Here is a 288,358-nt window from a genome sequence, read left to right on the forward strand (position 1 = left end):
CAGTTAAACAGTTAAATGTTACTATTTGTGCTAAGTGTGGCCTAATAAATTAGAAGGAAACTTGTTCTCTGAAAAATGGAACTGCTTCCCCAGTTATCTTAAATAGTTGCTGTTGTTGTTTTTTGTCTATTGGTAGCTTAATATTCACTTAATGCATTGGTGTTTTTCAAAAAAAAGTGAGTCCTTTTCTGCTTTTGGAAACAGACACAACCTAGAGCACTACAATTAGAACAAGTTAGGGATATGTGCAAAGGTGACAACTGACAAAATACTGCTGGAAATGTTTCTCATAGACATTTCATGAGATAGTAATATATTTTGTAGTAGCAACGTGGCAAAATGTAAATAATAAAATATGTGCTTAATCCAACAGTCTTTATCTGCTCTTTGCAATGGCAGTGACGTTATTTCTGTGTTGTACATGGACTATAGAAAAGTTTCTTAAGAATGCTGTCATTATTTTCCAAAAGCTATTTCAGGTGTTTTGTTGGGGAGTATCTTTAAAATAATACAGATGTTACTATGATTGATAATCTGAATGTAATGTACACTGGATGAATACTTGTTAAAACTAACTAAAAAAATGATGAAGTACAGTTTTGTTATGTAAATGGAAATATTGTGGAAGTGTATACAATAGCAATCACTGTAACAGCTTTCTGAAATCATCATTTTGTATGCTACTTAAATTGAAAATCTGTGTCTTTTTTTGAAGGACTTATATATGTCCAAGTGCCTTGTGTTGCATGGAATTATAAATAAAAAATGGACACTTAATTACAGTTTACCTGCAGTCACAGTTGCACATGACATCTACAAGTTGAGCTGTTCCACACTGGCTATTTTGTTTCCTCTCCTGTCCGAACATTGAACTTACTTTATGCCCCCTCAGTCTCAATTTTGTGACTGCCATCTCTTTCTTCCCCTGTTTGCTATTTCCACCAGTCTTCCCCTCTATCATGTGTCCCATTACCTCCCAATTCCCTCCTTGCACCACTCACCTTACTCTCTCCAGTTTGCCACATGCCTTCCAGTCAGCCTGAGCAGCCACCCATGAACAATAACTGCCTGTGTCTCCACAGGTGGACGTATTTATCTGTCCATCTTAGTAGGGGTGTACTGCAAAAGAGCAGTAGTTTGGAAAGTAGATGTGTATGAGGGGTTAAATGTTTCTGTGCTTCACGTATCAGTCAGCTACACGAGAGTAGCTGCTTTTACTCATTCTTTGTTGTTGTTGTTTTTCCATTATGGAATTTTCATTATTTTAATGCATTTCTGTCTCTTGCTTCAAGATTTCTCTTGCATTGCAACGAGATTTAACAGTTGTCAACTACAGCGAGTAAAAAAAAAAAAAAAAAAAATTAGATGTTTCTCAGTTACAGTTTCATAATCAAAACTGATGCATAAAATTGATTATATATAATCTTTTATGAGAAAAATTTGAAACCAGTATTTTCTTCTCATCTTTCCAGTCACTTGAAAAATGTGTTGTATCTGATGACAATGCTAGGAATGGGCAAAAAGTTGAAAACTGTCCACAGAAAAGGAGCTTTTGTTAAGGAGCCTCATTGCTGTTGATGATATGTTATCAAAAATGATTACAGGAATGAAAGTTTTAATGCATTTTAAAAAGATATCGTTTTTCTGGTCAAAAGTATCAGAGTTTTGTATCTAATTTTGCACCCTATATGTCAGTTACTAATGGAAAGACTGCAATTAAAGAAAAAGACTATGTAGAATTCCTATATCTTGAATTCTTGAAGGGTACTTTTTACCTCTAAAATAGATCATTTGCTAAATTTTAATGCTTTTATTAATTAATACTGACTGCACCTGCTGGAAAACTAATTATGGGAAAGATATAGAGGAAGCCTGCTTTGGTGTACCAACAATTTGCAGTGGGATACATATTGATATTACATGGCGTAATGTGGGCTGCAGAAAGACAATTAAGGCAAAAGAATAAGAAGTGACTCTCGGTATACATTTATTATTTCCATCGAGTATTATGTTACAATTCACTTGTTCCTAATATAAGCCAAATTATATGAAGATTGTTATTGTGCTGTGCTGTTCTGGCAGTTTGTATCATACCCTTCTGAGTCGACAAAGTAAAGCTCATATGGAATATCACATTGTCATTAAGGAACAGGGCTTAAGCAGTGCACCAGTAAATAAACATACATATAAATCAAAGCTTTATTACAGTATATAAATATTATAATCTTATATATTAATCTCAGTTACTTCAAGATCACCTTTACCGAGAAAAAATGGCCATCCTGTTCCCGGTTCTTATTACTGAAATACACTCCCGTCAGCGCTGCCACATCTTACATCCAGTCAAGAGATCACAAAATTGTTATCTTTTTTTTGCACAGTCATTACAAGAACACAATTGACGTTAAAGATGATAACCGATTTTTTAAATTAGTTCGATGTAACAGTTTTATTATTCGATCGGTCGTAGTCCAGGGTAGAAACTGGTCACTGTACATAAAGTTCACTGGCAGAGAAGTTTCATCTAATAACTATCTTGAAACTTCATGCAGTTTTGCACATATGACTTCTCAAAATACCTGTTAGTTCTTTCCTCAATTATTTAAGTGCAAAAATATTTGTTTTGTATCTATAAGATTTCCAATTTCTACACTGCACCATTCATAACAGAATACAATAAAATAAGAAATTGTTTCACCCTTAACTTAAAAAAAGTAGAGTTCTTAAAGCAGCTTTGGTGAGAACAAGCTGCAAGAGTGCCAGATGACACGTGTGGTATTCCACAAAAGCCCTCCGTGGCTGGTGTGCTGCCTACATGCTCTCTGTAGTGGTGGTGTGGTGCTGAGTCTCGCGCACCAAGTAGACCTGGCTGCCGGGCACTGTGCTCGTGGTGACAAAGGTGCGGTGCTTGGCACGAATCAGTGACAGGTTGCTCTCTGCAGTGTCAGCACGATCTTCAGCAGCCTCCAGTTCCCTCTGGAAGCGCCTGACTCTGGTCACGCTCTGCTGTGTCATGCCCTCCTATAGAAGAGAATAAAAAAATACACTCTTTCCAGCAAAAACACTGCAATTCAGTCAACAGAATGATTTATGCTGTAGTAGACTTTGACTGTGCATTTAAGTGTAGCTTCCCTGTACCATCAAGTTTCTGATCAAGAATTCTCAAACCAGATGGAAAATTATGATTCTTCATGTTGTGTAATGTCCTGTTGTTGTTGTTGTTGTTGTTATTGTCGTGATCTTCAGTCCAGAGGCTGGTTGGATGCAGCTGTCCATGCTATTCTGTCCTGTGCAAGCTTCTTCATTTCTGAGTAACTACTGCAACCTACATCCTTCTGAGTCTGCTTAGTATATTCATCTGTTGGTCTCCCTCTACAATTTTTACCCTGCAAGCTTCCCTCCAGTATTAAATTGGTGATCCCTTGATGCCTCAGAACATGCCCTATCAGCCGACCTTTTCTTCTAGTCAAGTTGTGCCACAAATTCCTTTTCTCCCCAATTCTACTCAGTACCTCCTCATTAGTTACGTGATCAACCCACCTGATCTTCAGCATTCTTCTGTAGCGCCACATTTCGAAAGCTTCTATTCTCTTCTTGGCTAAACTATTTATTGTCCATGTTTCACTTCCATACATGGCTACACTCCATACAAATACTTTCAGAAACGACTTCCTGACACTTAAATCTATACTCGATGTTAACAAATTTCTCTTCTTCAGAAACACTTTCCTTGCCATTGCCATTTGCTCCCCAAATAGCAAAACTCCTTTACTACTTTAAGTGTCTCATTTCCTAATCTAATTCCCTCAGCATCACCCAACTTAATTCGACTACATTCCATTATCCTCATTTTACTCTTGTTTATGTTCATCTTATATCCTCCTTTCAAGACACTGTTCATTCCGTTCAATGCTCTTCCAGGTCCTTTGCTGTCTCTGACAGAATTACAATGCCATTGGCAAACCTCAAAGTTTTTATTTCTTTCCCAGGATTTTAATTCCTACTCCAAATTTTTTGTTTTGTTTCCTTTACTGCTTGCTCAATATACAGACTGAATAACATCGGGCATAGGCTACAACCCTGTCTCAGTCCCTTCGCGACCACTGCTTCCTTTTCATGCCCCTCAACTCTTACAACTTCTTTCTGATTTTTGTACAAATTGTAAATAGCATTTTGCTCCCTGTATTTTACTCCAGCCACCTTCAGAATTTGAAATAGCGTATTCCAGTCAACATTGTCAAAAGCTTTCTCTAAGTTTACAAATGCTAGAAATGTAGGTTTGCCTTTCCTTAATCTATCTTCTAAGATAAGTTGTAGGGTCAGTATTGCCTCGCGTGTTCTAATATTTCTACAAAACCAAAAACCGATCATCCCCAAGGTCAGCTTGTACCAGTTTTTCCATTCGCTTGTAAAGAAATCGTATTAGTATTTTGCAGCCGTGACTTACTAAACTAATAGTCTGGTAATTTTTACACCTGTCAACACCTGCTTTCTTTGGGATTGGGATTATTATATTCTTCTTGAAGTCTGGGGATATTTCGCCTGTCTCATACATCTTGCTCACCTGATGGTAGAGTCTTGTCGTGGCTGTCTCTCCCAAGGCTATCAGTAGTTCTAATGGAATGTTGTCTACTCCCGGGGCCTTGTTTCGGCTTACGTCTTTCAGTGCTCTGTCAAATTCTTAACGCAGTATCATATCTCCCATTTCGTCTTCGTCTACATATCTACATCCTCTTCAATTCCATTGCCATATAAACTTATACTACTGTGGTAGGGCGTGGGCTTCGTGTCTCTATTGGCTACAATAATGCGTTCACTATTTTGTTCGTAGTAGCTTATCCGTGTTCCTATTTTTTTTTACTTATTATTAAACCAGCCCCTGCGTTACCACTATTTGATTTTGTATTTATAACCCTGTATTCACCTGACCAAAAGTCTTGTTCTTCCTGCCACCAAACTTCACTAATTCCCACTACATCTAACTGTAACCTATCCATTTCCCTTTTTAAATTTTCTAACCTACCTTCCCGATTAAGGGATCTGACATTGCACACTCCAATCTATAGAACACCAGTTTTCTTTCTCCTGAGAATGAAATCCTCCTGAATAGTCCCCGCGAGGAGATCTGTATGGGGGACTATTTTACCTCCAGAATATTTTACCCAAGAGGACACCATCATCATTTAACCATACAGTAGAGCTGCATGCCCTCTGGAAAAATTATGGCTGTAGTTCCCCCTTGCTTTCAGCTGTTCGCAGTACTAGCACAGCAAGGCCATTTTGGTTGGTGTTACAAGGCTAGATCAGTCAATTATCCAGACTGTTGCCCCTGCAACTACTGAAAAGGGTGCTGCCCCTCTTCAGGAACCATATATTTGTCTGGCCACCCCTCCGTTGTGGTTGCACCTATGGTGTGGCTATCTGTTTCGCTAAGGCATGCAAGCCTCCCCACCAACGGCAAGGTCCATGGTTCATGGGGGGACTGTAATGTCCTATGAAATTTTTATTATATTTTTTAATCATTCTATGCCTTTGGACTCAGTTTAGTGTAATCTTATACATTAAGGTGTACAGGTATTTGGTAATGATCAAGATGCATGCATAGTACTGTTGCATACTTGTCATCTAAAATTTTTATTTACTTTTTAAACTGCAGTGACACTTTGTGTCATGTCTTTTTTCATAGAGAGTGGAAACCGGAAACTAGCAACTGAAATTTGCAGAAATTAAAGCTGCATTCTAAAATGGAGGGGGGATTCTTTCCGTGTATACATAAATTTCAGCTGCTGTTTGTATGTGCCTTTGTTTGGTGACATCTGATTTTGAAGTTATTACATGACCCATTCATCCTGTCTTAGTTTTGAACACTAAAACCAATTAAACTAGTACATGTTTAAACATCGTGGCTACTGATGTTTTATACATGGGAAATGTGTCCTAGAAGATATGAGGATGCCTGAGAGAGGTCTGCCCAGTATCACAAAAATGGAAAATTTCTGCATGAGATGAGACGGAACAATAAATTATTAAAATTAAGTGACTGGACCATCGCAACTGAACAGCCTACAGAATTGAATGTTGTCACCTAGCTGCAGTCTAGTACTTACCGTCTCCTGGAGCTGCCTCTTGTATATCTGGATCCTCTGGTTGGCCTTGTCAAGAGACTCTTGCAGCAGAGAGATGTTCTTCTGGTCCTCCTCTTGCTGAATAATAACCTCCTTAACTGTGCGTTCCTTCTTGCGAAGGATCTTAAGTGTTTCTGCATGTCGCCTCTTCTCTTCATCCAATTCCAGTTCCAGGTCGCGCAGCTGTGTAATATATAAATATCCATCATAAATATATGCTTATTATTTTCCAAACCTTAGCCAGAAATTATAATAGTTAAATAAGTACAATAAGAGAATATTCGTTTTAGTAGGGATTCAAAAGATACCACTGGACTGTATAACTGACTGGTTTAAGTTAACTTGTAGGTAATGGTAACTGAGCTGCTTATTCAGATACTCAGGTCTCTTTATTAATGTTTTGCCAAAAATCATGTTGTGTATTGCCTATTTCATAGATTTTAGATAATATAATATACAAATTCTTCCAGGTCCTGAATATCTCATGACTTTAGCACTCTGACTGTATACATGAATACATACTGGCTTATTTGAGTGGAATTCCTTTAGTATAGGATCACTTAGTCCCTTCACATCAACCTATTTCTCTTATTCTTTCAACATTCTGTTTGTTTCTTCACTTATATACCAGGTTTTAAAGTTATTCCTCCACCTGTTTGCTCATTTCTTGGGATTAACAGTTACTTACCATCTGCCCATTTTCTATCAATACCCTTCATGTCTATTCTCCAAAATTATTCTCATTCTCTTAATCAGTATTAAATATCAGTTCATTCTTCAATCATTTCTCTTTCAATTTATTCTCATTTATCCCTCACTTATCGTACCTCGTTTATGCTTCCTGGTGATTTTTACTTTTAAGCAACAAGTATTTCTGCTTTCGCTTCCTGTCACATACCTGCCTACTCAGCTAAGGTCACCTGATGCACACTCGTGTGTTGGCACAGGGTCCCGGGTTCGATTCCTGGCCAGGTTCGAGATTTTCTCTGCCCGGGGACTGGGTGTTTGTGTCGTCGTCATCATCATAATCATCATCATTCGTGGTAGTGGCTCAATTGGAGTGTGAAAAGATTGGGACTTTGTATGGGCACTGACGACCACGCAGTTGAGTGCCCCACAAACCAGACATCATCATCATCTATTGGCACTTGATATGGAGGTAGTTAGTTCGAATCCTGGTGGTGGAATAAATTTTGACCATCAGCATTTAGCTAGCAAGGGGAGCAGAAGTGGTGATGTAAAGTTTCTGACAACTGACTTTACACCAGTGTGCTGGAGTAAATTCTAAACATCTCTGCAGTGTCTTGTGGAGTGAGGGTGTGGGACACTGTTGATGATGATCCTTCCATCAGATTGGGGCTCCCCTGACTGATATTTGAGAGAAATATGCTATGTGGCGGCAACAGGTTTCACCCTCTCCCTTCTTTCATCATGATAGAACACAGATATCACCCCACTATACCCACACACCCATGACAGTCACTTACACATAACACGCACACTGTTATCAGTATGTAAAAAATGACAACCATCTATGATGGAACTAACAATCACAACGGTGTTCTTGAAGTTAACAAAAGAGCCAAATTAAGTATATAGCCATGATTGGCATCTTCACATAGTATGAAAACATGATAAAATTATGGTAAACACTGATGGCCCATAATGTTAGGCTATTATTAACACACTGTATTTATAGCTGCAGTACAAACAGCTGAGGGTATTTGGTCACTAGGCATGTTCACCATAAGCACAGTTCACAAAATGTTGTGTTGCAGATTCAGGGATATGATCCTTAACATTCTATGTGAGACAAAATAGGATGATAAAATGAAACTATGCAGACTGAAGTGCTGAATGAAAATTTGTACTAAGGGTGGGACTTAAACATGGGTCTTCCGCTCACTAGGCAGGTGCACTAACCTTTACACCACAGTGGCTCTGCACAACTATACAGACTATCCTAGCACACATGCAGTAGTCCATGCACTTGTGTAAAGCCACTGTGCCAGGGTGGAGTAGTGGTTAGCACATCTCCCTACCCAGCGGGAGACCCAGATCTAGCCTTGCTACAAATTTTCATTGATCACTTCCTCTGGATATACACAAAATAGAATAAAAAATGCAATTAAAAAGGATTAGAGCTTAAACTTGGGTCCACAGGAAAATGTTACTTTAAATTATAAATGTTAGCTCTCAAATAGGTGCCTGTGATGTATACAGTTCATAGTGAAGTTATCAAAGCAGAATCTCAAAACACATAAAATGCCATCCTGTCCTACACAGAGAAAAATAAATGTTTGGTGACAATTTGTTTTGTTCATTCACAATATTTTTTGTATGGCATTTATTATTCCTGCAGATCTATATTTCTGCCAAATGGTTAAACAAGCAGCCCTTTGGTACACAACCATCAGATGCAGTTTTCAAATAAATAATATTCTGAAACTGTGTCTTCAACACAAGGTGGGTGACAAACATAATAAATTTTTGAATTGAGGCATTTATAAAATATGTTGTGCTGATTGGGCAGACAAGCAGGAATTTTAATATTAGGTTGAGGGAACATCCACATCCACAGACAAAACTGAATTTGATCACCACCTGACTAAACTTAAACATATTGCAACCAATATAGATTATAATGTGCATGTTGTACACTCTGTGCCACTCTATTGCACCTTTTGGAAGAAACAGAGATTTGTGGGAATAAGAATGCCATCCCACAAATCATCTGAATGAACAATACAAATTTTAAGCCAAATGCCTATTTTACATTGTATGACAGGCTGTTGTAGCTCCTGCAGGTTCTTACATTGTTAGTGTATCCATTTTCTGCCCTGGTCCTGCACTGCCCATTTTTTTTTTCACTCTGTTTCTGTGAGCTCACTGTGCCTGTGGCTTTTTTTGTGTTCTGAGATGCTGCTTTCAGTTAACTCTGCTGTGGACCTATGTTTAAGCTGTAGCTCTTTTTTTAATTGCATTTTAACTTATTATATTTTGTTTCATGTATGTTAAATATCATATTCTTGACTTATAACATACCACTGTAAACAGTGCTTATGGTCAGTGACACCTTGTGGCCAAGCCCCCTCAGCTGTTCGTACTGCAACTGTAAGCACAGTGTACTAACAACCACCCTATATTATGGGTCATGAGTGTTATTTTATACCATATGAAAATGCCAATCATGACTATATATTTTATTTGCGCCTTTTGTTAACTTCAGGGACACAGGTGACATGCCATTACTTATAATGTTGATAACTTATCACTATGATATTATTCACAAACTTGCACATTCCTTTTTTAGATCAATCCCAAGATGATTGTTATGATTGAAACTGGTCATAAAATAATAGCGCTATTATGTTCAAACTGGCCAGATCACTTCTTGTTTTTACAGTCTTACGAAACAACTCTCACCCACCATCAGGAATGTGAGGGCCATTGAGCACAGAGGAAGAAAACTTTTTCTGATTGGGTGACTAAAACTACCTTTCAGGGTCTCCCAGCCAACACTACCGTACAACTCTTTCTTTCTTTCCTGTAATATGCAGTAGTATATTACCTTCTCTCTCCAGAAATCCGTAATATATCTTCAGTTATAGATGTTTTACCAATGTTTTTCTTCTAAACAGCAATGCACCCTGTTCTCTCATTGTTTCCTAGTAAACTACAGCCAATGTGTTTGCTAAATACAGTGGCCAAAACTTCTAATAATTTGACCTTGACCTCACATATCAAATTTTTATGTTGTATCTCTTTTTTCTTTTTCTTTAAATGTAAGCATGTTTTGGCACTGTGAGGCTAAACTGCAACTACACCTTGATGTACTTTCCAGTTTTACATGTGGTTCCCAAACTGACTATATGAATGCAAGTAGGAGTATTTTCAAACAACTATACTCTGCTGTACTTGCAACAAGAAAGTTTCACTGCTGATAGGCTACCTCACTGTTTAAATGATTGGAAATATGAAAGTAATGGTAATAACAGACCAGCAAGTTTTTTAATTATTACTATTGTGGGTGTGGGTTCTGTCATATCCTTTCTCTCCAGTAACTGATTAGTTCTTCATGTACCTCTGTTGTTTTCTGAACTAATCTTTTATCAGTCTTCTGGTGTGTTCATTATTAACTCAAATACAATTTTCACTGTTTAGTGGCCCCAATTTCTTTCTTTTTTTCCACATATTTACTGTGTTTACCTGAACTTAACTGATAATGCTCTTGCAGGAAATCCTACAATGATAGTGGTATGTATGTTTGTAGACTAGAAACCTTTAATTTTTCTGAAACCACCATCAATGATTTATTTCTGCTGGTATAGCCTTCCTCAAAGGCTGACAAAAAATACTCTATATTCGAAAAAACAAAACTATTACAGAGAAAGTGAGATAAGTAAAACTTGAAAATGATCCTGTATGTACATACCCTAGCTTCCAGCTTGCTGATGATGCGCTTTCCACCCACGATAGCATTAGCTTCAACTTCTTCAAGGCGGACAGTGAGGTTCTTGACTTCAATTTCCAATGATTTCTTGATGGCCTCAATTTTGACAATGCGTTCCTGCTCTTCATGAAGTGTCTCAACAGTTCGCTTCAGTTCAATCTGGACCCTCTGGTAACGCTCATCAGATGCCTGATTGGAAGGAAAGATCTTATATTGCTTTGTGTAAAATCACTTATTGTATGCATAACACATCAGCCAATTAGTCACAGAGTAACATGTTAAAATTTTAAATACTGTCACTGCTTGAACATGGAAGGTATAGATATACTACAGGACAGGCAAAGAGAATGTAGTTGAGTGCTTTTTTACTTCTCATCCTCTAAATTATTAATGGGAAGTCTCTCCATACCTTGAGTTCCCTAGTGACTTCATCATAGTCACCAGCAAGGGTCGACAGCTCCTGTTCAATCTTGGACTTCGCAGCTGAGATGTTGACATTGATGGTTGTGAGCTCATTGATTCGGGAGACGCTCTCCTCATACTGCTGTTCTGCAGTCCTCTTAGCACGCAGGGCCTGCAGGTTACACGAGTATGGCATTAGCAGTACTGCTATTTTTTCTTTCTGTTTTTTAATTAAGCTTTTGAAATTAATTCTTACCTCTAGCTAGTTGTGTGCAATAGATTTCTAATTGTATACATTAAATTATTTGTTTAGAGCAGTAAGTTAAGAATCACTTGAAATAGTATAATCAGGAACATCTCAGTATTTGAATCACTCTTTTTTTTTTAGCAGTATAGGACAAGGACAAGTTAGTGGACAAGAAATACCAACTATAGAACAGCATGCTATGACTCCCTGTACACCTTCAGTACTTACAGCTTCATAGTTTCCACGAACTTCCTCCAGTTCGGCCCCAATCGACTGCAGCTTGCGTTGGGCAATGCCGTACTGATCCAGAGTTACTGCGAGCTGTCTCTGCACTTCGTCATAGTGGGCTTGTAGCTCCTGCAGAGTTATATGAGGTTTTTTAATTAATAAGGCATCAGATAAATATCTAGTTGAAGAGGCAGAAATGACAAAGAAAGTGTGTATTTTTGTTAATTTTGTATTCAGAAATGTTATGACTGCAACTAATGAGAGCTCAAATCAGTAACAAGGAATGAACCAAGAGTCATCTCAAACAAAACCACACGTTTGAAGTGGCAATTCAAAGTCCAGGTCCAGAAAGTGGGGTAACAACTGCATTTGAAAATTGTCATACAGAAGCTTCAGAGGTACCAACTGCCAGTCCAGCCACAGGACTGGGTATTTGTTTCCTTTAGTGATCCAGTGGCCATCCATAAATGACATGTTTTCCGTGACCTCTGGAGCCACAGCAACTAAAAACAGACTATTTGGTACACAGATAATATTGCCACCATTCTGAGTCTGTCTCTATTTTGCCATAGTGGTAGCATGTTAGAATTGATTTGAAAATGAAGTAGAATTCCCTTGAAAATGAAGTCTTTCATTACTTTACAATACCTCCACTGCTTCCCTGACCATCTAAAACCAACGAAAGCCCCAGTATTTGAGCACAAGTGTTATAAGAAATGTCTTTCAGAAGAAATGAGATTGTGAACATATCCTTCAATATAATATACATGTATATAAATTTTTCCACAATTTCCATGTGTCTGCAACCAAAGATGATGTGAAACCGCCCCCCCCCCCCCTCTCTCTCTCTCTCTCTCTCTCTCTCTCTCTCTCTCTCTCTCTCTCTTTCTTTCTTCCCTCCCCCCTCCCCACTTGCCCCTTTCTACCCTGACAATAGCCTTTGACATTGTAAATCTTAGCAAGTTCCTTTTCTGAATGCCTGTTTGTTTTAAGGTGTATCTTATAATTTTTGAATAGTAATCTATTCTTATAATGTGACACTTATCTATTTATACTTAAAATAAAATTTATATGAAGTTGTGTGAGATATTTAGACAGGACAATGGATGATAAGTGGGCCAAAGATTTTCTTTGCAAAATAGATAAGAAAAGAATGAGACAATGTCTTTATTGAAGGTGGTGGTGGTGGTGGTGGTGGTGGTGGTGGTGGTGGTGTCTTACATTCATAATTAGGTTAAATTAGGAAGTAAATTGTATATTATTAGTGACCAGATGTTAAGAAATGCAAATGGTTGACATCATCAGTAGTGACAGGTAGACTGTCATGCTTACAGTGAGTTGCAGAGACTGCTTCTTGATGGTCTTCTGGAGCTCAATGTTGTTCTTGTTGGCAACATCAAGTGACAGCTCAAGCTCAGTGATCTGAATCTGCAGCTTCTTCTTAATGCGTGTGACCTCTGTCTTCAGTCTTGTTTCAGCCTCCACCACACGTGCATTCAGTTGTTCAATCTCAATGCTTGTCTGCTTGCTGCAAACACAAGTGTTGCATACATCACCAATTAAGTTTTCTGCTTCAGTTCCCTTTTTCTGTGTGAGTTTTAATGGACCAGTAGTGTAATATCATCTAATCATGTATTGATTTGTGGTATACATGTCTTGTTAGCATTCACCTTTTAGAGTTAATGTACAGAAAGCAGTAAATTTTTCATACACTGTTATTCCCTCTAAGGAAGAAAATGGGACTGGATTACTATCATTTACAAATGTGTTTTCAAGTCATGATCGCACAATTTAGTACACGTATTATTAGTTGTGTGTCGCTGTAGAACCTCACACCTGTGTTTGTTCAATAAAACCATTTGACAGGAATTTGGGACACCATTACATCTTGATCTTTCAACACTGCTGATTCAGTTATGACATACTGACAAATGGATGTGTATAATGTAACTTTTATGTAATGATGTTTCACAATGAACTAAGGGAGGAAATTAGCTAATTGCTTGTCAAAGGTAAATTACTGCTTTCAAGAAATGTAGTGTGTGCTCTAGCACAAATGGGAGAATTGGTATAGAAGGGTATAGGTATAGTGTATTGTAGTATATACTTATGTGTTTAAGGAAAAGTTATGTTGTGACAGTGTGTATGATATTAACATGTCAGAGGATGCCCAAAAACAGCTGGAACTGAAAATGATGATAAAGTACATGTTACATTGTGCTATTGTGACTGCATAACAACATTTGTAAATTATAAGCAGTTTCCACTGCATTATTTGTTAAATGTATGAACAGTTTCAACATATATATGTAACAGCATAAAAAGTATATATGCGACTTATTCATTTTTTCATTTTAAAAGACACGCTTATAGCCCTATTTTGATCAAATCAAGCAAAGATCAGAAGTTAAGATGTACTCATTATGGAGAAGGGTTCCATCTCCAATTATCTTGATGTTAGTTTCACTCTGTTCAGATACTTTCTCACTAAAATACAATATGGTTATTCTATTATCCTAGTGCCATTCTATTACCTATGCCTTGGTCCAACTTATTTTTTTCTGTATTTTATTGTGAATGCATATTAATTTAATACAAATGTAATAGCTCACTTTCTCAAATGGTTCAAACGGCTCTGAGCAGTATGGGACTTAACTTCTGAGGTCATCAGTCCCCTAGAACTTAGAACTACTTAAACCTAACTAACCTAAGGACATCACACACATCCATGCCTGAGGCAGGATTTGAACCTGCGACCGTAGCAGTCACGCGGTTCCAGACTGTAGTGCCTAGAACCGCTCGGCCACCGCGGCCGGCCTCACTTTCTCATTTACTTCTACACGTTCATTGACCAAATTACTAAATTTGCAACAGCTGCCAAATAACTGATGAAGTCTGAGTTAGCAGTGTGTCAATACAGCAAATTTATTGTGTATTCTATTAGAATATGTGATCTGTTCCAGAATTAGCATCATGTGACACAAAAGGTTTTAAATATTTTGCTATATCTTTTAACTAATGCATCACATTGCTTTTAGTACAGTTTTATTTTAATCCTGTATTAGTTGCAATTTTTTGTAACATTTCTAATTTTTTTGAAGCCATTTTTTGTGAAATCACAACTAAACACTATCAGTGTTGATTCAATAATGAGATTTCTTTCTCATTTGTGGATCATTGTCTGTTTCAACAAACTTATACGTAAATGACTGTGTAAGGAAAAAGGCTACTCTGCTGAAGTATGGACCTTTCCAACTGAGACATAGGTAGTATTACTGTCTGGGATGTATTACTTTGGGTGACAGCAAAGAAAACTGCAGAGGGAACTAGCAAAAGAAATTAACACTTCTAATTTTTGTCAATTGTGTGTCAAGTCAGTTATCAGTTTACTAATTTTGTTTCTCCACTGTAGCTCATGTTATGATCACCACACTTTCAGGAGCCTCACACCAAGAGAAAACTAACCCTAAGAATTTATTAGGCAAAAGTAAAATGGGTGTGGTTAAACAGTCCTCTTGTTATACTTTGCTTTCACTAATTTTTGAGTGTGGGTACTTTGCATCTTTACAATATATATTTATAATGGTCTCTGGCAAATTTCTGTGATGTTTTTAATGCATGTTATGATGTTTAACCCATTCAGATACATGAGTGTTCATTCCTTACTGCCAAATTTGCAGTTTCCACTGGTAATTACAAACTGACTGGCTGGCTGAGTGAGGCAGAACTTCAAATCCAAATCTGGCCATCCAGAAGTAGATTTTCCGTGATTGTGTGAAATCACTCCAGGGATGCTAGGATGGTTCCTATGAAGGAGCACTGCTGACTTCTATTCCCATCCTTGCAACATTCTGAGCATGTGATCCATCTCAAATGCCCTCGATGTTGATGGGATGTTAAGCTCAAATCTTCCTTCCTTCCTTCCTTCGCAAGTGGTGTGTTGCGACATTTTAGAGTGTGCTTTAGTCCTACATAGTAAGTTGTGAAATTTTATTCTGTCCAGTTGTTTGTGCTTTATAAGTTTATAATACACTACATTTCTCTTTTCAATGTGAGCTGTAGTTATTGATAATTGATTTCAAAATACTATTATGCACAAGTCAGGGCCTAAGTAGGTTATGTACCAATAGTGCTTCAAAGTTGCTATTTCAGTTTTATGATGGAGAGGTGTACCATTCATAAATGTCTGTTTGCCATATGGATGGAACTAATAGGAGTCGACTGCGACATTTAGTTTAGTGCCTTGAGTAATGTTTATTATGTTGCTCAAATACTATTTAATGTCTGAGGGGATTCAGATGTGACAGATCTCCTGAAGGTGATCACGTGGAGGAGCAGCTATGGATGAAAACACTGAGAAAGTGTAATATATTTAAGCAGTCATTCTTCCTGCACTTCTGAAGTGAATTGAATAGGAAGAAACTATTAACGTGTGGTACAATGGGGATTATGCTCTGCCAAACACTCCACAACGTTTTTCAGAATATAGATGTGTGTATGTTGCTGTGGTCTTCAGTCCAGGCACTCGTTTGGTGCAGGTCTCCAAGTTACTCTATCATGTGCAAGCCCAGAAGTATGTAGAGTAATGCACTGGACGTTCAGTAATTAAAGTACCAGGAGGATTTGAGATCCCATCAATAATGAGGTAATTCGAGATGGCCAATGAAAAGAGTTTGAAATAGCTGATATAATAGGCAGGCATATCAAAAGGAAGAACACTGGTTCAGTAGATTTTGTATCTGAAATTAACAATGAGAAAGTCTTATACAAAATGGGTGGGGATGCAGATAACAAGGAAGTTTGAAAACAAATCTTTTTTGTTAAAAAGAATCCAACCACTTCTATTCTTCCTACTGTTGATGAGATGTCTGTTAACCTGTCTCTCTCAGATGGGAAACAACAGTTAGAGGAGGAGTGGGGGGGGGGGGGGGAGAGGAAGGGGGGGGGGGGGGTTAGTCAAGAGGCAGTACTAAGGAAAGGTGAAGTGCATCTCATCTGCCAGAAATGCTATGGCTATTATTATTGTGGAATGCAAAACAGGTTCTTCTAATTGATTACCTAGCAAATGGTAAAATAATAATTGAAGATCACCACACAGGTCGTTTTGAACGAAAGTGGGAGAACAAAATTATGTGAGAAGATGCATGGATTTAAAATCGTATGAAGCCGTATAGACTGATGGTTTTTCTTCACTCTGTTTGTGAGTGGGACAGGAAAGGTAATGATTAGCAGTGGTAAAAGAACTATCCACCATGCACCATATGGTAACTTGGAGAGTACTTATGAGGACATAGACGTAAATGGAAAATCTCCTCGCCAATGCCAAAACGATACTTTGGCAATAGGAAAACAGAGTAACTTGCAGTATGAATTGTTGAAAGATGCGCCCTATTCACGAGTCACCACCATCCTCATATTTAAAACTATATTTGGCTTTAAGAAGTTTGTAGTTGCAGCAGCCACTCCTGGGCATTTCGATGTCGTTTCAGAACAGTATTTCTGGGATAGAATCCACTCATTGGAGAAGTGCTGGACGAAGGGTATTGGTCGAAAGGGACAAAAATGCATTTTGACCAAAAAATAGCCTTCCAGTGACAGCTCGAGAAATTTGCTGCTGGCCTCTGTAAAACGTTCTAATAGCTATGAGGGTCGTTCTGAAAGTCGACATTAGCTGTTAGTTACAACTTCTGTTCCAACAAAGTAATAAAAAGAGTGTATAGCCGTCTAAAGACAAAGTACTCTCTCTTGACATCTTGCGACGTCATTAAGTTCCATCATATGACCTCATATTACGTATACAAAATAGCCGTTAGTGTTTCGTTTCGACAGCATGTTGTCTTTGAATTTCTCGTTAATGAGAAAAACGTCTGCCGCTGAAACTCATCTCAGACTTGAGCGAGCATGTGAGATGTGTGCAGGGGTGCCAACAGTGTCAGGAGCGGTGATCGAAGCACTAGAGATGTGGAATCACAAGCGCCCAAGACGACCCGTGAAGTTGTCGGTCTCAAACTGCGTCCACGATACCAAATAAGGAAAGAAGGAAATTATTCGAAAAGTTTGTACGTGTTGGGTTCCACGTTTATTGACCAAAGGTCATAAAATTTAGAGAAGAACCATCGCTCAGAGCTTTGTCCAGAGATTTCTAAATTAAAGAGACGATATTTGATAAGTATTGTCACAGACGATGAAAGTTCGCTCCATTATTATGAATCTGAAATAAACGGCTAGTCTGTGGAATAGTTCCATCAAAACAGAAAGCAAGGACAGTACTGTCTGCTGGGAAAATTTTACCAATGTCTACTGGGGTACAGCGAGTTTCTCAACGATTCAGTTTCTATCTTCTCAGTAGTGGCAATATGACGTCCTTTTCATGGTTCTCTTCAGCCTCGGGAGTAGGAAGAAGTCTCAGGCGGCCATATCCGGAGAAATCGGTGGCTGAGGCAATATAAGAGTTTCGTTTTTTGGCCAAAAATTTACGAACAGGCATTGTTGTGCCAGCGGACCATCGGCGTGATGCAATTTCCACGAGAGGTTCTGCCACAATTCTGGTCATTTTCTTCGGATCGCTTCACGCAAGCAGCGCGCAACTTGCAGGTAGTCTTCTCTATTGACCGCACTACCATAAGGCAGGAACTCAGGATGCAAAAACAGTGAGAAGAACTTTCACATGTGATCAAACTTGTCGAATTGTTTTCGGTCTTTGCTCTTCAGGCAATTTCCATTGGGACGATTGGGTCTCGTTTTCGACGTCATACCCGTACAACCGTGTGTCGTCACCTGTTGTAATAGCGTTCTTTAGAAGTTCTGAATTGTTGTCGACTTCATTCAGCAATACCTGAGCGATGTCTAAGCGACCTCGTTTTCGATGAAAGTTAAACAATTTCGGAACAAACTTTGCTACTACATGTTTCATGCCCAAACATTAGAAAAAAATTGCTGGCATGAGCCAGAGGACATGCGGACAGCACTACCAACCCCTCTGCTGGTGATTCGGCGACTTTTCAACATTTTCTTTACTCCTTCCACAATGTCTTGAGTAATTGATGTGCTAGGGCGTTTAGAGCGATCGTCGTCTTCAACGTCTTGTCGATCCTCTTTGAAACGTTTATAACACTCGTGAACTTTTCCCTTACTCATGATAGATTCGCCAAGAGCCACAGTCAACGTTTCGAACGCGGTGCTGCATTTTACTCCATTTTTCAAGCAAAATTTAATGCAAATGGTCAGATTCATCTGCTTCGAAAGTAAAAATTCACCGAATACTCGAGAACACGTTTAACTTTTATACACCAGGAAAATGAGTACCATCCAGATAAAAAAAATGAGAATTGGATGTACAAGGCCCGCGAAATTAAATAACTCCCGCTACATTGATAAGAAGGGGCGCTCGTGACGTCTAGTGTGAGCCGGGTACGTAACGCCTCGGGTAACGCGATGCAGCAGTGGCGTCACTGTACCTCTTTTCCTGGAAATAATCTGACGTTTTCTTTTCGAACCCCAGTAGGTCGATGCGGAGCTGGTCTAGCGGCTGAATGAGGGCGTCCAAATCGACCTTCCTGCGCTCGTCCATGAGGCGATCGTGCTCGCGCGGATCGTGCGCGGCGGCCGGCACCCGCCTCTGGAAGGCGCGGATGTCGGCGAGCGGGTCCGGTTCCGCGGGCAGGCTGCGGAGGCCCTCAGCGCGAAGCTGCGCCTCCACATCCCTGGCGAGACCGGCCAGCGCCGCGCCCCTGACCGAGGCCAGCGCGTCCTCCACCGTGGCGGAGTGCAGCCGTGACTCCACTTCGCGCAGCTTTTGGCTGGTCAGCTGCTCCAGGTGCTTGGTCACCGACGCCGCCGACGCCGACTTGGCCAGCGAGAAGATGGAACGGCGCGCGATCTTGAAGGTGCCCAGGTCGAGCCTCGCCTGGGCCTCCGCCTCGGCGGCCAGCCGGTGCAGGTCGTGCTCGGAGTAGGACCTGCCGAGCGACTTGTACCTGCCCAGGCCGCGCTCCTGGCTCCAGGGCAGGTGCGGGGGCTCCAGCCGCCCTCGCGCCCTTCTCTGCTTGTGCGCCTTGGCGTCCAGGTACTCTATCATAGGCTGGTAGAATCCCGCGCCGTACGCGTAGTTGTCTTCGTAGAGGCGGCGCACGGGCCGCGCGCCGGCGCCTGTCGCCATGCGGCCGCTTGCCGTGTCTTTTAAGCCTCCGCTGGAAATCCGATCGTCGGCAGAAAGCGGGTCACCGTCCTCCGCGGAATGGCCTCCTTAAAGGCCCGCTGGTTCCACTTTCCGAGTGACAATTAACTGGCTGGGCTCTGCCTCTGTGGCCTCACTTGGCAGCCTTCGGGCTCTGTTTCAGGGCTAACCCCTCCACGCTGGTGCTCGTATATATAAACACGCCCTGGCTGCTATCTTTAGCGCGTGCCTCAGCTTCACGCGTCACCGTCGAGCCCTTTGTCGCATTTCGTCGAACACCGTCTTTTGGAAAAGCATAATCACCTCCACGGAATTCCACCCCGCTTCAAATGACCACTTGTAAGTAGGCTGTTAAGGTTTTGCGCTCGCTGTATTGCAGTAGTTCGAGTAACGAAGATTTTTGTGAGGTAAGTGATTCATGAAAGGTATAGGTTATTGTTAGTCAGGGCCATTCTTTTGTAGGGATTATTAAAAGTCAGATTGCGTTGCGCTAAAAATATTGTGTGTCATTTTATTGATGATCAGAATAAGTAAAGAGAGAAATGTATGAGCATATTCAGTTTTGCTCAGCTGTTTGAAAATCAAATAACGTAGAGGTTTACCGTCAACGGGCTGATAAATACTTGAATCTTCCTTTCGTTCTTTGGGTTGTGGAACGACGCGGAATGCAATCTGCCGTCTTCTTTACAAATAAACCATCCCGGCATTTCCCTTAAAAATTTGGGGAAGTAGTAGAGAAACCAAGATATGAAAAGCCAGACGGGAATAAAATCGCTGTTCTTCCAAATACCACTCCGGGTTTTCACCACTGCCTTCGCCATCTCGCTCAACATACTAGCTGCAGTGGCCGGCCTTGCTCGGGATGTTTAATATCTGCCGCACAGTAATTGGCCCTGTGCCTTGATGATATTCGTAACGAATGCAACCCGTCTGGCAAACTGCAATCGCTTTAAATCGAAGGGCATGTTTGAAACACTGGGTGCCAACGGAATGCGTCGAATGAATACCTCTTCACCTGTATGGAAAGATAATTAGTTGTGTCATATGTTGTTAAATTTTGTATATCATTGTGTTTTCTGAGAACTCATCCCCTGTTGTTTCAGATCTGTTTTCACTGTCACATGTAGGGCTCTGTTTGAACACGACTCGAACTGTTCGAAAAGTTTGCGTCACAGTACCGGAAATTTCGGGTTCTGTTCGAACTTTTGATTAGCCTGCAATCTAGTGACTTCTTGGTTCTACACCCACTACCTGCCTTAGCATTCATAGAGCACTGCGGATTTAAATAATATAAAAACTATGAAAGAAGTACTATAATATCTTCTAGGATATACATCATATGTATCAACGGCAAAAATAAGAGTTTCCAATCATGCTTCTGTCAAATTATCGAGCTTTCGCTCGTCGCGCCATCTAGTGACGTCTGATGGTACTGTCTGCAAGATCGGTAATGCCGCTGTAACTTGTGCTCGCAGTAGGAGTCATAGTCAGTTCACAGCGATATATTTCGTTTGTTAGACATTTAATTTTTCATTAATTTTCTTCATTGTTTCATCCGAATGTAGAAATTTGACGTAAACTGGCCAAGAAATTGTAGTAAATCGGTCAAGTAGTTTTCGAGATGTTTGGTGATAAGTTTATCGTGTGTGTGTGTGTGTGTGTGTGTGTGTGTGTGTGTGTGTGTGTGTTAAAAATATATCACTTGTGTCCGCCCAAACGTTCATTAGGGGATCGTGTAATAATTTGAAGTAAATAGGTCACAAACATTTAAAGATTTTTTTATAATCTTTCCCCTCTATATATTATGCACACACACACACACACACACACAAGTGGTTCAAATGGCTCTGAGCGCTATGGGACTTAACATCTGTGGTCATCAGTCCCCTAGAACTTAGAACTAGTTAAACCTAACTAACCTAAGGACACAAGATTCGAGGCGGTCGCGCGGTTCCAGACTGTAGCGCCTAGAACCGCTCGGCCACCCCGGCCAGCGCGCGCACACACACACACACACACACACACACACACACACACACACAGATATATATATATATATATATATATCTGTGTATATATATATATATATATATATATATGTGTGTGTGTGTGTGTGTGTGTGTGTGTCTTCCTTTTACCTTGAAGGTAAAGTGTGCAAAATTTCATCAAGATCGGAATGAAACTGTAGATTTGTGTGAATTGCAAACAAACGGACACTCTTTATATGTATAGAAGAGTCAAAATATCCTGTTAACTGCTAGTATGGATACCGCCACGAGTTATCGGCCTATATTTCAGTAAATATACAGTCTCCAACTGATGTTTCAGCGGTCTGGCTTAGTTGGCGGAAGGAGTGTGCCTTGGCCTTGGCATTGCAGCTGTTTCATCACCAGCCAGAGGTAATTTGGGAAACACAAAAGACCCGGATATATATGTAGTTGCATCAAGTCCCCTACTTTTATCAGTGGAGAGGGCTCCAGCTGGGCCTCCCCGTGCGTTTATAGCAGGTCGGCTTATAAGAAGAAAGGTCAATTTGCTAGTGGGAAACGTTTGAATTAGCATTTCTTACCGTCCGTTTGCGGTTTATAACATTAGGAAATTTACTGATTTCTAATTGTATCTAATATACTGTATATAATAAGGTAAAACATTATAATATTTCGCTTTTGCATTAGCGATTAACACTCTGTACGACAGTACTCGAAATTAAATGACGTCCAGTTCTGCTTCTCCTTTGATGTTTACGAGTGCAAAGAGTCCATCTGAAGTTTATGGGTAAACTACTTCAGGATCTTTCAATAAGGACATCGCCGGCCGCTGTGGCCGAGTGGTTCTAGGCACTTAAGTCCGGAACCGCGCTGTTGCTACGGTCGCAGGTTCGAATCCAGCCTCGGGCATGGATGTGTGTGATTCCTTAGGATGGTTAGGTTTAAGTAGTTCTACGTCTAGGGGGGCTGATGACCTCAGAAGTTAAGTCCCATAGTGCTTAGAGCCATCTGAACCATTTGAGTAAGGACATCGCAGTCTTGAAAGAAAACAGGTAATTGCGGACAAGTTATAAAATATACTGAGATATCACATTCGAAAGACATCCTTTCAATTATGAATTACTGAATGAGCTACCAGCCATTAAATTCAAATAATTTTTAAACACTTACTCTTCCTTTCTATTGTCTGTTTCATGTATCTCTCCCTCTACCCCTACATACATACTCCGCAACCCACTGAATAGTGCATGACGAAGGGCAGTTAGTACCACTGCTGGTGATTATTTCTCGTGCTCCATTCGCAAATAGTACGAGGTGAAAGCAATTGTATATGTGCCTCTGTACGAGCCCAACCTCCCTATTTTACCCTTACGAGAGATGAATGTTGGAGCCAGTAGAATCGTTCTAGACTACGCCGCAAATGCTTGTTCTGTAACATACACCTCAACAGCTTTACATGAAAAGGTCGATCCTCACACCTCCCCTCCCCCACCCCACACCTCCAACCCGCCCTCCAAGGATTCCATCGAAGCTCACGTGTGGCGCAATTCCGTAAAACTCTCGTACTGACACAACCGAACCGTAACAAGTCGCGTCAAAGTTTTTTTTTAATCCGATATGCAGGGTACCTCACACAATCAAGCTCGAGAATGGGTCGCACAAGTGGCGTTCTGAACACGTCTTCTTTATTGTTGCGCTACATTTTGGAACAATCTCAATAACCATAGTTGGTCATTCATGTCGCTTCTCTGCGTTATGTCTATAGGTTTGATTGCCTTGCCTGAATCAAGAAGCATGTCATTAATGCTGTATTCCAACAACAATGTTTCTCGTACATACCGATACTTAAGTTGTTCGTATTTAATTAAATCCATCTCAATGGTCCAAATGGTCATCCTCAATCCTCTTACGGTTCCCCGTACACAACAGCGTCTTCAGCAACCGCAGATTGGTGTCCAAGCTGTTGTTGTTGTTGTTGTTGTGGTCTTCAGTCCTGAGACTGGTTTGATGCAGCTCTCCATGCTACTCTATCCTGTGCAAGATTCTTCATCTCCCAGTGCATACTGCAGCCTACATCCTTCTGAATCTGCGTAGTGTATTCATCACTTGGTCTCTCTCTACGATTTTTACCCTCCACTCTGCCCTTCAGTACTAAATTGGTGATCCCTTGATGCCTCAGAACATGTCCTACCAACCCAAGCTATCCGACGTATTTAAGTACTCAGAGAACAGGAGCTGTGCTATCTCACTTCTCTGCTGGTATGAAGCCTCGGCGTTCTTTACAAAATTCCAGGTGATATCGCTCAAAAGCCTCGGAGCCAGCCAGGTGGCCGAAAACCTGCTTTGTTAACAGTATGCAGTGTTGAAAGCTTTCTAGAGTTGTAGCATTACAGAATCTGTCTGGTGGCTCGCATCCACAGTTCGCAGGAAATCGTGCGTGAGAAGGACGAGCTGTGTTCCGTACGAGCCATACTTTCCAACAACTGTGCATGCTGATTTACGGACAGGAGCTTCTCTATATGAAACTGTTCTCCCATACAAAGCGCCGTTTCCCCGAACTGAAAAGGTGCACTGTCAGATCTATCGGGAAATGCCATACCACGCCTGCTCCAGAGACAGTATGGCGAGAACGGGACTGGACTCTGGGTGTTTACTTTAGTCCCCAAATCATTGCATCCGTATAAAGGTTCATGAAACCCATTTTGAGATGGTGATACGATCGTGTATTTATGTGTAGCATCGATAAAAATTTAGCGTTATGAAAGGATCCGCTCCGTATTTTACTTCCCCTTTTTTTTCTGAAGATGAAACGATCTACGCAATATATTTTTCTTGAGGCTATATTTTTTAGGGATGTTCACTATTTTCGTCCGTGCTTGCTTGCACAATAAATATGCTGGAGTGCAAAACTTAAGGACGAAAATAACTTTCCCATGATTTGTCATTGCCAAGAAACATAGCTCGATGAAACTTGGACTGTTCATAGAAGGAACTAGTACATTATAGTACAGGGGGTAAATTGAAGAAATATTCACTGTGACTAACAGAAATGACACTTTCATTCAAAGACGATAATTACTCTGAAGTCACCGCGATTCTTGGTAGACCCCAGGACATTACTTAAGGCGGGACATGTTTCTTAGTGGGTTGTGTGATCACAATGGACGGCAATACACATTATGCCTCCCCACATCACTACACATGGACCACCGAAACGATCATGTTCGACAGTGTACCTGTATACATTACGTGTTCCCATCTTTCGCTATATTAAGGGTACGTCCAGCATTGTCGAACATGACCGTTTTTATGGCTCACGTGTAATGAATTGAGAAGGCATAAAGTTGCATGGGCGTACTGACGTCCAAATTTGTGAACACTGTATACTCATCAGTTCAAATGGTTCAAATGGCTCTGAGCACTATGGGACTTAACTTTTGAGGTCACCAGTCCCCTAGAACTTAGAACTACTTAAACCTAACTAACCTGAGGGCATCACACACATCCATGCCCGCGGCAGGATTCGAACCTGCGACCGTAACGGTCGGGCGGTTCCAGACTGTAGCGCCTAGAACCGCTCGGCCACCCCGGCCGGCTACTCATTATTGTGACACTGTACTCTTTTCTCACGTCAGTCTTTTCCGGGGGTGTTTTCGGCCCTTACTACATTTTTATGGGTGACAATGCGCTACCGCGTCGAACTGCTCAGGTGGAGCCGTTCCTGGAACGAGAGGATATTCGGCGAATGCACTGACCTGCCCGTTCCCGCGACGTAAATCCGTTGGAGCACATGTGGATTGCTTTCGGAAGACGTCCACATGCACCAACGGTTATCCAGCAGCTGTCAAACTCGCTAGTGAAGGAATGGAACGCCCTATCACAAGAAACTCAGTACCAACCTTGTGGCCAGCATAGGAGCACATTGCAGCACATGCATTGCCGTCCGTTGTGTTCACACACGTAACGAAGAGCCATGTCCCGCCTTTTGTGATGTCCAGGGAACCATCGCAGTGACTTGAGAGTAATTATTGTCTTTGAATAAAAGAGTCGTTTCTGTTAATCCCGCTGCGTATTTTTTACAGTTACCTTCTGTACTACACTGTAGCAGTTTCTTCAATGAATAGTGCACGTTTGATCGAGCTATGTTACTTGGCAGTGGCACATCATGCAAATGTTACTTTCGTCCTTACGTTTTGCGCAGCAAAGTGTATTTTAAGGACTGCAACTTGCGGTAAACACAGTTTTTTGTTTTCTCTATTTTAGTCGTAGATGAATTAGTTATGTTATAGTATCTGACGTGGGTTTTCCTACATTAGTGTAAAATAAACTAGATATTTGATGAAAATACGCGTATTCTTGTATTGTGATACATGATTGACACTCTGTTTCAGCAAAATTTTATATCTTAACAGCAACAATTCATGTTGGTATTACTCTTGTACGTTACAGTTGTATTTGTTAGTTCTAGATGACATACTCTATTTTAAAAAATCACTGTTGGTTGCATATCATAAACTGTCTTAAAAATACCGGCTACAGTGCACACGTTGCGTACGTGTTTGCTGGAACGAAAAATATATTTTCAGGATCCTCCCTTCAGCAAAACACGAATTCTTTTTTCTTTCCTGTTTTATTTACAGATGTTTCAGTGACGCAATATCATCTGCAACAGATTTCCGTGTATTCTGCTATAAAATATTTGCAGTGTTAAATGAACGCACACGAAAGTTCGTACTGTGGTAATGTAATCACAAAACGGGCTCAACAAAAAACATAAACCTTAACAGCATATACCTTTGTTCATATCGTTGCCTGTCTTGTTGCAGCTGAGCTGGTATTTTTAGCACAGTGTGTCGTGTCCAATCAATAAGGATATTTTAACATGCAGTTTGTAATCTAAAACTAATAAATACCAACTGTGCTGTACAATGCAGATAGCAACATGAACACCTATACAGGTTTTTTTCGTAAGGGCGTGCAAAAATGTAACAGGACATAGAGAATGCTCCACTGAACAATTTGAGATTGGTAACCTGGGGTCGGAGAAGCCAGCTTAAGGAGATACGGAAGTAACTTGTATACCGCTTTGCCAGGCATTGCTGTTTTCCAGCTTATTTACAGCTGGGCAACGGCCTTGCCGCAGTGGATACACCGGTTCCCGTGAGATCACCGAAGTTAAGCGTTGTCGGGCGTGGTCGGCGCTTGGATGGGTGACCATCCAGGCCTCGTGATGCCAATTGACGAGCTACTCGACCGAATAGTAGCGGCTGCGGTCAAGAATACCATCATGACGACCGGGAGAGCGGTGTGCTGACCCCACGCCCCTCCTATCCGCATCCTCCTCTGAGGATGACACGGCGGTCGGATGGTCCTGGTAGGCCACTCGTGGTTTGACGACGGAGTGAGTGAGTGAGCTTATTTACAGATAGCATGCGTAGAAGTTTACAGCTACTGTGCTGTTTATTTACATGTACATTCTTTATTTCCTGCAAGGAAACAAGGACGACGAGCCTGATTACTAGTAAGTCATGATGAAGTAAGCCGTCTGAATGGCCACTTTTACTTGCGGTCCGTGCAAAGAGTTCTACCTGAGTTGCTGGAAAACGTACCCTTGGTTGTTCGTGAGAGGGTGTGGATACAACATCACGGTGTACTGCCTCACTCACGTCCGCAGCCATCTCAATGCTGCATTTCCTGGTCTCTGGATTGGAAAGGGAAGTCCTAGCCCATGGCCTGCGAGATCACCTGACGTGAATCCCCTGATTATTTCCTATTGGGATATCTAGTCACGTGTGTATGAGACCCCAGTGGATACGGAGATGGAATTATTGGCCAGAATTGTGGCTGCCTGTGATGTGATCCGAAACACACCAGGGGTATTTGTCAGGGTGCATCAGAATCTTATTCGCCGATGTCATGCCTGCTCTGAGGATGATGACCGTCAGTCTCAGCACATTTTATAAGATACGGTAAAAATAGTACGTTCATTGTATCAATGATGGTATTTGGAGTTAATAAAAAAGTGCACAGTAATGTGCTTTTATTCCTATTGCTTCCTTAAGGTTGCTTCTCTGGCCCCAGGTCTCCTACGTCAAATTGTTCAGTGTATCATCCTCTATGTCCTGTTTGTTTTTACATGCTCTTACAAAGCATCCTGTATGGGCTGTTGAGGTATAATTTTTCGCGGAGACAGTTTTGTGAATCCGATGACTACGCCTTCAAGTTTTTGGGTGGAAGAAAGAGAAACCTATTGACAGTGTCGCCGAAACATATACGTATGAAAGAAGAAGAAAAGATTGTGTTTTGCAGGAGGCGGGATCCCCAGAAGACGTATATGAGGAGAGGAGTGTGTTCTGTTGCGTGGTGTCTGGGCGGAGGGCCTGTTACTCACCGGATAGCCTCGATCTCCTCGTCCTTCTCAGCAAGCCGGCGCTCGCTCTCGTGGCGGAACTGGCCGAACTCGGCAGACAGCCGCTGCGCCCGCTGCTCCTCAGCCTTGCGACCCTGCAACACAGAAAGGCGCGTGACGCCACTGACACCACAGACGCGGCACGGCAGCGTGTAAAATACACTCACAGGTGAATAGGTATTGCAAGTGCAAGGAACGGGAACGGCTCGATGTAGACGCAGTCTCGTTCACCTGCTTATCACAGAACTGCAGGGGTCTGTGATGACTCGAACGGCCACCAAAGAGCATTGCAATCGTCATCTGTTATCAGCTCTAATAGTAATGGACACGCAGTGCGTCATCGAGCTAGTGAACGCTGTGACGTACCACGGAGAATACTGTGCGCTTGTCAGACGACGTTACCAGACAGTCTCGAAGGAGCGTCACGGTGGTCTGTTAGCGCTTGGCTGGTCAAATTGCGTAACGTCCAGGCACGAGGGGCGTTTGGATCTGACAGCGTCTCATTGTCGGACAGAATGGAAATGCGAGGGAAGCAACACGTGTCGTGAAAGTTCTGGTCAACCGAGTTTGACCACATCGGGGGAGGATTGCCCTATCGTGTACCGAGAATATCGTAAACTGTTTACAAGTGGATCTGTAATCTAGGTAGAGGGTTTACTGCAACACTCCGTGCCATCCTGTATACTTGTTGGAGACGATCAGAGGCCACTCTACTGAATCGCTGCCCAGAGAGTGAAGACACAATACTTCCATTCCAGTGGTGCCGTATTGGGCAAGCACGGGTCCGTGTTGTCGCATCATTTTCGGGGATGGATCTGAGTAAACTTCTTCCGCACTACCTCGTATGACGCACGTATGCTAATATGACGGCACTGAGGGGAGACGACATATTCTGCCAATGTTTTGGAGAGACGCGCTGGTTTTACCGCTAGCGCCATTGTGTGCAGAGTCATCAGCTGTGACTTCAGGTCACCTTAGTGATTCAGCGAATTCTGACTCCACAGCGGCATGTCACAGACATCCTCGACCTCATACTTTACCGCTCATGGTGCATCCTAATAACATACTTGTCCTCACACGCAATGTCTCTCTACGAACTGCCTGCGTTATTTCGAACCATTCGCTTGGCCGGCAAAATCCTCCAATCTGTTGTTAATGGAAATTGTGCGTCACTATTTCGTACGTCAACTTCTCACCACAGCCAAGTTCCAGGACATCGAGGGCCAGTTACAACAGTTGTGGACCAGCTTCCCACAGGAGAGGTTGCAATTATTGTGTGACACTCTCCACACTCGAATCTGCGGATGTATCCAGGTCAAAGGAGGAGTGACATCTTACAGAGAAGTGACTAGCAATGTGTTCGCACTTTCTATTTAGTTGTTCATTTAACTTTATTTTAACTCTCAATTACTGAAGTCGTGATCCAGCGTGCCACTTGGATGTACTGGACTATGTACGAGGGCGTGCTGAAACGTCTTCCCTCCTAATTTTTTATGTAAAAACTCTTAAAGCTTTTTAAATAAAACAGTCGTTATTAACATATTTTTATTCTCCACGTCTACATATTTATTCCTCAGCATAGTCGCCATGGCGGCGAACATATTCTGCCAGAGAAATACTACACTGGTGTCCAAAATTAAAGCAACAAACCGCTGTTTCTCCGTCCTGTGTCTAATTCACGGGATAATCATACTGTCAACAGGTGTCCGTACGATCGTGTTCTGCATGGAAGATGGCACTTTCGTCAATGGAAAACCACGTCAACTATGACGTCAGGGCACCTATCAAAGTGAGTAGTGTTTGCCGGGTAGTTCCACATCCACAATCGCTCTGAGCACAGTCGCAGACGGCGCAGTACGACAGCCGGCCGTAGTGGCCGAGCGGTTCTAGGCGCTACAGTCTGGAACCGCGCTACTGCTACGGTCGCAGGTTCGAATCCTGCCTCGGGCATGGATGTGTGTGTTGTCCTTAGGTTGGTTAGGTTTAAATAGTTCTACGTTCTAGGGGACTGATGACCTCAGAAGTTAAGTCCCAAGTGCTCAGAGTCATTTTTGCAGTACGACACAGATAAGACGTCTGCCAGACTCTCTGTGGTGAAGGCCCATAGGAAGAATGGAAGCAGGACAGTCGCAAACTCATGTGGTTCGATGGCTTAACGCGAATCTTTCTGTGATTTCTCAGATGTGGCGAAAGTTTATAGAGACCGAATCTGTATCGCGAAGATCAAGGCAGGGCCGACCACGAGTGACATCATAGAGAGAGGGCCGTTATTTGCTGTAATAGCACGACGGTACCGCCTTAGTACTGCGCAGCAACTGGCATCTGACCTAGCAACATCGACTGGACGTGTTTCATCGAGGCAAACGGTGTAGAGGAGGCTTCGACAGAGTGGCCTTTATTGTCGGAGACCTGCTATAGGTGTGTCTGTGACGGGAACAGAAGGGAATGTCTAGTGTGCAGTCGTCAACATGCCACATGGACAGTCGAACAGTGGGCCAATGTTGTTTTCACAGATGAGTCCCAATTTAGTCTGGAGAGTGATTCTCGACGGATTCGCATCTGAAGGGAATGTGCAACACGATTTCGGGACCTGAACAGTGTGGAAAGATACCGATATCGAGGAGGATTGCTAATAGTGTGGGCAGGGAATATGTTGACCAGTCGAACCGATCTTCATGAAATTGTACGGGTAAATTGGAAAGATGTAATTGCCATCAGTTATCGTGACAAGTTCTTGGGACCTCATGTACGGATGTTGTGAGGTGCTATGCGCCCAGACTTCATATTGATGGACGATACTGTTCGACCTCATAGAGCACGAGTGGTTGATGTTTTCTTGGAAATAGAAGATATCGCACGCATGGCGTGGCCTGCTCGCTCTCTCGATTTGAATCCCGCAGAGCATGTCTATAATGCACTAGGGAGACGGGATGCATTACGTCAGCATCCACCAACCACTCTCCGAGACTTGCGAGCAGCTCCGCAGGAAGAATGGGCGTTATTGCCTCTACGTGACGTTGATGACGTTATTCACAGCATGCTCCGTCGTTGTCAGGTCTGTATTGCTGCCAGAGGTGGTCACACCACCAAGTGAGCACGTTAACCAGTTGTCGGAATTTGTGTGCAGATCTGTTAGTTGGAAAAAACGAAAACGTATTTTCGTCTACTGTCATGTATGTTGCAGTTGTTTACATCCTGTATTCTTTACATTGTTTCTACTATACTATCACCTGTTTATACTGTTTTATGGCAAAATAAAAGCAAGTTTGCAAAATTTCCATTTGTTGCTTTAATTTTGGACACCAGTGTAGATTTATGAAACCGCCACTGTAGAATATTTGACTTTATCCACGGAATCACAACCTCACTCCTGCTTGCACCGCTTCGTCGCTATCAAAGTGAAAAGTCCTCGAAGGTATTCTTTCAGTTTTGGGAACAGATGAAAATCGGATGGTGCCAAGTCGGAATTGTATTAGAGGTTGATCGATTACAGTGAACACAAGGGGTCGGGTTGTTGCAGATGTCGGAGCACTCGTGTGTGGTCATGCTGAAAGAAAGGGTTCTCCATGTGTGGATGAACTCTTCGAATTCGAAATTTGATGGCAGAACGCTGTTTCCCGCGCACCGACATAGTTACGTTACACACCGCCGTGTTGCACGCTGCAAATCGGAGCCCTTTAGCGGCAGAGGGCTACAAATACGTAGACATGAAGAACAAGGATGTAGACTAGTAATAAAGTTTCTTTTATTTGAAAAGTTTTACGAGTTTCCACATAAAATTTCGGAGACATTACTTTTCAGCACGCTCTCGTACAGCGATCTCACCATCAACGTTCTTCGTTTGGACTCCGCTATTTTTGTGATTTCATGATTTGTTGGTCTATGACTCAAGTAAGGACAGCTTTGTGGAAACTGGCGTGCTATTCGAAACTATGCAGTAATGAAAACAAAATAAAGGGATGTTTTAATTCGAATAGTGACAGCCATGTAGTTAAATGTTGTCAACTGCATCCTATGAGGCGCCATATCGAAAGAGTTGCATCAAGCCGAGAAGCACTTCTGTACCGCCACTTAAGTCTCGACATCATTGTATAACCTTCCCTTCACTCATTACAATATTGAAGGCTAGTAACTGGGCTCATCTCCTGATGAATATGAGCAGTTTTGGATCCTTTTACACACAAAATACCGAATTACAGCGCACTACATCGTAACTGGCGGCACACCGACTTTGGAAGCCATTGCTTTTTGCTTTCACTCTCAAATGACGATTGAATCGAAACACTAACTTAACGTGGCGTCGTAAACAATCAGTAAATGGCTCTGCATGCGCCACCTTCGTTCTGAGCTGCCAACATTCAGGTATAAAGCAAAGGACTCTTACTTTTCGAATACGCCTCGTACTTTCGAAAATAGGTACAGTCTGTAGCTGTATGTCAGACTAGACATTTATATGACTGCTGCGACTATTGTCAACAGCTGTCCATTCTTTACACGAATGTGGGAGGATAGTTACTTCTTTTTCCTCTGTTAAATCTTCGTTACTCATTATCTCCCTCTGCCTAAACTGTTTCATAAATGGAAGCACACACCAGCAGAATGAGGACAAGTTCTCAAAACAGTTGGGTTATGACGTCATTCTGAGCATTGCGTTCCAAGGCCAAAAACTGTTGAGCAGTTCTGATGATTTTGGCATGAGCATGAAGTTGCCCTGCTACTTCTATATTTAGCCTGAACGGTCTAATTACTGCCAGTGAGTAACCAGACGTGGGACCGTTTGTACAGTTGGCAGGTCTTCTGGTGCTGACAGAAAGGTCTCTCGTTCAAAACCCAACGCCTGCCAAGAATTTTGAGAAGCCTTGAATGGACCTTCACCTGCATCGAACGTCGTTACGCCTATAGTACTGAATTGATCTATGTTAATAGAACAGAGCGAGGTACTGATGAAGCAGATGGTTTATAAGATGGTTGTACGTAAGTATTTAAAGATTCAGGCCTACTCGAGGTCTAACGCCATTCTCTGAAAGGGAACTCGACCTAATTAACGTGTCTTCAGGCACTTAGTGCCCTTCTTCAGAAGATTATAACTATCGCAATATTTGCGAGTGTTGAAAATAAGATGGATTCAGCGTATTTCTGTGGTCATGTTCATGTACAAAAAATGATATAAGGAAACCAAACAACAAGTGCAGACATGATGAAAGTGGTTGCTGATTATTTCAGTAAATTTCCCATTCGTGGTAGGTGGCGCTGTTGTCGACAAATATCAGGTGTGCCTGTTTTTGCAGTTGACAACCGACGCATTTGATTCTACATTTCATTCCCGATCTTTGTGTTCTAACGATTGATACTGATGTTCAAACATTATTTACTTACACACTGAAATTTCTGGCAAATACTCTACATGCATGGCAAAGTGGTTTTCTGTTCGCTAAGGGATTGATTTTGGTTAGTCCCCAAACCATCGGAATGCTTGATTTCGATGGCCACCCTCTAACCCCACCATACGGGTGGCTGATAAATCAAGCGCCCCAGTGGTGAGAGGCAAGAGGTCTCGCTGGAATCCAGTGCTGAAAGGCAAGTGGACACGCCGAAACCAATCACCCCACTGGAGAGAGGCAAGGGGACTCACCGAAGTTAAGCGCCCCAGTGGTGAGAGGCAAGGGGACTCTCAGAAATCAGGCACGCCAATGGTGAGAGGCAAGGGGCTCACCAAAATCAAGCATCCCAGTGGTGAGAGCTAAGGGGAATCACTGAAATCAATCACCCCATTGGTGAGCGGTACGAGGACACTCTGAAATCAAGCATCCCAACAGGAACAGAAAACTATTACGTCCACGTCATTGTTTCTAAACTACGCTAAACATAGTATCTAACCAGACATTGATGCAGATAACCGTATTGTACTGTACAATCACATCTGCAACACTAAAGTAAATTTAGAACATTAATATGAAGCGTTAGAACACAAAGGTTTACATTGACATTGTAAATGAAATGCAGAATAAATTGCGTCGGTTCTTAATTGCGATAATAGGCACACTGGATATTTGTCGATTACAGAAATACAAATGGAGGGTTCCCGTTTCAAAATACAAAGTTGGTCCCGCCCACGCAGGAGGGGGGGGGGGGGGGGGGTAGGTGGCCATTTGTAGCGCGCACAAATGTCCCCTTTACTAATATTCACTTTTCACTCAGAAATTTTTTTTGTATGATGCGTCGTTTTCGAGACATTTAGCTGTCCCGAGTAGTTGGCATTTGTAACTACATATCGGGCCTAGCTACTTTACGAATTCCAATCACGCTGTGGAATTTGACTTTCTAGCTTTCGTTACTGTTACGTGTTCAATGTTCAGCTCTAGACGGACTTGGTTTTGTTAATGGTATGGAGAGCAGACATAAAATCACTTTTACGAAACTTCCAAAAGATGTAAACTTTGCACCAGATGTTAAATGAAACGTTAGTTTTGATGGATACTGCACTCTGTTTTTACTGACCACGCAGAAGTTCCCAAAGGCGTGAAGGTATGAAATGAAGCAAATTAATGAAACAAGGTGGCATCAGATCGAAAGTTGTGAGTCAGCTTGAATGTCACATAACGTCACTCTGCTGAACACCCTCATCTATTTGTTTTACCTCTATAGAACCTACAAGTAGGCTATACAGAGGGCACACTCTGAATCAGCGGGCATACGTCCGGCAGAACACTGGCCTGCCCAGTGCCTAACAGGCTCTTATATTGGCCGAGGTACGCCTCTAAGAACTATCTCGCCATCGGCAGGCGGCTACACGTCTATGAACTCTACAAACACAACACGTCTCTGATCACATGTATATCGGCCTCCGAGGATTATTACCATTACTGCTCGAGTCCCTGTTGCGCATATCTACAGGTAGCACTTTTTCGTTACTGGTGAAATACATTAGAAATTACCCATCTTGCATTACGACAATATCATTTGAGATGGAAATAGTTAAAGAGGATAGGAATTCTATCATCTAAAAGATATAAACAGAAATGAGCGGAAGGCAGACGACATATAGAAATCTTTGGGTCCTGTTTGCGATGAAAATGCTGGGGTAGTTTTCAGGTTCGTGAGGGGTTGCAAATGGTCGCAAATGCATTTCTCCAGCATCTCACAGGATGAAATACAGTTGATAAGGCACAGATGTCAAAGTCTGGCCAGGGACAGCAGCAGCGATATTTCACAGCGCTTTCGAGGAATATTACTATCTTTCTTATGGATTCTTCCGTTATTTCTTTGTAGAACAATTCCATATTTAAGATTGAATAACAAGTTAACTGGTTTTTTATGCTGATATTTGTTGATTTCTTATTGTTTTTTTGCTTTTTGGGTCATCTTCAGGAAACAACTGACAAGCTTCTACAAGGGACATTAATTCTTAGGTAGTCAAACATTATAAGCAAAGATACAACGATTTGCACAGAATGTTATGCACCAAACTTGTTTCTTAACGTTGATATTACACTTTACCCAATGGACAATATCATGCACAACAAATAACTGAAACTACAGAATATTACAGTATTACAGATTATATTCTGATAATCCTGAAGCTTGAGAGGTCTTGACAATGGTTGAGAAATTGTTAAACTGAATACTCTTTGTGGTGTCACCGCCAGACACCACACTTGCTAGGTGGTAGCCTTTAAATCGGCCGCGGTCCGTTAGTATATGTCGGACCCGCGAGTCGCCACTATCAGTGATTGCAGACCGAGCGCCGCCACACGGCAGGTCTAGAGAGATTTCCTAGCATTAGCCCCAGTTGTATAACCGACTTTGCTAGCGATGGTTCACTGACAAAATACGCTCTCATTTGCTGAGACGATAGTTAGCATAGCCTACAGCTACGTCATTTGCTACAACCTAGCAAGGCGCCATTATCAGTTGCTATTGATATTGTAAAGAATGTACAGACAAGAGCTACGTTCAACATTAATGGATTAAAGTTAAGTATTCCAGCAGCTACGTACATGTTTTGCTAGTCTAATTTCCTTGACCCATTCCAGACCTCACGCCAGCCTGCGTGAGCTTAAAACGCGTGCCTTTCGGCTTTCGCCAAACTCCGTGGGTTGGCTCCTGCCAATCCACAACATTTTGGCGACGAGGTTTTCTGCGTTCTTAACTATATTGCCCTGATTTACTTGTGTAATGGCTTCGCCACCATCTCCAGATGTACTGTCATAATTTATCGCTTACAGAATCAGCAGACGCAGGCCTTACTGGATGCCCTTGGACAGCTCGTCCAGGGTAAACGTGCGATGCAAAACGATGCGGCAGCCGCCGCTCCACCGCTACCGCAGCCACAACACGCTGTTGCACCAACTTTTCGTCCTTTTGATGCTGCACTGGAAAGCTGGACAGAGTGGTCACACCAATTTGGATTCCATCTCGCCGCCTACAGAATTCAAGGTAATGAGTGGCAGCCTTTTTTGTTAGCAACCGTCGGGGTGCACACGTACCATGTGACAGACAAATTATTTCCCCGACGCGACATAGCAACTCTGTCCTACGACGAAATTTTGTCTGCATTAGATGCATATTTCAAAGAATCAGTCAATGTAGTTGTCAAACGGTATACCTTCTTTCGTACAAAACGTATGGCAGGTCAGACTAATAGGGAGTGGGTTGCAACTTTGCAAGGCCTTACTAGGGATTGTGCTTTTGAGGGTCAATGTGGACTCCCTTATTCAGATACTATGGTACGTGATGCAATTGCACAGAACGTTTCTGATGTTCGTATAAGGGAACAGATTTTAAACTAATCAATCCCTCCCTTCGACAAGTGACGGACATATTGGATCGACAGGACACACTTGACTTTGCTCAGGAATCATTTGAAACTTCACCAGCCGTGTGTCACGTTACCCGGCCCGCTGGGCGAGCTGCACGGAGCAGTAAACAGCCCTCGCGCCCATCAGCGCAGCTGCCACCAGGCTCTCAGCCACGTGTGCCGCGCCGGCAAGCAAACTCAGTGCTAAAATCATGCCCACGGTGTGCTACTAGACATTCGCGTGAGAATTGCCCGTCACGCCAGGCTATTTGCTTTTTCTGTAATAAAAAAGGACATGTTCAAAGTGTTTGCCAGAAAAAGCTCAGATCGGACACTCACAACCATTCCACGCCCTTTGCTTTGCGCTGGAATCGGCAGCGAACCAAGGATACTCCGGCTCGTGAAACTTCGCCCATGGAAATTCATGTAGTTCATTCCACTTCGCCCAGTGCCACTCTCTCCAACAGTGACTGTGTTCGTCCCACAAATAGTGTGCGTCGACATCGCCGGAAATCCTGTCATGTCACAAGTGATTTTGTATCAGTGTCAGTTCACGTTGCACAAGACAGTCGCTCTTGTCATCAGCAGGACAATAAACTTTTTGTAGACTTGGACATTAATGGCAAAGTGACACCGTTCCAGCTCGATACCGGAGCTGCAGTTTCACTGATCAATCACGACACGTACAAACAGCTGGGCACACCTCCATTGCGTGCCGCAACTGTTAAGTTAAGTAGCTATTCAGGACAAGCAATCCCTGTGTTAGGACAGTGCAGCCTTCTTGCAACATACAAAGGACAAACAAAACTTGTGTCATTGTATGTCCTTCATTCTTCTTCTGCAGTGAACTTGTTTGGTTTCGATTTATTTCAGTTGTTTAACTTGTCTATAGTAAATCAGGTCCTATCAGTGAACCAGACTGTGCCTTCAGACAGTGTTTCTCGTCTATGTGAAGAGTTTGCAGACATTTTTGCACCGGACCTTGGTTGCGCTAAGAACTATAAAGCACATTTGGAACTGAATGTAAATGCGCAACCGAAATTTTTCAGAGCGCGCAATGTTCCCCACATATTGCATGATGAGGTCGCAAGAACATTAAACGATTTGGAATCACAAGGTGTGATTGAACGTGTGCAGGCTACTCTCTGGGCATCACCATTAGTGATTTAGCCAAAACCTTCTGGAAAATTGAGACTTTGTGTGGACTTCAAGGCAACAGTGAATCCACAACTAGCGATTGCAACTTTTCCTTTACCCCGCCCAGAAGATCTTTTTGACAAACTGTGCCCGGGTAAATATTTTTTGAAGTTGGACCTAGCAGATGCGTACTTACAAATACCGGTGGACGAAGAATCCCAGCGCGTTTTGGTGGTTAACACGCATCTTGGTTTGTATCGATTCAAACGATTGCCATTCGGGTGTGCATCCGCCCCTGCATTGTTTCAGCAATACCTGCAAACTGTTTTGCGTCGGTCCCTACTGCAGCAAACTATCTGGACGATATTATGATCTCCGGAAAGACGGAAGAAGAACATTTAGCCAATCTCAGAACATTATTTCAGGTCTTGCGACAAAATGGTCTTCGCTTGCGGAAGGACAAATGTGTGTTTTTTGCTCGTGACTTACCCTACCTGGGACATGTACTCAGTGCCCAAGGCATACATCCCAGTCCCGAGCACCTCCGTGCCATACAAGGCTTGCCTTCGCCGCAGAATTTGAAGTAGCTACAGAGTGTGCTGGGAAAAATTAATTATTATAACAAATATGTGCCGCACGCCTCTTCCATTTCAGCTCCGCTTCATCGCTTACGCCGTAAAGGTGTTCCGTTCGTCTGGACGACGGAATGCGAACGCGCCTTTCGCCAGTTGAAATCGGCGTTGCTTTCCAATACTTGCCTTACGCCATTCGATCCCCAGAAACCCCTTTTGTTGATGGTGGATGCATCGGATTTCGGGATCGGTGCTGTGCTTGCGCACAAAGATGGATCGCATGATCGCCCTATTGCCTTTGCGTCCAAATTGCTCTGGTCTGCGCAAAGAAATTATTCACAGATCGAGAAAGAAGCATTGGTTCTCGTATTTGGTGTTACTAAGTTTCATGATTTCTTGTATGGTCGTCACTTTACCATCATCACAGACCACAAACCTTTGACATCGCTTTTTCATCCGAACAAGCCTGTACCTCCACGTACAGCGAAGAAATTCATTCGCTGGTCTCTTTTCCTCTCGCAGTACCGCTACGATATCTTGTATCGGTCCACTGCTAAGCACGGAAACGCCGATGCGTTGTCCCGTTTGCCTGTTGCTGAGGATCGAGCATTCGATTCTTCCGAACTTGCTTGCATGTTCATTGATGCGGAAACCGATGACGTGGTCGAATCGTTTCCGATTGATTTTTGTCGTGTAGCTACAGCCACAGCTGCCGACCCCGTCCTTGCTACCGTTCTGCGTTTTGTTGCCACGCAATGGCCTTGTCAAAGTCACGGATCGAGAATCCGTTGGTTCGCCGATTTTTTGCTCACAAGGAGACTTTTTGTTCGAAGTGGTGTTTTGCTGTTGCGTTCTGATAATGATCAGTCCAGGGTCGTGGTCCCACGTTCGTTACAGTCCTCTGTCTTACGGCTTCTCCACCAAGGACATTGGGGTATAGTGAGAACGAAACAACTTGCTCGTCAGCACTGTACTTGGTTCGGAATCGATGCGGCGATTACGAATATGTGCTCTTCTTGCTTGGCGTGTGCCGAACAACAATCCGCACCGCCGCGGAAATTCTTTGCATGGCCAACAGCCACTTCCCCTTGGCAACGCTTACACATAGATTTTGCTGGTCCATTCTGGAATGCTCGATGGTTGGTTGTGGTAGATTCATTCAGTATTTTTCCTTTTGTTGTCCGGATGTCTTCCACGACGTCATCTGCCACCATCCAAGCGTTATCTGCTATCTTTTGCATTGAAGGTCTTCCACAGACTATTGTTTCCGACAATGGCCCACAATTCAGGTCCGCAGAATTTCAGTCATTCTTTAAGGCCAATGGTATTCAACATCTGACAACCGCGCCGTTTTCGCCACACTCAAACGGTGCCGCTGAACGATTGGTCCGGACTTTCAAGTTACAGATGTTGAAGTTAAAAGAGTCGCATTCTCGGGAGGACGCGTTATTGCTCTTTTTGTCCTCGTATCGCTCTCAGCCCCTCGGCCGCGCTATGTACCTGGTTTTGGGGGCCTCTGGTGAGGTGCGCCGGCATCTCAACCAGCTGCGCCTCTGTCGTCGCATGGGATCTGCCGCTCGCCGTCTGCTTTCAGCGACGGTGCCGTCCGGTCAGGGCCCTGGGGACCCATCTACTGGCTCGCCTCAGCCCCAGGTGTTACCGACGCTGCCTTCCATTTTGCCCCATGGCGACGCGCCGCCGCCACCGCCACCGCCGCCGCCGCCTGTTCTCCCGCCGGCGACGCCCGCAGTGGACACGTCGCTGCAACCGCCGGGCGCCTCCCTGGGTCACGCGCCGCCGATCGCTTCCCGTGACCAGTTGTCCTCCGACATGGAACTCTTGCCTGCTCCGGACCGTATGTCGTCTTCGCCCGTCGGTTGCCCCGGCCCGATGGAGGTTGACCCTTCGGCCCCTCCTGTCTATCTGCGGGCGCATACACCGCATGTTGGCGTGCACCCTGGAGCAGGTTTTCAGGCGTTTCCTAGCTCCCCTCGGACCGAATGACAGGGTGCGGGTGGCACGGCCTCGCCTGTTGTTAGGCTCCCCCCCTCGTCGCATACGTCAACATGGGGTCCTCCCCACGGCGGGCGGAAGCCTTATAACACAACCGTACGCCGATTTGCGGGGGAGGAATGTGGTGTCACCGCCAGACACCACACTTGCTAGGTGGTAGCCTTCAAATCGGCCGCGGTCCGTTAGTATACGTCGGACCCGCGTGTCGCCATATCAGTGATTGCAGACCGAGCGCCGCCACACGGCAGGTCTAGAGAGATTTCCTAGCACTAGCCCCAGTTGTACAACCGACTTTGCTAGCGATGGTTCACTGACAAAATACGCTCTCATTTGCCGAGGCGATAGTTAGCATAGCCTTCAGCTACGTCATTTGCTACGACCTAGCAAGGTGCCATTATCAGTTGCTATTTATATTGTAAAGAATGTACAGACAAGAGCTACGTTCAACATTAATGGATTAAAGTTAAGTATTCCAGCAGCTACGTACGTGTTTTGTTAGTCTAATTTCCTTGACCCATTCCAGACCTCACGCCAGCCTGCGTGAGCTTAAAACGCGTGCCTTTCGGCTTCCTCCAAACTCCGTGAGTTGGCTCCTGCCAATCCACAACACTCTTTATTTACGTTGTGCATCAAACACGCTTTTTAGCATTGTGAATTACACTTAACGCAATGGACAACGTTAAACACAATAATCAAAATACAGTATTATAGATTATATGGTTATGATGGCATAATTTGTGAGGTCGTGACACTAGTTGAAACTGTCTTATAGTACTACGTATGTTATTCAACAAACATGTAACTAGTGGTCGGTTAGACAGTTCTCAACTAGAAGTCACAACCTCTCAAATTACCTGATCATAACCATGTAACCTGTAATAGTGGAGTATTATATATTTTAATTATTGTGTTTAATATTGTCCATTGCATAAAGTGTAATTTCAACGTTAAAAAACTAGTTTGGTGTAGAACATTCTGTGCAAGTGGATTATACCTTTGCTTATAACGTGTGGTTACTTAAGAACTAGTGTCCCTTGCGGACGCTACTCAGTTGTTTCCTGAGGATGGCCCAATAAGACGATAACTAGTTAGAAATAAACAAATATCAATAGAAAAAAACAGTGCCTTATTGTTCAACCTGAAATACTACAGCCCTTAAAAGGAAAAATCTTCAAAATTGTGCAATAAGTGTCTGTTTTTTCTGACCTATAAATGCTCCACAATATCATCCGAAGGGAAAGCAAGAATTAAGAGGGGCCGTGCCGAATACTGCGGTATAAACTAGTGGCCATTCAACGCAGTCACGTGGTGACAACTGATAATCTTGCAACACCGTGCAGTGAATACTGCTCCTCGTAGCGGAGCTGTCAGTCCCAGAAGTTGCTACCAGCTACACAACAGGATTGAGGAAGATGCCTGGCAAGTATAATAGAGGGCAACAAGAGCTGTGCAGTGTCTGAGCTCTGAAACGGAAACTCTGCACGAGGCGCAAACGACCCCACACGGACCCGCGTCTGCTCCACTGGAGAGATCTCGCTGGATCTAGTACATGGGACTTGATCGCCTGCAGTCGGTGGCGGGATCAGGTGTGCAGCATGATACGAAGGGCTTATTTCAATAGTGGTATAAATCCATTACCTCCACTTTTCTGTCTATGATGCTTCTGAGATTAATGGTCGAAATAAACAGAAAGAAAGGTTCATCTCTAGCGAGAAGACATATGTTTGAACATTTATGGTATCTCAAATGCAGATTTTTCGGCGCTCATTTAACTTTAGGGCCCTGTATCTCAGAATGAACAAAAGTGGACTTGTGCCACTATTGAAACAAGCCCTTCATATAGAGTGTGGAGTATGTTGTACTCACGGCCTCGGCCTCCTTGTAGGCGGCGCTGAGCTCCTCCCGCTCGTTCTCCAGGCGGCGCAGTTCCAGCTCCAGCTCGTGTAGGCGGCGCGTCAGGTCGCTCAGCGAGTTCTTGGCGTCGTGCAGGTCGTCTGTAGGCACAGATTGCCGTCATTAAGGGACGGTTCAAACAGTTGCTGCACGCTGTAAATCTGTCTCTTGCTTACGTGCAATTCAAAAATTAATATTAAAATTTAGTCGAATCATTAGCTCTGCCTAGTATTTACCACTGTGAAGTACTTCGACATGGCACCAATAGCGAAAACTCCAGGCGACTCGAAACAGCCAAGTATGTTTCCATAAGAGATGGTGTGTGTCACATCTAGTTGCCCTATCACGTCAGTTATTCCTATGCTCACGAGGAAAACACAGCAAGTGCCATAATTCTAATTCCAAGAAGCTTTGCCCGGTGGAAGAAGAGCCAAATAAGAGAACATGTGTCTCAGTTTATCCGTAGATACTCGAACGTTTATCAAACGTTTCGACGTAATTTAGATGCATTTTAGCGTTAGGTTTGCTCCGCCCAATTGGTGCTCTAGTGGCTAGCGTCGCAGTCTCACAATTTTGCCTCTTGTGTATGAAATCCGATCATTGTTTTTATTTATTTTATTTTTTCATTCATATACACTCGTCCGTAGAAGGTTACTAAACGAATGTTTCTTATCAAGTTATAGGATACAAGGGCGTTATGTTACCTCAAAAATTACAAAATTACAAAATAAGTGTCATACATTTATTGTATAATGTATGTGTGTATGGTGTTTTCAGAGGTTACAATCTTTTTAAATTCACATGTTCTAATATTTCATTCTTATATCAATTTCTAATTCTTACATTTTATTCTTATGTTTATTCTGCAGGAAAATTTAGTGCACTCCCTAGTATGACACCGATCACAGAAAAATTCGAAACATAGAAATTCTGAACACCACGAGTATCGCGCGTAGCCAGAGTTGCCACAGAAACATTTCTTCGTGTGAATCTCACCCGCGAAAGAAACTTCGTTAACACTGCTGAATATTTCACTTGTTGGAAATAATTTCGCGGCAAACCACGCATAAACCTTTCCGACAACTGGCGAATGCAGTTGATTATGAATAAGAAATTTCAGTGAAAAACATTTTAAATAATTTTTCTATTCGTTTATTTTTATCACTTTTTTTATTCATTCACCAAACATACAGTTAGTAGACGAATAAAAACAACCTAGTTTCAATATACATTATAAAACTTTCATGTAGTAATCTTATAAGAAAATGGATATATACTTTTAAATGAAAAACATAAAGCTAAATAATAATCGAGTTCGAACAGGGGGCGCTAAAGTCTGTAGCCGCTTTCGTTGGACCGTTTACTCGCTAAAAGACACATAAATTACCTCGAATGGTCGAATATCTACGGATAAGCCGAAACAAGTGGTCGCTTAGTTTGACCCCTCTTCTACTGAGAGAACTTCCTGGGAAATCGGGTTATGGCATTTGCCGTGTTCTCCTCGTCAGTTGGGATGGATGCGACCAGGTGAGCCATGTGATTTTGACATCAATTGTTTTTCCCATCGGTTCCTTAGTCCCTGCTTACCCCAGTACCTCTCCTCGGATATCAGATACCAGTCATCATTCCGTAATTCCAGTAGATGACGTGATACGTCCGGTATCTTGGTTGTACCTACGCATAACACCAAATTTTTCTCCATTTCAGGCATACTACACTGGAACAAAGTATCCAGTAAAGTGTGATTCATCCGAAACCATTCTAAATTCTACATGAGATGAGACCTTTCCGTGTTGTTATCGGCACAGCCTCTCCCACGGTGTACCCTAACTAACTTAAATGCATGCAACAACATATTTGTGTCTCATTGTTAAGAAGACCCTAACTTCCCTATTCCTCATCTATTTATATTATTCTTCCAGCTCATCTGCTAAATTTTCTTGAGTTAATTAAAAATAATTTAAATATTTTAAATTTCATAATGTAATCTGGAAGCAATCAGTGTAAATAAAAGAAATGTCAAAGTCACACTTTTTTTATTAAATGTTTACCAAATCGGTTTTTTCAACATCATTAGACCTTCTGTTGGAAAGTGTATGGGTCCATAAGGAACGCAATAATATAAAAGATAATTGCAGTACAAAATGTCAAAGATCTGCTAAAACCAGCTGTTGGGCACATGGTACGTACTACGTACGAAAGCAACAGGCTGACTGTAGTCAATAGCTATTGACCAGTCACCCTGGTCTGTCGTCATGGCTACGACTATGATCTTAAATCGTAGCTGGCGTGTGTGTATCTTGACGTACGTCCGTGGCTTTAAGGCCTGTAACTGTCGTTATAGCAACTAGAATATTACTGAATGCTTTTTTATTTCCCGCAGTGATAGCAGATCTTATCACGAACTATTTTTTTCACTTGAAATAAGGCTTAACAATTACTTTGATTATTACATTACTTAATGTGCATTCAAGAATTTCCCCATCGGCTGTGTAAGACAATGTACTCTACCTATTTAACGTCTAACACTTAACCAGGATGTTCAGTTGCAAGATACGGCTGGAGATGCATGACATATACCCATTAGAAATTAATATCCCATTCAGTGGTAACATTCTTTCATTTCTAACCATGTAGATATTACGTTGTTGTTGTGGTAATCTTCAGTCCGCGCTGATATACCCTATAAAAGCTTCTTCATCTCTGCATAACTGATTCAACCTACGTCAATTTGATTCTACTAACTGTAATCACTCATTTGTCTCCCTCAACAGATTTTACTCTCCTTAAGACACTGTAATAGATCACTGTCATTATCTGTCATCTCATCTGCATCTCTTTCTATAACATTATCTTTCATTTTGTTTCCCTTTTATGGCCCTACTATGCACTCCTTTCACCTTTCAGCCTTCCCGTCTTCGCTAAGTACTGGTTTTCAATCTCTTCTCTTCTTTAAGCGAGTTTTCTACACCATGCGGCGTCTCTTGCATCCAAGTTTCCATCTCCTACCATCCTGCTAGTCCTCTTCTTTCATGGCTCTGTCCTGCATCGCACTCCTCACTCCATGGTTCCAGTGTAGGTAGGGTCTTCCGCCTTTTCTGTGCCGTGGAGGTCTCCGGTGTCATTTTCAAAAAGGCCATCTTTCCGCTGTCATTCTTCTAAAATGTCCATATCATGTTAGCCGTTTATTTTCAATTGTGTCTACAATATCTTTTGTAACTTCCATCTGTTCTCGTAGCACTGTATTTCTTAACTGGCTGACCTGGCGAACTCTGTTCCGCCTTAAAGCCAATAAATAATCAGATTTTGGATGTTAAGTTCAATTTTTTATTAGTAAATACAAATAAAAATAATAAGTATTTTAATAATTCTTTATTCTTTATGTTTTTTGGTGCATAGCTTTCACTCTTCAATTCAGTACCTTATGATACACGACATTTTTTGTTTTACTATCAGGCGCAAGAACAAACAACGCAGATGGTCTTCCGACCCGTGAACATGCCACATCTAATGGACCATGTGAAAAACATGGATATCCCAGATTTAAACCACAAACTTTCAAGGAATGGCCTTGTGATTTGTTAATGGCCATGGCGAATACAAGACGGATCGGAAATTGAAGTCTTTTAAACTCAAACGGCATATCGGTTGGGATCATCGGGATCCTCGGAATGAGAACTTCCTCACCTTCGAATTTTCCTTTGCGTATCGTCGCGTAAATAACATTGCTCATCAGTTTACTTACCACCAAACGCGTACCGTTGCATAGTTTTGGTTGGTTTTTGTTTCGAAGCATGATTACTACGGAGCCAACTTTTAGGCGTAAATTGTGCGGTGTTAAGCCAGGCACATCCAAGGAGTTTAAAAATTCAATTGGATAGTTGATGGCTTCATCTTCATTTGTTACACAGTCAATAAATTTGAATGAATGCATTTTACCAACGATCTCATTCTGAATTATGTAGTTTAGTTCATCTACATCATTATTCTTAGCCGCTAAAATTGCTTGCTCACTCAACCATTCATTACTTTTGTAGTTAGTAATGATGTTTAGGAATGCTTTGTTGATAAGTTTGTCTTTCGGTGAGACAAAGTCACAGAAATTATGAGGAAACGAAATCAATCCGCTCGATTCTTCGACAGGTACTCGACCATTACCGATAGTCAGCAACTGCTCAAAGAAATCTTCAGCAGACGTATCATTAGGCAATGGAACTTCATGTTTGTTATCAGCTGAAGTTTCTTCACATAGCGCCATAGATTCGATGATTTGAGGCAAGCATTTATTTCGTCTGCAGCCGTTGATCTTGGAAGTACTGGCAGTGTCTGGCGGAAATCGCCAGACAGTAAAATCATTGCTCCTCCAAAACATCCCAATGCAAACGCAAGGATGCAAGCAGTAATCAGTGCTGCAATCGTATCTAAACGCTGCTCGATTCAAATCATCACGTGATAAATCTCTTCTTGTGCGTCGAAAATTATCTACATGTTGATCTCTGTTGTTCGCTCGACGATTTCGCACTGCCAACCGAGCCGTTTCTCGGGCTGCCTCACTTTGCTCTTGTGACTGAGAAGCACGAAGTTGAGCCATACTAACGCGGCGCTCTTCACGGGAAATTTGTTGTTCTTCTTCAGTCCTTTCATTCGCAATGTTTTGTATCCTTCTTTGCATTACGGCTTTGTCGAGAAATATTCGATCGTCCTGGTCGCGGCATTGTTACTGATGAGTCAAAGAAAATACAAATTATTTCTTTAAATTTTTAATTAATGATATATGCTGATACTTAACCATAGACGTTTAGCTGTCATTTGCGTTTTGTTATTCCATGTCAGATGCGTTTTTGCTATACCACGTTTTATAGTGACGTTTAGCTGACATTTGCGTTTTTTTATTCCATGCCAGATGCGTTTTCGTTGTACCACGTTTTATAGCGGTCGAACGGGATAAGAAGTATCCTATGTTCGTCTCCTCGTTCTAAGCTACCTCTCCACCAATTTTCAGCCAAATCGGTCCAGCCGTTCTTGAGTTATAAATAGTGTAACTGAGACGACTTTCTTTTATATATATAGATTTGTCTCTTCTTGTTACTTCACAGCTTCGTCTCCAAAACTCCATTTCCATTGCCTTTTATTTCTTCTCATTGACCGTGGAGACTTCCCGCAGTTCAGCACCATATAGAGCAATGCTATCAACTATACTTTCATGTATCATCCTTTTCAAATTTTTTGACGTCGTTTTAGTCCGTTATGGAGTCTTAACAGTTTAATTGCTAACTTTCTCTTTCCTATTCTGTGCTATATTTCCTCGTTTCTTCCACCTTTATCCGAAAAGAGTGTCCCTAAATATTTATATGAACGGCTACGCTTTACTATAGATCCATCGTCCATCCCTTTCTACATCTCCCATGCCTCCGTCTGAACTCTTAATATTCGTGAAACTGCTTCTCTTTCCTCCAAAGGTCTCCTCAGTTTTCATTAGGCAACATCTGTCGTACTCACAGTCATGCATGCTTGTACAGCCTTGCATTTGTCCTCTGGCTTTTCCTGCTTAAACATTTAGCTCTTTCTGTCAATCTCATTTTTTTGACTTTTGCGTGCTTCCTTTTATATTTTCTCCTTTCGTGATTTAAACTCAATATTTCGTGTGTTACTCTAGGGTTTCTACTGGGCCTAGTGTTTTTTTTTCATTTGATCCTTTACTGCCGTCACTATTTCATCTCTCAAAGCTACCCATTGTCTCCTATTGTATTATTTTCCATGCTGTAGGCAATAGTTGCCTAATGCTTCCCCTAAAACTCTCAAAACCTATGGTTCGTGCAATTTATCCAGGTCCCCTCTCCTTAATTTTCTATCTTTTTGCAATTTCTTAAATTTTAAATAAATGGGCAGAGCCCACCTATGCCGCTGGAAATGTTTTGCAGCTTCAAATCTGGCATCCGAACGTTTGTTTTACCATTACACAATCTATCAGTACCCATATGATGTCGTAGTTCTCTGTCGCTTAAGCGTGTTAAAAACTATTAAATTATTCTATGAGCAAAATTCTACCAGGCAGCTCCCTTTCATTCCTTTACCCTAATTCATGTTCTTCTTCTATTTCTCTCTCTCTTCCTTTCCCTACTGTCGGACTCCTGTCACGCGTCACAGTTAAATTTTACTCTCATTTAACGATCTAAACGGTATATTTTTATGTCATCCTAAATTCTTTCAATCTCTCCATCTTCACATTTTATACATTTTTCTAATGCTAAAGTGTTTCTTATATTAATATGTTGTATATTGGAGCCGTAGGATTTTTAGAAAACATCTGCTGAAGGTCAGTGCACCAAAACCGGCAAGCTATTAATTACAAAAGAAGTGCGCTTGTGACTTTTATTTGCAAAGACAGACAGAGCGGCGCGGGCGACGTACCGGAGAGCTTCTTGTTCTCGCGGATGAGCGTCTCCTTGTGCTCGCGCGTCTTGTCCAGCTCGTGCGTGATGCGCTGGATCTCGGTCTGCTTGTTGCGGAGTTCGCGCTGCGACGACTCGTACAGCGACACCGTCTCCTCCAGGCGCGTCTTGATGTCGATGTTGATCTTCTCCAGGTGCTCCGTGCGCTTCTGCAGCTCCCGCGCCGTGTTGTTGGCCTGTGGCGAGGAACAAAACAGCAAAAGTATAAGCGAGGAGAACAAACACAGTAACCCTGAAATGTGTCAAGATTCATTACATCAAAAATGCTGTTGTACTCAGCAGTCTCAAGATTGGTTTAGTGCAGTTCTCTTGTGCAAGTCTTTTCTTATCTGCGTTAACTTCTGCAGCAAACACACGCTAGATCCTGCTTTCTGTACTCAAGCCTTGATCTTCCTCTAGAATTTTTACTTTCCACACTTTCCTCCATTATAAAACTGACAATTCCTTGAAGGTTCAGGATATCTTATTTCAACATATGCCTTCTCTTAGTCACGTTGATTCACAAGGATTTTCTCTCATCGATTCGAATCAGCGCTTCTTTAATAGTTACTCGATCTTCGCACCTACTCTTCAGTGTCCTACTGTACCGCCGAATTTTAAAAGCTGCTATTCCTTTCTTATTGTCCACATTTCATATTCATACCACGCCACGGTCTAAACAAACGCTTTCAGAAAAATAGATATTCACGCTTACATTTATATTCGACATTTTGTGTTTTCTGATGACAACATCCTGCTGAGTAGTTCCCTCCCGCAGATTCGAAAGGGGAACTGTTTTACCGAGGAGGATGACATCATATTAAACCACATAGCTTATTTGCATGTCTTCAGAAAATATAACGGCTGTAGTTTTTCGTTGCCTTCAGCAGTACGTCAGTACCAACATAGCAAGTCGTTCAGACGTACTTGCAACCACTGAAAAGACTATATGCTAGTGAGGCGTGTCTATTGACACCCACCTGACATCTGTAACACTGAGGCACACGAGCCATCCCATTGCGCCAAATCCACCAGATCTTCAGCAGTGGGAGCGGGCTGTCGCATTAACATATAATCAAAATTCTTTGGGCTACGTTTGCATAGGGTCACACCGGTACCCATTGTGTCAAGCCCACAGATCGTGGGTGGTGGGGAGGAGGCTGTCGCATTAATACATAATCAAAAATTTTTGGGCTGCGTTATCATTTGGAAAACAGGCAATACTACACGAGTAATATTCGCCACCTGTATAGCAATATATCACCACAGAATTATGGTATAAGCACGATTAGGCCATCTACTGAGTAATAGGCAAAGCTCTAAACTGATGCAACTTGCAAAGCACATTGTCTGCACGCAACAATAACAAGTTTTTGTTACGGCTCAGAATAAATCTATCTAAGTTTAACGTTTTGTAATAAGAAATTGATAAATCAATCATGTAAACACTATTTCAAAAGTCACAGATAAACTATTTGTGGTGTATCTCAATGTTAACTGGGAGAACGAACAACTTTTTTCTTCTTTTTTTGAGTTTGAAACATGTAAGATTATTCATTACGACGCAGCATTGTAACAACTGATTCTATTTTCCAGTTATTAATCAGAGATGTCGAATGTCATTGGAAAGTCATATCGTAAATAGTTCAGACATTTAATGAATAATTTCGCCCCCTTGATTTCACGTAAATTTTTCTCTATAGATGAATGGTTCATTCTGTACAATATTGACTACCCTGATAGAGTATAAATTCTCCCACTCCTTGAATATGGTGGAGCAACTTTGCTGATATATTTTTAGTAAAAATCTAGACTGTTATTCGTACTGAAAAAAATGATGTTGCTTTCCTTCTTTGTTAAGTTTCTTCAATTAGACACCAACGTGCGTACATCTTTCTGTGTCAACACACTGCTTATAATTTCTTGCTCTGAAAACTAAAGTTTTTTATGGGAGAACGGAGAGTGGTTGTATCAGACTGAAAGCCTGCAGTCAGTGTTTGATAGCTCTTGAATTATTTGCTAGAAAACAGACAAGCTACACTCGACAAGAAAATGGGACAACACAATATAGAATGTTTTGTGATATGACTACATTATTGACCTGCTTCCAAGAACTTTCACTATTGTTCCTGCAAATTTATGTGCAAATTGTGCTACTGTTATCTTGCTTACATATCATCTGCAAGAACAACGCTGCAAGTTTACTCTGCTAACTAGTATCATTTCCGAAAGCACATTTTTTTTTTTCTGTACGCCAATTCTTGCGCCTTCAGAAACCAGAGATATAATGAACTCAACACCATACCTTCGACAGTACTCAGCAGGTAACACTAGGGTAAGTGGCGGAGAGCACTTGTAACATGTCGTTTTCTTCCTGTTCCATTCGCTGACGCTGCGCGTCTAGAACAACTGTCAGGATGCCTCCAAATGAGCAAATGACTTTCTCTAATTTTACCTTCATGGTCAATACGAGAGATTTGTATGAGGCTTGGAGCAACCCGTCTCAGAATATTAGGTCTGGGTCATCGTCTACCTTGTAGAGACTAACGATACAGCTATGGACGACATATATAAACAATTCTTCTTTTATTTTTCTTTATTTTACTTTATAATGATTAATAATTAGTACGACTGTTTCCTATTATTTGCAGAGGTGTCTGTTAGATCATAGAGGGGTAAGTGATCTTCGCTATTCTTGCACAGGAGTCGAAAATGAACTATCGATAGTGGAGAGTCGATTTCTGGTTTGACCAACATATCAAACAGAAATATTTTAAGCAAAAAGAGCGTAGATCGCCATCTGGTTACACGGTCAATTCTGTATTTTAAAATTAGGTCCCCCATCCTCATTTTGTTACAAGACTCTACTGGCATTTTCTGAACATTTCTGCAACACTCTCACGCCGAGTAAGACAAATCTGCCGTTAATGCTAATTAATAAGAGCCCAACAGTAAGAAACAGTAGACAAGAGTTGATCGGAGCAATGTTCAATAATCGAGCCCTTTCATATGAATTCTTCCAATGAATCTCGGTCTGGTACTTGCCACAACAGGATATACGTGACCGTTCCAAAGCAAATCCTTGCGAGTAGGTAGTCCAAGAGATCTGTCTGATGTGATGGTTCTGGTGATTGCTACACGATCAGCCATCGTGTATTAAATGACAGTTTCTGCAGATCAATACTACATATTAGTTGGATAACACATGTGGAAAGTACGAAAAATTTGTCAGATGATTTCTGAGTATTGCATTAGTCTCGTATGTGGAAAATATGATCAAAATTGAGAAAAATGTCTGCTGTTAGGCAGCGCGAATAGTGATAAATGTCAGAGTACACCACTCACACAGTTTCAAAGCTTTATACATGGGCTGAAGTGAAGACAAATTATTTCTTTAAATCGACAAAGCACGCCATGGATATGATTATTGTGTGAGTCGTACTTCTCATGTAATGGTATCGTGATGTTAAGAGACAAAAAATAAATGAATTGAGCTGAAAGTTCAGTACAGCTTTTTTTCTGTCTTTGCAGATGCATCCACGTGAAGACTTAAAGGAGGCATCCATGCTTGGTCGACCAATAGATCTGACCATATGTACAAGCTTTAATACCTGACCGCACACTTAATTTAAAGTTACATCTGCTTGAAAATGTAGGACTTTTTCGCAGTCTTGCACTCCAGGTGCAAGGTAATTCCGATCTTTATGTAATCTACTTCTTTTTAAGAGTATGTGGTAAGACTAAAACTTCAGCAAACCTCCACATTTTGAAGATATCTAGCAGTGATATTATCTGTTTTACGTGAGCCTAAAGTTTTCTGTGTCGGACAATGGTTTCATCTATACGTACGTTTTGCGAACCACTCTTCAGTATGCTGCCAAAGCTACTCAGTTCAAGCAGCAACTGTTTTCTTTCGTAATCTATTCATTGATGAATAACAGTAGCAACAACTGCCAGTGTACCCTCTTGTGCATCTTTATTTGTCTATCAGAGACAGGATAGTCAGGATATGACACCGAGTGAAATCGTTTTGTAATACATATTAATAACTGACAATTAAATAGATCCATTAGCCTTTCACAAAAAAATATGAAGTCTGTCTCCAAGAAGACAACGCAAAGACTCTATAGAGCTCCATCGTATGGATAGGCCAGGACATGAACAGTATGAGGACACCATCTAAAAGGCTCCTTTTGTACTCAAGAATGAGTAGCACGATGGAAGTCATCCATTTCCGAAACAAGTATCCTATATTAATTCGTCCCAGAAAATTTAGATTTTTGAGCTTATCCCCCTCTATTATGTACATTCTAGCTGTCTCCTCATGTTAATAATTGTAACTATGGTCTCTGACGTGGCCATAAAGAGCTGCAATGAGCATCACTTCATGTGTCCTGTTTCACAATAGGCATCAGCAGTGTTGGCAAATCGTCGATTGGCGTCTTTGAATCGGCAACCTATAGTAATCTATACCAAATTGTGAATGTTGCTCAGTATCGAGCGGAAATTATAAACTTATGGGGTGGCCCAAAACTACATCTAATGCCGCATTTGTTAATCAATAAGTGGAGGAACAATAAGGAATACTTGTCCCACAATGTCTGTATATTGGCCATGACAGTAATGTTTCTAAAAAAATTCCCTTTCAGTCTAAATATGTTATGTTGTTAAAAAAGTGTTCCAAAATCTGACAATGTGGGCATACAGCTCGTATATTTCATTCCTTTTTTGTAGCTTTGAATACCAGTGATGTGATTCCATACATCTAATGGATCTTGTGAAATACCCAGAAGACGATCTGCAGATAGTAATTAAAATATTACTAGATTCGTTTAGTCACAGTTTGCGGGTTATTTCTTCTTTTCCTATTTTTAGTGGTTGCTTCACAAAATAAATTTAGTTTCACGTTTTCCCGCAGTATATCAATATGCTTTTTTCTCTCAATTGACACCCAATCCTGTAGTACTAGCAAATACTTCATGATTTTGATTGCATTCGAATATACACCTGTTGAATGTGTGTATTCCTACATCTAGGATCGAGCAACGAATTCAAAGCTACAGTATTAACGCATTCAATTGATACTAATCGCTTATCAATTTTTGTTATGGAGTTACCCTCTAGTCTCTCTCCGTCTTCGTTTGTATACCAGATATTTTTGTATCCGACATGCGTATTAGGAAGATTACTTTTATCACTATGAAACATGTTCAGAAAAATATCAGTTTAACCTAGTTTTTTGGCAACATAAAAGGCCGATGTTTTCATTTTAACGCTGATGTTACAATGTTTCAACGTTTTTCTGTCAAGGATTTTCAGCGTATTATTGATCTTCGTACACTCGTAATTGATGTTGGCACGAATATCCTTATAGGATAGGAATAGATGTAACGCCATTAATGATGAACCATCTATTGTGCACAAAATGAAATTAGATTACAACGAATTCTGATTCCACGCCAAATGTTCCACATTATCGACCCTTCAAGATTACAGTATACTCAGTTTAGATGAGCAGGCTTTGTAGGGTAATAAGATATTCACGATGATGCATATCCCAGCTGTTAGTCGTTTCTTTTGTAGCTGTAAGCCCTATAAGAGAAATGTTCGTTCTGAAATGCATATTGGTTAACACTCTAATTTAATGCGGTAAATGTCTCCTTATTGATAGCATTTCACATCACAATACGTCAGACTGTTCATTGTAAACCGCCGTGATACTACTGCATACTGCAACAGCTGCTTTTCGCACTGTTTGTATCATTCTAATATTAGTCAGGATTTCTACCATATAAATTTCGCAAATTGATCACGACGGAACAACCATATAAATTAGAGCTCACATGGAGATTCACCGACAGTCGTTCCTCCCATGCATCATTCGTGTATGAACAGGAAGTGGAGGAAATGATAATGGTATCAGAAGTTTTTCGCCACACACTGTAAGGTGCCTTCAGAAGTGTATATCCCCGCGCGCCTGTGTGTGTGTGTGTGTGTGTGTGTGTGTGTGTGTGTGTATGAAGTGTCAGTGATGCGGACTCTCCTCACCTTCTCCAGGTCGATGATGAGGACCTCGACCTCGCTCTGGAGCCGCGACTTCTGCTTCTCCAGGTTGTTCACCTTGACCAGCAGGGTCTCGATGTGCTCCTCTTGTTCCTGAATGCGGGCCTGGAATTTTCGCCTGTCAAAATGCACAACATAGTGTTAAAGCAGCAGCTGTAACACACACGAAAGACAAGTAGAAAGCTGCATTTAAAGGAAGTAGGCAACGATGTATACAACAACTTTACGTATCTGCTGGAAGTTTGATAAACAAAAGAACTTTGTTCTAAAATTATTAGCCTCGAGAGAGTTGAACACTTTGGCTCGTGGTATGTCTGAAAATAAGGTACTTACTAATACGTGGATAATCCCAAAAATAAGGTCTCCTATTTTTTTATAAGTACATAAACCTGTTTATTTCCACAACGGTTTACATCAGTTTACAGCTTCAACACTTAGCTATATTTCGACATAATCATATTTCTGTCGATGCATTTTTGTAGACGCTGTGGTAGTTTTTGTATGCCCATGTCATACCAGCTCGCCACGATGCTGTTCAGAAAGTTATGAACTTCTTCTTTCACCTCGTCGTCGGAGCTGAATCGCTTTCCGGCCAAATGTTCTTTTAACCTAGGGAACAGGTGATAGTCACTGGGAGCCAAGTCTGGACTATAGGGAGGGTGGGTGATTATGTTCTACTGAAACTGTTGCAGGAGAGCAACGGTTTGCCGAGCGATGTGTGGGCGAGCGTTGTCATGGAGAATGTGTACACCCTTGCTCAACATTCCTCTTCTCCGGTTCTGAATTGCCCCTTCGAGTTTTTTCTGTCTCGCAGTACCTGTCAGCGTTAATTGTAGTCCGAGCGATTCATCTCCGATGACGAGGTGAAAGAAGAGGTTGATAACTTTCTGAACAGCATGGCGGCGAGCTGGTATGACATGGGCGTACAGAAACTGCCACAGCGTCTACAAAAATGCATCGACAGCAATGTGATTATGTCAAATAATAGCTAAATGTTGAAGCTGTAAACTGATGTAAACCATTGTAGAAATTAACAGGTCTATGTACCTGGAGACCTTACTTTTGGGATTACCCTCGTAAATTATGTTGCAGGCATAATATAATGTGGATCTTAGTAAAGAAAACCCAATATTTGACATAACTGGCGTAATTTTTTTCACTCGATTAAATGAAAGCAGATTGGCCGTACTGAAATAAAACGAGTGGCAGAATGGGGCAAGAAAGTGGCCTTGTCTTGTTGTACAGATACTGTCCCGGAATTTACCTTTGGCGATTTAGGAAAATCACGGAAAGAGATGCCTCCAGGCAGTAAGTCGAACTATTTGCAGCCATTCAACGATGGAATTGTTATGGCTGACAATGCGCCATGTCACCGCGTCTCGGCTCATCACGATTGGTTTGAAGAACATTCTGGACGATTAGAGCTGATGATTTGTCCGCCAAGATAGCCCGACATGAATCCCGTCGAACATTTTTGGGACGTAATCGAGAGGTCAGTTTGTGAACAAAATCCTGCACCGGCAACACTTCCGCAGTTTTGGACCACTGTAGAGGCAGCATGGCTCAATATTTCTGCAGGGGTCTTCCAACGACATGTTCATCGATGTCATGGTGAGTTGCTGCACTACGCCGGGCAATAGGAGGTACGACTAATAAATAGTAGGGGGCACCAAAGTACTTTTCAGTAAGACTGTAGAATATCGGATTTATATGGTAATATGTAGTGATAAAGAGGTAGATGCACAGTTACAGCTTGATGCGTGGAAGGAAATAACGAAAAGGTATGGATTAAAAATAAGTAAAGAGACTCCCCAAAATTATGGAAGAACTAAAGATGGATGGGAAACGACCTAGAGGGCGCCCAAGAACACGGTGGAAAATGGGAGTGAGAATATCTGTAGAATGGAGAGGTGTGACCCGGCAGCAAGTGGAGGAAGAAAAGTGGTGGGAGGACCGAGCCAAATGGAGAGGACTCGTGAGCACCCAGACCCGGCAGTAGCTGGAGAGGGATTCGGATATAGATAGATAGATAGATAGATAGAATAGGCAAAATATCATAAAGTGTGGATGTAAAGGTTTTGCTGCAAAGAGTGTATTACCCATTCAGGGTTAGTGACGCACTGTGAGACTGCAACTTTTTGCTGCATCTAAACAAGAAATTACTGCCTACGGCGAAGTTGGTTTCGTGACAGTGGTTGGCAGCCAGTAATTGCGGGTGAAAGAAAGGGGTTACTGACCTGAGCTCCTCGACTTCTTCGATGCGCGCTGCCGCCTCCGTCTCGTACTTGGAGCGGTAGGTGGCCACCTCGCCGTTGGCCTTGGTCAGCTGCCTCTCCAGGTCCAGGCGCGCCTCCGCCTCCTCCTCCAGCTGCACGCGCACAGACTCCAGCTCGATCTCCACCTGGTGCAAGCTCGCCTCCAGCGTCTGGCGTCTCTGTGCAAAGCCGAATACCGAAAGTCAGCATTACTTTACACCTTACGGTTACAAGACATTCACCAGCTCTAGCCTTTCCTACAAAAATGTCTCATGGTTATTCTTCCCTCCCAAGTTTTACTACTTCCTCCAACTCCTTAAACGGCACACAATTCGCTTCGCTTTCTTTCTCTATTTATCCGTCCCCAACCTATCAGCTGATAAACTTTCCTCCCCTCCTGAGACACTTGGTTCAAATGGTTCAAATGGCTCTGAGCACTATGGGACTCAACTGCTGAGGTCATTAGTCCCCTAGAACTTAGAACTAGTTAAACCTAACTAACCTAAGGACATCACAAACATCCATGCCCGAGGCAGGATTCGAACCTGCGACCGTAGCGGTCTTGCGGTTCCAGACTGCAGCGCCTTTAACCGAACGGCCACTTCGGCCGGCTGAGACACTTGGAATACCAGCGCTGATTCTACGTCTCCCCGCCTAATCGTCTCCCAACAACGCTCTGTGGTTCCCATCCTTCAGAACAATCCTTCCTTATATCTCCCACACGCTCCATGTCCTTTGCCAGAGTAATTTCAACAACCTTATCCTGCCTTACAATGTAATCGTTCCTGAGATCTATCCATCCTATCAACTGTAACATATGCCACCTCTTACAGTAGAAATAAAGTCTCCAACTCGCCCTTTCCCTTCATAATTGTAGTCGTACCCGCCTACTTTTTGACCCATCTTTTGACCCTTGCAAATACTTATTCCATAGCCTTTCATGTAAGACTTCCTTTTCAGTCACACCTGCATTCAAATCCCTCAGGTGCGAATTTTTAGCAGGAAAACACAGCACGATTATATTCAAAGGTCTCAAGATCTCAGACATCACTATATCATCAAGACTATTATTGTTTTTATGCTTATAAATGTATTTTGTTGTATTAAACAAAGTCTGCAGAGCGGGAACACGGCCAGTGCTAGCCCGCGAGGGGATGGGGATAAGATTCGCAAGGAACAAGACGTGCTTTGGATTCCACGTTAATCTGCTGGTGCCCTTTTCCCATTATCACTACTGAAGTGGCTTAAGGACACGCAAGTCGCCCAAGTTGTGTCCAATTGAATGACTTGTACAAGGCCGTAGAGCCATTCATAATAATTATTGTTATTGTTATTATTATTATGGAGGGAAAGTAAATAACGGATACATAAAACGAAAGCATTATTAATGTTCCTCCGTCACCCTTTCTTCTTCAGATCACTGTGTGGCTTCCACCGGAGTAATCTGCTCTGTTTCTGTCTTCCAGCACCTCTTCGCCTCCATTTACTCTCATCACTACATTACTACATTCCTGACCCCATTGTTTGTATTCGCTCACTATGACCTTGCAGTAACTCTAACCATCCTTCCTTTAACATTACCCTTTCACCCAACAGGTCCTTCCAGTTTCAATAAATGTACGGTATTTTCTTGAAAGTGCGTTTGAACACTGACACAGGATTCTTCTGACAGACGTAGGTGGGTTCGATTCTTCCAAACAACCTGAAAGCTCCAAGAACTTCCGCTTACGCTGCGTTAGCCTAAAAATCACTTGGTCGCTCTCTAGCGTCGTTAGATGATGTTGCCGAACGTGGGTTTCTAACCTCAATTTGGTCCTCGACCTACTCTCTACTACCTCTCAGTGTTTGTCAGTACCTTTTTCTTACACTTGTGTCTTTTGATAGCATCAATAAAAATTATGTTATAATTATCCTAAAACTCATGCAAATGTTTAATTTCTTAATTTATGTTCCGTTACTGCAGTGGTCTTCAGTACGAAGATTCGCTCCTCTACCATGTGCAAGCCTCTTCATCTTCAAATAGCTATTGTAACCCACATCCATTTGAACCTACTAACTGTAGTCGTCTCTTGGTCTCCCTCTGCAATTTTTACCCCTCTCCCTTCCCTCCAGAACTAAACTGAAGACTCCTTGGTGCCTCAGAGTGTGTCCTGTCAACCAATCCCGTTTTTTAATCAAGTTATACCACAAATTTCATTTGTCCCCAATTCTGTATGGCACTTCCTCATTAGTTAAGGTTCTAATGGTTCAACTGCTGTGGTTATCAGTCCCATAGAACTTAGAACTACTTAAACCTAACTAACCTAAGGACATCACACACATCCATGCCCGAGGCAGGATTCGAACCTGCGACCGTAGCAGTCGCACGGTTCCGGACTGCGCGCCTAGAACCACGAGACCACCGCGGCCGGCATTAGTTAAGGGATTTACTTATTTCTACTCTATCGAATTTAAAATCGTTAGGCAAAAAGTAAAATATTTTTGCCACTTGCTGGGCAAGGTGAATGAGACAGCGACAACAACAGCAAAATCAACAAGGAAAAAGAAAAAAGGTTATTAGTGCTTGTCATGTGAATTTGGTGCAATCAGTGAACAACGCAAGGTTGCATGTGTTCCCATGTGCGTTCGTACTGAAGGCATTTCAATTCACCGACTAAATTTCTCCGTAGTTTATCGTACGTTAAATGACATCATGTAAATGTTTTTTTTCTGTTTTTCTTAGACACCATTGTGTTATAGACATTGCTGGAAAATTATATCAATCGCACGAGGTGCGTTATTACCGGGGATGGACCAGTTAAATATTGGGTTGGTCAGTCAGAAATTATTTCATTGTTGTAGAATAGCGTGACTGAGTGAAAAATTTCTATAAAATTATTGTCTTGTACGACTTGACTGTTGAAATATACTCAAAGTAAATTTTTCAGCGTATTGGGGTAAATTGTTGTGAATGACAATACTTTTACAAGAAATGCGGATAACGCAATGAGTTATCGGGAGGGTGGCGGTTCGAATCCCCGTCCTGCCTTCCAGATTCAGATGATCCTTGGTTGCCCTACGGCCGATTTTGCAGGTCTGTGCTCTGCGTCTAAAGGTCTCGTCATGGAGGGGATGTTAAAACCAGATCTTTCTATATCAGCAAATAAGAGACAAAGGATGATTTTTTACTGTTGGCTTTCTGACCCACTGACATGTATCCCTATAATGATTCCTTTTCTTTGTATAGGACGATATGTTAAAAGGAAGAAGGAAGGACGATTAGTGTTTAGCACCCCATCGTCGACGAGGTCACTGCAGGGCATTGGGAAAATACAGGGAAGGAAATCAGTCGAGTCCTTATCAAAGAAGCAACAGCATTTTCCTTAAGTGATTCAGTGCAACCACGGATCGGCTGAATCCCCATGGTTGATTGGAGATTCGAACCGCTGTCCTCCCTAATGCGACTTCAATATTTAGACGCCTCCTTCTGTTTTTTTCTGATACGTTTTACCTTATTCGTATCTGCCAAAGAAGTGCTGTCACGGAAAAGCGTTTACCCTGCTGTGCTGTGGCCACTGCTTACGACTTGATACCTTCTCAGAGATTCTTGTGAAACAAAACTACAGCAGCTGCTGAATAATCCTTTATTAGTGCAACCAGTTTCGCAACCTAAAGATACATCATCAGATACATAAGCATAGAAAAAAACAGAGACTGGAAGAAAAATTCAAATTTTTGATACGAAGTCTAGTGAAATCAATATATGGCTTTAACGATGTTTCGATACTAAATACACGAAATGGACAATATCTCTTAAGAGAATAGGATACAAAATGAGCAGGATACTCTAATTCAAATTAATTACAGCGAAACGTAGAGTTCATTGACGTCTCCATCACTCTCAGTCAAGTTGTACTAAAATGTTCTTGGAAGGACCGGTAGTCAAAATACGAAGACGGCCATGGTAAATGCCTCAAGTTGTAGAAAGAAACATGGAGGATAATATACTAAAAGTATATCAACCGGACCAAGGAATGGGTAAAACTTGTAAGAGTCTGTTGTATCATGCCCACCCGGAGGAAAATAACCATATTATCGTATAGGGCCATGAAATGGACAGTACTGTAAAAGTACTAAATCGAATAAACACTAGTGAAATACATGAAGTCGTAATGAAAATAAGAGAGGCAGAAGAAACAAGAGTGCTAAGGAAAATAAATTAAACACACTGTCGGAAAAAATTGCAGCACTAAGAAGGAAATGTGCGAGATAAACGAAAGTTGGTAGGAGTATTTCTACACCTGAAGGATGATGTCTGTTCAAATTTCGTGCCGGTAGCATAACAAGATGCAAGTCAGGTTTGCTTTAAACGCACGCTGTAACGGTCTAAGCGTTAGTTACCTTTGACATTGGACTTCAAGGACTGATGTTAGTTAAGAATGCCTTTAAGGCGACAATGATGCCGTTATCAGCAGCTCACTCAGTTTGTACGAGGTCGTGGAATAGGGCTACAAGATGCTGGATGTTCCTTCTGCGATACTGCAGAAAGACTTGGTAGGAATGTAGGCACTGTACATGATTGCTGGCAGCAGTCATGCAAATGTACGGTTGCAAGAAGACCGGGCTCCAGACTGCCATGTGGCACTACCGACAGGGCATCGTGTTCAGCGTATAGCTCTGGCGCGTCGTACTGCATCTGCAGCAATCATTTGAGCAGTAGTTGGCACCATAGTGAAATAGCTGTTACATATCGGTTACTTCAAGGAACCTGACGCCCTGTAGCGCGCATTCCACTGACCCCAACCGCCGCCATTTGCGACTTTAGTGTTATCAGACGAGAGTTCATTGGAGGGCAGGGTGGAGGTCTGTTGTGTATTCCGATGAAAGCTGGTACTGCTTCGGTGCCAGTGACGATGGCCGTGTGTTGCGTAGAAGGAGGCCAATTGAGTACCTGCAACCAACCTGTTTGCGAGCTAGACACACTGGACTTACACCTGGAGTTGTAGACTGATTATCCCAGGCACCCTGACTGCAAATATGTAAGTCAGTCTGGTGATTCGATCTGTTGTGCTGCCATTCATGAACAGCATTCGGGGGGGGATCTGTTTTTCAATTCCGCTGTTGTAACCCAACGTGTTGAATGTTGCCTTGGCCTGCTCGATCACCAGATGTGTCTTCAATCGAGCACATACGAGACATCATCGGACGTCGACGCCACCGTCATCCGCAAACAGCATTAACCATTCCCATATTGACTGACCAAGTGCAACAGGCATGGAAATCCATCCTACAAACTGACATCCGGCACCTGTACAATACAATGCATACGCATCTGCATGTTTGCAATGAACGTTCTGGCGGTTACACCAGTTATTAATGTTCCAGCATTTCGCATTTGCAATAGTTTATCTCTCTCGTACGTTAAAGTGTGATCTTGCAACTTATGATCACTTATTTACGTTACCTAGAAACCATATTGCCAAAATTTCATTATTCTAAATTAATAATTTTTTTGTGATGCGTTTTTTCCGTCTGTTTAGAAGGATGTATCACGTACAGAACAATAACGGCGGTACCCAGTTGGTATCAGACCCTGCTTGCTCTCGCTGAGATATGTCGGACGAATACTGTAAGACCCATCTTATTTTAAATATGAGTTAATGTATTTCACTACAGTTAACACGATTTATTATTTTTATAGCACTGTCCATATCGTGGTCCTACACGATATAATGGTTAATTGCCTCGGGGTGGGCTACATACAACAGATTTTTACGAGTTTTGGGTATTGCTTGGTCCGGGTGATATACTATTACTAAATTATCCTCCGCGTTGCTCTCTATAACCTGAGGCATTTACCATGGCTGTCTCCGTCATTTCGCCACCTCTTTTTGACTACTGTTAATTTTTAGGACTTTCAGTATAACTTAGATGAGAGTGATGGGGGTGTCCAATAAGCTCTTCGCTTCGCTGTATGTTGTTGTCGTTGTGGTCTTCAGTCCAGAGACTGGTTTGATACAGCTCTCCATGCTACTCTATCCTGTGCAAGCTTCTTCATCTCCCAGTACCTACCGCAACCTACATCCTTCTGAATCTGTGTGGTGTATTCATCTCTTGGTCTCCCTCTACGATTTTTACCCTCCACGCTGCTCTCCAATATTAAATTGGTGATCCGTTGATGCCTCAGAACATGTCGTGCCAACCGATCCCTTCTTATAGTCAAGTTGTGCCACAAACTCCTCTTCTCCCCAATTCTATTCAATACCTCGTCATTAGTTATGTGATCTACCCATCTAATCTTCAGCATTATTCTGTAGCACCACCTTTCGAAAGCTTCTATTCTCTTCTTGTCCAAACTATTTATCGATGTTTCACTTCCATACATGGCTACACTCCATACAAATACTTTCAGAAACGACTTCCTGACACTTAAATCTATACTCGATGTTAACAAATTTCTCTTCTTCAGAAACGCTTTCCTTGCCATTGCCGGTCTACATTTTATATCTTCTTTACTTCGACCATCATGAGTTATTTTGCTCCCCAAATAGCAAAACTGTTTTACTACTTTAAGTGTCTCATTTCCTAATCTAAATCCGTCAACATCACCCGACTTAATTCGACTACGCTCCATTATCCTCGTTTTGCTTTTGTTGATGTTCATCTTAAATCCTCCTATCAAGACGCTGTCCATTCCGTTCAACTGCTCTTCCAAGTCCTTTGCTGTCTCTGACAGAATTACAATGTCATCGGCGAACCTCAATGTTTTTATTTCTTCTGGATGGATTTTAATACCCACTCCGAATTTTTCTTTTGTTTCCTTTACTGCTTGCTCAATATACAGATTGAATAACATCGGGGACAGGCTATAACCCTGTCACGCTCCCTTCCCAACCACTTCTTCCCTTTCATCCCCCTCGACTCTTATAACTGCCATCTGGTTTCTGTACAAATTGTAAATAGCCTTTCGCTCCCTGTATTTTACCCCTGCCACCTTCAGAATTTGAAAGAAAATGTTTTGAATATGGGTATTTTGCTTATTGTATTCCCGATTCTCCTGAGGATTCTTGTCCATCTAGTATACTCAGTGCTTAAACATCGTTGAAGCTACATTTTGATTTGACAGGACTTACTGTCAAAATTTTTTTATGTTAACTCCAACCTCTGGTTTTTCTATTCAGATGTACCGAATTATGCAACATCAGTTTGCAAAGGCTTGACCGACAGCTGCTGCAGCTTTGTTTAATAAGAAGACCTTCTTACATCTGTGGTTGCCCACAATAAAATATGTTGCTTTCTGAGAGTTTCTTATTCCAATATTATAAATAGGAACTGAAGGATGAGTCTGGGAGAGAAAGTTTTTATTTCAGATACTTCTAGATAGTTCGGCGCTTGCGAAATCCTTTTATTCACACTCTTAACACACCTCATAACTTCTCGTCTATAATCGAGATCGAGCGGGATGGCACAGTGGTAAAGAGCCTGAACTCGTATCCATGGGAAGTAAGGTTTAGATAAATCCCCACTGTTTGTCGTTTGGGTCTTTCCTACACTGTGTAACGTTTGACGACCACTCACCCTCTCATCGTCCTCCAGGCGTCGGCGAGCGTCCTCGAGTTGTCCGGCCAGCTGGCTCTTGAGGTACGTCGAGTTCTCCAGGTTCACCTTCAGCTCCTGCACCTCCTTCACCAGCTCGATGTTCTCCTGCGGGACGTAAAATTCACAGTCGTGGCTTAAACACTTGGAACCTGTATCACTCTCTTTGATAGATAGTTCAAATGGCTCTGAGAAATATGCGACTTAACGTCTGAGGTCATCAGTCGCCTAGAACTTAGAACTACTTAAACCTAACTAACCTAAGGACATCACACACATCCATGCCCGAGGCAGGATTCGAACCTGCGACCGTTGCGATCGCTCGGTTCCAGACTGTAGCGCCTAGCACCGCAGGGCCACTCCGGCCGGCTTTCATAGATCAAAGGAAGGACAGACTAAGGGAGAAACTGTTAATTACTGAGGGTCAGAAACACTACTTTTGGGGTCTCTATAGACGTGTTTAGAGGAAAACTATTGTAGAGTTAATATCAGTACAGGAATGTCAGAGCACCTGAAGTCATCACTGGTCTTAGACGAGGAAACATATTATCTCCAATTCTTATTCATTTAATTTTAGAAAAGATAGATGGAAAACACTAAGAATTAAACCTAGCTGGAATGAGACTGGGTGATAACGCAATAAATCGGGTTGCTTATGCGGGAGGTATTATTCTAAGTGGTAGAAAATAAGACTGACATCTCATGAGAAGGTCGTACACAAATATTGCAAGGGAAGCATGTTTACAAATTAATAAGGAGAAAGCTAAGTACATGGTCGTAAACGAGGCACCCAATTATGGTACCCCATTGACATTTGATGAAGTTACTTTTGAGAGAACTGACATATTTAATTATTTGGGAATCATTATTACCGAGCATAATAGAATGGATATTGAGATTGAGGCAAGTATCGCAGCAGCAAAAAGAGCATGTTTTGCTTATGGGACGTGCACTGTAGTAGAGCAGTTTCGAGAACTTTTAAAATCAGACTATACATAAGTTTAATTCTGCAAGTAGCTCTGCACGAGTCTGAAACATTTACATTAAGATTTACATTACAGATGTACAAAATCTGCTTTTTTTCGACGGAAAGACGTTTGACCACAAGAGAGACACCCTCTCACAGGGACGGAGAATATTAAAAAATCAGGAACTGCCGACCTCTAACCGCAAGCTGGGATTGGCCGAAGGATTAAGAAAAGAAGAGTGATGTTGGCAGGACACCTAATTAGGATGGAAGAGGAAAGACTACCGCAAGTAGCATTCTCAGTATTCTTGGGGGGCGGAAGTGGCCGAGGAAGACCACGGACAAGGTGCAATAAGCGAGGATATGGAGGCGATGGGCCTGAGGAAATGGACCACGAAAGGAAGTAACAGAAATGATTGGTGGAGGAATGTAGACAACGCGTATGATCTCTGAGCCAAAGCTACAATTAAAAAGAAGAAAAGAAAACGAAGAAATCAGGAAAAGTAAAGAAAGAGTGTGAATAAGGTGCTAGGAAATAGAACGACAAAACAAAAATTTCAACTAAAAAGAACACGGAAATGTAGAAACAATTACAAAAAATTACCGATGAAATTAGGCAGAGAAGACTAATGCTCCATACAGACGGACAAAGACTTAACACTTTGACTGCTGTGAACTTAGTGACGTATGTTTCGCCGTCTGTCCAGGCCACGAGCACGGCATTAGGCTTGAGGTTCTGGCGGCCACAAGCTGCCAAGTGTGCGGTTCTGCTGTGGCCGCCAGTTATCACAATATCAGTCATCGTTTTAAGTTCAAGTAGACTGTCAAGTAAAAGAGCTTACGACAGTAGGTGAAGACGTGGAAGAAATGGGCGTAGGTAAAGAATAAATTGAAGACAGAACAAAATACGGAAACGAATTTTAAGAAGATAGAAGGTTTCCCCGACAAAACAGTAGTAGGCAGGGAGGAAAATAAACAACAGAAAGAGAGCAAAGGAAAATGTGATGAAGTATTGGTGGGTTAAGTGTAGCCCTTAGCTGCTCTGTAACGAAAGCAGAAGTCGGAGGTTCGGAAAAAAAGCTGCAATTGACTGGATGCTAATGAACTCACGCAAATGTTTCTTTCAGAACTACTAACTCCTTCGCCAGAAAGAAAGAAGAAAACGAGGGAAAGAATAGGAAATAAAGTAGAAGGGAATAGAAGGTACTGCAGCAGACAGTATTGTCTACATAAGGAACATGTGCAACGTTACATATTTAGAACATATCGCAGAAACATCCGCATACAAAGCGACCAACGCGAATTTTAAGCAAATTAACGGGCGGCAAAAATAGAAAACACAAGAAATAATGTTTATGACAATATTATTATACTGGCGACAACAGCTGTAAATGACTCCATAAGAATACAGGATGTTATTGTGCCACGTTTAATCTGCATCAAAGACATAAGGAGAACAATGATACCGTTGGGCCCTGAAGAGAAGAATTTCATCATGGACTACTATAGTATAACATACAATCTGCGAACCATTTTTTAAAAAAATCGAGAAATTTAGGGTACAACAGATTCAGATAGGTGTGTCTAGCCTTGAATGTAATAGTTTGATACTTAGCACAATCGTACTCGAGTCTGTAAATATACAGGGTACGAATATTTCTTTCTTTCTGTTTAACCGAACAGATACGCAATGATTGAATAGCGGGATAATGCAATATTATCATAACGGAATACAGCCACACCTGAGTTACACTTATTTGGTTTAATTCATTTGGCATCTTACAAGTAAGGGCTACACAAGAAGAAACGGTTGAGTTTGGGGGGGGAGGGGGGGGGGAGAGGAACGGAGCCCGAGGAATGAGAGGACATTGCTACAATTTTTCATTATTTATAGCAAATAAATGAAAGTCTGCTACCAGTGATTTTTTTTAATAAATGCTTGTCGAAATGAAACAACATTCATAAAATGACTCAAAAATGTTCAAATGTGTTTGTGAAATCTTATGGGACTTAACTGCTAAGGCCATCAGTCCCTAAACTTATACACTACTGAACCTAAATTATCCTAAGGACAAACACACACACCCATGTCCGAGGGAGTACACGAACCTCCGCCGGGACCAGCTGCACAGTCCATGACTGCAACGCCTTAGAGCGCTCGGCTAATCCCGCGCGGCATAAAATCACTGTTAGCCGAAAGTAATTTCTTTATGAGAAATAACCGTATTATCGTACAATCACAGGCTTCTTCACAAGAATCTTTGAAAGTGAGTTTACAGAAGCTGTAAGGCTGCAGTCGCTGAAGTTGGAGAGCTTAGATTGCACAAGCGGAGGTATAAACAGAGTGCTGAGTGCAGAATATGTTCTTAATATACAGTCTGAGAAATTGAAGAGAAGGCAAGAGAATCTTACCTGTGACAAGCGCGTCTTGTGGGATGTGATGTCAACGATGGTGCGGTTGAGCTCCTCGATCTTGATGCTCAGTTCTGAGATGGTGATCTCAAGCCTCTCAACATGCTTGACGCTCATCAGCTGCAAAGTGGAAACGGTATTAGAGAAGGAATTCGAGTCGTACGTGGGTCTGGCAGGCTACGCACTACAGGTGTTCGCTCACCTTCTCCTTGTTGGCCTGTTCGATTTGGGCCAGCAGCTCGTACACCTCCTGCTGGAACTTGGCCTTCTCCTTCTCAGCCCTGCAACACAGAGGACATCCCCGATCATTAGCCTCTGACTGTCTAACTGTGAAGCAAAGACCAAGTGAAGTAAACCGAAAAAGCCCGCCCGGTTGGCCGAGCGGTCTAACGCACGGCTTTCCGGGCGGGAAGGAGCGCCTGGTCCCCGGCACGAATCCGCCCGGCGGATTTGTGTCGAGGTTTGGTGAAACGGCCAGTCTGTGGATGGGTTTTAGGCGGTTTTCCATCTGCCTCGGCGAATGCTGGCTGGTTCCCCTTATTCCGCCTCAGTTACTTTATATCGGCGATTGGTGCGCAAACGAGTTCTCCACGTACGCGTACACCACCATTACTCTACCACGCAAACATAGGGGTTACACTTGTCTGGTGTGAGACGTTCCCTGGGGGGTCCACTGGGGGCCGAACCGCACAATAACCCTGGGTTCGGTGTGGGGCGGCGGAGGGGTGAAGTGCACTGCGGTAGTCGTCGTGGGATTGTGGAACACTACGGCTGCGACGGGGATGGAGCCTCTCCGTCGTTTCTAGGTCCCCGGTTAACGTACATACATACATACAAACCGAAAAAGCTGCTTTACTCTAAGGTGGGGATCGGCCGACTGAGTTGTTTGTGGTTAAGAAAGTGATGGAGTACGTTCGTTCACCATAGTCTCAAGGCTAATACGTCTTCAGATAGTGCTTTATTCTTCATCCCAGGCTACGTACACTGAGGAGACAAAAGTCAAGGGATAAAGATATGCGTATACAAAGATGACGGTAGTGTCACGCACACAAGATAGAAAAGAGCAGTGAATTGACGGAGCTGCTATTTGTACTAAGGGATTCGTGCAATTCGTGTGAAAGCGTTTCCGACGTGATTACGGCCACACGACGGGCATTAACAGATTCTGAACGCGGAATGGAAGCTGGACATGGCTATCAGATAGCGGTCCAGCGCCTACAAAGGCGCGCGACAGGCAGCATCCCGACACTTCGCCTGAAGATGATGGATACGCAATCCATTGAAACGTTGCGACTAGAAGACGACACTACTCGGCTGATAAGCCGTGAAGATTTCATAGTTGAACATGGGACATTACATTTCTGAAATCGTTAGCGAATTCAATATTTCGAGATCCACAGTGTTGAGAGTGTGCCGAGAATATCAAATTTCAGGCATTTCCTCTCACTACAGACAACATAGTGGCCGACGTCCTTCGCTTAACGACGGACAACAGCAGCATTTGCGTTGACTTTTCATTGCTAACAGACAAGCAACACTGCGTTAAATAACCGGAGAATTCAATGTGGAACGTACGACGAACGTATCCGTTAGGATAGTGCGGCTATGGCAGCAGACGACCGATCCGAATGCCTTTGCTAACAGCACAACGCCGCCTGCAGCATTTCTCCTGTGCTCGTACTACGTCGATTGGATCTTGGAAAACCGTGGCCTGATTAGATGGCTCCAGATTCCAGTTGGTACGAGCTGATGGTAGCTGATGTAGGGTTAGAGTGTGGCGCAGACCCCACGAAGCCATGGATCAAAGTTGTCACCGAGGCACTGTGCAAGGTGGTGGTGGCTCCATAATGATATGGACAGTGTTTACGTGGAATGGACTGCGTCCTCTGGATGTTCGGCTACGTGGAGACCATTTGCAGAAATTCATGGACGTCATGTTCCCAAAAAAGCAATGGAATTTTTATGGATGATTGCGCCATGTCACAGGGGCACAATTATTCAAGATTGGTTTGAAGAACATTCTGTACAATTCGAGCGTATGGTTTGGCCACCCAAATCTCCCGACATGGGTCCCATCGAACATTTATGGGACGTACTTGAGAGCTGCACAAAATCCTGCACCGGCAACACTTTCGCAGTTATGGACGGAAATAGAGGCAGCAGAGCTCAATATTTTTGCAGTGTACTTCCAACGACTTGTTGAATCCACAACACGTCTAGTTGCTGCCCTACACCGGCCAAAAGGAGGTCCGACACGATATTAGGAGGTACCCCATGACTTTTGTCACCTCATTGTAGAACGAAGACTTCATATATAGAACGACCAAAAGTTTTAAAATTTTGCAACCTATGACCATCTCACGTAATAGTTTCTGATAACGAGAATGTAAAAACGTTATAATACCTAAGGAACTAGCATTGTCTGACTCGGAGTTTCAGATGACAACTGTCGAAAAACTGAAATCGATGGTAATCACGTTTAATAGGCTTCTTCGTAATTTTGAGTATTTCCATAAGTGGTAACTCATCTTATAACTGAAATGGATAGCCAAGGAGATGCAGAAAACAGGACTTTTATTCAAGAGTGAAGATTGAAACAAAACTGCCATCAATCTTTTATGAAATTAGAATCAATTTAATACCTTCAGCTGCTGACCGGCGTTGATATATATCAGCGGGGACAGGTGAAAATGTGTGCCCCGACCGGGAGTCGAACCCTGGATCTCCTGCTTACTTGGCAGACGCTCTATCTATCTGAGCCACTGAGGGCACAGAGGAGAGTGCGACTGCAGGGACTATCTTGCGCACGCCTCCCGCGAGACCCGAATTCTCACCCTGTATGTTCGCACACTACTTTCTAGTGTCCCACCCCAACACAGGAGATCCCGGTTTCGAGCCCCGGTCGGCGCACACATTTTCACCTGTGTCCGCTGATATATATCAACGCCCGTCAGCAGCTGAAGGTATTAAAATAATTCTAATTTCGTTCTAGACGGCTGCCTGTCATCAATGGTGTCTGTTCTTTCAGACATGTCCGAAAAAACAGACACCATATCCATATAAGTATCAATCTTTCAGGTTGGTTTGAACTTTACAGAAAAAATGACTTACCCCATGCTGTTATAGGGGAACCTACAGTTTAATGTGAACCCCAAACAAGGTGTAATCTGGTCATTTTCACATTAATTAATAATTGTCGGAGATGAAAAACGTGAAAATGGCCAGCGAAGGGTTCAGCCGCAGATTTTTGGATTTATAGTCTGACACTTACTATCGTAAGCCATAACTCGAGACAAAAATGAGTTACTTTAAAGAAAATTGTAAGACTTAGTAACTTAAATCTTGTGGCACACATAAAAAAACTGGGAACAACTGACTCGTAAACTGCAAAATACTTAAGCGACACTGTTTCTTTCTTTCAAATGTATGTTTCCCTTTACATAAGAAGAAGAAAGTAGTAGTCAGCCTTAAAGCTCTGCCCTGCTCCAACCAACCTTTATTTTTACGATTTTTAAGGAAGCAGAATTTGTGTCATAGCTTCGAAACATTTATTACATATCTTTAACGTTAAAGAGGTAGCATCTTCCTTGCCTCAGTGAGTGGAACAATTCAACCTGCTACGTCATTGTCGTTTTGTTAGACCGCCTCTTAGCCGAGGATTGTTGCGCTTGTGATTTCGGAAACCACGAGACGTATATCCATTTGATTCTGGACGGATGATCCAGCCAGAGAGACACCACGTCGGAAGTTGGGCAAGAGCTGGACGCCGCAGACAGTGCTATGGCTCTGCAGTCAGAACCCCGTTGCAGGCAACACCGCCGCCAAAGTCAGCTGCCGTGATAAACAGCATTTGCAGGACAGGGATCGCTTTTGGCCAGCTTGATTGGTATTGTGAACAGGCAGCCATCTAGAACTAGCTTGTCACTAAGGTGAGGCAGAAGCCACCATCCCACAAGGGCAATTCTGTAGGTAGCACTAGAATACTAGAATACACCTCCTTTGGTGGTCGCCGCAGTCCATGTTCGTACAAGAATCACATGTGATGCTACACCCTTCTTGTTGGCAGGGTACGTTTCAGACGCGTTTGTGGAATGTTTACGTGGGATGAAATGTGACGACTCGCTCTTGTATATAGTCGTTCCCCGCAATCGAGCATTAAAGGATATGCTGATAATGTTCACCAGTTCGTGTGTTTACACAATCCTCAATGGGACTCATAGATTAAACAAGATGATGCACCATTCCATTGCTTCCAGACAGCACGGCGGTGCTTCAACAAACAGTCCAACGACATAATGGTTCATGCTTTCTCTGTGATGTCAGGTGTGCAAAAGGTATGCTGTGGCAGATTGTGGGGGCTCCTTAGACTCGACTTCACACAACTACCAAGTCCGCTCGCTGTAGCGTTGAAAACAATTCCCTTAACGTCCATCTTTAGTACTGCCAACCGCCTCAGACTGATTAAAAAGCCGGCCGCGGTGGCCATGCGGTTCTAGGCGCTTCAGTCCGGAACCGCGTGACTGCTACGGTCGCAGGTTCGAATCCTGCCTCGGGAATGGATGTGAGTGATGTTCTTAGGTTAGTTAGGTTTAAGTAGTTCTAAGTTCTAGGGGACTGATGACCTCAGATGTTAAGTCCCATAGTGCTCAGAGCCATTTTGAGCTGATTAAAAGGGAAAGGGCTACACGCTATTAGGAAGGTTTATTCACTTCCGCCACTCATCTGAATGCTTATATCAGGGTGAGGAGGAGATAGCAAGGCATCCACCTAATGATAGAGTAGTGAACATCAATTCCAAACGATTCCCATTATCTTCCCTTACACTTCCAATTGCTTGTAAATTAGAACAGTCGAATTAATGCTAAATGTTCTACTGGCTGGATGACTTATTCTCGACAGTTTAAACCAGCTTGCTTGGGCCGTAATCCGAATCTGGTTTTAGCTTCTGGAGAAGCTGCTCTTCTTCCGTGAGGACTCGGAGAATTTTTTGTTCTTTATTGTTATTAATTGTCCAGTACTGTTAAGCTGACTGTAACAATACGAAGTGTTATGTAATTCCAGAATGAGATTTTCACTCTGCAGCGGAGTGTGCGCTGTTATGTAATTGATTAAACTTTATTACACTCTTACAAGCCACGTATATCGTTTGCCAGAGGAGACAACACAGTATGGAATTGATAAGAATATAAGAAATGAAAATTCCTTCTAGTCCGCTAAAAGTACACCAAAGCTTTCCAGAAATTACTGCAACCAATCCACTCTTGTTTTAGTCTTCAATTTTTATTTTCGATTACCGGTTTCGAATCGCCTAGCGATTGATTATCAGATGATACATTCTGGGGGACGTGTTGAGTTATTAGTGTCTGTTGGTTTGTTCTTGATGCACACATTGCTTTGGAAAACACGACGTATATTTTCCACTGACGTTAATTTTACAGAATTTTACAAATTTAGGCACAGGTAACAACTTCCACGTGCTCCAAAATGAATAAAAGTTTTAAGAGTATACTAGTTTCCACGCACAAGATCTTTTAATACTGCAGTACAATGACTGAAGTTAAGAAAAATATCCTGTATGCTACTGAAAGTTTTATAATCATGAGAGGCAAATTTGGGCTGAGAAATAATCTCCAGAAGTTTTGGACTGGATTGAATTTCTCATTATCGTTGTTTCACACAAAACTGTCACAAAATTGGATACTTTTTTGAAAGTTGCAAAAATTTTACAAATTGTCTTGTATCTGATATATTTTTCTTTCATTAATTTGAAAAATTAGTTTAATGTTGTTTACATTTAACTAACCCTTCCCTTCATTAGTTTTACAGGAACACTTTGTTTTTCTTCTCGTTCATATGTATTTTCTCTGTTTAATATTCTTCTATGCACTTTCATTCGCATAGTTATCTTGAGATACTGCCAAAAAAGTCACGTACATCAACATGAACTTTTTCAAATAATTTAACGCTATTCTCAAGTACGTTTTTGGATTTTTTCCTTTCTTAAAATGTATTGTTCTGGACTTTTTATACTCAAATTACTTTTTCACTCACTGTGGCCCTTCTATTTTTACTTGTTTGATTGCAGTCTTCTTTCGCTTTCTTTTGAGAATATAAGTTGTCTGAGTGTATAATTTCTTTACATTAGTATGTACCTTTGTCACGTTACAAAATATTTACAAGAGGTGAAAAGAATAAGTTTCGAGTGTTTTCTTGTGGTTTAGGAAAGATAAGAAATTTGTCGTATGACAATTAAATTTTCGATTGTTATGACTAGTTACTATAATTTAAGTTTGATGAAAATATTTCATGTGTTTTTCAATAAAGCTGTTTTATTGTAATATCTCCTATAATATTACGCTTACATATGTAATAACGTTCGGAAAAAGTCTTTTAGATTCAGGGGTTAACACAGAGTACTTACTGAAAACTTTTAGACAACTCTACAAACTTCACTTTGTGTATGTCGTTTATCATTTTAATCTCAGGGTAAAATAGCTTACCACTGGGGAACTTGTATGCAGTTCTACGACGTATGTAAACGTTTTCTCCATGGGCGCGTTTTTTCGCTCATATTTATACATGCCAGGAAGCAATTTCCATTTTATAGGTATGGAACTTCCACTTGTGCGGTACTCTTTCTCTGGGGAAGGTTGAAACCTATATTCCCTATGGTTTTCCTTCTTGTAGGTTCTGTAGTGATAGAGGATGATGGCGATGTCAGCTGCTAAGGACTTTGCAGAGGAATATAAGTGAATACTTTTAGTTCGCCTTTTTTGTCTAATTCGTTCTGCTGTATTTGCTATTCTCTAGTTTAAGTTCTGTCGACGCCCTAAGATTCCATTTTCAGGTACAAAGACGCACGAACCGATACATGTCTGAAACATATATCATCTAATAGAGAGGAGTTTTCTCTTGCTCTCCGTTAGACGACGTACAAGGTGGCCAGAAACAGTGTGAAAAGCACGTAAGGGTGTTGCAAGGTAGGTTCTGACGAGAAATAATTGTTCAGAAAAAATCGATACGTTTCGCAGTTTCCGAGTTAATTAGCGTTGAAGTTAGCCGATTAAGCCGTTGCGCGCTCAAAGTCAAGCGGCCCGCTAGCTACAGCTAGGGTCGGTTGTTCTCAAAGCGTAGACGACAGTGCACGAAACTGCTCAGCCTTTGGCTCGGGTTCTATCAATACTAGCGTCCTATGTCCAGCTTTTGCGTCACTCACTTGATCGGTCTCAGGAAACAAAACGAAGAACTCGTTTGGTGTCACCGTCTCGGGCGGGCTGCTTGAATTTGCACACGCAAACGGCTGATTGGCTAAATCTAATGCTAATTAACTGTGGAACGGCACAGCGTATCGAGTTGTTTTTCTTGGGAGTTATTTCTCAGCACAATCTCCTTTGGAACACTCCTACAAGTTTTCCAGATTGTTTCTGATCACCTTGTGTGTTGGAGATGTACAATGGTTCCCGGACCTTTGTGCTTACACATGGAGCCTTGTGGCTTTGAATCAACAGAATTTAAAGTGGAATACAACAAATACAGCTGGGAGGATAAAGAAATAAAAGTATTTATTTCTTTTCTTTCGTGTTTTAAATTTTCAACATTTGTGTGAAAACAGGATGGAAGCAGGGAGCTTATCTTCTTTTTGTTTGTTATGACTGAGAAGTTTAATAAAAGGAGATATTATCAATAAAAATCTGATTTGAAAAGAATCGTGTGTAGTAATTTTTATGTTAATGGAAATAGTGTTGATTTTTGCCTTTTGTACTGATGTTCAGAAAGCGGTCCAGAAGCGCCATTGGACACCTGCTGACGCTATAGGTTGCCGCATGGGGGCACTGCGAACAGCGGCACGTGTAGCCAGTAGCGAGTAGCCAGACCGATTGCTGACGCAACAGCTGGCAGTCGCCACACTCTCCTAGCATAGCCCGCGCTCGGCTCTCGTGAGCGCTGTTCTCGCGGTATTCTATTCTTGCTCTTCCCTAAAACTGCTCGCGGCCAGTCGCAGGCTTCTCGGGTTAAGTAAGGTAGGCGTGAGCTCGTAAAGTTGCCGCTGCTCCTAGTACTGGTAGGGGTGGCAGCCCTGCTGCTGCTCTGCACAACCAGCTGTTCAGAGTGTGGAGACAACATTTGGCACCCAATTCTGCAGTTTCAGTTCCGAGTGATCTGGTGGACATTCGAGTAATAATGACTACTCATAAGTAAGAATCAACACAGATTCCGCAAAGCCAGCTTACTTTCGTCATCCATGAGTTCCAGAAGGCATTAGATTACGCAACTCATGTCGAACCTGTATTTTTTGACTTCCAGAAAGCCTTCGACACATTTCGTAGCATCGCCTAATACACAAAACCAGGGGACACGTGCGGAACTTTCACACTTTCATAATTTAAATAACATTGGGATAAGGATATTTGTGGGAATGAAGAGAAAACATCTTGACAAATGAACCGGAGGACGTGAAATAATCATCAAGAATTTATGATACATCCTTGTACGTACTGTAAGTAGGCTGTTTAGGTTTTTATGTTGGTAACGCCACGTAGCGCTGTGTATGAAAATCACTGGCTGTGCTGTGTGCAGTCTGAGGCTGGTCGGCATTGTTTCAATAGTCGCTATTGTAGCGTTGGCCAGTTGGCTGTTAACAGCGCGTAGTGTTGCGCAGTTGGAGGTGAGCCGCCAGCATTGGTGGATGTGGGGAGAGAAATGGCGGAGTTTTGAGAGCGGATGATCTGCACGTGTGTCCATCAGAGACAGTAAATTTGTAAGACTGGATATCATGGACTGATATATATATTATGACTTTTGAACACTATTAAGGTAAATACATTGTTTGTTCTCTATCACAATGTTTCATTTGCTAACAATGCCTATCAGTAGTTAGTGCCTTCAGTAGTTTGAATCTCTTATTTAGCTGGCAGTAGTGGCGCTCGCTGTATTGCAGTAGTTCGAATAACGAAGATTTTTGTCAGGTAAGTGATTTGTGAAACGTGTAGGTTAATGTTAGTCAGGGCCATTCTCTTGTAGGGATTATTGAAAGTCAGATTGCGTTGCGCTAAAAATATTGGCTGTCAGTTTAGTGTTGATCAGAATAGGTAAAGAACGAAATGTCTGAGTACGTTCAGTTCTGCTCAGCTGTTTGAAAATCAAATAACGTAAGCGGTTTTCCAGCACAGTAATCCACTAATTTTTATAAGGGGACGTTTCAATACATTTACGCGTGTCCAAAACTGTGTTTTGCATTTGGAATGTTTGTCCCTGCTTGTACGATCGGCAGAGGTCAATGTCTATCAGTAGGGTCACATAGCTCATAATTCTAACTCGACAAACATTTTCAATTGCAGTAAGTACGTTACGCCGTAGTAGTTTTAATTTAATTTAATCGTATGGCTTGGGCCCCCCGTCGGGCAGACCGTTCACCGGGTGCCGGTCTTTCAACTTGACGCCATCTCTGCAACCTGCAGTCGTTGAGGATGATAGGATGATGATGAGGACAGCACAACACCCAGTTCGTGGGCGGAGAAAATTCCCCGACCCAGCCAGGAATCGAACCCGGGCCCGGAGTAATGACAATCCGTCACGCTGACCATTCAGCTACCGGGGGCTGACGCCGTAATGGTAATAGGCAAATCACAATACAAGGTGACAATGACAAATATATTTGTCGTTTCGGAAAGTATATTCGTGTACAAAAGTCAGCTTGTGGGATGAGCAAACATAATGGACTACCGCATTGGTCCACGTTTTTATCTATGGCAATGCTGTATACAAATTATCCAGTTAATAAGTACTTTAAAACAAATAAAATGGTATTTTTAATAAGATATTGTGACAAGGGAATCTCTAATTTTGATTAATACGTTAGCTTCGTAAAATATAAGTGTGAAGCTGAGCATTCATGATGCTCTTTTGCCTCCTATAGTTAAAAGTCTCTTTTACGTTAGAATTTTAGAAAAATAGTAAGTTTTAGCCCAAGGTCGGTGTGCAATATCAGAATCCGGTTAAGAAAACTTTCTAACAATAGCCCATTCATCCCTGTACGATTAGTATGTGTTGAGAAAAAGTGATACTGATTTGAGAAATTATATATATGATACGCTCATACGAAATATCCCAACAGATAAGCGACTGGCTTGGAAACTTGCTAGTAAACAGAACTCATTGTGCCATAATTAGTGGGGAGGTACCGTCAGAAGCAAAGGCAGCGTCCGCCGTACCTTAACGTACTGTGATAGGGCCGCTATTGTTCGCAGGAAGATGTTTGTAGCAATGACTGGCTGGTTTTATCTATAGCAACTCCTCTTCTTCTTCTTCTTCACTTCAGGTATTTAGAAAATTGTCTTTTGTGGTGCGCCCTCTCTTCTACGACTTCCGTACATTTCTTTATTCACTGCATTTGTAATTAAGAGTATTTACAAAGAGCCTTTCTTCACCCATACGATCAACATATTCATTCCATTTTCATCAATTTTATTTTTTCGTTTAGTCCTTATATCTCCATACCTTTCACTATCTCGTCTTGTACATTCTTCCACTTTTCTTAGTGATTAGTACCAATGGGATGAAAATGCGAATATGCAGTCTCTCCCATGCCAATGTCAAACCTTACCTGCCCGCAGTGTACCCTTTCTAGCAGACGAGGCTCTGAGAACCGAGTACTGGCGGCATAACCATAGCACGAATGCAGAGGAAATGTTATACCAAACTCACTTAGGTGAGTTACGAGCTGTGGCTGCTAAAGCTCAGAGATGGCATCCCCGTCAACAGTGTTATCAGCGATCAACAATATCCATCACCTACTCAGTAAACGTACTTACAGTTCTCAATATGGCCCTCAGTATAAATAGATAGAATGTAATGTAGCTAAAGAGATGAAAATGTCCGGTATCATTTGATTACATGGTCGACATTCAGTCACAGCCTGCAGGTGTCTAGGAGTTCCCGTCCGGAGTGAAGTAAGGCGGAACGACTTCATAAATGGAAACGTAGGGAAGGCATATGCCAGACTCAGACTTTTGGTCAGGTCCTTCGTAACTGTAACCCACGTATCAAAGATTCGTTTAAAACAGTCCTTGTTCGATCACTTATGGAAGATTCTTCGTTAATCGCTCCGGGACGTTTACTAATCTGGATTAACATAAGAAAAGAATAAATTCAAAGGAGAGTGCGCGCTTCGTCACGGATTTGTTTAATAACCTTCAAAGAGTGTCACAGAGTCCATATACACGATATTGATACAGACAAAGATAGATAGGAAAGATCTCCATTTTCGGGGTTTTCAAAATGAGCTCCACATTCTACCGCACTATTTGGTGATAACAAAGACACGAACATTCTGAAGATCGTTTCATTTTCCCTTCCACCAGTCTTATGAATAGTTCGATGAATCCCTCCGCAGTTTCTTCTGCTGTGCTATTATCTTCATTGCACATACCCAACACCCTTGATTATTTGTTGTATGTATTTCAATGTCGTAATTGTTCTACAGATTTAGCCCTCTACGGATCAGACTACCATCATACAAATTACTCCATAATGTCTTAGCACGTGTTCTGCCATCCAACCTTCCCTGTTCAATGCTTTTCACATACTCATTTCCTCATCCACTCTGTGGAGAACCTTCTCATATCTTATCAGTCCACTTATTTTAGCATCATTCTATGACACCACATCTCTAACGCTGTCACTCTTTGAAACGTCGACTCCAGTCAGTGTCAGAGTATTAGGCCATGGTGCATTAGCTATTCTGAAAGCATGCAAAGGATCCTTACTTAATCATCAATTTTTCACTTTCTACGTTGATTTTATGGATTGAAATATGAAAAACAGTGATAAAAGTGAATGTACAAATTATTAATAGCAAAATAATCTGATATCGATATTCCAGACCGAGAACACAGCTGCAGGCAGTGCTCACATCAGCTGCAAACGCGACTGCGGCAGTACTATAGACAATGTTAAGCCGACCGGGGTGGCCGAGCGGCTCTAGCCGCTACAGTCTGGAACCGCTCGACCGCTACGGTCTCAGGTTCCAATCCTGCCTCGGGCATGGGTGTGTGGATGTCCTTAGGTTAGTTAGGTTTGAGTAGTTCTACGTTCTAGGGGACTGATGACCTCAGTAGTTAAGTCCCATAGTGCTCAGAGCCATTTGAACCATTTTTGAACAATCTTAAGATTTTAGCTTCAAATCTATCTTAGATTGAAATTGTGATTACGAGTACACATATCAGGTCTTAACTTAAACCGTGTTTTCATACAAGAACGATCAAAATGCAACAAAACACGAGACCTAACCCATTTAGAGCACTGATTCAGTTTTCTTTTATCAAAAAATTAAGTCTCCAGAAAAATTTTGTGTAAACAAGCGAAGCATTTGATGCCCACGAGCGACGGAATGCGTCCCCCAGAAAATCAACTAACGTTATGTGTTGAATATCGAACGTAAGATTTTTTACCGTTTACGTTATCAGGTACGCAAGTATACACTGATGAGCCAAAGTATTATGACCACCTGCTTAATACCTTGTTTGTCCGTCTTTGGAGCGAAATACATAACTGACTCTGTGCATTAGGGATCCGACAGCCTGTTCGTAGATTTGTGGAGGTATATGGCATTAGATGTCTATGCGCAGGTCATGTAATTCGAGTTAATAACGAACCGCTAATTTGCATAAGCGGTGGTGGTGCCCGATAGCGACCCAGATGGGTTCCAGAGAATTTACATCAGGCGACTCTGTCGCAGAGACATCAAAGTGAGTTCATTGTAATGCTCCTCAAATCACTGTAGCGCGGTTCGGGCTCCGAGACAAGGGGAAAAATGACATCGCCGTCGGGGAAGACATCAAGCATAAAGGAATGTAGATGATTCGCAGCGGTCAGCATGTCTTCGATTACTACCGTAGGTCCCAGGAAGCAGGCAAATGTCTCTCATAGCATAATACTGCTCCCACCAGCCTGTATCCGTGTCGTGCTACATGTTTTGAGCGGTTCACCTCGATGACGGCGTTTGTGGAGACGACCATCGACCTAGTGAAGCAAAAATTTGATTCATCCGAAGAGCCGACATGTTTGCATTGATCGACCCGATGGTCCCGTGCCCACTGTAATCATAATTGACGATTTCTTTGCGTCAGCACGTGAACACGTAGGGGTGGTCTCCTGAGGAGCTCTATCTTGAACAATGTATGATGAACCGTATGCTCCGAAACACTTGTGCGTGCACGAGCATTGTGCTCTTTCAGCAGATATGCCACAGATCACCATCTATCCTACTTTACAGAGCAGACAAACCTCCTAACCCCACGTTTTGTGAAGAGTCGTGGAAGTCCAACCATTTAGCGCCTAATGGTAGTTTCACTGTCCTTCTACCTCTTTCTGTAGACGCTCACGACAGTAGCACGTGAACATTCGACCAGCTTCGCCGTTTTAGAGACACTAATTCACAGGCTCAGACTAATGATAGTCTGTACTTTATGAAATTCGCTTGTCTCAGTGGATTTCCCAATTTGCAGCCCATATCTGCGGTAGCGTGCTCCCCTTCCCTGTCTGCTCCGTTTACATACTTTTGTTACCTCGTCACACGCTCTCAACGCCCCCAGACGGTTCCCAACGTCGCAGTGGGCAGTGGTCATGCTGTTTTGGCTCATCAGTGTAATATAATCTATAGTCTGAGTAATATCTCTTAAGGAAATTAATTGAAATTTTATGAATTATCACATTTCTAATCTATTTTTATCACCGTAATTTTTATAAGTGCTATAACTTCTTTGAACTGGGTTTCGTTCCAGCCGATTACATTCCTTGACAAGGTTTCCGGAAATCAGTTCATTTTCTTTTCTTTTTTCTGCTGAATTATTCTTAGGAAATTCCATCTGTGTATGTCTCTTGACATGTTGCCAATACCGTTATTCGTATATTCCCAGAAGTTCGGGGTTATTATGAGCTTTCGGTTAGGAGACCACATGAGGTACAAATATTTGATTAAAAAAATTTCTAAAAAATGTTTCTTATTGAGTAGAACTGAGTATTCTGACAGTTACCTGGATTACGTTGCGAAAATAAATAAAATTTAAGAAGAGCAGAATGTGACTTACTCTGAGATACATTGTTCACTATGCAGGTCGTTCCAGGAAAGCGTCACCATACAGTAAGACATACCGAAACTAGCCTCGGACGTGCATCGGGAAAGTGATACGACCGTTGCAAATAACGTCATGACACCCTGAATAACAACTGTAGCTGTATTGTCGATGAACTCCGAGAACACATTATGAATGGTTGTCAGTGCATTCGGAAGACGCATGGGATTTTTAAATGTGTACAGGCATCGATGAGGAGACGTGAAGACGCCTGCCTTCACATGAACAGTGGACATGTGAAACATTTGTGTTTGTGTCCTCAAGTACGTATCTGCAGTCTGGGTCCTCATTCGCTCAGTCGTAACACATCGTATCGGAGAAACCAGGAAAGAGATGCGAGATTCGTCAAGTGTATATTAAGTCACCACTAGAGTGTGAGAGAAGTTCTTGGCAAGATGCAGTGAAAGCTGCTAGAGAAAGGATGTTGAGTGTCACGTCATGACCAACTCTCTCAATTCCAAGAGTATACACCCGAATGTCGTCTCTCGCTTATCGCTTCTTTCATTTATGGCAATAGTTTGTCTGAACATTTGAAAAATACCACACTGCACCATGGTTCCGAGTCTCTATGTAACTGGCTAGGTTAGACAATTCAAAAGAGGGAGACAGGCAAGGACATATCACCCCCTATAGGTCCATTCGCACTTAAGCATGTGATGATCAAACCAACCTTCGGACTGGAGGCATTTTACTTTTTTCAGAGATGTGCAGATAGCAATTTCGTGCTTCTGACGCATCGTCTTTGAATGGGATACGAATGGCTTGCCAAGTACACCGAGTACACAGGCACTATACCTGGTGTTGGTCAGGATTATTTTGTGAGTATATTGGTAAAAGAGACCCGTAATCTCTGGTGGCTCGTTGCGGAGTAATAATATAATTACGATTTATTCGGTCTGTTACCCCAGTTACGTTTGTTTCTGTGAAAAGACTCCCGCAACGGGATCCAGTTTCTCGCAAGCGCCTTTGTACTGATGCAAAAGTACGATTCTGTGATGCAGTTACCGTCACAGCGAGATAAATTCAGCACACCTTTGTTGTGGCGCTCTTCCATAGGATTCAGAGAACTCATATGCGAGGTGCACATTGACCAACTCTACTTCAGTAAACTTATCAATACTGCTGTGTATCACTGTCAACGTAGAACTAACATTACCGGAAGAAGAAACCACAGACAGAACCGAGCGGTCCTGAATACAAGCTTAAGGGCGAAGGGTAAGCTGGGTATTACTGCTGTCAACAGCAGGCGCCATGAGTGAAAGAAACAAGATTGTATCCAAACAAGACATGCAGCGCCTACGGCCAACATTTGAACTTCTTGAGCAGAAATTTTCGGTGCAATATAGATACAAAGATAAACGAAGATAAGAAATCTAACAATATGCAATCAATCTGTAACGAGCCACTGTAGACCACGGATCTCTTGTACCAAAACATTCAGAAAATATTCCGGCGCTATCTCATATTTTATCCGTGGGATTCATGTTCACCCTGCAGACGTTTTCATACAATTTCATTGTGAAAAGCAAATGTTACTCTAGAATCTGGAAGTAGCGGGTGAATGACAGATGAAATGGGTGGAGCGGAGGGAGGGGGGAGGGAGAAGCGGAGAACCATCTTTGCTTCCCCCATCCCTACCCCTCACCGTCGATTGCCTCGGGTAAGATACTACTTGAGGCGTTCAACCATTACCATTGCAAGTCACCGAATACGCAGTTTCACTAGAGGGACCTGGTGAATGCTGCTCATCGGCTTCGTTCGAGAAGTTGGTCTCGCAGGAGAGCTGTTGAACGGATCCTGCTAAACGGTGAGCAAGGAGGAGTGAATGACAGATGAAATGGGTGGAGCGGAGGGAGGGGGGAGGGAGAAGCGGAGAACCATCTTTGCTTCCCCCATCCCTACCCCTCACCGTCGATTGCCTCGGGTAAGATACTACTTGAGGCGTTCAACCATTACCATTGCAAGTCACCGAATACGCGGTTTCACTAGAGGGACCTGGTGAATGCTGCTCATCGGCTTCGTTCGAGAAGTTGGTCTCGCAGGAGAGCTGTTGAACGGATCCTGCTAAACGGTGAGCAAGGAGGAGTTTGCGAGTAGTTAGCTCTGAGAAGAACGAGAAAGATAGGACTTGGCCACTATGAGTCTTACGAGTGCCACAGCCGTCTCCAGAGGGGTGCGCTTTAGTATTATAGAGGAGTTTAATAATTACTGACTGCGGGGTTAAATGAATGCAAGCTCTCGATACCACACGGTAAAGTTAAGACCTTTAGTGGGCATCTTTTCAATTGCACATTTATATCCCCTGGTCCCCGCATGAAGCAGGGCCTCCGCGAAGTGTGCGTGCGGACATGCCGACTAGTCTGACGTCACAATTTTGGTTGTGCGGGGGGCCCCGTTAGCTTCGGCATTGATGAAGCAGGCGACTAGCAAGTCGGAGTACAACGAATTTGTCTTGATTTCGTCATTGTCGAATGAAGTACATTTGGTTGTTTCAAAACTGGTAACAAGTGTGAGGGAATTTTTTAAATTAATTTTTTTTAAAAATCGGGGGACATAAAACTAGTTTTCGTCCGAGTGCAAATGACGATTATAAGTTACTTCGATTTCAATGACAGAAAAGCTTTTTTTAATGTAATATTTCAGAGCCAACAATTTTTTCTTATTACAGACATAAAAATGCTTCTTGTTGCTCTTAATTTATTCTCTTTGTCGCATCTCAATGGAGTATTTTTCCTGCTCTGCGCGGAAAAACTAACAATACTGCTGTTCGTTTAAATTCAACGGCAGTCAATAGACCTAATCATACCTTGTAACAGTTACTTCTTCTTACATAGCAACATCTATTTATGTCTTACCTGACACAATAGAATTTCACAGAGAATTATCTATCATACATTTGTACGCTCTGTTCAAGCTATTTTAGGCACTTATTTTCCTGCATTTCAATCTCGCTGAACTACGAAAAGTACGAAAACTTTTGTATGTGAATACACACACCAAAAAAGTTTGCATCATCTCGGTTCCGAGAGTTCGGAAAACTGGAACATAGATCAATATAAACATCATTTCCGCCCTTTATATTGCTCACGAAAACCACACATTCCATGTAGTATCACCATACAGCGAGACCTTCAGTGGTGGTGGTCCAGATTGCTGTACACACTGGTACCTATAACACTCAGTAGCATGTCCTCTTGCATTGATGCATCCCTGTATTCCTCTTGACATACTATCCACAAGTTCACTAAGGCACTTTTGGTCCAGATTGTCACACTCTTCAATGTCGATTCGGCGTGGATCCCTCAGAGTGGTTGGTGAGTCACGTTGTCCATAAACAGCCCTTTTCCATCAATCCCAGGCATGTTTTATAGGGTTCATGTCTGGAGAACATGCTGGCCACTCTAGTCGAGTGATGTCGTTATCCTGAAGGAAGTCATTCACAAGAAGTGCACGATGGAGGCGCGGACTGTCATCCATGAAGACGAATGCCTCGCCAACATGCTGCCGATATGGTCGCACTATCGGTTGGAGGATGGCATTCACGTATTGTACAGCCATTACGGCGCCATTCATGATCACCAGTGCCATACCTCGGCACCACATAAAGCCACCCCAAAACAGCAGGGAACCTCTACCTTGCTGCACTCGCTGGACAGTGCGTCTAAGGCATTCAGCCTGACCGGGTTGCCTCCTAAAACGTCTCCGACGATTGTCCGGTTGAAGGCGTATGCAACACTCATCGGCGAAGAGAACTTGATTCCAGTCCTGAGCGGTCCATTGGGCATGTTGTTGGGCCCATATGTACCGCGCTGCATGGTGTCGTGGTTGCAAAGACGGACCTCGCCATGGACGTCGGCAGTTAAGTTGCGCGTCATGCAGCCTGTTGCGCACAGTTTGAGTCGTAACACGATGTCCCGTGGCTGCACGAAAAGCAATATTCAACATGGTGGCGTTGCTGTCACGGTTACTCCGACCCATAATCCGTAGGTAGTGGTCATCCACTGCAGTAGTCGCCTTCGAGCGGTCTGAGCGCGGCATGTCGTCAGTGGTTCCTGTCTCTCTGTATCTCCTCCGTGTCCGAACAACATCGCTTTGGTTCACTCCAACACACCTGGACACTTCCCTTGTTGAGAGCCCTTCCCGGCACAAAGTAACAATGCGGATGTGATCGAACAGCAGTACTGAACGTCTAGGCATGGTTGAACTACAGCTGTGTACCTCCTTCCTGGTGGAATGACTGGAACTGATCGGCTGTCGGACCCCCTCCGTCTAATAGGCGCTGCTCATGCATAGTTTTTTACATCTTTGTGTGGCTTTAGTGACATCTCTGAACAGTCAAAGGGACTGTGTCTGCGATACAACATCCATAGTCAACATCTATCTTCTGGAGTTCTGGGAACCAGGGTGACGCAAAACTTTTTTTTAATGTGTGTACATAAGTAACTTTTGACGGAAAGAGAAGGCAGTCAGCTCGAAACACCATTACATTAGGAGGAATTGTAAAGAGTGATTTAAGTAGCACCCTTTTTTCATGTGTCCGTGGTTTATATTCGTGCAACAGGGAAGCGAGCTGTCCCTGCCTCAAGATGCCACTCTTCCGCCATTGAATAAAATAATTAAAAAGCACATGTAAATATACTAACAACAATGAAAACCATTATCTTAGGCTTGATGAGGTGGTAAAAAGTAAAATCATGTGGTATAGTTGTCAAAGAGACCCAGAAGGGCAGGTTTGGCTTCCTCATTGCAAAGATTTTTCATATCCTTCATGAAGACTGACACGTTTACTTCGCGAATGTGTGTGTGTGTGTGTGTGTGTGTGTGTGTGTGTTTGCGTAGTATGGTGTTTGCTTTATATGATGATGAGAGAATGGGAGAAAAGAGAGGGTGAAAGCCGGTGCCAGTACATATCTTACTTCTCTCGAATAACTGATCTTAACGTCCCTATCCGACAGATGGATCGTTATGAGAAGGCTCACGTGCCCTCGCTTCATGAGACATTGCTGAGAGATTTGCAATTTAATCCAGAACAATGGTGCAAAGTCTGGTTTCGGAAACTTTGCGCTACCACCTCTCCTCCCCTTTCGCAGAAAGGCAGAGGGAATGCAGCAGAGTTGCAAAACTAGTAGGCTAATGTAAGTAAGCGTGGGTTACAGAAGTTTTCCTTGTAGCTTTGGTCAGTTAAGGTCCTACCGGTATTACCTGTATGTTAGGTGTGATGCATACCTACAGGCGTTACCACATAACAATCGTTTTCTTTGTGTATACGATCAGTGTCTTACTCGATTCCAGTGAAAACGGGAAGTGGTGAATCGCTTAGAAACTGAGTGGGGATATGTAAAGGGCCAGGTAACCTATGGAATATTTTTGTTCTACATCCTTATCCTCCTGTCTGTCACTTAAAAAAATTGTTCAAATTGCTCTGAGCACTATGGGACTTAACATCTTAGGTCATCAGTCCCCTAGAACTTAGAACTACTTCAACCTAACTAACCAAAGGACATCACACACATCCATGCCCGAGGCAGGATTCGAATCTGCGACCGTAGTGGTCGCGTGGTTCCAGACTGAAGCGCCTAGAACCGCTCGGCTGTCTATCACTTAAAAGTAAACAGTATTTATAGCAAAATTAAAACTGACGATGTTTAATTCAGGTTTTCTTCGAAAATTTTTGATTTGTAACATGAACCCGAGGCATGCTGTAGTGTAAATGAAGCAAACAATACAGCTTTACCACATAACACTAGAAAATGCAATTTCCCAACAAAAAAGGGAGAATAAAAGATAGCTGCATAGCAAAAAGATATCAAACATAGCTTCATTGATTCGTTGAACTTATATAAAAATGATTCTGTTGTTCATAAACAACTGCATTTTTCAGTAATAGCGGGCTACCATTTCCTTTGTTGAAGATGAAGAACGTTCTGTTGAGTACTTATATAATGTTTGTGCATGTAAACTTTACTTGCATCAAAAGTAATTTCTTTGGTTGCGTGAAATGTAGGGAGTTAAGCGATCAACTAATTTTTATTACTTTGTTGTTGTTGTGGTCTTAAGTCCAGAGACTGGTTTGATGCAGCTCTCCATGCTACTCTATCCTGTGCAAGCTTCTTCATCTCCCAGTACCTACTTTAACCTACATCCTTCTGAATCTGTTTAGTGTATTCCTCTCTTAGTCTCCCTCTACGATTTTTACCCTCTACGCTGCCCTCCAATCCTATATTGGTGATCCCTTAATGCGTGAGAATATGTCCTACCAAGCGACCCCTTCTTCTAGTCAAGTTGTGCCACAAATTTCTCTTCTCCCCAATCCTATTCAATACCTCTTTACTATTCAATACCTCTTTGCTTATAAAATGCAATTTACATTCAGTAAGAATATAAATACACACTGGACTAACAATAAATGATGTGTGTTTCTAATTATATGCGAAGAAAACAATCAAAAAAATAAAGAGAAGTCCTTGGTTCCCAGTTTTTCTCTTACTCATTCATTTATGTTTCTTTCCCTACCAACTCTGCCAGTGTTACAGATAATCTACTGCTTACTGCATCTTTCATGTAGTGCACAGAAACTGCTGAACCATAGTTTTGGCAAGGTACAAGTCTAGAAATCAGCGAACAGCGTGTAGCGTACCTGGGAAGCTACTCATCTGAGTCCTGGCCACCCCTGACGTTGCATAATTTCGGTGATCTGGTGGGAACTGATGCCCTCAACAAGGCAGGGGTGTTGACATGAGACAGTGATTGTCTGGCCTTGGGAACTGCGAGGAAGATTGTTTGGGGAGGTCTCTGTAACATTTCCTAGGTAAAGGATTTCGGTGCAGAAGGGACTGAACAGGAAGTGGTATGAGGAAGGCTGTGGGTTGAGAAGAGTTGAAATTTGGGAAGACTGAAGAGACGGGGTAGAGCTCAGGAAAAATTACACGACTTCGAAAGGGAAATCACCGTGAGATAGGATATGGAGTGAGGAAGTTGGAGCACTGTTAGAGAGGCGCTGCACGATAGGGACACAGCGTGTTGCTGTGAATCGTTTTTGCGTGCGATACGGGACTGGCGGGGGGTATGCCAGGTATCTGAGGGAGAGTGGGATACACGGCTGGAGTCCTGTTGAGACGGAGCGTGCGCCCAGACGTGGGAGCGCGATACGTGAGCCGCGGTGGAGGGGCGGCGAGGGGAGTGTGTGTCGGGGCGGTGTCGCGTGGCGCTGGCCTCATATGGCCCGGGCTGGGCCGGCCCGGCTGGGCGCCTCTGGCCAGCGGCCGGCTATTTGCAGCGCCCGGCTATTTGCGGCCGGCACTGCCGCGCCAACAGGTAGGCGGCGAAGGCTGCGCTGCGGGCTGCAGCTGCGCAAGGGGCACTGCTCTGACCCGCCAGCGAAAATCACTCCGTATGGCAACTCTCGGCAGAAAACGCTCTGCAGCTACCCACGTGTAGGCGGAGGGTGCTACCTACAGCCCCTGGGAATCGCCAGGGAGACTCCTCTAATCCCCTCCAACCGAGCACCATAGGTGATCTTGAGATTCGCGGTTTCAGTATCAGCCTCCAAAGTACTTCTCTCAGACAAGATTCTATATTCCACCAGGCCAACGTTTTCGTCTATGGACGAAAGAACAGTATTATTTACGTAAGGGGGTACGTTCATGAAAAACACGCTTTATTTAAAAGATGCAAAAAATGGTTCAAATGGCTCTGAGCACTATGGGACTTAACATCTGAGGTCATCAGTCCCTAGAACTTAGAACTACTTAAACCTAAATAACCTAAGGATATCACACATATCCGTGCCCGAGGCAGGATTCGAACCTGCGACCGTAGCGGTCGCGCGGTTCCGGGCTGAAGCGCCTAGAACTGCTCTGCCACTTCGGCCGGCTAAAAAGATGCACTAAATGTACTGTTTTGAAGATATGGAAATGAAATTTTGTACCACACTTTATATGAAATTTACACATTTACTGTTAAGTTGCTTGGATTACATATATTTAACATATTTGTGGAATTTAAATATTTTATTTTCAAAAAATAATGTATGTACCTTTTTCTTAGAAACTATACAAGAGATTTTCATAAAACTTTCACTCTTTCGTCTCGTTTCATATAGCAAGGTCTCTCATGACGTTTTTTGAACATGCCGAATAGGATATTTTAATAATTTATTAATTATAATTGTATTAAGTTTAATACAAAATTCATGCAAAATTACAAGCACTTTAGCCCGTGCCGGCCGCTGTGGCCGAGCGGTTCTAGGCGCTTCAATCTGGAACCGCGCGGCAGCTACGGTCGCAGGTTCGAATCCTACCTCGGGCATGGATGTGTGAGATGTCTTTAGGTTAGTTAGATTAGGCGACTGATGACCTCAGATGTTAAGTCCCACAGTGCTCAGAGCCATTTCAACCATTTTTTGAACTTTAGCTCGTACCTCAGCATACACTCAGATCTTCAAAATTTATGCTTGAGACAACATTTATTAGGTTTGTAGAAACAGGTGTCCAAAAGTTCATAATTCTAGCCTTCATAGATTCCGAGAAAAACGTACATAAACTTTAAAAAACATAATTTTCAGCAAATGGAATTTAAAGTTCAACCTAACGTTTTTTTCTTATGTCATCTCTTCAATCGACCCAATATTTGTCCTCAGGATCCTCTTTCCCTTCAATGCTTCTTTCCTGTCTTTTCAGCTGCAGAGAGGCGCTGTACATCTATTTTTTTCAAGATGTCTTCAGTGACATTTCCTATATTAAAGCCCATTCTCCATAATACCTTCATTATCCCTAAGTTCCCGTCATTAAATACAAGAAATGCATCATCAGCTGCAATTCTGATAATTGTAGCACACGAAAATGTGCCCAAACAAGAACTGCTTCTTCATAAAAAAAACACCAGGTTTTTTTATTGTTTCTAAGATATAGAACACAGTCGCAGATGATCTATAAAACGAAAGAGTATATATCACAGCCTTCTAGATGTATCCCGTACAAATTTGCTTGAAAGTAATCCACAGAATCGTTGTTCAACGAGCTAGTATTGAAGTGTTGCTTCAAAAACTGGCCATGGCAGGAACGTCGTGTCACACATTTCATTATTTTTCAGGCTCTTGGGATGCGATTTCATCATTGAAACTTTGCGAACTTATTGTCCATGACTTCTGCCAATAAATAATAGCCGCGCGGTCTCAGGCACATTGACAAGGTTTGCGCGGTTCCCCCGTCGGAGGTTCGAGTCCTCCCTCGGGCAGGGGTATGTGTGGTGTCCTTAGCGTAAGTTAGTTTAAGTTAGATTAACTAGTGTGTAAGCCTAGGGACCGATGACCTCAGCAGTTTGGTCCCCTAGGAACTTATCACAAATTTCCAAAAATAAATAAATAAATAAAAATAACATAATTTTAAAATCGAAATTTTCAGTTAATTTCATGAATGTGCCCCTTAATGAAAATACTCTAGCCTTGCTCACCAACACAACGCATTTCAGGATATCCCCATATTCAGATCTATCAAAAACCATATAAAGTCCTACATTGTTTTCTACTTCATTCCGGCAGATAATAATTACCCAGAGTAAACAAAAAAAACCCTCTTTCCGTTTTCCTTTCTTCAGTTTCACTGTTTACGGGGACACTACAGTGGTTGGCTAATCTGAAAATAAAGACATCCAATGATCTAGTGTCGACTTTCACAATCTTCAATTTTCGACCCGAATTTACTACTAACGCGAACTGCACTACAGTTTGGCAATGGGCTCAAATGGAAAAGCCGAGATGCAACGACTTCTTAGAATTCGCCCGACTAATTTTATTAAATGAAAACCCATTAAAGGAAATTAGTCCTACGGAAAGCGCGAATACTCGTGTTTGTAATGTTGCACCTCTCACAAGTGAAAACCTACCTCCAGTTCCTAATAACCTGGCTCTAATTATCTTCCAAAAAATACATCCCTATAAAGAACTTTTTTTATAAACAAGGTCTCTTTTAAAGCTGTTACTTATTGACCGGCTTCGACAGACAGAGCTGTCATCTTCAGATCTTTAAAAACGTTTTGGTTGTACATCATGTTCGATTGTTCGTTCATTACTCATGCCATATTAAAGTTTAAGTGGAGTGTATAGTGCATATGCACACAGATTTGTCAAAAATAAAATTACAAACACGTTTGTCACAAGTAAAAGTATACACAGCTAAGATGCACCTTGTGGAACTTGGCACGTTTACATATGTAGTTTTCCTTCGGTGATTGTAAGTTTTTAAAATCCACAAATATAGTAAAAGTGCATATTTATATGATGTGCGCAGCACATCTTGGAACCTTCCCACTCGAAATACTCGTTCTAGGATGTGGTTCATGCGTCATGTAAATTTAAACATTGCCATAAATATGCCATTTACTACGTATTGCGGATATTAACAACTGACAGGCATCATATTTAGACATACTAAGTTCTGCAAAGTGCATTTTATCTGTGTATATTTTTGCTTGTGACAAACCTTGTAGTAATTTTATTTCTGGCAAACCTGTGTGGAATGTGTAATATATTCTTCACTGAAATGCTAACAAGACATGAGTAATGCACACACAATGAAATATGACGTACAGTCAAAAGGTTTTTAAAGACCCGAAGATGACAGTCTTACCTGTCGTAGCCGGTCAATAAAAAACAGTTTCGAACGGGATCTTGGCTATAAAATATATCTTTATAGTAAATACAGGTCGCTCCTTCTCGTTTCTCTTTATGAGAAAGTTAAGTCACATGGCTATAACGGAAGTTCTTACCAATGCACTTTTGTGACAGAGGAACTCTTATATTTGTAGACAAGATTTTGAGATTATTAATGGTGTAAATAGTTTACTGATAGTCAGTTCTACCCCCTCATCTTCGAATGAGTGCGTATTTTTTTTTTATTTAGTTCGGAACTTCGAAATAGCAGGGGGAAAATACAGCAGCTCTTCTTTATATATACTGCTACTATGATTAAGAATTAATCTCACGACAGTTTTGATTTGGTATGTACTGAACAACTATTTTTGGGACTGAAACACTTATTTAACTGGTACAAATATACATTTCTTTTGACGACAGTTAGCGTGAACTTACCGTTACGCTGTTTGCAGTGTTTTTTCTCAGAGAATCTAGAAGGTTTTTTGAATAGAGGATCACATGAATCCAGATTGGGCTTTACTATCATGGCGTCGAGTTTGACAGTAGCAAGTAGCAGACAGCGACAAAAAAATGTAGCTCCGCTCATCATGCTGTGGAGGGCGGATCATACTCTACGATATCGCCACTATTGTACCACGCTATTTCGGAACTTGTACGTCGTATTGTACGGATCTCTTCAGATTGCGATTTAATGTAACTCTCAGATCGTTGTGTGTAGAGACGGCAGCTCCACTTACACGTTTCAGTTTCGTATGTGGTTTCCGTTAGCCTTAAAAAAAGTCGCATATTTTCGCAGTCTTTTGAAGATACGTCATTTCTCTTAACTAATACAATTGTTTCGGATCCAGGAAAGCATGAGCCGCAGCGAATCAAGTAGTCAAGTGCAACGCGGATGAGTACAGTTCAAAGTTTCGTAGTTTCTTAACTGACTCAGCATCCTCCGTCTCATTTCTCATAATGAACATTATCTTTCAGTGTATATTACATTATTATGAACGGGCTGCGACTTTCCATTGCGAAGTTCACAGTGTTATTTGCTGTACAATGGTTCTCTCAATGAACTCGAAGTCAAGGAAAACATTTTTGTACTTGGTGAAGTTACGGTGTTAAGTTCAACAAAAATGTATTTTTGTTCGGTTGCGGAGTCAAGGATCAACTTGATGTGTTGTATATTTTTGTTTTTTTCTGCTTTTTAAACTGGTTGTGACGTATGCGTTTCAGCAAGTGGATAAACTGCAGTAGTGTGCAGTTATAAATTCGTTTATTTTGATAGTTTGTGAAAGTAATTAACCAAAAGTTGGTGATGGGTCTGATTTTTCATTTTAACGATTGAAATTTGAGCGGTGGCCGACCACAATTCTGTTGAAGACGAACCGCATGGACTACGGCCTAGAATCGTGCGGCAGAAGAAAGATGGCAATATTGTGCTGTGTTGTCCGGTCGGCGGATATATGCTTGCAAAACCGCTTTATCACAAGAGGAGTAGGTAAACAACTTTCCCTGGGAAAGCTGTGGTCAACGTGGGTGCTGGATGCTGACCAAAAGCAGACACTAGGATTTCTCTATAATATTTGAACATTTTAAAAAGGATTAATCATACCGAAATTTTATAAGTTTGTTTTGTATAGTGTAACAGAAATTCTTCAAAATCATTACTATGCAAAGGGTGACGCCACAACTGACGACAATGAAACAAATCAACGCGAAAAAAAGGAAGGAAGAAATGTAGGGTTTAACGTTCCGTTGACAATGAGTTCGTTAAAGACGGAGCGGAAGTCGGATTAGGGAAGGATGGTGAATGAAATTGGCCATACACTTTCAAAGGAACCATCCTGGCATTTGGCTTCAGCGATTTATAAAGACCCAGAATAAGGTAAATCAGTATGGCCGGGAGCGAGTTTGAACTATCATCCTCTCGAATACGAGTCTAGTGCGTTAACCGTTGCGCCACTTTGCTCGGTAAACGCGAAAGACATTTCCTGGACCACCTACTTACAAACAGACTCGGTCTTTTGCAGAGTGTCACCAATGCGAGAAGAATTAGAGGTCATGTTGCTATCACACAAAAAATGGTCACTAAAAGCGAAAATATTATCAAGAGTGTTTAGGGAGTATTTGTGTTTGGTCCAATGGAAGTCTTAGATTTGTTGGAGGACTTTCGGGAAAATACATTGCATCTGTAAAGGAAATTGCATGCACCACACTAGTGCGACCAATTCTAGAGTACGTTTCAGCATTTGGAGTCCTTATCAAGCAGACAGGGCAGCAGACGTCGGACCAAGCCAGAGATGCGCCGTTAGGATCGTACCAGTTACGTATCGAGAAAGTCTAACAGGAATCCTCTGGTAACTTAAATGAGAATCTTGGAAGAAAGACTACCTATTTCTCGCGAAACGCTGTTGTAAACATTTAAAGAACCTGTATTCGAAGAATACCGTGGAGTCGCTATGCTGCCACCAAGGTATATGTCACATAGGCTTCATAAGAATGAGATAAGAGAGATCAGGGCGCGTAAAGAGGAATACAAACAGTCGTTTTTCATATGCTTACCACGCGAATGAAATGCGAAAGAAAATCGATAATGTTGGCACGATGTATTCTCCACCATGCACTGTGCATGACTTAGGGAATAAGTGTAGATATTTTTATTGATGACTGAGGACAGTGTGCTGGACAACATTATATCAGTATTTACTTCAGTTGCAGGCTAATAGTTATAGCTATTAGGAGTACAATGTTTTTAGGTTCTTTAGTGTCTCCACGTATATGTGTTAAGAGCAAGAAACTAATGAGCCGGCCGGTGTAGGTGTGCGGTTCTAGGCGCTTCAGTCTGGAACCGCGTGGCCGCTACGGTCGCAGGTTCGAATCCTACCTCGCGCACGGATGTGTGTTATGTCCTTAGGTTAGTTAGGTTTAAGTTGTTCCAAGTTCTAGGGGACTGATGACCTCAGAAGTTAAGTCCCATAGTGCTCAGAGGCATTTGAACCATTTTTGAAAAGGAAGTAATGCTTACTTTCCCCTGGACAGCGGATCACGTGTTGAAGGATGGATACACAACGTTTAGTCTATACTGACAGTTACAATCATGTAGAAAACATCAGGTAGTGAATTATGTAATGTGTTTGCATGAAGACAGAAGTACAAAAAAAACAACTAGCATGCTGAGCGGGTACATATTGAGGTACCAATGCTCACAATATCTACAAGTATATCGCTAACACCCCGTATATGTGTGTAAAAACATAAGTGTAGATCAATTGGATAAAAACGTCGGGAGAAGAGGACAGAATTACAAAAAAAGTTTCATCAGAACAATGCACCCGCACCCAAAGATACTATCCCAGTGAGCAAACTAGTACTTCGAGCACGAACTGGCTATTGTTGTATTCACCACTTTCATGCCGTTTGGCACGGCAGCGCTGTCTCTATTTTTCTGGGCGTTATTGTTTAAAATAGCAGTTCAACGACAGTAACTGAAGAAGCAATAAACAGCTGGCGGGCGCCTAGGTGTCGGCATGCCGGTTGCAGCAACAGAGTTGTTTATGCACTGCAAGGTTGGCCAGCCTGAACACAAAATCCTGTCAACACAACAGAATCATGGGACTCTGGCGGGACAGGTTAGTTGGTTTCTACACTCTCCGGCCACGGATGTGTTATTCCGTACGTGGCTGCGAGCATATAGTCGGCATGACAGATGAGCTTGCGACGTCCGTAAATAACCGTGAACTTTAGCAGAGGTATTCGCAGTCCGATAGTACCCAATACGGTGAGATGACTATGTCAGGTGCCCGAGCGATATGGGTCAGGAAGCCGCCACCACGAGTTTTGGCTTCCACCACCGATGGACTAATTTTTAACATCAAGTCCTCCTACCATGGCTTGGAACCTTCCCACCAGTGGGCTCTCTCCAGACTCAGCCCAGCAGCAGTCAGATTCCTGCCCTGGAGGGCAGCAGAGTTTTACTTGGGTGATACAGCTGCTGCCCCCCTATTCTGTTGCGGAGGTTATGGTACCATAATCCTTCGCTTGCAGGGGCGTTTTCCTGTCCCGGAGGCTGTCATCCCCTGCAAGAGTTCCGGCAGTCCTCTGCACGTACCTTCCTCGAGCAGCTAAGCCAAACCTAAGTGGGGCATACGGTGTTGAGCAGGCACCTTGTGCATCAGCATTTCTGGGCACAGACGCCACGGCCGGCTACTCGACCGCCAGCTGGCCACCACAATACACCAGAACCATCCACGCAGCGCGCCAAAGGGGCGTGGCCGCCGCTTCGTGCTGTTACAACAGTAGAAACACGAAATTTAACTTTCTGATGTTCTTTCCCTGAAATGCCATGACCGACTGCCGTACCTAAGCTTGCACGGCAGTAGCTCTTTATCTAGGCACACTGTAGCACCTTTCGGCTTCCTATTATCCCCACATTTAAAAAAAAAATTCTAGCAGTAGATGGGCAATTTGCAATTATCCTCAGTGGCACTTAGGGATGAAATGTACTAACTGGAAAAAGTTGCTTCAACTTCCCTGTCCTAGGAATGGCCATATAATCGAATTTATTCCATTAAAAACACTGCCACTGACTCCATGCAAACTATTAAACGCTTTGCTCATCAGATGAAGGGGAGGTAGCCAAAGTTTCAGTAGCATTCCACTGGTGTTGGGCATTTGTAGGGAAATAGGTATACCTTTAGCATGTGGATAGCAGCTCACTGAGCCACACACATTATAAAATTGGATCCACATAGACTTGGCCGAGCTGTTCGAGGAAGGTACGAGGTACGGAGCACAGCCGGAACTCTTGCAGGGGATGATAGCCTCCGGGAGAGGAAATCGCCCCTGCGAGCGAAGGCGTATGGTACCATGACCTCCGCAACAGAATAGGAGGGCAAGCAGCTGTACCACCCAAGTATATACGAGGGCTGCCCAGAAAGTAAGTTCCGATTGATCTCGAAATGGAAACCACAGTGAAAATCAGAAATGTTTTATCTGTAACAGTTAGCTACACCTTCCAGCTACTTCTCTACGTAGTCGCCGTTCTGACTTAGACATTTGTTGTAGCCTTGTACCAACTTTCCAATACCCTAATCATAGAAGTCAGCCGCCAATGCTTTCCGCCATTTCTCTACACTGGCTTACAGCTCGTTTTCTGTGTGAAAATGTTGTCTTCATTGCCAGCGGTTCATGTGAGCAGAGATGAAACTCAGAAGGAAACAATTACGGGCTGTGTTGTGGGTAATTAAACATTTCCAATTGAAAACGATGCAGGAGCATCTTCATTGCCCTTGCAGAATGTGGCTGAGAATTGTCTTGAAGAAGAAACAGAACGACAGTTATGTAATGTAGGCTGCATAGCTTCAGGCCAAATTTCTCACCGGGCCCTCGTACTTGGCGGGAGACACTATTTGCTAGACATATTTACGCGCTCACTGTAAGCTCAGAAATGAGAAGAGCGACGTGATGGTATCTAGGTTCATACTAGAGACACTGCCCAACACATCTGTGCAAAGATTTATAAGATTTTCATAGTCGTTTCCATTTCGCGACCGATCGGAAGTTACTTTCTGGACACCCGTCGTAAATCGCGTTGTAGACACGCAAAGCAGCTGCGCTCAGCGTACGGCAACTGTCCGGTATCATATCACACAGTGTTTACTGCAGAACTGCATATAAGGTTTCGTTTCTAAAATAAAACTGGCAAAGTAAATACCGGGGTAATTCAGGGTTTGTCAGCCACTAATGTAACATAGCAAAAAAACGGCCTTTATCGCCGACTGCAATTTTACTTCATTTCTGCCTCTTGTCAAGTCGCTGGTCATGCAGCTTATTAATTGTGGACTTTACTTGGCTGCCTGATGCCACAAGCTGTTCGTTTTTCCACTCCACGCTCTTCCAGTGTATCATTAAATCACTAAACGAAAAATGGCTAACAGATAATTGGCTGCTTAGGCGAGCGTTTCTTTGTGTCACTGTAGTGATCCTGCGAATTAGCACGCAGGGTTAAGGCAGGAGCGGGACGTAGCAATGTGGGAGCTAAGGATATCACGCCGCATTCCGGCCACAGCCAGGAATAGACGGAGACCGGCGTCCGCGTGCTAATCCCCAGAACGCTGCACTGCGGTGCTTCCCACTAAACGAATGGCGTTACCGGAATCCTTACCCTCACATGTTTGTTTCCGTTCCAGACGGCTAGCGTCTAAATCTATATTTTTCCTAGCAGGAGCACATGAAAATAAAATAAGTTACGGTCTGAGATCAGTTGTTCCATCTTCTCTACGAGAAAGAGGTCGAATATTTTTTACGAGGGCTATTCGGAAGCAAGGTCCGAGTAGTCGCGAAATGGAAACCGTAGTAAAAATAAAAAAAAGTTTTATTTGCAACGATTAGTTACGCCTTCTTGCTACTTCTCTATATAGCCGGCGCTCCGATTGAGACATTTGTCGTAGCACTGTACCAGCTTTCCAATACCCTCGTCACAATAGGTAGCATCCTCGTTGTCCCTGCACCGTGCGATCGAGAAATGTCATGAGGAAGGAAACACATGACAGTCACGTTACGAGGGATTGCATGAAATCAGGCGAAATCTCTCACAGCACTCATACTGGGCGGAAGACGCTATTCTCTAGGCGTCTTTATGAGCTCACTGTGCGCTCAGGACTGAAAAGAGTGAAGTGACGTGATCTACTGGCATACTACAAACAATGTCCAACACGTCTGCAAAGATTCATCGGATTTTCACATTCGTGCAGAATGCTGCCAGACCCGTTCTTTTGCCGTTCTTCCAACGGGCAGGTGAAGTGTTGTTGCAACAGAATAATGCTCGCCCACACTCTGCCCGTGAAACTTAACGTGTTCTGCAAGGCGAGCAGCACAATTCCTTGGCCAGCACAATCTCCAGACTTGTCTCCAATCCAGTACGTGTGGGACGTGATGGGTCGAGAAGTGACTCTTGCGATTCGTCAACCAACAAATCTTAGAGAACTACGTGAACAGGTCGAGCAGATGTGGCATAACATATCCCAGGACAGTACTCGCCATCTGTACGATCGACTGGATGCAAGAGTCAGCGCCTGCATTGCTGCCCGTACGGATATAGCTGTTTCGGAGTGGTTCCATACCTGGTACCTCAGAAGCGCTTGTGCTATTGATCTGTAAATGTAATAATTTTATGTACTCCACAAGCACTGTTGCAACAATAAATATTCTGCGAAATGGAAACCTCTAAAACTTGTATTACTTTTCTTTGGCAGTGTATTTTATACATGGACACCAACGCAAGAAAAGTCCGAAATAATATTAATCTTTCTTCTTTTCGTTAGCGTTAACCCCGTGTTAGTATGGGCTCTGCTGTGCTCGAGTTTTGGCAAATTTATTTTTAACTTCGAGGCCGGATGCCGTTCCTGTAGCGCAGTCGTTATTACCTACGGGGAGGGAAGTCGTGTGGACCACCTGTCTGTAAACTTTGTAAATACATTTAGTTCCGTGCGTGATCGTATTTTAACTGTTTGTGTATCGTATTTTATGACGCGAAAATTGGGATCTGGCACAGCATTTGCCTAAAAGAGCGTGAGTAACAGCCTAAAAATCATACTCAGGTTGACCTGTGCACCAACCAAAGTCGTGTTTATTAGGGAGCTGCGTCTGTCCTGCTTTAATTTTTGCGTGATTTGACGGCAGTATCCTGCACGTTAAATAAGCAGCTTAACAAACTAAGAATTTCACAATTACAACCTGATAAAAACTTGTTATTTGACGTGCGTCTTGGATGCCACAGCGTCTCTGTCGGCTGTCACCTGCGCCCCGGCTGACACTCGACCACCAGGCGGCCATGGTAGGGGTGCGGGGGCGGAGGGGGGGGGGGGCGAGAGGGTGGCAGCCAACATCTAGCACGGGCAGAGCGTGGCTGCTGCGAGTACACCGCACTGCAAGTGGCCCCTATGTGGTGGGATGCCAGCGGCGGACAGTCTGCGTGTTACCTTGAGAGCTCTGATCGATCCAAGATCCAAGGCGTCAGGTGTCAAGTAACAAGTAATTTTAATCATATTATAATAATTCCTGTCAGGGCGGGCGTCTTTCTGTTCTCTCGTAACAATGTAGGAAGGTCAGCTGGAGAGCAACAGTGTAGTGATAAGGAGGACAGATAATTTTACAGGTACTGACCTGGCCTTGGCCTTGGAGAGCTGGTCGATCTGGTCCTGGAAGTCCACGACGATCTCCTGGTGCTTCTTGCGCAGCAGGTTGGCCGTCTCCTCGCTCTCCAGGTGCACATCCTCCAGCAGCTTTCGCAGCTTCGCCAGCTCCGCATCTCGCTTCCTGTTGATCTCGAACTGGAACACCGCCAATGTAGCATGGTCAGTAAGGCGACATAGTGTATCTTACCATCACAACCGTGTCGACGACGCAGCTATTGTGATATCGAAAGATAGTGAAGTGTGTCAGAATTGTCAAGATGGTAGACCTTGATAAATTATTTTTATATTGTTCATTAGGCGAGAAAAATCACAAGCTAGTCATAAACTATGAACGGTTGCTATATTCATTGCAGACATCTTCTGATCAAATGTACAGCACCAGCCACCGCGTCACACAGAGACTATGCGTTGTTATACTACATAGCCTGACAAAGCGAGTGAAGCACCCAGAAAGGGAGGAGGGAACTAAATGAAACGTCACGGATTCAGATGGTATGTAACACACTATGTGATCGAAAGTATCCGGAGACCCCCCAAAATATACATTGCATTGTGCTGTCACCTACTGTCTGGTACTCCATATCAGCGACCTCGGTAGTCGTTAGACGTCGTGAGAGAGCAGAATGGGGCGCTCCGTGGAACTCACGGATTTCGAACGTGGTCAGGTGATTGGGTGTCCCTTGTGTCATAGATCCGTACGCGAGACTTCCACTCTCCTAAACATCTCTAGGTCCACTGTTTCCGATGTGATAGAGGCCAGCCGGTGTGGCCGTGTGGTTAAAGGCGCTTTAGTCTGGAACTGCGTGACCGTTACGGTCACAGGTTCGAATCCTGCCTCGGGCATGGATGTGTGTAATGTCCTTAGGTTAGTTAGGTTTAATTAGTTCTCAGTTCTAGGCGACTGATTACCTCAGAAGTTAAGTCGCATAGTGCTCAGAGCCATTTGAACCATGTGATAGAGAAGTGGAAACGTGAAGGGACATGTACAGCACAAAAGCGTACAAGGCAGACCTCGTCTGTTGACTGACAGAGACCGCCGACAGTTGAAGAGGGTCGTAATGTGTAATAGGCAGACATCTGTCCGTACCATCACACAGGAATTCCAAACTGAATCAGGATCCATGGCAAGTACTAAGACAGGTAGGCAGGAGGTGAGAAAACTTGGATTTCATGGTCGAGCGGCTGCTCATAAGCCACACATCACGCCGGTAAATGCCAAACGACCCAACGCTTGGTGCAAGGAGCGTAAACATTAGACGATTGAACAGTGGAAAACGTTGTGTGGAGTGACGAATCACGGTACACAATGTCGCGATCCGATGGCAGGGTGTGGGTATGGCGAATGCCCGGTGAACGTCATCTGCCAGCACGTGTAGTGCCAACAGTAAAATTCGGAGGCGGTGGTGTTATGGCTTGATCGTGTTTTTCATGGAGGGGGCTTGCACCCCTTGCTGTTGTGCGTGGCTCTATCACACCTCAGGCCTACATAGATGTTTTAAGCACCTTCTTGCTTCCCACTGTTGAAGAGCAATTCGGGGATGGCGATTGCATCTTTCAACATGATCGAGCACCCGTTCGTAATGCACGGTCTGTGGCGGAGTGGTTACTCGACAATAACGTCCCTGTAATGCACTGGCCTGCACAGAGTCCTGACCTGAATCCTATAGAACACCTTTGGTATGTTTTAGAACTCCGACCTCGTACCAGGCCTCATCGCCCGACATCAATACCTCTCGTCAATCCTATAGAACACCTTTGGGATATTCTGGAACGCCTACTTCGTTCCAGGCCTCACCGACCGACATCGATACCTCTCGTCAATACAGCACTCCGTGAAGAATGGGCTGCCATTCCCCAAGAAACCTTCCAGCACCTGATTGGACGTGTGCCTGCGAGAGTGGAAGCTGTCATAAATGCTAAGGGTGGGCCAACACGATATTGAATTCCATCATTACCGATGGGGGGCGCCACGAACTTGTAAGTCGTTTTCAGCGAGGTGTCCGGATACTTTTGATCACATAGTGCATTAGCAAAGTGATTACGAAATCGAGTTAAATTTACAAAGAACTTAGCAGTATGAGCCTACTTATCAGCATTACGTTGCACCATCTCTGGCTTGGATGCATCCACTGATTCGACTGAGGAACCGAGCGGGGAGACGCAGTGGTTAGCACACTGGACCCGCATTCGGGAGGAAGACAGTCCAAACCCGCGTCCGTCCATCTAGATTTAGGTTTTCCGTGTTTCTCCTAAACTGCTCCAGGCAAATGGCGAGATCGTTCCTTGGAAAAGGGCACGGCCGATTTCCTTCCCCATCCTTTACAGAATCTGTGCTTGTGCTCCGTCTCTAATGACTCCGATGTCGTCGGGACGTTAATACAATCTTCCTTATTCCTTCCCTGTGGTGCGGTCGTTAAGGATATCGGAAAGCCGTTGAATTCTTTACTGAGGTAAACTGCTGGCCCACAACCGTGATAATTAGCTGACGCCCGACCTGCTCCCACACTAGTTCTGTCGGCGGAAAATCCGGGGATCTTGATGGTCACAGGACCACCTCATCATAACGCAGGAAGTTCATAGACACACGTGACATGTTTGGACGAGCTTTGTCCTCTGGAAAAATGGCTCTACAATACTGTCGCATGAGAGGTAACACATCAGAACGCAGGATGTCCGTGATATATCTTTGTGCTGTCAGACTTCCCTCAATTACTACCAGTCGTGCCCTGAAGTCATACATGATGATTCGCACACTATGGCGCCAGGAAGAACACCCCTGCACCCCTCCAAAACATTGGAAGATTGGAGCATCTCTCCCGGTCGTCACCATACGCGCCGACGATGATCATCCGTGACAGTGCAGAACCATGATTCACTGCTGAACACAATGAGAAGCTATTCATCACCAGTCCATAGTTACCCTCCGTGGTATTACCTCAAACGCAACCATTTTATTGTAGTGTTAATGGAAGGCTATGTATGGGACGGTAATTCTCTAGTCTGGTTGCTGCAAGTCACCGCCCAGTGGGGTAGGATAATAGGATGTTGCAAGGAGTCCATTACTTGTTCTCCAATAGCAGGTGCAGATGAGATGGGGATAAAACGTGCCTGGTACACAATATGGCGACCCTCCGCTGTGGTGTTGAGACGTGGTCGGCTGGAACCTGACAGTGAGTATTCCTGCACTCACGTTCCCATGCAGTCCAGCATTGGGCTACTTTCACACTCGAATGTCCCACAAATCTGGATATTTCACGATTCGAGCAGCCAACCAAATGGAAACCCGCAGCGAGGTCCTTTACAGACTCTGTCAGGTGCTGAGAATGCTGCCTCACACGAGTACACGGCATCTCTGTATCCTTAACAGTGATTTCTCAACATTTGACTTGTACAACCTTCCAGGCCTGGTAACAACACAAAACACGAACAACTCTAACGCATCCTGATGGCCGCTATACCCGCCACAGAATTGCAACTCTTTTCATTTACATACCCGCCGATGGTGTGTACATGCAAGAACTTACATCCGATCGTGTTCCGGGTACTTCAAATCTATTGCCAGGCAGTATAAAATGACTCTCACAGGCATTCTTCTATTCACTGGAGCATTTTAGTCTGACAACGCATAACCTCAGCACTATCGGGTCGTCAGTGCGGCACGTCGGAACTGCTGCGTTGAACAGCTGCAACCTCTCTTAGCGTATGACTAGCTTGTCGTTGTAGCCGGTTCGTAAAAAAATATAAAAAAAACAGTATCACAATACGTCGCGAATTACACTGCAGTTTATTGGCAAAGAATGATACGAATAATTTAGTGTAGGGGTCAGGTTTGGAAAGCTAAAACTGTATGCCGAAAAACATAAATACAGAAGTCATTGCTGAGTTGATGAGCTTTTCGACAGGGGACGCGTCTTTCCTCGGAAAGGCTGGCTCGTGCGTAACGTGCGGATTGAGATATATGTGTCAACTTTCAAATGGACACCCCAAGCTAACGGTTATGCAAAAAAATGTATGTGTGAAAATAATGCAGTGAGGGAGAAGCGCATGTCAGCAAATGAAGCTTCGCTTGAACGAGGCGTAACGATCAATGTTCTAGATGTGAGCGGTAAAGTTATACAAGGCCAAATTATCCATGTAGTCGAGGACCCCAAACTGGACACTTGGAGATAAAAAAATAATGGGCCGAATTGAATATTTAATTTTATACTGATACAAATAACTCTAATTCACAGCAGCTGTTGAAAGAAATGTCCGCCAACTCCAAGGCATACTCTGGAAAAGAAACCTACTGACAGAACCAGACTCTGGATACAAAGTTATGTAGTGCCATTGTTTGTTCGCATTGCTTATGACATACGGTTGTAACTACTGTTCCCCTATTATTTCCCTCACTGTATTCTTTCGAGTGTGCTTTTTATGACAATATTTTCCCAAGCTATCCAACACCATTTCATGAAATTCTATTGTACGAGCAATTCGTCGACTGAAACCTCGGTCAGGGCTATGTGATTAGACGGTAAAGATTCAACCCTTGAGCTTTGCATTCCATTCACGTGGCTGCAGCATCGTGTTCAAAAAGAAGTTCCTCGCGAGACACCAAAAAAAGTCTCTTGCCTACTCAAAAACAGGAAAGATATACAGGGAGGCCACGACTTGAATTCGTCAACAAGCCTCTACACGTCAGAAGTCCCGTCCTTTTAGTAGTAATTATGTTAGCGCAGAGGGTAGATGCAAACAAATGGAGTGGATAAAAAGTTAGTGTTACTGTAGAATTATCTCTAGAAGAGAATGCTAGTGAAGCACATTTCATAGTCGGATGATAATCTGACGCACAGGATCATGATCCTAATGATCTGAAGTAAGCGTGAGGTGAGATAAAATCGAAATCAGCTACAAAAGAAAGGTTCATGATGTGATCGTATCGCTTTGTCTTAAACATCTGCAGCTGTTACACCAAAGAAGATGGCTTCTATGAGGACGAAGGAGTGGGTTTCTGTTGCTTGCACCGTGACAATGTGCATTAGCTTTCCTAATTGTTCAGTTTATACAACTTCTATAATTTGAAATGAAGTTCTGCTCAGTAGACCAACTGTGATTTGCAGTATTTATGTATAAATTGCTTTAATGTTTTATTTTTATTTGTATAGCACCATTGTATTGTATATATTTTTGTTAGAATACAACCAGCATTGTAATGTCGTGCCCCTTTCTCCTCTTTTATTAAATTTGGACCTGCAGATCATCTCTGGCAAGAGAAAGTGGTAATACGAATAAACACAGACAGTGACCTAGACAACGTTTTCAGTGTTTTTCTTTTTTCATTATATGCCTTCAATTATGAAGTCATTACTGCATCTATTAAATATTTACCAGTTGGTGGTATCATGCTAGTAATTGGAAACATTGCCTAATCTTGTCAGATACAAAATGTCAAGTAAGCACTAATGGAAACAGAAGGCACGTTATAAAGCATTAGAAGCCTCTCAAAATAGAACGTTTTTACGTCTGGTTTTCTCCTTCCTGTTCCCACAAAATTTTTAATTTTATTTTCTGATTAGCAGTGCTGTTAGCTCCGTGCTTCATTTATTTAACCACCTATTACTGTCGAAATTGTGTTATTTACGTAAAATCGTCGCACAAACATTTCTTTGACTAGCGGCACACATAGCTCGCGTAAAAATCTCCCAGTCCCGGAACTACTAAGTCAGTGTTACACGTGAGGCCTTTATATAACTTTTGTTTGGCTCTTTCTCAAACACATTTCCTGGGGCTTATTTACCTTTCCGGTGAGATATCTGACGTCAAAAACACAACGTAAACGGCTTCCTGCACCGTGTCATAACACGAGCTCTTCCCTGCTGTGTGCTCTGCTTGCTTCTCTAGTGTTAACAACCAACTTAACGATGCCATGTAATTATTGAGCTGGCTGATTCCATTACTTTTTTCGTTTAACACAAACAGCTTACATTCACTTACATGAAATGTGATATCAACTTGTTCTTAGTACATTTTGGCGTAGTATCCCCAGTGTTCTGTCTTCATGAGAAAGTTATCTCCCCACTTCTGATTTTCAAATGCAATACTATGCTACTTCATTTAATTTCACTGGTCGATTTGTCCTTTCGGCTTTTGTAGACTGTTTAGCGATATGTATCCTACATCCGAATCTCTTAACAACGTACAATTTCGAATCTGACAATGACTTTGGATTATTTAATCTTAATCTTGAAAGAAATTTGAGCAGTGACCTTTTGTTTGACAAATTAGTAACATCCTCTTTTCGAGTACAGCCCTACTCTACATTTACATCTTGATATCACGGAGGGCAAGAATGGGCTGTAATTACCGTATGGAAGCGAAACTTGGTATATATGCATGTTAAAGTATTAATACCGAACCGATTTACGCTGGAAAAAAGTTCAAATTTTGGCCGCCAGGTGCAAATCTGGCGTTGCGCAACACCTCGGCGAGAGGTTTCCGGTACTCATATTGAACAAATGGTGAAAGCGGCGGTTAATAATAAAGTCAAGATTACGCCTTTCTCATGTTGTTTGTCCTTTTCTGCCCACGTCCCGTTCCTGATCCATTATATGTGGGAACATTTCTATACGTGTTTCTTGCATTCACAGCGCTAGATTTGCTCTTGGTGGCCGAAATTGTTACTAATTTTATCCCAGCGTAAATCGGTTCCGCGTGAACGTATTAGAATATCTACCAAGTTTCTCTGTCATGCTATAATTACAGCCCAGAATGGATGTCTGCGAATAGCTGGTCTTTAATAATAACCACCCGCAACATGCTTTCCAAGGCGTTGAGCATTGGATTGCGGAGAGTACTTCCATACAATATAAGCGGTTTTCCTTTCTTTTCCAGTCACGTATTGAGCAACGGAAAAATGGTTGTCCATTTGCATGTGCACGCACCCTAATCCCTCCTGTCTTTCTGTCATAATCGCTACGTGAGGTATACTGTGAAGCCAACAGAACTGTCACAGTAGCTTCCTTGAATACCGGTTCTCTAAATCATAGTACGCAAGAATACTATTGTGCTAAACGTTTGCTGCTAAACTGAAAGCTGTTTACAGCTCTTTAACACTTTTTATGGCAAGACCATAGGATATTCAGTTTACATCTGCTGGCACGAATCCTCAGTCACAACTTGTTTTTTTGCAAACAGTGCTGCCTTTTATTGCATCCTACGAGGGTTGTCCAGAAAGTAAGTTCCGATCGGTCACGAAATGGAAACCACAAGAAAACCAGAAACGTTCTATTTGCAGCAGTTAGGTACACCTTCCACCTACTTCTCTACATAGTCGCCGCTTCATTTCGAGTGTTGTTTTCGTGTTGTATCAACTTTCCAATATCCTCGTCATAGAAAGCATCCACCTGTGCTTTCGGCCAGTTATCTGCACTGGTCTGCAGCTCTTTGTCTGTGGGAAAATTTTGTCTACATAGCCAGCGGTTCTTGTGAGCAAAGACGAGACTCAGGCGGAGCCAATTATGAACTGTATTGTGGGTATCAAACACTTCTCATCGGAAACGCTGCAGGAGCGTCTGCCCCTGCCGAGAATTAGCATGAAGAAGGAACTGTTCGACAGTTGTGTTATGTGGGCTGCATGGCACAGGCGAAATCTCTAACCAGGCTCTCATACTTGGCGGGAGACGCTATTCCCTATGCATTTTTACGTGCTCACTGTTCACTAAAAACTGAAAAGAGCGACGCTACACGATCGACGTGCATACTAGAGACACTGACCAACACATCTGTGCAAAGCTTTACCGGATTTTCCCAGTGGATTCCATTTCGCGGTTGATCGGAACTTACTTTCTGGACAACCCTCGTATAATATGTCATGTACCAAGTCTTCTACACTCGTGCTATGAACGATACTACGAAATGATGACATTTCGATAACCACTCTCTTCGAATGTTTCCACTACCTCTAAATTAGGAGCCTACGATATACCCTTCGTTTATCAATACTTGCTATGAGAGTTTCATCTTATTTATTTGGAGTTGTCTCGCTCTTTGCATTACTCCGAACATGTAGATAAAGGTGTTCGCCGGACTACACTCATTGAATTTAAACTCTTTTGTGACGTATTCTGTAATTAAATAATATATTCAGAGATGAAACTTGTTTGTGCACTTTCTGAAACATTTCATCAATACATTAATTTTCGGCCTTACTTTTCTGGTTTAGACTCCAAGCGTTTGTTTTCAATGTATGTGTACTGGACCCTCTCTGCAGTTCCCTCGGGAAATCTCTTGTATTTAATTTTTTTTAATGCATTAAATTATACAGCTTCCTGTAATTCAGTAGTTAAACATCGCCTGTATTCTTTCAGGTCTTGTTCTATTTCAGTGTTTAGTTTTTCTGTCAATGGTGTCCTGATTGTTACTCGTGTACAATGGGTCTTTTTCTTTTTGTCCTTTGTTTCGGTGAGACATCTTATCATTCTAACAATATAGTTTATTAGAGTAAATCATTGAATAAACGAGGTTAGACATGGCAGTCGTGGAATACTGTACTATTCGAAATATCGCTCATAGGTGATCGTCGACATAATTCGTCGCAGTGTTATGCCAAAAACCATTCCACACACCTGTGAAGAAGAGTGATAAATCGAAACCCGTTTAGGCTGACTGTTACACTCCGCGAATATGATAGCAAACACTGTCTGGCGTGGTGGTACTTTATGTGGGGAGCGATAGTAGGCTCGTTGTGGGAGGACTAGCAGCTGCGTGAATGACAAGAGGAACGCGTCCCTTTGCTGCATTTCTCACCTGGCTTTCTGCGCCACCCTCGGCCTCCTCGAGACGCTCGCTGAGCTGGATCACCTGCACGCTCAGGTCGGCCTTCTCTCGCTCAATCTGTAACACAAACAAGGCAGCCACTTGTCAGCCACACTGTCTAAGCTCTGGAAAATACAGCTCAATATAGAGTTACTCGTCTGCAGAGAGACGAAACTAGCAGTTGGAGAGTGTCATGTTTTCCAGCTGTTGGAGATGGGGTGCTCAAGGCTTGTACTGCCAGTGTACAGAGCAACCCACTCACAGTGGTTCACAGTGATCAAGGGACAGGGAATTTTGTTGTAGGTTAATACTTGTAACACTGAGGTATTGAAACAACAATATATACCACGCGAGTCGCGTAAGACGTTACCCCTTTTTATTTATTGATTGATACAAGATATCCAAAAGACGTTTGTGGCAAATCTTAGTGCGCGAATGGGTTCGTCATGTAAAAACCGACATAATGAAGAGAAGAAAGTGTTTTTTAAATGAAACAACATACTTTTTTTCATAGTACCCGAATGTTCGTGAAAACTCGATGTTCTTAATTTTGGCACTAAGATATTTCGCAAAAGTATCTGAGAAATGTGCTGAAACTGAAAGGCAAACCTACCGGAATATTCATAGTCGTCTAAATACTACAAAACGGGGCTCTCAGGCTAGGGAGTGTCGTCAATTCCAGCATATACTAATTGTGAGGACATACACATATTTAACACAGTTTTCCTGGTACCCTTAAGTCACCCTAAATGTTGACATATAGTTTCAGCTGCAAAAACCGTAGCTAAGTCTTTATCTATGTAGTACGAAGCAGGGCTAAGATCAGATACATTTTATCACAGTAGGCTCGGGCTATTTTATCTTGCTGCTTACTTCGACTCACCATAGCAAGAGAGCCCAGTTTGGGCATATATTAACCAGAACATCTGTTCCCGACACACCTGCTTCGCCATTTTAGCACATTTTTTTCATACACATTTACGATACATTTCAAAGCCAACATTAATAAGCATTATGTCGTTGTATTCTTCAGTGTAAGAGCTTTCAAACGAAGTTGAAAGAAGTATATCACTCCATTAGAAAAAATATTGCTATAATATATAATAGGGAATGGTAAAAACCATCTAACAAAATAGTGTGCTCCGTCTGATTCAATATCTTCTTTAATCATTCAGAACGTAAAAAAGATATTACGTCTTACACTACTTCCAAGGAAAGAGAGAGAGAAAGAGAGAGAGAGAGAGAGAGAGAGAGGGAGGGAGGGAGGGAGGGAGGGAGAGAGAGAGAGAGAGAGAGAGAGAGAGAGAGAATGTACCCTTTTAACGACATATTCCATACATAAGGACCAAAATATGCGTCTCAGCTTCGTTACGCAATATTTGCGTGCCAGTAGAAGTGAAACTATATTTTCCCGGCAATCCTAGTCCTTACACTTTTAAAGGATTCCTTACCTATTGCAGCAAAAAGTTCCCAACAAATATTAACATGCGTTACATCTATTCGGAACTCTTGTAACACGTTAGTATTATGTGTCGATCCATTGAAAACATCTCTCATTATGCAAACAAGCTAACAGTATTAAACGCACAGTATTTCGATATAATTAAAAATGCAACTTTTCGATATAATGAAACATTTATAAAAATATTTGAGGTGACCACGTTACAGAGACATTACTGTACTTTCAACTGAGGTTGTAACATTGAACTTGAGACATGTCTAAACGATTTATTGTACGTTTGTGTATTTTTCGTGTTTATGTTTGCTCATATTATTGTTGGTAATATAATTACTATTATTTGTTGACCTTATATTAGATGTCTAGTCTTCCAGAGAAGTTACACGCAAAAACCCTACGAAGAAAAGAAAAAAATGAAGGAATGAATAAGAACAAGTTGTTAGTATAATGAACTCCAGAAGCAGCAGCAGAAAATTTCCGTGGCAAAGTAATTCGAATTATTTGAACATATTCTTAGAAAATCCATGTTAGCATCCAAAACAGAAATGTAAGTTCGCCTTTCGTAGCTCAATGAGCAAAAATATAAGTTTCTCGAGACTGGAAGAAATATAAAGACTGAAATATTGTTGCGTAGCGGGAGGAAGCACATGGGTTCCCGATAAAAAGACCAAACCGGGAAAAAAGGAAAAATACAGTTGAGAACACCGCTGTTACTTGCGTTAGCAGTTACCAACGAAATAGTATATATCGGTCCTGAAGATAGCACTAAATCTAAAAAAGTAATAAGCTGATGTGCAAACAATTTTATTTCTGTCGGGAATAGGGCTACAAATTATCATTACAAAACCCGAATTCAGTAGTATACAACAATTTTCAGAGGCTCCTGAGTCTCACTGGGGTACAGGCTACGTCAGTGCACAAGTGAGATTCGGGCATAAGCTCGGATGAATCGCTTTCGATAGTTGAGTATATCATTTTAAATTTAACAGAGAGATGACTGTTCATCGAAATTAAGAGTTACGTGGGAGACCATCATAAAATGTAAGAAAAGTGTAATTGAAAAAAAGAAAACTGAATATATTTTAAAGTACTGGTTCACAGCTTGGCGCAGTGTTAACAATACCAATCGTAACACAGGGAACGTGGACTTTAATTAAGGTTAGTTTACGCTCAGCATTGGAGGTCGATTGTTTCTCATAAGTTTCTGTCCTAGCGTGGACAAAGGAAATGAAATACTTCAAACATAGCAGGGATTTGGATTTCTCTACTTATAATGTCTCTGCAAGAAATGAAATTAATTCAAGAGACATCTCAGAACGAATTGTAGAGAAAAATACACCTACCTCATGTTCTAAATGAAAGATTGTATCATAAATAATACGCTTATCTTTATTTAATTGTGAATTCTGTTGCGACCCATTCTAATGCGGATAAAATTGGTTGTTTGTGTTATTTATTATATAGCTTTGTATTAGTCTATTAAAGATACCAAATGAGGATTATTCTTGAACATAGGGGACATATTTTTTAAAGTGCAGTGAATATACTGCCACAGAAGATGTTTAGCGAAAGTACAAGCGGCAGTCAAACGAAAAGAGAGAGATGGAAAAAAATGTAAGTAACCTGTTCATTATTTCAAAAGTAATCGCCCATGCAAATCGACAGCTACGAACGTCTTTCTACAGGGCTCCAAAAGTATGGAAATCGCATGGGGAGAAATCAGAACCGTATGGAAGATGTGTAAAGGCTTCCCAGCGAAACTACTGCAGCGTAAATGAGGGTGGGCATTATCCTGCAGCAGAATTAATGTTTCTACAACAGTGCAGTAGTTTCGCTGGAAGACCCTTACATTTCCACCTTACAGTTCCGATCTCTCCTCAAGCGATTTTCATGTTTTTGGAGTCCTGAAGAAAGACATTCGTGGCCGCTGATGTGGTTCGGAGGAAAAGGTGCACGCCTGGGTAAAATCATGGTTCCGTAGGGAACCGCAAATATTTTCCACGAAAGCACTGACTGCCTTGTCTCACAGTGGTTTAAATTTATTAACAGTTATACCGATTATTTCTGAAGTAATAAACGGTTTACTACTAACTTTTTCCCATCTGTCTCGTTTTCATTTGACTGCCACGTATATGTAGTTCATAATTATGTTTTAATTTATACAATTGGTACAAATTGTTTTAATATTACATCTGAAACATCACATCGATCTCAGAATTCTCCGTCCAGTACTGACGTAGTCCATTCCGTGGTTGGAAATAGGGTAGCCGTTGAGCATAAGGAATAAATTCAGTCACGCTAGTGCTGTTCGGAAATGCCTGCCTACTTCTTCCGAATAACACAATTTGTGACTTTTTTATCATTACTTTTTGTCCTGTTATCAAGTCTTTGATACGAAAATTATCGCTTCAGTTTTGTTGTTTCGAACGTATCAATGTCATAATTACATCAGCGACTGTCGATGGCGACCTCTCCTCAGTTTGTATGCGCACCATGAAGTAGGAGAATTTATGTTCAAACTGTATATTTCTTATCAAAACTTCATCTACTAAATTCTTACATAGATATAAGTTGTGAGTGTGGGTCTCGTGGGAGGCGTGTGCGAGATAGTCCTTGCAGTCGCACTATCCTCTGTGCTCTCGGTGGCTCAGATGGTTAGAGCGTCTGCCATGTAAGTAGGAGATCCCGGGTTCGAGTCCCGGTTGGGGCACACAGTTCCACCTCTCCCCGTTGATATATATCAACGTCCGTCAGCAGCTGAAGGTATTAATATATAATTCTAATTTCGTTCTAGACGGCTGCAGCTCATCAATGGTATCTGTTCTTTCGAACATGTTCAAAAATGTGTGTGAAAACTTATGGGACTTAACTGCTTAGGTCATCAGTCCCTAAGCTTACACACTACTTAACCTAAATTATCCTAAGGACAAACACACACACCCATGCCCGAGGGAGGACTCGAACCTCCGCCGGGACCAGCCGCACAGTCCATGACTGCAGCGCCTAATACCGCTCGGCTAATCCCGTGAGGCTTTCGGACATGTCCGAAAGAACAGACACCATATCTGTATAAGTATGTACTTCTGGCAATACCGGCCATGACCTTCTTCTTCTGTGCTGATGCACACATATTACCCGAATTTTTACGGGCCTAGGTAAGAATGTCTTCCACAAGTAATGAATGTGTTGGGTAGGGACACTACGAATGTAGTGTGTGGACATATAAGTTGTGAATGTGGGTCTCGCGGGAGGCGTGCGTGAGATAGTCCCTGCAGTCGTGCTGCTCTCGGTGGCTCAGATGGATAGAGCGTCTGCCATCTAAGCAGGAGATCCCAGGTTCGAGTCCCAGTTGGGGGACACATTTTCACCTGTCCCCGTTGATATATTTCAACGCCCGTCAGCAGCCGAAGGTATTAATACATAATTCTAATTTCGTTCATCTACTAAGTCCTCTCTACAGTTGCTAGAAGCTTGTAATAGTAACTTTGAATCGCCCTGTATATTACACTCTGAAACCTAATAAACGATTTCAGACCATTGCCTGCTGACAGTGTAGTAAAAAATCTGGGGTAATAGGATTATCGGCAGAGTACTAAAGGGTATTCTGTAACACAACGGACCTTCCTAGGAACGTCACCTGGCGAGACGGCTGCACAGACGACCACACAAAGCAGCCAACAAAGAAAGAGTCGAGTAGAAATTAATAAGCAGTCAGTCAGGTGACAAATTCAGGAGTCTTTGGTTATGAACAGCCCTCCAGCGTATCCATAATTTCCCTTTAAATTTTACCACGTTTGGTTTTTTCAAGGTTTTTCCTATTCAGTCAGTAACGTAATCTACAAATTCACCCGGTAGATACAAAATCACCTAAAATTGGCCAAGGACGCTCACTAACCGCTGAAAAAAGCAGGAATTTATAGGATTCCGTGTAATTGTGGGGAAGTGTACGTGCATACTACAAAAAAAAGAACGGTCAAAAAATGACTAGAAGAGCACGAGGGCAATTGCAGAAGAAGGGAGATTGATAGATCAATTGTTGCGGAACTTGCTTTGCAGTCGGGAGGCCGTCGCATTCATTTTGATAGGATTCAAGTAATGGCGGCCACAAGCGGGTATCTTGAAATGCTATACAGAAAGACCGGAGAAATGGTACGAATAGGCGCGAGGAGGACGCGAAACTGAATAATACCTATATCCCGTTGTCGAATAAGATGTGTACTAGTTTTCCACCTTGGGGTGATAGTAAAGGCGGACGACATCGGTCGACAACGGCCATTTGCTCTCGGGCATTCAAAACATGCGACGTCACGCCACTGCGTGGAAACACGCGTAAACGAAATTTTGCTGCTGACAATAACGAGCCAGGGTGTGTGAATTGGAAACTCAAAGAAACTACGAAACCCCTTGAAAATGTCCTCCGTAAAGGGGACGAAACGTTGAGTTTAAATGTGAATTCCATTCGACCACGGGATAATGGCCCGGAACATTTTATTAATTATGACTCCATTTATTACAAAGCTCTGTTGTTTAATTGATGTAATGAACTCCAGAGGTTTACAACACTGCAGTTTTCAAACAATGCTTGACTTGCTGTCACATTTATGGGAATATTTCGCGTTCACGACCACACTCTAAGGAAAATTTTCTTCGGTTCAAAAAGATCGTTAGATGTGCGACGTCATTTTCATCGTCAGAGAGAGAGAGGAAAAAATACATGTTGCGTTACGATACAAAATACCGTTAATTTCTTCCAGATACATCTGTTCGCACATTTTGGATCGGGAGACAGGCACGAAAATATTCTAGTCACAAATTTAATGGTGCTGGTCACGCATCTCATGCTAGACTTTCCTTTCGAATGGGGTGGACAGCAAGCGCTTGCATAATATGCGCCGACCAGTATTGCCGCTCAGTCTACCGAACACGGAGACGCTAAGTTCCTTCCGTTTCTTTGTTCGCTCTGGAGCTGCCACAGCTTCCGACTACGCGCCTGGTGTCAGGAGCGGATTAGCGCGTAGCCCTGGATTTCGGAGCGGCCGGCGCCGCATTCCTGACCGCTGAGTCCCGCGGCGTATAAATAGGTGCAGGGACCAACAGCGCCGAAGCACACGCGTCCAGTCCCGAGTATTCCCAACCGCTCTCACCCCCAGACACTTCATCTGCTCATCCCAGTCCGTGAGGCTACAGGCAGGTGGGCTCAGTTGATGTTGTTACGCGACACTCCCACGAAGCCCTTGGTGCAGCACTGCATTCTTCACTTATGCGAGTCGCCATAGAGCTTCAGACTGGGCGTGATCAGCAAAAAGTGACAGAAACACTGTTGTTCGCCCGGAAAATGTCGCGGTATCACTATTATTTGTGTTATACTACACGTACAGTGTGTAGGAGGCAATGTAATAGTATGTTAAGATTGTCGCCAGGTGAAGTATGTCGAAGAGACGGCGCGAAATCCAAAACGTCTGCTGATGTAAGCGACACTGAATGCAAGCATGATGTAATGTGAATAGTCGTGAGTAAAGAAAAGGACATGATCGATCGATATGGTACGTTAATTAAACCGATGCACCCGTGTTTAGAGAGACACGAGTTAAAGTTCACGTCAGACTATCATGATGGGATTCGTTAGCTGCAGATTGCTGAGATGACGTAACCGCCATAGTTCATCCGAGGTATTGCCACGCGTCTAGCGATAATCTTATGATCTCGTCGTATAGAAATTTAAATCAGGGTATAATATGATCAACAGAGAACTCGAGATGAACGTCGTGTTTTGGAGTGACCATTTGATGGACGATGTGATATAAAGCAGCGCCTGGAGGACGGTGTGCACACAAGCCTTGTCACGTTCGGTCGAGTTCCTGAGTTTTGTCCAACTGTGTCTCTGTGTCTACAAAGATTCTCTGCAAATCACTGTGAAATGCATGGCAGGGGCACTTCCCACTCTACCACGTATTAGACTTTCTCCACGGACCATTCGCTTATCGAGCGTGGGAAAAATTGTTGTTCAAATGCCTCAATGCACTCTGTAATTAACCTAGTATTGTCTTCGTGGTTCTTACGGCAGCGATGCATAGGGGGCTGTAGCATATTTTTAGATTCACACTCGATACTGTTTCCCGAAACTTTGTTGTAGGCTTTCCCGAGACACGAAGTACGAAATAGTATTACATCTACATCTGCATTTATACTCTGCAAGCCACCCAAGGGTGTGTGGCGGAGGGCACTTTACGTGCCACTGTCATTACCTCCCTTTCCTGTTCCAGTCGCGTATGGTTCGCGGGAAGAACGACTGTCGGAAAGCCTCCGTGCGCGCTCGAATCTCTCTAATTTTACATTCGTGATCTCCTCGGGAGGTATAAGTAGGGGGAAGCAATATATTCGATACCTCATCCAGAACGCACCTTCTCGAAAACTGGGCAGCAAGCTACACCGCAATGCAGAGCGCCTCTCTTGCAGAGTCTGCCACTTGAGTTTGCTAAACATCTCCGTAACGCTATCACGCTTACCAAATAACCCTGTGACGAAACGCGCCGCTCTTCTCTGGATCTTCTCTATCTCCTCTGTCAACCCGACCTGGTACGGATTCCACACTGATGAGCAATACTCAAGTACAGGACCTGCTGGTTAAGGTGGAGCGTTGAATCACACTGCATCTGCGCATTTTTCACATTAACAAACATTGCCAGAGGTAAAAGATGTGGTAAGTGAAAGATGAAGGTCCTAAAACTGACCGAGGATCGAAACCGACGCCTTTGGATCTACAGTCTAAGGCTACACCACTATACTACCGAGCCGCACGAACGTTAGGGCCTACAAACAAATTGTTGTCTCACATTGGCTAAGTCAGTTTCCTACTAATAACGGCAAATCCTATAAAGGGTATACTGACATAATACGTGGAAGAGGAATTCTTCTTTACTTATTTCCAGTACAGCAACTACACTATCTATGTGAACTTTAGCTTCGTCCCACGTACTGCCTCAACATACTGTGTATGAGACTGACATCTGCTGCATTAGTAAAGTTTACGCTCGCCGCCCTCAACGGCTTGAGACTTCAACACCACAAACCAGGAGCTGCTATTCTGTCTTACCACGGCTGAGCCAATACATTTCCACGATAGGTATCTCGTTCCCAGTATGCACTGTCATAATCTGAGAAATGTGTCTCCTACTTAAACTGTACAACCTGTTGAGCACGTAATCATCCTCCCGAGGTTTGACTCGTCGCCTCCCCTCTCCGGACAGCCCGTAAATGAAATTCCCGAATCTAGATCCAGCACGAAGACACTGTACGCGATTCGATTTGTTGTTTAGAATTGTTTTGCTTGGCTGTATTTTGCTGATTGTTCGGTTTTGTATAGAGCAACGTGGCGTGGTGACATGGGGAACGACTGCTCCAAACGCCTTTACGACTTTAAACTTACCTGTTTTATTAGGAAGTACGATGCAATGTTCCTTCGGAAATGCTCTCATGTCCGCACCATGCTTCTTAATAACACAGGCACAACTATTTCGTATTAATTCTCCAGTACCAGGCACTCGACTCTCAATAAATATGTCCTTCCTGGATGGGAGTACATGCAAAGTTCGAGTGCCGGTTGTGATACATGAACGACGACATATGGAATTTTGGGTCTGGACATGATTCGTGCAAGGATAGCCGAAACGGCTAAGGCGACCGCTCGTATAAACAGCGAAATATATCGTATAAACAGCGCAATCAGGATTCGAGTACCGGTCTGGCACAAATTTTCGCTGTCGTCATTCTAATATACAGCCGATGGTGGTTATATTTGCGACTGTGGATACGTCCCTGTATTTCTTGACTGCTACAGTAACCGCAGTGTCTGTTTTTTCGGACATGCATGCATGTCCTTTCTGGACGAGCATACATGTAACGTTCGAGAGAAGGTTGTGACACATGAACGACAACGAATGGTAGTTTGAGTCAGGCTGTGATTCGTGCGAGAATAGCTGAAGTGGTTAAGGCTGCCGCTAGCGTAAAGCGGGAAATATGGGCTCGAGTCATATATCGGCACAAATTTTCACTGTCGTCATTCCAATGTACAGCCGACGATGATTCATATTCTCGATTGCGAATACATTTCCCTGTATTTCCTAAGACAGTTGGCGTCTATCTTGAAGCGTCTACAAATTCAGGTTTTTCATCATTTGGTGCTCTCCCGTGTGTAAAGTTCGTGACCATTCGTGTTGCCCTTCTTTACACGTGTTCAGTATCCTCTGTTAATCCTGTCTGATATGAGTCCCACATAATTGAGCAATATTCTAGGACTGGTTGCACGAGTATTTTGTAAGCAATCTCCTTAGTAGACTGACTGCATTTTCCCAGCATCCTGCTAATGAGCCGAAGTCTGCCAACTCCCTTACCCACAAACAGTTGCACACAGGTGTTAACATCGACTGATTGCTGTGGTTACTCACTGATACTGTAGTCATAAGACATTAGGTTTTTGCGTTTGGTGCGGTGCACAGCTTTACATTTCTGCACATTTAAAGCAAGTTGTCAGTCTTTACAGCACGTTGAAATTTTATAAAGGTTTGCCAGAATACTTGTGTGCCTTTTTTAAGATGACTACATCAGCTGCAAAAACTGCGAGGTTGCTTCTACTACTGCATGCCGGGTTGTCAAGCTGTAGTCTAGTAAGGACATACTACGGCGAAGAACCACGGAGAATTTGATTAATCATCAGCAAAGTGCTACATCGGACGTTCAAATTTTTGAATAGATATGAATTCCTAAGGGACCAAACAGCTGAGGTATTCGGTCCTTAGACTTACACCCTGCTGGCACTAACTTATGCTAAGAACAACGCATACAGCCATGCCCGATGGAGGACTCGAAACTCCGGCGGGAGGGGCCGCGCAATCCGTGATATGGCGCCCTAAACCGCGCGGCCACTCCGCGCGGCGTTCGGTCGTTCAGTGGAAGGTCTTGTACACTTTGGGAGAAATCACCATTGTGTTCAGTTTCACGAACTCGACTCTGGAGAGTAGATATAGATGACATTCAACAGAAGTGCGCACGGTTTCCGTCAACAGAATATAAAATTTCGATATGACGACAGACAATCATTTGTCATATCTGTATCCGAGTTGTAAAGTGCCGTCAGTTAGGCATTTATATTTTCTACAATGTTACATGTAGCTGCCCACAAATTCTCTGCTTAGCTCGGTGTCAGAGTGGGTAAGTTCAGACTACAAATTCAAAGGTCAATCATCATTTCACCTGAGATTTTATCATCGTCCCTGGCAATGATGTGTACATGTGAAACAAATTACCATTTGTGTTAGAATCCACGTAAAACTCAAAGTCTCGCTATAACTAGTTGGGTAAGTCAGTTCAAACGTCGGAGGACGGCAACAGCATGCTATCTCCACTAAGACTGTATTTAGTAAAAACCGAGGTTCGGGCCGAGTACTGCTTTACCCACTCGCTATTTACAACTTTTCGTTGCTTCAAGTTATTTTAAATATCATTAGAAACAAAAGAAAAATGCATTATTTTAATTTACGTTAAAATAGCCTGAAGACGTTGGAGTCCCTTTTGATGATATGAGTACATTTAGTTTCAGCCATTCTTTCCCGGGAGTATTACGCAACATTGCTAATTATTACTAATAGGTAACTTATTACAACTTTTACTAATGATTTAAAAATGAATCCTTGTTATTTAATGAAGTTCAAATTCGGCTTTCGTTTACATTGTTAAATCTTAACATCACTGCAGGTGACGCCTGTCGTTGAAGCAAGTTACTAAATATTTTCCTCATTTCTTCAACGGATGCATAGAAATTATTTGTTGAGGTAAATTCTAATTGAAGCTCATTTTAAAATTTCCTGGTGGATTAAAACTTTGTGCCGGATCGTAGCTCAAACGCAGCCCCTTGCATGTCGTACATACTGGGCTAGCACTCTTAAGAGAAATGATACGTAGGAGAATTAATTCTAGGATCACTTTACCTTCGCACGTTTTATTAAGTATGTATCGGAGCGAAGTCTATTCGTAAATGCATCGGCAATTTTAAAGTCATCCATAAAAATTACGTGTAACTGACGTCGTTTTCCCCTGGTGCTAATTCAGCATGAAAGCAACCAGACACTTTCAAAAATAAACTCATAATTGAGACATTATTAATTTCTCGTTTTCTATGCCAATTTACTAAGTATGCCGCCCATCTGTGTTGCAAGAGATTCCTGACTCTAGAATAGCCCGTTACGTCCAGAAAAGAAGTGTGGCGCAGGTATTTTTACGCCTGGCGTCTGATTGCTACCTGTTCCCCCTCCACCACCACCCCGACACTTGCTGCGTAGCTCTCCCCCTCTCTCTCCCCCCCCCCTCCCAACTGATGAGAACTGTAGGGTGGGGCTGGCGGGCTTCCAGTGGCGGGTCCTTGGTTCGCACCCTGGGAGCTGCTATCAGAGACGTCTGCCCGCTCCGGCTTGGCGCACCGCCACATGCACGGCCTTGTGGTCCAGTCGGTGCTGTTGACTCACCGCAACACGATATCCACGCCTACCTGTCGCCAGAGGCTGGTCGCTTAAGGAAATTTCGCCGAAGAAGGCGTGAGTGATTAAAAGTACACATCGTTAACAAATGATGCAGCGGAGATCATAAGATTTTGCAGAGAGTAATACTGAGATGAAAGAAAATCTTTACACATCTACCTCAGTTCCACAACCAACAATCTACATAATCTATGTTGCACATTGTATCCTACTTTCTTATACAGCTACTTTCAGCGCTAATTTAAATATATCTGGATACCACAGCTGATGCCCCTCCTTCTGGCAAGTGTCTCTCATAGACCTCCTTCTTTACCTATTTCTTTTCGTAATTCTTATCTCCGTATTTTATCTTCCCAGCTAACGTCGAAAATTCTTTGATAGCTTCACATGTTAAATGCTTATAATTTCTGCTTGTCCAGTTTTCTGATTTTCCACGTTTCACTCCCATACAATGATGTGCTCAAGATGTACACTCTCAGGGACTTATTTCTAGTTTCTTTTTGCACATACTATGTATCTTTCGCTTCTTCTGCTTATGTGTCATTCCCACTTTTGATGTTAGGCAACTCGCAGTTTCCCTTTCCGCTACTATTCGATATCTTCGTCTTTCCTTCGCTTATCCATAAGACGTTTTCCGTGCAAAGTGTGATGTCCATTGCTATCTACAGATCTTCTAAGACTTACTTACATGCAGTGAGAAACGGTACGTCGTCTGCGAACCTTACATTGCTGTTTGCCTTTGTTTGCACTTTTATTCCCCTTCTTTTTTTTTTTTCATTTCCTTCACTGAGTCTTCGATACAGAAGTCGAACAAATGTTGTGAGAACCTGGTGTACATACTTGTTAACAAACAAGTGTTTTTTTTTATCTTTCAGTGACATTACTCCTATTTGGATTTTGGAGATAACGTAGACTACTCGTCCGTTTGTGTGCTATAGCTGCAGTCTTCAGAAGATGTAAACATTTTATTTCATCTTAAACAGTCGAAGGCGTAGTCTAAGTTTACAAATGCTCGCCAGTGTAATGCCTAATTCTATCGACGAAAATGAAAAAAATTAAATTAAAAAAGTTAATTCTTACAAAGAAGAAAACAGCAACCAGCCACTATTAATACTGCTATTTATTTAGGTAAATAGCGCCGTTACCGGTTTCGAACTGGCAAGTTCATCATCATACGGCTGTTCATATGATTTTCAGGACACACTTTACATTATTGCCCGTTTTCGATTTTTATTATTCCACTGTGGCGAAATATTTTTGGTGTGTTGTTGCCCAATAATAAAAATCGAAAACGGACGATAATGTAAAGTGTATCCTGAAAATCATGTGAACAGCCGTCTGATGATGAACTTGCCAGTTCGAAACTGGTAACGGCGATATTTACCTAAATAAATAGCAGTATTAATAGTGGCGGGTTGCTGTTTCCTTCTTTGTAAGAATTAACCTACATTAATTGTACACAGCTGGGTTGCTGTTTCCTTCTTTGTAAGAATTAACCTACATTAATTGTACACAGCTACGGTCTCACCATGTCAGTTTTAGACAAAGTAGCATTAAAAAAAGTTCTGTCTCTGGAGTTCGGGTTTGCGCCGTAGTTTTTTCGTGGAAACGTCGGGATAAAATCGTAACAACTTATTTGTATTAATATGTAATTTAATTATCAATCTCTTTAATACAGTGGTTATGTAGAAGAGTATAATGGTTATAGAATAGCTAAATCACAATTCTGGAGTGTCGGTCGCTGACCACTGTATGCCGAATGGGCCAGCAACTGGACATTTTAGGCTTCCTTTCGACGCGAGCATTCCTCTGACTTGGTTGTCCCATAATTCTGGGCATATTTATGAGTCAAATGAGACCTCCTCCATTATTTTTAAATTTTTGGACGTGATATGTATTTTCACTTACATCCCGGCGTATAGTTTTATTGTCTCACTTTGGGTCCTAGTAATGTTCTGCAAGCTCTTCACTGTGCCACCCTCACCAGTGTTTTAAGTCAACGCCTTCCGCGCTACACCAGTTTATAAATTCACACGAAGCTAATTCGTAACAATAACTCGCATGCGCCTGAAATGGTACGATGACGTCACAGACAAAACAAGTACTGTACTACAAACACGTACAGAAATGATCTGTCCGTTGTGGACTCAACCATTGTTTTCGCGTTACTAGTCTCGTAGTTAACAGTGATTCAAATCTGACGGTATGTTGTCATATAAGGGAGTTCGACGGACAAGCGAATAGACGTAAAATGGAATTAATTGTACGTCTGAAACTTCGTCCTTTCCGAAAGTGTAACAAACACTGTAACTGTCTATGACAGCTTTATTATGAAATGTATATTTACACTAACTGACAACTGTTAGGGAACAATGAGATCCGACAAACGTCGCTTATTTGTAAATGTGTGCCTGTATGAAGCTGCGTGAAGAAACTATCAGGACACTGACAAGCGACCTTTTCTAAGAGTATAAACAGCAACGAAATTGGCTACCGTTTCTCATAGTATTTTTATTTTTCCTCGGCCTCTGGCTGCCTACCTGTTTAACCAAACACGTTGTTATTTGGCGTGGTTTCAAACTGCTTAATTTTTGATATGTTTGATACATCGTTGTCATCGTTCTTAATTAATTATGGTCATTCCGAATAGCACAAACATATAAAATTTGATAAAGTTTTCTTTGACAAGTGGGTAAGACGGTCTTGTCCTGGAAATATTAATAACTGATAATAATCGTACAGCACTTGTAGTGAGTTGTATGGGGTTCATCATTAGCGAAAATAACTTATATTAATCAGAGTATATTTTCTGCTATTATCTCGCGGATTAACGACTAGAACCGGTGTGCCGGCGAGCCTGGATATTGTTGCTGGGCTGTTTCCATCATCCAGCTAGGCAATACTGGGCTTCTGCCTACGTCTTGCCTATGATATACGCTATGAAAACGTTTGGAAACGTTCTCTCACTTGAGCATGAGACTAGATGCAGACAGATGGGGTGCAGGGATTTCGTCCCGGGGTGAGTGGTGGCGTAAGGGAGTGCATCTAGCCACCAACTGTCACTCGGCAAATGCGAAGAAAGCGCTACAGAAAAATCGATTTTAAAACTGGAGAAAATCGCTGTTCTCAGATAAATAGTTCGGCACACCCGTCGTGATGATCGTGGACAGAGTACAACTGACGCAATGACTGCAGCTACGGTCACTGGTATATAGCATGGTCAGAAACAGTTTTAAACGCTTGTAAGAGTACTGTAACGTAGATTGTGCTGAGAAATAATTGTTAACGAAAAATTTCGATATGTTGCGCCGTTTCCCAGTTAATTAATATTGCAGTTAGCGAGCCAGGCCTTGCGCGCGAATTCAAGCAGCGCGCCAGAGACGGTGTCACCAAAGGTGTTCTTCGTTTGGTTTCCTAAAATCGAACAAGAGAGCGATACAAAAATTGGAAGTGGGACAGTATTAAGGATCAAACTCGAGTCCGAGCCTGAGCACTCTCGTGCGCTATCATCTACGCTGTAGATGGCAGCAGCTTTAACTGGCGCGTGCATCGGCCTGATTGGGTAACTTCAATGCTAATTAACTCGGAAATGGTGTAACATATCGAATTGTTTCGTCAAGAATTATTTTTCAGTACAATATACCCTGCAAGACCCGTACAAGCTATTCAGACTGTTTTTGATTACCCTGTATAGCGGTACGAGATGAATCCCACTTAGATGAGCTAGCTTTCTGCGGTCCTAGGTGAGGTAAAGAAAAATAGCATAACGTTACTATGTCTACAACAAACTTGAACACGAGGATTCAGAAGGACATGAGCTGTACTTTAACGAGACAATGGAAGAACTTTTCCGTGGTGCAGTTGGCCATGACCTTACGTTCGAAGCACGGGCACTGTGAAGCGACCTAACGAGTGGCAACATCAGACTCTGCAGTGCCTCATCTATTTGCGCGACAAGAACCCCACACACATTCGGGGGATATCCTCGGGGGACGTTTTGCACAGTGCGTGCCACGACCTCAGATCTGCAAGGTTGCGGACAAGTCAAATATTACTGCGCACTGCTTCCGAACAGCTTAGTGAAAGTGGCTCAATCACGACTAACGGTGAACTACTGTCCTCATTGGGTCTAGTCCATGTATGGGCGAAGGACATTTCTTGCTGTTGTACAACGCTGCCTAGAGTAGGCTATTTTTTATGGTGCTGGGGTATACCTGCTGAATCACGAAAGTGAAAGCAGCATGTTCTCTTTGTAATTAGACGGTCTTTTGATTTCCTAATGCCCATGTTAAGTATAGCCAGTCTAGCATTCGACTGTGTCTTAGCACATTAATGAAGAGAGTAACACATCTACCCCATTCTAGAGTTTTCAGTTGTTACTCCGGTATCTTTTTGGACCATCACGAGCCACTTATTTCTGTTGAACACGTCCCAACACTTTCTCTGTATGGTCGGCCCACTATTTATTCACTCAACCACAAGGTCTCCGGTCGCCGCGTTCAGGTGCTAAGTATTGTTTATGATTGTAACATGCGCTTCTTTCCGAATACGTGCATACCGATGAAATCCATTCACTCACGACTTGTAAATCAGCCATCGTGTGTCCGCATAGCTATTAATGGAATCGAACTAAGAAACTGTCATTGTTGCACGACTTTCAGTATTTTATATATAGAGCGTCTGTACCTACCAATGGGTTTCCATCTCGAATAGGCATTTATTTGTCACAAAGAGTTCTTTTGACTACATCTATAGGTAATGGGGTGCTTACAGTCCTGTTGTTTCTGTATTAAGTAAAATACGCAGACGACTGGCCCATTCTCCTTCTTCAGGAGCTGCGTGTTTTGCTGTAACATGTCCTCGCGTCTCGACTCCAACCAGACTGTGCTTGTTGGTCTCACGCCTCTGTATACAGAGTTCGTTCTCCAGTGCCCAGCATGCCCTTTAATGTTCTTTTGGTTTTCAGAGCTCGCAACGACATTCCCTGAAACGCAAATTCTCTCAGCGTTTTCCATCTCTAAAGGACGTGGCGGCCGGTGAGACTTTCATAAATTTTTAAATTGAGACCTCCACTCGTATTTCACTAGGTTTTCTGATCTCTTTATTTCGATAGGCTCCTTAAGTATGCTGTCTCAGAAACTTGACAACTGCACCGCAATACTGGCCTCATCTTATTTCATTTCATGATTATAGTTGGCGCAGTGATCGGCGACAGCTGGTTTACATGATTGTTTTAATCGGGTGTGCCGATGTTCCTTGCATCTTACCTCGACTGTTGTGATAGTCTGTCCCATGTGAGACATATCACATTCGCATGGCATGTGATACGTATCCGGCTTTCGGAGACCTGTCTCGCCTTTAACATTACAAAGAAACCCTTTTAACTTAACTGAAGGAAGCAAAGAACACTGGATAGCTTTTACCGTAGGAGCCTATCTATATTTCCGTATATTGGGCCAGCATAAGATAAAAAAGTGATTTTTGGCTTCTCTTCCTCGGTATAAGTCTCAAACTCTTTCTCGGGCGTTCTTCATTTTGACTGCATTGCCAGTTATATGTGAGACTCACGCCTTTGCAACTCTATTTGTAGGCATTTTAATTCTTCAGCGAGGTACTGCTAGTCTGAAAGTGTTCGAGCACTACGGACCGGAGTGTTTAGCACACAGTTTATTAAAACCTCGTCGACCATTACATCAAGCAGAGTTTGTGTTACTGAGAGAATATGCCTTTTAGGTAATATCAGTGCGAGCTCTGAAGGCGTCGTGGGCTTCAGGAATGTAAGTCGGCTATAAATCGAGGTGCGAGACCGACAATAGTTCACATTCTTGTTGGAGTCCAGGCAGCGAGTACACATAACAGCAAAACTCGCAGCACATGAAGAAGGCGGATGGGTCGGTTGTCGAAATATTGTGCACAGAATGGAAAAAATAGCTCTGCAGAACACCCGGAAGTGCACCAATAGTCAGTCGCGCCGAGAAAGCCTGATAGGTCTCATGACATTTACAGCTGTTTCATTTATGCAGAGTTAATTTCGGCTGACATATCATCCATAGCTGCTCTTATTTTGGAATCGTAATCCAAAATGGCTATTTTTTCTTTTGTACAAGCTTGACATTATTTCACTACGGGGGCGATTTAGATTGATACGAGAGTAGAGTTAACAAACTTCAAAATGCCACAATCGCTTTAGTAGAACATTTATTCGGATTACCGGGTTCGGCAAACTATGTTCCCATCTTAGAGTCTAATGCACTACGCTTCAAAGAATGTCGTCCATTTGTACATTAATCTGTGTCACATAATAAACAGACAATTCAAGAACATGCATAACGTAGTATATCGGCGTGTCAAAAGTAAAACAAACAAATGGTTCAAATGGCTCTAAGCACTATGGGACTTAACATCTGAGGTCATCAGTCCCCTAAACTTAGAACTACTTAAACCTAACTAACCTGAGGACATCATACACATCCATGCCCAAGGCAGGATTCGAACCTGCGACCGTAGCAGCAGCACGGTTCCGGTTTGAAGCGCCTAGAACCGCTCGCCCACAGCGGCCGGCGTAAAACAATCATTATGTGTAATATTATAAAATGATTGTTTTACTTTTGACATGCCGAAATGCCGTACTATGTCATGTATGTTCTTGGGATGTCTATTTATAATGTGACACAAATTATTGTACACATTGACGAGATTCTTTGAAGTGTAGTGCATAAGATCCGAAGATGGCAGCGTAGTTTGCCGGAATCAGTAACCTGAACAAATGATCTACCAAAGTGGTCGTGGCAATTTGAAATTTCTTAATCCTATTTTCACATTTTTCTATTACGTCACTTATCAGGACAGAGTTAAGGATAACAAGGGTTCTAGATCATCACCGCATGATAATTTAAGTGCATGCCATATTATATGAGGTGATCACGCCGCATTTCAGCTCCTAGTTATAGTTTTACACTGGTGACTGGGCTAATAACGATAGCAGTACACAGCAATGTGCATGCAAAGCGTCTCTGAAAATTTCACGAATGGCGAGTAATTTTGTGGTAAATTAAATGGATACAATAACTCGGAAGCTGTGGAAATATGCTTAGATAATCCAGTTGCTGTTTCTGTTAAGGAGAAGAATGAAAATCCATTGGCTCGTAATGGAAATAAAAATGTAAAGAAGTCATTAAAAATATGTCGCTGGGAAAATTTTCCGCTGCTTTGAAACAGAGTGGGGAATACCTTCCTTTGCTGAAAAAAGTAATGTGCATTACACACCAACTAAAAATGAATTAATTTCAAGAGATTATAACTAAATGAGACTGTTTTGTTTACATTGCTAGTAGTAAAATTAAAAGAAGCAATCAGATGAAAAAATAGTGTTTCGGCACACTGTTAGAAATAATAGAGAGTGAACTTATATATATAGGTGTCACAGGATACATAGCGTGATTCCTGTTTTACTTCTTTTCACCTGATCAATAAAGTTTACAAATTTTCTGTTTGTCTGCCAGCGAGTTCAACACACTGGAGACCTTCAGTACTGCGTTCACCGTGTTGCATACGTGGTAGGCGCAAGTGGAGACTTCAATGAGTGATTTGACGGCGAACACTTCTGTAATAGGTGCACTAATCAAAAGTATTAGTCGTAATAAGGATTACTAATGGCAGGCATACCGGTACTCATATTTCTAATGTTCTTGTTCCTAGTCTTATTCACGGGTATTGTAAATAGAATTTCCTTTGCCATCTTTGGTTGTATTACGGCCCGCGTGTGTTGCCTTCCTGCATATGCCATATTACGTTCCTTGATCGGCGTAGGCCTGCCTATCAAGAGTTCATATTTCTTTGTACAGCGTTCTCTTGTTACGATTGGGCCTCGAAAATGACGAGGCACTCTCCTGTCGGAAGATCGACGGCTGCCGAAGACGTCACCCGACTGCATTCCCGTAAGTTGTTTGAGCATTACTTTGTTCCACAGAAAATTACACTCCTCATCGTGCAGTACCAGTATTGTTGCATGTGATCTAATTAAGTCACACGTTAGGAATACGCTGTGGAAAATTTTGTATGGAATATATGAGACTTCCACAGTACTAATAAACATATCCGGACAAAATACTTTTCTACGCAAATTTAATACTTATAAGCATCATTGGGGTGAAATCCAACCAAAAGAACATACGTCACATGTCATGGTGATTATGAAATTGAATTAATCAAATGTTAAGTGAGTGTCACGTTCAAATGTAGAATATCTGGTATTTACAGCAACATAAAACGAAGCAGCTGTGTTGGTTGGGGACATGTGTTTGGACCATAAGTAGCCATACTCACCCTTGCACGCAGTTCCCTCTCGGACTCCAGATCATCCTGAAGCAGCCGGATCTTGTCCTGTAACAGAGACAGTTCGCCTTTAGAAATGTGAAATTATGACGTCTTCATACCGTAATTTTTAAATTTTCGTGTTAGTCTAAGATTGGTAACTGCTATAATTTCGTTTCATCCAGGAGACTACCCACAGGAAGCTTTCAGTGATGAATTCTAAATCAGAAGAAGAGGCCCAAGTCATTTTTCAGATTTGTTCGCACATTTTCAGCTGCAGAAGTTCATATTCAATAGTTTAATGTACTTAACTGTATATTGTATGAGGCCACAAATTCATGTTCTCATGGCTCTCAGGAAAAGTGAAATTGAATTATCAAAGTTTACTCATTCCTTCAGCTTTATCTCCTCAGCACAAAGGATGTTGTAGCACTTTATTATGTAATGGCCTCGCAAAGCAAAAAAGAAGAATGATGATTGGGATTTAACGTGACCTCGACGAAAGGGCATGAGAGACAGAGGAGCCCAGGCTGGAATAGGAATAGAGTGGGGAAGAACATCGGCTTACTACTTACAAAGCATCCATCTGACCGTTAGTTTTAATACGCATATGGAAAACACAAAAAAACTAGACAGAGGTCTGAACCAGCCTCATCGCGAGTTCATATTCTGAAACTCTGTGTGATATTGCTCACAAGGAGGAGGTTGCATGCGTATCCACGGCACTATATAGTTATCTTTACATTCGCTTTCTTTTAACCTGCCAGCAGAATAGTTACTGAATGTCTTTAGGTTTCTCTTTCTATGACAGCCGTGTTTCTGAGTTGGGATTGTAACCTGTTTGTCTGTGAAATTCTTGGTGCGTGACAAAGCAAATCTATTTCCAGTTAGGTGTATTTTGTGTAGTGGCTAAAGCCAAGGGGATTTGGACCGCCGCCTAACCCCTGTAATTTCTGTGCTGTGATATACGAAGTGAGCTGACAGGCTAATATCTGCGACCACGTCCTTTGTTCTATTCAAGGAGCTGTGCAAAATTGGTCACAGAGACTGAATTACATTCTGGTTAATTTGAACTCTCTTGCTTACTCAGTACGTTGCTTTGCTGGAAACATCTGTGGCTTCTGGAATGCTGATAAGCCGTGCGTGCCAATCAGAGTTATAAATGAATATTTTATGACATTATCTGTTCTCAAACAAGAAGTTAGTTACAAATATTTCATTCTCGCAGAATTTTAGCATGTTTAAAAAATAAATCTTTCTCGGATTGCTACGATTGTTTCTAATGATTGAGCCAATAAATGTAACGCATCCCGTATTCTATCTCAGATAATAGTGATTTGCAAGGAATTACTTTCAAATGGCTCTGTTGGTAATTCTTGTTGCTTATTTTTAACAATATGTGAAGAAACAGACATTGGTGACGACCTTGCAGTTGTTCGAAATTAATATCATTTATTCGTAATTGCGGAATTTTTCTGACATTAGCTGCATTACATATGAAAATATTACCTGTTGGTACCACATGAAAACCTGTGCCGGACCAGGACTCGAACTCAGATTTCCCACTTATTGTGAGCGGTCATCGCCTTAGCCACTTCGGCTATCGGAGTCACAAGAGGTAATACTTCACACATAATGCAGCTAATGTCAGAAAGGTTCCGCAGTTGCGAATAACTTTTATACCTTTAGTACAGTCGCAAGATCACCAATGTCTGTTTCTTCAGATATTGTTAAAAATAAGAATTACACGCCTCGACGTGCAAAATTGCGATCAAAATACTAACTATCAATATGTTTTGTCTTATTGAAACCATGTAGCGGGAGTACTAGTAAAGTTGCGAACAATGCGTTCGTAGGTGATACGACATTCGGAAGTTTGTATCGGTCCTGGAAGTGTTTAAGATGACCGCTTGCGATAAGCGGGAAATCCGGGTTCAGTCCCGGTCCGTCACACATTTTCATGTGTCACCAATAGGTAATATCTTCATACCCAAAGCAGCTAACGTCAGAAAGGTTCCTCAATTGTGAATAAATTTCATATATTATAGTTGGATCATATTAGTAGAAATTTAAATTATTTTCATACTGAAATTATGACAGTTATGCATGGCAGAACATTGAACTGATTCTGTATGTAACGTATATAATACTATATAGATGAGTATTACCAAAACATCAATTTAATAAGTCAGTGTTGCAGAATGCTGATAAAAATGCTTTCTATAAGACTGGTAAAACTGGTAAACGCCAACTGGTATGAAGATCGGTTTGGATTTAGGAGAAACGTAGGAACATACGAGGCAATAATGACCCTATATCATATCTTAGAAGATAGACAGAAGGCGCACAGATAAAAATAAAGGATGCGAAGGTTATTCATAACTTGTGTGGAAACTAGACTGCAGTTATGAGTCGAATAACATGAAATTGAGGCGAAAGTTGAGAAGAGAGAGAGATATAGAGTCTTAAATTAACTGACAATTCATTCAGTATTCACAATGAGCAGGCAGTAAAGAAAAGCGAAGGAAGATGGGAGAAGGAATTAAAGTTCAGAGAGAAGAAATAAAAGGTCTGAGGTTTGCCGATGACGTAGTTGTTTCACAGATGTAAAAGTACTTGGATGGCCTGTTGAACGCATTGAACGGTGTCTTAAGAAGTTTTAAGATGAACGTTGACTAAAGTAGTATAAGGCTGACTGTATGTAGCCGAGTTAACACAGGTGGTGCTGTGAGAAATAGATTAAGACATGAGACACAAAAACTAGCAGACGAATTTTCCTACGTGTAAAAGACAATAACTGATGACAGAAGAAGTAGAGAGGAACTGTAGATTGGCACTAGCAAGAAAAGCTTTCCCCTAAAAAAAGGAATAAGTTTACATCAATAGTAAATTTAAGTGATCGCGAGGTTTTCCTGTATGCATTTGTCTGGATTGTAGTCTAATATAGATTTCAAATGTGGACAGAATGGGAGAGAAAATGGTGCAACTTGCTTAAAGAAGGGATAAGGTGGTAGAACACATCCAAAGGTGTCAATGAGTTGTAAATTTAATAGTGGGGGCTTGTCTACAGTTAACAAGATGAAGTGGATGTACGTCGCAATAGTTGCACAGAGATGAAGAGAATTGCACTGGTGATACTAGCGTGGAGAACTACATCAAACCAGTCTTCTGCAACAGCGCGCACACACACACACACACACACACACACACACACACACACATATATATATATATATATATATATATATATATATATATATATATATATAATGTTCTAACATTTATTTGCAGTTACGTTCTTGATACACTTTTAAGGGAACCAAAAACTTTTATTCAAGAAACAGATAGCAGTATAATAATACTGTGGAATAGTACAGCAAGCAGCAGCAAAATAATGTTAATGAATATTCTTTTTAAATTAGGGAGATGTGGTCACACAATAAAACAGACAATTCTGCAGATGCAGCATAATGTTTTTGAGAGCCAATAACGAAATACCTCATAGAGTAAACAAGTATCAACAATTGGTCTAGTCCAAAACATGTTTAGAGCCAGATCAGCCCAGCCACAGTACGTCGACTAAGGGGAACTGGCTGTCAAATTGTTGTATTATAAACGTCAGGCGAGAACTACTGATACGTAGATTGCTTATGTTGGTAACGTGGAATCAAAAATATATGTGAATCACATCAGTTCTGTAGAGAAACGGTAATAAGTGAACGACAGATATTGCTGTTCTCAAATATAGCAACGTATCAACAAAAAAAAAGCGTTATGCTTTGGTGAAATAACAGTTTAACTTACGCAATGCAGCACAGAGGATTGCCGGAAATTCACATAGGTTTTGACACGGAGAGAAATTTCAACGGATATTAAAATGATCTCAAGGCAAAGCACCATACGCCTTATTACAAGAGCATTACACTTCAGGAGTATTACTTCATGAATTCAATGTGATAAGGGAAACGTCAGGAATGTATAATTTAACTCTCGAAAAGATAATTTGGAGAAACAGTTTTCTATGTCAGTGCGTTCCCCTCTTTCATTCTCTTTCTCACTGTGTGTGTGTGTGTGGATGCACGGAGGGACTAAGAGGGAATGTGGCTCACCAAGCACTAACAAGTTTTCCACGAGAGACTGTTACCAACAGTTTTCTACGACATACATTGTTTCAGGCATTCCAACGAATTTCAGGCAGATGGACGACTCAGTTCAGTAAAAGGACGACTGAACAGGAGCTGGAAGCAGAAGCAGTGGCGCCGGGGTTCGGCAGGTCACGTTAAAGACTGGGAAAGCCGAGTGGCAACTGGCAGCTCTAGCCGGCCACACGCCACGCGGCAACCCGCAGGTAGCAGGTGCTATCGGCTGCACGTCTTTTGGATGTGGGGGAAGACGTTTTGCTGTTATCAACTTGCATTATGAATGCAGGTGCTTACGAAGTAGTTTGCTTTTTCCGAACAACAATTTACAATCGTTTGATATATATTTTTAAGTCAGCTACTATTTTCACATTGTCATTAAGGATTTCGGGCCACACGAATGAGCTAGTTCGTGTACCTTCAGCTCAGCTCTTTAGGGTCTTTTCTCTTTGACTGCTCTAGGGTACTTGGCGTACTGTTATCCAAAACAGAGGTAGGCGGAACACATGAAAAGAGCTATCGACTGTACCTGAGAAAACAGCTACTAAAAACTGATATAACTACAGGGTGCAAACAGTGGAACTTCCGTCGCTTTTTGGGTCGACTGGTAACATAGTAGGGTAGCAGCTTCTAAGGACAGCTCAATAACCCAGTTCCATATCTATTGTGAAGTGAATGGAGTTTTACAGCAGTAGACAACCTAAATACTTGCAAGAAGTTCTGATGTGCATTTGATTCCCACTTCCAAAAACCAGTAATTGCGTACTTTATTGTTAGTATATGTGCTCCCCATTCACGGAACCCTTGTCCCCCATCAGAAATATATAGAAACACTGAGCCTTAGGGAAAGAAAAAGAGAAACTGATCTAAAGGGAAACTCTACAATAAAGAAATTTATGCTTACTATTATTTGTAACACTCTTTGTGTCACTGCAGTTGCCACCAAAGTAAGACGAAAGTTATTACTGTTATTGTCATTGTTATTATGAAGCTAAAAGAATAGAATTGAAAAATTCTAGCTGAGGTGTTGATACTGTAAATTATGTGGGCGGATAGGATAATACGTGATGGCATTCTCCGCAGAATAGACGAATAAAGGAAGAACTGGAGCCGCGCGGGATTAGCCGAGCGCATAAGGCGCTGCAGTCATAGACTGTGCGGCTGGTCTCGGCGCCTCGGGCATGGGCGTGTGTATGTTTGTCCTTAGGATAATTTAGGTTAAGTAGTATGTAAGCTTAGCGACTGATGACCTTAGCAGTTAAGTCCCATAAGATTTCAGACACATTACAACATTTGAAGAACTGGAGAACTGTGTTTAGAAGAAGAGGCTGAATGACGTGCCGATAGGATACGTGACGAGACATCGAAGAATAAATTCAGTTCTACTAGTGGGAACCGTAAACTTCAAAATTTGTACGAAAGACAGAAATTAGAGTAATTGCGACGAAGAACTGAGGAAGTTGTGTGTTAAGTGCTACTTTGAGATGTAGAGATTGATACAGGAGAGGTAATCATAGGGGGCAGCATCAAAACATTCATAAGACTGATGACAAGAAAAAATATTTTTTATTTCCATATGTTGGCTGATTATGTGTTTGGGACATAAACCTAGAGAACATTATGTTATCAAATCTAGTATCTGCCCGTATGCAGGTCACAAGACTATAGTTTCAAGCCAAAGGCGTATGAGACGTTATCTAATAAAATAAAATAGATAAAAAGTGCACATCAGACAGAACGATATAATGCGTTTCGAACATTTTCAGTTGACTGAACGAGAGATATTTTATGAAGAGGTGCATAACTGGAACTAATTAACTCTATCATTCTGAAAGAAGCATGTAATTTGTCTGATTTTACTCTGAAATTCTACTAAAGCTAACTAAAGCGAACGCTGGTATGTCGTATGAATCTGTGTATGAATATAGTGTACAAAATTTGGTTGACATTGCTCGAAGCGTCCCAGAGTTATGCTCTACACGTTACCTGTTGCTACTGCCACCTCCACCCCTAGGGGTGAAATGACATTAGTGTCACAAGTAAATCCACCAACCCCCCTCCCACGCCCCCTCACCCCGAATTGTGAATACGTATTAGCTTGGGAAGCTTTGAAATGCACGAGTGTCACTGGAGACTGCTGAAGATCACATGGGTTGTTCGAGTAAGGAATGAAGACATCCTGCAGCGAGCAAATGAGGAAAATGTAGTTGAATGAAGAACATAGCGAAACAAAGAGGCTGAATGGTTTGGCGTATATCAGTACTTGACTCATTGCTAAAAACTGTAAAATAGGTGTGTGTGTGTGTGGGAGGGGGAAGGCGCGATAGCGACTAGGATGGAGAAATAGAAATGCATCAAAGCAGCCTTAGGGTTGATGATCCAAACAACACAGACTGACGAAGACGCGCACGTTATACTGGCAGGATACCATGACATTGTTTTTCTCCAAGTACATCTAGTGGACCTATAGGTTGAAAATCAAATAGAGTTTTTATTGATGCGTTACAATAATTCACTGATTACACTAGAAAAACACTTCGCTATAACGCATCAGAAGCAGTTTTCACTGTTCGAAAGACGTAATGAGCGTATTTACTATAGCACGCCAGGTGGCAAGGTAGGGTGCACTCAACGCGCAGCCATATGTTCGTTCGAGAGACTAGTACAGAAATCTAGCGAATTATATAAGAGCTGTCCAACAGCTTTTAAATTTTTAAAGAAGCTCACGACCATCAGACTGAACTCGTGATTGATAAAATCCTTTTATATACTACGAGCTGGCCGGAGTGGCCGAGCGGTTCTAGGCGCTACAGTCTGGAACCGCGCGACCTCTACGGTCGCAGGTTCGAATCCTGCCTTGGGCATGGATGTGTGGTCTGTCCTTAGGTTAGTTAGGTTTAAGTAGTTCTAAGTTCTAATAGACTGATGACCACAGCAGTTATGTCCCATAGTGCTCAGAGCCATTTGAACCATTATACTACGATTTTCGATCGTATAAATCGTCATAGGTCCTAAAAATGAAGCCAGTGTACTTAACACAGGTCATGACAGAAGTAATGAAATGAAATCTGAGTGGATAAGATTATAAAATGACGATTTCCTCTACACGTTATAGTATTGCATGTGATAAGTAAATTTTGTTAGCACACTGGACTCGCTTTCGGAAGGACGACAGTTCAAATCCACGCCCTTCCTTCCAGATTTTAGTTTTCCGTGATTTCCCTAAGTCACTTCAAGCAAATGCTGGGATGGTTCCTTTGGAAGGGCACGGCCAATTTCCTTCCCCATCCTTAAACTAATCCGAGCTTGGGCTCCGTCTTTAATGACCTCGATGTCGGCGGGACGCTAAACCCTAATCTTCCTTCCTCCAGTTTGTGGAGTGAATTAGCTTGAGTTTTGTGAACTTCTTCCCTAATGACTGTGACGCTGGGTTGCCCCTGCCACGTGTGACGTATACTCTGGGAGAGGTGGTCTTCGGCCGCTACACCGCCTCTGCAGGCTTGGCCCACAGCGCGTGTCTATTTCTGCACCGCAGTCGCCCCTTCCCTTGCTCTTACTGCCCACACTGCCTGTCGTCGTTTCTTTGTCTCGTGCAAGTGTGCTCTGTGAATCAACGGGAAGAAGTCGCATCGCATGGAAGAGCTTCATGTGCCGCAGATATTTCGGGCACGTGAGATCACTCCTTAAAAAGCCGGATAGTAATTTCCATCGTATTTTCACTGCTGAGTAATGTAACCAAATTTATCCCTAAGGAAATAGCTCTTCGCTGCACAACTCTACTGAACGGCACGATTTACTTAATGCACATTTCGTGTGCCTATCGTTCCTGCGTGTCTGTTCACTTTAGAATATAATAAAAAAAATGTTACGGTGTTGTTGTTAAACTGGAAAATTTTACGCCTAAACGTAGTATTTGTTTAGTTTAGTTCGCAACGTGTGACGAACTTCCTTATCTATAACAGTTAACATATTTCTGTAAGAATATTTACCAAATCGATTGGTATTGTTTACAGTTAAAAGCCTCTGAAGGGGGCAATTCAACGATTTTTCTGTGTACAGTTGCTGACACTTGATGTCTGCTGACGATCGGAGGCAGTCAAAACGAGAAAAGGATTAGAAAATTGCATACTTACATGGCATTACAGAGGAATGCTGAAGGTCAATGTATACACAGAATAACGAATGCAGGAGTACTGAATTTAATCGATGTTAATAGATCTTTATTGCACACCTTTACTAAAGAAGGGACAAGTAGGAGAGAGACATCGTGAGACGTCAGAGAACGGTTAATTGGAGAATGGAGGGAAGTGTTGGGAGTAAAAGTTGTACAGAAAGACGAAGGCTAGAATACAGTAAGCAATTTCAAATGGATATAGGTGGCAGTATTTACGCAGAAAGAAGACACTAGCACAGGATGTACTAGCGTGCAGAGATTCACCGATCCAACCTTGGGACCGAAGACGACGTAACAATATGTGGACCTCACTGCTACTGCATTAAAGAAAGCTATAAAAGTTTGCGTGCAGCTGCATAAAGGTGGTCAAGGCAGTGGAAAAATGCAGCAAAATTACTGTTGACATTATAAGTAAATCTCAGCCACGCATTTTACCCAGTACAATCTTACAGTTAAGTTCCCGCGCCATTTCTCTCTTTTTACAAATAGTCTACCACATAAGATACATATATCGGTTCGCACTCTGCTAATGTCGGGTACACATTATTCCAATTACTGCGTTGGTCGACATAAAATACTTTCAATGATGGTCTTCGATGAACACGCGACATGGACTGCAAACCGGCTGCAGGGGAATGTTTCAGCAGCATAACACAGAATACGTCGAGGGTCATCACTTACAGTAACTAAATAAAACTACATCGAAGTATTGTGATCAAAAACGCAATCGTTAAGGTGCCATCACACCTAATAATTAGGCCTGTACACACCTCAATTTGTGATAGACCCGAACATTGCGTTAAAATGTACTCCATTGGTAGCAACACAAAAAGAACGGAAAAAAATTAGTGTCTCGACATCATGAATAATCCCTGCCGATCTTTCTCATAAGCATAGAAGTGATTCAACTACAGACCCGAATAAAGTAGTGAACGCGTAGCCGAAATGTATGAATATTTTGAATTGCTATGATACTTATGTATCAAGTTTGAGGATGCAGACGCTTTTTAAGACTGCCTACGTTGGATAAACATCCGCTGCACAGGATGAAGGGCAACTTCAGGTATTCTATGTGATGAGAATCCATTGTCTATTGTGAAAGTGGAGACTTAACCAGCTGAACAGTTTGTTTTCTTGTAAGATTCTAAGAATTGGATCGATCACAAAGGTAACAAGATACGATCTTGCGGTACGAAATGAAGAAGTTAAGCTGGGTACGTGATATTCAACGCTCACTATAAACCCAAGCTTACAGACCAAGACGTATGCTAGATACTGGACGAAGATTTATAGAACATACAGCATTCTGAGTGCGGAGGTTGACATGGAAGTTTTCCAACCGCTGGGCACACCGGAAATCAGGTGTCGTCCCCATTATAAAAATGAAGTCAGTCGTGGACGGAAGCAGCCCGCATAAAGTAACCCACTTGCATGGCGGAAGATAATAGCAGCGCATTCCCGAAATTTAATATAGAGTGATTGCGAAGACATCCAAAAGAAAATTGTACAAATCAGCAATGAAATTATAGAATCATGTGACTAGTTTTCACGTGTGCGCCAGTTGAGGTCAACAGGCCGATGGACAACAAAAGAAATAATATGGGTTGGGATGGTTTCATAAGCTAGGTAGAGCATTCAAAACTACTTTTCCAATGTGTCTCGAAAGTAAATTGGCAAGTTATGTATATTACAAGTTTTTTTATTTACGCCAGGGAAAAAACTATGACAACTACGATAACGCTTCACTAGCACGGTAGAGGAAATTTAAAACTTGACTGTATTTAAATATGAAATTATTGAGTCCGTTGAAAGCATGCTCCTTCTTATCCTTCTATACGACTGCAGTTTAAGGTTTCCTATAGTTTTTGCTAACAGTGTGAGAAACTCGTAGTTTTACGTACTTCGAGATATATTTGGAATTGCATTTTCAAAGAGCAGGTTTGGAAGACCTTTTAGTGAAAGTAAGAGTTGACATAAATATTTTTCAGGCTTGTAGATACAGTTATTTGAGGTGAAACCATGCAAATCCTGTCAGATGCGTAAGGTTGCTGAAAGATCTTTCTATTTGGTTATTATTTTATTGTAGCTATTTGTCGTGTAGCGTCATGTGAAGGCTATGATTTCTTGTGAAGACTGTTGCCTGAAGAGGAAAGACCGGTCAGCTGTGTTTGACAGTTAATCTTGTTGATCAGATTGCTCAGTTGAATCTTTCATGGTCAGAGACAGAAATCGCGAATACTCTATATAAGTTATGACCCGGAGTTTCCGTTTGAAATCTGAGCAGAGTTGCAACAACATCTAAGTCTCTGCCGGTAACTAAGTTTGACACACTTTGCAACATATGATCTTAAAAATACACATAGTGAACGGTTGAATGAGTTACTTAAAAATTGGTTGTAATATGGGATGGGTGCGACTGCTTAGATAACATGCAAACATCAGTTTCTTATATTGTTTGTAATATTTGACAGTTTTCCCATATTACAACAGTTTTTCGCCCATTAGGAGAAAGTGATGGAGAAATATATGAAATACACTTTTCCCATTTCTTGTCAGTACTTAAACTAAAAGTCTGGATTGAAGCCTTGTATTGAATAACAGCTTTTCAAATGTGGTGCTGGGGAAGAATGTGTAATTCTGATAACTATGGAAGGATGAGTAGATAGAAGAGATACTGAAACGAACAGGGTAGAAGAGAAATTTGTGGCAGAACTTCAGTAAAAGAAGGGGTGGGTTGAAAGGACAGATCCTAATACATCGAGGAATAGCTAATTTAGTAATGGAGGGAAATGTGTGTGTGTGTGTTCGTGTGTGTGTGTTTGGGTGGGGGGGAGGGGGTTAAACTGTAGAGGGAGAGTAAGGTTCGACTCCACTTTTTTTTTTTTGGCATCAGTCTACTGATTGGTTTGATGCGGCCCGCCACAAATTCCTTTCTTGTGCTAACCTCTTCATCTCAGAGTAGCACTTGCAACCTACGTCCTCAATTATTTGCTTGACGTATTCCAATCTCTGTCTTCCTCTACAGTTTTTGCCCTCTACAGCTCCCTCTAGTACCATGGAAGTCATTCCCTCATGTCTTAGTAGGTGTCCTATCATCCTGTCCCTTCTCCTTATCAGTATTTTCCACGTATTCCTTTCCTCTCCGATTCTACGTAGAACCTCCTCATTCCTTACCTTATCAGTCCAACTAATTTTCAACTTTCGTCTATAGCACCACATCTCAAATGCTTCGATTCTCTTCTAAGCAGGTTCAAATGATGTGATCGTACATTACAGTTTCTACATAGAAATTACCAGACTTGTACATGTCAGACTTGCACGTTGATGTATATCAAATCAGCCTTCGGACTGAAGATCAGCACAACACAACAAGCAGAATTTACTTATAGCCTGTAAACCTCCTTCAGTGGGCCAGTAATAATAGCAGATTTTTGCGATACTGAACAATCACATCGCAGTATTAGACGGAGGTCTAAACTTTATTTTGAGAGATCATCGTGACACGGTTTTCCACAGACTTTCCAAATGATTCTAGGTGAATGCAAGGATGTTCTATGAGCAACGACATTACTCTCCATATTTCATGCCTCCCCCCCTCGCCCCCCCCCCCCCAAAAAATAAGAAAAGATAAACTTGTCTTCAGTATGAAGTTTGGTTTGAACGCCACGGTGCTTTAGTATGCACTGTTCAAATGTTCAAATGTGTGTGAATTCCTAAGGGACCAAACTGCTGAGGTCATCGGTCCATAGACTTATACATTAATTAAACTAACTTTCGCTTAGAACAACACACCACCTACACCAGAGGGAGGACTCGAACCTCCGGCGGGAGGGGCCGCGCAATGCATTGTCCTGTTGGAGGTGCTATCCCTTACCTTACTCTAAACGTCGAACTGATATACCTAACCGTTATAGCAGAACTTACAGTTTAACATACACCCTGAGCCACAGTACGATTTGTCATTTATCACATTACAAAAGAACTGACAAAGGCAAAAGAAGAGAAAAATGACTGAAAATGGCCTGAAAGAGACTGGCAGACTGGGAACTGCACCGCAGACGTTTGGTTTTGTAGCCTGTCATTTAAGTATTTATCTCAATTGCCATCACTCCCATTCGCAGGAATGAAAATAAATTGTTTTACAAGGTAACATCTTTGTCACTGTAACTATTGCTGAATTAATGCATTTAATTATTATTAATTCAATGTAGAGAGATGTTCAATGAATGTGTAGTTTTTTGGAAAAAAAAATGTATGCGTCACGGCTACTTCTGTTCACGATATTGGCTTCCAGTGAAATATCATTGGGACTAAATATAATATTATAGGGTGCAAATAATTATTGACGGAGACAGCCGGCTGACGTTTTTTTATGTATCCTTATTTATGAAGGCTACTGAGTAACTGAGTAATTACAAGTGAAGGAGAGTCTTGTTTTATGGAACCTATTTGTTTCGTGCAACCAGCTAAAGTGTTTTAGTGTGACATCATATCCAATGAGTACCTTTTACACAACTCAGGCCTTGGCGAGCACGGGCTTCGAATTTTTTATTTTAGTTTGGATTCTCTGATTCAGGAGAAGGAATTGATCAGGCCTACGAAACAGTTCAATGAGGGATGAAATTATTCTCACGAGGACATTACCTTCTCCAAGACTATAAAATCCATTCCCACAAGACTAGCTTTTCTATTGGTGGTTTGAGAAGGACGAGCAAGAAATCTGTTTCCTCTTACTTTTCATAAGAACTACATTTGAACATTAGCATCTGATGGTGGAAAACATAAAGGCCAATAAAGGGTATTATATTCGAATATACGTCTGCGATCATAATAGCAATAATTAATGGAATATGAGTCCCATCATGGCATAGGCCGAAATGCATTAGATTCTGTAAAATATGTAAGAAAACTATGGAGGTGGTACAATGTATCAATTAAAACAGTGAAGAGACTTTTCCCCATCTACATTGTTTACAAATTTGTTATAGGTGGACCCGTTGGAAACAACCCTGTCTTCAACTCTGAATAAATTAATAGTAATAAAAAATGGTCTTCAGCATGATGAGATGCTAGAGAGAGTGTGGCATTGTACCTGTGAGGAGGAAGGTGATGCGTACTACTGGTAACATACTGTAGGTGAGGTATTTCGATGCAGCTGACATTGGAGATGAAATGATATGAGAAAACATTGCTAAGGGTCAAGATCAGGACAGTTGAAGGAGAACTCTAGTTTGAGGCGTACATTTTGTCTGAAAGCGCAAGGATAGGTTATAGCTGAGAGGATGGGTAGGTCTCAGGAATAATGTCGTCGCCTGGTTGGAGAAGGTCGTCGAAACGAACCTGGGAAACGAGATGGAGTGTGAGGGGTTTCCTAAGGGTGGTGGACATCCTGGGAGTTGGGAGGAGATTTTGTAGGAGACTGGCGAATGTGTTCCAGGTGTCTGAGAAGGTGTGAGAAGATTATCATCTGGAGCAGGATGTGAATGGAAAGAGGAGAAACGTATATGGAAAACAATATAGACGATATGATTTCAAGTAAGTTGAAGGAGAGGTAGCATGTGGGAGGGGAGGAGATCCATGCAAAAATTGCATAGGCGCGGATGAAACGCATGAAAGATCATCAACTGGTACAGTATACTGGTGGGGGAGGCTAAATCGGAACGTGAGGTGAAGTGAGACGTGAGTATATGCTATTCAATTCCACTGACAGCCTTTCGGGATTTATACCCATTTCTCTCCACGAGGATTCGAGCTGCCTTGGTTCCATATCAGACATGTGTGTTGACGTTCGTGGAGTCCCTGTGGCTGGTGCAGTGAATGGTGGGGGTGGCGCCGCCGCTGTGGCTTTGACAGGCCTCGCTGCTGCTGTGACAGCACTCACCTCGAGCCGGGAGAGCGCGCTGAGGTCGGCGCTGTACTCGATGCTGACGTCAGCGCCGCCGCCGCCGCCGGTCGAGCGGTACGAGTAGGACTTGGTGGTCTTGGCCACGCTGGAAGACATCTTCACTCGGCGCGACGACGACGATTCGACTGAAACGGACACAAAGAGGGGGCGTTGGTCGGAGCTAGATGTGGCGCTGCTGCGGTGCTGAGCTGCTGTCGCGGTGCTGTGGCGTTCGCGGCCGGATCCGTGGTGCGCGCGGGACCAGTCGTCGTTCGGAAGTGCCGGCGGCGGCCGCGGGGGGCTATTCTTAGAGGCGGCGCGACTGCGGGGGCGGAGCGGCAGCGGGGCGGTCGCGTTACACGCGTCGCCATTTATAGGGCGCGCTGGGGGCGGCGTGACTCACGCCAGAGGGTGGTCGCACGTGGCGGCGGGGTGCGTCGCGAAACTTCTGCTCGATGCCTGGCTCTGTCTCCCATTGACCACCTGCCAAAGTTGGCTGCGGATACTGTCCGCTTGTTCCCACAGGTACCAAAAGCCCGGGCATACGGAACCGGGTCTCAGATATGCTGGTGGCTCCAAGACGTTTCGAGCAACGGACCCGATCACTCAGTTATGATAACACCAGGTCGCACTGACCACCTTTGCAAAAACTGACACAATGAACTTACAGTAAACTCGCAATCACTGGTTGTAAAAATTTCTATTATTGTTCGCTTCGATTGCCTTAATTATTTAAAATGACCGAATTCGGTTCTGCACGAACCATAATCAGATCTTGTGGTTTGAGCTACAAAGTAGACCAACTTATCAAAAAAATTACACGCTGTGTGACAGGATTTTATCCTCTGGCACAACATGTGAAATTCTATGATAAGATGCCATCTCGACATCGGCCACCGGGCAGGATTTTTTCCTGAGAGGTAGCATGTAAATTTTGTTCATTTTGAAACGAAACCGGCCATTTTTTAAAAAAATTAAAGAAATAAAGACGAAAATAAAAATTCTGTTACACTGGCTGCTGTTAGGTCTCTCAACACATGCTGTTATTTTGATTTCACTACTGCGCAGTTTAAATGATTGTTGAGTACAGGATATTATGCTAGAGACAGTTGTGCGGTTTCTTGCAAATGGTTGCTTAACTCTTCCACGTCTGAGCGATACACAATTTCTTTCCATGTCTTTGCCAGCATCTCTGTTGTCACCACCTCGACAACGTCTCGTATTGATACTATGAATTTGCACATCAGGAACTGATTAACTGATTACTTAATCCATGACTCCACAAGAAAAGTCAAGAGGTGTTGTTTTAGGTGATCGAAGTGACCATGGTATTGAACCGTCTCTACCGATCTACCTGTCCGAAAATGTTTCATCCAAGAACTGCCGAACAAATGACTCCCAGCGTGGCAGTTCACCATCTTGCTGAAACAATAACCATTGTTGAAATATGCGTAACTGATGATATCACTGCGGACGCAGAAGTGTATACTGGTACTCCAAAGCTTCATGTGGTAAGCTACCCAAAAAAAACCAAGCGTAAACATGTTCACGTGTATCCTTAAAAACTTAATAAGTTAAGCTACCATTTGCAACAATTCGCATAGGTGTATCCAGTTACACAGGAATATCTTTTTTATAATCACGAAAATACTTTATTCTCACTCTCTATAACTACCAAAGCGGTCATACATGGTTTACAGTCCAGCAGTTCGTCAAGTCACGCAGCAGTAAAACGTTGGCCGGACTAGCAACGATACAGTTGAAGGGAAATCCCAGATCTGGATGGTCGGACGGGAGACTGAACCAGCGTCTACTGCCCTCCCACTATCTCAGACAGGTTGTTCGATTGTTATGGTGGAGCTGCTGAAAGCTAGAGATTGTTGGTAGACCTACTAAGCTAAACCATGGGATGCAGTCTGATTTTTATGGTGTGATAGGACTGACTTTGATCGCTACTATTCATCTTGCATAGATTGGTAGGATTCTTGTAATAGGTTTGCCTGATGACGGAAACATGATCTCTTGAAATGGGTCATATGTGTAATAATGTGATACTGAACATTCTGGTTCAATCTGACAAAAAACTTGCAAAAAAAAATCATCTTTGTTATACCAAACGTTAAATTATTCATCCGGTTTGTGTTTCAGTCTTAACAGCGTTGGTAACTTGAAATAGAAAAAGAGTGAGTGCAGATTCCATTTAACTCGTTGACAACAGTACACGAAAGAGACGCATCACTCCGCAACAGTACAAGTCGTACACTGCAGATTCACTTCCTGGCTATTCTGGAAGTCCCAATAAAATTCACGCCTAATATTTTCTAGCAGTTTTCTGGCAGTTATATTTTACCTTTCCTCTAGAACTTCAATTTAACGACTTGTGTTTCAAAAAACTGTGGTTTTTGAGAATTCGTCGTAAATAACTTAAAACAGCAGCTACTTCACAAATTTTTCTCCTTATGGCCAATGAAAGTTGGAACAATTATAGCCTACGCATGGCTCAATAGTACCATCAAACAGTCCCATGAGCAGTAAATTTATCTGCTCTTGAGAAAGACGGTCGGACGAGAGGCGTAAGCAGAGAAGTACTTCTTGAGTGGAAGTCAGAGTTATGATGAAATGAGATAGGGAAAACTCTGTACTCATCATCTTGGAGAGACACACTTTAAAAGGAAACCCTTTATTGTACCAATAGATTATGTGCACATAGTATTTAAAGCAAACCAGCTACCATACAATCGAGCAGGAGCAGTTTCACGTGTTATTTACAAAGAACTGTGGTCAGAGAAATCGTCGAAATAACGTAACGCGTTAGAGACAACACTCTTCTTCTACTCGGCAGTCGCTGGGTTCAAATCTTTATTTAGATTCTCCATGCTTCAGCTATACCGGTTAAAGCGAATGGATTCCATAACGAAGCACGATCAATACATAGTTTCATCCTTGTTCAGCTGAGTAGGCGCTGCCTCTAAGATGATTTCGACATTAACGTCCTATTAAATTCTAATCTTCATTTATTTCTCAGATAAAACTGAATATTCGCTCGGTTTTGTGCTCCCTTATCAAAAACCACAAATCCATTTTACTTGCGAAAGCAGTCACGACTGCAAATTAAGGGAAAGTGATCGCCACAGGCAGCGACTGAAGAAAAGAAAGCTTCTGAAAGTTCTCGGTGAATGGGCGATGTGTATCTGTTGATTAATTTTCAATATAAGTATCTTCATCATTTGATTCGCGTGTTGAAACATATAGAGAAAGCAGCAAGCGTAGAACTTGAAATTTAATCGCATCTACAACCCTAATTGTAATCGTTAATACTTTCTTTATTGAATAATACCATGCTTGCATCAGTATTACTTACAGTCTCTAGTGTAAGTAGATTTTATGCACGCATTGTATCAGATGAAATTACGCATTATCGAAATCGATTTAGTTTGACAATTTCTACTCTACGCTTAAGGGTATTAACGCTTAAGGGTATTAACCCACGTGCAATGACACATCGATGTAATGCAAGTACTACGATTCAGATTTTTTATTTTGCAGTATTAAATGATGTGAGGAGGAGTTTTTAAAATGAATTGAATTTCAGGGAGCAGAAATAAAAATGTTAGGGTTAGCCGAAGAAATTGTAATTCAGAGACGCTAAGGATTTGGACCATGATTTGAATGGAATGTACAGTGCCTCGAAAGGAGAATGTAAAGTGAGGAATAGAAAATCAAAACAAACGTAATGAGTGTACTCGAATTACATTTGCCGATGTGTAGAAAATTAGATGAGGAAATGAGATACTGAAAGTAGTCGACGTGTATTTCTATTTGGGAAGCAAAATAATTGACGACAGCAAAAAGAAAGTTGATATAAAAATGTAGACTGGCAATGGAAAGTAACTTTTTCTGGAAAAGAGAAGTATGTTTAGGTGGAATATAAATTTAAGTGTTCGGAGGTGGTTTCTGAAAGCACTTGTCTGGAGGATAGTCCTGTACGGACACGAAGAGAATAGAGGCTTTTAGAATGTGGTGCTACAGAAAAATGTTGAATAATTGCTGGGTACACAGAATAATTAATGGACAGGTAGGGAATAAAATTAAGAAGAGAAGAGATTCATGACACAGACTGACGAAAAGAGGAGATTAGATTGGTAAGCTAATCCTGTCTTCGGATTGATGACAACAATATTAAGGAAGATTCTGCAGCCATAAGTTTCACATTCTCATAGTCTTCACTATTTAGGTTAAACCTGCAAATATAGTGTAATCGATTACAATTTAGTTCACTTTTATGCTGAAGACAGTTGATAACGGACAAAAATTTTTAAACGTACTTCGAATTAAAATCAACGGATTACGACCGAGGCACGAGGACGGTGTTATTCATAAAATATTTTGCAGGGACTTATAAAACAATTTAGTGTGTGATCCAATTTCAAGCGTAAGGAAAGTGGTAAGTTGTGCGTACGTTATTCTATAAGCGGAAAGTAGCGCCTTAAAAATCAGTGTATTACTGGAACGTTAATCAGCGCCACACTGAGGTTATCTAGCTGAATCGCCTTCTCAGAAGAAGTTGCACTGCGTCAGTCGCGTAGCCCGTCGAAGATCCGGAAGCGCCGGCGATCGTCAGGTGGGCTGGGTTAGTCAGCGAGTTCGCTTTTACCTCAGATGGTGAACGGATCGGCCTGGCAGTCAGTGCTCTGCTATTGTTATCGCGAGGCGCGGCAGCGGCGGCGGCGGCGGCGCGGGTGCCGCGGGGTTCGAACGGCGACCGCTCACCTCTGGCTGTACGGAGGCTGCTGCTGCCGGCACAGGCACTCGGTGGGCAATGCGCTGCGCTCCGGGATGGAGAAGAGAAGAGCACGCCGCAGGAGTGGAGAAGCGACACGCGTGCGCGCGCACCCTGGCCAGGAATTCCTCGGCTGGCGGAGAAGGGGCGGCGCCGAGGCCGCGCTCATAAGCTGCTCCTCATATCTGCCGCCGGCCGCCGGCCGCCACTTTGCGCTCCCCAGAATCGCACCCGAGCCTCCTCCTGGGACCGCACCGTGTTCTGCTCCAGCCCATGATTTCAGTCCTTAATGTCTCATTCTCCCTCTCCAGCTGACTTACTTCATAAATGTCAGCCCCCGGTAGCTGAGTGGTCAGAACGACAGAATGTCAATCCTAAGGGCCCGGGTTTTATTCCCGGCTGGGTCGGAGATTTTCTCCGCTCAGCCTCTGGGTGTTGTGTTGTCCTAATTATCATTTCATTACCCTCGACGCGCAAGTCGCCGAAGTGGCGTCAAATCGAAAGACTTGCACCCGGCGAACGGTCTACCCTACGGAAGGCTTTAGTCACACGACATTTATTATTATTTCATAAATTTCTGGCATAAAATTTGGCCTACCAACTCATTTTCTGTCAGAAAGGATACAGTTCATAGCAGCTTTTATGGGAAGTCGTCGAGTGAAACAGTAGTGATACCTGACATTCTCTAACCGCCACCATGTCCGAGCTGGCATCGGCACTGTAGCTAAGTGCGTTCCGTCAGAGGGCTATCTGCCCTCTGAGTCAAGTATTCAACGACTAATTTGTAGAGGTGTCAGGTAACACCCGCCCGAATAAATGACTAGAATAAAGACGGAAAAAAGGTGGCTAACGCACATTTGTACGGTGGCGCTCGGCTAGGGGTAAGCTGGTTCGAATCCTGGTGGAGGAAAAAATTTTCACTGCAGTATTTGGCTAGCAAGGGGAAGAAAGGTGGTGGCGTAACGTTCCTGATTACTAGACTTTGCATTAGTGTCCTGGATTAAATACCAAATCTCTCCGCAGTGTCGTATGAAGTGAGGGTTCAAATTGGTTCAAATGGCTTTGAGCACTATGGAACTTAACATCTGAGGTCATTAGTCCCCTAGAACGTAGAACTACTTAAATCTAACTAACCTAAGGACATCACACACATCCATGCCCGAGGCAGGATTCGAATCTGTGACCGTAGCAGTCGCGCGGTTCCGGACTGAAGCACCTCGAACCGCTCGGCCACCGCGGCCGGCTGAAGTCAGGGCATGTGATCTGTTGATGGTGATCCGTGGGGACGGTAAGCTTGGCAGTCCCTTTTGTACTATTCCCTGAGAGTAGGCTATGTGCTGGTAACGGGTTTTACCCTCTCCCTTCTGTCATTGTCATCATCATACAACTAAAACATTACACTATACCTGACACACACACACACACTCAATACATACATGTAGTATTACAAATACTGTGATGGAACATGCTGCAAATAAATAAAAAACCTGGCCCTCTCCATGGAAGTGTTTACGCACTCTGCTGTTCCTAATCTATATAAGCAATTTGGGGGACAATGTGAATAGCCCTCTTAGGTTGTTTGCGGATAGTGCTGTCGTTTACAGTCTATTGAAGTCATCAGAATATCAATACGAATTGCAAAATGACTTAAACAAGATATCTGTATGGTTCGAAAAGTGACAATTGATCCTAAATTATGAAAAGTTTGAGGGCTCGCACGTGAGTACTAAAGCGAATAGGCAAGCCAAAGACGGCCTTTTGTTTGGGAGAACGCTCAGAAAATGCTACAAATGTACTAAAGAGACTGTCTACACTACGCCTGTCCGTCCTCTGGTAGAGTACTGCTCAGCGGTATTGACGGATGAAATCGAGAAAGCTTAAAGAAAGGCAGATCGTTTTGCATTATCGCGGAATAGGGGAGAGGTGTACCACGCATATGATGCGCAAGCTGGGATGCCAATCATTAAAAGAAAGGCATTTTTCGTTGCGGCGAGACCTTTTCAACAAAATTCAGTCACCGTCTTTCTCCTCCGAATGCGAAAACGTGCATGGGGACTAGTGACTGTCTTAATAAAATAAGAGAAATCGGAGCTGACACGGGAAGACTTAAATGTTCGACTTTTCTCGAGAGTGGTACTATAAAGAAATATTCTGAAAGTGGTTCTGCAAAAATGCTGCCAAGCACTTGGGGGTGCGTTGCAGAGTAGTGATCTAGATGTGGATGTAGATGTAAATGCATCCTCGCTGCTGCCTCAACTCACTTAGCTTCCAAATTGCTGTGCTACTTCTTTCTCCAGATAAACCACTTCATTTGAGCACCTGGAAGGAGCATTATCGAACTAAACACAAACTGTGCTTGTAGCTATAAAATTTTTAATTACCTTAAGAAATGGTTTTCGGCTTATATGGACAACACGAGACAGTAGCTGACTAACAATAACTGACAGTTGTTGTCACCTAACGCCCCAACTTGCTGGTAAATATCTATGGGAGGTATGTTACACGGTGACTTCAAAAAGTATGTTAAACGTTATTCTGGCAGGCGAAGTAAGTTTACTGAATGCTGCACTACATTTCAAAGTGACAGATAGATGCCACTATTCTTCAACATATTCACTGAGTCTGTAAACAATGATCGGAACATTTTAATTCATCGACTACAGAAATCCGGTGTTTGGTCACATAACTGCTGTGAGAACGTCCTCATTGTTGAAAAAACTGCGATTGCTGTTAGTCAGTTCCTCGATCGCCAGCACGTTGTCGCCTGTGGTCGATGACGATGACCTTCCTTCCCGATCAGCATCTCCACGTCTGTAGAGCCTTGCTCAAATTTTTGGCACCACTTAACTGCGGCTGGCATTTGGTTCACACATTGACAGAATATGACGACCGACTCTGTGTGCAAATTAGATGTTTCGCCGGCAAGACTCGTACCGTCGTGCGTACTTTAGTTTTGGAATAATTTCCAGACGCCTCGTCATTTCATTCGCACACTGTGCACCTGTTGTCTGGAGCGCTGCAGAATCGTGTCTGCAGGAAACCCAGAGCATTTATTAACGGTTCAAACGGCTCTGAGCACTATGCGACTTAACTTCTGAGGTTATCAGTCGCCTAGAACTTAGAACTAATTAAACCTAAATAACCTAAGGACATCACACACATCCATGCCTGAGGCAGGATTCGAACCTGCGACCGTAGCGGTTGCTCGGTTCCAGATTGTAGCGCCTAGAACCGCACGGCCACTACGCCCGGCAGAGCATTTATTCTTTTCTGACAATATACTACTCTTGTTCAGCAACTGCCCTGGCAGGAGAGTACATGTATAACTTACTTCTGAAGTCCCCTCGTACATACGAATGTTGTGGTACAGAAAAGTCTCGTACGACGATGCAGTTGTGGCAGAAGAAAACTTCTGATAAGTCGTCAGTCTTTGTGACTTCTTTGATGCTGTCCTCCATCTTATCCTATCTTTCACTAACCCTTTCATCCCTACGTAACAACTGCACACAACTCCCTATGTATCTTGTTTTATGTAGTTCACTCAAACTACTGCCCACTTTCCGCTTCCACACACTGATGTGATCCAGCTGTATCCTCTCACAAACTCTTTCCTCACCTCCTTACCGATGTTGGGCCACTTATGTTGAAGAATGCTTTCTTCATCTGTGTCAATTACTGCTAATTATTTCTTCGTTGCTTCGACCATTCTACTAATGTCACTTCCTACACGAGAGATTCCTTTCGCTTGTAACGATCGGGCGACATATATTTTTTTTTATTCCTTGGTAAAATATTAATTTCAAATACAAATTAGGAAAATAATAATTTCAAATTGTTTCTGAGTGATGGGAGACTGGAGGTAGGTGGAGAAAATCATGTTTATTAATGATTTGTGGAAAATCTGTTACATATCGTTGCCGAAGAACTTCCGAGGCGCCACTTATCTTCGAGATGCGGGAAATGCAGTAACTGGGGAACTAAGGGGCATGATGTGGAGGAGATGAAAGCTATTTGGAGCATATTGTTAATTCTTCAGTTACACAGTCGTAAGGTGAGTAAAATTCTGTATTTTTTAAAAACTGCCGGCCGTTGTGGCCGAGTGGTTCTAGGCGCTTCATTCCGGAACCGCGCTGCTGCTACGGTCGCAGGTTCGAATCCCGCTTCGGGCATGGATGTGTGTGTGCCCTTAGATTAGTTAGGTTCAAATGGTTCAAATGGCTCTGAGCACTATGGGACTCAACTTCTGAGGTCATCAATCCCCTAGAACTTAGAACTACTTAAACCTAACTAACCTAAGGATGTCACACACATCCATGCCTGAGGCAGGATTTGAACCTGCGACCGTAGCCGTCGCGCGGTTCCAGACTGTAGCGCCTAGAATCGCTCAGCCTCCCCGGCCGGCGGTTTGTTAGGTTTAAATAGTTGTACGTCTAGGGGACTGATGACCTCAGATGTTAAGTCCCACAGTGCTTAGAGCCATTTGAACCATTATTTTAAAAAAAACTAGTTACATAACGTGTGGACAGTTAAGCCTTACTTCGTGAGTCGTGCAGCGTCTTCTACCTTGAAACGGAAGTTCTTTTTACCATGATGTTTGCAAATGAGCTGAGTTTCTGTGATGCTTAAACAATTTTCCCTGCCTCGAAAACATAAATTTTTGTTAGTTCCCAATAGCTTGTATTTCAATATACACTCCTGGAAATGGAAAAAAGAACACATTGACACCGGTGTGTCAGACCCACCAGGACAATGCACGTCCGCATGTATCCCGTGCCACCCAACGTGCTCTAGAAGGTGTAAGTCAACTACCCTGGCCAGCGAGAGGGCTGTACAAGCAATGATCACACGCACGGCACAGCGGACGCACCAGGAACCGCGGTGTTGGCCGTCGAATGGCGCTAGCTGCGCAGCATTTGTGCACCGCCGCCGTCAGTGTCAGCCAGTTTGCCGTGGCATACGGAGCTCCATCGCAGTCTTTAACACTGGTAGCATGCCGCGACAGCGTGGACGTGAACCGTATGTGCAGGACGGACTTTGAGCGAGGGCGTATAGTGGGCATGCGGGAGGCCGGGTGGACGTACCGCCGAATTGCTCAACACGTGGGGCGTGAGGTCTCCACAGTACATCGATGTTGTCGCCAGTGGTCGGCGGAAGGTGCACGTGCCCGTCGACCTGGGACCGGACCACAGCGACGCACGGATGCACGCCAAGACCGTAGGATCCTACGCAGTGGCGTAGGGGACCGCACCGCCACTTCCCAGCAAATTAGGGACACTGTTGCTCCTGGGGTATCGGCGAGGACCATTCGCAACCGTCTCCATGAAGCTGGGCTACGGTCCCGCACACCGTTAGGCCGTCTTCCGCTCACGCCCCAACATCGTGCAGCCCGCCTCCAGTGGTGTCGCGACAGGCGTGAATGGAGGGACGAATGGAGACGTGTCGTCTTCAGCGATGAGAGTCGCTTCTGCCTTGGTGCCAATGATGGTCGTATACGTGTTTGGCGCCGTGCAGGTGAGCGCCACAATCAGGACTGCATACGACCGAGGCACACAGGGCCAACACCCGGCATCATGGTTTGGGGAGCGATCTCCTACACTGGCCGTACACCACTGGTGATCGTCGAGGGGACACTGAATAGTGCACGGTACATCCAAACCGTCATCGAACCCATCGTTCTACCATTCCTAGACCGGCAAGGGAACTTGCTGTTCCAACAGGACAATGCACGTCCGCATGTATCCCGTGCCACCCAACGTGCTCTAGAAGGTGTAAGTCAACTACCCTGGCCAGCAAGATCTCCGGATCTGTCCCCCATTGAGCATGTTTGGGACTGGATGAAGCGTCGTCTCACGCAGTCTGCACGTCCAGCACGAACGCTGGTCCAACTGAGGCGCCAGGTGGAAATGACATGGCAAGCCGTTCCACAGGACTACATCCAGCATCTCTACGATCGTCTCCATGGGAGAATAGCAGCCTGCATTGCTGCGAAAGGTGGATATACACTGTACTAGTGCCGACATTGTGCATGCTCTGTTGCCTGTGTCTATGTGCCTGTGGTTCTGTCAGTGTGATCATGTGATGTATCTGACCCCAGGAATGTGTCAATAAAGTTTCCCCTTCCTGGGACAATGAATTCACGGTGTTCTTATTTCAATTTCCAGGAGTGTATTTGTAACTTGTAAATGGTTCTTCGGAATAAATCGCCTTAATTTGATTTTACTTGCTTGTTATTGGTGTAGAGTATAGTAATAATGTAACAGGTAGACTGCTAAATACAGAAGTGATAATATTTTCACGAGTGCAATACTTTTAAATTTGAGCAGTTTGTTCCTAGGTACGTGATCCTGTTGGACATTTCAATAAGATCGAGCCTTCTGACCAAAACTTGAAAATAAAGAAAAACTAACAAAGTTGGGTTAAATGTTTTGTATAATGACGTATCTAAAAGTAAGGAATAAAGTAGACAAGTAAATTTTGACTCTCTTTGAATGACGCTCGAAGTCACGTACGGAAAATGAGGTGTGTCAGCTGTTTCTCTGATTTATTTAATTACTTACTTTTAGATAAATCATTTTCAGAAGTTTATAAAAATTTATTTTAAGTCCCTTATACCTGTGGCTTAATTTTATAGCTCGGATTAAAATCGTATTAAATTTTTATCGAAAAGGGAGCCACCACACGTTTCTTGATCTGCTGTGTCGTTCCCACTAATAATAAGCAGTAAGCAAATATAACGAGATGCCTGGGGAAGGGAGGCAGTTACAGAGGTGAAGGATAATCAGATTACTTGTTCCAGTCACACTACAACAGAATCGACTTGGAAGCTATGGTACTGTTTAGCAGTTTACTCAGTACAGCAGATGCCGAGCTCTGCTTCCAGCTACGCTCAACTTGGCTGGATCCAGCTGTTATGTACGCACCTGCTAGGTGACCACGAGTATAGAACATGTCACAGTACTTGTGTTGGATCCTATAACCTAACCTGGCTCCTGTGCACATACACCACTGTTTCTTTACATTTATTGAATGATTAGTCTGAATATTTCATGGCTGCACAATTCAAGATAAATGTTTTGCAACACATTTGCATTTAGTAATACCATTTTATGAAAATGTGGATCAATTAAATGAAAGTTCGTGTAGAACACTATTGTCACGCATTCTTGAGTACTGCTCGAATGTTTGGGATGCCCAGAAGGGCGGATTAAAGGAAGAAATCGAAGCAATTCAGAGGCAGGCCACGAGATTTGTTACCGCCTGGTTTCATCAACAAGCAAGTATTACGGAGATGTTTTGGGAGCTCAAAAGCGAATCTTTGGAGGGAAGAAGACGTTCTTTTCGAAAATCACTACTGAGAAAATTTCGACAAATGGAATTTGAAGCTGACTGTTGAATGATTCTGCTGCTCCAAAATACATTTTGCTTAAGCACCGCAAAGATAAGAAAAATTAGGGTTCATACGGAAGCATATAGATAGTCGTTTTTCCCTCTGTCTATTTGCGAGTGGAACAGGATAGGAAATGACTAGCAGTGGTACAGGGTACCCTCCGCCATCGCACCGTACGGTGACTTGCGGAGTATGTAGATAGATGTAGATGAAGTTTGTCAAAAGATGTACATCAACATGCTATCGTCTTTGAGGACTGTAGTCAGTTATTGTCAGATGATACTGAAAAGAAAATTGAAGTAGATCTTGAAACCCTGAACCCCTCCTTCTGGGCGCAGTGTTTTTAACCAAGGTGTTTTTAACCAACTGATTGTGAGCTTGCCAGGGGCGACACATGGACCGTCCTCATGGCTCCAGTCGGACACTTCCGTCTTTCTTTCCAAAATTCACAGATGCTCTCCTGCATAACTTTTACTCTGCTCTGCAGTGTTTAGACGACAGGCTGACACAAACTGGTAAACTATTCTTGAAATTAATTGATTTTATTTCATCCTTACATATTTAGCTTGGTACAGTTTAATTAATTGTGAATACAACTTCTTTTACCCTGCCTCCTCTCCTGAAATAAATAGAATAATGGAAAAGAAAAGTGTTCTACGTGCTGCTTTTCCACAAAACGCGTCTTCGGTTTTATCGTGTTCTCGTCCCTTGACGTGAACCAGGTGCTAGATCATGAAGAAAGTCTTTCAAACATCCGTTAGCAGATATCGCATGCTCTTTGCGACAAGCCGTGCTTCTCTCTAGAGTTCCGGAATTTAAAAGACATAAGAAATGGAAGTCTCCTCTGAAAATATTTGTATGGAGTGTAGCCACGTATGGAAGTGAAACATGGACGATAAATAGTTAGACAAGAAGAGAATAGAAGCTTTCGAAATGTGGTGCTACAGAAGAATACTGAAAATTGCATGGGTAGATCACATAACTAATGAGGAGGTGTTGAATAGGATTGGGGAGAAGTGGAGTTTGTGCCACAACTTGACTAGAAGAAGGGATCGGTTGGTAGGACATGTTCTGAGGCATCAAGGGATCACCAATTTGTTATTGGAGGGCAGCGTGGAGGGTAAAAATCGTAGAGGGAGACCAAGAGATGAATACACCAAGCAGATTCAGAAGGATGTAGGTTGCAGTAGGTACTGGGAGATGAAGAGGCTTGCACAGGATAGAGTAGCATGGAGAGCTGCATCAAACCAGTCTCAGGACTGAAGACCATAACAACAACAACAAGGAATGGTATTTGTTCACTTCACTTCTACTGGTTAAAAACTTACTGCTGTATATCTGTACAAATAGAACGTACTGTATCGTTATTAATGGTCCTTGGAACAAAAACTTTTCTATTGGCACTTGGACCCAGATGCTTCCTCGCTTTGGCACTTAGAACGTTGTTAATAGGAGTATATTCACATTTGAGGCTATGGTGAAACTCCAGCTGCACAGTTAATTGGCGACAATGAAGATTTGTGCAGGACTGGGACTCGAATCCGGCTTTCCCGCATTACGTGAGTGGTCGCTTTAACCGCTTTGGCTATCTGATCACGCTACCTGCACTGACCCGAACTTCCCTGTGTCACCGTTTCGCCTACACTCTATACTCGCACAGATACAGTGAATCAAGTACACGGAGAGACGTTTGATTGAAGTCGAGGCCCTGTTTTTAGGCATGAAATACTATATTGCAGTGTGAGTGTTGGCTCGATGGACTCTGCTATGAAGGAACGGGCACTGCCTTGATCATGAGCTGTATGAAATACAAGAATTTTATTCGCATTAACGAATATGGTGAAACTACAGCACAATGTATTGTTGACGTCGTGCATAGTACATAGAACCAACAAATGCAGTGCAAAACGCCAATAAAGTATTTATTTTCTAATTTCTCTTATTTTTTGTGATACTAATCGCAGTTCTTCTCAAACCTTCTTTCGCGCCTGACAAAATATAATATTGGTTCATAATTCTACAACTCATATTTTTATCCGGAAACGTGAATCAGAAATTCTTTACAAATATTTATGTGTTTTTACGTTGCACTGTTTGCGGAGGGCTGTACCTGCTTGCAAGTGTTGCAATTTCACAGCTCTCGCTCTTATTTTCGGATCTCAGAAAGTTACGTGATGAGATTTTCAACGGAGTTGCACTTTTAATTGAAATTTCGTGATGTTTCTTGGCTCACGCGAATGCGTGGATCTCAAGCGATGCGTGCGCGACTGGCCTCTCCCCTACTTCCTCGCAGGCAGACCTCTCGGTTGAGAGCAAACGCTCTCCCTGCTTCCTTAAGGCTCTGGTACCTGTTGCAGACCTGCGCTGCGTTAGAACACAAGTTGAAACGGTCTTATAAATGATGGCTTGTCACAGGCGGTGTCACGAAAACTGGACGAGATCCAGGAAAGTGCGCAGACGTCTGTACCACGTAGAGGCAGCGTTGGTCAACCGTGGAAGGAGGCCAAGCCACTTGCTCTGACATTTACAAAACTACAGCGGTGACGGATGGCGTCACCAGATGCAGGAGCTGTACCAATGTGAGTGTGTGTGTGTGTGTGTGTGTGTGTGTGTGTGTGTGTGTACGCCCGCTTCGATGCGTGCGTGTAGGTGGATGTAGATGTTTTGCCGAGTTAACCGCTATCGTTGCAACTTGTAGTTGCAATAGAATCGAAAGCTAGGCACTATATGTGGTCCAATCAACACAGACTTTATTTTTCTTCTACTTTTTCGCTTACGTACTCTTTAATGTGTTTGGTTTTAAAGTACCCATATTTTCGTTTTCTCCACATGGACCCTTTCTTTCCTTTCAGATTGAAATAGTTCCTCAAAATTGTTTAATCTTACTGGCATTTTTTTAATGAGTCGAAAATGTTTCTTCCAGCATTTATAGTTTTTATTTGATACTTTGGTGCACTGGAAATACTGTGTTCGTTACTAACGTCATCATTGCTAACTCTACATGTTCGCTTACATTCATCGTTAGATCTTTAAGGTTCCTTTTAGTTTCGTGATCAAAATCCACGTTTCATGCATGAGTATTAAGACCAAACGCATAAGTCGTTTAATAATTTGTCGACTTATCGTTGTATGGCTGTTCTCTTTCTGTTGTAATGATCAACGTAACTGAAATTGGTCATTTGCTGTAATAATTTATTGCCGTCAATTTCTTATGTTGTCGTTCCGTTGCATGATAACAATGCCATCATATTTTCGAATTATATTCGGTAGATACATATTTGAAGTTAGAGTATTCTTACTTGTTGCTCATCGTTTTCAAAAATCACTGTGAGGTCGTTGGATTAAATAGTTTAATAATGACTCGGCTGTACTCTAATTTAATAAAGAACGCATCTCTGTGTTAATTCAGTCTGTTCGTATTATTCAAACAAAGCAAGACAAAATTAATTACATTTGTAAAAAAAAATGGTTCAAATGGCTCTGAGCACTATGGGACTCAACATCTTAGGTCATAAGTCCCTTAGAACTTAGAACTACTTAAACCTAACTAACCTAAGGACATCACACACATCCATGCCCGAGGCAGGATTCGAACCTGCGACCGTAGCAGTCCCGCGGTTCCGGACTACAGCGCCAGAACCGCTAGACCACCGCGGCCGGCTTACATTTGTAAATATACACACACCGACATACAGAATTTTAAATGAAAGGGAAGGAAAATAATGAACTGTTGTGAACATTATCTTATGTTATATATATATGACCTTGAGAATTGCCGAGATGTCACACGTGAACAGCGCGTAGATGGTGACGTAGACCATGTATCGTGCACTGGCTCAACTTATCCAAAAGACTGGCGTACTGTGTCTGCTTTCTGGTGGACTTAATTCATCCAATTTACAAAAAGCGAAATATGTTGACTTTCGAGTAGGAGAACGTTGTGAACTCATCTCGTAGCTTTTCCATACGTACTGTCACTAAAATATTGCGAATAACAGTCACACAAATTACTGCATTCCACGTCCCATCGATATTCGTACTAACGTCGTTTACAACGGTGCAGGAAGCCAAATCTACAAGCTCTAGTGCAACAGCGCACTGTCCAAATAAAGGAGAGGGCAGTAATTCCAGAGACACACCAGCATTTCAATGAACTATGCTGAGAATAAGAGTTCCGAATCAGACGGTTGGAGTCTGCACCCCGAGTTCGCTTACACTAATGTGTTAAGTAATGTCAGGTATGAACCCTAGCTTGTTGGCAGTCAAAGTGATCTTTGGAATATTTTTCCAGTGTGTTGGAAATATATTCGTGTGAGAAACCTAACTAGGTAGCTATTCATCACAGTGTGATCTCTCCCAAAGCGACGCGTTACATTCGCACTCTTTCTTTTACTCCATGCTGCGAGTATTTACCAAGTACACCAGTTGTGCGAAACATATATAATACAGTTGATGCATGCTTTCAGAAAGAAGTTTACAAGTCTATGTTCCCGTCTACGTGTCACCTTCTCTCACCATCAAGACTTTATAATGTGTGCAAGTCAGAACACCTTCCAATGAAGCTTATCATCTCATATACAGGACTGTTGTTTAGCAAAGTCATAAAGGATGCTCCAGAAACATGCAATGAGTTCCACGACATCGTATTTCAGATCGGTATGTGAATGCGGCAAACATTGCTAACAGTCTTGCTACCCATCTGTTATAAAGCATTTTTCAGTGGTGCTCCAATTACCATTGCTACTTCACACCGTCTCTGCTAGTTAGGGAACCACTGCGACACTGAAGAGCGATTTGCGTATGACTGAAAGAAAACGACAACTTCATCACGCACATCAATAAGTAAAAAAGTCACTCTCTTCTCAGCTGCATTATGTAAGGAATTGACCATTATCTTATTAATGTCCACTTCAATTTGTAGGTCATCGCTTGTTCCTATTCCACGAGAAAACGCATTGTCGTTAAGGTCATTCGGTGCCTTTCCTGTCGTTTCATTCATGTTTCCAAACTCTGACTATTATTCTGCTGCTCTTACTGATGTTCTTTCAGTGTAACGGTAAATTTTTAATTTCTGGTTTAATCTTTCTTTATCTTCATCATTAAGTAATACAGCCTTCTGCCAATGTAATTCATGAGCTCTTATTTGTTTTAGCAATGAAAATACTCTTACATTAACGGAAGCTCTGCTTTATTTTATTGAAACATTTGTTTACAAACGAGTTTCTGCAGTCACTAAAGATGTATCTGTATTAATTTAACATCGGTCACGATTTCGAGTTATTTCCAAGATTCCGACTTCCATGAAAATGCAATGCCAGTTTCATCAAGTGTTCATCGTTCATTCTCTTTTATCGAGAAGAAATTTCACGTGTGTGCTTAAGCCGAATGTCGGGCTGCACCTCCGAATTCGTGATTCTCATTGACCCGTAGTGGCACTACCCAGCCCCTATACGTGCGACCGACCTCTGTTGTGTGTGTGTGTGTGTGTGTGTGTGTGTGTGTGTGTGTGTGCGTGCGTGCGTGCGGGGGCTGGTCGTCATTAAGTTCCGCGTTCGCATCTGGAACGTTTCCACGGCAATCTGCACGGCACTTCACATTTCAATTTGCGGAGTAACCAGTAGTTTTCCTCATTTAAAATAAACGCGCACGGACGAACAGTTATTGGTGAACGTTATCAGCAGGTCCTGAATGGCAATACAACAGTAATTGTAATCACTCTTCAATTTTCTTCAGGGATTACTGTTGTGACATTTCACTTAACGCCAAATATTATGTTTCTGTGCTCAGCTGGCCGTTAAAAATACTTACTCACTTAACGGTTCTTGGTTCCCAACAGTGTGGAGAGGAAAATTCGGCCAGTGCCAGTAGAGTGGAAATTTAACTGCAAGAAAATGAGGATCTGCTGATGAACATAATCCTAAACGTACACTAACACTTTACAACGTGCAATATCTTGGGCGAATAGCTGATTACTTTGGAAACTGTTTACTGTGTTACAATTACAGGGAAATTTCCTCCTTTAGAATTCTTGGCTATGAGTCCTCGTTTCTCCTATCTCGAAACAAAGAAAAATGAGAAACGAAGAACGGAAATTGTGGTAAAAGGTAGGCTGCTTGGGATACTCACAACATGTATGTGCCTTGCTTATTGATATAGAGTCCTTCAGGCAAGATTATTAAATTGTCCTAGAACACATTCGACACTACAATTAAAACTCTGCACTTGACATGCCCGTTGAACAATGATATGTGCTTTCCCATTGTTAACAGATATAATTAACATCTCACGTGAATATCAATGAAAACCTTTACCCACAGAGAAAAATATCAATCATTTGCTTTTATTCATTTTGAGATCGCGTCCTCGTAGTTTCGGATCAGATAAAATGCTTTAATTCCCACAGAAGAGGACTTTTGGCGTCCTTATCACTTGTTTTAGTTTTGCCTTGAGGCAAAGCAGTAATAACGAAATTAGGTTGACAACGGGCGTTCCTTGTACGTGATACCAAAAGACAACTGTAGTCTCACTGCCTATTGACCAACGATTGTTTCTCTTTTAAATCAGCCAATCTTGAATGTTGTGCAACGAAAGGTTTCTTTTTAAAAAATGTAGGCGTCTTATTGGTCATTCACCTGTTCCACGAGCGTCATCCAGTTCTGTCTAACACACTGGCTGCCCATTCGGGGTTGGATTTCCCCTTAGCCACTCATCCCACGTGTTGTTCTGCCATCCACTACCGAGTATTCCTCTTTATGACGTTTCATCCATTCTTATAGAGAACGCTGTTTTAGGTAGCCAGTCTTTCCACTGTTTTAAGACACGACTGGGCCAGCGCAACCTTACCTCCTTTAGCATTGTACCGTCATTGTAGTAGACTGATGTAAGCGATGTTTGAACCTGGTGCCGAGGCTGTGAGACTTCTTCTGAGATTTTTGGCAGAACTGCAAAGTGTTCTATTAGCAGCTGCTAGACGTGCAGCTATTTCTATGTCTTGTCCCATTGCTCCTACTGAAGAGACTCCCTAAGTACTTGAAGTCGTGACCCCTATGTAAGGTTAAAGCGTCTGCGGCCAAGGGTGTGTCAAGGTTTTCTTGCTTGGAAATAGGTATTGTGTCTTCTCCTCATTAATACGCAATCCTGTTTTGTCAAAAATGTTATAATTGTTTAGCATTATCGTGATTACCCTCGTCTTGCTATGGCTTGCTAATGCAACTTCATAGGCCTAGGCGACTCTACTTATGTTTGTCACTGTAGTTGTTGATGATGTTGTGATCTGCAGGCCGAAGACCAGTTTGATGCAGCTCCCACGCTAGTCTATCCTGTGCAAGCCTCTTCGTCTCTACGGAACTACTGCACATGACAACCATTTCAACTCTTTACTGTGCTTCAGCCTTCAGTACTCTGCATAGTTTTTACTCTCGACGCTTTCCTCTAAGAACTAATTATTATTTCATGTCTCATGGCGTGTCCTACCAAGTCATCCCTTCTTTTGGTCAAGTTGCACCACAACGCTCTTTTATCCTCGTTTAGATTATTCAGAACTTCTTCATTAGATATTTGATTACATGATCTACCCATGTAAACTTCAGCATTCCTTTTTAGAAACCCTTTTCAGTGTTATATTCTCTTCTGTGCTGTACTGTACTACTGGCGATTACTTTCAGAAAATACTTCGTACCACATAAATTTATATTCGAAGTTAAAGAAATTCTGTTTTTCAAAAATTCTTATCTTGCTATTTCCAGTCTATATTTCACAGCCTCTCTTTCCTTTTGTAGTCGTCAGTTGATTTGCAGCTCAAATAGCAGAGCCCTTATTTAGACCCTTAACGTTCTTAGTAACGGAGTGTGAGAGCCTGCTGAAAAATTTCTGCGTAATATAAATATCCTGACAGTGATTTCCAAACTGTCCTTCATTAGAGGTTTGATATCTGACTTGGGTATGTCTGCGTCTGTATCAATCGGAAGACAGTGTTATGCCACTGTGCCGTCTCCGGCAGGTCCCATGGGCGATCTCCGCTGTTTCCCAAATGAAACGAAACGTTGCTTCACTTTTCTTAGTACAACGGTTGTGGACAGTGTAGTCGTAACTGTATGTGTGAACTTCATCTGCAAGGACATATATACTCCGTAGCACCCGCAAAATGCGTTGCACAGCGAACGATACTTACCGCCAGTATTAAAGATTTCCTATCTAGTCCCATTCACGAGATGAGAGACGCGAGATTACTTTCCATATACCTCTGTGCGCGTCCTAACCTGTCTTGTTATCATGGTGCATGCGCGACATATGCAGAATTGTCACCAAAACTTCCTCAATTACAGATTTTCTAATTTACCTATCACGGTTTCGCGAGAAAACGTCGCGTTTCTTCCAAAGATACCCATCTATGTCCCCTGAGTATTTGTACTTTCGTGTGGGCTACAGCGACTTATTACAGTCTTAATAGCGCATCTCTGAATTCTTTCCATGTGAATTACCATGCCTTGATGAATCCAAACGCTCAAAAAACACTATAGAATTCTTCAAAGGATTTAATGACATTAGCTGCATTTGGGCACTGAAATGATAAAAGGTGAAAATTTATGCCGCACCCAGACTGAAACCCGGGTTTCCCGCTTAACGCGAGCGTAAGCCTTAGGCGCCTCGACCTTCCAAGCACGCTTCTGATCTGACCTAAATTTCCAGCCTTTTCACACTACTGGCGTAACGTCACCTACGCATGAACCCTTACCCGCAGTTCCTGGTTCCTGTAATAGATCGAGCATATACATGGTCGCAATAGTGCCTTGGCCGGATTTAAAGAGAGTTGCCCTTCATTATGTCGATTGGAAATTTGGTCCAAGTTTGTCTGCATTTTCTTGTGACTGTCCAACGACGGTACCTTCCCGTAGATAGCAGCAATGTAGACGAATAGTGTTACAGTGCTGCTAATCTTACATGACAAATCCTTAATGTATACTGAGAACGTTAGACATCCTATTACTCTTCCTTGTGGCACTTCCATTGTTGCTTTCCTTTGTGTTGAATATTGTCAACCCAGAATTAAATACTGGATTCTGTCAGTCTAACATTCATAGAACCAATCACGTATTTGTGAAAACGCTCCCCATGACCGTATTTTGCTTAGTAATCGACACTTTGGCACAAGTCCCCTTCGGAAATGTAGGGAAGTTTTTAGTTGTTCACTGGTCTTCTCTCTGTACACAAGATTCCAGCAGCAAAAGGAATAACGCGTCTGAACGAAACCCAGCCGCTCCTTCAAGCAGGCTAGATAAATGTGAGGAGCGGCGAGAGGGGGGGGGGCGAGGGAGGGGAGGGGGGGAGGTGTGGCTGTCCGGTTCAAAGATAGCGACGCCTAGGAGCAGCCGCGGCTGCGGTCGCGAGTCGTTTGCCAACTCAGGTATCACGAGAGGCTTACTGGGTTCCACAGAGTAGCTCCTGCGGAACCAGGAGGAAGCGTACTGATGAACTCAGATGTTAAGTCCCATAGTGCTTAGAGCCATTTGAACCAAGACGAACACCGATACGCAAAGCACAGCAGAGGTCACGTGTTTCAGTATTAAGGTTTCACCTAGGTGGGCCTGCCTAGGATCTGAAATATGGACAGTACAACAACTATTACGAGTATTGACTGGTACACCGTCGTCAGAACTCGTAAATGTATCTATCTAGAGGTCTACCCTGCTTTCAGAGTTCAGATAAAAGTCACTGGAATGGCTTGATAACTTTTAAATGATAATGGTGACTGAGTTATTTTTGCATTACAGATCGACGGTATATTTTCACGCAAGGTATGTGCATCCTGTGTTTGAATACACTAGGGCCGAAATGTACGAGCAGAACAGTTACAGAAAATTCGAACAGCAAATTAGAAATGAAGTCATCTTCATGATGTTTTTACACACATGTGTATTATGGTCGCATGCGGTTCACCATATGGACGTTAAAATTTCATTGGGGTGCTACGCAAAGCTACGCACATCATAACTGGAGTAAGAGAGGAACATTCGAATACGTAGTATGACGATAATGAGAGTAGCACAAGCTAAGGCGCCTTTCGTCAGCAGTTTCACTGGTATGAGACGTTGGTATGGAGATGAAGACGAAGTACGTCAACGTGGACATCTGAAGCACAGCATTGTGTGGGAGTGAAGAGTGGTCTTTTATAAATCCGATGACGAAGAAACTGTGAATACTTTAAATATGTTATGGTAAAATGTCTAGGGATGACCTTTACCAAAAAAAGGGATAGGTTAGTCGAATATCTTCACAACACTCAGGAATACAGCAGTTAAGTTGGTGCTGGAAAGAAGAGTGGAAGGGTAAGGAGCAGGGGCAGGCAAATACTGGAATATGCAAAACGGGGTGTAGAGGATGCTGTGTATGTTAGCGTGGTAGGAATGAAAAGATTAGTTAAAGATATGAAAAGATGGAAGTCACGGTAAAACATTCTAAAGGCTGATGACAAACTGACCGAGATGTTCCTCACATACATCAGAGCTAGAGTAACGCTTTACTTTAAAAAACCGGGTTAATGGGAAAGGAAAGTGATCTAATTGTTCGAGAAGTAGTGTTACACGATCCCGAAAATTAAGTGGACTGAAAAGAAATAAAGAGGTTTTCCGGAGGATCAGCAACGAACAGTGGAAAACACCAACCAGTAGAGGGGGCGGGAGGTTACGACATGTGTTAAGGCCTTTGAGGAATATTTCCATGGCATTTGAGGAAACCATAAAGAGGAAAAATTATAGCAGAGGACAGAGTTTGGAATATACACTACAATTAATTGAGGACATTCGATGAGGATATTGGTACAAGATATCTTGGCATGCCGCATCACACCGGAAGGTGACTGATAACACCCCCCCCCCCCCTCCCAAACAAAAAATGCCTCAAACAAACAAAACAATTATGGGAATTTTTTCAGTTCACTTTAGGATATTCAAATGTAAGTGAATTGTGAACGAACTACGTGTGATTATCTTCTATTGAAAAGTTTAATTTCGTCATCTACTATCATTGTGAGTTGGAAAATGATATGAAATAAAAGTAGAAAAGCTTGTATCGAAGTATTAAAATTGTCTCTTGTCTCAAATGCGTACAAAAGATGTTACTCAAGTATTCAAGACGAATAAAATTGTCCCTGTATCACTCGTCTAGCAGCTTACTCTAGTGTCAGTGACGTTATGTGCAAATAAGTGTTGTTAGGCAGTGGAGGCAAAAATAGCGCAGATCTGATGTGATACTAATGAGTATCTGCATTCTGTGTTTCAGGTCGGCTGAGATCGAGGAAAGCTCTTCCGACAAATTCACATTTCTGCGGCAGAAGACGTTTAATACGCACGACTCTACACTGTCGTTGTTTCGCTGGCTCTCTCTGCGTCTTTCTCTCAGTCTCCTAACAGACGGGGTTCCTGTCTGTACCTGATCTGGCAGTTTTATTTCATTTCTCCTCTGAAGGCATCCACCCTTGGCGAGAGAGGTGGCTAAGGCACTGAGTAAGAAGCTGGGCTCGCGTTCGAGAGGACGGCCGTTCAGATCCACGTTCGTCCCTCTGCCTTTAAGTTTTCCGTGGTTTCCCAAAATCACTTAAGAAAAAAGCCGGGATTGCTCCTTTGAAAAGGGCACTGCCAATATCCTTACCTTATCCAAGCTTGCGCTGTGGCTCTAATGATTGGGACGTTAAACTCTAATTTTCGCCCTCTTTAACAGCTGTAGTATTAACTGTAGTTATAACAGCAACAATATCAGTGTAAGCGGTAACTTGCTGTAAGAAACGAGATGTTGGGTTAAACAATCTCGTTAAGAAAAGAAACAAGAAACTCACGAAGAAACAGTAACTTTAGGCGAAACTGATCTCGAAAGATGATTTAGCCACATATTTTTCCTGAAACAGTGTAAGTATTGCCAACGATTAATGAGGTTAGAAACAAATTTCCGTTTAACTGGGCAATTACATCATAACCGAACGCCTTTACAGTTTCCCAAAGGCACGTGCGCACAAGTGTGTATGGTGGCGAATAGTGTCACGGTTGTTACTCGTGGGGTATGTCTGGGAAGCCACCGAGAGAATAAAACGACATACATATTATGCTATTAACGTTTATAGCTTTATTAATACCGATAACGTAAAAAGGTACTGATACTTTCTGTTAATTTTGATTCTAAGTCACAAAATAAACCACTTTCCAAATTTTCTTGCCCCACTGGCACAAAGAAAACGCAGGACGTCTCGTATTGTCAACCCCACTTTTTCAACTTCGATAGGGACAGTTAAGTTATCCTGCCGAAGTATTAATAAAGAAAATAAATAACCTAAACTAGTCTGTGATCCTACCAAACAACACAGATAAAACGTTTTCCTGACTGAAAATCCATCCTAAACTTCCTCCTTCAATCGTTACATGTTTCTGAGCTGCCTGTATGTAGATTAGATTTACTTGACGTCTACTGTTAGAGGCGGTATGCTCTTTCCTTTATTCGCACATGTGACCAAAGCATCAAATCAATTATGAGTGGGACCTACAGTTTAACGCCGCATCCAAGTCTCTGTATGACTCTTTCTCTTCTAGAATATTTGTTCTTGTTGCATTGGCTTGTAATTGCAGACCGGTACTCTGAAACTTTGGGCTGTTACAGTATATCTGGAAACACGGTTAGCATAGGATGTGGTGACGACGAGGAAGCATACTGCGGTGACACCAAGCATTTGTTCTTGGTAGTATTTGCTTCAGGTGAGTTCTGATAGATGTGCGTTCTGCACGTAGAGGCACTTGAGTGCTTTACACGTCGGAATAGTTCTGCAAATAAATCTTGAAGAAGTCGTTCTTCTCCAACGATACCCATAAGAATTTCTTCAGGTTTCGTCCACGGGAATCTTTGAAGGTGAATAGTTACAATAGCAAGGTAATATTATACCCTCCTTATACTGTGGCTGATTTGCAATGTCGGTGGTCAACTCTGAGTTGTCAGAGAGTTGAATGTTAATCTTTTGCATATTACTAAATGTAATATAACTCTAGTTGCTCAGTCCGGTCACTATCAAGACTATTACTTTTTTATTCTAATCCTAGTTTTCTTTACAGTGCCTTACCGTGGTACTGATACAGAAGACGCTAATACTCATTTTTTATATGTTCTGCGCAGAAGTCGTAGTGAGATGAAGACTGAAAACATATATGTTACTTTCCGTGCTGTGCTTTCCGTTATTTTAACTTTGCTTACTAATTAAAATTTTATGCCTATCCATATTCAAAAATGATTATTTCGTCACACACACACCACACACCACACACACAGTCATTTTACAATGCATACGCATTCCGCTAACGATAACCGACGTGTTGTGCCGTACGTTAGCCTGACAAGTATGCAACCCGCGATACAATTATCTTTCCGGAGCCAGTTACACGATTCCGAGGGGCCAAGTATCCAGCGAGGTGGCGCAATGTTTAGCACACTGGACTCGCATTGGTGAGAACAAGGGATCAAACCTGCATCCAGCCACCCAGATTTAGGTTTTCCGTGATTTTCCTAAATCGCTCCGGCAAATTCCGGGTAGGATCCTTTGACATGGCACGGGCAGTTTCCTTTCCCATCGTTGATACAATCCGAGCTTGCGCTCTGTCTCTAATGTTATCCGTGTCGACGGGACGTTAAACCCAATCTTACTTCTTAGATGGGGCAGGCAACCAACAAACAGCCCATCTCGCAACGAGCAATAAGTGTAGATTGACAGCACATCACAACTTCTTGCCTGAAAGCGCGTATTGACAGACCAGGCAACCTAACAGCTGACAGTTCTTGTGAAGAAACTACTTACAGTGCCATTGGGACACAACATTCACAAAATATATCGTCGGGAAAGGAGGGGTTGTGGGGGACAAAGAGGGAGACATTGCGGCATGGCAACATCAGTTGCGGAAGAAATCTCTCAGTCGCTATGCTTTCCATCATGGCAAATCACAATCGACTAAAAAAGCACCTCCATCACATCAACATCGAACCATTCCGTCTGTGCACATTCTGTTTGGCTGCGTATACAAGTAGGAGACATTAACGTCGTTAGTGAGGAACACCATCCGTCCAAACCATCCGTCTAAAGCATCAGATACCAACTTCAGTTGCTGCACTGTAAGCATCAGGAACTTACATCCCCCGGTAATAACCTACATCAGTTATGTTTTAGATTCGCTTTATGTGCCACGTCTTGCGAACCCCCTACGTTGTTTTTCTATCATTATGTGATCGCACGCTGAGCGAGGGTGGCCTGGACTGGAGTAGAGTAGAGTAGACTTACGGAGCGTGGTCTCGGTGTTGTTGGGCGCCATGGCAGCTCTCAGAGTCGGTGGTCGGGGTCCAGTGGTGTGTCGGCGGGCTCTGCCAGCAGACTGTGCGCCCCGGCAGTGTTCGCAGTCGAAGTGTGGCCGGCTTGCCCGACAGCCCCTGACATATGGGTCTGGGCGGCGCATTCCGATCGAGCGATCCGGGCCACAGGTTCACGGCTCGCGGCTCACAGTGCCAAGAGCGCTACCTGCCAACTGACCTCTCGGCTGCTCTGTTGCTGCTGTCGTGCTCTCAGAGGCTAGCATCTTGCAGACACTTCCTGAACAAATTTTCGCCAAGTCCAGCACTTCATAGCTTCCGACAGTAGCTTAAAGAGTTGTGCTTAATTTTCTGCCATAGAAAAAAGTGCGCTGTAATGGTTGGACGGTAGGTAAGTGAGCACCTCTTTCTGTTTCGTGGAATGCATAGACGTCAGACTCATTCACAGTGAAATACGTTTATCCTGTGATTCCGTTATAAAAGATGGAAATGGAATTGAGCGTTTGGTGTCATTGGCCGGGAGACCCCTTGCCGGGTAGGGCCGACCGCCTTGCTGCAGTTCTTATTACATTCGACGCCATATTGGGCGACCTGCGCGCCGGATGGGGATAAAATGATGCTGAAGACAGCACAACACCCAGTCCCTGAGCGGAGAAAATCCCCGACCGGGCCGGGAATCTAACCCGGGCCCATAGGACGGAAATCCGTCACGCTGACCACTTTTTTGTCTTTTTTTGTAATCTCATTTTGTTAGTTTTCGTTCGATGTATCTGCTCGGGGCGGACGTCGCAAGGCACCCGTTTCAGTTCGTCATTGATCCATTAACTCAGTTTTTTTTATTACGGGGGGCAGCTAACCCTCTGACCGAACACGCTGAGTTACCGTGCCGGCAGACCACTCAGCTACCGGGCCGGACGTTACAAAAGATGAGAAGATACGATGTCCATGGTGAAATTACAACGTTTAGGCAAAATTGCAAATGAAATCTCATTTTGCAGCCGACGATAAAATAGTGGCAACACTGTACGAGAAATAGTATTTATGCTCTCTCTTTGTTAGTCTCGCCCTATTTGGCCAGCTACTACTGCTGCACGTAGTGAGTATACAAACAGGTTGTAGTATCTCCTAATTCAACCCAGAGCAAGCATAATGCCAAACAGAGGCGATGTTAAAGAAACAAAAAGAGTTTCGCTCTAAAAACGGTAACTGGATATCGATACGATTGAGAATACGGAAGTGGATTAAGTAAGACATCGATGTTTCGAGTAAACTTCAACTGCTTAACATCAGCTACAGGTATTGTGAGATCTAGTAGTGAAAATATAAGACAAAAACACTGCTTAGATATTACAATTATTCCTGTTCAAAATATCCCAGCAGTGGAACATAAAGAAATGCGGTGATCTGGATTCCACCTTAAATTGTACGCACCACTCATAATTGGCTAAATGCGCCGGTTATACCTTGAAGAGCATGCCAGAGCCGAACAATGATACCAATGACTGTTTCTGAGAATTAAACTGTGAGATAAGGCAAAAGTTCTCTGAAGAGATATCCGACAATGTTTTTCTTAACTATTCACTGATACTCAGGAAGGAATTGATCATAACTACTTTTTTTTATTCCTTAGACACGAAAAAATAGTCGCCAGCTTCAGAATCTGTGTTATAATAAAGAAAATAGATTAGTCATGTATTTAAGGATAACGTGAATCCAAGGCATAAAGCCCTAAAGTTCAACAATTACAGGAAGTTCGTAAGTTCATTTGCGTACGTGGGCTGAATTATCGGCTGCCAAGTAAATCCAATATCTTGGGAAGCATAAGAGAAACTTACCTTGTCGCTAGAAGACGGAAACATATAACCAAAGATACTGTCACGATGATAAAATAAAGTACAATGTATGAAAATTATATTCGCAAAAAGAACAGACGAAAATTATCGTTACTGAGTTGATCTTAAGAATATTTTAGCTAAAGTTAATACTTGGGATGTAGGAGAACCTCAGTTTCGGATATTGAAGGATTCGTAGACTTCAGAGAAGAGATCTCAATACAAATGACTAACCAAGAGCCGGTGGACCTTCAGTCGTGATAACCAGTCGTAAGTCAGTTGTGATGCTGTAAACGCATAAGCATCATTGACAGAACTACATATACCTTTGAGAATGAACTACAATAAGAACCAAAGTTGAAGGAATTCGACTGCGTCCTTTTCAAAGGAAACATTCCCGGCATTCTCCTTAATCTATTTAGGTAGATCGCGGGGGATAAATCTAGTGATAGAGTTAGAGAGAGAGAGGGAGAGAAAAAGAGAGAGAGAGAGAACGTGTCGAGCCAGTTGGAAGCTCCCAGCTGCCGAGGGAAACAGGATGTTCACTTCAGAGGGTTTCCTTGACTGTTCGACTATGGTGGACTGTCACAACGAAGGACAAAGTATTGTAGGTCTCTCAAAAATTCATTTTTGGATAATAATAGCCCGTGAGCAGGCATAGCATTCACATGTAAGTAAGGTTTCTCACGGGACATAGAGCCTCGAGATTAGCAACACATCAGGAACAACGCCATGTGGTGCTCTGAAAATAGAAGAGGGTCGTCTAGACTGATGAGTGTCACATATGTTGGTACATGCTGATGGTAGAGGACGAGTACATGGAAACCATATGAGCTGATGCATCTCACCAGCCGACAGGGCGTGGTTTGCACCTACCTTGGAAGTATTGCACATCTGTGAAATCCAAACCTGCTGTTGTGTAACAGTGAATGTCTTTCTCCATTGCACACCATGACAACAGTCACAATGACTAAGATCAGGTGAATAGGGTGGCTGTTTTCATTGGCAGACCTTTTAAGAAGATCAACGCACACGTTTCTTCAATTGTCCTTCTCGGCTTTGAGGTTTTTCGGCACCATTTTTGCACAAATCTTTCGCATGTGTAAATCTTCGGTCAAAATTTGATGTATGGTGAAAACGTGTAAGTATAATGGATTACCCATCATCATTATTGTTAAACGTCGGTCTGATCTCACAAGAGCACGCATACGTCCGACTTTTTTGTCGATTTTTGAAGTTGAAGGTCTCCCCGAGTGAGGTTCAGCTTCAACGTGTTCCCGGACTACCAAAAATGATTCTTGCGATCGAAAAACTCGTGCTCTTGATAAGGAATGTTCCCCATAGTCATGTTTCAACTTTTCAAACGTAATACTTGCGGATTCCCCAAGTTTAACACCAAACTTGATAGCATAACGTTGCTCTAAAATCCGCTATTCCATTTTCATGTCACAACAAAAACACAACTCCGCTGTTGGCGCTCTCAGAAATCACGTGATGGCTGCACAGAGCTGAAGTTCGGATGGAGCATCTGGAGGACATGAACACACCAGCCTATACGAGTAAAACAACACAGCGTTGCCAGACCGCTCGCAGTGTCGTCAGTCTAATTACTTTTCTCACACACCTCATACGACGTGAGTCGCTTGTTTCACTTGCTTATAAAAGCGCAGATACTGATTGATTGCCGCGAGACGATCTAGGCCTCAAAAAAGCACGCGTAAATATGATTCTTTTCGAGAGAAGCTCGCCATCCCAAACCGTTACGTATCGCTGCGGTGAATGTCAAAAGTAGACAAGTGCTCGAAACCAGCTGATCTGCAACAACCGAGGATTACGTTTCTCTGAGCGAACATACGGTATAAATTAAGAGTGAAACAATATTCCAGCCCTGAAGATGTAATGAAGAAGCTATTGAAATTCGGACGCGCAGATATCACTGAGTGTAAGAGCAAGTTCCATTTAGGCAAGGTGGGGAATTCACTCGTGCCAAAGGTTACGGTCTGAATGTAGCATGGCATGGAGTAGGGACCCACCTGCCGAGCCGTTACGACTGCACTGCACTGAAGGGATATCATGAACGTGACGCTGCTGGTGGTTAAGATGTAGCGGTGCGGAACTTTGATCTCTTCTGTCCTCGTCTCGACGGAAGCAAGATCACGGTTATAATTTCACAATTTAAGAGGATCGTTCCACTCAATAGAGTTATTCACATTTTAATTTTTTTAAACAGTTATAATGTTAATCACATTGTAATACGGTGAACATTACAAATGTGGACGAATCCAAAGTATTGTCTTAAACTGATCAGTGAACTTCTCTGGATCTCCAGCAAGGCCAATAAGTGACTTTTTCAAAGACGACACAGCGCACGACGGGCTCCTGCTTACCCCAAATTTCAATATCTATTTTTGCTTTCCCTAATTCACGAGCTCATCTTTGCAATGCTTTGTATATCTGTGCTATGATTAGCTTCGATTACTCGAAAAAAGTTCTTTGGGCGGTATCTGTGTGACTCCACTGATGAACTTCGTACGTTAGGAGACATGCTCGCGCATCAGCCATTGGGAAACGTTTGCGGGTTTGGAGGCGATATAATTTGGCGATTTAATTTCAAGGAAGCGATTCTGGGTCTGGGGTCTGTTTTTGATGTGTGATGTGGAGGAAACATGAGCTATTCTCCTCCTTGGTTTGTCTGGTTTCGATGCGAGCCGGTTGAGTTTCTACAATGAAGATAATGAGTGAGTTCTTTAAAATTACCTGTTTTAATTTCTAACATGCGACGTATAACTTATATCAGTCGTACATTCTAAATACACTCCTGGAAATGGAAAAAAGAACACATTGACACCGGTGTGTCAGACCCACCATACTTGCTCCGGACACTGCGAGAGGGCTGTACAAGCAATGATCACACGCACGGCACAGCGGACACACCAGGAACCGCGGTGTTGGCCGTCGAATGGCGCTAGCCGCGCAGCATTTGTGCACCGCCGCCGTCAGTGTCAGCCAGTTTGCCGTGGCATACGGAGCTCCATCGCAGTCTTTAACACTGGTAGCATGCCGCGACAGCGTGGACGTGAACCGTATGTGCAGTTGACGGACTTTGAGCGAGGGCGTATAGTGGGCATGCGGGAGGCCGGGTGGACGTACCGCCGAATTGCTCAACACGTGCGGCGTGAGGTCTCCACAGTACATCGATGTTGTCGCCAGTGGTCGGCGGAAGGTGCACGTGCCCGTCGACCTGGGACCGGACCGCAGCGACGCACGGATGCACGCCAAGACCGTAGGATCCTACGCAGTGCCGTAGCGGACCGCACCGCCACTTCCCAGCAAATTAGGGACACTGTTGCTCCTGGGGTATCGGCGAGGACCATTCGCAACCGTCTCCATGAAGCTGGGCTACGGTCCCGCACACCGTTAGGCCGTCTTCCGCTCACGCCCCAACATCGTGCAGCCCGTCTCCAGTGGTGTCGCGACAGGCGTGAATGGAGGGACGAATGGAGACGTGTCGTCTTCAGCGATGAGAGTCCCTTCTGCCTTGGTGCCAATGATGGTCGTATGCGTGTTTGGCGCCGTGCAGGTGAGCGCCACAATCAGGACTGCATACGACCGAGGCACACAGGGCCAACACCCGGCATCATGGTGTGGGGAGCGATCTCCTACACTGGCCGTACACCACTGGTGATCGTCGAGGGGACACTGAATAGTGCACGGTACATCCAAACCGTCATCGAACCCATCGTTCTACCATTCCTAGACCGGCAAGGGAACTTGCTGTTCCAACAGGACAATGCACGTCCGCATTTATCCCGCGCCACCCAACGTGCTCTAGAAGGTGTAAGTCAACTACCCTGGCCAGCAAGATCTCCGGATCTGTCCCCCATTGAGCATGTTTGGGACTGGATGAAGCGTCGTCTCACGCGGTCTGCACGTCCAGCACGAACGCTGGTCCAACTGAGGCGCCAGGTGGAAATGGCATGGCAAGCCGTTCCACAGGACTACATCCAGCATCTCTACGATCGTCTCCATGGGAGAATAGCAGCCTGCATTGCTGCGAAAGGTGGATATACACTGTACTAGTGCCGACATTGTGCAAGCTCTGTTGCCTGTGTCTATGTGCCTGTGGTTGTGTCAGTGTGATCATGTGATGTATCTGACCCCAGGAATGTGTCAATAAAGTTTCCCCTTCCTGGAACAATGAATTCACGGTGTTCTTATTTCAATTTCCAGGAGTGTATTTGCACAGTTATCTAGCGATCACTCGACACACAGAACGTCATGGTATCCTTACGCGTGGTGAAATGAAGTTTCATAATCCGCTCACTGTTTGTGAAATGTAAGCTGATTGTAGGGCCGGGTAATATCTTTTAAAACCATCGTGTTATAGATTCATGTTTATCAACATCTCGTGCATGACAAATGATTGTCTTGCTAGAAGTGGCGTATTGAGATCATGTAATATTGTTACTCTGCTCGAGAAACTTGCTTGTGGGCAATGGAATGTCTGTACTGTTTCGAAAACAATAAATAAATAAATGTGGTATGTGTGTATTTGTCCCGAATTTTCTCTGAAGTATTTAGTCCTCTCCGAGTCATTCAGTTTATTATGTTACGTAACATGCTGCTGTGCCGCAATATTGTCCACACTTGTCACTGAAAGATTTGTCATATCTATACTCAGATACGACACGAGCAGTTAACTGCATTAATCATATGTTAACATTACACACAATTAACGAACACTATTGTTCTCTGCGTGAATTAAGGTTACACGTGGTGCAAGGTAAATCATCGGAGCCGTCTTGGAAGAATGACGTTTTCTGAGTACAATACACAGTGTTGTAGTATATTAGTGAGATGTCCTGTGGAACACGTGAGAGCAATGAGGTTTCTATTTGCAACAGAACGTGAGGATATTGTTTTAACCTATATTCTGAACTAGGTAGTTTAATGAAGTGATTCTAATAAAGTGTCGCTTTCAAGTCTAAATTCAGTGACTACAGACACGAGGAATCAACGTTATTGCATGGTTTTCGGCTATGAGCTGAAAACATACACACTATATAATTTTTGCGACAGATCCTTGTTTAATGATTACCTAATATTTAACGTTGCGCCTTTGTTAAGTAAGTGTGTGTGTGTCTGTGACTATTTCGTTATATATTTGTGGTCGGACTTCGTTTATAATTTATTTTTGGAGCTAAATATTCATATATCACAGCATAGCTTAATAGTTTAGGGCTTTACTTAATTGATGATGGTAGTAGTTCATTTTTATTACACAACACGCCACTTACGCCATGAATCGGTACACATAGTTGACTATAAAGCAAGCGTACATAGAGTTTCAAAAGAAGAGTGATGAGAACACGACGGTAGACAAGCCGCTTGTTTACAGTGTACAGTCATCCCCTCTCCGAAGTTCATGCTTTACTGATGGAACATACAGCAGACGATTCCTGGCGTTCATCTTAAGGATGGACTTCCATCACGGAAACTTCCCGTCACCTCAACAGGATAACCATTAAATACTTCGCAACTTATTCACGCGAATCGACATCAGAAGGTGTTTTTGTGTGGGAAGTATCAGGGTTATCAAGTCACTTTGTGCAAGAGACTACGCCCACTGAAAAAAACTGTCAACACTGTCCTCGCATCGAAAGATTTAACGAATTACACGAGATATTCGAGTCTAAATGTGTGACTATTATCAGTTAACTAGTAATATGTACCGTTTCATTAATAATAAATAGAATTATACTAGTTGCTTGTTACCCTGATGTGTTATTGTGAGCCAGTATTTGCGCTGTATGTAGGCTCACAAATACATTTTAATGATCAAATGTAGTACGATGCACGGAATGTACTTCAAATGCCCATAAATAAAAGAGCCGTCGACGGCGAGGGCATTATAGATGTACCAAACGCTCGTAAAAGACAAGTACGGGGAAGGAAATCTGTTGCCTCCATTTAGAGGAACGATTTCGGCATTTGCCGTAAACGATTGAGAGGAAACTACGGAAAATCTAAACGTGGATGGTGGGACGGGGAAGTGAGCCCATATTTTCGCGACGCATGTCATTTCGTTTATTGCAGAGTTCCGGTCTGATAAGAAAACCATGCATAGCATCACTTAAATCTAACTTCAGGCTTCAGTCTCAGGTGTCTTTTTAAATTTTCTATTTAATTTTCATTCTTTTTTTAATTCGTCTCTGCAACATATGATGAAAAATAGTCTGGAATAATGTAATGTAGGCATAACAATATTAGAAACGTACAGTCGTCGATACGCGTGTAAATGAAGTCGAAAGAAGTGTGGTCCCGTCTCTACAGGGTATCTGATAAGTCCTTGTACTCCTCTTGACAATGACACTGCCACTCATTTAAATGATCAGTCTCCGCTGAAATCAGTTCGCGAAATAGCAATTGAACTTCAGCTACCACAGCGAACAACGCATGGCCACACTAAGAAAAAAAAAATCTGGTCTGCGATAGCATCACGATACATGTCCGCGCCACCTTTTTTGAAACGGTACGTGAATGGAAATTCTTAGTTGGACATATTAGAAATGTGGTTAATATGTCAACTGGAAAGGAGTGGAATTATGGATCATGTGTAGTTACTGCAGGACGGAGCTCCAGCAGAATTTGCTGTTAAGTCGCGTAACTCCCTTGATGAGTAATGTCGCTAGATTGAGTGTGGGTCAGCAACGTCTCCAGCCCCGTGAAGCGACCACGCGAAGCCCTGACCTTACCACGCCACACAAATTATGGCGAATAATCAAGTCCCATGTCTCTCAACGGCTATACAGAAGTATTAAAGAATTGTCAAAAACTGTTGAGGAAGCCTGTAGAAGCCTTGTATAAGGTACGATGGTGCACATACAGATCCTCTGTATACATGGCTTTTATATGTAAGGACTCCAATGTATAATATACTATTCGTATTTTTATTTCTTTCTAGCTGGCACTTGCGAATAGCATAATAGGGCGAATCTGAGACCTTTAATAAGTACAGTTAATAACGTCCAGATGCAATACGTTGTCATTTCTAAAATAATGATTGCTTCTGGGGGTGTGGGGCTTCTTGGAACTCGTGGGATGTATCAGAGGAAAAATATCAAAAAGTATTTAACATTAAAGGGAAATGTAAACGATATATTATTCTGGTACGGACATCTCGAAAGGATGAGTGAAGGTAGCTCAGCAAACGTAGTGTAGGATTGTGTTTCCCGGGAATAATGACGCGAAGTTGTAAGCCTCGTAGCATGAAGGTGTTTATGGTGCGAGGACCACAAGAGGAGTAGCAGTATCAATGGGTGACAACGGGGCGGCGACAGTCATCCAACTTTCGCATTATTACACACATGATGATGACTCAAGAGTAACAGGATTGGATTGTTACCCGTTCATCCACAGCTAAGACTTTAACGTGACGACGTCAGTCCTAAAAATAACAGTTTATCGATAGCTAAAAAGACAATCCGTGTTATGTAACAAAACAAACAGACAAAGCAGTTCCGTACAAGAATTTCTAACGTGACAATAAAATCCGTAAACAATGCATGTGAGAAACTTATACACCGCAGTTAATGAAAGACGAATCTTCTTTTGTGCACTTACGAGAGATGTGAGTCTTATTTCGGAGAAAAACTGCAAATGAAGTTAAAATTTAGAAATAAAAAGATAATAAATCCGATAATCACTTTATGCGCCCCGCCTTATCGGTACTAGTCATTGTAAGTGAAGCACGAAATTCTTGGCAACAGTTTGATGTAGAGACATTACATAGTACTAACCAAACAGGAAGATGACTAGTCCGAGAAGCGGACAATGATTCATAGCTGAACGGCCTCTGATCAGTGATACCTGCCAGGGGTCGTAGCCTGCACTCATCTGCCAAGTAGTTGCCTCCCATTGTCATCTTGTGATGTGGTCGCCTTAAACGTCTTCCGTGTCGACAAGAGGTTTGCGAGCGAAAGCTGCTGAGACGCTGACTCTCTTCCCCACAATGGTACTGTCTCGTCACGTCGTATTAGTGGCTTGACCGTGATTACGTCAACCGGAACACCGAAAGAGTAACGGATACCAAATACGCCAGTGGAACTTCGAGCTCTGTCTATCCAATAAGAAGCCTTTACCATTCAGAGGTTCACGAGGAAATCTCACGTGAGCCTTAATTAACACTATAACAACTTAGTCTGTGACCCCTACACTTGTCCCCATTATGTTTTCTTTATTTGTTGCCTCACTATATTCGTCTTTGTAGCTGCCACGGCTAATTTGGATGGCCCAGTGGTTCTCGGCGTGGAGTCACACGGACTGAGCCCGGATGGCGACTGAAACTTTCACCCTGGTATCTGGCCTGCAAGAGGAGGTTTATGATGACCAGAATGGTTCAAAATGGTTCAAATGGCTCTGAGCACTATGGGACTAAACTGCTGAGGTCATAAGTCCCCTAGAACTTAGAACTACTTAAACGTAACTCACCTAAGGACATCACACACATCCATGCCCGAGGCAGGATTCGAACCTGCGACCGTAGCAGTCGCGCGGCTCCGGACTGAGCGCCTAGAACCGCTACACCACCGCGGCCGGCGATGACCAGAATGCTTCAACCTCTCCGCAGTGTCTCGTGGAGCGAGGAAATGGGTCGCTTCTGACGGTGACGACTCAACCAGATGAGGACATCTAACTTGCTTGCTGCTTGGTGCTCTTTGAGGTCTCTACACCTAGTTTCACTCCACAACACTGTACTGTATACGCACATACCACAGTCTTAATCTGGTAGTGGTTAAGTGCAAAATTACGATACTAAGGTCCGGTGTTCGGTCCGCAGTACTACCGAGGATATTTTGTGTCACTTAATGGCTGCTCTGAGCACTGGTAAGATTTGTTATTGTGAAAAATGCCAAACTATATCACGATTCGCGCCCACATTAGACTGTGTATTTCCCAATAACTGGATGTGTAGGTCATTTCAAAGATAAGAGGAAGAGAAAGGCATACCACCTGCTATAGGAACGCCTAACAAAATACTGCAGTGTTAAAACGAACCGTCGGGCTAAGGACAGCTGTACCTTTCCTTCAGTAAAGAAGTTTTCTTACGATACATCAGTACCATGACCCGAAGGAAAAGCGACGACGTGTACGAAGACGAAATCCCTTCCAGTTAAACGCTTGAACTTACCCTTGGTATCTACCAGCCAAAGCGTTACACGATTTTACTTAATTTTATTAAATTCCCGATAATGAATTCGGTGTCTTAGAGTTTGTTTTCGCTTGACCTAAAAGTTTTTTCAAACATATACATTCAACTGGAAGCAACGAAGGATTATTATTTAACAACCCATCGCAAAAGCCATCTTTGAGGGCAGAGCGCGACCTCGAACTAAATACTAATGACTCGGAATGTGGTCTCTGCTTCTTTCAATGAGCCATCCTGATACATACCGAATTTTACGGACTATAAGATGTACCTTAATTTTTAGGCAGTTTTTTTAAAAATAACATGTTTACCATTTTTATTTTTGGATTGAAAAGCCAAACTAAAAATTTCTTTGTTTAGAAAACCGAACTGACCCTTAAAAACCCCTGAAAATCATCATCTGAACTTTCTTCATCTTATTTCTCTTCTTCTTCTTCTTCTTCTTATTCTTCGTCCTCGTCGTTGTCCTATTCGTATATAAGATGGTCATCACTGTCATCGAGAGCGTTACTTATGCCGTACTTCTTGAAAGATTAAACAATAATTATTCTCACTCTAGACGACGATTGTTTCACCCAGTGACACTTGTTTGATTGTAGGTCGTTTAGGTCGTTTTAAAGCTCCCTTCGGCGTGAATTCATGTTTGGTTTCATCCATCATCCATTTGTTCCATTCCTCTGTCATACACGCTTTAAATGGTTATTTCTCGAGACATCAAGAGGTTGCAGTTGTGAAGTAAGTCCTCCCGGAATAACAGGAATCTCTGTAATTCCCCATCACAATTTCTCTTTCATAAAATTTTTGAAATTCTATTAAACTGATATAGCACAAGGAGAGAACTCTTCTTCAATAAAGCATCTTTACTTCCCTCCCACACTCTGTTAATACATCATTTCACACTAGCCTCGTCCACCCAACCCTTGTCATGTACGTGAACAACAACACTTGGCGGTACTCCAGAAGGTTTTGACATTGTTTTGCGCTTGAGATTCATTGGGTTAAGTTTAGTACCGTCAGCACAACATGAAAGGATAACAGTGTAGTGCATTTTGTGTGTCCACTTGTTTTTATAATCACAGTTTTAGCTTTTTTCATGGAAGAGTTCTGTTACTCGACAAATCAAATGTCATGGGAGTTTCGTCCTTATTCGCTATTTAGGTTAGTCCCACATTGGTTTTCTTCCGATATTGAATAATAAGGCGATGGAAGGATAATATTTTCTGTTCATACTCTTGTGGTATTTTCTGAGATATTTTGGTTTTGGTTTGTACGCTAAAAGTCCATGATGCTCATAAACATGTAGCATCAACCAAGTCCACTCTAAGTCAAATAAGTTCCACTGCAGCGTTAGCTTAAGAGTGTGTATTTGAATAATTTTTGTATTAATTCCAATGCCGTTTTGACTGTGTCCTTGAATACATTTCAATACGTCATTTTCTAGTTTTGGCCATTTTGCATTCAGTTCTCTGTTTGCACATTTAGTCTTCCTCATTTTTTTTCAGTTCTTCTTTACTATCCCGCCAACCACGAATGATTTTTATCTGTTGGTAGAATGCCGAAATTACGCTCGGCTGGTCTGTTTCCATGTTCTGCTGTATGTGCTGTTACTAGTACTTTCAATTTATAGCCCGTATCGTATGAATACCTTTTATTTTTTCCATTACGAAAAAACTACTAACAAAGATATTGTATTGTTACGAATAACACAAATCACTTTCAATTGAAGATCACTTGCAGCGTAAACTGCAATGACCATTCATAGGCTATGACAGTGTTAGCAAGCTTGTGAATCACCGCAACTAATGGTCGTCGCATTAGTGCACTGCTGCTGCCAGTCCAGTCCCATGTTGCTAGACAGAGTTCCCGCGGCATGAATACATGGCCATTTTTAAGAGTGGCGGGAATTTGAAGATAAGCACTGCACATTTTTATATCAGTTTAGATTAGAAGACGAATTTTTGAGGCAATTTTTCGAAGAAAAAAGTGCGTCTTATAGTCCGTAAAATACGGTAGCTCAATTGATTTAGTGGAACCGAAGAAGAACCTCTAAGGAGTATTAGTCATCGCGCCACCTCACTAGGTCATCCGAAAGTAACGGGAAAATAGTAACTACGAGTTACCACAGCGCCATTCACCAAGTTCACAGCTGTTAAATAATTTAATGCGTGCATACCACTTTCAACGTTTATACAGAAAAGAAAATTTTTAGAGTCTTTAGAAGGAGTTAAGCCATTCGACTTACGTTTGGGAAAAGAAAGGATATAACTCCCTGTGGACCTTCTTGATTTAGGTTCGTATGAGTACATAGATAGTTCCTCTAAGAACAACATGGCGGATTTCAGAACGCCTCTCCACTGAGAATGCCATGTATCGTTTTCACGGCCATGTCTGAAATTATCTGAACAACCAAGTTGTGATGTGCCTAAAGCTTTCGACTCAACTGGTCCGAGAAGTTTTTCGCAGAAACTTGAAGTTTTTGGTTGTCAAGATAATACGAGTAAATGTTCGGTTTCATACTGGGCTGATACGAAACAAAGTCTCGTGCTGGATAATTCGTGCATTTTTGCGATGAATCTTATTCTGAACGAGGACAAATTACTACCAGTGATCTACATGTTCGACATAGGAAGCGCTTAAGTTATTGTTATATACAAATCTCACACTGGCAAAGTATGATACAACCATCATAATCAAGCCCAATAAAGATGCAACACTAAACGAAATATACAGAAAAATAATAGTTGGTTTTTGGTAAATACACTGTTCATTGAATTCTGTACGGAGCACAATATATCATCCTCGTTGACAACAGAGCACGGGAAAATGTTGCACACGTTTTCAGATGCGTGTGATCAGGAACAATTGTGCTGTGCGGTAAGTCCTGATTTGAGTGAGGAAAGCATAAGGAAGATGCATCACTTTTCATACTTAGATTGACTATTGTAATATTAAATAATGTTCTGCAACAGTTCCACACATAGACACAAGTACACGTTGTAAAGGAAAGTGCGCTTTCGATAACATCTGTTGTGCGTCTTGAAACCTTGCGTAGTCAGCTGTTAAAAAAATAGTTACACTACTGACGGTCCCACAATAAGTTTACTCTCTTACTATGGTTTTTGTGACGAACGAGTCACAGTTTGAAGATAAAATTAATTAGCACCCATGGGCATGGGTGTGTGTGTTTGTCCGTAGGGTAATTTAGGTTAAGTAGTGCGTAAGCTTAGGGACTCATGACCTTAGCAGTTAAGTCCCATAAGATCTCACACACATTTGAACATTTTTGAAACTACTATCACGCTCCCCGTCCTAGGACGTTTGCACCGAACACGCAGCTAATTAAACTTCTATTATCTTTGTTCCGGCTGAACTAGAGTTCCATCGCAATGGCCTAGATGTTGTCGGTGCGTTAAAGCATAATCAAGCTTCCTTTTTCTTTAAAAGCACACACCTGTTACAGTAAAGAAATATAGTTTATAATCCGATGTAATTCTCTCTCTCTCTCTCTCTCTCTCTCTCTCTCTCTCTCACTCACTCACTATACACACACACACACACACACACACACACACACACACACACACACACACACACAACAAGACAGAGGTCACGTATAGCATTACGATTTTAGTTTTCTCTATGACATATTTCAATTTGAAGATCGGACCTGCGTGAAGTTTATTGACAATTTTGTTCCTTGTACAGGAAAGTCAAACCGTAACTGAGAATGAAATAAAATTTACGACACAAAAGTATGCAGCTATGTTTTTATGTTTATTTTTGATTTTTTGGCAACAATATAACAATAACTCCGGAATACATAGAGCTGTTTCTTACTGAATCTTTGGGGCTCGGCGAAGGCAGCCTCTGGCCAACACTGTAGTGGAAGATGTTTCCCCAGTCCCTGCATGTTTGTTTGATATGCGTTTTATTCTACCATGCGTATCGGTTGCCAACCAGTTTATTTGTTGGTAGAGACGGTTGTGAAGCTGAAGGGGTAATGTAGAAGGCGAAAGCGGGTGCTGGCGCGTGGCCCACGGTCGTGGAAACCTGCCAAGGGGCGGCCCAAACTAATGTCTGCGACGGGCGGAAAGAGGCAGCGAGGGTTCGCTCACTACAAAACACTGTGCGAGGACTTCGGAATCTATTCTGACGTCTCGGTGTCTGGACTCTCCTACACTGTGTAGCCTCTCCTTGGCCCCCACGTTGACCCTCACGGCTTCACTTTCCGTGGCATTCTGGTTGCGGGAAAAGATTCAGTAGACGTGGGGTGGAGCTTAGCTCAGGCACTCGTGAATGTTGTCGCCTTGTAATGTCCCCACAGAAAATACTCTCTACCACGCACCAATTAATCATTTCCAATCAAACGATCCACATTCATTCACTTTGGAAAAGTTATCTGATCTGATTTTCTCGTAATATATGCGGCGACAGCTCGACGACGCCAAAGTATTTTCTAGTGCGTTTATTCTTTGAAATAACAGAGATGCATATATGCATTCTCCATGGTTGTGAGAGTGGTAACTAGGACAGCTTCTGGAGTATCTGTTGAGGTATTGACGTGTTTCTGAGAGATACATATTCTGCTTTTCTTCTCGATAAAGCGAGCCAATTAACATTTGTGCCGCTAGCGGTTTGTTTGAGGAGAAAGAGACTGTAAAAGGAAAATAATTAAGGCGTGGAATCACCGGATATCTGGATATGTAATGGGGACGGATTTAATACACAATTTCCTCCATAAATAAGGTTTGTGACTTTTGTTCTGGAGTGAATGAACGAATGAGTCTTTTCTGAATCATTTGATGATCACGTTGGCCCTGTAATTAGTGGTGAAGTTTCAGCTGTGTCGAAGAGAGTCTGCAATCACTGAGTCTGTGTTAAATCGTCCAAAAAGGCTTCGTACACATCTGGAATTCGCAATCTTTCGTAAAAGGAACAAATTGTCCAAACGATTGATTCTCCCGACTGACTGCAGTGTTTAATAGTAATAATAAATGTAAAGATCTCTTACAGCAAGCCAGCCGCTGATTACCAAGACGAAGGACTCCACCAAAGATCCTATTTGGTTGATTTCACGTAATGAAATATTATATTAAAAAACTGTACATAGATAAAGGAGAGAAAGAGAGAGAGCGAATGAAAATAGAGATAATACTAATAATCCTCCATTAGTCTAATTTTTCGCCTGTCTTATCACGGATCAGCCGAGAACTGGGAGGGCCTTACTTTACTGTATAGATTTATGTGTGAAGGTGAAGGGATCTTAAAGGCAACAGATACACGTCTATACAGACAAGACACTACACAGAGATAGCGGCTGGCTGCATTCATCATCTATTCTTAGATATAGAGACGGCAACTTATTATCCGAACATTTAAAAATGTTAAAGCCTTCTGAAAGAACCTCAGTCCGGAGTCTCTTTCACTGAGCAGCCGATTGTGCTCTGTTTCGGTCAAATGTTTGACTGGAACGGAAATAAGATTCCCTAGGAATTACAAAATGTACTTTTGTCCGAATTTCCATAGCCAAAAAAGAGCGGGAAATGGAAAAATGGGGTTGACCAGGGCGAGTCTACTTTTGAAAAAAAGTGGTTTAATTCCGAGAGTAATCTGGATAATTAACAAAAACTTAGTGATATGAGGAAAAACAAATATTTTTATAGCAGCTGCTGCTAACTATGTAATTGAAGTATTAAAATGTTCATCTCTTCAACGCCTAATTATTTCGTGCATAAAAATTTACATTGGTGTCATATTTAACTGTCAATAAAAAGAAATGAAATAAAAAAAGTTGAAAGACGAAACGGTTAAATGTTTAGTGAAATGATTTGTCTAAAAGTAAGAAATAAAATAGATTACAGAGATGTTTGACTCACCTCTGAATGATGCTCGAAATCACATACAGTTAGTGAGCGCCGACTGAGAATTTAAAGTTCAATGTTTATCTTAGAATCTAAGAATTTTAAAGAGTACTGGAGGATATCTGTCTGGTGGATTATGTAACTTGTACAGTCTCGTTTGCTCTAAATGATTTCATGCAGCATTCAGAAGCGCATCATATGCATGTATATGAAAATGAATTCGTGACTTTGGAATAGCATTCAACTATACAAATATGTCTGCCTCCGTAGCTGAGAGGTTAGGATGGCTGACTGCCACTTGGAGGGACCAGGTTCAATTCCCGGTACTGTCAGAGAGTTTTCCATGCTGGTAGTACTGAAACTGAGTGCACTCAGTCTCGTGATGGCAGCTGAGGAGGAATCTGAATGACAAGTAGCAGTTCTAAAGTCTGCGAAGCCTAAACAGTCAGGGGGGCGCTGTGTTGACCCTCACGTCCCTTCATACTGCAACCTAATGACGCCGTTGGCCGAGGACCACACGGCAGTTTGTCGGTTATTATTGATCGCTCTGCGTCAGAGATGCGGAGAAATACAATTAAAACAATGTTGCGTCCTGTATAAGTCAGTTACCTTACGTAGGGGCCTCAAAACAGCATCAGTTTCGCCAAAGGCAAGACATGACTATACTACACTCCAAAAGATCTTTCGATAATTTAGACTATAGATGGCTTAGATGATCCTGTCATCTGTTTCGTGCATCTCCCCGGAGTGTTAGCGATTTAGCGCATAACTAAAAATGATTCAGATGCTTACAACGCTGTAGGTTGTTTGCAATGAACCGTATAACAATTTATTTTTTCTTATAACTTTGAAATAAATTGCCCTGCGTAAATCATCTGGTTGGGTATGAGGAAAACTTGTGGAGCTGTTGAAAGCAATGGACAGTATACTTAGCACAGAATTTGGTTGAAGGGTGAACACAGCGCTGAAGAAAGTAAAAGAGAGTAATAGTAAGAAGAATAATGACTTTATTAAAACCAATGTTGGGAACGCTACAATAGTGGAAGAAGTGAAAGGATCCTCGCAACTAGTAACTAAGATTACACGTGAATGGCCGAAGTAATGAATACATCATAAGTAGTTTGTCGCAGGTAAAGAAAGTTTCGTTAAGAAAAGAGTTCTACTGGTATCAGGTATTCATGTCAGAGTGAAGTTGAAGACTTTCCACCATGTTGGTGCAAATGATTACGGAAGTGTGTATTCTAAGACGTTACAGTGAATGAAAGAGTAGTTTGTAACAGTGGAAAAGCTGTTGACGTGGTGACTTATGCCTAAGAAATCCAATACCCGATAGCTGGTACCAGGACTGATATGAGGGCGGATTCTGTAGAGAAAACAACCATTTATAGTTCAGGTGTAACCTAATAAACATACGTGAAAATAAATAGAACAAAATTTATAGTGCAATGGGCGATCAAAAAGTTTCCCTTTGAGGGCATTGCTGCAGCATATAGACAAGCCAGCGCGTCTCCAATGCGGTTATGTATCTATCGACATGTAGGCAAGGAGTTAGTGTATCCTTCGAACGAAAAAACTTTGATCGCCACTTACACAAACTGCAGAGTCAGTAGTTGGGTAATTGGTTAAAGGGTTTGTACTAGTTTTGTGGTGGCAGAGACTAGTTCTCGAACAAGCATTTTCGTAATACTAGCAATTTTTTGGTAATGTATTAAGAACCAACAGCAAATAATTAATATATAGGTGTTTATTATCCACAAAAATGTGAGTAGTATGGCCTATGTTAGCTTTCCACATAATGGGCTGTAATTTTGAACGATAAATAAATAAAATATCCAAGTTCGGAAGGAGTTCCTCAAAAAGTAAGTCTGGAGCACAGCAGTGTCAGGCAGTGAAAAGTGGATCACGGGGCAGAGCAGCGTCAGGCAGTGAAAAGTGGATCATGGGGAATTCGCTAAAGAAGAAACTGGAAGCATTTGAAACGTGGTGAAAATGAAGAATTAAAAAAATTAAGTGGGCAGATAAACCATGAAATGCATTAGCAGCAGAGAGAGGTCTATGGAAGACGGTTAGCAGAGAAGAGATTGGTTACTGGGATATCTGGTATGGGATCCTGGAACAGACAAGCTGGCGCTGGAAAAGGCGTAAGATGGGAGAAATAGTAGCAGCAGACAAAGACAAGAATATGCCAAACAGATTTTAGAGCTTGTTGCTTGTAGCAGTTATATAGAGATGAAAACATTAGAACAAAAAAGGAGTTGATGGAGGACAGCCTCAGACAGTAGAAACACTGGTGTACTAAAAAGATTACTAATGTATTTGTGCCGCAACTACTACGTGCTGGTGCACATTACCATTGCCTACCACGACGCCTGTCAAATCAACCGTCGTCATAACTTGTCTTGTTACCCTCCAAATGTATTTCGTTGTCCAGTATTATCTCCGCAATGGCTGCTCTTTGGATTACGACAGATCCATAATGCTACCTACTATACTGAAGACTACACGTATTCGAGCACCGTACGTCACCGCGTAACTGAAAAATGTGTTATTAATATTTTTCGTGGTCCTAACTGGAAATAAACGGTTCTGGTACAGAAAGAAGTAAAAGTAATGGCGAAGAGTGTTTTCGCTTTCTCTCTCGGAGATGGCTTAGATGTGTGCCGAAATTTTGCGGGCACACTTCTGGGCCTTGCTTGCAGACAGCCACCTGCCTGCCGCTGAGCTGCTGGGCGGCAGTCCAAACTAAACCGCCGGCCCCGGGAGGCGTAACCCGAGCAGGCGGGGACACCTCCTGCTGGGACTGCGGCGGACACCCGTCTGCCGTCTCGTGGCGCACTCTTCCCATCCATTTATTTCCTACAGATACGTGTAAAAGTTCGTTGAAAATGAAACCACTGCATATTAGTCTCTGACAAGGACGTGCAAAGATACTAGCGCACGGAGTATTTTTACGCATATAAGATTGCCTCTCTGGTTTTTTCACGAACTGTAGTTAGTGCGTTGTAGTCGACGGCGAATGTTCGACATAAACTGAATAGGACGTGCCCACAAGAAGGCATTATTTTCTCCATAAGCATAAACGATTTATCAGATAGTATTTCTACATTTTTCTTTAGTGACGCTGCTCGTGTCTATAAAATAGATCGTACTTGACGATAGTTAAGAAATGCAGTCGTGGCCAAAATGTCCACTTGCTTTAACGTATAGTATCTCTAAACAAAATGCTCTTAACAAATAGGGAGAACCAAATAATATCCGATTACAAGGTTAGTGCAGAATCTTTGAAGCACGTCACGTTGTTCAAATATTTAGACGTAATATTAAGAACAGATACGAGTGGGACGAATACGTAATCAGTAATCGTAAACTATCGTCCATGCAGTTGCAGTCCTTACCAACTGAGCATCAACGCGGAAATTGAACGAACACTGGGACACACTGCTGTGATGGTAACAAGTCGGTCTAGACAATATGAAAGTGTAATACATTTATTCGGGGAGCTATCAGTGACGATCATAAGAAAAAATGCGGCGTTGCTTTTCCGAAAATCTGCTCGGCAGGTTTAGAGATCTGATTTTTGTGAAAGGCTGTGCAACAGTTCCGGTGGCACCATCCTATACTTTACATATTAGAAGAGTAAGATAGAGATGAGGGCGTGAACAAACCGGAATGGAAAAGGGCAGAAACTCGTGAATATTGGTACGAAGTATGTCCCGCCAGCCACTGTGCAGTCACTGCTAAAGAATTTATCCACTCGCATGTGTAAATGTGTTGAAATTGCTTTTATTTTTACGCGGAGTGAGTGTCAGAGTATCCCCCTTTCAACTACTTCGTTTCCATATCTGCCCTCGGTTCTTCGTCTTCAGAAAAACACACGAGCTACATCTTGATTAAAAATAAATAAATAAAAATAAAAAAGGAAGGAAATTTGGGATTTTATCTACCATCAAGATCACTACAGATGGAGCACCAGCTTAGTAGGACAATGATGATCTTCGGAATCGTTATTTGCCGTGTTCAAAGAACTGTACAGCCTTCATATGCCAAAATTTAGTGAAACCAATGAAAATCGAGGATCGGGTTTGTCTGACGAGTAACTGACTAGCGCTCCTCCAGAATCCGCGTGCAGTGTCACCGTAGCCACCTGACTCGTCTCAGCTGTCGGGAAACCTTCTCAGAGAATTGCACTGAATGAGCTTGAACTGATGTGGGAAAACTCAATAATTAAAGTAACTCACAAGGGGAGGCCGCCAATTGTGAAATTCAGATTCGATTCATACTGCGCATAATAAAAGCTCATGGCCAGAGGTGTAATGTGGCAAAGCACCAAGATGCACTTCTCAGCCGTTGTCGAGAAAATCGACAGTTAAAAGAAATACTCTCTACGATTTATAATTTTTCACAGCGTCGTGGCGCAGCGGTAAGCGCTTGGGTTCGTAATCCGAAGGTCGCCGAATCGAATCTCGCGCCATGCGAATTTTTTTATTATTAGTTTTTTGTAATTCAAATATATATATATATATATATATATATATATATATATATATATATATATATATATATATATATATATATATATATTAATGAATTGCTTATGTATGTTGGTGAAGGCGGATCGCTCTCCAATTGTACCGCCTCCATTTTTCCGTTTTTTTAACAGGGTGTACCAAAGCTCTCCCGTCCGCACTGATTTTCGACAATGTTAAAAGTTGCGCTAGCGACCGCATCTACCTTCTTTCGAAGTTAGCAGGCAACTACGCTGTTATGCGGCGGCTCGTTTCGGTCCCTTCAACATCTGTCCTTCAAGTGTAACGAGCGAGTAACGGAGTTTATATTTCATACCTGCCACAGCAAATTTGTGTTCGTGGGGTCTCTATTCTAATTCGAACGTTTGACTTACGCTATACGTATTCGTTTTGGAATATCGTTTCTACGTCTTCCGTTAACTATACATGGTTAACATTACGAAGACAATTAATAACATTTGTGAAATACAACTTTGTTTGCGGAAAACGTAATGATGTTCGAAGTCGCCAGTTTTTTCACGACAAACGACATTCAACAACTTATTATATGCATAATTGTTGCAACTGTGTGTGTGTGCGTGTGCGTGTGTGCGTGTGTATATACACATTTGAATTACAAAAAACAAATACAAAAAAAAAGTTGTATGGTGCGAGACTCGATCCGGCGACCTTCGGATTATAAACCAGAGCGTTTACCGCTGCGCCACGACGCTGTGGAAAATTATTAATCGTAGTGAGTATTTCACTGCAACAGTTTCTTTTAACTGTCGATTTTCTCGACAACGGCTGAGAAGTGCATCTTGGTGCTTTGCCACATTACACCTCTGGCCATGAGCTTTTATTATGCGCAGTATGAATCGAATCCGAATTTCACAATTAGCGGCCTCCCCTTGTCAGAGTCTGGTCGTGGCGCTGACTGATAACGATACAGTCCCACTGTCTCACTATATCACCACTCGCTTCGATATGTAGTAACGCCAGAAAATTATAGCATACGACGAGAAGTATGCTACAGTACTGTACTGCGATGACCATTATGCTACGTCGCTCCCTTTCGCTGCTCCACGGTGAGCCGACGACAGCCAGAGAATCTGACAGCAGGAAAAATCGGAAGCGCTCACCGGGAGTCGAATACAGGAACCGTCGTCAAAAGTCACTGGCAGTGGTAAATCACTACCAGTTAGTAACTTATTCACTTCTTAGACGGCGTAAAACAATTTAGCTTAGTATTCAATAACGGCTATCCCTACAATGTTCACGCTATTTTCTAAGCTGGTGGCGTTACATACTTGTAAGAGTGCAGATACGCACCCCTTCGGAGACTGACGAGGCCGATGTGAAATCCATTACCTGACAAACGAGAATCCCGCGTTCGCTTTCGAGGCGATTTTGGATACCCACTACGTATATCGAACTGACAAATGGATCCCTCTCTTCCGATTTACACAGACGCTCCCTAATGTTTCGTCACAGATGGCAAAGCAGTCTAATAAACCGAGAATTTCACTCTGATCTACTAGTTCTATGCAAGTCTCTGCGAACCATGTCATCGAGGAGACCAGGAGAGTAAAACGAAAGTGAGCGAAGTGTTCTATACCGCTAAGTCGACGTTCTCCTCCTAGATAGAGACGCCCTTATTATGTTGAACGTTGCTTGCCTGACTCGTTGTCTCAGTGAATGTGTGTCAGACCATATAACGACAGGCGCGGCGCTCAGTCCCTAGAAAGTCCTGAGATTCGTTCCCTCATTCACCGCTTCTTTCACCTCTGAGAATGACTAATTGTTGTGAAAAATATGTGCTTCGTCTGTAGTTTGGAGTCCATTTTAAATGGTGGTTTGGTTATTTTAGAAATGCCAATATGTTTTCATCCCATATTTTTGTGCATTTAAGGCAGAGCGCCTTCTGTAATGCCCTAGATGTCGAAGCCGCCTTGATATTTTTTCTCTGCTTCCGTCATACAGTATATTATATGCGTTGCAAAGCGTAAGTAGTCTACCCTGATACACGCAGCGAAGGCCAGTGCAAAAAAAAGCGTCCAATAACGCACGCTTTGCAAATGTCTTCTTTCTCTATAACGATCCGAGTCCCAACAGACGTTTAGTCGTTTAGTAATTGGTGACTTCGTGTCAGCTGCAACCGAACTAGTTTTTATCGAGCGGTAAGCGTATACTCTCGACATTGATTACAATTTAGAAATTTTCACGAAAGTTATAGGAATCAAAACAAAATTCCTCAATTAAAGATAGCGAAAGTGTAATTATTTGAAGTCTGTACTTAATTTTCGGAAGCCACAATACTGTTCATTTATTCACTATTTACGGAAAATGAAAGTAACATAAATGTTATTGAGAAAAGGCGTCGTCTAAGTGCTGCTTCTCCAGGTTGTTACAAAATTTATTATGGACAGAATGTTTTATCCTTCAGGAAGCAGGTGGCGCAATGTATCGTGAACTATCGAAATTTGTGATGTTTAAAAGGTTTTGATTTTAGTTTTTTAATCCAGTGTGTTGACTGGAACTCAATACAGTTTTGACACACGTCGTTTCGATTGCTAATAGAGTCCTTCATTCACTGCACACATTTTTAAGTTTGAAACAACGAAAGTGAACAACAAAACTTTGGGGTAGGTGACTAATACTTGTAATAGAATATTTGGGATTATAGCTGAAGATCGTCCTCTAGTCTACACATCGGCTTTTAACATTATGCTACACTGTTCTGCATCGCGATTACTGGATCTGCTTTGTATTTGCGATAACAGGTAAAGAGTGGAGAATTTGACGAAACAAGTTAAATTTTTAGTTTTATTAGCGGTACGGACTTACGGTCTACGTACAAGCAAATTATGTTTTATGAATCACTATCTCAGTTACACAGTTTCTTTGGTCAACACTAATTGTATGCGCGTATGTGATTAGCAACACGTGAATGTATGAAAAAGTTGTAGAGTTTAAAGTCATAATGTACACAACATAGCATTGTAACTTCCTGGCAGATTAAAACTGTGTGCCCGACCGAGAAGTGAACACGGAACTTTTACCTGAGACTTTCTCTGGAAAGAGTGGCGTTTATCCTTTCAGGAATTTGGAGGTGACTGGTTGCATAGCAGCTATAGCTACATAGATCTGAATATGATCTTGTTAGATCGAAAGCAATATTCTCCGTGAAAACAGGTGGAAGATAAAGGTTAATAGTAATAGACCAGCGCGTAACACTGGAAGAACAAGTCCCTATCTTGGTTTCTTTTGCAAATCGAGAGTCTGAAAGCATGGAGAACGTCCAATGCAAACAGGTGGCCGACTCGGTTTCCCGGGCAACGAGGCGTGAACGCGCGCCAGCAACAAGTGGGCGGCGAATTTTATCACCCGCGGTCTCTTAAGTGTAAGTTATGTAACAGCTAGTAGCCAGTGGCGACGCCGCCTGCACGCGCTAGCGGCGGCAGAGCACCCTTACCGAGCTCTGATGCAGAGGCTTCCATTGTGCGGTGTGTGGCAGAGGGTGGTGTACGCAGGGACGGACGACGGCTGGCGGCTGGGCACTGCGCTGGGCTGGGCACGCACTGCTCACGCACGCTGCGTACGCAGACTGAGGGGTCTGGGCGGCAGCCGGCTATTGGTGGGGCGCGGGGCGCTCCTGTCCTCTCTCTGTAATTAAGGCGCTGATTAAAATAACTCGAAAGCCCATTGTGTGCTGGACGGGCAGCCTTGGGAGATGCATGGCCGCGATACCAGCCCCGGCGACAGCCTCGCCAAAGAAGCACCGTGGAACGCCAGCCACTGCCCCATAAACTCACCGGCAAAGCGCTCACTACAACTTACCGCGCTTAGAAGAAAAAAAAACTGAAAAATAGAAGCGGCACCCGTAAATCCGAGAAGCAAAAGTGGCGGAAAGCCAAAGAGACCACATAGTCACTGTATAGAGAATCCATAATACGATGAACCTGTACTTCCCGTGAATTCAAACCTTTATCAATGCGTCATAGTACGTTTTGAGGACCGTGTTTTTTCCAGTGGAGGCCGTCGGCCAGGTCCAGTGCCTCAAGGCACGTTAGTCCTCTGCCACATTAGCCGAGTGCCGCATTTACAGGAAGGGTGATAGGGATAACCCAGTCTGCCCAAATGAATCGACTTCATTTACTTCCGGTACGATGGACGTGGAAGAACTATGGGCAAATTTTAAACACATTGTAAATCACGCATTGGACAAGTATGTGCCGAAAAAGTGGGTTACGGACGGAAAAGACCCACCGTGGTTTAACAGCGCAATTCGGAGAATGCTCAGGAAGCAAAGGCAGTTGTACTCGCGGTACAAGAAAGATCGGGAGAATGAGGCAAAAGTTAGTAGAGATTCGTGCTGCTGTAAAAAGAGCGATGCGCGAAGCATTCAACCACTACCACCGACATACCTTAGCAAAAGATCTTGCTGAAAACCCAAGGAAATTCTGGTCTTACGTAAAATCGGTAAGCGGGTCGAAGGCTTGCATCCAGTCACTCACTGATCAGTCTGGCCTGTCAACGGAAGATAGCAAAACGAAAGCTGAAATTTTAAATTTAGCATTTGAGAAATCTTTCACGCAGGAGGATCGTACAAACATACCGCCGATTGAGTCTCGTACAGATTCCCGTATGGAGGACATTGTGATAGACATCCCTAGGGTTGTGAAGCAGCTCAATGGGTTGAAAATAAATAAATCGCCAGGTCCTGATGGGATTCCAATTCGGTTTTACAGAGAGTACTCTACTGCATTGGCTCCTTACTTAGCTTGCATTTATCGCGAATCTCTTGCCCAACGTAAAGTCCCGAGCGACTGGAAAAAAGCGTAGGTGACACCTCTATATAAGAAGGGTAGAAGGACGAATCCTCAAAATTACAGACCAATATCCTTAACATCGGTTTGTTGCAGGATTCTCGAACATATTTTCAGTTCGAATATAATGAATTTCCTTGAGACAGAGAAGTTGCTGTCCATGCATCAGCACGGCTTCAGAAAGCATAGTTCCTGCGAAACGCAACTCGCCCTTTTTTCACATGATATCTTGCGAACCATGGCTGAAGGGTATCAGACGGATGCCATATTCCTTGACTTCCGGAAAGCGTTTGACTCGGTGCCCCACTGCTGACTCCTAACTATGGTACGAGCATATGGGATTGGTTCCCAAATATGTGAGTGGCTCGAAGACTTCTTAAGTACTAGAACCCAGTACGTTGTCCTCGATGGTGAGTGTTCATCGGAGGTGAGGGTATCATCTGGAGTGCCCCAGGGAAGTGTGGTAGGTCCGCTGTTTTCTATCTACATAAATGATCTTTTGGATAGGGTGGATAGCAATGTACGGCTGTTTGCTGATGATGCTGTGGTGTACGGGAAGGTGTCGTCGTTGAGTGACTGTAGGAGGATACAAGTTGACTTGGACAGGATTTGTGATTGGTGTAAAGAATGGCAGCTAACTCTAAATATAGATAAACGTAAATTAATGCAGATGAATAGGAAAAAGAATCCGGTAATGTCTGAATACTCCATTAGAAGGGTAGCGCTTGACACAGTCACGTCGATTAAATATTTGGGCGTAACATTGCAGAGCGCTATGAAGTGGGACAGGCATGTAATGGCAGTTGTGGCGAAGGCGGATAGTCGTCATCGGTTCATTGGTAGAATTTTGGGAAGTTGTGGTTCATCTGTAAAGGAGACCGCTTATAAAACACTAATACGACCTATTCTTGTGTACTGCTCGAGCGTTTGGGATCTCTAACAGGTCAGATTGAGGGAGGACATAGAAGCAATTCAGAGGCGGGCTGCTAGATTTGTTACTGGTAGGTTTGATCATCACACAAGTGTTACGGAAATGCTTCAGGAACTCGGGTGGGAGTCTCTAGAGGAAAGGAGGCGTTCTTTTCGTGAATCGCTACTGAGGAAATTTAGAGAACCAGCATTTGAGGCTGACTGCAGTACAATTTTACTGCCGCCAACGTACATTTCGGGAAAGACCACAAAGATAAGATAACAGAGATTAGGGCTCGTACAGAGGCATATAGTCAGTCATTTTTCCCTCCTTCTGTTTGGGAGTGGAACAGGGAGAGAAGAGGCTAGTTGTGGTACGAGGTACCCTCCGCCACGCATCGTATGGTGGATTGCGGAGTATGTATGTAGATGTAGATGTAGGTGAAGTTTCGAGACTAGATTAATAAAACGTAGAGAAAAGTTGAGATGGTTGTTTTCACACTTCAGGGGTTCTACATACACTGAGGTGACAAATGTCACAGGATAGCGATATGCAAATATACAGATGGCGGTAGTATAGTGTAGCAAGGTATAAAAGGGCAGTGCAAAGCTGTCATTTGAACTCAGGTGATTCATGTGAAGAGGTTTCCGGAATGCTTACGACTGCACGACAGAAATCAACAACTTTGAACGCGGAATGGTAGTTGGAGCTAGACGTTTTGGACATCCAGTTTCGGAAATCGTTCGGGAATTCAATATTTCGAGATCCACGGAGTCAAGAGTGTGCCGAGAATACCAAGTTTCAGGCATTACCTTTCATCATAGACACACAGTGGCCGACGGCCTTCTCTTAACGGCCGAGAGCTGTGGAGTTTGCATGGACTTTGCATGGTCTTTGCTATCAGGCGAGCAACACTGCATGAAATAACGTCAGAAATCACTGTGGGATGTACGACGAAAGTATCCGATAGGAGAGTGCGGCGAAATTTAGTGTTAATGGTTGATAGCAGCAGACAACCAACGCGAGTGCCGTTGTTAAAAGCAGCGCCTCTCCTGGGCTCGTGACCATATTGGTTGGGCCCTAGACGACTGGAAAATCGTTTTCTGATAAGATATTTCCCAATTTGAGTTGGTGAGAGCTGACGGTAGGGTTCGAGTGTGGTGCACATCCTATGAAGCCATGGACATAAGTTGTCAACAAGGGACTGTGCAAGATGGTGGTGGCTCCGTAATGGAGTGGGCTCTGTTTACATGGAATGGAATGAATCCTCAGCTCCAACTGAACGGATAATTGACTGTAAATGGTTATGTTTGGCTATTTGCAGTCATTTATGGAATTAATGTTTCCAAACAACTATGTCGTATCACCGCGCCACAATTGTTCGCGACTGGTTTGAAGAACATTATGGGAGGTTCGAGAGAATCACTTGACCATCCAGATCGGCCGACATGAATCCCTTAGAAGACTTGTAGGACATAATCAAGAAGTCAGTCCGTACACAAAATCCTGCACCGGCAACACTTTCGGCTGTAGAGGCAGCATGGTTCAATACATCTGTAGAAGACTTCCAAAGGTTTGTTGAGTCCATGCTGCACTTTACTGGGAAAAAGGAGGTCCGGCACGACATTATGAGGTATCCCCCGATTTTTGTCACCCCAGTGTAGTCTCCCCGCACTTCAGTGCAACGCACAGAACGCTCATAAGACTATGTGACTGCCAGAAAAGTCCTTTCTCTTGAGCGTGGGTTACTTCGTGAAAAAGTTGCCCGTTCATACGAATTTCTGCACTTCGTTGTTTTGTGGTAGGTTCACACTGATAACACCAAGTCTTGTCACCCGCGACGGTTTTTTCCAGAAAAGAATAGTCCGCGTTTTGCATTTCAGTCAAGCCGCGGCATAGGTCCACACGTCGTTGTTTTTGTTCGGGAGTCAAGTTATGTGGGACAAACTTTACACAGATTTTTCTCTTCTCTGAAACACTCTGGTGAATGTCTTGAACACTTGATTTAGTGATGTTGCTACACTGCACTTTGTGACCCAGCGACAACGCTGACGCACGAAAATCGCAAGTCCATTAGTTAACACTGTCCGCTCTCAACTGACTGGTCGAACATACGACTTGTTGGACGGTTGCGGTAGGTTGGTTGTTTTGGGGAAGGAGACCAGACAGCGAGGTCATCGGTCTCATCGGATTAGGGAAGGACGGGGAAGGAAGTCGGCCGTGCCCTTTGAAAGGAACCATCCCAACATTTGCCTGGAGCGATTTAGGGAAACCACGGAAAACTTAAATCAGGATGGCCGGATGCGGGATTGAACCGTCGTCCTGCCGAATGCGAGTCCAGTGTCTAACCACTGCGCCACCTCGCTCGGTGGTCGCGGTAGGATCAGAATGTACATTCGCACCAAATACTAAACACAATGTAGTCTTAAGGGAGAAGAAAGTGATTTCATTCTAGTTTACATAATGTACGGGGAAAAAAAAACGGTTCAATAAAATTTTAGGATTTGCTTTGCTATCTGAAAGCACTGTGTTAATTTCCATGTGACAAGAAAATAGTCCACACAGTCTGCTTCCAAAAGCCCTTTCTATTTCCGATACCTAAAATCATTTCAGTGACATACTCCAAATAATACAACGGTTACTAGCATTTTTTAAGCTGGATTGCGTTTTTTATAGTAGGGATGGAAACGGCATATTGACCCATGGGGTTCTCGGTATATGTTCCGTTTACTGCGACGTCAACCGGTTTTCTCGCCTACTTTTAGTGCTTCTTACGATTTTATATTGTTTTATGCAGCTTTCAGTTAGTCGTACAGAGGACATTACAATACGAATATTTTTGTTTTTCAATAATGTCTTATCATGCCTACCTCAGAGATATGTCATTGATTTGGCTCAAATAGATATGCAATATGCTTTCAAAGTCCCATAGTCCTATTTTTTTAATGTTAGTGATCATCGTAATTTTTAGGATATGTCATTCACGTGACTTGTGTGTAATGAAACAGGACCTCTGGAAGCAAATAACCTTTGGCAAAACTATTTTCTTGTCAAATGAAAATCAAAACAGTTCTTGCAGACTACATTTATAAACATAAATATGGTTGCAAAAAACACTTAAAAACGTACTGTTGGAGACGGCAAAGTGCCAATTTTAAAGAGGGAATCCCTGTCCTGCGCTATGGGGGGATCGATGTTTGAGAACCGTGACGTCAAAGTTTCTTCCGACAGTAACAAAGATGTGCCACAAAGCACCCGGGGGGGGGGGGGGGGGGGAGGTGACCATGGTGAATAATTTGTGTAGACTGCAGTTTGCTGAATCGGTCGAAGATAAAGAAATTGCAACGCAGAGAAAAGTAGAATCCCGTATTCCTCCATTTATCAATCCATTTTTAAGCTCTTCGGCGTTAGACATCATCAAAATCCTGTTTCAGGTGAAAATCAGAGGACTGCATAGTTACGTGGTTGACTTGCAACACACATGAGTAGACTGACAGAACGTGTAAAAATGGATTAATACGTGGAGTACTGGATTACAGTTTTCCCTGCATTGAAAACTCTTGTGAGTTACCCACATTTACCCTTTGGTAACATAGGACAAATACGGGCGTGGTAGCATCGTTCGATCATCCGGCCACGCCTTCAAGATGAATGGTTTCAAGATCAACGGACGTGGTTATGCTGAAATCCAACTATAAACCACGAGTACATCCTGGTTTAAGCACAATAGCGGGCAATGACGAACTGTCTCTGCGATAAACAAAGTAAGATTAAATTATGAATCATCCCAGGAGCACCTACTTCGATTTATGAAACTGAGTCCCGTGCCTGCGGTTGCGATGGTATAACGTATAGAGACACAAATCACACTTTGCTCGAATTGTCAAGAAGCCAGCGCCATGTTCATAACATCTATCAATAACAGTAATACACTGAGCCAATGTCGGTTAAGTCTCTTATACGCAGACAATACAAGAACCTACAAAATATAACAATTTGTTGTGTTCTGGAAATATCAGGAGTTATCTGTTGACGCTATCCTACGGCTGACATTACGGATTAACTTGGTCTAAAAATGCTGATATTACATTTCCAATATACCTATTATCACACTGAAATGGCTAAGTGCTGTAAAACCGAGATCAAATAAAATATTTGAATACTAAGCTTGCTGCAACTCTCGACCAAAGGGACCAAGTCGCAGATAATGTTAAGGCTTGCACTCATGCTGCGCAATGGCGGACAGCGAGTTTTATAACTTCAAAATTAAAAAAAAAAATTCGCGCGAAGCTTTAGCCTGATAATTTTGTAATCTACACTGAATAATACTTCGTGTAAGGCTGTATTGGAGCAAAACTTATCAGCAGCAAGTTTGTAGGAAAGAAGACGGGATATATATATATATATATATATATATATATATATATATATATATATATATAGGGCGTATGGTTAATACAACTGACGTTAATTACAGTGACTATAACTCATTAGTTACAGTTTCGCCTCTATTTGCGGACTAAAATCTTTTTTATTTAAAATTGTGGTATAATCCGACATTAGTGTCAACCATTTAATGATCTTCACTACTATTGGCCTATAAGTCTAGACACTTGCGCAGTTATGATTTCTGCAACTTGAATTACGAGAGACGTAATTTTTAGCCGAACTGAAACTGTAAATTATTACCCTTTGTGAGTCAGTGTTGAAATATATAACTTTCTGTATTAATAACGACTTAATAAAAATAGGAGGAGATAGAAAGAATTTTGGATTACTGCACAAGAAATAGCTTTCAGTTTAAAACAGAGAGCACTTAATACTCGATTTGAACATGTGATTGCTTCCTTCCATAAAAGACTGTCACAAAAGTTTCTACTTTGACTGCGTCAGAGACTCGAGGGAGAGGAAAATGTAATTGTGATTGGGGACTGGAATCCGATATTAGGAAAAGGAAGGGTAGGACAAACAGTTTTGAAGGGTAGAAAAAACAGTATACGGACTGGGGGAAAGAAATGTAAGAGGAATCTCCCTTGCATAGTTTTACACAGAACATTTGGTTTAAAAATCATGTGTGAAGGTTCTGTACGAGGGAGAAACCTGGAGGCGTTGAAAGATTCCAGATTGATTACGTAATGGTAAGACAGAGATATTGAACCAAAATTTTAAACTGTAAGACATTCCCAGTGGCTGATCTGGACCTAGATCATAATTTATTGTAAGTAAAAATGTAAGAAACAGAATATTAACAAAATTTTACAAACAAGGGAGGAAAATACCGAAGAAGACGAATGTAAAGCTTTGACAGATTAATAGTAAAGGCAGCGGAAGATAAAATAGGTAAATGACAAGTCCTAGCAAAAATCCTTGGGTAACACAAGAGGTACTGAATTTATTTGGCGAAAGGAGAGAATATAAAAACGCAGAAAATGAAGCAGGTGAAAGGGAATGCAGAAGTCTAAAACATGAGATTAGCAGAAGTGCAAAATAACCAAGTAAGAATGGTTAGAGGACAAATGCAAGGCCGTAGAAACATGTATAATTAGGGTAAAGATAGAAACCGCTGTGGGACAATATTTGGAGAAAGGAGAAGCAACTGCATAAATGTGAAGGGCTCTTGTATCATGCCAATATTAAGCAAAGAAGGAAATACTAAAAGGTGGAAGAAGTATTTAGAGGGGCTCTACAAGGGAAATAAATTTAAAAGCAGTATTATAGAGTATATAAAGAAGATGAATATGATGAGATGGGATATATATCACTATGAGAAAAATCTGAGAGAGTCCTAAAATATCTACGTCGAAACAAGACACCTAGAATAGACGTTTCCTCAGAGTTACTGATTTCCTTGGCAGAGCCAGCCACGACAGAACTATTCCACCTAATGTGCTGGAAATACGAGACAGGCGATATACCCTCCGACTTCTAGACAAAGGTAATAACTCCAATTCCAAAGAAGGCATGTGCTCACAGGTGTGTACGAGAGTGTGCTGAAAAGTAATTCCTCTTAACTTTTTATTGTTCCCAGGATCAGTTAACGTTTATGTGTCATGCTTATTACTCGTCGGATTTCCCGCTTCGCTGACGAAGTTGCAACTCTCTGCCGCTGGAAAGTTCCGAATTACCGAACGTAACATGGTGGTGTGTAATGTAGTCATGGAGGTAAAAAAAGAAGTTAGATGGCATTACGTCGCAAACTTCAAGCCGACCTTAACTAGCCTAAAACATTAGGTTCACGGAATTCATACCCTCATAATTCTCCGCGGTGACACCCGTTACGTCACTCTGACATTCACGAATAGAAAAACGTTCGCAGTTGCCTTCATGACACTACGTTATTCGTGTAAACTCTATAATTGTTAGTATTTAAAACAGCTGCTGCGCGCACATGACAGAAATAATGAACAAGAAGCACTTGTAAACAGTAGTCTGCTAGAAGCAGATGTTCACTCTGCAGCGGAGTGTGCGGTGATATGAAACTTCCTGGAAGATTAAAACTGTGTACAGGACCGAGACTCGAACTCAGGACCTTTGACTTTCGCGGGCAAGTGCTCTACCATCTGAGCTACCCAAGCACGACTGAAGACCCGTCCTCACAGCTTCAATTCTTCCAGTATCTCGTCTCCTACTTTCCAAACTTCTCAGAAGCTCTTCTGCGAACCTTGCAGAATCAGCGCACACTCCGTTGCTGTGTGAAAATCTTATTCTGGAAACATCCCCCGGGCTGTGGCTAAGCCATGTCTCCGCAATATCCTTTCTTCCAGGAGTGCTAGTTCTGAAAGGTTCGCAGAAGAGCTTCTGAGAAGCCTGGAAACTAGGAGACGAGGTACTGGCAGAATTGAAGCTGTGAGGACGGGGCGTGAGTCGTCCTTGGGTAGCTCAGATGGTAGAGCATGTGCCCGCGAAAGGCAAAGGTCCCGAGTTCGAGTCTCGGTCCGGCACACAGTTTTAATCCGCCAGGAAGTTTCATAGCAGTCTGCTAATTTTTGGGCTACTTAATATGGCGTCCTCTTTGGCTTCAAAATAAAGTACAGCGTAAGTCTGTTGTGTCATCTCCCTTCTTTTTTTACCTCCATGAACGTGACTATGTCGGTGTACTGTAGGATCCTCAGAAAACTAAAAGCACGAATCTGCAAAGTTCGTTCACACATGGACCACCATCTCCTTCGACTTGAGAATACCGGCCACAGACCTGCGCTGCAATATCAGCAACACTCTAATACCTTAGGTTCACTGTCATCGGTCATTCTCCATACAGTCCTAAATTGGCCCCCATTCGATTTTCATACGTCACCAAAACTTAAAGAACACCTCAAGGACCTCGCTCTGATAGTAATGCAGCGATGTGGGCAGAGGTCAGCTTGTGGCTCTGTCCACAAAGTCAAACATTCTACAGGGATAGTGTCAAAAAGTTATCTCTCGTTGGCAGAAACGTTTTCGACTTGAGGGTGACTGTTGAGAAATAAATATATAGACATGAAGAATAAAGGTATAGAAGATTAATTAAGTTTGTTTTATTTAAAAAACTTTAAGAGTTTTCAGGTAAAAAATTAGGGGGCATTATTTTCAGCACGCCCACTGAGACGCCCTGCTAAATCCGCAGGACAGGACAGGTAGTTTAAATTGTGGAAAGGGACCAAAATAGCGGGCTGTCAGTTACACTCGAACATACAACTTTATTGTTATTGTTGGCGAATTTTCCCTAAAAGGAAATCGTTAAGTTTATGACTTTGAAGGCTTGTTCTTCTTGTCCTTCCAGTACTCCTTCATTCTCTTGGAGAGGGCCTCTTTTCTCTCCTCAGACCATTCTTGTTTGGTCCGCTGTTTTAGCGCTTCTGACTTTACTTCCCAATTGTCTATGTGTTTTCGGAAGGTGCTTCTGTCTGTGGTGTTTGTGGTGCCAATTGCTTGTAGGTCTTTTCGGACTCCTTCCATCCAGGGTGTCGAGACTTTAAGTGTCTTGATGTGTTCTAGAATTTTCTTGGTGAGTCTTGTTTCAGGGAGTCTATCTAAATGTCCGTAGAATTTAAGGCGCCTTTTTCTCATATCGTTCTCGATGTTCGAATATGCTTCTACTGTTGAGTTCTTCTGTAGTCTGTAGCCATCTGGTGTGGGCCTTCCTCCTAAAATTTTCCTCATGATTTTGCGTTCTTCTTTTTTGATTTCTTCAATTTTGATTTTCCTGTTGAGTGCTAGTGTTTCGCTGGCATACAGTACGGCGGGTTTGATCACTGTGTTATAGTGTCTGATCTTGGTGTTTCTGGAAATGCATTGTTTGTTGTAGACGTTTCGTACTATGCCTAGTGATTTCCGTGTCTTCTGTTGTCTGTCTTCGTAAGCCAGTTTCTCTGTTCCGGTCGGTTCGATGATTTCGCCTAGGTATCTGAAGTGTGTGACCCCTTTAATTTTGCCGTACTTGGTTGTGATGTCGTCGCCTTCTCTTGTTAGGACTTGCGTTTTTTCAAAAGAGATTTGTAGGCCGACTTTCTCGGCGCATTCTTTCAGGATTTCGATCTGTGTTTTTGCTGATGTTGGGTCATAGGTCAGTATCGCTAGGTCGTCTGCGAATGCTAGGTAAGGGATTTCCAGTCTTTTCCTTCCTAGTGTGACTGGTCTCCAGGTGTTTTGTCTCCTGACTTCAGCTTCCCATTCGCTCATTACTTTGTCCAGGACGATGTTGAACAATAGCGGGGATAGTCCATCTCCTTGTCTTAGGCCAGTGTGGATTTCAAAGGGGTCCGAGATTTCGCCCATGAATTTGACTTTGGATTTTGTATTGGTTAGTGTCTGTTCGATTAGTCTTCGGGTCTTTTGGTCTAGGCCTTTTTCTCTGAGGATTTGGATGAGGGACTTTCTGTCGATCGAGTCGTAAGCCTTTTTGAAGTCGACGAAAGGGCAGATGATTTTTTTGGGGCTTGTCATGTGGGATTTTATGATTGATTTCAGGTTGAAGATTTGTTCGGGGCAGGCTCTGTTGGGTCTGAAACCCGCTTGGTATTCCGAGATGGCGGGTTCCAGTTGTCATTGCGTTCTGGTGAGAAGGCAGGTTGATAGAATTTTGTAGATGATCGGTAGCAGGGAAATTCCTCTATAATTGTTTGTGTCTGTCCTGTCACCTTTCTTGTGTAGCGGGTGAATGAGTGCGGTCTTCCAGTCGTCAGGTATGATTTCGGTTGTCCAGGTGTTCTGTACGATTTGTGTGATTTCGTTTAGCGAATTTGGTCCTAGGTTCTTCAGCAGTTCTGCCGTTATTCCGTCTTCACCGGCTGCCTTGTTGTTTTTCAGTTTCTTTATGCAGTGGAGGATTTCTTCTTTTGTTGGTGATGGTGAGTCTTCCGGTGCGTTGGCCGGTTCTCGGGGTTCGAAGGTTGAGTTAGGTTCTGGGCAATTTAGTAATTTTGAAAAGTACTTCGCGAGCTCTTCACAGTTTTCTTTGTTGGTAAGTGCCAGTTTGGCGAACGTCCTGTAGAAATCCCGTGTGTTGAAATTTCTGAAGTCTTCTTCGATGGAGTTTAGCTGATCGTTTATGTATTTGCGTTTCTCTTGTCTTATTGTTTTCGATGTTTGTCTTCGAATTTCATAGAAGTTGTCCTGTGTTTCTTGTGTTTTGTTGCTGTTGTAGTTTGTGAAAGCTGTTCTTCGGTTTTGTAGGGCGATTTCGCAGGTAGTGTTCCACCAAGGGTGCCTGGGTTTTCTAGTCAGCGGGATCAGTTCTTTGGCTGTGTTCACAATTTTTTGTTCAAAGCTGGTCCAATCTTTCGCCTCTTGTTTTTCCCAGTGTTCTGTGATGTTCGATTCTCTGATCTTTCTTGTATCAAATTTCGGTGAGGTCAATTTCTTTTTGTGTTGTCTTCTTGGTGTGAGTTTGATTTTGATTCTTGTTAGGTAGTGGTCCGAATCTATGTTGGCGCCTTTTCTCACTTGGACGTCGTGGATTTCTTTCTGGTATTCATAGGAGATTGCCACGTGATCTATCTGGAATTCGCCTAGTGAGTGGACTGGTGATCGCCACGTCTTTTGTTTCTTGGGCTTTTTCATCAGGGAGGTTGACATGATTTTGAGGTTGTTTTGCTGGCAGTGTTCGATCAGTCTGGTGCCGTTTTTGTTGGTGAATTTGTGTGCAGGGAAATTTCCTACTGTTTTTCTGTAGCGTTTTTCTCTGCCGATTTGTGCGTTGAAATCGCCTAGTAGAATTTTCGCGTTGTCTTGGGGTATTTTTGCCAGGGTGGTTTCGAGTTTGTCCCAGAATTTGTCTGTTTCTTCTGGTTTGTCCTTGTTGTCTGCGTTCGTGGGGGCATGTACGGTGATGAGAGTGTAGTTCTTGTTGGCGTGTTTGATTCGCATGGTCATGAGCCTGTTGTTGATCGCGTTGACTTCTTTTGATGAGTCTAGGATGTTTTTGTTTACTGCGAAGGCCATGCCGAGGAGTGCTCCTCCTTTGCCGATTTTCCTGTTGGTTCCACTCTTGAAGAATCTGTAGTTTCCGTAGTCTATTGTGTCTGAATCCGTGTATCTTGTTTCTTGTAGCGCTAGGATCGAGATCTTTTGACTGGTGAGTTCCGTTGTTAGATTGTGTAATTTTCCCGTTTGTATTAGTGTCTGTATGTTGAAGGTGCCAAAGTATGTGTGTGTTTTCTTGGGTAGTTTGCCAGAGCGCTCCGACTCGCCCATCAGTACATCTCCAGGTCCCCCAGAATCCGAGTGCCTGGTTGCCGTCTTGCGACGGGTGGATCGTCCACCTGGGGTAATGTTGTTTTTAGGTGTACTTGCCATTATGCTTGTAATTCGTCTGGCTTGCGCCAGTTTGGTAGACCCAGGAATTTTCAGTTCCTGGAGCTCGTATCAGCCGCACCATTGGTGACAGACGCTGGCCAGAGTACCGGTGGTTACCACACAGACGTGTCTGGGCTTTTGTGTTAGTTTTCTTCGTTTCGCCGGTTTTTACTCCGGGTACTTATCCTCGAGGATGTGATAGTTTTGGTCAGCCCCGGGTATTTGATTTCCTCGGTGCCACCCATATCTTGGAGGCTTTCCCCTATCCGCCACCTGGGGAGGCGCCCGATGGAGGATCTATCAACCTCACACGGGCATACAACATACAACTTTATTATTTGATCAAACATTACAATAGCCCAAAAAAATGTTTTTTTGAAACACGCAGCTTTAATCTTCGGGATTTAATTACTGGCTGAAAGCAACTTTAATTTAAAAATGGCTGAAGGCCAATAAGTTAAACCTCAAGCATAATCAGAAATTTAAAAGGCAAGCCTTATGTTACAACAGTTCTTTAAAAAATGCTTCAAATGGCTCTGAGCACTATGGGACTCAACTGCTGTGGTCATAAGTCCCCTAGAACTTAGAACTACTTAAACCTAACTAACCTAAGGACATCACACACATCCATGCCCAAGGCAGGATTCGAACCTGCGACCGTAGCGGTCGTGCGGTTCCAGACTGTAGCGCCTTTAACCGCTCGGCCACACCGGCCGGCCAACAGTTCTTTAATTTACGTTGAAGGCCGTAAGAGCAAAACAACTCAAACTCAAAATCGGCTGAAGGCCCAAAACTTAAAATTCAACAACATTAAAACCTTTAAAATGCCGAAGGTCTTACGTTAAAGAGTTCTTTAAATTAGGCTGAAGGCCTAAGGAATCTTACGCCTTAAGGGCAAAACAACACTAATTTTTAAAAAATCAGCTAGAAGCCATACAAGTACAAACAACAAGAACAAATAAAAAAGAAAAGGCGGTACACCCAAGGGCGCTCAGATGTTCGAGACTTGTCCTGCAATTCAAACACTGTCGCTCTCTTTCGTGAGACAGGCAGTCAGGCCAACCATTCACGATCCGATGACAACCCAACCGACCGACGTCAACGGACCCACCGACAAGATAACTTCCTCTTCACTGGACCAGGGCACAACAGGGAGTTCAACGGAACAACGTAGAAGATATTGACGCCCACGACCAATCATACTGGACCTGTCAAACTACACACCGTGCTAAGCAGCAGCAACACGATGAGGAAACTACACTGCCTGAAATTTACGTCAACGGCCAGGGCAGGTAACCGGAACGTTAACGGCCACAAGGCAGAAGTTTCCGCTGGTGCACTTCAATTCAAATAACCAAATACAGTGAAAATCCACAGGAGGGTAACTGGAATTTTCCAACTTGAAAACCACGTTGTTGCTCGCGGGAATGTCCCGACAGCTGACAACGAACTCCAAACGACACAATGTGAGCAGTCTTGACTTGCTGCTAGATTAAATCAGGATTCAACTTTCGTGTCCAGGGTCGGTGAACCACGGACCTCGTAGCAATGGGAACAGCCCCACACACTCCGACACCGCGCAGAGACCACCAGCGGCCCCAGCCAAACTATGTCCCGCGGAGAATTCCTCGCTGCTGCACGCCAACCGACCGACTAGTCGCACACCGCCCAACCGGAAACTATAAGCGCCAGATCAAAGATAGTCCAAGGTGCGAATATCGATGCACAACGCTGCTGCCACCCGCGAAAGGAGAGGATAACAGTATAATCACGATAACCGTGGGGGGGACTAAACACGGAATTGCAACGAAGGGTAAATCCAGCTTATAACATGAGCCAGTCACGGTTCACCCACGTATATTACAGAACAGTCAGTTTAATGAGTCACGCTGGCAAAATACAGACACGACTTACTTAAGCAAGAATATAAAAACTGGTGAGTGTAGATCTGGGGGGTGATCAGACTGATTCCCGACGAAATTTATGAAGACGCGTGGCAATAATGGCTCTAACACTTATCTTAGAAGATAATTTATATGGGAGGCATTCAGTAAGTAATGTAACACTTTTTCGGTTCGAGGTGATGAACCCATATTTCATCGCCTGTGACGATGTTCTGCAAAATATTGTCACGATCAGCCTCTTAACGCGCAAGCAACTCCACTCAGATGGTCCTATCTTGCTCTTTATGGTCTCATTTTAGGCGCGGAGGAACGCAGTGGGCGCACATCTTTTCGTACCTCAACTAATGGACGAGTGCGACAGCACTACCAACAGAGGCGTCCAGTTGTGCAGCGAGATGATTGACTGTGATCCGACGATAACCTTGAATGAGATTGTCCTCACGTTCGAACATTGCAGGATTCACAGCTGTGTGTGGCCGCCTGGCACGTGGGAGGTCGGACAGGTTTACGTGGCCTTGTGGCAGTGATGACAGGCCCTCGCCCAACGTCTCACCGTGCATTTGTTCAGTGCCAGGTCTCAGTAGACATTCTGCAAACGTCTATGAATAACTGCGATTCTGTGGTTTTCCTCCAAAAAAACTCAGTGACAGCTGTCGGCTTGGGGTGCACGTCCGTTACAGACGTCATTCTGAAGGGTACGTACAACGTCGCCGCCTACTGGGAATTCATGAAACTATAGGGTCAGACGCGGGAATATTCCACGATGTCCCACAAAAAACTTCGCATTTTTTAACCTAAACTGTCTGATAAAAAATGTGTGACTTTACATATTGAACGCCTCTCGTAAAAAGGCAATTCTACGTTTATAATATTTGTAGTCTTAGAGAAAAAATTTGACAATGTTGACTGGAATACACTTTATGAAATTCTAAAGGCAGTAGGTATAAAATACGGGGAGCGAAAGATTATATACAGCTTGTACAGAAACCAGGCTGCAGTTGTAAGAGTCCAAGGACATGAAAGGGAAGCAGTACTTGAGAAGGGAGGGATACTGGGTTGTAGACTATCCCCAATGTCGTTCAGTCTGTACACTGAGCGAGCGGTAAAGGAAACCAAAGACAAAGGACGCTGCACGTAATTGATGGCGTCCTGAAAAGAGATTATAAGAATAATATCAACAAAAGTAAGAGAAGGGTAATGGCATGCCGTCACAATAAATCAGGCAGTGCTAAGAAAATTAGATTAGGAAATGGAGTAGATGAATTTTGCAATTTGGGCAGCAAAATATGGGCCGAAGTGGAGAGGATATGAAATGTAGACGGGCAGTGGCAAGGGAAGCGTTTCTGAAGAAGAGAAATTTGCCAACAGCGAATGTAAATTTATGTGTTAGGAAGTCATTTTCTGAAGGTATTTGTCTGGAGTGTAGCGGTATATGGAAGTGAAATATGTACAATAAAGAGTTTAGACAATAAGAGAACAGAGGCTTTTGAAATGTGGTGCTACGGAAGAATGCTGAAGATTAGAGAGGTAGATCACGTAACTAACGAGCTGGTACTGAACAGAACTGGGGAGACAAGAAATTTGTGGGACAACTTGACTAAAAGGAGGGAGCGATCGGTAGGAGACATTTGGAGACATGAAGGGATCCCCAATTTAGTACTGGTTTAGCAATGGTTCTCGCGAGACTGTCCTCATGCATTCAGCTGAGCGTTACTGTTCACGAATTACTTGCCGTGTGTTCTACGTATGAATACGATAGGCGCGGGTATTTTTTAGAATTTAACAGCAGTACGTTACACGCAAAACCAGGAGCAACGACACGACATCGTTACCAATTCTCTGACCGCTATCGAGATTCCATTCTCGACTCACTTACAAGGCCTCATAACAAATATGTTAGAAACCCTATGGTTTAACATACACGTTTGCAATTAATAAGAAAAGCGGTAGTAATAAGAAAATTTTTTAAAATGAAGTAAAGAAAAAGAAGAAAATATTTAGATGTCTTCATCATAGCTATAAAGTTACAAAAGTGTATCAATTCAGCAAATTGTGTTTTCTGTATTTGTTACATTTTCCTGTACGAACCGTAGTGTGTAAGTTGCTCAGAAGTCTACTATACATATAGTAGGGATCCTGAATACTGTATGAATTATTATGCAGCTGTGTCTCAAATAACCAACGGCCTTGCCACAGTGGTAACACCGGCTCCCATCTGATCACCGAAGTTAAGCACTGTCGGGCTGGGCTAGCACATGGATGGATGACCGTCCGGTCTGACGAGCAGTGTTGGTAAGTGGGGTGCACTCAGCACTGGTGAGGCAAACTGAAGAGCTACTTGACTGAGACGTAGCGGCTCCGGTCACGAAAACTGAGAACGGCCGGCAGAGCGATGTGCTGACCGCATGCCCCTCCGTATCTGCATCCAGTGACGCCACTGGGCTGAGAGGATGACACGGCGGCCGGTCGGTACCGTTGGGCTTTCCAAGGCCAGTTCGGATGGAGAGAGTTTTATGTCTCACATTAGGTGTCGAAAACGAATGTTGGCCGTCCACGCCTGCTTCAAACAGCGGGCTTTGCGGAAGAAATTTTGGGGACACTTCGATGAGGGACCATCCACAAGCATTCGACGAGCGGCATAAGAATTGGGGCCGCCTTTTGGAGAGCTGTCCTTGAAAACAGCTGCGTTCATGTTATCTGCACCAAGTCCAGGAAATAACGGACTGCCCATTGAAATATGCTTGTTTCGTTGTATAGTTTACAAAAAGCGAGTCACCATCAACAAATTCTCAAAGCCACAACTACAGTGGGTATAGTTACTTGTGGTGGTTGGTTGTGTACGGCCGCGTGTTAACAGATCCATTTTATTATTAGGTTAACTTGACTTTCAGCTCTTAAATTTGTGGCCATATTTTTGTTAGCTGCTTTACAATTCCTGCGGGTAGTTTTGCTCCGTCATCACAACTACAAGAAAATGTGTGTTTTTCTCACCAGTCCCGTTTTTATTGAAGTGAAGCATCATCAGTAGTCTGTAATCAGAGAATTTACAATTTCATTTGTTTTGTAGATGCAAAAAACAGAAAACAGTTCGTTAACAGATTGTTGGTTTTCACTTACGTAAATTCTGCTTGGTACTTCGCCTACGTCAGAAAATGCCGACTGCTAGCACGTCTTTTGTTATTTATTTATTAGACACTGATGGTTGTTATATGATTTTTCGCTGCCCTGAAGAACTATGCTTTTCTTACGTTTTACACACCACGCTTTTTCGTACACCACTGTTCACTGTTTATTTGTATACTTATAAGCGTGTGTTGGATTTTTTAGTGTTACCTGCATTGTCATTAGTTTATCTTTGGCTTACACTTTTCTCTCTGTAGTTAATTATATATTTATTATTCTATTTAATTATGTTTCTATGTATTTATATTCTGTGTAAGAGTACTGAAGGGATAGTGACGGAGTTTTTTTGTAAGTAGGTGGGGGAGGGATAAGCTAAACTGAGTGGACATAAGTTCATAGTAGTGTGATAGACAGTTAGTTGGAAGAAAAGGTGAGGAACAAAAAGTGAAATTAAATGTTGAGTGGGAGAGGTGAAGGATGGAAAAGATCCTTTTCTTATTCGTGTGATTTCTTCAATTATTTTATGTAGTGTCTGTTTCCCTATATTTATTTGGTCATTGAGCAACTGTTTATTTTGTGTCAGTGCTTTGTACATGTGGAAATTTTCTTGGAAAGGGAAGAACTATCTGTCTTTACTGATTCTTATGACATTCACATCTTTTTCAATAGTGCTTGGACTGTGGTATTTTTGTTTTAGATGGTCTAAGAGTATTGAATGGTTTGCACCGTATTTCTGTCCTCTGATGTGTGCTTTATATCTTTTGTCAAATGTCCTGCCAGTTATCCCAGTGTATATCTTTGCACAATTTCTGCAACTGAGCTGATAGATACCAGATTGTTGGTATCTGTATGGCTTTGATTTCGGTTTTGGGATGTGATTTTGTATTGAGTTGTTTGTGTTGTAACCAATGTTAATGGCTTGTTTTTGAATATGTTACCTATTTTATGTGTGACTTTGTTATGTTAGGTCATTGTATGCCATTTTTTCTTTGTGGTTGTACATGTTGTATGTGTTGATGTGGTATGCTTTCTTCATTATTTGTGTCTTTGTTTTTCTGTTTTGTTTGTCTACCAGTGTATCTTTGTGTCCATTTTTAATGCTATGTCTTTTATAATGGCCAGCTACATTTGGTAATCAGAAGTGTTTAGGGGAATCCCACTCAGACTGTTCAACACGTATCTCATTGCGGCCTTTTGCTAATTCTACAAGTGGTTTGAGATTGCATTTAAGTTAGTGTCACTTGTTGTGGGTTTTCTGTATACGTAAAATGTGTGTTTGAGGTTGTCTTTTCGTATGGTTACGTTCCGTCTAGAAAGTTGGGTGTGTTTTCTTGATCTTCTTGCGTTGTGAACTTTATGTTTTTGTGTATTGTATTTATGTCTTTGCTTAGTTGCTGTATTTTATTTTTAGGTTCATCTACCATGCATATTATGTCATCCATGTACTTGTACCAGTAGATTATATTGTAACTTTTCTTTGTTATTATGTCTTCAAGAAAGTATTGATTTTTTACATGATTCATGAAAATGTTGTTTAGTGTCCTTACAAAAGGTGAACCCATGGCTAAACCTTCTTCTTGCATGTGGTATTCTTGATTGAATTCAAAATAATTTTGTTGTGTAATTAATTGTAACAATTTTATTGTTTCATTTATGTGCTCATGAGGTACCTGGTTGTGTATTTTCAGGTTTTCTTCAATTAGTTTTATGGTTTGTTTAAAAGGGATGCAACTCTACATACTTTACACATCAAATGAGAGCAGTGAAACTTCCTGGCAGATTAAAACTGTGTGCCCGACCGAGACTCGAACTCGGGACCTTTGCCTTTCACGTGCAAGTGCTCTACCATCTGAGCTACCGAAGCACGACTCACGCCTGGTCCTCACAGCTTTACTTCTGTCAGTATCTCGTCTCCTACCTTCCAAACTTTACAGAAGCTCTCCTGCGAAAGGCAAAGGTCCCGAGTACGAGTCTCGGTGGGGCACACAGTTTTAATCTGCCAGGAAGTTTCATATCAGCGCACACTACGCTGCAGAGTGATAATATCATTCTGGAAATGAGATCACTGTTGCTGTCAAGGGATTCTGATGTCTCTTATGATTTCTACTAGCTAGAGGTATTTCTTATTGTTCTATCAAATGGCTCTGAGCACTATGGGACTTAACATCTATGGTCATCAGTCCCCCAGAACTTAGAACTACTTAAACCTAACTAACCTAAGGACATCACACAACACACAGTCATCACGAGGCAGAGAAAATCCCTGACCCCGCCGGGAATCGAACCCGGGAACCCGGGCGTGGGAAGCGAGAACGCTACCGCACGACCACGAGCTGCGGACTTATTGTTCTATCATTTTCAAGTTTGTAGTACCGAGTGTTCTTACAAATAACAACTAAAAACTTTGAGTAATGCTTGTTTATTACTGTTCAGTTATAAAACAAAGATATCTCGCACCTGGCTTGGTCAGTGTTGCCAACATATTATTTAATAAAATGGAAAAATCAGAGTCGCTGGCTCAACTAATTCAACACTCACGAAAACCATCCGCAAAACGTCCCACCTTCAGCACAGCCTGCTTCTTTTATCCTGGCGCCGGCCGGTGTGGCCGTGCGGTTCTAAGCGCTTCAGTTTGGAACCGCGTGACCGCTACGGTCGCAGGTTCGAATCCTGCCTCGGGCATGGATGTGGTGATGTCCTTAGGTTAGTTAGGTTTAAGTAGTTCTAAGTTCTAGGGGACTGATGACCTTAGATGTTAAGTCCCATAGTGCTCAGAGCCATTTGAACCATTTTTATCCTGGCGTTTGTGACGTCATTCCCAAGGCGTCAAATAAGTACTACGTTAGAATTTTGATGTGTCCTTTGAATGAAATTAGCCCTTTTAGACCCACTGCCATGGTACCCACACATTATTATTTACTGTGTCTTAGGTGCAACAAATATTTCTCCTTTGTGAATATTCCATTTTTTTGTCATGCACAAGTGTTGACATCTCTATACAAACATCAACAAATGAATGTCGCAGTGTGCAGGAGCTTGTGAGCGTCACAATACGCGGAAGTGGTTGGTTAATTATATTCCACTATATAATGGAATGTTATTATTGTTTTTCTGCAAGGTAAGGGTATTTATAATGGCAGTGAATCAGTGAATATTAAAAAATGAATTATTTTAATCCATAAAAGTAGCCATGTGTACAAAGTATATATCTGTACAAATAGTGCTTCGAAAATCACTAAAAGATCACCTAAGAGCATTAGAGCATAAAAAATCAGGTCTGAAAAAGTCAAGTTTCATATAATTTTAATTAATGCTGATGGCCAGTTACATGGATAATTCAGTGTATCTAAATATATTTGGAGTCCCTGACAAATTAACAGTTCTATTCGCATGCAGATCATGTTTGAAATGTGTCGATTTTACCAGGTTCTAACGGGAGGAAGTGCTAAAAACATGCATAACAGAAATCAATAGAAAAATTCTTATAAAATCAAACGATGTTAAGCGATTTAGGGAAATCATGGGAACCGTAAGTCTGAATTATCGGACAGGCATTTGAACAATCGTCCTCTCGAATGGGAGTCCTGTGCACTGACTGCTGCTTCACCTTGCTCGGTAGGACAGTCGAGTACCATCTTCTTCTAATGACACTACTTACCCCAACTGAGGTTGACACCCCTGTCGTCATACACATTTCTCCAACTCCAAAGTGTTCGTCACATGGCTGTACCGAAATGAGGAAATATTTTGTTGGATGGTTACCATTCGTTACTTTTTCTCTACTCTCAAGGTTAAATATTGCGCAAAAGTGTTAAATCTTTGTCATAACAGCAATGTCGATGCGGCGCTCAACCTTTTCTTTTTTTCTGGTAACAGGAAATTCAGCGCAGCTATAATTTAAAAAATAACAAAGCAACCAGTTCTGATACATGGATACCGTTAATTAGAAAAACTCGCGAAGAAAAACGATTAAATGCGACAGCGTAGCTCAGGGGCATTATTTTGGTTTGAAGAATATTTTATGTTTTTTAAGTTGGATGTTGCACTCCTTTTATTCCTATCTTGTGCCGATTTCTTGTAATTTGTATAGTAACTTCCTGTGCAATTTGACTTGCATATTTTTGTCTCTGTCTGCTCTTAACGTTTTTCCCTCTGCTGAACACTCCAGTGCCATAATAAATAGTTCTCTTTTCTCAGGCGCTACGGAAGATATCTCACTTAACCTGTCCTTTCCTCTACAAGAGCCTTTTATTGACGTCTTTCCTCGCCTGTTCTTATTAGTATTTCTTCATTTCGTACCGGAAATTCCGACTCAAGAAATCATTCAATAAATTATTTAAGGTAGGAAAAGGATTAAATTCTGAAAAAGGTGTCTAAAATTTCATGTGCAGTTTGGTGATCTTATCTGAAAAGATAGAATTTCATAGCCGCTGTTCACATTAATTTTTATTTTGATGATATATGAACCTGCCACAGGTGTCAGATAACATTGTTCAGTTTATTCAAATTAAAATCCCCCGGCCAGGTTGGGATTTTCTCTGCCCAGGGACCGGGTGTTTGTGATGTCCTTATCATTCCATCATCATTCGTGAAAGTAGCTATATTGTACTGTGTATAGATTGGGACTTTGTATGGGGGCTGATGACGGCGTAGTTGAGCGCTCCACAAACCAAACATCATCACCATCAAGTTAAAATGCATAGCCGCTATTCAAACTAATCAAACATATTGTCAAAATATGACGATATATGAACCTGCCATAGATATCAAATACCATTGTTCAGTTTATTCAAATTAAAGTCTATAATAATTAGAATCTTTCCCGGTGTCAGTTGCTGCCAGATAAAACGTATGTTGTTTCCATATTGAATACTAGCAGTCGGAAACAAAGCGTGGTTTCCGCTACTACTGTGGCAGTCGAAATTTAATAACAGTGCCTGGCAAGGGCAATTATAAAACGATACAGTGGCGTAAACTGTTGGTGATTATTTAACGTTCAATCATAGATGTATGTATTTTCTGTTTCGCGCACCAACAAAATAAACGTACGAGCAGAAAACATTTAAAATAATGTACAAAAAGAGGACAGAGTTGGCCAGTGGAGGAGAAAACAGCAAGTTTAAATTCCAATTTTCCATACAAACTAACTTGCAACCTGGTAACAACTTTGTACGAGGCTCACTCCAAAAGAAATGTACACTATTTTTGTTAAAATGCAGTTTTCATTCTGCATGTGTGAAAGTTTTACAGTGTGTAGATACATCCTTCCCGCTTGTTTTCAAACTTAGGTCAACCTGTTCCCGAGAGTGGCGCCGTCACAGCATTTCTTCAAGATGGCTGCTACACTTGACGTTCGTCAGAAGGAACGTGCTGTCATAGAATTCCTGTGCTGTGAAAACAAGACAGTGGGAAACATCCACAAGAGGTTGAAAAAGGTGTATGGAGATGCTGCTGTCGATCGCAGTACAGCTAGTCGGTGGTCAAGCAGGTTATGTGATGAAAGTGGGCACGGCAATATTGAGGATTGTCCTCGCAGCGGCAGGCCTCGTACTGCACACACTCTAGACAATGTGCAAAGAGTTAACGAATTGGTGACTGCTGACAGACGCATCACAGTGAACGAAATGTCACGCAACGTTGGGATAGGGGAAGGAAGTGTTTGCAGAATACTGAAAGTGTTGGCGTTAAAAAAGGTTTGTGCCAGGTGGGTTCCCAGGATGTTGACAGTGGCTCACAAATAAACAAGAAAAACAGTATGCAGCGAACTTTTGGAATAGTACGAGAGTGGTGGAGATGAATTTCTTGGAAGAATTGTGACAGGTGATGAAACATGGCTCCATCATTTTTCACCAGAGATGAAGAGGCAATCAGTAGAGTGGCATCATGCAAATTCACACAAGAAAAAGAATTCAAAACCGCACCTTCTGCTGGAAAAGTTATAGCTACAGTGTTTTTCGATTCCGAAGGACTCTTGGTTGTGTACATCATGCCAAGTGGAACCACCATAAATTCTGATGCATATGTGACGACACTGAAGAAACTTCAAGCTCGACTGAGTCGTGTTGGACCACAACGGCAAAAGCAGGATGTTTTGCTGTTGCACGACAATGCACGGCCACTTGTCAGTCAAAAAAACATGGAAACGATCACAAAACTCAGATGGACGACACTGAAAAACCCGCCTTACAGTCCTGAGCTGGCTCCATATGACTATCATCTCTTTGGGAAACTGAAAGACTCTCTTCGTGGAACAAGGTTTGAAGATAATGACTCCCTTGTGCACGCTGCCAAAGAGTGGCTCCAACAGGTTGGTCCAGAATTTTACCGTGTGGGTATACAGGTGCTGGTTCCAAGATGGCGTAAGGCAGTTGAGGGGGATGGAAATTATCTGGAGAAATGAAAATATTGTTCCTAAAGGATGTATCTACACATTGTAAAACTTTCAAACATGTAAAATAAAAGATGAATTTAAAAAAAAAAATGGCTCTGAGCACTATGGGACTTAACATCTGTGGTCATCAGTCCCCTAGAACTTAGAACTACTTAAACCTAACTAACCTAAGGACATCACACACATCCATGGCCGAGGCAGGATTCGAACCTGCGACCGTAGCACTGGATTTTAAAAAAAAGTGTGCATTTCTTTTGGGGTGACCCTCGTATAACTCAAATTTTGTATCAAAAGATGTGTGTAGATAAAGTGTGTAGTTACATTCAGGGACGAAATTTTTGAAATTTTTGCTGAAAATTTGAGTGTCCTGACAAGAGTTAGTTTAGGCACTACTAGATTATTTTCAGTACAGAGAGTGTGACTTTGCAACCGTTATTGTTTATAGATTGTGGAAATATATTGCAGCCATTATTGTTTATAGATTGTGGGAAGTTATTAAGTATTAATATTCAGTGGTGTAGTCATCCTAGATTAAAATGTTGCCACAGTTTCAGGGAAAAATGTCACGGAATCAACAGACCATGTTACCTGCGGCGATAAAATAGTCACAAAATAGCAGACAGTCTCGTATCATTTGAGAGAAATACCATAGAATCAAGAAACAATTATATGAATGCGTGGTGTCTTCTTTTGTATAGATGGCGCTAGGAGGGAATGTGAGTCGGCTGAGGAGCATGGAAGACAGTCTGCGTATTTGCGATAAACACCATGTCCGGATGGCGCAGTGGTTAATGCATCTGCCTGACAAGCAGGACATCCCGGGTTCGAGTCCCGGTCTGGCAGAGATCTTTCACTAATCACCGCTAATTCCGCAAAAAGTCCTGATACAGCTGATATTGTAAGTTCCGTCCCCTTCCTTTCCTTTCTCTCCCCTCATCTTTCAACTTACATAACAGGACACAATGAAACACAATTAGGAGTTTGTAGTACCAAAATCGAAAAACTCACTATAAAGCACGATGCTTTAGCTTGCGATCCACCAAAAGCGGCACATAAACCATCTGCTAAGATAAATGAAATCAAACAGGCACAATCGAATTTATCCAGAATGGTCCATGAATTATCAACGAGGTTAAACAATAGTTATGGAGGCAAAGCAGAAAAAATCGTTGTGAGAGTAGTTTAAACAGCAACGTCAGCAATTCTTAAGAGAAATAAAACGTGGATAACTGAAAATAATATGTAAATAGATCGTGATGTAGAAACGAGGGTCCAAGAAGTGGTCAGTAAAAGGACCAAGGGTAGAGTCAAATGGAAACTGAGTTACGTAATACAATACAACGAAAAGAACCAATCAAGATTTTTCATGGTGGCAGGATGCCGTCCATGAACAAATCGATGACATAAAAAGTAAATTAGCTGAAGTGAAGGAGATCGTGCAAGGTAATCAATCACTAGGCCCGGGATCTGTGGACAGATACTTTCTGGAATCGAGGTTAAGTAAGTCGTGGCACAGGGAATGTGGACGATCCAGTGCATTGTTATATCAGTCACCGTGTAATGCCATAGATGTGGCACCATTAAATATGATCATGTTAGAAGAAAATTTGATAGGCCACCATCAATTTCAAATAAAAGAACAACACACACTGTCGTCTTCACTCTTTGCTTCGAAGGGGATAGTGCCTAAAGCCTGGATGGATGCACGGAAATGGAGGCCTAGTTAGTGGCTATGTACGAGGTAAAGCCGTGTTGTGGGTAAATCAAGTTACCGAAACCTGTAACATACTTGAAGAATTCGGGAAGGCTTTTCTTGCAAAGTACTGGTCTGTTAGGGTTCGGGAATGGTTCCAAAAAGAAATTTTTAATCCTGGACCATTCCATGCATGTCAAGGCAGTCTAAGAAGATACTTTGAGAAATATACTAACAATACACCATATTGGGACAATCCAGTGACACATCTGGATGTGTTACCGTTTTGAAAGATGAAGTTACCCATGCACATATGAGAAAAACTTATCATGGCACCCGAATCTATGAATTAGATTCAATAGATTTAAGTCACGAGGACGCATTGGGAGCATATAGTAATGGCAAATTTAATGGGCAGGAATACAATACGAATTCAGAACAAAATCGTTATGTGAATCTGGATGTGTAGCAATGTAGGTCGGAAGACGACAGAACGGTAACATCAACAGCAACCATAATAATTACAGCAGTCACACGAACAGACGCAAACAAAGGCGTCATGACAACAGGTTTAATTCAGGATATGGTAAAGTAAATGGTAATAATCAGTGGCAGCCGCACGCACAAAGTAATTTCGTTCATCAGAACTGGCGTAGCACAGTTCAGATCCATTTACATCAAATCAGGAACATAACCAATGCCTGCAGTGCGCCACGATGTGGTAGACGTGGGATGGAAGAAGACCAATGATGACCGTATCCAATTGATCCACTATGACGATGGTAATGTCATTAGGAATGAGCTGTATGCTAATAGCGAAAAGTGCAATAATAGACGTGTAATTGTGTCACAGTCAACATCAAAGCATATGTAGGCAATATCCACCTAATATGGTTCTGAACACAGGGGTTGTGGTAAATGTGATCTCGGATAACTGTACAAGAAACTGGGCGAGAAAATGCATGTACGTGTTTTTCCTGTTATTGGAAAATACCTGGAGCTACAGGTTCTAAGTCATGCAATGTAAGATGGCAGGTCCACGTACCAATCACACTTGAAGAAGCACATTTTTAGTGGTAGAATTTTTAACTGTGGATGCTTTTAAGCATAGAATTACTCCCAGAAAGGGACGCAACAATCGATCTTTCTAAGGGGAACGTTTCTATTAATGGAAGCAGTGCACAGACAGATCTTTTAAAATCTGAAGTAGGGCATCGTAAAATGGCCAGAGTGAAGGTCAGAATGATAAGCAGCGAAATCATTTATGCACAACTGCAGCTACCGGTATTTACTACTGTGACCGGTATACGGGAACAGACAGCAGAAAAAAATGGGGGCGTCTACATTCTTAGACAACGAGCAAGGCAAAGGCTTGGCTAGCATTTTCCTAAAATACGCTGAAGTAATAGAAGAGAGGCCAGAGACAATGAGAACTTATGAATGTTGCTTAAATGTTATACCATGTATTGCCTACTGCCGTTATATCTATTCCATTCCTTGCATTAGAATACACTGTTCCGCCAAACAATCCAAATGGATAACCTATTTACATATGTTTGAAGAAAATATTTGATAATTTATCATATATGTTTACAGGTGCACACCCAGTGAATAAATGTTTACAAAAATACAAAGAAACAAGTGAGTCAGTCCTTTACCTAAAGTAGCCAGAGATAACATTGGTAAAGAAGAAAAGGCGAAGACAGCCATTTTAGCATTATCTGAAAGAGCTGCTCAGATGAAGAAATACTTGTGTAGAACACTAGAAAAGCTACAGTGGTATTGGGTAGGAGAGAAGGTGCTATTGAGAAAGCAACCAAAATCTTCTCTTCTACATAAGAACAATAAAACAGGTAATTTCTATACAGGGTGAAGCGAAATTCGCACACTCGGGCTTTGCAGCGCGACTCCTCACATGCCAGCGATAAAAAAATATCTGTCCCAAAATTTCGTCTGCCCATACTCGTGCAGCATGTTAACGACCGTGCTTTCCAAGACACGCAATTGCCTTGTTACGCTACGTGTACTTTGCTGAAATTCTGGGTGTGTGATCTCCAGAATAGCTACATCAGTAGCTGGAGAACGGCAAGTCCGTGCACGACCTCTGTCACGCGATGGTGGAAGGAGAGAACCTGACTCCCGAAGGCGCAGCTCCAGATGACAAAACACATTTTTATCTGGATGACATCGACGGGGATATCTAGCCACATATTCACGAGCGGCAACACCAGCCCGGTTATCAGATGCACCAGTGACCAGAAGCATATCCTCATATTCATCGTTTGTCTATGCCATATGTCTGCCACACTGATTTAGCGGCTTATAATGAGAAAATTCGATACGTGTACGCATATACATTGGAGTCTGTCACAGACACGTTACTCCGCTCGCAACTAGTCCATGTCTGGTGGACAGCGCACGCAGTATACACACACTGTCAGTTCTGTGCTCTGTTCCACCTACTGCACAGTATCCCTCTGATAGATATTGGTCGGCATGATTCATCCCGACAGCACTAATTGTGAAATGTTCGGTTTCCAATTACACTGTTTCCACAATCCTATCGATAGAATAATAATAATAATAATAATAATAATAATAATAATGCATTGAGCATTGAGCATGCGGTTACCAGACTAAATGTTGAAAGGCATAATTAGTCGTACCATGGTGATAGCACATACAAACAGTAACCGAGTTTGGACATTATTCGCAAAGCATGTTGCTAGTCCTACTGGTAACGTAAGGCCCTAACGAAATGTAATGGACCTGAACGAGGCAAGATAGTTGGTACTAGTCTACGGGACCACTGGAGGAGGATACAAAGAAAACAGGTTTCGCATCTAGTAGACGATGGTGCGAATAAATTCACCCCCACAATGTGGATAGGGCTTCTTCCAAAGCTGACCAGTCTTCCATTTCTGCGATTGTAGTATGTAAGTGTAAATGTTTTCTAGAGGACCCGCTACAATCACTGTTGACAATTAAGGTGACAGATACCGTACCACCTGGACCGCATAAAAAACGTATGCTTCAACCCAAGATCGAACGCTCGCCCTTCTGTCTACTAAGCCAACATTCTATCTACTGCACCAACTGTACAGTGTCACTAATATGTGCTGTCAGAGGTAGTGACCATAAACGTGGTTACAGTGTTGCCAGATTGTCACTCTTTAACGTCCGTTTTCTGCCGGATGTACTCACTAGACAAAATTTTGGGACATACTTTTTTTTTTATCGCTGGCATGTCAGGAGCCACGCTGCGAAGCCAGAATGTGTGAATTTCGCTTCACCCTGTATATTGATCGCTCAAGTTGTAACCTCCCCCTCACTTATCGACCTTAATGACAGTGAAAAATTAAACCGCATGTACCTAATGGAAATTTGGGAAAAGCAATCGTCACCGAAGTTAATCTGTCTGTAAAGAGGGAGGAAAGGGTTACATCTAAATGAAAGGAAAAATGCAAATGAAACTGGTGGAAATTAATTTTGAAAAGGGGTAAACTTAATAAAGAAAGTAAATGTGTGGCCGTTACGTTAACAATTAATTAGCGGTAATTAGATATTTGAGATTTGGGGGAAATTACGGTCGCCAGTCCTATGGACAATTACTATAGTAACTGAAAAAGAAAGGTTATTACACATATAATTAGCACTAGAAGCGTGGCAACTGAAGGTTGACACGTGTAGTGTGAAAACTGAAAGTTTGTCAGAAGTAATAAATTTCGCTACACTCTGATTTAATTTAGCAAAAGAATTAATAAAACCGGAAAATTGAAAGTTAATTTAGTGACTGAAATTAATAGTGAGCTTTGTTTCTGAAGCACATCGAAATTCAGTAAAATACGGTTAGTCTTGGGCTACCTCAACAATCATTTCAAAAGATTATTAGCAAAGCATGTTGCTAGTCCTACTGGTAACGTAAGGCCCTAACGAAATGTAATGGACCTGAACGAGGCAAGAAATAAGAGATTTAAGTTTGAACTTGAATTAAATGATTCTGGACAATTAACAATAGTAAAATTTAGTACGTACCAAGCTGAGCTGCAGTCACAGGTAAGCTAAAATACGGTAACAAAACTCGCACTCTTAATTTGTGCTTTTGTAATCTAAATATTGTAGCCAGCTATGAATACCTTAACTGAACTTTGAAATTAAAGCAGTGAAATCGAATGATATTACTTTAATGCTGGCGTTTGAATTTCAACGACACTCGGGTTCATTCCGGAAAAGGAGGGGACCCTGCTTGGTAATGCAATTGGGACAATGAGCAACAAAGGTTCATGCTACGTTGCTGTAATTTAGTGAGAAAAATTTAACAGTTTGAAAAACTGAGGTCTGCCATACAGTTCTAAAACTTTACGTGCTACCAGTCTTCCTTGTTGGTTGATTGAAGGTTTGAAGTCGTCGATCGAGGAGGTGGCGACAGTCACTCATTGACGGCCGTCGCTGTTGCAGAAGCTGGATGTTGGCGCGCCTTCTTCTCGGCACGGTCTCCAGCCGAAACGGGCTCTTGATGTGTGCCAGCTAACGCTTCCCGTCCGCGACACCATGTCAGAAACTAACATAGCAAGTCGAGCGCAATTACATGCTGCCAAACCCCGAAAGCGCGGCAACTCGCGGGAGCGTCACACAACACACCTGCTCCACTGCCCTCCTCCAGCCAGACTCTCTCTGCCCGCGCTCCATGCAGCCGAGTTCACGCTACCAAAGATCCTAAACACTTTGGTTCTCCACACGACCTATCGATGTATTCATTCGATAGCATAGTTTTCCCTAGGCAAGACCTAGCGTAAAAATACAAATAGTATTTACAAAACAAACCAACCACACATCGACATAAATGCATGTATATACAAATAGTAAAACAATTCCAATATACAAAGACACAGAAACGTCATATCTTCAGGTAACAAAATAAGGAAAAAAATTATAGTACAATAGATGGAAATAGGAGGATATGCATTTCCGGCGTTACAAAGTTATCCTGGGACGGGCAAGGTGAGAGGGCTCTGTCCTCACAAATATCGTAAGAAATCTTCCTAATATCTGTGAAGACAGTAGTATATATGTGTTTATACCTATGTAGCTATCAAACTGTATAAAAGAATTTAAATAATTTATGTACAAGGCCACACATAAAATGCAGATATATGAAGCAACAGTGCTGTACTTTCTACACATTGAGTGAGAATAGGAGACAACACAATATTTGTATACAGGTGTACATAGTAAGCTAAGTGTATATATTTACTACCAAGGGAATTGCTTGTTGTATGTGTATTGGGATGTGAAGAGAATAACTTCTTTTAGCACAAAAGTGAAAATAGGCAATATAAAAAGTGAAAATCCAAAGGAAAAAGGATAGCGTTAGCTTAACTACGAGTAGCTTGGACAACTTTTGCCAATCCCCACTTCTAAAAATTACAAGCCTATATGGCAGTCAGAAAATAGTAGCATAAGTGTTATAAAAAATAAGTTGTTATCTGATCTGTATCCAAAAAGGACAATAATGTAACTATTATTGAATTGGAAAAAGGACTGTGGAATTATCCACTGCTTAAGCAGCCTGAAGTAAAACAGACTCCACTTTATAAGTTAAGCGAATTTTAAGCTTAAGCAAATTGGGTTTGAATAATCCTAAGAAGATGTAGTGTTTCGGATGAGATTCAGAATTTCAAGCAATTTTACAGAGTTTGCTAGCTCTACTAGACTTGCTGTGGCTTGCACATTCTATAAACATAGTGCACGTTAGTTTTGTATGGACATCTATAAAACATCCAGCACTCTGTCCAGGCAACTACTGATATCCAGGCCCCTTGAGTTTGAAGTAACAGCCAAGGAAGTAACGAGAAAGCAGCTAAGGGACAGATGTGTTGTTGATGCGTTAGATGTTTCACACTTCAGGTTTATTTGAGCTATTTGCTTTAAAGTGATTAGTTTTAATTTGCATAAACATTAAATAAGCGAATCATGAAATGTGGTTAAGGGAAAGCAAGACAGCTTCGGTGTAGGTAAATGATAAACTCCGTAAAAAAGACCTTCACTCTACAGCGCAGACCCTGGAGTTGTGAACTTTTGCATGTGTCTATGTGTGTGCAGCTAGGGCATTGCTAGTCGTGAACACGTATCCTGATGTGACGGGAAAAGACGCTCTACATTCCACACGCGAACTGAAGGGTGTGCTCTTTGAGACTGAGTAATCGCCGAGTAAGCAACAATTACGCTCACACACCCCTGTTTCTGGTAACGAATCGTATGCACGAAGCATCTTACAACATTGTTTTAAATTATGAATAGTTGAGGATTCACTGACTTTGTTGAAAATGGACAAGGATAGAAAGGTTGTGGACAATGAAAAACTGTTACTATGAATATGTGTTGGAGCCAATGAAAAACAAGTAAACGCCTGATCCACATAGAAGGAAAGTTATGGTTGTGTGCTATTGAACAAACTTTTTGTCTTGACAGCTCCTCCCTAACCCACACGATTGTGGTGTGATAAGTTTTATTTGTTTATTGCGAGGATTACGTTGTATCCAGCTGCTTAGTTGATCATTTATGCGTTTTTTACTCAGGAAGATATTGGTATTTTATGTTTTTCTGATTTCTGTACCATTGTTTCATCTGCGTCTGTTATCCCTTACCCCGCTCGTATTGAGCGTCCAATTGCTGACGCAAGAGTTGCATCTTTGACTGCGGCGACACCTGCTCCGCTGACGAACCATTTGGCATCCATATAGCTGGTCGTCACATTTGTAAATCAAGAGACCTATCAGCGAAACACCTTTGTAATACGGGATTCCGAAAGTAACTACAAAAGCAAAAGAAATGACAATAGCAGTGTACCTTTCGGAGAGAGCTGATGCTCAATGGACCATAATAAGAATGAACTGTATTGCAGAAAGCATACTTTATACAAACCACACTATCAACTGTCATGAATCATAAGCTGATGAGACTGACAAATATTGTTCGAGGTTGAAGGCCCCGTCCCCGTTTTCCTCGGTTTTTGTCGGACCATACATGAGTAAGGGGGGGGGGGGCAAAGTAATAAATTAGATCTCAGGTATAAATAAAATAATTAAATTAATAATTAATAAATAATTAAAATACTGGAAAAATGACAGCCACCAGGCCGCTGTATGCATTGTCAAAACAACTATAGACACTGTATTAGCTGAAAAAATTAATATCTAAATCTTGTTATTCGATGTTATGTAACAGAACAATGTAATGCAATAGCGTAATAATTTTGTTGCAAACTATTGCCATCTGCATGTAAACAAATGCAAACCAAAAATAGCACCCATTTAAAACAAACATGCCATCCTAACTGATTATGAAAAATTAGAAGTTTCGTAGTATTCTTATGGCCGTATGAGAAATGGAATTAACAAAATTGCCTTAAAATAAAATGGAAGGCGAGTAGAATGGAAATAGTAACATCTTGTTACTCAGTAAATAAAGTCTGTTACAACTAAGGTCTTCGTAACATATTTTATTTTGAGTCATTTTTACGCGTTTACCACATCTTTGACTGACGGTGAAGTTAGATTCCAGAGGCGTATGTGCGCGTAACTGTAACATATTTTATTTTGTCATTTTTACGCGTTTACCACATCTTTGACTGACGGTTAAGTTAGATTCCAGAGGCGTTTGTGGGCGTAAGTCAGGTACCGCTTTTCATTTTCATTTTCGTTCCACTCGCGGACTATTAGAAAATATAAAAGACGTAGCCACCATTTCGTGGACACTACTTCTGCGACAGATTTTAATTAGTCCTTAGTCAAACATTAGAGCTTATTGAATTGATCAGATAATATACATCTCGAAATTTTTTTCAAGTCAAACCTGTAATTAATCTTTGCGCTATAGCTATGCGGAATGCATTCTAAGATGATGTAAGTTTACTGTGAATGAAGCCATAGATAATTCCAATTAACTACAAGTGTGAGTTATTTGCTTATACTCGTAACTGAAAGATTTAAGAGCGCAGAAGGATTAAGATGTGAAAAAGGTGTCCAAACTAAATTTTCATGAACAGTTTCTCGATCTCATCTGGAAGCATAGAATTTCATAGTCATTATTCAGACTAATTTTTAGTTTGATGATGTATGAACCTGCCACACTTACCAGATGTAATCGTTCTGATTATTCGGGTGTTATTGTCACACTGAGTACCAGCACTCAAAAACAAACTGCAGTTTCCTCTGCTCCCGTGGCAGTCGAAAGTTTATAATAGGGTCTGACTAGCGCTGTTATATGGTCATGGAGTGATAACACTTTTTTAAGAATTAGTAGGCACAAAAGCTGTGTTTAAGATATGGCCAAAGTCAACACACCATCTTCACAGCAAAACCACACGTGTTTTAGCGTACATAAAAGTTGGCTTTAGCAATTAGTATTGTGTCCATTCAGATGTCGGAGAGTATTGTTTGTAAATACTCGGCTGGGAGGGGGGAGGGGGGGAGGGAAATCTGTATCATAATTGAAATGCAAAAATAGCAAGGTAAGGTAATCAAAAGAGCATATAGTAGATGAAGCACCAAAGAAACTGGTATAGGCATGAGTATTAAAATACAAAGATATGTAAACACGCAGAATACGGAGCTGCGGTCGGCAACGCCCATATAAGACAACAAGTGTCTGGCGTAATTGTTAGATCGGTTACTGCTGCTACAATGGCAGGTTATCAAGATTTAAGTGTGTTTGAAGGTGCTATAGTCGGCGCACGAGTGATGGGTCACAGCATATCCGAGGTAGAGCTGAAGTGGGGATTTTCCCATACGACCATTTCACTAGTGTAGGAAAAAGATCCTGCAAGAACGGGACCAACAACAACTGAAGAGAATCGTTCAACGTGACAGAAGTGCAACACTTCCGAAAATTACTGCAGATTTCAATACTGGGCCATCAACGAGTGGCAGCGTGCGAACCATTCGACGAAACATGATCGATATGGGCTTTCGGAGCCGAAGGTCCACTCGTGTACCCTTGATCACTGCACGACACAAAGCTTTACGCCTCGCCTGGGCCCGTCAACGCCGGCATTCGACTGTTGATGACTGGAAACATGTTGACTGATCGGACGAGTCTCGTTTCAAATTGTATCGCATGAATCCATGGACCATGCATGTCAGCAGGGGACTGTTGAAACTGGTGGAGGCTCTGTAATGGTGTGGGTCTATGCACTTGGAGTGACATAGGACTCCTGATACGTCTAGATACGACTTTGGCAGGTGACACGTACGTAAGCATCCAGTCTGATTACCTGCATCCATTCATGTCCATTGTACATTCCGACGAATTTGGGCAATTCCAGCAGGACAATGCCACACCCCACACGTCCATAATTGCTACACAGTGGCTCCAGGAACACTCTTCTGAGTTTAAACGCTTCCGCTTGAGCATATCTGGGATGCCTTGCAACGTGCTGTTAAGAAGAGATCTCCACCCCATCGTACTCTTTCGGATTTATTGACAGCCCTACAGGGTTAATGGAGTCAGTCCTCTCCAGCAGTACTTTAGACATTATCTGAGTCCATGCCACGTCGTGTTGCGACACTTCTGGCTGCTCGCCGGGACCCTGCACGATGCTAGGCATGTATACAAGTTTCTTTGGCTCTTCCGTGTACATTTACACTATAGAAAATATGGGAAAATGTAATAAGTGGAAAAATTGTTGAAAGTGTGGAAAAAACGGAAAAAATACGGAAAATATGGAAAAATCAAGAATAATCTGGATACAAAATGGTAATGTGGGGTATCTGCCATTATGTAGAGGCTGTAATCGAAATTTGCGTCATATGCACTGCATACATGGCTTTCATTTTAACTGATAACATTGAAATTACAATTACAATTTGTTTCTCTTGAAGGGGAACATCGAACAATATCACACTCGGCCCGCCACCCAACACCATGCGTAGGTGGCGGGGAGGGGGGGGGGGCAACTTTAAAAATCTTCAATGAGAATCCCCGTTTCTTATTGCAGATTAAGATTCTACGGCAAAATCTTCGTAAGTTTTGTGTGAAGCATTTTGTTTGTTTCGCCACAGATAGCGCTGTAATCGGGGGAATAGAAATGGGGGGGGGGAAATCGAAATTTACGACATGCTATCCAGTGGCCCCTGAATAACCAATGCCACGTGGGACCACACCTCCATGCTGCGAGTATAGGACAGTTTCGTAACTTCTAATTGGAAACCTCATTCGCAACGTTGTATTTCTGCGACATATCGAACAGGGGACTACTCTACGCGCCACCGTGCGGCGTGTAGCGAAATACGAAGTATTAAGCAGGCAGTACACTGCGACGAGAGCTCACGTAGAACAGATACTTGCGCAATGTTTATTGTCTGCACACCTATCTACTGCGACGAGAGCGCACGTAGAAAAGATACTTGCGCAGTGTTTATTGTCTGCACATCTATCAAGCATTTTGGAGAACACAGGTGCAAGTAGACGATAAATGTTGCAACCACAGAAGAAAATATTGAAATAATCCAGATTTTATTAGAGATGTTGAAGCTGCTGTTGCCTTGTATACTGAGCGTTTTCCAGAGAAGTCTCGCTCTCGTTCGTTCTTTTACAAGGCTGTGAACGCCATTATATCTGATAGTAGTGTGCAGACCGGCAAAAGGAAACGAAGCAAACGTGTTACGGCAGAAGCTAATTAAATAGCTGTACTAGCAGCAGTGCGCCATAGCCCACTGATAAGCACCCGGAAATTATACAGCGATTCCAATATATCCATAGGTAGTATTGTCACAATACTGGATCGTCATAAGTATCATCCATACCACGTATCACTGCATCAAGAAATTCATGGCGCCGATTTTCATAACCTGGTTGTGTTTTGCGAATGGGCACGTCAGCAAATGCAAACGAGCCCCACGGTCTTCACCAAGGCGCGTTTGACAACGTATAGGGTTTCAGCATGACGGTTGCCCATCGCCTTACACAACTGAAGCACGGCAGCGTTAGACCGTGTTTACACTGGTCGGTGGATCGGCAGAGGTGTCACTATTAACTGGCCCGCCAGGACGCCGAATTTGACTTCGTTGAATCTCTTTCTCTGGGGATATTTAAAAGATAAGGTGTACCGATAAGTACCAACAGGTCGTGAAGACATGGCCGCTAGCATCAGAAAGGTTTGTGCTGACATTCCCGCAGATATGCTTCCGTCTTGTGTACGGTCATTTGAAGAGCAGATCACTAAGATTATTGAATTCGGCGGTAATACTTTTGAACACTTAACTCTAATTGGAAAAATAGAGCAGCGTTCGCCTCTAGCCGCGGCCACAGTGACGCGTCGAGTAGTCCCTTGTTCGATACGCCGGAATGAGCATATTCGATATGCGAATGGGGTTTACAATTAGAAGATATGAAATACTGGCCTGTCCTACCCTCGCAGATTGAAGGTGGGGTTCCACATGCCTTTGGATATTCAAGGGCCGTTGAGTAGCACAACGTAAATTACAACTGTGTACCCATTTCTATTTCTCCAATTACAGCGCCATCTGAAACGAAGAAAATGCTTCAGACAAAACGTATGTAGGTTTTGCCGTAGAATCTTAACAGGCGGGAATTACCACCGAAGATTTCAAAGTTGCCCCCCCCCCCCACCCGCCACCCCAGCACGGGATGGGGTGAGGGATCGAGTGTGGTATCACTTGATGTCCCCTTCCGATACAAACAAATTGGAATTAAAACTTTTTTTGATCCGATGTGTAGTTTCCGAGGTATTTCAATGTCTTCAGTTAAAATTAACACCCTGCATATATAGGATGTTTCACAATTAATGTTACACATGTCTAGAGGTTGTGAAGGCGACTTAGTATATCTAGGTTTACGTAAGAATCCATGTCCGGAAACGTCATCCAACGACGCTACAGAGCATCAACGTTACAGGCGGTGGCTCTTGTAAATGTATGTATACAAAGAGTGATTCATTGATGACGTTACGGACTATCGAAGATGATGGAGACGTGTAAACGTATGAATTTGAGCTGAGGGTCCCTGGTTAGGAAACGAACGAGTCGAAAGTTACAAGAGGAAAAATCATACTCATTCTTCTAACTACATTGTTAAAATGTGTATGATCGGGGCGTGGCTGAGTTACATAATGTAATGACGTCACTGCATATTATGAAAAATGGTGGAAAATTTTGAAAATATTTGTTTATTAAGATGAGAGACAAACATATTCGTCAGAAAGCATAGCATTGTTTCTAAATTTGATTCTTGTAAGTTAGCAGATTTTTTTTTTTTTTTGAAAAAAAATGGAATATTTTAGTCTGTGCATTCCTCTAAGCGACTTGTTTGTATCTGTCACCTCTGTAATGTTAGCTTTGACGGAAAACGTAGAACTTTACTTCAAACGTGGGCGAGAGTGACAAAATACGATTCTAGAGATGAAACTACCTTATTCACCTGTCTTGGACCTCACCTTATCAGCAACAGGTATATAAAAAAAAATGTAATGACAAATTCATCCACGCTTGTATGTTGCAAGTTTACTGACGACTGAGCATATCCCTTTATTTGTGTTTAGTGGTATCTTGGATAGCTGACGAGAGACTACCATGAAATGAAACTCCGTGTTATGTCCCTACCACCAACGAGAATCCTTGACGTCATGATGCTCTCAGCCAATCACAATGCAGCCTGTGCTCAGATGCATCCAAACGATCTAATTAGCCGGCCGGAGTGGCCGAGCGGTTCTAGGCGCTACAGTCTGGAACCGCGCGACCGCTACGGACGCAGGTTCGAATCCTGCCTCGGGCGTGGACGTGTGTGATGTCCTTAGGTTAGTTAGGTTTAAGTAGTTCTAAGTTCTAGGGGACTGATGACCACAGCATTTAAGTCCCATAGTGCTCAGAGCCATTTTTTGATCTCAATTATTTATCAGTCATTCACTGTTGCTCTCCATTCGAAGTATATTCTCTGTAGTGAGAGAATGACTGTGTGGGTATTTGTTATAAATAACAAAATAATTTATTATTGTTACAGTTGTGGTATACACAGACCTCAGATGACGAAACTTGTGTAACTGAAATAATAATAATAAGATGAATTTGTTAGCTATGACAAATACTCCGAATGGAGAGCAAGAGCACATGATTGATAAATAATTCAGTTCGTTTGGATGCTTTTGAGCACAGACAGCACTGTGACATCAGCGTAACATCAGAGTAACATGATGCTCATTTGAAGGAACGTTGATGTGACACGACATTGACATGATATCAGAGATAGTGGAAGAATCTTGCATGATTGGAATAATAATAACATTAGTTTGGTATTATTATTATTATTATTATTATAGAAAAAACCCACACCCTGATCACAGAGAAATCAGATACTGTGGTGCACAAACCTCGAATGAAGGGGCCCGTGCAATTATAAAAGATGAGGAGTGGAGCTTGAATGTTATTGGTCCAAGACAGAGGGAGCGGGGGACCTTGAATATCCATATACATGTGCATGGGTAGGATGACGGCTCCCCTGGGTGATCTTGAATATAGCTCACCCAATTGCCTCAGGTATTTGTGACAACAAACGTCTTTATCAATGATCTTGGGATAAGATCATTGTCTGGGCCAATACTGTCTGTGTGTAACTACTAGGTTTTCTCAAAAAAACTGTCAGTGTGTAACTATTAGGTTTTCTCAAAATTACGTAGAGTTCATTTCCAGAGAACTACTAAGTAATTCTATAAAAACGTTGTTAAAAGTTTCTTCTGTTGCTTTCCCTCTGATGTGATTAATAATGGCATTAATGTCCCCTGTACAAAGTATCAATTCTGCTTGTTGAATTTTAAGTGGAAGGTGATTGATATACGTAAACAAAAAGAGTGGATTCAAAATTAAACCCTGTCAGACTCCCTTTGTGATTCCCCCCCCCCCCCCCTGTCACTAAAATTTCCAACGTTCCAAACGTTGTCTGGATTACTGAGTGCAACGTTTTGCATTCTGTTTGTTAAGTATGGTTCAATCCAGTTGTGTGCAGAGCCATCAGTTCCATAAATCTGAAGTTTTTCTAAGATCGTTACGTGATCTACAGAATAAAATACCTGGGGATGATCCAAAAAACACCTGCTGGCAATATTTTATTATTTAAGGCCTGTAATATTTGGTGTGTGGATGTATAAATACCACTCTCAGTCGAGCAACCCTTCTGGAATCTAAACTACAATATGCTAAATAAATTATTTGTACATAAATGTGAGTCCACTCATGAGTGCATTACTTTTTCGAATGTTTTGGAAAAAGTTGTTAGTAAGAAAATTGGATGATAATTATGTAAATCTTTATTGTCACCTTCCTGATAATGAGGTTTAACACTTTCATATTTTAGCCTGTCTGGAAAAATTCCAACTGCTAGTGTTGCATTACATACACTGTGCCGTCACCTTAGTGTGACCACATGTAAAAAGGCCAAATAACCACCTTTTGCATCGTGGACCGCTGCAATACGTGAAGGAAGAAAGTCAGTGAGGTTCTGGAGGATACTGACAGGGTGTGGAGCCATGTCGACTCCACTCCCTCGGCTGAGGATCCACGGGGTGAATAGTTCAATCGAGGTCGTTCCGCAGTTTGGATTTAAGTCATGCGAGTTTGGTGGCCCGGGGAGTATGGTAAATTCATCCTGGTCCACTTCAAACTGCGCACGTACAGCGCGAGCTGTGTGACACGTTGCATTGTCATCATTGTGATGAGGAAAAACAGACTGCATCTTGGGGTAGACATGGTCCCCAAGGATAGGGACATACTTTTATCGAGACATCGTGCTTTCCAGAACTATGAGATCAATCAGGGAATGCCCTCTGGCCTGGATCCTTCTGGCGATTGTTGCAGAATATTTACTTTAAGACTTTTCACGCCGTACACACCAACATTCATCTGCCCGATGGAGCATAAAATGTTATTAGCCTGAAAAGACCCTCTACCGCCACTCACTCGTCGAGTTGCGGTATTGGCGTGCAAATTCCAGTCTTCGTGCCGGCCGGATGGCCGAGCGGTTCTAGGCGCTACAGTCTGGAACCGAGCGACCGCTACGGTCGCAGGTTCGAATCCTGCCTCGGGTATGGATGTGTGTGATGTCCTTAGGTTAGTTAGGTTTAATTAGTTCAAAGTTCTAGGCGACTGATGACCTCAGAAGTTAAGTCGCATAGTGCTCAAAACCATCCAGTCTTCGTCGCCTGTGAAAAGCAGTCAACATGGGTGTAGGAACCAGGCATCTGCTGCGAAGGCCCACTCGCAGGAACATTTGCTGAACGGTCGTTGAGGAGACACTGTTGGTAGTCTCTTTGTTCACTTGGGCAGTCAGTTGCTCAGCAGCTGCACGTCTATTCGCTGGTACACGTCTCCACAGCCACTGTTCACCTTGTCATCTATGGTTCGCAGTGCACCACAGTTGCTTCTGACAAGGGAACCTCCCCATCGCATCTCCCTCAGATTTAGTTATAAGTTGGCACAGTGGATAGGCCTTGAAAAACTGAACACAGATCAATCGAGAAAACAGGAAGAAGTTGTGTGGAACTATGAAAATAATAAGCAAAATATACAAAGTGAGTAGTCCATGTGTAAGATAAGCAACAACAAGGATAATCTGAGTTCAGGAGCGCTGTGGTCCCGTGGTTAGCGTGAGCAGCTGCGGAACGAGAGGTCCTTGGTTTATACCTTCCTTCGAGTGAAAAATTTTAATTTTTTATTTTGAGTCAATTATTATCTGTCCGTCCGTCCGTCCGATGCGAGGTAACTGCGCCGTGGTATGGTGACGTTACACTTTAACAAACATCGAAACACTCGACGTCAGTCGACTACAGCGCACGGAAGAGAGAGTATTCTTGCTAACGAGGCTCCCTGGCTAGCAGTTGACTGTTCGCTACTTTGGACGAGAGTGCATTAAATACGTGAGATGTATTTCGTGGGCAATATGTTTTCGGTTCCCATTGGAGAGGCACGTCCTTTCATCTACTAATCACACGGTTTTGCGGTGCGGTCGCAAAACACAGACACTAAACTTTTTACAGTGAACAGAGACATCAAGTAACGAACAGACAGATCATAACTTTGCGAAAATAAAAAAGTAAACTTTTCACGCGAAGGAAGACTTGAACCAAGGACCTCTTGCTCCGTAGCTGCTCACGCTAACCACGGGACCACGGCGCTCCTGACCTCAGATTATACTTGATGTTGCCTATCTTGCGCATGGACTGCTCAGTTTGTATATTTTACTTATTTTTCCATAGTTCCACACAACTTCTTCCTGTTTTCTCGATTGATCTGTGTTCAGTTTTTCAAGGCCTATCCACTGTGCCAACTTATAACTAAATCTGAGGGGGGTGCGATGGGGAGGTTCCCTTGTGAGCCACTTTTGGACAGTGTCATTTTGCCTCACTCGGTATACAGGGCGAGCACAAAGTCTTGCTGTGAATATAGCAAGTTACTACAGAATAACCGTTCGACATAATTTACATTTGATGCCGTTACATAGGTTAGTATTACTAGTTTTTTTAAGACCACTTACGTTATTAAACCTCAACGTGTGCTCCCTTGGTAGCTCGGAGAATGTCGAGGCGGTATTCCAGTTCCCGCCAGATGTTTCGTAACATGTGTCCTGTCACATTACCCACAGCAGCTTGTATCCTAGCCTTCAGTTCGTCGGTGTCAGGAACTGGTGTGCCGAATACTCTGTCCTTGATATAGCCCCAGAAAAAAAAGTCAAGGGGCATAATGTCTGGAGAGGGTAGTAATGTCCGGATCGGTGAATTGGCAGCAGCGGTCCAACACCCTGGCCACCCAGCTCTCCAGACATGACGCCCCTTGACTTTTTTTCTGGGGCTACATTAAGGACAGAGTATTCGGCACACCAGTTCCTGACACCGACGAACTGAAGGCTAGGATACAAGCCGCTGTGGGTACTGTGACAGGACACATGTTACGAAACATCTGGCGGGAACTGGAATACCGCCTCGACATTCTCCGAGCTACCAAGGGAGCACATGTTGAGGTTTAATAACGTAAGTGGTCTTAAAAAGAACTAGTATCACTAACCTATGTAACGGCATCAAATGTAAATTATTATGTCAAACGGTTATACTGTTACAAATTTTTATAATCAGAGCAAGACTTCGTGCTCACCCTGCGCTTTAACCACGGTGGCACGTGAACTGTTTACTAACTTAGCCGTTTCGGAAATTCCACCTTTGGCCCAAAAACCAATGATGATGCCCTTTTGGAAGTTAGATAAATCGCTCCGTTTCCGCAGTCCGATAACGTCTGGAGTGTTTTCGGAGTCTCCATTGCCAGTGGCGCCGACTGCCGTCTGTAAGTGTTTATTGCAACTGACGTCGAACACAGGTGATTGCATTAATGTGGTCGGACTGTGTGTATCACTGAGGACTTATTTACTAAAATGGAGAAACTTTCCAGCATTCTGTCTGAAATTTCATCAGATTACCAACTTACATTACGACCTGCAAAGTTGCACGTCTAATCACCCGCACACATCCCCGCAGCCTCTGTTCGCTTGTCGACTATGGCCCGCGGTGCACCACAGTTGCCTCTGAGCCACTTTTGGAGAGGGCTGTTTAGCCGCATTCGGACTTAAAAAGCGCTCGTTATTAAATGACTACCTTTCAGATTTAGTGTCAGTTGCAACAACATCCAAGCCTAAGCAAAAATCCCCCACTCTTCTACACCAACTCAGTTCAAATGTTTACATAGTCACCAGTGCTAAGAGAGATGTGGAACTTGTGAGGAATGCTTTGATTTTGTTTTTCAGGTCATTAGCTCACGTACTGATAGACAATCATTCAAATCAAGAACTATAATTTAATTTATAAAACATGATTTCAGTGCATACTATTTCAGAATGATGGAATTAAGATTTCAGATGGCAGCAGTAAGTGCATGCAGTATCCACCTAAATGTAAAAGTAAGTGTTCATTACATTTGCGCTACAATCCTACAGCTATCAGATCCGTAAAACTTATATTTTTAAGGTACTTAACCTAATGATTCTGCTGTCCTTATTTCATGTGTATATAACGAGAGAAACGAGGACAAGATATTCCCCACTAGTGTCCCGCCCCCCCCCCTCTCTCTCTCTCTCTTACTCACTCACTCTTTTATATATATATATATATATATATATATATATATATATATATATATATATATATATATATATATATATATTCAATATTCAGATAGGTTTGATGTGACCCGCCACGAATTCCTCTCCTCTGCCAACCCTTTCATCTCAGAGTAGCAACTGCAACGTCCTCAATTATTTGCTGGGTGGATTCCAATTTCTGCCTTCCTCTGGAGGTTTTACCCTCCACAGCTCCCTCTAGCAGCATGGAAGTTATTGACTGATATCCTAACAGATGCCTTATCGTCCTGTCCCTTCTTGTCAGTGTTTTCCATATATTCCTTTTCTCCCCGATACTGTGGAGAGCCTCTCATTCCTTACTGTAACAGTCCATCTAATTTTCGACATTCGTCTGCAGCACCACAACTCAGCTACTTCTATTCTCTTCTGTTACGGTTTTTCCGCAGTCCATATTTCACTACCACACAATACAACGCCCCGAACGTGCATTCTCAGAAATTTCTTCCTCAAATTAAGACCTATGTTTGATACTACTAATGCCGCTTTTTTCCCGTAATAGTCTGCTTCTTATGTCCTCCTTCCTCCGTCCATCATGGGTTATTTTGTTGCCTAGGTAGCACATCCCTTAATTTCGTCTACTTCATGATCCTTAAGTTTCTCGCTGTTTTCATTTCTGCTGTTTCACCTTACTTTCGCCTTCCTTTGATTTACTCTCAATCCATACTCGATACTCATTACACTGTTCATTCCATTCAGCAGATTATGTACTACTTCTTCACTTCCAATGAAGAAAGCGGTGTCGTCAGCAAATATTGTCATTGATATCCTTTTACCTTGAATTTTAACTCCAACCTTGAATCTCTCGTCTAGCATTGGTATTTTTATAAACGTTTGAGCTGACTTAGCTGTTGGTGCTCCACCTAGTCATAAGTTTTATTGCAGTTGGCACTGGACTTCGTTTTACGAGCTCTAATTGTTGGTGGATAAATTCTTACTTTTGTCGGCTAGTAATGTACATACTATGCATCGCTTTACATTCTTATGTTGCTCTAATCCCTATTACTTATATGATGATGACAGTACCCAAAATGTCGTAATACAAGAAATATATTAAGTAATGCAGACAGCTTTATTCGCAGAAATTAAAACCTGGTGTTGCTAAACTGACGGACACATTTTTATACAGCTGCATGCAGATATTAATTTAGAGACCAGGAAAGTCGTGTTGCTGAAACTGGTGCCGTCTAAAATCTAATTTGCCGTCCTTCGTGTGTTACACACCTGCTGTCGTCATCTCAAACACCTGGCGCTGCCAGTTTCCTATCTACTCCTTCCTGTCCGACCATTACTCATTAAGCGTGGACGAAAATATAATCTCCCTGCATTTACTGCTGAACTTTTCCGTCCTCTTGTTTTTCCTTATGATTATAATGTGTCACTCAAAGGCGTCCAGATTTGAATACAATTGTTCGACTAAGATGCAGGGACACTTAACTGAACAGTGATATTTTGTTTAGCAAATTAGCGAATAACTTGATCAGTCATCATCTTGGACAGCTTCCAGCCTCTGCCCGGGTCTGTGTGGAACATAGGCCTCTCCATCGTCTTCTGTCTTGCCACCATCTCTCCGTCTTCACCTTGGTCCAACGCATTCCTCCACTCCTTTCAGCCATCTGTCTCTCGGTCTTCCTCTTGGTCTCTTTCCTTCCAGTTTCATCTCGTGTATCCTCCTGAGTATCCTCTTTTCCTCCATTCGCTTAACATGTCCATACCATCTCAGCCTCGATTTCTCTATCTCTCCCTGTAATGGTTCTACCTTCATTAACTCTCTGATCCTCTCATTTCTTGAACTGCCTATCTTTGTTACTCCAATACTGATCCTCAAGAATTTCATCTCACTAGCTTGTACCTTATTTTTATCTCTTCCTTTCATAACCCAGGTTTCGGATGCATATGTCAGGATCGCGACATACACTCCTGGAAATGGAAAAAAGAACACATTGACACCGGTGTGTCAGACCCACCATACTTGCTCCGGACACTGCGAGAGGGCTGTACAAGCAATGATCACACGCACGGACATACCAGGAACCGCGGTGTTGGCCGTCGAATGGCGCTAGCTGCGCAGCATTTGTGGACCGCCGCCGTCAGTGTCAGCCAGTTTGCCGTGGCATACGGAGCTCCATCGCAGTCTTTAACAATGGTAGCATGCCGCGACAGCGTGGACGTGAACCGTATGTGCAGTTGACGGACTTTGAGCGAGGGCGTATAGTGGGCATGCGGGAGGCCGGGTGGACGTACCGCCGAATTGCTCAACACGTGGGGCGTGAGGTCTCCACAGTACATCGATGTTGTCGCCAGTGGTCGACGGAAGGTGCACGTGCCCGTCGACCTGGGACCGGACCGCAGCGACGCACGGATGCACGCCAAGACCGTAGGATCCTACGCAGTGCCGTAGGGGACCGCACCGCCACTTCCCAGCAAATTAAGGACACTGTTGCTTCTGGGGTATCGGCGAGGACCATTCGCAACCGTCTCCATGAAGCTGGGCTACGGTCCCGCACACCGTTAGGCCGTCTTCCGCTCACGCCCCAACATCGTGCAGCCCGCCTCCAGTGGTGTCGCGACAGGCGTGAATGGAGGGACGAATGGAGACGTGTCGTCTTCAGCGATGAGAGTCGCTTCTGCCTTGGTGCCAATGATGGTCGTATGCGTGTTTGGCGCCGTGCAGGTGAGCGCCACAATCAGGACTGCATACGACCGAGGCACACAGGGCCAACACCCGGCATCATGGTGTGGGGAGCGATCTCCTACACTGGCCGTACACCACTGGTGATCGTCGAGGGGACACTGAATAGTGCACGGTACATCCAAACCGTCATCGAACCCATCGTTCTACCATTCCTAGACCGGCAAGGGAACTTGCTGTTCCAACAGGACAATGCACGTCCGCATGTATCCCGTGCCACCCAACGTGCTCTAGAAGGTGTAAGTCAACTACCCTGGCCAGCAAGATCTCCGGATCTGTCCCCCATTGAGCATGTTTGGGACTGGATGAAGCGTCGTCTCACGCGGTCTGCACGTCCAGCACGAACGCTGGTCCAACTGAGGCGCCAGGTGGAAATGGCATGGCAAGCCGTTCCACAGGACTACATCCAGCATCTCTACGATCGTCTCCATGGGAGAATAGCAGCCTGCATTGCTGCGAAAGGTGGATATACACTGTACTAGTGCCGACATTGTGCATGCTCTGTTGCCTGTGTCTATGTGCCTGTGGTTCTGTCAGTGTGATCATGTGATGTATCTGACCCCAGGAATGTGTCAATAAAGTTTCCCCTTCCTGGGACAATGAATTCACGGTGTTCTTATTTCAATTTCCAGGAGTGTAGTATGACCGGTACATAACCTTTTTATTGATCTGGGGTACATCCTTCCTCCATATCAGGCCTCTGATAGCTTGATAAGGGGTAAAATTTGCGTACAGGTTTTTCTATATATACTCCAGATAAAAGAAATCGCAATTAGACAATGTTATACGTTACGTAGATGGAACACAGCGGGAATGGTCGATCTAAATTTAAATGATGTAAATGATAGAGTAATCATGTGGTGATCTAATCTCGTTATGTTGCACTGAATGATCTTAAATGTGTTAGTGGAGAGTGATTAATTCCACGTGTGGCATCTTGAGGTGAAAAAATGAAATTAAATTTATTGCCTAATTCAAAAGCAATAAAGCTATACTCGTACACTCGTCCTCTATCTGTACTCAATCATACAAAAACCAGAATGAAGAAAATAAAACAAAAATCATTCTCTGGCGTTAAGTACAGTTACCAGAAATGTATAGCACCAATATTGTTGAGCCGGCCGAAGTGGCCGAGCGGTTCTAGGCGCTACAGTCTGGAACCGAGCGGCCGCTATGGTCGCAGGTTCGAATCCTGCCTCGGGCATGGATGTGTGTGATGTCCTTAGGTTAGTTAGGTTTAAGTAGTTCTAAGTTCTAGGGGACTGATGACCTCAGATGTTAAGTCCCATAGTGCTCACAGCCATTTAACCATTTGAACCAATATTGTTGAATAATTAGTATGCACACGCGCAGAAATGCATTCAGCTACTCGAACCAAACTGATGTGGCTAACCCGTGCAACTCGCGAAATATTGTAAACAAACGACATCCAAAAACGTGTACATCAACTGTCAGTTTAAAGGTCCGCGCTAGTGCGGCAGTTTACAAATTTGGTCACTTCAGAAAGTATTTATTTAGTACATGGGGAATCACGCTATTCGAATCATGATTAATATACTGAATGGGAAAGAATAGACGTAAAAAATGCAGGCAGAGATATGGATCAAACACTACACTTATGTATTGGTACTATAGTAGCGAAAGTGTTGTTTTAGATGGCAATTAAGATGTTACGACTGGATCAACATTTTCTTTTAAATAGAAAACGGGTACTACATTACTTCTGGAACTGAGAGCCTGATATTATTTATAAATTCCTTAAAACAAAACGAAAAAAAAACAGCTTTGGGTGCACTTAACATCGTTGCAGGGTTGCGAGACAGTGCACCACTATGACATGCTATCCTGCTATTTGACGATTCTGCGTTGAAAATAACGTCTCCAGAAGAGTGTATATATGTTGTAGGTAATGATAAGACTTTTGCACAGTCTTAGCCGTCGTAGAGGAATTTCAAATCCACATTGGGCACAGTCTGAGATATGTGGTACTGACGTGTTCAGAGAGTATGTTTATCGATCCAGTATCCTACTACGTGGCACATACGAAACCGTTTCAGTCCAACAAGTGATACGACGTAGTTTAAGGCTTACTGATATTAAAGCATAGCCCTCGAAGTATTCAAACTTAATGACATGCACACATATTGTTCCACCAGAGACAGTCGATTTATATCCATTACACATGCGAAAAATATCTTAGCTCATCCATGAATAATAGCACGGACAACGCACAATTCACTCATTTTTAATCACTGTCTTTCTGTAGTTCGCATCAATAAGGTTCACATATTTATTTAAATGTTTCATTCGTGTCTTTGCGCACGAAAACCAAGACACCAGCCATACCATCCCCCTCAGAAATTAGTGTTTCTTATTCGTCACCACCCTACCAAACGTCTGTTCACTTTCAATAATCGCTTTATGTGAGTAGTGCAACTGGTTGATATCACTGAGACATTGTCAGAAGACGCTCGGAATGTATCTCTGTCCTACGTCCAAAGTTATTCGAAAACTCGCCCTAGTGCATGTATAGTTAACATTTTGAACTATGATATCCTGTTCCACTGCAGGCAGTTGTTGCGTGCGACCGAAAGAAAGGTGAATGAATTATTCAGACTGTGTTTTACGTTGTTATTAGGGATTAACCAACATATAACAGCTGCAAAAGTCAGTGAGAAAAGTCATGGGATTGCTACATGTAGCCGGCCGTTGTGTACGAGCGGTTCTAGGCGCTTCAGTCTGGAACCGCGCGACCGCTACGGTCGCAGGTTCGAATCCTGCCTCGGGCATGGATGTGTGTGTTATGTCCTTAGGTTGGTTAGGTTTAAGTAGTTCTAAGTTCTAGGGGACTGATGACCTTAGATGTTAAGTCCCATAGTGCTCAGAGCCATTTGAACTATTTTTTGCTATATGTACATATACAGATGTCGGTAGTATCGCGATCACAACGTATAAAAGGGCACTGCCTTGCAGGAGCTGTCATTTGTACTCACAAGGGAACCGCCCCATCGCACCCCCCTCAGATTTAGTTATAAGTTGGCACAGTGGATAGGCCTTCATAAACTGAACACAGATCAATTGAGAAAACAGGAAGAAGTTGTGTGGAACTGTGAAAAAATAAGCAAAATATACAAACTGAGTAGTCCATGGGTCACATAAGCAACATCGTGGAAGAAGTGTGCTTAGAAGCACCGTGGTCCCGTGGTAGCGTGAGCAGCTACTGCACGAGAGATCCTTGGTTCAAGTCTTCCCTCGACTTAAAATTTTACTTTCTTTATTTTTCCATAGTTATTATCTGTCCGTTCGTCTTTGACACCTCTGTTCACTGTAATAAGTTTAGTGTCTGTGTTTTGCCACCGCACTGCAAAACCGTGCGATTCGTAGACGAAAGGACGTGCCTCTCCAAAGGGAACAGAAAACATTTGATCGTAAGGTCATAGGTCAACCGATTCCTCCACAGGAAAACACATCTGATATATTCTATACGACACTGGTGACGGCATGTGCGTCACATGACAGGAATATGTTGTCGACCCACCTAACTTGTACACTTGGCGAATGGGTAAAAAGATTCTTCTACCTTGCCCGATTTAGGTTTTCTTGTGGATGTGATAATCACTCCCAAAAAAGTGATGAAAACATAAGAGTTTGTCACATAAACTGAAAATAAAAAATTAAAATTTACACTCGATGGAAGATTTGGACCTAGGACCTTTCGTTCCGCAGCTGCTCACGTTACCATGAGACCACGGCGCTCCTGAGTTCGTATTGTCCTTATTGTTGCTTATCCTCCCTTGAACTACTCAGTTTGTATATTTTGCTTATTTTTTCATAGTTCTACACAACTTCTTCCTGTTTTCTCAATTGATCTGTGTTCAGTTTTTCAAGGCCTATCCACTGTGCCAACTTATAACTAAATCTGAGGGGGGTGCGATGGGGAGGTTCCCTTGTCAGGTGATCCACGTCAAAATTTCCGACTTGATTATGGACACCGGACGGTAAATAACAGACTTTGAACGCGGAATTTTAGTTGGAACTAGACGCATAGGACGTTCCATTTCCGAAATCGTTAGGGAATTCAATATTCCGAGATTCACAGCGTCAAGCACCTTAAGGCACTACCACGGAAAACGCAATGGCCGATGGCCTTCACTTCTACTTCTACATCTACATGGCTATACTGCAAATCACACTTAAGTGTAAGGTAGGGGATTCATCGAACCACCTTCACAATAATTCTTTCTCATTTCACTCGAAAAGCGCGCGAGCTCTGATTTCCCTTATTTTATTTTGATTATCGCTTACCCTTTATAGGTCGCCGTTAACAATGTATTTTCGCATTCGGAGGAGAGAGCTGGTGATTGAAATTTCGTAAGAAGGTCCCGCAGTAATGAGAAACACCTTTTGTTTTAATGATGTCCACCCCAAATTGTGTATCATGTCCGTGACACTCTCTCTCATACTTCTAGATAACACAAAACGTGCTGCCCTTATTTGAGTTTTCTCGATGTACTCCGCTAATCCTATCTGCTAAGGATCCCATATCGCGGAGCAGTACTCCAAAAAAGGACGTACAAGCCTAGTGTAGACAGCATCTTTAGTGGATCTTTTGCATCTTCTGAGAGTTCTGCCAATAAAACGCAGTCTATGATTGCCTTCCGTACAATATTTTCTGTAAAAACATTATGAATTAAGTCCAAAAAGCTGCTTCTTTTTGAGACGTTCATTTAATCACGACAAGCCTGTTTCATCACTATTCCCATCATCAGTATCAGAAAGTAATGGTTTTACTAAGGTGAGTCAAATGAAAACCTTAAATTTGTAATAACAAATCGAAATTTCGCGCCGTTATCCTGTAAGTTGGTAAGCGTGCTACAAACAACATGCAGAATGGCCTGAAGGTGGCAGCATAGTGCAGATGCACAAATACCGTCGCAGTATCAGTATAAAGATGGCCGTCCCATTTGCGACTTGCACCAGGGAAGAACAACGTTCTGTTATTCGGTTTTTGCGTAGTGAAGGTGTGAAACCTATTGAAATTCATCGACGAATGCAGGTGCAGTAAGGTGATGCATGTTTGTCACAGCAGCAAGTCTATGAATGGAGTAGGAAGTTCGAAACTAGTGTGACTTCAGAGAAAGATGCTCCTTGTCCAGGTCAGGCACAACGAGTTGTGACTTGCAGCATGTTTACAGATTAGTCATGGGTCAGCACACCACATTGTGCATGATATGCTCCAGTTTCACAAAGTGTCTGCAAGATGGGTGCCACGGCAGCTGACTCCTGAAATGAGAGAACGACGTGTTGATGCTTGTGAAGAACTTCAGCGCTATGAACAAGAAGGTGATGGCTTCCTTGCAAGAATCGTTACTGGAGACGAAATCTGGGTTCACTTCCACCAACCGGAAACCATGCTCACCAGACCTTGCGGCAAGTTATTTCCATATGTTTGGACCACTCAGAGACGCAATGCGAGGAAAGAAGTTCCGTTCTGATGAAGAGGTACGCCACTCGGTGCATGAGTGGTTGCGCGGACTACCTAAAGAATTTTTCTATAGGAATTTATGCACTTTGTAAGCGCTGGAGGACTTGCATTGAGCGTGGGGGAGATTATGTTGAAAAGTGATACAGCTTTGTACCACTTCTGCACAATAAATAATATTTAAAAAAAATATTTAAGATTTTCATTTGACTCCCCTTGTAATATATACTATTTTCTAGGACAGGCGGTAGCCTACTTGTCGACGAGAGCGCCTTTGCTAACAGCTCGACATCGCCTGCAGCGCATCTCCTCGGGTCGTGACAATGCTTGTTGGACCCTAGACATCTGGAAAACCATGGCCTCGTCCAGATTTCAGTTGGTAAGGGCTGATGGTAGTGTTCGAGTATGGCGCAGACGTTATGAAGCCATGGAGCCAAGTTGTCAACAAGGCACTGTGCAAGCTGGTGATGGCTCCATAATAGTGCGGACTGTGTTTACATGGGATCGATTGGGTTCTCTAGTCCAAATGAAACGTTCATTTACTGTAAATGGTAACGTTCAGTTACTTGGCGAGCATTTGTAACAAATCATGGGCATCATGTTCCCAAACAGCGATGCAATTTTGTGGATGACAATGCACCATGTCACCGGGCCAAAATTGTTCGCGATTGGTTTGAAAAACGTTTTGGATAATTCGAGCGAATACTGAGGCCACCCAGATCGTCTTTCATGAATCCCATCGAACATTTATGGGACATGACCGAGAGGGCAGTTCGTGCACAAAATCGTGCACCAGCAACACTTTCGCAATTATGGACAGCAGTACAGGTAGAATGGTTCAGTATTTCTGCAAGGGCTTCCAACGATTTACTGAGTCCACATCACGTCGAGCTGCTGCACTACGTCGGACAAAAGGAGGTAATTTCCAAGAATGATTGCCTATCGAAGTCGCGGGGTCCTAACGATACATATCGAACGTGCGATAGTAAATAGATCATGCGAGTCTCGTGGCGGGCGTTATGATCAATTATTTGTGATCGTCATTTTTATCTGTTTTCCGTCGTTCCTTTAGTTCCTCTACATTACATTCCCGTGCGAATTATTTGTGACTTGATTGGGAAACCCAGACGGTTTCTGTCGACAGCGAGTATGATGTCTGGTGTTCCTGACGTTTCTTCGACCGATTCTCTGACATGGTAAACTCTATCTCCACGCATATCCAGCGTAGAGATGTTGGACTTTTTGCCGAAAATATGGAGCTCTGCCGGACGAGGAAAGGTGGGACTGTGTTGACTGTGATGGTGCAAAGTCTGTAAAACTTCGTAAGAGGAGTGTCGATGCCGAAATACCGTTGCAATTTCATTGCGGACAGTGCGGAAAACGAACGAGTATCAGGAAAAATACGTGGTTCAACTCTTCCAAGTTATCCATTCAGAAGAGCGTAATTCTTCTATCGTGCTGGATTCGAGACTACACGCTGTAAGCAACAGCATCAGAAACTGAGTTGTCTGCAAATACCGTGTGCGACTAATCCGGGTTTTGCCGAGAAGTCTGTTACGTGGTAGTGACAAATGATACTGTACCAGTTGGTGGAAAAAAATGGTTCAAATGGCTCTGAGCACTATGGGACTAAACTTCTGAGGTCATCAGTCCCCTAGGACTAAGAACAACTTAAACCTAACTAACCTAAGGACATCACACACATCCATGCCCGAGGCAGGATTCGAACCTGCGACGTAGCGGTCGCGCGGTTCCAGACTGTAGCGCCTAGAACCGCTCGGCCACCCTCGCCAGCAATTAGTCGAGTGAATAAAGTTGTAGAAGTAATCGAATCTCATATAGCTAGACGGAAGGGCCGGAAAGGAAGACCTTCAAAATGTGAAATCGATCATATTTGGGTATTCGGTGGAATAGAAAGAGAGTCCCGGAAGTGTTTCGTTGTGAGAGTATTGTCCCGCGAGTAGGTTGCAGTAGGTACTGGGGGATGAAGGGGCTTGCACAGGACAGAGTAGCATGGAGAGCTGCATCAAAAACCAGTCTCAGGACTGAAGACCACAACAACAACAACAATGTCACTTTAGTGGGTCTCATAAAACACTTCATACTGCCTGGTACTAAAATCATTATCGACGGGTTTCAGTCGTACAAGACTCTGAAAGCTGAAGCTTTCTACCACGAATTGGTGAACCATTCTGTGGAGTTCGTGTCTTCGGATGACCCCAGTGTCCACACGCAGAATATTGAGCGGCTGTGGAAATCTGTGAAGTCTTCCATAAAAAGAGAAGGGCGTCCAGAGACGAACTGTACTTGTTTCAGTACCTCTATTTCCACAACTTGCGTTTGCAGGAAAAAGTGAACGCATGCGACACTCTGCTGATATTCTTGCGTGATATTGGCAGGGTTTACCCTGGCTATGGGGGAAACGGAATTGTTCCTGTGGCGTATACATCACATGGACTTTCACGTGACGATAACACCGACGACAAGTAAGGTAAGTCATCTTCTTTGAAATTACAAGTATTTTTGTAATGCTTCTCTTTCGACGTTGCTGTAGTGACCACTTTAAACATACTCATAACGCCCGCCACGAGACTCGCATGAACGATTTACTATCGCACGTTCGATGTATATCGTTTGGACCCCGCGACTTCGATAGGCAATCATTCTTGGAAATTATACATCTACATCTACATACATACTCCGCAATCCACCATACGGTGCGTGGCGGAGGGTACCTCGTACCACAACTAGCATCTTCTCTCCCTGTTCCACTCCCAAACAGAACGAGGGAAAAATGACTGCCTATATGCCTCTGTACGAGCCCTAATCTCTCTTATCTTATCTTTTTGGTCTTTCCGCGAAATATAAGTTGGCGGCAGTAAAATTGTACTGCCGTCAGCCTCAAATGCTGGTTCCCTAAATTTCCTCAGTAGCGATTCACGAAAAGAACACCTCCTTTCCTCTAGAGACTTCCACCCGAGGTCCTGAAGCATTTCCGTAACACTCGCGTGATGATCAAACCTACCAGTAACAAATCTAGCAGCCCGCCTCTGAATTGCTTCTATGTCCTCCCTCAATCCGACCTGATAGGGATCCCAAACGCTCGAGTAGTACTCAAGAATAGGTCGTATTAGTGTTTTATAAGCGGTCTCCGTTACAGATGAACCACCCAAAAGGAGGTCCGACACGATATTAGGAGGTATCAAAATGTTCAAATGTGTGTGAATTCCTAAGGGACCAAACTGTTGAGGTCTTCAGTCCCTAGACTTACACACTACTTAAACTAACTTATGCTATGAACAGCACACTCACCCATGCCCGAGGGAGGACTCGAACCTCTGGCGGGAGGGGCCGCGCAATCACTGACATGTCGCCTCCAACCGCGCGGCCACACCGCGCGGCTTTTAGGAGGTATCCCATGACATCAGTGTATTCAGTCGGAGCTCAGATGCCTCGCGGCATGCTTGCAGTTATTGGTGAGAACGTCTAATTTATTCGAAGTGATTGCTCATAGGCAAGATTTTGCTGTCAGTTTATCCGTATGGGGTTTGGTTCCTACGGCTTTTTCCCAATATTTCCTCGTACCCAACGTGTTATGCATGGCAAAGGTGAGTTGGCATTTACGCGCGTGGTATTATAATATTTCCGAGATTTTGGGCTTTCAGTAACCTTGAAGTTGGTTATAGGACGTGTGCCGGTCATTCACCTCGAAGCACTGAGCAATCAATTTCGTCCTTCTCCGCTTCAATTTAGGTCATTATATGCATTCTTGAAGTTGTGCAGACATATTTGTGTCTTTATGATTGCTGCAAGTTTCTACTTACGTTGCAAGTGTATCTTGAATGTAAAGTGGCTTGTGTCCTCTGTTTGCTTGATTTCAAATCGGTGTACGATTTAATTACATTTGCTGTTTCCTAAGTAATTTATTAAACATTTATCAATATTTTGACGCGTGCTTTGTCTGCCGCCATTCCATATACATACGAGGGCATGCTGAAAAATAATGCTTCCGATTTTTTAATGTGCAAACTCTTAAAGCTTTTTAAATAAAACAAACGTTACTAAAATTCTATACCTTTATTCTTTAAGTCTACATATTTGCAACCCTCTGTCGCTAGAGGGCTCCGTATTGGAGCGTGCATCATGGCTGTGTGTAATGTAACTATTTCAGTGCGTGAGAAACAGTAAGCTGTAATCGAGGTCCGAATTCGAAGACTTTGTCCACTCGTGGAGCACCCTCTCCTTCAGCATGACAGCACCAGACCACACACCAGCGTCGCGACATCTGCAACACTCCGACACCTTGGGTTCCCTGTCATCGATCATCCTACATACAGTCCTCACTTGGTCCCATCTGATCGTCACCTGTTCCAAAACTCAAAAAAACACCTTCGGCGACTTCACTACGATAGTGATGAATCAGTGCAAGCAGAGATGAGGTCATGGCTCTATCAACAAGGTCAGACATTCCACAGTGACGGAATCAACAAACTGGTCTCTCGGTGGGAAAACTGTATTCGGTGCCAGGATGACTATGTTGAGTAACAAATGAAACAAACAATGGAAAATCCAGGATGGAATGTAATAGCCTCAGTCTTCAACTGCCAGAGACTGTGATTATCTGTGTGCGAGTTGCGTTTACGTGAGTGTGCTCGTTTTGTGACGGTCTTTTTGTTTTGTCTATCTGCGACTCAGTATCTCCGCTGTTGTCGAGAAATAGATGTGGACGTAAATGTGGAGACGCACAACGTTAAAAAATTGTTTTGTTTAAAAAGCTTTGAGAGTTTTCACCTCAAAATTTCGGAGACATTACTTTGCAGCACGCCCTCGTATACTGATATGCACATTTTTCTGCCTGACTGTGGCAGATGATAATGACGAAATAATTCAGTTCTCAGAGTTTTCCGCTATTTCTAATACTAAATATCCCGTTCTCTGGAAGCAAATTTTTCAGCTTCGAAGTCTCAACGTTGTTGACTGAGTGAAGAATTGCTGTAGTAGACTATAGGATGAGTTCGGAGGAAAAGATTCTTTATGGGCATACGTTTTTCTTGAGTAACTCGAAAACCGCACGCTCTAGCGAAAGCTTGTCGCTGTACAAAATTAAACTGCATGAAATCTCCTACAAAAAGAGTGCTATTCATTTTTTCTCTAGGACCAAAGTTCGCGCGAAGTGAGCGCGAGAATACTGAAATTTTAGTGCGGCGCACATGCGCTGTAGTTTAGATAGTTTTTGTAGGCCTGTTTGAAGTAGTTTATTCGTCTCAGCTTCCTCTACAACGATGTGGTACGTTGTCAACAGTGAGAATGTTTGAATAATAAAGAAAATAAATAACAATGTACTGTACATTAAATGTGCTCTATCTCCGAAACCAGTCGGAATAGTGCATACATCCATAGAAAGGTTTTTGTTCAGAATCACTAATGCTATCATCCCTCAAAGCATGTACCTTTCTTCCTGACTCACCTCGTATACCGTAAAAGTGTTCAAGTCTCAAAAATCCAACTTACAGAAAGTGTTGTATCAAAGTGTTCAAACAACGTAATAGTTCACAATCACTTAATACTTTCCAACCGCCTCAACATTAAAATAATTTGGAGAAGTATTACCAGCAGTTCATCATTTATCATGTTTGTGTATAGTGATTACAGATTGGGTTCTGATCCCCTTTGCATAGTGGTCTGATATACGCTGATCACTATTACACGTACTAACCTAGGTGGTATATTTCGAGTGATTTTCATATTCATTGGCGTTTAATTGTGCGATTTATGTAAGTGTGATGTACTTAGTGAGATTCATTTAGAATTATTGAAGTCAGTTAGAGTAACGACATTGATTACTGCGTCATCAAATTGATTATAACAAGCTATAGTTTCACTGAATCAGGGTATAATAATATTGCTTGCATTAATAATCACATTTCCATGAAATAGCCACATCTCAATATTTAAATCTCATGTCCCAAAATCTCCTTAGTTTCCTTTACTGATGCTCTACGTGCAGATCTAATATTATAGAGGAGGGACTAAAATCTGTTCGTTATAAGATAAACCTGTTACAAACAAATACAAACGTGGTTATTGGTCAGAAGCGGTAGCATACGTACACTTTCGTTGTTTCGGTCTTGGAGGAACGTCCTACTTATGTATTAGGTATCTTATTACTAAGTTCTGTTAAATAAAGCTTGAAGATTATTGTAATGTACTAACAGCGATCAACGTTTTTCTTAATCACGCTTTAGCTAGGTAATTTTTGTTACAAAATCGTGCACAGTCACAGTCTCTGTACTGTTGTGCTCTGATTGTCGCTCTGTTAATACGCAGAATGGAAGTGGCTTGCTCCGTAGTGAAACAGGAGTATGGAACACGATCCAGAAGTGCAGAGTAATAGGTTAGTCTTTACGTTTTTCATAAATTTACGGTAAAAATCGGCATTAAAGTTTTGCGAGGGACAGTATTTAATACAGTTGAAAATTACACACACATTGGATTTATAGTGAATTGGTGGAGTAGTAGATTGGTAGTCTGGTGCAGTTCATGAATTGGTGGTTCAAGTTTCGCCCTGATCTTTTTTTCATTCAATTTGAAAAGCCTACATCTCGTAATTGTAAAATTCATCATCATTTTTATTAATAATACAGGTCTTCATGTTTCTAATTACATACTACGAGCGGAATTCCTGTTTTCATTTTAAATATAAATTCTTAATCATCGATAGTTTATGAAAGATTGTTAGTAAAGGTTGCTTAAATTAATAAAATATAACAATTTAATTTTTACGACAAAATGAAAAACTAGATACTCTTTGTTTGGACTACGTCCATTGTTTTATACCACAGATGTAGTCTCACGCGAACCAGAGTGATAAGTGTCGTAGAAAGATGAAAAACAATCATTTTCACACTACCGAGCCCGCCATACAAACGCTGCATTCTCACATTTCCGTCGTACTAGAGCAAACGCACGCGGCGTTTCTACATGTCACTGCCGAACGCTGGGGCGACATAGAACGACACGTCATAAAAGAAGAGGAGAAGTTGTGGCGCCTGGGTGGCTTCGTGGATTCTGTTGTTGATCGATTCGTTATCGACGTAGCAGATGACACTTCTAGAACTGGAATGTATTTCTCGGATTCGGATAATGAAGGAGCTAAGAGATTACCAGAAGACTGACAGTAACAAATACCTTCAGTGGCTTCAGTATTTAACAATACAGTGAAATCCCTGCAGTACGCTTTTGCATCACGCACAGTTCGCTCAGAAAAATTACCCTGTGTTTAAGTTAGGAATTTTCATCGCTCTTTTTTGTAATTAAAATACTACGTTAAATGAGAACGAGAGCATTTTATGCTTTCCGTCTGGCCACCTAAGAAGCATGCGGTAATGCTGGAGTTTTGCAGAATATTATTTCATTCTCTTTAAAAATTAAATGGCATTAGAAGCGATATTATTTCTCTGCTCGCCTTTTTTTACGTCTGAGCTGCAGCTGCCCACATCAGTACACATTTGTTGGACCAGCTGGCTGGCCAGTACTGTCAAAGGTAAAGCTGTTGTCCCGCGTTATCGCTCATTCTGTGTGTGTGTGTGTGTGTGTGTGTGTGTGACGTGTGACATAGCATAAAACGTATCCTTACGATCAGCTCCACGTGAAACGAAATCCATGACATTCAAGCAAACGCGGAAGAACACATGGTGTAATGCTTCGTAATGTAATAAAATATAATTTTTCTTTGTTTTGTGACTATTAGTGTAATGTAATATATTTAATTATACAAAAAGAAACACACATTAATGCAATGGCTCAGCATAAAAGAGAAATAGCTAATGTATGAATATTATTAACAGTGTAATACGTTGTTTAATTTAGCCCGACGTATATAAGCACTCAGTAAGCTAGCTCAGTTCTCAGGGTACCTACGTAATCGTCGATACATCATGGTTTCGTCTCGATTCCCCAACATAAGACAACAAGAGTAGCATCTACAAATGAAATCCTATTCTGCCTGGGATGTTATCTCATTATATAAAGAAAATCTGTAAGTAAAATTGTTAAGTTATTAGTAGCTGCCTCCGGTCTCGTGGGATCTAGAATAAATTTAATTGTCCTAACCGATGGCACGTCTCTTAGATGAGCTAAAAGAAAAATGTTAAAGATTTTTCTAAATGGCGCCTAACAATGAAAATTCTTTGTTAACGCCCATATCTACTTAAGACAATAAAGGTATCAGATTTGCAATAGATTGACCACATACACAAATTCTTTTGACAAAATAACCATTATATTTTTCGGGTTTAAAGTACAACTTACATTATCAGCTGGTACAGCAAGATGAGCTTTACACAAGAACGTCCTCTTAGGTCCGAATCCAAGCAGATAAGATAAGCGAATGACAAAGGAAAGATAGCTCATGCATAGAAGCGCAAGAGTCCATGGAATAACATGTCCATTGTAGTTCTATCTCTTCTTCTTTGGCGTACTTGTCGATTATCTATAAAATTTGTCGTAATATTTAGTTTACAATTTTTTTTTAAAACCCAAATCCACCCAGGAGAAACAGTACAGCTTAAATCAGGTTTATTCTTGCGATGTGCGGCGTATATAACACATTCTCACCACCTTTTGAACTACTTTTCTATTTTATGTCATTCGATTATTATAACTGCAGTCTGGTTCTTGCAAAAGTAAATATTTGTTAATCAAGTGCGGAGTGGAGGAAATTTTTGCCTAACTGGAATATGGCGGACGAAAGAAAGCTGCAGGCACGCGGAGCCTGATTGCTTGAAGCCCAGAGTGCTCCATCCAGGAAGCGTAGAGAGCCGCGGTTTGGACAGAGGAACCTGTGGAGCGTCAAGACGAGCTCGCACCCACGCATACCGAGTGCGCAGTCGGGTGAACGTCCCATGACGCCGCGCCCCGCTGTTTCCGGGTGCAGCAGATAGCTTTTCGGCGGTTGTGGTGCAGGTAACTCGGCCGTCCGCCCCCGCGCGGGTATCCGGGGCCGCTGTTCAGGCCGCGTGGCTCTCTAAATGAGCGTGCAGCCGCGAGGGTGGGGGCGGGGGTGGGGGAGGGGGGCTACTGCCTATAGTGTACACTCAGCTGCCGCAAATAGCTGGCGACCCCGATACTGGACCAGCCGCCGCCGTTTCCTACTCACAAAAACTCCACTCTACTGCAAGGACACCATTCCTTGTCGCTACGGGAACGTTTCATTGTCGGTACTGCAAAGTCAGAATCAGGCGACACACGAGTCGAATTGTTAACAAGTGAACATTTGGGGGCTGTGTCTGCCGTGTAAGCTGGCCATTTCAACAACGGAGAATGTGCATACTATTGGGCAGTTTAAACACCGGGCACAGCAGGCCGATGGCCTCTAGTGGACTACCCTCACCTCTGTCCGCCGTCTAATACGGGATCTGTACCAAAGTAAACAGTAGTCAAAAGAACAGATCCGCCATATAGAAAAGACGAAGCAATTTTCGGAGAATTTAAAACCAAAGGTGTCTACACTGGGAACGCAAAGAGGTGGGCCAGGGAGAAAGAGTACTAGAGGCGTTCAATAAGTAATGCAACAATTCTTTTTCGGCCAGTATTGATTGAAAAAAATTGCTGAATTTATTGCGGGACATCGCGGAAAATTCCTGGTTCAGTCCCATTTAAAGAACAGGAAGGCAAATCGTGAATTAAATGTAATATGCAGAGGTGAACGTCTCGAGCATTGTAAAACGCCCAAATATCTTGGTGTCACGTTGGATCGCACACTGACCTGTAAACATCATTGTAATGCCACAAGGGACAGAGTCTCAACTAGAAACAACATCATCAGGAAACTAACCAGCGGATCCTGGGGTGTAAACCCAAAAGTCCTGAGAACTTCAGCCCTTGCGCTCAGTGCGTCAGCCGCGGAATACGACGCTCCAGTATGATGTGCTTCAACACACGCGAGAAAAGTTGATGTCGCGGTGAATGAAATGGCACGGATAGTTACCGGATGCTTGAGGCCAACTCCAGTGCACAAGATGTACTTAATCATGGGGATTGCACCGCCCAACATACGACGTGACATCGCTGCCGAAGCCGAAAAAACCAAGCAAGAAAACGACATGCGTCACCCTTTATATGGACACCAGCCTGCTGACCGACGGCTTTGTTCGAGGAAGAGTTTCCTGTCACGTACCCGAGCCCTGGAAGGGTCGGCTGCAGAGAATCGTTTGGCTGCAGAGAATCGTTTGAAAAAGTGGGAAATCGACCTGAGAAACCCCCATAAAGATGTAAAAGAAGAACTGGCGCCCGGTGGAGACCTACCATACACAGTCTGGAGAACCCTAAACCGTATGAGGGTAGAAGTGCCAAAGTGCAAGACAAACCTGCAGCGATGGGGTTTCCTAAAAGAGAATGAGAACACTCTCTGTCTGTGTGGTTCTGTCCAGGATCCTCAACACCTGCTTATCTGCCCATATTTAGACCAGCCCTGCACAATGAATGACTTATGGGAGGCAAATGACAAGGCCATATTGGCTGCTGATTTTTGGTATTTTGAAGTCTAGTTCCGGACACGGAAAGTAAGTAAGTATGAAGTCCCGGTAGATGGCGGCGCTAAACATACACTTCAAAATGGCATTGCAAGCAGAAATCTGTCAATATGTTTCTTTTGGAGGAAAACCAGAGCATAACAGATATTCATAGGCGCTTGCAGAATGTCAATGCAGACTGGCAAAGAGCAATAGAACGGTGTGTCGTTGAGCGAAATTTCTTGTCATCATAGCAAGGACGCGCTATCTGTCCGATCACACGCGTGCCAACTGGCTGCACATCGTTATGACTCCCGCAGCGTTGCATATTCACTTCACGTGTTCGTCGCCACAAAGATGCAAACGAACTCCTCCTTCTCTATGAGAACGTAAGGTCTCACACAAGTCTGCACGCCCATGAGGAATTCACAAAACTTCATTATCAACGAAACACACACAACACTCATGTAATATTCTACAATATTTGTTGCTTGTTACTCGAACCAGCTTTCAGCTGTTACGCCATCATCAGGTACAAAGATAAGTATGTGGTATAGAGAAATTTTGTTGGATCAAAGGCTTTAAACTAGTGCATGTGCCGAGTATCTCGATTTTCAGAGGTGAAAAATGTAGATGTCAGAATTAGAAATAACACAAGCGGTATTATTTCAGTGTAAATGTGATGTAAGACTATTTAACTAAGATAAAATATGTGACACATTACCTAACTAACTATTGACAAATTACAACGGTTGTACATAGAAGAACGTAACTGAGCAAAAAAACTTTCTTGACACATTCCAAACATATGGCTGAACAAAATAATTTTTTCCTTAAAGATCCTAAATTGCACAGGTAAGACATAATAGTGATATTAAGCAGGTGAGTGAAGCAGCTGTGATTATACAGAGTAAATTTTTTTTAACATGACAAGAGAAATTATAGTAACTGAAATAAAGAAAATGGGGCATGTGAGTAAGAGCGGTACTTTACAACGTGGTCTGGATGGGATAATGAGTAGTATCTGTAGTTAGAAGTGGTGAGTAAGGGAACTTTGTCGGGTCATTCAATACCAACCATGGGCTGATGGACACGTGTTTATTAATTTCCATTATTTCTAGATAGTTCATCTTCCTTCCTTTGTGATTTGATGTAATACTTCATGTTTAGCACTGTAACTATGGCCTTCTTTAGGCAAGTTGTCTGCCAAAGTAGGGTCTTCTTTTCCAAGTTCTATGGTGTTCCTTCAAGCGGGTACTTATTGCCCTGCAGACTGACCTATATAGAATTTGTCACAGTTACCAGTAGTTTTATGAATTAAACTCTTTTCGAAAGATGGAGAGCTGTGTTTACCATTGAGCAAAAGGTGTCCGTCAGTATTGCGCACGTAAAATGATGTTTTTACATTTCTGGATTTAAATTTTCAGGCTATATCCAGTGAGAATTTTCCTAAGTATGGAACTGATTAGATTACATTAGATTCAGTTTTCGTTCCATAGGCCAAAAAATGAGATGATTCTCGTATAGAAAGTATAACATAAAAACATAAAACATTTGAATACAATACTTATTACCCTGATCATTTGTCAGAAGATTGTCGGAATAGGTGAATACAATGCAGCAAACTGGAACAGCTGATATTTATAGAATTAACAAGCTGTCAGAATGAAACAACACAATATGCACTATTAATAAATTTATCATACACAAAGTACCTAATCTCAACTGTTGTGTCCAAGTGCAGTCAGAACTGAAATCTAGCAGATATTTTTACTTAAGCTGGCTTAACATTCTGTGTTAAGATATTCATTTATGGAGTAGAAGGAGTTGCCTATCAAAAAGTCTTTCAAACTCTGTTTAAACCGTGCTTTATCTGAAACCAAGTTTTTAATGGTTGCTGGCAATTTATTGAAAATGTGTGTTCCTGAATATTGGACCACTTTTTGAACCCAGGTAAGTGATTTTAGGTCTTTATGTGGATTGTTCTTATTCCTAGTATTGATACTATGTATTGAGCTATTGGTTGGAAATAGAGATGTATTACTTACAACAAATTTCACTAAGAAATAAATATACTGAGAAGCAGTGGTTAAGATACGAAGTTCCTTGAACAGGTTTCTGCATTGTGTTCTTCAATTTACACCACAAATGATTCTTATCACACGCTTTTGCACCCTAAAAACTTTTGCTCGGTTTGATGAGTTGCCCCAGAGTATGATCCCATATGACATAATAGAATGAAAGTAAGCAAGTTTTTTTTATTTATGTCTCATACATCTGACATCATTCTCACTGCAAATACAGACTTTTTTAGGCGCTTAAGCAATTCTGTGGTATGCCCTTCCCGACTAAATTTATTATCGAGTTGTAATCCCAGAAATTTAACACTGTGCACCATTTATTGCATTCTTGAGTTGGTGGGTCAAGGATAGCTTAAAGAAGAGAGTACACCTGTTATTTCTGCTTTTCGTACATTATGGAGTCCACTAAGGTAAGAGGATAGCCACTGTTAGCTGCTATTCGTTTGATGACATTTAATTCCATTTGGAAGTTGTCTTCACCCATGGGGACTCATATTAGGCGATGTATCACAGGCTGAAAGGCAGCATGTTTATGGGTAACTGGATGGTGAGAATTAACTGGTGTTAGTCTATCTGTGTTGGTAGGTTTCCAATAAACCATGAAAGTATGAATACATCCTCTGATGTCTATGTTTGGACCTAAGTAATGTATGCTGTTACCCCCAGAGAATTTTACACTTTTGTGTTTAGAATTTACACGCCTCAGAAATCGTTGAAGTTGTGTGGTAGTAACTGTGCAAAAGCACAGCACATCGACAACATACCCAAACCAGTATCCAACCTTGGAAGAGAGTGGATTTTTTCCAAAACCTTTGTTTCAGCATGGGCTGGATTGAGGGAACCCCTTAGCTAAATCATCCAACAGTTTGAATATGCTACCATTGAAGCGGAAGTAATTTTGTATTAGACAAGTTTCTGTAGCTGACCGTATGTCATCTGTGATAACTGGGTTAACCCCTAATTTATCTAGTAAGTTTGTGAGAATGTTAAGGCGCTCCCGAACATGTATATTAGGAAATCAGTTGCTAACATCAACAGAAACCAGCTTGGCGGGAGATATGCATATCTTTTACCTCTTTCCCTAAATCAACGGAATTAAGGATCCAATGACTAGGTTTGAACCTGGTTTTGGTCTTGACTAGGTTTGAACTTGGTTTTGGTCTTGATCAGGTCAATTAACTCTCCGGCTAATTTGTAACACGGAGCTAAGAACGAAGTGGAAATGAGCGTTTGGCGTCGTTGGCCGGGAGGCCCCTTTCGGGACAAGTCCGGCCGCCTTGGTGCAGGTCTTATTACATTCGACACCACATTGGGCGACCTGCGCGCCGGATGGGGATGAAATGATGATGAAGACAACACAACACCTAGTCCCTGGGCGGAGAAAATCCCCGACCCAGCCGGGAATCGAACCCAGGCCCGGAGGACGGCAACCCGTCACGCTGACCACTCAGCTATCGGGGCGGACGCTAAGAACGAAGACAGCACAGGACGGATTGAGATATTATCTTTATGAAGTTTAGGGAGGCCATAAAATCTGGGAGCAACCACTTACAAGCTCGGATTAAAAAGGGTGCAAGGCTCAAATGCTATCTTCTCCACTACTTTTTAATATGCGTATCGAAGAACTAAGCAACGAAATAAAACAAAAGTTCAATAGTGGAATATAAATTGAGGGAGATAGAATATCAGTGACAGGTTCTATGATGACATTGCCAACCTCTTTTAAAGTGATGAAGAATTACAGGATCTGTTGCAAGGAAAGAACAGTTTACTAAACACAGAATATAGGCACAGATTAAAGTAAACAAAAGTGAAAGAACTATGGATCAGCAGAACTGAATTTAGGAGACAAGCTTATCATCAAAATTGGACACAATGAAGTAGACGAACTGAAGGAGTTCCGCTAGCTTGGAAGCAAAATACCTTCTAGTAGTCGAATCTAGGAACATATAAAAGCACACCAGCACAGGCTAATAAGTCATTCCGCGCGAAAAGAAGTCTATAAGTACCAAACTAAGGCACTGTCACGAGAAAGAAATTACAGAGAATGTACACTCGACAACACAAAAAGCGAGCCGGCCGAAGTGGCCGTGCGGTTCTAGGCGCTACAGTCTGGAACCGAGCGACCGCTACGGTCGCAGGTTCGAATCCTGCCTGGGGCATGCATGTGTGTGATGTCCTTAGGCTAGTTAGGTTTAATTAGTTCTAAGTTCTAGGCGACTGATGACCTCAGAAGTTAAGTCGCATAGTGCTCAGAGCCATTTGAATCATTTGAACCAACAAAAAGTGAGCCACCCCTGAATTCCAATGTGTAGGCTGCGCCTGACTATATGCAACCAAAATAGCACAACTGTGTCGTAGGTCCTCTAAACACGCTGCAGTCGTTTGACTAGACTCAACGAGTACCACAAGACACTACTAAGACACTCCTCTTTATGGCAGTCAGTCCACATGTAAACCAATACCATCATACAACAAATATTAGAAATCATATTCTTAGTGATGATAGGAACCTTGATGCTTGTAAATTAAACTTCATTACAATAACTGACACTGCAGAAGACTCACCACACTTATTAAATGACATGATGAGTTGTTGTTCATTATCCGAATTTGAACCGACTGTTAACCAAATAAATCCTGCGTGTCTGAACGAGACTCAACTAGGCATAAAGGGATGTAAAATATCGAAGTGTTCACCAGTATCAGATTAAAAGGCTGAATGTCTGAACCTGGAAATAAACGCCGATACGTTTAACACTACACTGGGAACCCCTGAGAAGTAACCACGAAAGGTATATAGTCAAGTGCAATGCACAAGTGTGAAACGCATGAAGTATAGCTGTAGCGATGGACGGGGACTAGAACCAATCAGATTGCAGATATTAAATATATTCTGCAATAGCGTGATAATGGAACCTGAAATGGCGATATAAGTGATTTTTTCCCTGGCAGGGTTGTCTATGGCTACGAATAGACAGGAAATATTTATTGATTCTTCACCAGTAGCGAGATGTGCAAATGTTTGGCTATAGGTAACGCAAGGAATAGTTCTGTCCTGCCTGAGCCTCCAACACGACGCATACAGTCGTTGTTGACCCCATCAACTATCAAATTCTCTCTCACTAGTGGTTAGGATCGCGCCATTCCTAGAGACCTGGAGAAGTTTGGCATCGCGAGGAAACAACGAAATGATAGGACAATAGTAGTATCTCGGAGTGTTCAAATCCAAAGAAAAATTGGAAGCGGAGCTCGAATCCCAGTCCAGTACCAATATTTTCAAAATCTCAAGGTTACTTAAAATAAGAAATGAAGGTCCTATGACCTTACATGATGATTGGTTCGTGAACTACAATAACATTACTAGTGTAAGAAAACTTGCTAGAGACAGAGTTTCTGCAAGCAGCGACGTCCACCTCTGACCCAAACTTAATCCAAGTCTGTTCCAGTCAGTAGTGAATGGACATGTTTAATGTTGATTTGGAACCACAGCACAGTCCTGAGTTCCTTACTTGGCGTTACTGGAGGTGAACACTGAATGTTTTTAGCTGTTAAAAGCTGGTACCTCTAGCGGGAATCAAGCCCACTCCTTAGCCACTACAAGCTAGCCTGAGTCTAACAAACCATCATGTTCCGTGTATGGAGTGACTGCTACCGAGAAAGTCAAGTTGTATCGTTTCAAACACGATCGTTTTGAGATAAATTAATCACCACATTCAGGAAGACAAATAGGTGTTCATGAAGGATGTTTCTGTGATTTACTATTATGCTCAATGAGAGTGTATCCGATAATTAGAAAGTGTGGCGAACAATTGATCTTCGTGTGACATTTGCCTTCAGTAGTCATATTGAAATTAAAAGAAAGGGAGGAGGATTACTGTACAACGTCTCTTTGAAACCGAGATTAGACTCAAAGCAGAATCTCGAACTAGGAGGCATGGACAAGGAAGTCGTTTGTGCCCATTCAAAGGATAGATCCTGGCATTTGCCATATTAGATTTAAGGACGTTACTGTACACTTAAATCAGCGCGGCATGATGGTGATTTGAAGTACCATGTGGCAAATGCGCAAAGAGAATATGGTGGGTAAGCCATAACAAACATTATCTCAAACGATGGCCTGTATACGTCCACAAAATGTATTGTTATTGGTATACATCCGGTGGCTCAAAGAAGGTGTTTTGTGTTACGATCTGCTTTACAGGTATGTATCCTTCGCAGTTGACATTACTTGCCAACAAATGAGATGCCTTGCAGTCGTAGAATAACAAATGTGACCTGCAAGACAGCACCAAGGAGCATGTTAGCAAACATGCCTACCGCATGTCTTCTAGTCTGTCACCCACGTGTGTTTACCATTCTCGCCCCGCATCGATCCACCACGAATAAAGTTAGTTTTTTTTTATTTCTTTTGTTAGTTTTGTTTTGGCGGTTGCGCTTTAAATGTGATTTAACTCAGAATCAGCAAGTCGCTACTCACATGGGATCGAAAGACTTCCTCAACATTATCAGACGGTTTTCGATAACGAGGTGGAATGTGTTGGTGACAGATATTTGTATCTATTTTGTTCAATAACCTTGTGGGAAACACTATTAATGTTCGCTAGATTAATACAACTGGTGTCTCATCGTAATACCTTAAAACGAGTGACTACCTTAATTAAACGTCATCTTTTGTCATACTGAAGTCGCTTTACCGGACTTCAACGTAAATACGACAATGAGGCTACGAGAGTAGTTGCTGAATGAAACAGAGTTAACAGAGTATTTAGTGGTACGACTTTATTAACAGATTTGTCTATTTTCAGTAGCAGTTCCTTAGTATTTTATGTTTCTTGACTCTAGATCTACTGGTTACTGAATGGTGAGAGACGTCTTACGATGACAGAATTTCTAAAGACATCGTTCTGAGTTCGATATAGTTTTTCGTAGATCTGTAACAAATAAGGTGAAATGTTACTCAACAAGAGTTTGAAACTGAGAGCTACTGCTTCTCATTCTTTATAGTGAATTGACATTTTCGTGGAGCAAGCGACCAACTGCAGCGTTCGTCATCTCCTCATTGCCCTTGCGATGACTGACACAGAGAATTAGCAATATAGACAAGGTAGACAACGAGATTAGTTGTAGTTGCTGCTTGAAAGTAATCTCTCCTGTCTGTAAACGTATATTAGATAAGCCGGTGACACACAAAGCGGAATTCATTCAGAATCTTTGGTTGGTATACCACGAATATTGTAAGATAATTCTCTGTCATTCCAGGAAGTAACAAAACTATTAAGGTGTGTCCAGACACTATGTTGTCAAGACCCAATAAAAGTCGTAGCGGAACAATCATATTTCCACAGGAAATGTCTTTGTTGAGTGGGCTAACAATGCAGGAGTGCATCTTGTGCATCAACGGTGCAGTGGATTAATTATTTTTTCTAAGACGTCATGGGGTTTATTCTAGTATTTATGGTGAAGGAGAAGAATGGAAAGCTGCACAGACCACAGCAATCCATACAAAAGAAAATAAACGTAATTCACTGAGTTGCAGGGCCATTTAATTGACATCGACGTGTAACAGGAAGTGTGAACAAATATTTGATTCCAACGTTATGAAATACCCCGAAATATATTGCCTATTGACATCAGATCAGCATGGATTTGGAGAACATCACTCTTATGAGACACAGCTGGCACTTAATTCGCACTACCTGCTGTATGCAGGGGCTCTCAAATTGGTTCCGTATTTATAGTTCCAAAAAGGCTTTCGATATCATTCCCCATAAGCTGCTTTCAACCACATTTATTCACTAAGGACTATCATCTTAGTTGTGCTACTGGATTCGTGATTTCCTGTCTGAAAGGTCACAGTTCGCAGTAACTGATGGGACGTCATCCAATGAAACGGAAGTGATAAGTGTGATTCCGCAAGTAAAGTGATGTACACCTTTTGCTGTATACCTAAACTATTTATCTGACAATCAGAAACTCCTCAGACGAGCAAAGCAAATTTCAAAGTGATGAAAACATATCTTCACTGTGTGATACGTGGCAATTAACCGTAAACAAAAAAATGAGTGAGGTTCTTCAGTGACTGCTAAGATGGTTTCGTCAAGCCTCGAGAAATCAACAAGTAAAACACATTTGACGGTTATAGATCTAACTAAAGTCCTAGGGGTTACAAATGTAAACAATGTAACTGGGAAACATCACATGTTGTGGCGAAGGTGAAATAAATGTTGGATTATTGACACAAACCTCATAAGATGCAAGAAGTCTACCAAGGAGACTGCCAGTACTACAGCTGTTCGGCATCTTCTGGAATTTTGCTGAGCACTGCACGATCATAACCTGACGTAATTGACGGAGGACATCGAAAAGCCGGCCGAGGTGGCCGAGCCGTTCTAGGCGCTACAGTGTGGAACCGCGTGACTGCAACGGTGGCAGGTTCGAATCCTGCCTCGGGCATGGATGTGTGTGATGTCCTTAGGCTAGTTAGGTTTAAGTAGTTCTAAGTTCTAGGAGACTGATGACCTCAGATGTTAAGTCCCATAGTGCTCAAAGTCATTTGAACAATTTGACATCGAAAACATTGAAAGAAGGCTGAAGATTTTGTAGTATAGCGAATTAGGGGAGAGAAGGTCACGTATGCTTTCTTTTTCCTTGAGGTTGGAGGGGGGCGGGAGCAGGGGGACGATTAGGAGATGCAATATTAAAACAGACGCTTTTACGCTGCAGCACGTTATTTTCAAGACATTTGAACAACCATCTTTTTCTTCTGAATGCAAACAGTTTTTATTGCCACCGCCGTACGAAGGATGATATTACAACTGTAATAATGCAAGAGAAATTAATACTTGCACAAGCAGATTTTGGTGTTCGTTTTTCTCGAGTGGAGCTGTCGAGAAATTGAAGCGATTCTGTGAACCATATACGAAACACTTAACTGTGAATTACTGAGAAACCGTGTATCATTGCGATGTAAATGAAGTGCCTCAGCAGAATGTAATTTCTGTCGTGCAGCACTTTTGTTCCAAAGACAGTGAGTACCCTTTATAAGTGCTCAAAATGCAAGGTTGCCACCAAAACTGTTTTTTATAATCCACATAGTTATCTTTATAGAATACATATTTTCTTTCTTAAGGCGAGATCTAATGAAGAGCGATTACGAGAAAAAATAGTTTCCTGCGTCACGCGAATGCTAGCTAGTTGAAATATTTTGTGGGGGCTACGTTTATCATGAGTGTATTCTTCAACTTATTTTTCGCTAAATGTTTGAATGAAACGTCAAAAGTAGATATGGCTTCTTTAGTTATAGGAAAAGTAGCTTTAGCCGCCTTAATTTATACTACAGACTTGGGTAGGGTAGAAGAAACGTTTGATCCTTCAAGGGGTGCACAGGGCTTTGCGGCCTGGGTCTGTACAAGCCGCGGCTCGGAAGCTCCGGACCAACCAGGCTGACCGGCTGACAGTCTGGCCGGCCGGTTACAGCCTGGTGCAGAGGCGACGAGGCGAGACTGAAGTGAGCGAGCTGGCGGTGAGGAGCCCACGCCCCCCCCCCCCCCCCCCCCTCAATCCCACTCGGGATAGGTCAGCACGGCTGCAGCGCATGGCTCGGTCTGCACCAATCCTTTTGCCGTAAATTTGTTTACTTCCTCTCTCGCCATCTGTACAAGAGCGGCAAGCAGAAATAAACCTCAGGCCATCTGTTGCAGTGGCTCACAGGGAGAAATCGAGATAAAGTCGTCGCTCTTACTGGAGAAGGTGGAGGTCCCATCAGAGAAGCTGGCGGAAAGTATGGCTTGCCATATACCATTGAAACAAGCTGCTGGAGGAACTACCTTAAAACAGACACTACCAACACAGCTCCTGACTCAGACAGGAAGAGAGTGAGCTCACTACAGGAAGACAGCGAGGTTGTGTCTCAGAGCAGAGAAAATCTCTTTTTGGACACGAAGTGGTTACAGTGGGAGACCAAAAGCCTCCGGCTCCAGTGACACGATTCGCCGAAGGCTGAGGGACGCTGGATTCCAAGCACGATGATCCACCGTGAAACACAAGCTCACCAAAGGCAATGTTTTACACAGAGTGTCATTTGTGGACTTCCATCTGAATGCATAGTGGGAAAACGTCATTCTCACTGACGGTAAGGTGTTTTCGACAGTAACGACGGTCCAAGAGTCGTTTACAAGCTGCAAGGGAATAGCCGTCGGCACGAATATGTAACTACGCTGAGGAAAAGTGGGATGCTGTATGTTCCCTGCTGGAGATGGATTTCCGCAAGAGGAGCAGAAATTCTTCACAGGATGGAAGGAACTCTTGGCAGTGAGCAGTGCGTCCACATGTTGGAAAAAGTGATGATTCCATCAATACCAATGTTGTACGGAGAAGGAGATTTCATACTTCAAGAGGACCATTCTCTCGTTCAGAAGTCTGCGTTCGTTCAGCAGCAGGTCTCCACGATTGGCGTCAGGGACTGGCCGACACGGGCAGCTGATATGAACCCTATGGAAAACATGTGGGCTGAGGTCGGCAGAACGTTAACAGAGAACTGGCAACGTAACCAACTAACTACAGCTGACGCTCTTCGAGACTGCATTCGTGAACTCGGAAGGAAGTTGCTTCTTCAGACTGTTACGTCCGACGGCTTATAGATTCTATGCCAAAACGCGTGATATAAATACAAATTGATGTATTTTGGATAAAATGTTACAGTCATTAAAACCGTTTGTTATGTCGTCTTTTTCTTCATTTTTCATCACTAAGAGCCAGCGGAAGATCACTTGGCAACAGATAAAATAAAATTTGAGTTAGTTTTCCTTTGAGTTGTCTTTTTAATGGAAGTGAGTTTCTATTGAATACACAGCTCGTTAAGTATTCTATTTTTATTTCATTTATACCCTGCCTACATACTTACAAAGTAATGAGATTAAATGGATGCACTGAAAGTATTTTAGGTTCTTTCACAATACATTTGTCTCTTCTCCTCAATCCATTAACACACCCTCCGTCATCCAAAAATTATGCAAATGATTTCGTCTTACATTTATTCATTGTTAGTTTCTCCTCCATTCTCTCTCTCACTCTCTCTCGCCTCTCTTATATTATCACCTCAATTCAACTTTTACTCTACTCTGCCAAAAAGTTATAAGCAAATCAAGCGGTTTACATTGAAACTATACGTTCTCGTTTAATTTCTGCTTCCTTTACTGTCCTCTCTAATTCCACTCAAAACCTATGAAACTGTATTCTTTATATCCCCTTACCTATAATCCATTTTTCATAATGAAAAACATGCCTTCCTTTACTCTCTGTCCTAAGATAAAAGGAACTGTGCCGTACGTCTAAATAAAGAATGCCTTGCAAGGCTTCCCTCTTTTATTTTGTACTTCTCCACACCCATACATTCCTAGATGCCTCCCTCCTTCCTACTACCCCACCCTTGGGATCTGCACCCATATCAACATGAATACTATGCAATTCACGATTAAGTGCTTGGCAGGGGGTTCTTTGAACGACTGTCACACTATTTCTCTGTCGTGGAAATAATGGACAACTAAAGCTTAACATAGAAGCACTGACGTCTCTCATCGCAATGGTCATGTTTCCTATGTATGTAGGGGTAAACGAAATATCGTGGCCGCAATATAAAACGCAAATGTTTCAGTCATATCCATTCTAACTCGTTTATCATATCCGTGACACTACGAACCCAATTTCGTGATGTTACAAAACGAGCTGCCCTTCTTTGAACTCTGTCGATGTCTTCTGTGAGTCATACACCGTAGGTATCCCATACCAAAAAAATGTGTGTAAATCTTATGGGAATTAACTGCTAAGGTCATCAGTCCCTAAGCTTACACACTACTTAACCTAAATTATCCTAAGGACAAACACACACACCCATGCCCGAGGGAGGACTCGAACCTCCGCCGGGAACAGCCGCACAGGATCCCATACCGCGCAGGATAGGGTCATGACAACATAGTGGAACATGTCTGATGGCGCTGTGATAGTTTCGTTACTTCCTGGAATGACAGAGAATTATCTTGCAAGATTCACGTGGTACATTCGTATTATACCAATCAAAGGTTCTGAATGAATTCAGCTTGTGTTTGTCATCGACCTTTTTAAGTTTACGGACAGGAGAGGTTACTTTCACGCAGCAACTACAACTAATATGTCTACATTGCCACTTATCTGTATCAGCCATCAAAAGTGCAATGATAAAGTGTTACACGCTGCAGTTGGCCGGTTGCTCCATGAAAATGTCAACGCACTGTAAAGAATAAGAGGCAATAGCTCTCAGTTCCAAACTCTTGCCAGAGTAACATTTTACTTCCCTGTGACAGAGCTACAAACAGATATATCGAACTCATAACGTCTTTAGAAATTTTGTCATCATAAAACATCTCGCTACATTCAGTAACCAGAAGAACTAGATGTAAGAAACATAAAATGCTATGGAACAGCTACTGAATATACGCAAATCTGTTAGTGAAATCCCAACACTGAATACTCTGTTAACCGTTTTTCATTCAACAACTACTCCCACAGCCACATTGTCGTATTTACGTTGTAGTCCGGTAAAGCAACTTTGGTATGAAAGAAAAGTTCACGTTTAATGAACATAACTGATTAGGTTTACGGTGACGTCCTTAAATCTAATATGGTAATTGCCAGGATCTATCCTTTGGAAGGGCACGGACAACTTTCTTCCCCATGCTTCCAGTTCGAGATTCTACTTTGCGCCTGTCTCGGGACGTTGGACGGTAATCCTCCTTCCTTTCTTTTAATCTCAATATAACTACTGAAGGTAAGTGTCGCACGAAGGCCAACTGTTCGTCACACTTCCCAATCATCGAATAAACTGTCAATGACCATAATGGCAAATCGCAGAAATGTCCTTCATCAACACCTATTTGTCTTCATGAATGTGGTGATTAACTTATTTCGAAACGATTGTATTTGAAACGATGCAACTTGACTTTCTCGATAGCACCCATTCCATACAGGGCACAGGTGTTTCGAATCCCCTCCACTGCTGTCACCCTTTACTAAACACAAACTGAACACAATGTCAAACATTTTCTAATGCATAAACGATGTTCTTCATAACGCCAAAAACGATAAATGTTCGAGTTTTCATGCCACGAACTAACAAACTTGAACAAAATCAGACCATAGTTGAATATGCTTATAGCAACATACCATACAAAATCGAAACGGCAAATACTGAAGCATAGTATGATATCTTATGCTACGTTGTATAATGCTATACTTGCTAATTCGAGTGCAGGAAAGTTCACTGGAGGTCATAAGCTCTATGCCGAATGCCTCGTGATCACTTGGTCGGACGCCAGTCTGTATCAAGCACCCGCTGGCTGATGGCACTGGGAGTTTAAACTGTGTGCCGGACTGAGACTCGAACTCGGGACCTTGGCTTTCGCGGGCAAGTGCTCTACCATCTGAGCTACCTAATCACGACTCACGAGCCGTTCGAGTCTCGCACCGGCACACAGTTTTAATCTGCCAGGAAGTTTCATATCAGAGCACACTCCGCGGCAGAGTGAAACTCTCCTTCTGGAAACATCCCCCAGGCTGTGGCTAAGCCATGTCTCCGCAAAATCCTCTCTTACAGGAGTGCTAGTTCTGCAAGGTTCGTAGAAGAGCTTCTGTGAACTTTGGAAGGTAAAAGACGAGGTACTGGCAGAATTGAAGCTGTGAGGAAGGGTCGTGAGTCGTCCTTGGGTAGCTCAGATTGTAGAGCACTTGTCGGCGAAAGGCAAAGTTCCCGAGTTCGAGTCTCGGTCCGGCAAAACATTTCAATCTGCCAGGAAGTTTCACGAATAGGTTATTCACAACAACAGCTCGAGTGGAAGTCAACAGTTCTCGTACCGTATGCTGCGTACCCCATTATGACAAAAACATAGTGCTATCACATGTAAGATTCTGTGGTTGGTTGGACTGCGGCTAGCTTGTAATGGCTAAGGAACTGACTGGAACAGAGTTGGATTAGTTTTGGCTGTCAGAGGCGGAAGTCGTCTGTCTCTACTAAGGTTTCTTACGCTAGTAATATTATTTTGGTTCACGAACCAGTCGTCGTGTAAGGTCATAGGACCTTCATTCACTGTTTTAATTGACGTTGAGATTTTGAAAATATTGGCACTGGACTAGGATTCGAGCTCCGCTTCCAATTTCTCTTTGGATTTGTACACTTCAAGATGATACTACCTTCCCCTCATGATGCCGAACATCTTCAGATCTCTAGGAACGGCGCGATCTTAATTACTAGTGAAAGAGATTTTGGCAGTTGACGCCTCTTTTTGTGGGGTCAACAACGACGATATGCTCGGGGTGGAGGTGCAGCCAAGACAGAACTATTGATAGTGTTACCAGTAGTCGAACATGTGCGCATCTCGCCACTGGTGAAGAAACAATAAATATTTCATGTTTACTCGTAGCTACAAGACAACCCTGATAGGCATTAATCATTTGTATCGTCATTTCAGGTTCCAGTATTACGCTATTGGTGGACGTATTTAATATCTGACATCTGATTGTGCTTAGTTAACAATTCATATAGGTACTGGGTTCTAGTTCCCGTCCGTCACCACAACTTTACTTCCTGCTTGCATTGCACTGTACTACATAACTTTCGTGGTTGCTTGTCAGAGGCAATATGAGCTTCATGGGGTTCCCAGCGCAGTGCTAAACGTATCGACGTTTATATCCACGTTCAGACATTCAGATATGTAAACTGATACTGGGGAACACACACATTTTACATACCTTTATGCCTAGTTCAATCTCGATCAGACACGTAAGCTATGTTTGGTTAACAGTCGGTTCAAATTCGGATCATGAAAAATAACTCATGAACTCATTTAATAAGTGTGGTAAGTCTTCTGCAGTGTCACTTATTGTAATGAAATTTAATTTACAGTTGTCAAAGACTGTCTCATCTCTAATAAAATGTTTTCTATTATTTGTTGTATGACGGTATTGGTTTGCATTTGGAGATACTGCCATAATGAGCAATGTTCTCTAGTGATCTTCTCTGGTAGCACATGTGTATAGTCAAATGACTGTTGCGCACATGGTTTTGAGGTTTAGAGGACCTGCGACACAACTACATTATGTTGGTTGCATTCAGCAGTGGCTCACTTCTTTTGTTGCCAATTGTACATGTGGAGGAAGGCGTTGCATATAAGCGAATAACGAACTGCGGGAATAGCATAAAATAAGAGAATCGAAACGTTGGATGTTTAGTATTCTCTACAGAATTGGTGGGAAAGGGAATTTGGGGAAGACTTCAAAATAGAGGAAGGGACACGATAATAGGAGATGTGGTGAGTCAACAGGGAATAACTTCCATGATGCTAGAGGGAGTGTTAGAGAGGAAACAGAATAGGGAAAGAAACAGAACTGAATACATACAACAAACAATTGAGTTGTATGTGTCAGTGCACTACGGGATGAATAGTTTGACACAGGTGAGGAAATCGTACCAGGCCACATCAAACCATTCAGAAGGCCGAACTCCTCAGCCGTGCCAAAAAACGTAATAGTTGCCAGATGCCATCTAGTTGGTTTTTCATACCTTTCTCCACAGTATAATGGGCAGAGGAATATGGAGTCCGTGTCGCATATAATCACTTTGTGCACATCCGCCTGGCTTATGCAGTGACACTCGACTCGGAGGCAGCTGGTTCGTATCGTGGTGGCGGCAGAAATTTTCACCTGCAGTATTTGACCAGTAAATGGAGGAGAGGCGATGATGTAAAGGCCAGTTACCCTCTCTGTGCAATTCGACAGAAGTAGGCTGTGAACCAACGCAGGATTGCATTCTCTCTCTTTCCTCCCGTCGCCATCACCCACGAGTAACTCGACGAGAACGCACATTTTGTCGGCAGGCAACGACATCGCTAAGGTATGGAGGAGGCAGATGTCCAGCACCGAAACGCAACTGGAGCAAATCGACATAGCCACTTGCCACATCAGTTCCTTGATTCCCAGGAAACTGCGCATGCGACGGCGTGCCAAGGGACGGCCAACAGCTGCTGCTGTGAAGTACAGTTTTTGCTGCTTGCAGGGAGCGTCAGATATAAGCGCCGGCGGGAGAGCGTTGGCAAAGACAGCTGTCTCACTCGTTTTACATGGAGAGCGCTCAGCCAGATGGAGTCTGACGGCACGTGGAAGTGTTTTCTGATAATAAATCTCTGTCTCGTTATTATTCCGTTTTGCACATGTCTTGCAATTATACATCCGTGTAAACCCTGAAATAGCGACTGTGCAGCGCGAGATGAAGAGTGGCCCGTGCCAAGTAGCAAGTAGCAGAAACTGTCTTAATCGTGAATGGAATGAGAAAAAATGTCTGTAAATGTATATTCGCGCACGCTATAACATCTCAGACGACAAGCACCGGCACGTCAGTCTGGAACGTTAAAGCAGAGAGGGCTGTGAGACGGCGTCAGCCAATAGTACGCTGACTCGGAGGACACCAAGACAGGAGCGGCCTCTGCATGAAGAGAATATAAGCGCGGCGCAAGCTTTCACCGACCGGAGTGGACGACGAGCCGTCATACAAACGTTATAGCGGCGACTTTTGATCTGAATTGTTTTTCTCGGATTGAAATTGTATATACCGAATTACATTGATTATATGTATGTCGCCATTCGCTTGCGATACACCTTTGTGAATATGCAGAGTTAAGTATTGACAATTTAACTTACTGCAACAAACTCCGTTAATACGATTTGCTTGAATTGTTGTCTAGCGATCCAAGAAAACAGATTCCTAGGCACTATATTATTATACGAGTGGGCAGTACACTAAACAAAGAACTTTACACGGGAACCCACTTATCAGTATGACGATGCACTCTCCTCCGTCCTAGATGCGTGCTCGAATTCCGTTGGAAAGGATGTCATAAAGTCGTTGTATCCTCTCCTGAGGCGAGCTGATCCACAACAGATGTAACGGTACTCGCTGTCCTGGATACTGGCACTGGGACGGTGTCGACATCCAGCCTGATCTGACACGTGTTCTATCGGATTTGGGAATCTCGCTGCCCATGTATACACGTGCCGTGTGTAGACGAACATTACCCTATTTAAAATGGTGTCATAATACTGTCGCATGGCAGCTAACACATGAGGCCGCAGGTTGTTCCTGATGCACCGTTGTGCTTCGATCACTGTCAGCTTTGCCCGGAAGTCACACCCGATGCCTCCCACAGCATGACACCAGCAGTAACACCGTTGTGCCCCTCTAAAGCACTGTAAGAACGGTACCTCTACCCAGGTCGCTGCCATTCCCGCAAAATGGTCATCTGGTGTAGTGAGGAACCTCGATTCATCGCTTAACACACAATGTGACACAATTCATCAGCATGCCGTACTGGTATATGTGGTGCGTAGATACTTAGCGATTGTCAAACATCAGGAAACAGTATTACAATAACATATATTTACATAAAGCCAACGGCCTTGCCACAATGGTAATACTCATTTCCCGTTAGATCTGCGAAGTTAGCGTTCTCGGCGTTGAATGGGTAACCATCTCGGTATTCCGAGTGTTGTTGGCAAGCGGGATGCACTCATCCCTTTGAGGCTAGTTGAGGAGGTACTTGGCTGATAAGTAGCGGCTCCGGTCACGAAAACTGACAACGGCAGAGAGAGTGGCGTGCTGACCTCACGCCTCTCCCTACCCGCATCCGATGACGCCTAAGGACTGAGGATGGCACGGCGGTCTGTCTGTACCATTGGGCTTTCATGGCCTGTTCTGAGGGTGTTCGTTTTTTATATTTAAATAATACTGACATCTACAAGGTAAAACGAATCAAGAATACTGTAGTACAAGAAACATGAAGCTATCTGTTATCTGTTCTCCAGTTCTTCGTCTGCTAAACTTCCAGTCTCTTTTTTGTTATGTTCGTCTACTATGATAGGAGAAAAATGTAACTGTTTGATACGAAAAGTTTGTTGTAGCCTAATTCATAAAAAACATAAACATTGGCAAAATAGTTACAGATAAAGGAGTTTGGTGTATTAACAAAATTAGCTGCTTCTGCGAGCGACAATTCATATCTCGGGTTGTGTTTAAGAGCTAGTCGGAAATTTACATAATAAATAATGGGTTTTACGGAATCCTCGTTTAACTTTTAGAAACATAATCTGGTCACAATTACGAAACTGCATTTGAATGTGAAAGACTCAAACATATTAACAAAATATTTTGAATACTAATTTTGATCTCAGTTACAGGTTCTTCCGTAGAACTGTTTCACAAGGCATAAACGGAGGCTTCGGAACGTTACCTCACAGTGACAAATTCATTTAAACAGTTAAATGATGGAAGAATGTACCATTCTTGTGCAGTTCTCTTTATCGGATATCAGCGATACGCTTGCATAAGAAACAAATCGCGTGATAAATTCCCACGAATGTATAATGACGAAGGAGACGGCGCAATGGGACAGCATTCCTCCAGTCCGACTGCCGATAGTCTGCGATCGACGATGACAAAGAATACTGCAAAGAGTCCATTATCTGTTCTCGTCTGGCAGGCGCTGATGTGATGGGGCTACGATGTGCTTGGTGCACAATACGGGGATCCTCCCCTGTGGCGGATAGACTTGCTCGATGGGAAGTTTGACGACGACTACTCCTACTCTCATGTTCCCATGCACTCCAGCATCTGGCCACCGTCACATACGAATGCGTGACAGATCTCGATACTGCACGACTCGACGAGGCGGCCAAATGGACACCTACAGTGAGTTCCCTTTCAAGCTGTTTCAGGTGCTAACAACGCTGTCTCACACTAGTACGCGACATCTCCGTGTCCTTCGTAGTGATCACTCAGTATCTGACATTGTTCATGCCTCTTATATACACTACCAGGCCTCACAGCAACACTAAACACGAAAAACACGAATACACTTTGGTGACCGTTGTAAATGTCACAGAGAATAGCAACTACAATTACGAGGTGCGACAATAAAGTAATGAGACTGATGTGAATAAAATGTTGCTTACCGTTTTAGTTAAGTTTAATGTTGTCTCCTTCAAAGTAGTTCCAGTCTGACTGCACACACGTTTACCAGCGCTCCTGCCACTGATGGTAACATTTCTGGAACTCGTCTTCTGCAATATCCTCCAAGACCCTCGTCACAGCTTTTTGGACATCTTGTGTTTTTTGAAAATGGTGTCCCTTGAGCGCCATTTTGATTCTTGAAAATAGAAAAAAGTCGCACGGTGCGATATATGGTGAATAAGGTGGCTGTCGTAGTACTGAAATTTGTTTTGCGGTTAAAAATTGCTGTACTGACAGCAGTATGGGATGGCGCATTCTCGTAATGCAGAATCCAATTATCAGCAATGTTGGCATAGACACGAAGAACTCTTTTACGAAGTCTTTCTAAAATTTATTTTAGTAATATTTGTTAACTGTTTGTTCAGGAGGCACCCACTCTTTATGAACAACTCCCTTGTAATCAAAGAAGCACACAAGCATGAATTTCACTTTTGACTTTGACATGCGAGCTGTTTTTGGTCTGGCTGATCCTTTTGAGCACCATTGCGAACTTTGGCGTTTTGTCTCTGGATCGTACTGAAGAAAATAACTTTCAACACCAATGATAACACGGCTCAACAGTTCTGGATTGATTTCCGTTTGCTCTAACAGATCGGGTGCCACAATTTTCCGTGTTTCTCGCTGTTCTGGTATGAAATTTTTGGGGACCATTTTTGCACAAATCTTTCTCCTACCAAGATCTTCAGTTATTATTAGACGAACCGTTTCTCGATTGTCGTTCAATTCTTCTGCAATCATTTTCACGGATAATCTTCGATCAGATCGTACGAGTTCACGCACCGTGGCCAAATTGACATTCGTCCGTGAGGTTGATGATCGTCCACTGCGGTCTTCACCTTCAACATTCGTTCTGCCTTCACTAAATATTTTATGCCAACGAAAAACTTGAGCTGTTGACATAAGCTCCTCTCCAAAAGCCTTCTGAAGCTTACCGTAAGTTGTCATCCCGTTTTCACCCAATTTAACGCAAAAAGAAGTGGCATACCGTTGCGCAATATTATGCTGTTCCATTTCCGTGGCGAGAGACACAAACACGTGTTAACTTATTACAGCACAACTCACGACTGAGAAGTTGCATCTATGTGCCGCTTGGACTAGAAGCTGCTTATAGACCAAGGTTAAAGATATTGTGACTATGCAAGCCTGCAGGGTTCCCACATCTTGCAAAGAAAATCAGTCTCATTACTTTATTGTCGCACCTCGTATATGCATACTCGCCGACCATGTCTACCTGTAGAAAGTTACCTTTACATCCGACAGTGTCTTTGATTCATTTTTTTGTTATGCAATGTATTTCTGTAACACATCACTACGCACATTTCCAACCGTAATGTGTACACTGATTCACAAAATTGTTATTTACTTTTTAGCACAAACAGCCACGAAAATTAATACGGAGTACTTGATGAAGCATTCTAAAAGCGATGAGACTGCTCTTTACAAGATGACACAGTTATTTGTACCAGGGAAGTACAAATGGTTCAAATGGCTCTGAGCACTACGGGACTTAACTTCTGAGGTCATCAGTCCCCTAGAACTTAGAACTACTTAAACCTAACTAACCTAAGGACATCACACACATCCATGCCCAAGGCAGGATTCGAACCTGCGACCGTAGCGGTCGCGCGGTTCCAGACTGAAGGGAAGTACATATAACGCCTATGCTTGAAAGCGCAAGGTAATTGCAGAAGATGAAGAAGAAAGAACACAACATATTAAACGTAAAATTTTTTTGTGGTTGGTCTTACGATGACAGAAGCAGCATTTTCGACAGCAAAGCTTCTGACGTATAACAAAAAGCACGCAAGAAACACTGAAGCGTCAAATAAACTGTTATAGGCATGCCTGTTCCAGTACAGAGACATCTAAACAGGCTGAATACGGTGCTGCGGTCGGCAACGCCTGTATAAGACAAGTGTCTGGCGGAGTTGTTAGATCGGTTACTACTGCCACAATGGCAGGTTATCAAGACTGAAGTCAGTTTTCACGTGGTGTTACAGTCGGCGCACGAGCGATGAGACACAGCATCTCCAAGGTAGCGATGAAGTGGGGATTTACCTGTAGGACCATTTCAATTATGTACCATGAATATCAGGAATCCGGTAAAAAATCAATTCTCCGACATCGCTGCGGCCGGAAAGAGATCCTGCAAGAACAGGACCAACGTCGACTGAAGAGAGTCGTTCAGTGTGACAGAAGTGCAACCCTTCCGCAAATTGCTGCAGATCTCAATGGTGGACCATAAACAAATGTCGGCGTGCGAACCATTCAACGAATCATCATCGGTATCGGCTTTCGGAGCCGAAGGCCCACTCGTGTATCCTTGATGACTGCACGACACAAAGCTTTACGTCTCGCCTGGACCCGTCAACAAGTACACTGAACTGTTGATAACTGGAAACATGTTGCCTGATCGGACTAGTCTCGTTTCAAATTGTATCGAGTGGATGGACGTGTACGGGTATGGAGACAACCTCATGAATCCATGGACCCTGCATGTCAGCAGGGGACTGCTCAAATTAATGGAGGCTCTGTAATGGTGTGGGGCGTGTGCAATTGGAGTCGTATGGGACCCCTGATACGTCTAGATACGACTCTGACAGAAACATCCTGTCTGATCACCTGCATCCATTCATGTACATTGTGCATTCCGGCGGACTTGGGCAGTTCCAGCAGGATAATTCAACACCCACACAGAGTGGCTCCAGGAACACTCTTGCGAGTTTAAACACTTCCGCTGCCCACCAAACTCCCCAGATGTGAATATTACTGACCATATCTGGGATGCTTTGCAACTTGCTGTTCAGAATAGCTCTCCAGCCTCTGGTACTCTTACTTATGGACAGCCTTGCAGGATTCATGTTGTGATTTCCCTCCAGCACTATTAGTCGAGTACATGCCACGTCGTGTTGCGGCACTTCTGCGTGCTTGCGGGGCCTGTGTACTATATTAGGTAGGTGTACTAGTTTCTTTAGCTCTTCAGTGCAATAGGCATAATATTCCACAACAAATATCTACTGGATTTTCGAAGTGATTTAAAGTCGCTGCAGGGCGCTCTGAACAGTACAATGGTTCGGACCCCAAATGTGTACACATGGAGGAAGCCACCTGTTTCAACTCTCTTGTGGATGTTGCCTGAGGATACTACGATGACTGCCTCACAGATGACGCTTTGCGTAAAATGGTTCAAATGGCTCTGAGCACTATGGGACTTAACTTCTGAGTTCATCAGTCCCCTAGAACTTAGAACTACTTAAACCTAACTAACCTAAGGACAGCACACGCATCCATGCCCGAAGCAGGATTCGAACCTGCGACCGTAGCGGTCGCGTGGTTCCAGACTGTAGCGCCTAGAACCGCTCGGCCACCCCGGCCGGCGCTTTGCGTAACCTCAAACGTAGTAGTTCTGCCTGGAAATCACATTCACAGTGAAATGGGTGTAGTAATACGAAAACGAAGTCTGTACGCTAGTACCTGATCTTTCTTACACGTTACTTGAAGCGTGGTTGATGAGGGGGTAAAATAAGACAGTGAAAAACGTCATAGTTCTTTTTTCTGTTCTTTTTTTAAAGAAACATGTAACAGCAAGAACAACAAATAAGAGAAACTGCCCGTGCGCATTAAGAGTGACCTAGTTTTGTAGTATCATGTAAGAACACAGCAAAAAAAGGACGGTTAGCACACGAAACTCACAGGCAGTCAAAAGCACAGGGGACGTGCTAGTAGAAGGCGTCGAAGACCTCCGAGAGTTTCGCTGCGTCCACTACGTCCTCCACGAACCACAAAGTTTATTTATTGTGGACTGTCCGCGCCGAAACCCGAAATGATATACAGGGTATCGTGTTCCATTTGCACATGCGCGTTGTTGTGAGGTTCTCATCGTCCCAGAATCAACAAATCCAGGAACTTGGACTCAGTAGTGACAATAGCATATACTAGTATGTTAATCCACTGAGTCGATAATAAGAGTATGAAGAATGAAGGATTTAAAGCAGTCGTGACAAGAAAACCAAATATAGTGCGCCAATCACCAACTAAATTAAATGTAAGAAAAATTTGGAAGGTTGCAGGCTTCTCTACAACCAGGGTATACTGAATAAGTCTCTACAAGGATTACGAGAGGATGGATATAAAATTACACCATTTCGAAAAATCTGCTAATCGGAAGATGGACAGCACCATCTTCTCTTGCTATTCCACAGGCTTAACACGGTAGTATGTCAGTGCCAATCAGGACTGTATACCTACAACCGAACAAAAAGTTAATTACGTTATGACTTTCCCTCGTGCTCTGTTTGCTCGCTTGGTTGCACGCGCCACAGCAGTTTCGTACAGCACCCCACCTTGTATCGAGCCTTCCATCAGCAGGCTGACTGGTCGAACTCTTTGGGAATATCTGATATTTGACAGTGTTTAGCATAACCACTATCTCGCCATGTTGGGCAGTTGTCAGTACGGGGTATGTCACTGAAGAGAGCTACGATGTGGCATGAAGCTTCCTGCAGCGGCTGCTTTAAATGTTAGTTGCTCAGTCAGTCAGATCCTGCAGTCTTCCTGGTGGACGCGCTCACAAAATTGGCTGTCCACCTACTCTAGAGTAGAGGTTCATAGTAGTAGTTTAACATTTAGAGTACTATCATATGACAGCATAGAATACAAGCGCCGTTTTTTAGGTAAGAAGGCTTTGCACGTAATCACTACATTTGTTCTGAAGGTTTATGTTCAGTTCAACCTGAGGCAGAGGCAATGTAACGCGTGCTGCTTATAACCTTTGTACCGTGTGAAACTCCCTTGATGTACGGTCCCCGACATACTCTTAGTCCATCGGATAAGTCTGCACTGAGCAAAGTTAATAGTACACTCAGATTCAGTACTGATTCAGTATTCATTTTTATTGCACATAGTTGATAAGTATCACGCTAAATTCAGTTTATTGCAGCTGCGGCGAAGGCTCCATCAGCAATGGTAGCGCTTCCATGATCTTGGGCAGAGGATCCCCTGCGCTGAAGAGGCCTCGTCGACGACGGTGCCGCCGCAACCTGTATTCTCAGCGAACCTGGCTGTCCACGACTGACGAAGCTACAGCATCTTCCACCAGCAGTGAAAGTTAGCAGGGCTTGATACCAGCACCTCCGCTCAGCTTCCGTGGTCCAACCGGCGAATACAAGGCGGTGGCGTCAATCTGCAAACGGGTTGTGGAATGAGAACGCGTTTGTAACAAGCCTGTGAGCCCCTTATGTGGTAAAGCAGCATCAGTACTTACTTGAGGGAATTCTACATACAGCTTTGACATCGCCATGTGCGTCAGCTTGGGCGCTTCTTGCGACTTTTACACCATTTCGTCTCTCTTTTTTGTGACGATGCGATGTCCTTTTGGCTTCGCTGTAAGCTACTACAAGCTAATGGTACGATGTGCTCTTGGCTTGGTTATACACTACTACAAGCTACCTATTGGCTTCGTTGAACACTACCACAAGCTGTCGACTTGATGCCCTCTTGGTCACGTTGTACACTACTACAAGCTGTCGATGCGATGCCCTCTTGACTTCGTTGTACACTACTAAAAGCTATCGATGCGCTGTCCTCTTGGCTTCGTTGTACACTACTACAAGCTATCGATGTGATGCCCTCTTGGCCTCGTTGTACACTGCTATAAGCTATCGATGTGATGCTCTCTTTGCTTCGTTGTACACTACTACGAGCTATCGATGCGCTGTCTTCTTGGCTTCGTTGTATACTTATGCGAGCTATCGATGCGCTGTCCTCTTGGCTTCGTTGTACGTTTATACAAGCTATCGATGTGCTGTCCTCTTGGCTTCACTGTACACTACTAAAAGCTATCGATGCCTTGTCCTTTGCTAAGTTGTACACTACTACAAGCTATGATCACATTTCCGGGCTGTGAGACTCTAGCACAAAATACCCAGCGCGTTCTCTTTTATAGCTATACGACAATACAGTGAGTGATATCCCTGGAAACCTTCCTGACGTCATTTCTTCGCCCATTGTCTATCATTATTTCGGCTATGCGCTACAATATTAAATTTAATTCATTGTATACCCAACGATGAATGTTACATTTTCCACTTACACTGCAAGCTTGAAGATTATATTCGTCAGATCACTTTTAGGCGGCTTGAAAACACCTTAACAGACTAATAAAAGTTTCTCGGGCTTCCAGCCGCGCCAAGTGGTGAATGTCATCAGGCTGCTGCTGCCGTCCTTATATCTTATATAGCCGCGCTGTCTTTTGTGACGTCACTGGTACCCAATCCGGCACCATATAGGGCAATGTTTGCGTTGTGCGGCCGCCACGCCCGCTTCAACTTTCCGATGGCCGGGTCCCACGCTGTGCTTAGCTGTAGGACGCCCTCGTTATTGAGCGTGTTGTCACAAATTTTTATTTCGATGGCTTCTTTTATTAGGTTATCGCATAAACCTTTAGTCCGTTGCTGTGAGACTAGCGCAAAATATCCAGCGCCTTCTCTTTTATAGCTATACTACGATGCGATGCCCTCTTGGCCTCGTTGTACACTACTAAAAGCTGTCGATTTGATGCCCTCTTGACTTCGTTGCACACTACTACAAGCTATCGATGAGCTGTCGTCTTGACTTCATTGTACACTACTACAAGCTATCGATGTGATGCCCTCTTTGCTTCGTTGTACACTACTACAAGCTACCGATGTGACGATGCGATGTCCTGTTTTCTAATGGTTCCGCTGATTTCTCTGGGTACCGTAGATGAAAACATCTCTCGTGTTCTACACTTCGCTGTTCAATGGTACGCACAGTCTGTCCGATATAGAACAGTCCACACCCACATGGTACTTTATTCACTCCTGACGTTCTGAGGTCTACGTCGTCTTTCACAGGCCTCAAGATTTGTGAATTTTTGCTTGAGCCCTGAAGACCGAATCGATTTTGTGCCTCTTGACCACTTTCCGTAAACGGCTCAGTTCCTTCGGCAAGTTTTCAGAATCTGAGACGGTTTCGGTTCTACGCACTAAGGTCCTGAGAACAGAACTTTTCTGCGACGGGTGGTGATAACTGTTAGCGTGCAGATATCGGCCTGTGTGGGTGGGTTTCCGGTAAGCACTGCGGCCGAGACACCTATTTGCTTTGCGGCGGACGAGGACATCAAGGAACGACAAGGCATCATCTGTCTCTATCTCCATCGTGAACTTGATGTTGTCATGGGTATTGTAGATGTGGTCCAAGAAGTCTCCCAGCTTTTCATGTCCATGAGACCAGACAACGAACGTGTCATCGACGTAACGATAAAAGCAACTAGGCTTTTCAGGAGTCGTGTCCAGGGCGATGTTTTCAAAGTACTCCATGAACAGATTGGCTACAACTGGAGCAATGGGCTTCCCATCGCAACGCCGTCCGTCTGGTTGAAATATTCTCTATCATACAAGAAATACGATGACGTCAGAGTATGCTTGAATAAATCCACAGCACTATTGTCAAATAACTGGGAGAGCAGATCTGTAGAGTCTTTAATGGGACCGCGCGTGAACAATGACACTACATCAAAGCTGACCATAATATCCCCTTATCCAAGACGCAGGCATTTAATTTAACTGACGAAGTCGGCTGTAGTCTTGATGTGATGCACACAGTGACCAAGATGCAGGGTAAGGAGGTTGAGCAGATATTTCGCAAGTCTGTAAGTCGGCGTGGCAATGGTGCTCACGATGGTGCGTAGAGGAGTGTTGTTCTTGTGAACCTTTCGAAGGCCATACAATGTAGGTGGTAGAGGTGCCCGAGGGAGGAGATTTCTGATGACATTCTACTCCAGCGAAGACCTCTTGAGAAGCTCCGACGTCTTCCTCATTATTCTTGAAGTTGGGTCCTTCGACAGTTTTTGATATGTCTCCTCTTCCAACATCAACCGACTCTTCGCGTTATAGTCGCCTCGTTCTATAAGGACGGCTGCAGTGCCCTCGTCAGCTGGCAGGACTACGAGGAATGGATCGTTGCGGAGTTCACTAAGACCATTACGCTCAGCTCTTGTCATGTTCGAAGTCGGCGGCTTGGATTTAGAAAGAATGCGCCTCGTTTCTCAACGAATTTCTTCTGGAGTTTCACTGGTCATCTTGTGAACTGCTTGTTTCACGCCACTTATTATATCAGCAATTGGGATACTCTGCGGCGATGGTGCATAATTAAGTCCCTACTTGAGAGCCGAGATGGCACCCGCGTCGATGTTTCTTGACGTCATGTTGACAACGGCGCGTTCTGTTGCTTTCCGCTCTGCTCCAAGTTGTTGCTGTGAAAGCCGGCCTAATTTCCCTTTCTGTCTTTCCGTGGTTGTCCTCTGTGATGATATTTGCTGTGCTACTGTGGCTGCAGCAATCCATTCCCAATCCAAAGCCGAGAGTGACTCCGACAACCGCAAGTGGACGGCCATTAGCTCGCGTCAGTTTGTATCCAACTGCATTCTAATATGATGTATCCTCTCTCGCAACAGCTGGCACGACGAAATATTCTCTTGGCAGTAGCAGTGTTAATATGGTGGCTCACGCAGGCAAAACGGGGAATAGTCTTCTCTTCACGGTAGCGTAATAGAAAGGCTAGAGAACTTAATAAATTAGCCTCCTTAAAAATGGTTCAAATGGCTCTAAGCACTATGGGACTTAAAATCAGAGGTCATCAGTCCCGTAGACTTAGAACTACTTAAACCTAACTTAACCTAAGGACATCACACACATCCATGCCCGAGGCAGGATTCGAACCTGCGACCGTAACAGCAGCGCGGTTCCAGACTGAAGTGCCTAGAACCACTCGGCCACAGCGGCCGGCTAGCCTTCTTAACTCCCACCTTCAAAAATGGTTCAAATGGCTCTGAGCACTATGGGACTTAACTTCTGAGGTCATCAGTCCCCTAGAACTTAGAACTACTTAAACCTAACTAACCTAAGGACATCACACACATCCATGCCCGAGGCAGGATTCGAACCTGCGACCGTAACAGCAGCGCGGTTCCGGACTGAAGTGCCTAGAACCACTCGGCCACAGCGGCCGGCTAGCCTTCTTAACTCCCAGCTTCAAAAATAGTTCAAATGGCTCTGAGCACTATGGGACTTAACTTCTGAGGTCATCAGTCCCCTAGAACTTAGAACTACTTAAACCTAACTAACCTAAGGACATCACACACATCCATGCCCGAGGCAGGATTCGAACCTGCGACCGTAGCGGTCGCTCGGCTCCAGACTGTAGCGCCTAGAACCGCGCGGCCACTCCGGCCGGCAAACTCCCAGCTTCCCCAGGCGTTTGATGCTGCACCACGTTTCCTCCCCGTAGAGGTACGTAATATAGGAGCGCATAGTTTCACGGCGATATGTACTAATAAAAGTTTCTCGAGCTTTCAGCCGCGTCAAGCGGTTTACAATCCACGACCTTTCGGCCGAGTACTCCTCGGCCATTATCAAGTGGCATAATATCGATTCGGTCTTCAGGGCTCCAGCAAAAATTCGACAACTCTTGAGGCCTGTGAAAGACGACGTAGGCCTCAGAACGCCAGGAGTATATATAATACCATGTGTGTGTGGACAGTTCTATATCGGACAGACTGTGTGCGCCATTGAACAGTGCTCTATAGAACACGAGAGATGTTTTCGTCTACGGTACCCAGAGAAACCAGAGGTAGCAGAGCATGCATTAGAAAACGGTCATCGTATTGCACTCGACGAGACATCTGTTATCACATGGACTAACTGTTTTTGGGATAGCATAATAAAAGAAGCGATCAAAATAAATATTTGTGACAACACGCTCAATAAAGACGGCGGCCTGTAGCTAAGCACAACGTGGGATCAAACCATCGGAAGGTTGAAGCTGGCGTGGCGGCCGCAATACGCAAACATTATCGTATATGGTGCCGGAGTGGGTACCAGTGACGTCACGGAAGACAGCGCTGCTATATAAGGACGGCAGCAGCAACCAGAAGACAGTCACCACTTGATAATGGCCGAGGAGTACTCGGCCGAAAGCTCATGGATTGTAAACAACTTGACGCGGCTGGAAGCCCGAGAAACTTTTATTAGTACATATAGCAATGAAACTATGCGTTCCTTCCTTCCCAGGCATTGCCTATTAATCTGTTGAGACATTCTCGGGAATTTTACCAGTATTTCCCTCACTTTCAACAAAAATTTCAAGGTGCAGAACCTCATTAACATATCGGAGTGGAAACTCTACTGCGGCCCCCCCTCCCCCAACGAAGGCTGTTATTTTCCGTTTTAGGTTGTGGTTTGATGATTTGCATATTGGCCAGACACTGCTGTTTAACGTTCCTTTTACTTAATTTCTACATGTATGACGAAGTTAACCAGCGTTCTGGACTCAAGGGACGGATGTGGGACTGCCAATCCGAGACCTCGAC

The 288,358-nt window shown here is 42.6% G+C and overlaps 1 protein-coding gene and 2 non-coding genes across 5 annotated transcripts; 2 read left to right on the forward strand and 1 right to left on the reverse strand.

Annotated features, from left to right (window-relative positions):
• Positions 1-1,970: 1,970 nt before the first annotated feature.
• Positions 1,971-195,922, reverse strand: LOC124794769 (paramyosin, long form). Of its 3 annotated transcripts, none has more exons than XM_047258394.1 (19): positions 195,780-195,922; positions 144,401-144,549; positions 130,219-130,275; positions 109,897-109,983; positions 101,078-101,244; positions 68,346-68,424; positions 68,144-68,263; positions 64,747-64,872; positions 57,172-57,368; positions 54,920-55,052; positions 48,852-49,068; positions 42,414-42,541; positions 28,011-28,123; positions 12,788-12,983; positions 11,456-11,584; positions 10,988-11,152; positions 10,561-10,767; positions 6,108-6,308; positions 1,971-3,021 (listed from the first exon to the last, which is right to left on the reverse strand). In XM_047258394.1, the coding sequence occupies exons 1-19, from the start codon at positions 195,802-195,804 to the stop codon at positions 2,812-2,814; spliced, it is 2,706 nt and encodes a 901-aa protein (XP_047114350.1). In that variant the 5' UTR covers positions 195,805-195,922; the 3' UTR covers positions 1,971-2,811. The 3 variants fall into 3 exon arrangements, with proteins under 3 accessions (XP_047114350.1, XP_047114349.1, XP_047114351.1); XM_047258393.1 differs by lacking the exon at positions 195,780-195,922 and adding an exon at positions 170,873-171,075; XM_047258395.1 differs by lacking the exon at positions 195,780-195,922 and adding an exon at positions 149,174-149,323.
• Trnat-ugu lies at positions 114,000-114,074 on the forward strand. Its single transcript has one exon. It is a non-coding gene; the product is annotated as a tRNA-Thr (tRNA).
• Positions 195,923-221,003: 25,081 nt separating the features above from the next.
• On the forward strand, positions 221,004-221,077 carry Trnav-gac. The gene has a single exon. It is a non-coding gene; the product is annotated as a tRNA-Val (tRNA).
• Positions 221,078-288,358: the final 67,281 nt, after the last annotated feature.

This window comes from Schistocerca piceifrons, chromosome 4 (assembly GCF_021461385.2).
Source record: "Schistocerca piceifrons isolate TAMUIC-IGC-003096 chromosome 4, iqSchPice1.1, whole genome shotgun sequence".
In the NCBI taxonomy this organism is placed as follows: Eukaryota; Metazoa; Arthropoda; class Insecta; order Orthoptera; family Acrididae; genus Schistocerca; species Schistocerca piceifrons.

Bases quoted from the DNA above. Each gene is read 5' to 3' on its own strand.
- LOC124794769 (XM_047258393.1), bottom strand. From the start codon at position 171,044: ATGCGCCGCCCAGACCCATATGTCAGGGGCTGTCGGGCAAGCCGGCCA. The intron at 130,276-144,400 runs GTGAGTGCTGTC...TCTCTGTTACAG, and splicing joins GCGCGCTCTCCCGGCTCGAG to GACAAGATCCGGCTGCTTCA. The intron at 3,022-6,107 runs GTAAGTACTAGA...TCTCTTCTATAG, and splicing joins AGAGGCAGCTCCAGGAGACG to GAGGGCATGACACAGCAGAG.